The sequence below is a fragment of the Urocampus carinirostris genome, chromosome 1 (assembly GCF_059441175.1).
Source record: "Urocampus carinirostris isolate Australia breed hairy pipefish chromosome 1, RoL_Ucar_1.0, whole genome shotgun sequence".
Classification (NCBI taxonomy): Eukaryota; Metazoa; Chordata; class Actinopteri; order Syngnathiformes; family Syngnathidae; genus Urocampus; species Urocampus carinirostris.
This window is the reverse complement of record NC_142349.1, coordinates 130,328-418,685: the sequence shown is the minus strand read 5'-3', so window position 1 is coordinate 418,685 and position 288,358 is coordinate 130,328. Positions and strand designations below refer to the sequence as shown.

General features: G+C 40.9%; 5 protein-coding genes and 3 pseudogenes across 34 annotated transcripts in view; 4 read left to right on the top strand and 4 right to left on the bottom strand.

The window, feature by feature from the left end:
• Window positions 1-57,782, top strand: part of gna13b (guanine nucleotide binding protein (G protein), alpha 13b) — a 58,276-nt gene extending 494 nt beyond the window's left edge. The window contains exons 2-6 of one of the 5 annotated variants that reach the window (XR_015849858.1): window positions 8,276-8,505; window positions 13,520-13,570; window positions 14,722-14,922; window positions 26,609-27,037; window positions 45,001-57,782. Coding sequence is in view for 4 of the 5 variants with exons in the window: in XM_088329665.1 (XP_088185791.1) it covers window positions 8,276-8,505; window positions 13,520-13,570; window positions 14,722-14,922; window positions 26,609-26,980 (854 nt within the window). In the remaining variant the exon portion in view is untranslated. Of the gene's footprint in view, window positions 1-8,275; window positions 8,506-13,519; window positions 13,571-14,721; window positions 14,923-24,349; window positions 24,815-26,608 lie in introns of those variants that run through there. The other 4 variants (XM_088329828.1, XM_088329665.1, XM_088329887.1 and 1 more) reach the window with 4 other exon arrangements.
• On the bottom strand, window positions 39,853-48,528 carry LOC148373186 (uncharacterized protein C7orf57-like). Of its 2 annotated transcripts, none has more exons than XM_088330003.1 (7): window positions 48,368-48,527; window positions 48,158-48,204; window positions 42,971-43,120; window positions 42,367-42,466; window positions 42,160-42,280; window positions 41,495-41,574; window positions 39,853-40,054 (listed from the first exon to the last, which is right to left on the bottom strand). In XM_088330003.1, exons 1-7 carry the CDS (start codon window positions 48,376-48,378, stop codon window positions 39,964-39,966), a joined length of 600 nt encoding a protein of 199 aa, XP_088186129.1. In that variant the 5' UTR covers window positions 48,379-48,527; the 3' UTR covers window positions 39,853-39,963. The 2 variants fall into 2 exon arrangements, with proteins under 2 accessions (XP_088186129.1, XP_088186198.1); XM_088330072.1 differs by lacking the exon at window positions 39,853-40,054 and adding an exon at window positions 40,525-40,779 and having other exon boundaries at window positions 48,368-48,528.
• On the bottom strand, window positions 56,503-75,070 carry slc16a6b (solute carrier family 16 member 6b). Of its 5 annotated transcripts, XM_088329593.1 has the most exons (7): window positions 74,444-74,612; window positions 72,524-72,613; window positions 72,218-72,451; window positions 70,935-71,078; window positions 67,240-67,368; window positions 61,029-61,913; window positions 56,503-58,717 (listed from the first exon to the last, which is right to left on the bottom strand). In XM_088329593.1, the coding sequence occupies exons 3-7, from the start codon at window positions 72,444-72,446 to the stop codon at window positions 58,467-58,469; spliced, it is 1,638 nt and encodes a 545-aa protein (XP_088185719.1). In that variant the 5' UTR covers window positions 72,447-72,451; window positions 72,524-72,613; window positions 74,444-74,612; the 3' UTR covers window positions 56,503-58,466. The 5 variants fall into 5 exon arrangements, with proteins under 5 accessions (XP_088185719.1, XP_088185735.1, XP_088185711.1 ...); XM_088329609.1 differs by lacking the exons at window positions 72,524-72,613; window positions 74,444-74,612 and adding an exon at window positions 74,966-75,070; XM_088329585.1 differs by lacking the exons at window positions 72,524-72,613; window positions 74,444-74,612 and adding an exon at window positions 74,769-75,069.
• Window positions 75,071-100,688: 25,618 nt separating this feature from the next.
• Window positions 100,689-115,512, top strand: LOC148373183 (actin-related protein 2/3 complex subunit 1A-A). The gene is made up of 10 exons (XM_088329415.1): window positions 100,689-100,776; window positions 101,251-101,370; window positions 103,407-103,511; window positions 105,421-105,643; window positions 107,184-107,291; window positions 107,566-107,772; window positions 109,016-109,091; window positions 110,911-111,101; window positions 111,206-111,293; window positions 115,250-115,512. The coding sequence occupies exons 2-10, from the start codon at window positions 101,307-101,309 to the stop codon at window positions 115,253-115,255; spliced, it is 1,068 nt and encodes a 355-aa protein (XP_088185541.1). The 5' UTR covers window positions 100,689-100,776; window positions 101,251-101,306; the 3' UTR covers window positions 115,256-115,512.
• Window positions 115,513-118,177: 2,665 nt separating this feature from the next.
• LOC148373182 (uncharacterized) lies at window positions 118,178-121,693 on the bottom strand (annotated as a pseudogene).
• On the top strand, window positions 121,497-233,404 carry wipi1 (WD repeat domain, phosphoinositide interacting 1). Of its 21 annotated transcripts, none has more exons than XR_015849702.1 (14): window positions 121,497-121,842; window positions 144,573-144,655; window positions 144,925-145,094; window positions 168,820-168,916; window positions 169,592-169,689; window positions 177,530-177,622; window positions 182,086-182,156; window positions 183,417-183,524; window positions 189,283-189,444; window positions 189,580-189,687; window positions 196,736-196,836; window positions 200,198-200,409; window positions 200,488-200,612; window positions 216,439-217,413. XR_015849702.1 is itself a non-coding variant. In XM_088329037.1 (14 exons), the coding sequence occupies exons 1-13, from the start codon at window positions 121,769-121,771 to the stop codon at window positions 230,939-230,941; spliced, it is 1,287 nt and encodes a 428-aa protein (XP_088185163.1). In that variant the 5' UTR covers window positions 121,497-121,768; the 3' UTR covers window positions 230,942-230,983; window positions 232,675-233,404. The 21 variants fall into 21 exon arrangements, 8 of the variants coding, with proteins under 8 accessions (XP_088185163.1, XP_088184877.1, XP_088185083.1 ...); XR_015849673.1 differs by lacking the exon at window positions 216,439-217,413 and adding exons at window positions 207,732-207,932; window positions 208,014-208,802 and having other exon boundaries at window positions 200,198-200,612; XM_088329037.1 differs by lacking the exons at window positions 200,198-200,409; window positions 200,488-200,612 and adding exons at window positions 230,921-230,983; window positions 232,675-233,404 and having other exon boundaries at window positions 216,439-216,539.
• Window positions 124,846-139,768, bottom strand: LOC148373181 (uncharacterized; annotated as a pseudogene).
• On the top strand, window positions 167,600-167,736 carry LOC148373180 (U2 spliceosomal RNA; annotated as a pseudogene).
• Window positions 233,405-288,358: the final 54,954 nt, after the last annotated feature.

Below are 288,358 nucleotides of genomic sequence, written 5' to 3'. Positions count from 1 at the left end.
TTATTTGTGCTTGTATCCGAGGTGGGCTAGGAATGTCCAAGAGCTGCCAATTGAAGTGTGTGTATGTTTTCATCTTGTCTTCTGTTTACTAAATGACAACGCAGAGATCCCCTGGTTTTGGTGTTTGATGTGGACCAGAATCACCCACGAAAAGTGAAATACCGTACAGTACTGCAAAGTTGTGTCACTCTATTATAACTACCCCTTAACGTTTTTGTAAAATTCACCTAAAATCCCAATTCAATACGGACCCGAACTAAATTGATTGCCGTTATTGAATCTTTTGGAGATTATGGACGGTTTTTGTCTCTTTTGAAAGGTAACACTCTGATGTTTTGTCCTTAAAATAATCTTTGTGCTAACATTGAGTAATCTTGAGTTGGAACAGACAGAAATACATTAACCCCTTAGCGTTCCTGTAAATTGGCCTAAAATCTCAATCCAAGACGTCCATTAAGTATATTAAATTGTGTTCTTGAACCGTTTGAATAATACAGACGGTTTTGGTCTCTTTCAAAAGGTAACACACTGAAGTTTTGTCCCAAACTGAAATAATTACTCCAAGTGCAATTTATTTACATTGAGTAATCCGAGGTGGGACACTCAGAAATAGAAGGTTGTTATTCTCGCCTGACTTTTTTTTCTTTGCAATTTACTGCCTAGTTGTAGCATGGGCATTTTAGTTTGAAAACAGGCGAGACAATAGCTTAGAGCCTTACCTGGTACCTTTTAGATTTGATCACAATCTGAAAAAAACAAACATTGTATTTTTCACAATTTTTCAAGGTTTAGGCGTTTCCAAATGTGGCAATGTGGGGACGGCCAGTTTAAATCACAAAAGTCTTTGCAAATGTGTATTTTACTTTGGCCAATTTTTAGACATTGTGAAAGAGTTGGAAATGTTTGACTTCGCTTTCAAGAAGTCAAATCAGTGCACACGCGTAATAATGGTGCGTAAAAATGAATCACGGATTGCTTTGCGCGCATATAATTTCAGCTCTATTTTAAATACAGCCCCGGAAAATCGCATTAAATTGTAAATTTTATTGGCTAAGCAATGAGTCAACCATCATTTGAAATTGTTACTACTGGGTGAAGATAGTCAGAGCTGCAGGAGGCGATGGCCCTTTTATCAAACAGTCTAGTTTAGGCTAATGCGGGCTGTGGACAGTGAAGAAAAGCCTTCTATTGGCGAGAGAGGTGTCAATCAAAAGGCCAGAAGCTAACAGCCTAATTGGGAATAATTTTAAGGGTCTGTTTATTTTTAAAGGGCAGTTTTTTAGTGAAACGAACAGATTACCTTTAGGAACATCTAAATAAGCAGAAATGCTTTCAAGCGTATATATTCTTTAATCTGACAGCATTATCGTGTGTTTTTGAGAATATTTTACATGGTTAGATTCTCTAGATTCCTGGATAAAACAAATCTATTTTTGTGAATATTCATTGATTTTTATGACTGCTAGCGGACGTACTTGGTGTTTTATTTCAGACTGATCGTGATGTTTCTGTGATGAGTACATTTTGAAATGGTTGTCATATCTTGAATACCAAGAGTTTAAGCTTTCCAATAATACGTGGCATCATACAGACACGTATTTGTTTATCAAAGGTCTGTTGGGCCGTCGGTAATTTTAGGGGTAAAACTTACCTCGATGATGTCATTACCGACTGAGAGTACACAACTGTAACAAAAAAACTACTATAGATCAACAATTAACAATGCATAACACTCAATTGCAGTTGAATAAATGGTTTTATTGTCCTTATACAAAATTAGAATGAAATTGGAAGACATTAGTCAAAGCACGGCCAGCTTCGGTTATGAGCGAAGACCCAACCACTTACTTCAGCACAAACGCCCCCTCCACCCCTGTGTGGTCTGGGCTTTATCACACCCTGATTCCCCTGCAGAAATCGGAACACATGGACTCTGGCCACATCGTTATGGACATTGAAGCCCCTCTGCCATTGTGGCTATTTGCACACTAGCATTGGGTGTTAGCCTGGCTGAAAGGTAGGCCGGACCTGCAGCCAGGCTATTGCTTGCCTCAGTTCATTCCCGGACGCGATAATAATCCACCAGCACTCGCTGGTGGTCAGGATTTTTTTGCGTCCTTCTGACTTTCCCGAGTGTCCGATTGAATTGATAAATTTCTTCTCAATGTAACGAGCTGCTAAAAACTAGTGGCCGCTATCCTTCCCAGTTTGTCTTGATCGGAGACGCTGACCATGCATTCTCTGGCTGTTTGACTGAAGGCATACAGCAACCTATCATAGTTGTGCACTAAGACACAAGCCCTCATAACACAGAGTGACCTCTCCAGTCCGTACCTGCTGTTTGCTGCCTTTTTGAAACAATGCACGATTCGTGGACATTAATGACAATATAATTTAATTAAAAATTTGCGATGGAGATAACCGGCAATAAACAAATTGTGAAGTAGCGAGGGGTCTCTTTAGCTGTTGGTTTCGCCAAACCTGACATTGTGGTTAGCATGGCAGAATAATTAATACGACGATGTGTGTTTACTGGAACAACCTCCATAGGTCGTCGTGGACGTTACTCCAATTAAACGTCCCTAATCACTTGTCAACATCCGGGCAACTCAAGTAGTGGCGGCCATACTGGTTGTATGTCAACCGGTATGTTTACTTCCATATTATTGTGATTAGCATTGGAAATATGGTGATCAAAGCTCTAGTTTCGCTATCGATAAACCTTACGAGCTAAGTCACGAGATTAAATGTTCACTGATATACAAACAAGACCCATACGTGCTATAAGAATCGTGTGGTTTAGCGGTAAGTGTTGAAACAAAGCTATCTCTGGAACTCGTTTTAGCTGGCGGACGGCGCACTATCTTCGGGAAGGTGTTAAGGCGTGCCCTGGGGCAGCATTGCCTTAATTCGGAGCCTATCTCCACTCACTGGATATGGGTGCACTCTTTCCGGCCAGGGTTTCATTAACAAACGAGGCTTTCTTTGGAGCTAATTTTGTCAAAGAAACGGCACAATATTTTTGCCTAAAGTTTATGGTGCATGCCCGTGATTGCCAAAGGGTGCTCTGCAAGTAAAATTATCGCTCTCGCCTCCATTTACCATGTAACTGTATGAATTTATGAATTCATGTATGAATCGTCCTTATTGTCATTATACTCAACTTTATTGTCAACATTTACTTATGAACTTCATTTTTTCTGGGAGTAGCTTCGTAAACTTAAAACTTAGTAAGTAGAGACGTATTTTGAATGTAAGTACGCTAATTTCTAGTAAAGAAATTAAAAAATAAAATCGTTTACTGTTTTGTCTCGCGTTTTTTGAAAATCTGATCCAATGACATCTGCTTTTGCCGGCTTCTGACAATCCGTTGGAAATGCATGAGGTAGACATCATAATGAGCGATAGCCCATCCTTGGGTTAAAATTACCCGCCACTGTGTTGTTAAAAACGCAGGAAAATACCCTTTAATGATATTTTATTTAACTTGAAATGTTATGACTTTTACTAGATTGGTCCAAACCAGGGCCCTCCAATCTTTGTGAAGCCAAAAGCTACTTTTTGTTATTAATTAGGGCAAAGGGCACCCAGTTTGATATGCATTTCTAAAATAACAACTTATCGTGTTATTACTATGTTGTTATTGGGTTTATTATTTGTTTACGGTTAAATAGACTCAATAAGTAAAAAATTTTACTGGAAAATTCCACCGACCCAAACGATAAAAATAAAATATGGGTAGAACGGTTATTTTGACAGGTCTGTTATTGTCAAGCGCAACCTATAATAAATGGGAATTCCGGTTGTTTTTCGAGAACCAGCTCTTTTCTGCTCAGCCCCCCAATGGCCCCTAAGATTTTTTTTGTTGCTTCAACCGATATACTACCAATAATAATGCATGAAACCAATGAATGAAAAAATTATTTAACTACCGTTATACTAACCTTTTTTTTTTTTTACTCAACAGTTAACTTTTGGCTATTTACAATTCAACTTCTAACCAATGTTGACTGAAACAACACAGAATCCCTGAAAAACATGCAAAGATATAAATTGAACCGTGTATAACTGTCACAGACCAAAACGGACACAGGACTCAATTGCATGCGTTTCTCAGGTTTTATTGAAAGAAAGTGAGATTTAGGCTTGCTTGATTGCTTGATCTGAGGAATGGCGAAGAGCGGAATCGAGCAATGAGGGGGTGACACTTCAGTGTCGAAAGAAGGCAGACGGGAATGGCACGTCATTAGACCAGGGCTGGAGATCAGAGGCAATGTTGAGTTCGTAAAAGTGATCGTAGGCAGGCAGACTAGGCGTAGTCAGGTTCAGAAATGGGTCGAAAACAGGGATCAGGCAGAAAACAGGTTTAACAGGGACGGAGTCGGACGGAAACGTTCACTAAGTGAAAACACAACAGCTCGCAACGATCTGACAAAGTTTGAACTGGAGACAGGGGCTTAAGAAGGGTGTGGCCACCAATCAGCTTGTCCGGGCTGTTAGCTGTTAAAGTTAAAACTTATATAAACTCTATGTTGCCAGAATTACTCAAATAAAAACAAGCATTAAGGTAAATACATTTCCCAAGCGGAAGAGCACTGCCCCCTCCCGTGTGTGGAGTTAACTTTATTCACACAGGGAACAGAAAAATACACCGGAAATGTGACTTCAAAATAAAAGAGTACAAGACTGATAAACGTACAAGAGATGCAATTAGACTGATTATTGAAACGTTACTGTGTGCGTGTGTGTGTGTGTGTGTGTGTGAGAAAGATAGTTTTTTTATTTAGGAATATAAAAACAAGTTATATTCACACAGTGAATTCTGAGAAATGTTACAACCAAAACGACCAACCTATCATAGCGCCAATCAAGCTGCCACAGGTGTTCCAAATAGGACAATCATGACTATAACAGAAAACAAAGCCATCGTTATTCTCTACTTTTGGCATTTAGAAACACAAAGTGCTAAGCTTTGAGGAACTAATTCAGATTCTTCTGTCAGTGATAGACAATGCACAATATTTTGGAGCTATTGGTGTAATGAAAATGTGTCCAGATAGGATTTTGGTTTTTTTTTACTCATTTTTTAAAATTTCAATCTCGAACCGTTGTGCTGTATTGTCACTGTGTTGACACTGTGTGGCTGAATCCATGCAGGAAACATCTTTGACAGACTTTACTGACACTGATTTGAACCCTGACCGCGGCAGTCTTTTACTACTGGACTACCAGTGATATAGATGACACATGAAAGGCATTGGGTGTTATCTTATCACACTATCTTTATTCAAGGTCTATCTATCTACCCTGGTCATATCCCTCGAGAGGGGTGACCGACAGCAAGACAAACACATACACAAAAACAAAGAAAAGGAAAAAGTTGCAAAAAACACAAACATTTGACCATGGCCAACGCAAATGCCCAAACAAGTTATGCACCTCGGCACCCTAGTTGGTCATACTTTCGTCCCTTAAGATGAAACTGGACACAAGAAAGCGTCCATGTCACTCGGGTCAGGGTTACACAACACGCTCTTCTGTTCAACAGCAGGGCCCTACAGCTTTCACTGGTTTACCCCTGCCGCATCATTCAGTTGTCCTACCCATCCCTTAGAACACGTCCAAACATCCCACTATCCTCTCACAACACATCTCTATTAATTCCTATCACCAACAAGAGCTCTAGCTTCCACTACAATTAGACCTCTTTCCTGCAGTACACTCATAACACCATCCATCCACGTCAATCACGGCCTTTCTCTTGGTCTCCTTCCATTGACTTCTGCTCTGTAGATCCTCTTCAACATTCGCTCTTCATCCATCCTCTCCATGTGTCTAAACCAACAGAGTACTCTCTTACCCACACGCTTGCTCAGTTCCACTACTACCTCCGTTCTGTCTCTCGCAATTTTATTTCTCAATTTATCCAATCTTGTCACTCCTAACTTACTCCTCAAACACTTCATCTCAAAAACATTTAATTTCCTTCTCAAATTTGCATTCGGGCTCCAAGTCTCTGCACCATACAACACTGACGGCACAATCACACTCTCATACAGTCCTATCTTAACACCCATACTCTTGTTACTCATCACTCTCCTCAGAGCACCCAAAAACTTGCTTCATTGATTCACTCCCTGCAATACCCCACACTCCATTCCACCAACTGCAGCCACATCACAACCCAAGTACCTAAAGCTTTCAACTTTTTCCAGCACCGGTCCATTCAACCTTATTTGCAAAGCCGTGCCCACTCCATCACCTGAACACTTCATCCCCTTACTCTTGCCAACATTCACACATAACTTACGCCTATCACACACTCTTCCAAACTCCATTACCAACCGTCTCAATTTATTCATGGTACCAGAGACTAATTTTATTGTGCATTTTACATGTTACAATGACAATGTAGAAGCAAATATAATTTATTGTGTACTGCATTCAAGTAATGAAGTTGTACGTTTGCATGTTACCAGGTTGTTACCAAATCTGTCTTTACTGAGGTCAAAAATACCCACACTGGTTCTCATCATGCAGCCTGCCCAACATTTTATATTTACTGGTCCAGCACGTCAGCATCTCATTGATCAGTTTCAAACTTGGTCGTCTCATCTATTGCTGAACCCGAGCAGGCATCTCCTTGGCTATCGTACTGAATGGAAATATGTGACAACGTGCTTAGCTTTGTGTCTGATTGCTGTCAGTGCAAGGATATGATTACAAGACTTTATAAGTAATATTGTTAGATTATGTGCTATGCAAATATTAAGTGCTAAATTTGGAGCCATGTGATTGATGCAATCCTGTTTGGATCAACATCAGTCGCAAAACATGTTACTTTGTTAGTTAGGGCCTGATCTAATCATATTTCTCTTGAACTTGGCCAAGTTGTCCGTGGTATGACTTAGTGGAAAGTATTGAAGACTGATATGGACAAATGTATGATTTCACCAATGTACTGTAGTGACAGTTTAGAGCCAAGTAAGAATCCATGTTCAAGATGTCCACGTCAGCTGTCACTGCCACTCGGTCCCATTTCTCCCTGTGAATATCATCAACCATCTATTTGATGGTCTAAAAATGAAAACAAAAGCGGATAAATACATTTAAAATACTGATGAAATAAACTGGTGTTAACGGCTACTTTATGTTAAACATTTCATGGACTTCATAAGTTCCTTGCAGTCTTTGAGAATGTTCAGGAGTTCTTGATCGATTCCTTCCTTTTAGTTAAAAAAATACTGACTAAAATCTTTCATATACAAAACTGTCAAACAATGATTTATTTGGAGCTAATTTTGACAAAGAAATGGCACATTATTTTTGCCAAAGGTTTATGGTGCACGCATGTGATCTCCGAAGGGCGCACTGGAATTAAAATTTTCGCTCTCGCCTCCATTCACCGGGTAACTGTATGAATTAATGAGTGAATCGTCTTTTTTGTCGTTATACTCTACTCAAATGCAACTTTATTGTATTCAAATTTGTGTTCATGTGATATTTTTTTATAAATGATATCAAATAGCGGAGCAATTTCAGTCGGTGGAAAGGCCTGCTAAACAAGAAGGGGAAATAGCACAGTTGATGACGTTTACACTTAACAGTAACTTTGATGTCAGTTTCCATCGCGAATTTAGTTGGACCTCTGTTAGTATGTAGATAGATAGATAGATAGATACTTTGTTCATCCCCGAAGGGAAATTCACATTTCCAGCAGCATCCCTGAGCTGAGAACAATCGAGAACAATCGAAAATAACACGGGAGCTGCTGGAGTGGCTGCCATTCGTGACGGCGCCGGAAGAAAAGATTCAATTTGAATCATGTACAAACAAACAAACAATTGAATCATGTACAAACAAACAAACAAACAAAATATTCATGTTTCAATAAGTGGAGTGTTAATAAAATAGTCTTGCATGACATTTTAAAGAGACAAATGACTCTTTATGTTCCCAGCATCAAAAATGAAACTTGATTAACTTAGTCATATCAGTGATCAGTGAAGTATTTCCGTGGTGGATTGCAATGCATTGTCTAAGATTTGATGTTCCAAACAATAGAATTATCAGTCCTGAAAATAGTGACAACCAAAAGCTTTGGTAAAAATCAACATTCATTGACTAACACCCAACTAGCATTCAGTAGCTAGTGTTTACACATAGCATCTTGCGCCTCTTTGAAACAAAACATCAAAGATCATTCTAATGTTCCATTTTGTTGCATGATGTGAAGTTATATTACATCTTTAAAGATCAATGTTGTCTCTTGCAGGTATTCGAGTCTTAGTTGATGCGCGAGAGAAGCTTCACATTCCATGGGGAAACTTGTCCAATCAGCGTCACGGTGATATGTTAATGTCCTTTGACACCCGGTCTTTGATTGCCCAAGGTCATGGAAGGTTGCAGCCGAAGGTTTTTCAGGATTTCCTGCCACCCATCCGAGCCCTGTGGGCTGACCAGGGAATACAGAATGCCTACGACCGTCGAAGAGAATTTCAATTGGTAAGGAGTGTAAGTTTCGGTCTAGTTATAGCTTACTTAACACTTGTTTCGAACTAGCATTTAGTACTCAGCCTTTTTTCGAATGTGTAATGAATGGGTTGCCATATCACTTTAAAGTCTCAAAGTTAAAATTACCCAATACTTTTCGTATCATTAGCCATGCGCCTGAAAATTACAGACAGTGTGGGAAGAGTACTGCTATACCAAAAGAGGTTTTGCGCTTAGTCTCAAACATTGTTGCAATTTCTGAGTTGTTAGTAATACAATTTCTGTGGAGTTAACCCATTCTCTGGTCCACCTGTGGGGGTGTTCTGGGCTGGATGTGGCCTGCAGGCCACAAATGTATTTGCTCTGACAAGACTCCTAGGCCTACTTCCCAAAAATAATGATAAAAAAAGGTTGCAAACGAATAAAACTGCTCATATTTCACAGATAGAGAAATTCTAAGTAACGTTATCCTACCCATGTCCACAGTATTGTGTGTGTGAATATTTGTTATTTGAAGATGTAACTTTCTGCAAGTAGATATTAGTTTACGTTGGGCCTCATCAGGGACGACAACGACCTGGCCTACAGAGAGGAGGTGGAGCAGTTGGTGGGCTGGTGCAGGGACAACAGCCTGGTCCTGAATGTTGACAAAACTAAAGAGATCATTGTCGACTTTAGGAAAAACCAGCCCAACCATGCCCCACTTTGCATCAACAACAAGGCCGTGGAGGTTGTCAGCAGTATCAAGTTCCTAGGGGTGCACATTACAAACAAACTCACCTGGTCCGTGAACACTGCATCACTGGTTAAGAGGGCACAGCAGCCTGTACTTCCTGCGGAGGATGAGGAGAGCCCACCTCAACCGACCTTCCCTCATCGCATTCTACAGGGGCACCATAGAGAGTATCCTGACCAGCTGTATCTCTGTGTGGTGTGGAGGCTTCAGCGCTTCCGACTGGGGTAGTGTGAGGAGGGTGACGAGGACAGCAGAGAAAATCATCGGAACTTCTCTCCCCTCCATTCAGGACATTGGCCAGAAGCGCTGCCTATCCCATGCTAAGAACATTATCGGGGACCCCTCTCACCCCCATCATGGACTGTTCACTCTGCTAGCCTCTGGGAAGAGGTACTGCAGTGTGCGGTGCAGGACCACCAGGTTCCGCAGTAGTCTAGTCCCCCTGGCCATTAGACTGTTAAATGGTCAATCTAACATATAGTTAACCTAAATCTAAACGGCTGCTAATCTGACTTTTTGCACTACTGGCAGTTCTTTATAGCTTGCCACTCCTTGCACATTTGCTCTCTGCACTATTGTACTTACAGCGTTATTGTTACAGTGTTAATGTTACTGTTTACCTGACTTGTTAACCTGACTGCCCATTTTGCACATCTGGTTAGCTACTCCTCTTGCACTATCGGCACTATGGTAAAATACTATACGTAGCCATAATACAATACAACTTTTACTTATATCTGTACATTCAAGGAAACTGTGCGGTTCAGATGTATCGACATTTCGTTCTGTATACACGTGTACTAGAATGACAATAAAGTAGATCTGAATCTGAATTTGAAGGTGTTCCTCTATTGACATTACCGCTAAACAAGCAATGTTTTATATTTAAACATAAAATTGAAGAAATTCTTTTATGTGTTTATTCTACAGTCTACTCCGACTGAAGTCAATACAGCTTAAAAGGATGCTTCGGGATAGCAGAAAAAAGTTGATTCATTTTGAGCTTGTAACAAGTGTGATCTTTCCACAATGTGACGAACGTATTGTGTTTCATCTGTATTTAAACATATGCAACACATAAAGAGAAGTCAAAATCCAGATAAAATTGATTGTCCAGCCCAACACTAACTTGGAGGAAACAAATCAAGGCCTTTTTCAACCTACAGGTTTTTAATTAAATAAATAAGAGAAAACCAGACATACTCTTATCAGTCTGCTGTGATCCTTTTACTCGACTTTTTGTGAAAGAAAATAGAATGTTTTGTTCATTCTGGCCTGATAAACTTACAGGCAGTCACATATTTGTAGCTCTGTTTTTTATTTCCCATTGTGAATATTATTTGTGCACAGAACATAGATCAGTTGATTTTGACTGGATCATAGTCAGTATTGTGGTCTCAGCACAGGCTAAGATTGAAAATACAGTGCATTCGGAAAGTATTCACAGCGCTTCACTTTTTCCACATTTTGTTATGTTTCAGCCTCATTCCAAATTGTATTAATTTAATCTCTTATCACTAAATTCTACACAAAATACTCCATTATGACAATGTGAATTTTTTTTTTTTACTTTTTTTGTATTTATTAAAAATAGAAAACTATAAGTATTCACAGCCTTAATACTTTGTTGATCCACCTTTGGCAGCAAATACAGCCTCAAGTCTTTTTGAATATGATCCAACAAGTTTAGCACACCTATCTTTAGGCAGTTTTGCCCATTCTTCTTTGCAATAATTCTCAAGCTCAATCAGTTTGGATGGGAGACGTTTGTGCACAGCCATTTTCAGATCTCTTCAGAAATGTTCGATCGGATTCAAGTCTGGACTCTGGCTGGGCCACTCCAGGACATTCACGAAGTGGTTCTGAAGCCAATCTTTTGAGATCTTGGCTGTGTGCTTTGGGTCGTTGTCCTGCTGAAAAATGAACCTTCGCCCCAGCCTGAGGTCAAGAGCGCTCTGGAGGAGGTTTTCATCCAGGATATCTATATATTGCTGCATTCATTTTTCCTTCTATCCTATCTAGGCTGCCAGTTCCTGCTGCTGGAAAACATCCCCACAGCACAATGCTGCCACCACCATGCTTCACTGTAGGGATGGTATTGGCCTGGTGATGAGCATTGCCTGGTTTCCTCCAAACATGGCGCCTGGCATTCACATCAAAGAGTTCAATCTTTGTCTCATCAGACCAGAGAATGTTTCTCATGGTCTGAGAGTCATTCAGGTGCTTTTTGGCAAATTCCAGACGGGCTTCCATGTTCCTTTTACTAAGGAGTGGCTTTCGTCTGGCCACTCTACCATACAGGCCTGATTGGTGGATTGCTGCAGAGATGGTTGTCCTTCTGGAAGGCTCTCCTCTCCACAGAGGAACGCTGGAGCTCTGACAGAGTGACCATCGGGTTCTTGGTCACCTCCCTGACTAAGGCCCTTCTTCCCCGATCGCTCAGTTTAGAAGGCCGGCCAGCTCTAGGAAGAGTCCTGGTGGTTCCAAATGTCTTCCATTTACGAATAATGGAGGCCACTGTGCTCATTGGGACCTTCAAAGCAGCAGAAATTTTTCTGTATCCTTCCCCAGATTTGTGCCTCAAGACAATCCTGTCTCGCAGGTCTACAGACCGTTCTTTTGACTTCATGCTTGGTGTTTGTGCTCTGACATGCACACTCAACTGTGGGAGCTTATATAGAGAGGTGTGTGCCTTTCCAAATCATGTCCAATCAAATGAATTTACTGCAGGTGGACTCCAATCAAGCTGTAGAAAGATCTCAAGGATGATCAGTGGAAAAAAGATGCACCAGAGGTCAATTTTGAGCTTCATGGCAAAGGCTGTGAATACTTATGTAAATGTGATTTTAGTTTTCTATTTTTAATAAATTCAAAAAAAGTTAAAAAATAACCTTTTTCACATTGTCATAATGGAGTATTTTGAGTAGAATTTTGAGATAAGAGATTAAATTAATGGGCAGCACGGCGGCGCAGTGGTTAGCGCGTGTGCGGCACAGTTCTAAGGTCTTGGGAACCTCCTGTGTGGGTTCAAATCCAGCTATACCGGACTTCCTGTGCGGAGTTTTTATGTTCTCCCCGTGCTTGTGTGGGTTTCCTCCGGGCACTCCGGTTTCCTCCCACATTCCAAAGACATGCATTTCAGGTGGATTGGCTGGTCCAAATTGTCCCTAGGTGTGAATGAGAGAGTGAGTTGTCTGTCCCTGTGTGCCCTGCGATTGGCTGGCAACCAGTTCAGGGTGTCCCCTGCCCATTGCCCGATTATTGGTGGGATGGGCTCCAGCTCCCCCGCGACCCTACTGAGGATAAGCGGTGCAGCTAATGAGATGAGATTCAATTTATACAATTTGGATTGAGGCTGTAACATAACAAAATGTGAAAAAAGTGAAGCGCTGTGAATACTTTCCGGATGCACTGTATATAAATGGATAATTGTTAACATTTACTTATTCACAATGTTGGGCCCTTTACTTTAAAAAGTAATTAGTTATAGTTACTCACAACTCCTTCTAAAAAGTAACTGAGTTAGTCACTGAATTACTCTATAGTGAAAGTAACTAGTTACCAGTGAAAGTTACCATTTTCGTCACTTTAAAAAGAAGTTGTGGTCATAGACGAACTAGACATTTTCTGAGCAAATACAAAACATTGCAGTCTTTGACTGGAGTTTACTTAAAAAGATTGACATTCTGACTATTTTTAGAGAAACGTTTTTATTTCTGTCTTGGCTCGTTAAAAAGAGCTGTTTTGTTGCTTAAATCTCTACATTACCAATTAGCGGGGAAAAAAAGAAACAGAAGAAATAATACAATGACAAAGGAAAAAAGGGAGGTAAAATGAGATAAAAAGAAAAAAATATTTTTATACAGACAAATTAACACTAAAAGAAAAATGGCGTCTTGGAAGGAACCAGTTGTTGATTGATAGGGAGCCTTCCTTCACTTCCAAGAGTCGTCTCATAAAAATGTTTCATTCGCGAACCACACGATTCAGGGTGCTCATATTGCCTTTTCTTTCGGTGCATTAGTAAATATTGTATTCATAGTCGCAATTTTACTCTAGTCACTATTTCCCAAAAAATGTGGCGAAACAACTCTTGAGGAGGGCAAAAAAACGCACCGCAGAAAACTGTCAGGTTTGCAGGGGCACGCCGTTGTTGACATTCTGCAGCCCAGCTTTTGACCATCAGTAATGGTAACAGCGCTGTAATGGAGAAAAAAAATAATATGAGCTACGTTACATACCCGCGCATAACTAACACTACTTATTCACACCTTTTCCTTCTTGTCTCAGGGGGAGTCAGTCAGGTATTTCCTGGACAATTTGGAAAAACTCGGACTGACGGTAAGTTTCAGAACAAAACAAACTTTTTACCCAAAATCTCTAGCAAAGCATCTTGAGCATTTTGAGTGGGTTAGCGATGGGAATGGGCTGAGCTATACACAGGGCGCCTGCCCTCCTCCTCCTTGCCCAGCGCTGTCTGCACCTATGGTAAATATAATGGTACCCTCGTTTGTAGTATTTAGTCACATATTTACAAAATAACTTTGCTTGCAACTGGTTATGAAACCATTATTTTGAACAAAAATGACTCAACACTCTTAAGTAACTGCGGAAGGGACATTCATTTTAAGCGGTATATTTATAGTCATATGGGACATGGGCCCTGGCAATTTCATTATTTCATAGATTTTATCAAACAATCTCACATCACACAGTGAAATCAAATGCGCTAAAGCTTTTTTCTGGAGAGCAGGTTTGGTAGTTTTGTTGTATTTTGTCTTAAAATATATGGTGTGGCTCTCTCTCTCTCTCTCAAGAAAAATTCAAATATTTTTGCTTTCATGGCTCTTGGGTCAAAAAGGTTCCCGATCCCTGCGTTATGGCATCGACCAAGTTAACAAATTCATAAATAATTACATTTTGCATCTTCTGCGCGTGCTTGCATCGATTTTCTCAGGGCACTCCCACTTTCCAAAAACATACATGCATTTTGATAGGTGAGTTAAAATTGTCCCTATGTTTGAAATAGAGTGTGAATGCATTGTCTAGCTCTGTACCCTGCGTCTATCTGAGAAGCAGTCCAGGGTGCCATTGCCATGTCAGCTGGGATTGTTTCCAGCAATCTGTTTGAGATTCTTAAGGAAAAGTGGCTGGAAATATTAATGAATGAATGATGCAAGGGAGTGTTAAAATCAAGATTTTAGGTGTAATTAGTGGATATAAAGGTCACATGCATACTGGTACTAAAAATCTTAATTGTGATCTTGCGTGTTTGGAATGTAACATAAACACACTTCTAGAGTTTGTCGTCTGTTACTCTCTGTGGTATTTCAGGAATTCAGGAGTTTTAAATGGGGACATCAACAAGGTAGATTAAGAATCGTAAGCCCCACATTTATCCAGACTGCACTACAGTGATTTGTGCTACTCTTACCATCAATGATTTAAACCATAGATCTCCAAATGTGCATTTTATTTTTGTTATCTTTCAGGACTACCTTCCCAACCAGCAGGACATCCTCTTGGCCCGAAAGCCCACCAAGGGCATCCACGAGTACAACTTTGAGATAAAAAATGTGCCTTTCAAAATGGTTGATGTAGGCGGTCAGCGTTCTGAGAGGCGGCGCTGGTTTGAATGCTTCGACTCAGTCACATCCATCCTTTTCCTTGTCTCTTCGTCTGAATATGATCAAGTAAGTGCCTTCGTAGAATCAAATTACAAATTACAACTTTAATGAAACTCCTAAGTGGAAGAGTACTCACTATATTTTCTGGACTATAGCAGCAGTAGTAGTTTTTTTTTTAATAGTTTGGCCAGAGTGCGACTTATACTCCGGAAGCGACTAATCTGTGAAATTTTTGACACATCATTTCCCATGGGTATATCATTGCACATTTTAACACTAACCCGCAAGAGGGCGCTCTAGGCCTGTGTTGATAATATCAACCTTGCCCTGTTGTTCCGACAAATGCCCCCCCTACATACATCACTCGCCCAAACTTCAGTAAAATAATTTAGTATCTTTTGGGGGGTAAATGTAATAGCACAGTAAAACACAGAGAATTTGCATCTTGTATTGAAACTTTTGAAGTTGAAAATATTTATGTTGATCAAATGACACCACCTTTTCTTACTAATCGGGATAAAAACGTTCAGATAATGCGTTATTCAATTATTTTCTAACTTGCTCAAAAGGGATTTTTTATTTATAAAAACATCCATCCATTATCTGCACCACTTATCCTCAGTAGGGTCGCAGGGGTGTTAGAGCCCATTTCAGCTGTCCTCGGGCCATAGGCAGGGGACACCTTGAACTGATTGACAGCCAGTCACAGGGCACACAGAGACAGACAACTCACTCATTCACACCTAAAGACAATTCGGACCGGCCAATAAACCTGAAATGCATGTTTTTGGATTGTGGGAGGACACCGGAGTTCCGGGAGGAAATCCATGCACATGGGGGGAACATGCAAACTTCAAACAGGAAGGTTTGATCCCACGACCTCAGAACTGCAGATATGCTAAGCACTCATCCGCCATGCTGCCCTTTTATTAAAACTATGGAACAAAAAATGGCACCGAAAAGGAAATCATATTCTACATATCGCAAGCAGAAGGCGGGAGTGACGATGAGTCTGACGTAAGTGGCGTAAACACAGAAGCAGCGAAAATGTTTACCTTGACAGTTTGACAGGATGAAATTTTTCATTTGATTTAGTGATTTTGATTTAAACTGATAGTTTGATAAGTATGTTCTTTATGCAAGACTTATCTGTAAAACTCGATATGTCAATCCGTTACTGACATTACCAGGCATGTCAATCATGTAACATTATTATACAGACGCTGCCCTACTTATGAACGAGATCCGGACGATCGTTTGTAAGTTGCTTCAGTGCTATATTGTGTATGTTTAAGGTGTACGTAAGTATGTTTAAGGGTTGTATAATTAACCTGTATAGTTTTGTACTAAAAATACATTTCATAAAATATTATGCTCTATAAAGATAAAGAAAGTTAAGTTTAACTTACTTTTGGAAGATGGGCTTCAAGAGTTAGGCTACTTCCTCGTCTGGCATAAAGTCAAGTGGCCCAAAAAAGCGAGCCAACCATCTTCTCAACAGCTTCCATATTCCACTTTCATTTCAAAAGAAACGGCTCGCCTCTTATTTGCACTCGACACCAACCATATTTAATGGATGGCTGCACAAGATATTAAACAATAAAAATGTCAAAGTTCTTAGCGCACTGGAGATACAGTATAGAATGTTTACACCTGAACTAGGAAGAGGAAGCAGTTTTCTTCTTAGGGGTGGATGCTGGGTGACCTCTCACAGCGCTCCACGCCAGTGGTGGCGGAAAGAAGCAATACAGTACTGTCCTGTACTCAGAAAAAGGTGCACACAATACAAAATTTAACTTACAGCAAGGTCCGTATATTTTTCGACATCCTGAAAATAATGTTCGTATCTAACGTTTTTCATAAGTGGAATGGTCTTGAGTATGGAAGCGTGTGTGTACAGACTTATTCAGTTGGTTGCTCGCTTTTGTTTTAAATATCCTTTCAAGCGGGTGATGGGTTGTCCCTTCACCAGTAGGGTCATAGGGGCACCATTTCCTGTCGTGTGTCTTGGGCAGTTACAGCCTGGTGGCACCCATCCCTCCAGGCCAACAAATGTTTCCACCCGGTCTTGAACTGGGGACCCATCGCGTCTTAGGCGCATGTGAGGCAAGTATGTTTTATAAAATAAATTTCCCTCAAAAATGTGACTTATACTCTGGTACATCATATAAATATTTTTTTCTTCTTAATTATGCATTTTTAGGCAAGGGCGACTTCTAGTCCAGAAAATATGGTATTGTTTTGCTGTATGCTAATTAAGGCCTATAATTGAAGTCTATAATTTGAAACTCGATTTGAAAATAATGTATTCTATAGTAGAGGTAGGATCGGGACTAAAAATTCTAGCCCGACCCTGGCCTCGGGTATAAAAGCCCGACCCAGTCCGAGCTCGACTAATTAACTTTATTTAAGGGACCAAGTCCGAAGCAAACCCGAATTTTATATTTTATTGGTGAAGACCTGGGAGAAGGAAGGAAGGAAGGGTGATTTAGGTTTGTTTGTTTATTTATTTATTTTGTGTCAATAGGTAAACGCGGAAACTATATCGATATCTTGTATAAATGTTGTTAGCCTGACAAGAATGACCCAGGATGCAAAGAAACAAGCATCCAGAGGAAAACAAAGCGCTGAAGAAATGAGCACCAAGCTGCTGCAACTGTGTGTGCGGCCCTTTTGTATCTCAAGAATGCATAAAACATTTGAATATCTCGGAGATCCTGAGTTTCTAACAATTTTAAAGAGCTACCATACGCCAATAAACTTGTTTTGGCTTGAATTGCTTTTATACATACCAGTACTCAAGTTACACTTAAGGTAAGCATAATTCTTGATTAGAGGTTATTTCACACCGAAATGATACAGACCGACATGGCCTGCGGGTATAAAACCCCAACCAGCCCGACCCCGACCAATTTCCGTAGTTTACGCACTATAGGGCGCAGCGGGTTATAGGGCGCACCCCCAAAAAATAGTTTTTGGTCCTATATCTTCCATACATAAGGCGCACCGGATTATAAGGCACTACAATGGGAACTTCGACAAAACACTCAGATAGTTCAGTCAAACTTATTACCCCCTTAACATTCCGAAAGCTTGCAAAGAAGCAAATACGTGTCGTAGACACGTGCAGATGCGGTGTCCGTACGATGTCACTCAAATGAATCGTTCCATCATTCGGAAGGTCTTGGGATTCAAGAAATTCCAACCATTCATTAGTTTCTATTTTCTTTTTCGCTCGCAACTTTACTGTGCATATGACAATAAACACTTGGAATTGAGTTTAATTAAAAAAAGACCCATCACAGAAACATCTAGATCACTCTGAAACAAGATACTGGGAAAATATATAGCCGGAGTAGCTCACCGAAGTCGTTGCGTTCAATAATAATGTGCAACCATGGTCCTCTTATATCCGTGAGTGTAGTAAATCTAGGAGAATAAAATATTTACAAATACAGATTGGTAAAACATGTTTTCTCTATGCCGTAGACAACCAAACATGCTATTCACATTCATCTTTTTCGGCCAATTGCAGGCTTTGTTTTGCCCCTTTAGTCTATGCGAGCCTGTAAATGATAAAAAGGATCCGCCCCCTTTACCTCCGAATGACTTTAGCCAATAGTGATCGATTCAAATGATGATTGACACATTGGCTGGGAAATGAAACGCCGGCATATGTATCCCAGCATACACCGCGGACCACATCGCTTACGAGGAAAAATCTAGTCGGTGGCTGCTTGCCTTTGTTGCGAGACCTTGCGACTTAATATTGATCCATATATAAGGCGCACGGTCAGTTTTTGAAAAAAATAAAGGCTTTTAGGTGCGCCTTATAGTGCGGAAAATACGGTGACTTGATTTGAAGGACCGAGCCAAAAGCAAACCCAAAGGTTCATGTTTTATTAGTTAGGAGAAAGTAAGGGTGATTTTGACGGACTCTGGCCTAAATTCTTACCTCTATACTTGATAAAAGAGAGCGTTCTCCATTCATGCCCCAGTCCTGTGGAATGCTCTTCCCCCTGGGATTCGATCTGCAACCTCAGTGGAACTGTTTAAATCTAGTCTTAAAACACTTCTATTCTGTAGCATATGAATAACCTATATTTTATGTTGAAAATATCTGTTTATTATCTGTTATTGCATCATCCATTGCAGCCTGGTCGTCCTGGAAGGGGGATCGGCTCATGTGGGCTCCCTTGCAAAGGTTTCTTCATTTTCCTCATGTTGAGGTTTTTGAGTTTTTCCTTGCCCTCATGTAGGTTTTAGATCAGGGGATGGTGTAATAATAGCCTGTGGTTTGCAAAAATCTGTGCAGCCCTTTGAGACTCTTTTTGATTAAGTGCTATACAAATAAACATGACTTGACTTGACCTTGCTCTGTTATACTTGCATTAAGACATTTACCTCCAAAAGTTACAGCACCTTTAGCATAAAATACTGACCATGACTAATACTTAACAAATAACACTTATAAACAATGGTAATAGCAATGTTAAGTCTTTACTGTTGGGGAAAAACCTGATGCAAGCCATGCATCGAACTTGTTAGTCATTGCTTTTCCCCAAAAGAAGTGTGTTGGGCCACTTCATGGAAGAACTGATGAACAAGTAAAGACCTGCTTATTTACATACAGTAGCCAAAAAATGTTTACATTAAATCATAGCTGTTTTCTGTTACATAGATAAATCAATTATGCTGAATGGCTAGATAAAAGGCTCCAGTACCCCACCCCTTGTGAGCAAAAGCAGTTGTAAACATGAATAAGTGAACAAACGATAAAGCCTGTGTTATCTGTTCTCTTGAGTTGTGGTCCTCGTACCCCTAAATTGGCGGTTGTGTCCTGTCAGTGCAAACATAACGTGTTTCTCCTTGATCTGTTCACTTCTGCATTATCGTTTCTGTAAATAATTTCGTATTAAGGGTCAGAAATCTTTCCAACATCATACCAATAGATCCTCACATAGTCTTGCAGCATCAAAATACACTGTGCTCTACTCATCTCTTCTATATGATGACCAGCATATAAAGAATTTTGTGTTATTGTTTTAGTAAAGCTACCAGAAGTTACTCTTGCAGTGTCTAATTTTCTTGTCAGTTTTTTGGGAAATAATCACAAATCCGCAGGTTGTAAATAAATGTTCTGCATTTATACAGCACTTTTAAAGTCAATAAAGACCTCCCAAAGCGCTATACAATGTGCTTCACACTTTTCCCTTTTACACACTAATTAACTGATAGCGTCAGCCATGCAAGGCAACTACCTGCTATCGGGCGCATTAGGGATTCAGTGTCTTGCCCAAGGACACTTCGACATATAACTCTTGATCCCAAGACGAGCGCTTTGCCTCCTGAGTCAATGCCGTCCCTTGCACCTTGTATAGAAATCACTTTTGAATATTTATGTTCATTAAATGACACCACCTTGTGTGGCCCCCTTCTCAAGGTTTATTAATTTACTCATGCTGAGGTTTTTGAGCTGTCCCTTTCCTTCATGTATTTTTTTTTTTTTTATCAAGATGGTGATATAAGTCCGTACCCGATAGTCTGTAGTTTGTACAGCCCTTTGAGACTTCTTGTGATTAAAGGCTATACAAATAAACATGACTTGACTTAAGCATAAATATTCTTTGCAAAGGATTAATATGCCTGTCATTATTATAGGTCTATTTGTTACTGCACCTTTTGTGTTCAGATATCTGATGCTTCAAAAGTATCAAGACCACATACAACATTTAGCACCCAACTACATTTCGTTGATACCAGTAATGGTATTAATGGCTCACTTGACTATTTAGTGTGAATGGTTGCCTGTCTCCTGTCAGATGGGATGGGTTCCACCTACTCATGGACATGAACAGAGTATCCAAATTGTAAATAGATGGTTGAATGAACTGCACTTGAACTCTCGATTTCAAATATTCTGCTCTACTTTCACAGGAGGTAGAGCGCTCGTCTTGGGATCGCTGGCAAGACACTGAATCCCTAATGCCCCCAATAAGCAGGTCGGCGCCTTGCATGGCTGCATGGCCACTATTGGTGTGTGAGTGTAAGTGAATGGGTAAGTGTGAAGCACATCGTAAAGCGCTTTGGGAGGTCCTCATTGATTTGAAAAGCGATAAATAAATGCAGACCATTTACCATTTACGAATGAACAGGAAATGCCTACAAGGGCATTAAAAATATAGATTCCATTCTAACAACTATGCCCTGTTTGAGGTAAGCTACAAATACAGCATAAATGTTAATTTACAGCACCTCTCTGTTGAGTTAAAGCTTGGCAAAAACTTAAAGTACCAATTGAGCTATGGCTAACTCTTGCCCCCTTTACTCACTCGGACAAACATTCAACGTTCTGTGAAGAGCGCTAAGGCAAGTGTCACAGTAGGAGACATTTGGCCGGAGGCAATTGATGTTTTGTGGGGCCACAAAGGTCTCAGTCACCAAAATATTCTGAACTATGCACTGGAATGTTATATTAATCATGTATTTGTTGAAAAGGTCAATGAAAAGCTTTAGCTTCAGGCAAAAGAAAAACAGGTCACAGTGTAAACAAGATAAACCTCATCTTGTTGTCGTATCAATCTTAAACAGCAAGCTAAAGCAGTGGCCAGGAAACTTTTTGATCCAAAGAGCAATAAAAGTAAATAGTATATGTATTTTTTGAGAGCGAGGCCACTCCATATTTTTGAAGATCAAATTCAACAAAATTGCAAACTGCCACGTATTGCAGTGCAAATTCTTGTTTATTTCATTGTGTGTCATTTGATGATTTGATAAAATTTATGAAATGCCATAGCCTGTGTCCGATATCAGTATAAACATACGACTTGAAATTTGTCTCCCTCCCTTACTTATTTAAGAGTCTTGAGGCTCATTTTGATTGTTATTTTTGTGTCCAAACAAAGTGCAAGCAAAGATTTTGGGAAAAATGTCACGAAATACCGCAAAGGAGGACACCAACATATTTACCTTCAGTGCAGACTGCGGATGAGTAGTGTGTGCGCCCTGGTCATAGCTCCACCCATTCCCACCGCTCACCCAATCAAACTACTCTAGGTGCTTTGCTAAAGCTTCTGGATATTTAAAGTTTGTTAGATGGCTTTCCATCATAAGGCGACTCAACAATAAACAGGATTATTTAGTGATTTACAGTCAAAACAGGGTCTGTTGGTGTGATACCCAGACTGTAAACTGTAGTTAAAATTGTGTCCCATACATACCAAACCCTACAATCAGTCAGTCATGTCTTCACTTGGCACTGTGAAAATCGACTCCATACAATACGTTAAGGAATTGCATGAGTGCCATTTTATCTCCATATGTACTCCTAAAAAGAGCCATAAATGGTTCACAAGCCATGGGTTCCCCATCCCTGAGTTAGAGCATCAGCAGTGTTTTATGCAATGCAGGGTAAGAACTGTAATTTACATTCAACTACCATAATTAAAATAACTTCATGTGACTTGTAAAATAGGCTTTGTTATTGCTACTAGCTTTTATAATACTAAACCTAGATTAAAGCTCTGTGTTAGCCTAGCTAGATTTTTTTTCACTCACATATGATTACCAAAGTACAAACACCAGCACATAAAAGGCCACTAAACTCCAAGTAAACAAAGTCACGAGATGTAGTACGCAGCCAATAGCTAACATTAGCTAACGTCAGCCGAACGTTAGAGATGTTAGTGTTAAAGATAACTTCATACTTCTCGCCAGCAAAGTGACAATATGTTGCTTCAAATACTATGTTGACTTCTTTTAGACCAGATGTAAACATCCTTATCAACTGTATCCTTGTTGAGTTGGTTGTGTGGATGACCACATACCTTTATTTTTTTTATTCAAAGCAGAAATGAGTTAGATATGGCCTGGAAAGTGTAAAAAAAAATGCACACAGCCCAAGCATCTCAGATACCTCGTATCAATTCAAAGAATTCCCTCCTGTCCCTGTCTATTATCCACCTGTCACTGTTCTACTTTGTTTTTCTGCCTCTCTCAAAGTGTTGCGCCAGATTCTTATGGGAGTAAGGCTGCTGTGTTTTATGGCTTCAACCCGTCAAACCTTTCAAAAAGTTTGTCAGTGATGGAAAATTGTCAGTTAATGTAACTTTTGCAGACACTGAAAAATAAGATGTAAATGTTTATATAGTCTTGTTTAACTTTGATTTAGTTGCAATAGATAGGCTTTAATTTGTTATAATAAATCACCTCTCCCCTCCTGAGTCCTTATAAATAAAATGAAAATTATCGGGCTTGCTCCGTCCTCGATCCTGCAAATTAAGTGACTTGGTCGAGCTGGAATTTTTTCAGGCCCGAGCTTACCTCTTACGGGTGTCAAACATGCAGCATGCAGGCAGGATCAGCCCCGCCAAGGTTTTTAATCTGGCCTGTCTTGCCGAGAGAAACGAAAGAGAAAAATCAGCTGTACTTTTAAATATGTCTACTTGATGCCACCAAAGCCAGGCGACACTCTCAAAGTAACTTGACCTGTTTTTCTTAGGCTGCGTCCCATTCTTCTCACTTTCACTCGCTATTTGCCTTAGTCACTCGGTTTTGCGCGTTCACGTGAAAATGGGATGTGTCCCAATACTCTCAAGACCGAGGGAGAAGTGCCCTCAACCATGACATAACCACTTCAGATCGAGGGAGGTCGGTACCCCACTTGGAGCGAGGTGACTACCCAGAAGGCTTTGCGAATTCTCAATATCAACAAACATGGCTGGAAAGGAACCGCACAAATCTAAGTAGTTTTCCACAACTACGCAGGTATTTGCAACGAAATCTATTGAGATATCTTAGTTAGACTTCAATGCAATAGAAAATCGTATTTTCGCATTAAAACATTAACATTGCAAAATCGCTACTTTAATCTCCACAAAGTTACCGAGGGAGCCGCAAACAACTCTTCATACTCCAAACCGTAGAGTTGGATAACTGCAGAAAATTACGGTTCAGCCTATCCCTGTTTTTATCTTAAACGAGTCGTGCTTTTACATCTACATGGCCAGTCGCTAAAGCAGAATAGTCACAATAACGCCCTGGATATATGCGCTTGTTTACTGCACACAATTCCGGGTGTCGTGTTTTATTTACAATATGATTCTTTCATGTGAGATCAGAATGCATTAGTTTTCATCATCATTCATGAGTAATGTCTCCGAATTTCACGTGGAAATACAGATGAAACTAATAACTATCACTTAGTCCACTGCTTTCTCTGTAAACACATATTAAATAAACTAATTACCTTCTGAAAATGTTTTCCAAATTTGGAGACAATTCTAAAGCACATGTGATGCTGGCCAATAGAAGGCTCTTCCAGCCATAAGAATAACATGTCAGGTTTGTGTATCTATTCACTATGAAATAATTATCCAGAACACATCCTATAATTTCCTGTCTCACATCAACTTGTTCAGCATCCTATACACAGTTGTTTTTGTACAATACACCAGCATTAAGTAATTCTTGTTTTTTTCCACCCAACCTAAAGGCCACTGTAGAACGTCCCGTGGAAGAGCTGGCCACCATCACAGCTACCACACCATCCACGCCACCGGGCACGTCGTCGGCATCTTCCAATCCGGCGCCAAACCCCAAATCACCCAGAAAAAAAGGAAGCACGATACACTCCTTGACTTTTTGAAAGAGGAGTCTGCCAGAGTGAAGAAAAGGCACGAGGAAACAGGCCAAAACTGAGCGGTTCCTGATCCTTTTTGGGAAGCTCGTGGACTAATTGCCGGAACAGTGACATCTCTGCAATGTTTCCCTTTGTTTTATAAAAGGAAAATATTTTATTTTATTAAGAATTCAATGAAGTTTCAGTTTGTGTTTTCCAGTTTTATGGAAGTATTGGTATATTTTTGTTACATTTTGTGACACATTATTTATTTACTATTATATATTTCGGCCTAATGTGTGTTTGTTTTTCTGAAAGTAAACTATTATTTAACCCAGAGTGATTTGTTGTTGTTTTCTGTCCAACAGTCACATAGTTCACACACAGTATCTCACATCATTATGAAATAAACCACCAAGGTGTTACTCAAAATAAAGACGTTTATTAAATAGTAATGCAGAAAAGCACAGGATGCAAATGTGGGTCTGACTTCCAGAGCCTGAAACGTGGCTTTTGGGCAATTTATTCCATATTAACTGTGGACAATTCTGTGTACGGTGGACCTGGGAACACTGAAGATCCGTGACGCCACACTGTCGGACAGACCGTGGGCCAGCCAGTACATGTAGATCAGCACCTCCAGCCATGGTCCTGTTCCCTCTTCAGCAGCTCCTGCAGGGCCCACATGACCTTCTTGCTCAACCTTAAGTCCTGAATGAGTTCTTACTCCGCATAGAACCATAAGCACAGGATGGGAACATTCCTGTCCAACCTGCCCATGCTTATGGGATGGCCACTCTGGAACACAACAGATAAGATAAACAATTTGGACATAAATGTGGGCATAGAAAAGAAAAAGACAGCTTTTACTGTGAGGTATGAGTCATGAAAAAATGTAGAAATTATCTTGTTTTATATCCAATGACAACTCTTAAATTAAATTAATTATGAACTAACGTGTTTGGACCCTACAGGGAAGTTTGGTGACGATCATTTCAGCTTAAGGGTCAGGTGGACTGTTCTTGTGTTTGTTTACTTTTTATCGTGTCACACATTAAAGACCCCTACTATATGTCATAAAATGGCATTAAGATACTAATAAGTAGGTTGTCATTTATGTCCACACAAACATAGGGTATTATGTGAACGTGCGTTGTACGTTAACCCTTACTGTATTTGACCGAACGGGTCATTTTTTTTAATAAGTGGACGTACCTTGTATAGATGAATCAGTTCTACATAGCGCCGAAGCGGTCTTCAATATTGCGCATTTCTCCTCCGTGGATTGGAGCCACGGAAAAGGTGATGAGCTTCCAGGCAATCGGTAATAACACAGCTGTAGCGGGCATTTTTAAAGTTGCACGGACCCTCCAACTGCCACACCACAGGTTGAGACTCAAGTTGTTTACATGTTGACATAGGCCAATACGTGACTGAGGTCTACAGCCAATTCGTATTACGGCCATCTACTGGACTGGGGTGGAACCTTGCAAGTCCCGTCCAATTTCTTAGGGGACAATATTCACTTTGCACTCCACTCACCGAGGGGACTTCCCTATGGAGGGACCTCACTGGAGGGTTCTCAGGGCCAAGTGAGAGGAATGGGATTGGGCCTTAATCTTTCTTTGTCTCTCTCTATCTCTGTTTACATTCTCTCTTTCATTCTTTTTTTCTCTCCGTCTTTATTTTTCCCTCCTCACTCTCTTTTTCATTTTCTCTCATGTTCTTTCAATCTCCCTTTCTCTTTCTTTCTCACCCTCTCTTTCTTTGTCTCATTCTCCCCTTTTTTCATTTGTCTCTATCTCTTACTTTATTTCTTCTCCTATTTCTTTCTTATGCTCTTTATCTTTCCATATCTCTCTTTTCTCATTTTTTTCTTCCCTTTTTATCTCTATTGTGCTCTCTTTTTATCTCACTTTTTCTTTTTTGTTCCCCTCTTTCCTTCTTTATTTCTCTTTAATCTATTAGTCTGGCCCTCTGTGAGATTTTTTTCTAGCATGTGGCCCGCAGCTAAAATCAGTTTGAAACCACGCTCTTAAATAAAATTCATTGATTTTATACAACGTTTGAACACCAACAAACTATTCTGTATCATTAACCCCACTAAGCAAGTCTGCCTGCTTCCCTTTTCAGGTCCTGATGGAAGACAGGCAAACAAATCGTCTGAGCGAGTCCCTCAACATCTTTGAGACCATCGTTAACAACCGAGTGTTTGTCAACGTTTCCATCATCTTGTTCTTGAACAAGACGGACCTGCTGGAGAAAAAAGTGAAGCAGGTGTCCATCAAAGACTATTTTGGCGAGTTCACAGGCGACCCGAAAAAACTGGTTGACGTCCAGGCCTTTTTGGTGGAGTGCTTTCGCAAAAAACGGCGGGAGCAGCAACAGAAGCCTTTTTACCATCATTTCACCACCGCCATCAACACTGAGAATATCCGCCTGGTCTTCCGTGATGTCAAGGATACCATCCTTCATGACAACCTAAAGCAACTAATGTTGCAGTGAGAGGACAGGAGTATGTGGAGGTGGATATGTGTACCATGGACCAGAGGAAGACCGATGGTGAGTCATACGGGGACCGTTTTCCCGTCACCCTGTCCATCAAATGGTGAACTGGTGTCGTTCTACCTTCACCTATCATCTTTTTTGACCTGCTCTCCAAAAACGACTGACTCAAAACCACCACTACAATCAACATTCCCTATTTGTATTCCTCTTTGCCCTACTCAGCATTTTCTCTACAAGCATTGGCCAAGATGTAGCATTTGAACTAGAGATCGACCAATATGGGATTTTCAGAGCCGATACCGCACTGATTACTAATATTAGGAGGAGCCCGATAATCGATATTTCGAGCCGATATTCATTTGCTGTAGGAGCTTGAAAATTGGCGTCAGAAATTTTTAATAATGCAAAAAGAATCATAGAATATTTGTCATAAATTCAAATAAAACTTTATAGCTCTCAATCCTTTACAATAAATAAATTAGAATTACAACACAACAAACATGACTAATCTGTCACTTAAACCGAAAACAAATTAGGCTTAGCAGCAATTTGTATGATTATAATTTCCTTTGTATTGTCATTCTTTGTAACAATGTACACAGAACGAAATGTCGATACACCTGACCCGTTGTAGCGAGCCGATGCAGCCGCAGCCAACAGAGGGCGCCGCCATTAAGGTACATAAAATGTTTTTTAAATAGCTCCGTGAAACTTTTTACAATACCTTAAATAAATAAAGTACAATGCAACCAACATGTCTGAAATGCACTTAAAACAAAAAGGTAAATAGAATTTCAACGGAGCTATCAAATTAAAAGTATGGGCACTCTTTTTTTAAGAGCCAGAATGACGGACTAATGTTATGATAAAAGCTCATCACTTCCACTTTAACTTGCATGGTTTTTATGCTTTCAATCACAATTAAACAGGCTTGTTATTATAATAGCTGATTTATCAGTCTCCACCTAAACCTCTGCGGAAGGGGGTCGGACCCCCCAGCTCTCCTCTTTAAAACCACATTTTTGCATGATGCCTTTTTATCTGCTTGCCGATGCTTCATTACATCATTGAAATTTTCGGCATCTGCGCTAGCACATAAACACACGTCATCTGTAGTATGATTTTTAATCATTCACTTGATTTTCTTAACATCACAAAAATCGTTATGTACCTCTCGTTTCTTCTCAAATAATATTTGATTGTGTTTACCGTAAATTCCGGACTATAGAGCGCACCTGATTATAAGCCGCACCCACCACTTTTTAAGTGATTTTCCACTTTTGTTCTTACACAAGCCGCACCTGTGTGTAAGCCGCGTGCGCCCGCATTGAAACTTACGACACAACCACAATTTAAACCCAGACTAGGGTTTGAGCTCCACAATTGTGATTTTGCAGAGATTAATTGTTCTATGTTTTATATCAATTGTCCATTATTCGTCAGATCATAATACACTACAAAGCCAATAGGCTGTGACACTTGCTCTCAGCCAAGAGGCTGAGTTAAGGTCTCGGCCTCCTAGCCTCCTACCGACCCATTCTTAGAGTCATTAATGCACTATCCTAGAACTACAGTTGGCATCACAAACACAAAGGTTGTGTTTAATCAAAATTTTGTGTGATGGCGGACGTCTGATGAAACGGCCAACAACCACTTTTCAAACTGTCTAGCACTGGTTTCTTTTTCCCTGAATCACATTTTCTCAGCGCACGTCGGTAAACCACTTAAAACTGATTCGAAGTCAACTGTCTCCTCCACATTCACAAAATGTTTCTTTGTTTTAGACATTTTGAAAAAAATTCTGCACAGCCTTTCCTTTCACCTGATGTTAAGATCCATCTACTTACAGTATATGCACAAAAAATCTGGAGAAATTCGAATTTCATGTAAAAGTGTAAGGACAGAGTCCTGATTTTTAAATTGGGTCTAAAGTACATGATACATGAGGAAAAACTTGATCCCTTAATGCACAGGTGTCAAATCCAGCCCGCCAACAGAATAAATACAGCCTGCGAGAAGATGCTGAGAGAGGGGGGGGAAATGAACTGCAATTTCAAACACCGTAAATTCCAGACTATAGAGCGCTTCTGATTATAAGCCGCATCCACCATTTTTTAGGTGAACTACTACTTTTGTTCTTGCACAAGCCGCACCCATGTATAAGCCGCGTGCACCCGCATTGAAATTTGTGACACAATCACAATTTAATCTCAGACTAGGGTTTGAGCTCCACGATTGTGATTTTGCAGAGATTAATTGTTCTATGTTTTATATCAATTGTCCATTATTCGTCAGATCATAATACACTACAAAGCCAATAGGCTGTGACACTTGCTTTCAGCCAAGAGGCTGAGTCAAGGTCTCGGCCTCCTACCGACATATTCTTAGAGTCATTAATGCACTATCCTACAACTACAGTCTTCCCTTGTGATTAACGGCAGCTGGCATTAGATTGTATGGAAGTCTCATTGCTCCCTCATTCAATGCTGAACATTTTGCATGGCAAAGTACTCAATTAAGGAATTTGGCTTATTTTCCATGAGCCACAAAATACATTCATTAATAACTTGGATGCAAAATCTAGTAAAACCTGTGGAAAACATTGTCTGAAATCAGGAACAGTTGAAATAAAATATCACAAACCATTCCATAAAAAATGTTAACGACTTGAAAGTTTCTCTTTGGCACTCACTGAATTATGTAAGGTTTTGAGTTTTTTTCCCTGCCCGCATGTCTCTTTCAGTTCAGGAGTGGTGTAATTGTGGCCTGTGAAGTCCTTTGAGACATTTTGTGATTAAGGAAAAGAGAAAAAAAGACATAGAAAAAAGTTTTTTTTGAGGGGGGGGGGTTCCTGTAGCAACAAGATGGACAACAATGAGGTCAGCTCCGTCCAAGTGAGGCTAAAATTAAGTAAAACAAATGCAATTTCTGTGAATATATTTTTTTTCAAACGTTTATTTCTTAATGTATTTTTGCTTATTTTTTCAGTAAATCAGTCCAGTGCAGCCTAGGTTCTCGACCATAATCCGTTCCAGAACCCTGTTCGAAAACCGATTTGTTCGATCACCGAAATCATTTTTCCCATTAAAAATAATGTAAATCGTTTTAATCCGTTCCAACACCCTGAATGTTTACCTTGAATGTTTAACGTAAACTAAAGCTAACCCAGGCTAATTGTACGTTCGCTTTATCGTAATCTTCCTGACGAAAGATTACGCTAACATGAACTTGTAAAAATAAAAAAATCAGGTCGTTTACAACTCATTTAGCACCCTTGTCTCCACAACAAGTGGGGAGCGGTTCATTGGAAAGGGGCCTCCGTTCCAACACCCTGAATGTTGGGCTCCGTTTCAACGCCCTGAATGTTTAACGTAAACAAAGCTAACCCAGGCTAATCGTACGTTCGCGTTATTGTAATCTTCCGTACGAAAGATTACGCTAACACGAACGTGTAAAAATTAAAAAAAAGGATAAAGAAAAGAATTATGAATAGGATTTCTTACCTTTGTGGTGGTCAGCAGACGGCGCAGGTGGACGGTGGGGTATTGTCTGGCAAGATCAGCACACCTTCATATTTTGCTATTATTTCTTTCTTAAATGCAATAATTGTACGCACTACTTTTCTTTTTTCACCTGTAGCAACTTTGCTGCTTGCACTGACTTTCTTCGGAGGCATAAGTAGGGGCTAAAACACTTCGCACACCTATACTAAAAGCGAAAGCAAAATGAAGCACGTCCGCACGCGATAACAGTTTGTCACGAAAAGAGCAATCTACACCTGTATGCCGCTCAGCATCGCAGCCTAGCATACGCACTCACGCATTACCGGCGTTCGAACTACGATTTTTTGACCAAACAGCGAAGCAAGAATTTCTCAAAATTTTTGATCGGACTCCGATTTGTTCGAACTGAGAGGTGTTCGAAAACCAAGGTTCTACTGAATTTGTTTTTTTAATGAATTTAATGAAACACCTACAGTAATACACATTGTCCCTTTAGACTTTCATATTAAGGCTGGGGCCTCATTCCATCCCCCGGAGGCAAATCATGGGAATACAGTATAAAATGCAGTTTAGAAATTTTGATTCAATTTATTAAGGCATCCAAAAATAAAAAGTTATGGAACAGATAAAAATGAATTGTGAAAATGAATTGCCATCTGAACCATTTTAATCAGCGCTATTTTTGAGCCACCTTCTGCAGCGATAGATAGATATTTTATTCATCCCCTTAGGGAAATTCACACTTCCAGCAGTATCCTTGTGTTGAAAATAAAACAATAATAAAGTAAAAGGAATATAATAAATAAATTATCTAATAATATAATACATATGTAACGTGTTGATATAGGGTATTTAGATAGTGCTACATAAAATACACACTGTAATACAAATATGCAATGAGGGTGTGTGGTTTAATGTGGGCATTTACTCCCCTGGGTGGAGTTAAAGAGCCTCATGGCATGAGGAAGAAATGATCTCCTCAGTCTGTCCGTAGAACAAGACTGTGACAGCAGTCTGTTGCTGAAGCTGCTCTTCGGTTTGGAGATGATGCTGTGTCGTGGATGTGATGAATTATCCATGATTGACCGCAGCTTTTTCAGTGCCCGTCTCTCACCTACTGTTGTCAGGCTGTCCAGCTCTGTACCCACAACAGAGCTCGCTTTCCTCACCAGTTTATTAAGACGAGAGGCATCCTTCTTCTTGGCGCTGACTCCCCAACACGCTGCCGCATAGAAAAGGGCGCTTGCCACAACAGTCTCATAGAACATCTGCAGGAGCGTTTTGCAGATGTTGAAGGACGCCAGCCTTCTGAGATAGTACAGTCAGCCTTGCCCTTTCCTACACAGAGCTTCTGTGTTGGCATTCCGATCCAGTTTATTGTCCAGCTGCACAATCAGGTATTTGTAGGTCTGGACAAATTCTACACATCCTTCATGGATAGTTACAGGAACAACATTGTCCATACATACGATTAAGATAATTGGTAATGAATCTTTCACAACGCTGTGGAGGAATTTTGGCCCACTCTTGACTAAATCGTTTAAATCTGCCATATTGGAGGGTTCTATAGCATTAACTGCCTGTTTAAGGTCACACCACAGCATCTTAATGAATTTTAATTTGGACTTTGACATGGCCACTCCAGAACCTTTGTTTTATTTTTAAACCGTTCAGCAGTGTACTCGCTGGTATGTCTTCGATCGCTGTCCTGCTGCATCATCCAAGAGCTCTTGAGCTTGAGGGCACGTATTGATGGCTGGACTATCTCCTTCAGGATCTTCTGGTAAAGACCAAAATTCATGATTCCGTCAACCACAGTAAGATGTCCTGTTCCTGAGGCAGCAAAGCAGCCCCAGACGATCACACTGCCACCACTATGCTTTGCTGTTAGCGTCATGTCCTTTTTGTCAAACGCTGTGCCATTTTTACACCACATGTAACTGGCTGCACAACTTCCAAAAAGTTACATTTTTGACTCCTCAGCCACAGAATGTTTTTTTAAAAGTCTTGAGGATAATCAAGATGCTGTTTGGCAAATATGAGACGTTGTATTCTTTTGTGACAGAAGCGGTTTTGCCTGGAAACTTTCCCTTAGATGTCATTTTTGGCCAGTGTCCTTCTTATAGAAGAGTCATGAACAGTGACCTTAATTGAGACCAGACCAGCAAGGCCTGCAGTTCCTTGGATGGTTTCAAGCTTCTTTTGTAACCTCATGGATGAGCTCTCGTCGCACTTTTGGGGTTATCTTAGTCGGTTGACCGCTCCTGGGAAGATTTGCCACTGTTCCCAGTTTTCTCCATTTGTGGAGGATGGCTTTGACAGTGGTTCGCTGTAGACGTACAACCTTGGAAATGCCTTTGTGAACTTTTCCGAACTGATATATTTTTTTTTCTAATTCCTTCTGGATATTATTTGGATCGTGGCATGTTAATTGTATTTTTGAGGTTGCATAGCCCACTTCACTTTGTCTAACAGATTTAACTATTTATTTTTTTGATTCAACACAGGTGGTGGCAATCAATTTTGGCTGTGGCTAGTGGGAATTGAACCCAGCTTTCTTAAAACTGTGGTCCCTGTAACTTTGTATTTCAGCAAGGGGAGAATTACTTTTTTACATGGGGCCAGATAGGTTTAGATTTTTTTGTGTGCCTCGAAAATCAAAATCAACATTTCACTGCATTTTCTATTGCCTGGGTTGTCTCTGTGTGATATTAAAACTGTTTTAGTGATTTAAAATCTTTGTGAGTGATAAATATGCAAAAAACACAGAATTCAGGATGGAAGCAAATACTTTTTCACATATATGACGGCCATTTGTCCACTAGATGTCGCTGTAATGTAGTCATGTAGTGATACCAAAAATGAGTCGAAGTAAGACTACAAATGACAGGGACTGAAAGTGAGCAAAAAGCAGATTTTTTTCTATAAATTTTTCCTTAGCCTTTCACAAAGAATAACAAAAAAAATGTGTTTTTTTTTTAAAGGAATAAAAAATTGGGAAGAAGTAAGAAAAGCAGGCATAAAAGAAAGGAATTACAAAGAAAAGAGACTATAATTAATCTTTTTTTCTTAAATTTTACTTTGTGTTTTATAATTCTTATTATTATTTTTACCCTTCATCTTTTTTTGTCCTTTTTGATTTTTTGTATATTCTGTTTTTTCCTAATTTCTCTTTCTTTCAAAAGTAAAAGGTGCGCTTTGGTGACTGTAACTCTCCGTGTTTTGTCTTCTTCCGTTGGTCTTTTAACACTCGTTTTTTTCTTGGCACACGGAAGACCGACTTCCAGTGGGCAACCAAATACTGTCCCTTTAACTTTCATATTAAGGCAGGGGCCACAAACTATCATCTTGGGGCCCCCGGGTTTGAGACTCCTGGCATACATGATTTGTGGCAAATGTTTGGGGTCTTCTGACTAACGTTACAATGTGCCATCCTTAATTTAGTCTGTAATGGCTTTTAGCAAGAACCATATACCGGTAGGCTTTTTTCAATTCCTGTCATTAACGGTTAAAGATGGCCCAGAATGGTTCTTCAAAGAAATGTAAACTGTCTTTAATACTCACATTTAGTGCCTCTTTTCCTATTTCTCTTAAGTCTCTCCATTGTTCACTTATCCCTTAACCACCTTGGCAATACGTTCTCCACTTCCTGTGGTGTGTCTTGGGGAATTACAGTCTAGCGGAGACGATGCCTCTCCAGGCTTTGTTCGTAAGTTGTTTCAGTGGTAAATTTTGTATGTCCAAGGTTTATACAAGTATTTTTAAGGTTTGTATAAGTAACCTGTATTGTTTTGTGCTAAATCAAAATTTCATAAAATAATATACTCTATAAAGATAAATAAAGTTGAGTTTAACTTACTTTTGGAAGATGCACTTCCTCCTCCGTGGTAAAAAGTGGCGGCGGAAAAAAAAAGCTTTTTCTCAACCGCATCAAACTTTCTTATTCCACTTTCATTTTAATAGACACGGCTAGCCTCTTTTTTACACTTTACACCAATAATATTGAATGGATGCACGAGATAAACAATAAAAATGTCAAAGTTCTTAGCGAGCTGGAGATAGTATAGACATAGACAGCATAGAATGTTTACACATGAACTAGGAAGAGGAAGCAGATTTTTTTCTTCGGGGTGGATGTTGGGTAAACTCTCACAGCGCCACAAGCCGGTAGCGGCAGAAAGAAGCACTACGTTACTGTCCTGTACTCTGAAAAAGGTGCACCCAATACAAAAACTTACAGCAATAATGTCCTGATATTTTTCGAAATATATCTACCATTTTACGTAAGTCGAATGCTCATAAGTAGGGGAGCATTTCTATCAGCCTTCCTATGCAGAGTTTGCATGTTATCCCCGTGCTTGCGTGAGTTTCTTCTGAGCACTCCGGTGTCCTCCCACATTCCAAATACATGCATGTCAGGTTAATTGGCCGGTCTAGGTGTGAATGAGGGAGGGAGTTGTCTTTGTGTGCCCTGCGACTGGCTGGCAACCAGTTCTGGGTGTCCCCTGCCCACTTCCCGAGGACCGCTGGGATAGGCTCGAGCACCCCGCGACCATACTGAGGATTAGCATTGCAGATAATGGATGGGGTTTCTAACCTGGTGCCCACTGGCTCCCGGGTGACCCCTACATACCTGTCAACCTCCACGGTTCCATGCCCGTACAAACTCATATTTTCCCTTACAAAATACAAAGTAATCTTACACCATTTTTTTTTTTTTTTTCGGAATGATGCATGATTGGAAATCCCCAGGCGGCAGACGCATGCGCACAGTAGCATCAAACCGCTCGCTTTGTTTGCGACGAAAAAAAACATACCGAGATAGAGGCTATTGTGGCGAACTCGTTAGACTTGATTGATTTACCGTTTCGTGATAGTCGGTGTTTACCGGTTGGTACCCATAATTGACAAATTTTCGTTTTTCCGTACAGATTTTCTTGTACGTCGTACACGTCTTGAAATGCATAATAAACGTACTTTCTACGGCAAAAAACGTACAGGTTGACAGGTATGCCCCTAAGACAGCTGATATATAGTTCAGCAGAGCTGGGCCCTTCGGATTTCTGGTAAGATTAGTTTTTTTGTGGTTGAGTCAATTTAACCCTACTTTCTACTTAATCCCTTTCTTTCTCTTTTTTTCTTACGCTACCTTTCTTTTCTCTTGCTCTCCCTTTCTTTTTCTATTTCTCTTTCTCGCTGTCTGTCTTTCCCTCTCTTACTTGCCCTTTTTCTTTTTCTTTCTCCCTTTCTTTTTGTCTTTCTATTTCTCTCCCTCCCGCTCTCGTTTTTTCTTTCTTTCTGGGTTTTTTTCCTCCCTCTCCCTTTCTTACTTTTTCTCACTTTTGTTTTTACTCTTTTCCCTTTTCTCTTTCTCACACTGTTTTTCTCTTAAATAAAACCAATATGTTTTTTTCTAAGTTGTCTTTTCTACCGAGGCCCTTAGTAGTCCTACGTCTGTTTCAATCCAACCCTCAAATAATAGTTTGTGGCTATAAACCATTTACTGCAGCTTTTGCTGTGACAGGTATAAAAGGAATAAGCCTCATTCTTTCTATCTACCCTCGTCATAGCCCTTAAGAGGGGTGACCGACAGCAAGACAAACGCATTCTACTGACCTAAAATCCTTTTTATTTGTGCACAAATCCATCCTCTTTTTTTTCCTCAAGATGATTTCATTTTTGGTAAATGTAGTTTTCCCAAAAAGTTTTGTGCCGTGTAGTTATCCAAGTCATTTTCTGAGTCCTTGTATAAATCTTTATAATAATCTGCAAATGCTTCTGCAATACTTAGAGATAGGATGTTTTATTTGTGATATAATTCTATCTGTTTAGGCCTTTTTAAGTTGGAAGGCTAGCAATCGACTGGCTCTATTGCCCATTTCATAATATCTCTGGTTCACAAAACGCAGAGCCCCTTCTGCTTTGTCAAAAGTTCATTTAATTTGCTTCTGGTTGTTTTTAATACCTGTAATCTGGATTCATTTGTTTTTTTTATGTTCTTCTCCTTAATCTTATCCTCCAATTCCTTCTGGTTCTTTAATCGGGTTTGTTTCAGTCGGGAAGATATTTCACTTATTTCCCCCCTTATTACAGCTTTCCCTCCCTCCCATAATATTGATGGAGAAACCTCACCGTTGTCATTGATTTGAAATTATTCCTTTATACCCTGTTTTATTTCCTGTACTACGTTTTTATCTGAGAGGAGAGATACATTCATCCTCCAATACCTAAAATGTGTTTCATTGTCTAAACTTAATTTCAAAGTAATTAGAGCATGGTCACTCATAGTAATATTCTCTATACCACACTCCACTTCTGTATGCATGTTGTCTTGAAATGTAAAAGAAATCAATTCTTGAACAGCTGCCATGAGGGTTTGAATAGAAAGTAAAGTCTTTAGTTTGGGGATTCTTCTCTCTCCACGGATCTATCAATCCCAATTCTTTAGTTATGTTATTCAACATCCTCGACCTCTTTGTATTTGTTCCATGTACTGATGGATATTTGTCCACTTTGCCATTTTGTACAGTGTTAAAGTCACATCCTATAAGTAACATTCCCTTCGCACAGTTGGTTATTACTTTGGCTAATACTTGAAAAAAATGTCCCCTTTTCCTCAACTGGTGCATAAACATTCATTATTGATATTTCCCTACCGGCCATTGACCCTATAATCATTATCACCGCAGCTTGTCCTTCACTTCTTTTTCGACTTTAAACGCCACCCCTTTTCCAAGTTAAATTGCTACTCCCCTTTTTTTACCATAAGAGGCGTAAAACACCTGGTTCACCCATTCTCTTTTTAGCTTCTTATGTTCAATCTCTGTCAAATGTGTCTCTTGTAATAAGGCTATTGAGCTTTGCAGTGTCTTGAGTTGATTCAATATCTTCTTTCTCTTGATGGGGTGGTTTAGCCCATGTACATTATATGAAACAATAGATTGCTCATGATTTGTATTGAGTCCCACTGATTTTTGAAGCATACAAAAACAATATATTAACTACTAACACCTCCATTGACAAAACAAACCAACTAACTAGCAAACTACTAACAAGCACACATAATACCGCACCAAAAAGAAAAAAAACACACCCAAAAAACAAAAACACATGTCTTCCAAGAGTCCAATCAGAGAGTTGTGGCTACCCTCCTGGAAATATGCACTCAGTGCGTGAACAACTGTTGTACAGTTGTCCATAGTTATAACTAAATATTTTAGTGTAGCTCTATACAAAAAAATATATATATATTGTTTTATTTTAAAGATAATAATTTTACTTACTTCTAACTTATTGAATACTTAAAAGAAAGGGCAGAAATGGTCCTTACTCCTTCACCCCAAATCAGAATTTAGCTTTGTTTTGCTCCATGAGAGCTTGTAAGTCACCTTCTGTGATGGGAGTGTTCCTTCGCCTTCCTCTCGTTCCGGTCACTGTGGTCCAAATGTTCTTTGACAACATCTTTTGAAATGTCTCTGTGTTGTCTTCTTCCACTTCGATCCCCATTTCTTTTAGCAATGTTGCTGCCTCCGTCAGTGTAGAAAATGTTTTTATTCCTGAGTCCAAAAACATCTTCAGCTGGGCGGGATATGGGGATTGTGCCTTTACGTTTTTTTCCTTTAACTTTTTGATGACGTCCCTTACTTGTTTCCCTTTTTTTTTTAAATTTCCGTGTAGTCTTGGTTGAAGTAAACGGTCTTGCCTTCGTACGTTGTCTTCTGTTTCCATGCTTCTTTCATCACGGATTCTTTTACTCTGTAGTCAGTGAAACGTACGATAAATGCCCGTGGCGGTGCTTTACCTTGAGACTTGTTCACCAGTGAGCGGTGTGCCCTCTCAATGCGCAAATCCATATGTCCCGTTGTCGGAATGTTTGACTTAAGGAAGTTTGTTATGAAGCCGATTGTGTCGTTCCTCTCTGCACCCTCCGGAATGCCATGTATTCAAATGTTGTTCCGTCGTGATCTTGACTCCAAGTCCTCACACTTTGTTGCTAGTTTGGCGTTTTGTTGGAGCAGGAAGGCTGTGAATTGTTCAAGTCGTGTCGTTTGCTCTTCTGCGTTAGCATGTAGCTCTTCCATGCCTTCCACCCTCCGCTCCAGCAACACAGTGCGCTCCAGAAGCTCTTCGATGTTTTTTTCAAGTCTTGCTATGGCAATCTTGTTCTCGCTGGCTGCTTCGGTATGTTCTTGCCTTAATTTACGGATTCCATGGAGGATGGCCGAGTGGCGTCCCTCGTCGACCGGTGACATTCCTTCTGCTCCCTTGATCTTTTTCTCCTTAGCGCCAGTTTTCCATGTTTTGTTGAATGTTTTTCTTTGGTATGAGTTACAAATTGTACCCTTTCTGTCTTTCTCCTAGTAAGTATTACATTAGTCTTTAGTGATTTTTGCCAGAGCTACTTCCCGTGCTGCCGTCTACCTCATAGCGCCACCGGAAGTCTCTTTACCCTCTTACCTTTTTCAGCCAAAGGATTGGGAAAGGGAGAAACATGGCTGGATTTTGCCATGTTTCCTGGCTGTGGAGACAAGGCATGGATTTCTTAGTCACCATTGTCCCCAAGGGGCACAGGCCGGGAGGCCACCTCTTTGTGCGCGTGTGAAGAGTGTGAAAGCTGTTTGCGTGGCTTTTTTAAAGTGGGATGAGGCCACAGTCACCAGGGGCAGGTCCTGGGACCAGTGAGTTCCTGTTAATGCTTTTCAAAATAAACATCTTGAATTGGTCGAATATAATTATTATAGTAATTCTAGTTGTTCATAATGGGCAAAAATACATTTAAACATGCAGTGAAACAATGCCTGGCATAAACAAGACACTCAGATGCAGATAAATAATCTTTTGATGACTAAAAAAAATCAGGGTTTTCAAATTTGTATTACAGTGCTTAAGAGTCCAGTCGCTTCCTGTAGGGGCGGTTCTGTGGGTGAGGTCAGCTAGGGCAATTATCCCTCACAGGTGCTGTAAATAGGTCATTTGGCACACGCTCTTTTTTGACAGCACTGACTGAAATGTGATTGATTTCCACATTCACGCTGGACTGGATGATGAGGTTTTTATTATTACAGTTTCTGCAAATGGATGAGTCACAACATTAGCTTTTTCTGCTGGGTCTGATCTCTTTGATGGTCAAATATGAAAATACACATCTGGAGGCAGTGCAACCAGGCAAAAAAGCAATGAAAGGAAGCTGACCCACAATTTGGAATTATTGAAATAATATTCATGGGCAAAATATACTTAATCTCACATAATTCCGATTTTTCTAGGTCAGCAGAGAAGGCCTTGCAGGTCCTGACGGCTCACCACCGCCTGCTGGTACCAGTTGTCTGAATAAATCCCCACTCATGTATCAATAAATTGATTGAGTGTGGTTCCAAGCTCTTTTATTGTTTGTAGTTAAATACATGTGAAAAAGCTTCTTGTTGAACCCTTCCACGTGATAATAATAATCATAAAATAATTAGAAAAAAGGAAAAATTATGTCTCAGTTGGTGGCTTGTCGTCTTCTGCGTAACCAAAACTTAACAGCTTTGACATGTTGACTGGAGAGGTTTTTTTGTTGGATACGCTGTAAGAAGAATAGAGTTATACTTAACAAAATGTTCACACGCTCAAATAGAATGTTGGTAGATACACTATGGGGGGAAATAGAAAAATCTCCATAATATCCCCATAATATTTACCAAAATGGAGTCTATGACTCAAACACAAATCACTTGGCCTTAGAGCAGTGGTGTCAAAGTCATTGAGGTGGGGGCTGCCAAAGCTGGGTCCGGGTGAGGTTGAGCCAAATGGGTTTTTCCGCAAAAAAAAAGGGACAGTGTTTTATATTTTTCCAATAGATGTTGCTGTAAAGTGTAGTGCAACCAAGAATGAGACCAAATGTGATTACAAACTAGGGAGACTGAAAGTGAGCAGCCTTTTTCTTCCCATTTTACCTTGTTGTTCTCAAAGAAAAACAAAAAGTAGGGATTTTTTTTAAGGAATAAAAATACGAAAGTAGAAATAATGAAGTGTTTTCCATTCATCTCTTTTCTGTTTTTTTTGTGTGTGTTTTTTTTATTAATTTTTCTTTTCTCATTTCTCCTCTTTTCCAAAGTATTAAGGTGCATTTTTGTCCATACATTGTCCATCCATCCATCCAAAATCTGCACTGCTTATCCTCGGTAGAGTCACGGGGGTGGTGGAGCCCATTCCAGCTATCTTCAGGCGGTAGTCAGGGGACACCCTGAACTGGTTGCCAGCCAGTCATAGGGCACACAGAGACAGGCAAACTAACTCGCTCATTAACACCTAGGGACAAACGTGACATACATGATTTTGGGAATGTGGGAGGAAACCGGAGTGCCCGGCGGAAACTCCACACGGGCAGGCTGCTGTAGCTGGACTTGAACCCAGAACCTCTCCGCGCCAGCCACCCAGCTTCCGTGCTGCCCGTACATTGTATTCTTCCGTAATGCTTTTAGCACGTGTTTCCGATAGCATGACAGAATACAGCGACATCTAGTGGGAAAATAATACACCCTGTCCCTTTTAACTTTCATATTAAAGCGGAGGGCTCAAATTATTATCCTGGGGTCTTCGATTGGCCCCAATGCCACGATTTAGGGTCTTAGAGGTAAGATCGGGCTTAAAAATTAGAGCCCAACCCCAGCATGCGTTAAAGAACGAATCAGCCCAAACTCTACAAATTAACTTGATTTGAGGGACAGAGCCCGTAGAAAACTAAAATTTTCATATTTTATTGGTGAGGACTCTGGGTTATTCGATGAGTGCATTCTCCGACGTGCATGCTGCCTGCGCAGATCCTCCACAAGGAAAAATAAACCAACAATAACTCATGTGTAGATAACCCGAACGTAATTATTCTCATTTTATGTGCTAGGGTTTGGGCCTAAGATCTTAAAAAACTTGATATGTATACGTAGGAGCCGTCAATTCACTGTTACAATAAAACAGCGCCCTCTCGCGAGCAACAAAATAAATATATATAACAAAAAAATCTTACGTCCTCCTGAATTTGCCCCCACCATCATCGTGATTGACTGTCAGCCATTGCACCAATGCTTTATCAGGAACTGTCTTGCTCTGTTGAGAAATAACTCTCAATGAGTTATCTTGTATACATATACAGATACTAGTATGAAAATACTTGTACAGAAATTTCACAAAAATACCACTACCTAACACCATAATACAAAAATATTGCAACAAAAGAAATACTACAAAATACAACTACAAAAATACTAGTGATATCCTACAAAAATTAAACGATGCAAATACTACATAAATAGTACTGGAGAAAAAATTCCACAAAATAAAATTAAGGTCATACTATAAAAATACTTAGCAATACTACAAAAATATTGCTACATAAATATTACAATAGAAATACTACAAAATACAACTACTGTAAAACTACAATAATACTACAGCTATACTACAAAAAATATACTATAGAAATAAGAGAGAAATATTACGATAGAAATACAACATTCTACAAAAAAATACAACTACTGAAATACTACACAAAATAGTACAAATATAAAACTACAGTAAACTTAGTGATACTACAACATTTTTGATTACATGGAATACTACTCAAGTACTACAAAAGTGCAACACATGTCAAAGACAAGTGAACGCATTAACAGTGTATGCAATAATGTTTACCTTCTCCTTACGAGGACTGCCATCATCTCTCTCCCAGGCAGACATATTGTCTGTCCAAAAAGGAGGTAGTGCCCTCTGTGAAGGCGCATTTCGGCTTTTCTGCTCTTTTGTGCAGATGACACTGACGGTAAAACAGAAGAAAATACCATTGAAAGCTCTTTTTTAAAGCCCTGGAATGGGCCATCACTGGTGACTGACAGGACACACCTGAGTTTTCCGAAAGCTTCTATCGGAGCGACCAACAGCTCATCTGCAGACTCAAATGAGCTGTTCTTCGGTGCACGTGTGTCATCATATGACAAAAGTCCTGCAAAAGTAAAGGATGTGTAGGCCTATTATTAGCAAAATCCTTAAAAAAGTTTTCATTTTATGTTGTTTTTCAAGCGCAGAGAATGCTTAAATCCATATTTTATATATATATGTATGTATGTATGTATGTATGTATGTATGTATGTATGTATGTATGTATGTATGTATGTATGTATGTATGTATGTATGTGTGTGTGTGTGTGTGTGTGTGTGTGTGTGTGTGTGTGTGTGTATACATACACGTATTTTTCATTATTTTAAGTTTTAATTTTCCCTTTATTTAGATTTTTTTAAATGTATATTTAGTTTCTCATATTTATTGTTCATTAGCGTGTATTCATTTTTTTTTACTTTAATTTTTACTTTACAAAGTTCTTAAAAACCACTAACACGGAAATTATACAAGTTAAAATGGGCCAAAAGCCTCTATTAATATATCTTTTTTTTTTATAGCGTACACAAATTGAGAAAGATGTCACAATCAAACAAAAATTGTCAGTACCCTTGTGTCCCCCTTGTTTTGCAAGCTTGACGTAGTCGGAATCGGTGTCAAGAACTCCAATCCTCTTTCCAATTTTCACCTCGTTACAGACTCCACTGATGACTGGAGACAATCCAGGGATTTGGGAGATCTGGTAGCCTTTTTTAGCACCTGGGATGTTCAAACACAGTTTAAGTGAAAACGTAATTGCCAGAGTGGATCTCTTAAAATTATTTTGTGTTCTTATTTGACCTCTAGATGGCACTGTATTGTCCAGTGCAGGGGTGTCAAACTCATTTTAACTTGGGGGGACATATGGGATAAAACTCTCACGGGGGCCGAACTGTTAAATAAAAGAGAAAGAGAGAGAACAGGGAGACAAAACAATGGAGAGGGGACTAGAGGACAGAGCAAGAGAGAGTGAAAAGAATGAAAGAAATAAAGAGAATTAGAGAGAACAAAGGTGGAACAACAGAACAATTGAGAAAAGGAGAACGAGAGACCGAGATAGATGGATGGACAGAAAAAAAGTGATATGGAGAAGGGAATGACAGTTTAAGCCCCCCATTAATACCAAAGCTAAAAGTAAAAAGAAAAAATAATTTGCTTGAAGAATATATTGATTAAAAAAATAGGTAAAATTTGTAAACGACCATATAAATGTGCATTTTTAAAATACTATTTTATCCTATTCCCTTTTTTCTTTCTTTTTTTCTCTTTTTCTCCTGTCATTTCTTCTTTTTTCTTGCTCCTTTTTGTCTATTTTTTCATCTACTCTTTTTTTCACAGGTTTTCATTTAACTTTCCTTTTCCCTTGCTTCATTTCTTTTTTCTTTTCCATCATTTTTTTCGCTCTGTTGCTTTCATCTTTTTCCTTTTTTCCCTTTCTTTAATTTGATTTTTAATATGTATTCCTTATCTTTTTTAAGATGTGTTTCCTTCCCTTTCTTTCCAAAAGGCTCGGGAAAAAAAAAGAAAAATGTTGCAGTTTTGTCACTTTGAGCCTCAGTAGTTCCTTGTGCTTTTTGGTTGCAGTAGACAACACAGTGACATCAAGTGGTCAAATATTACACACTGTAATTTTAATGTAAATATAGCCCACCACATTTTGGATTCATTTATTACTGATTGATTAAGTTACATATGAATACCTAATCTTTTTAATTTTAGAGCTTATTTTATGTAATTCTTTTGAAAAATACAAATGAGATATGGTGGGACGTTTTTATCAGAGCTTTTGGGGAAAACCCAATTTGGCCCAACCTCATCCTGATCCTAGCACCGTCGTCCCCCAGGTAAATTGAGTTTGAGACCCCTGCACTAAGTGAAATGAAATCAAATCTTAACCAGCCACCAGACACTGGTTGCTCAGCAACAATGGTCCCCCTAATCTTCCACAGGTCAGAGCAATCACGAAAAGTCTGAATATTAACTGTAAGCAACATCAATTCCAAGTGTGGCAACCAAATCATTAGCAAATACAGTGGGACCTCGGTTATCGTGGTTAATGCAAACCAAAACCACCGGCAAAACCTGAATCGAGTTACATTTTGCTGAGTTTCCAGCAATATTAGTTATTGGTCCATCTAAATGCCGTGACTTGTTCTCAAAAACTGCTCTGAACATTGACAAATGTAATACCACCCAGAATGACTCAGTTAAAAATTTAGGTGTCATATTTGACCCCAATCTGTCCTTTCAAACACACGTGAAGAATATTACTAGAACAGCTTTCTTCCATCTTCGCAACATTGCTAAAATTCGTCCTATGCTGTCTCAGTCAGATGCGGAGTTTATAATTCCCGTGTTTGTTACTTCCCGTCTCGATTACTGCAATGCACTACTCTCCGGTCTCCCGAAGTCCAAAATCAAGAGCCTTCAGCTGGTACAAAATGATGCAGCGAGGCTTTTAACTAAGACAAGAAAGTTTGATCATATTACCCCGATTTTAGCTAACCTGCATTGGCTCCCTGCTAGCTTAAGATGTGATTATAAGGTTCTATTGGTATTCTACAAATTAATGCATGGACTTGCTCCCTCATATCTTTCAGATTTAATTTCCTATGTTCCGGTCCGGAGCCTTCGCTCTGAAAACGCTGGTCTACTAGTGATCCCAAGAGCCAAGAAGAGATCTGCAGGTTTGAGAGCATTCTCCATCCGGGCCCCGGTGCTGTGGAATGCTCTTCCCCCTGAGATTCGATCTGCAACCTCAGTGGAAATGTTTAAATCTAATCTTAAAACACACTTCTACTCTATAGCATATGAATAATCTATAATCTATCTATATTTTATGTTTATGTTGCTAATATGTAATATGTGTAATTATGTAATATGTGTATATCAAAGCGGCGCTGCCACGAGCGGCTGCCTTTTCCAGCAGCTGCCCTGTTGTTTTATTGTCTGCTCCTATCTTCGGTGTTTTTTCTTCCCGTTTTGACAACTACACTATGGATTGCTTCTATCCTATGGACATGGGTTTTAACGCACAAGAAATGCGTGTATTCAAGGAATTTCAACTCCTTGCCCTGGGGAATTCTCGTGCCGGCGTGATGAAGGGACCTATCGTGGAGGAAAAGCCGGAGCTAGCGAAGCGGCTAGCGGCGTTATAAGTCTTCGGTACCATCCGTAATCATGGTAAATGCGAACTCACGACCAAATAAGATCATCGAGTGCTGGTGGAAAACATCGAAGCGCACAGGGAGCGCAGTTGCTGTGTTTTGCGGAAACGTGGCTCACGTTTTGTATTCCGGACGCTAGCGTGTAGCTACCCGGAGCAATCCGGCTTCAACGCCGCTAAACAGAGACACGAAAGCCGGGGGGAATCGGAGAGGAGGCGGACTTGCTAACACGAGGTGGTGTATCCCTGGATTTTCACAAAGAAAAGTTTTCCATCTGCCGCAGGAATGTCGAATTTTTGGACTGGCGTGACGTCATCCACTTCGCTACAAGCACCCCCAGGGCATCATGTTCATCTGTTAATAAACAACGGGGTAGACTGCTGGAAGTGTGAATTTCCCTACGGGGATGAATAAAGTATCTATCTATCTATCTATCTATCTATCTATTATTTGCCCTCATGTAGGTTTTAGATGAGGGGATGGTGTCATAGTCTGTGATAATAGTTTGCAATTGTCTTTTATCTGTGCTGCCCTTTGAGACTCTTTTGTGATTAAGGGCTATACAAATAAACATGACTTGTTCACATTTGAATGAATTGACTAATGTACTATTGGAAAGGTTGTACGGCCCACAAACGTCTATTTTTACAACAACCTTTTACATGAGAGCCATTTTTTAAAAAATAGCTTTTGTTACACTATAATAATATTTTTGGGGGGATTTATTTAGTCGGTTGCACAATACAAAACTGTATTTCAACACACTTTTTAGTGGAAGTACAATGTTAGCAAAAGATTGACTTGATTTATTTGCAAATTATTTAAATGCAACTCAAGACTGATCAGAGAGAACCCAAAAGGACTCTCCATTGTTCTGGATTTTTTTAATTACTGTTTCCTTGCTTTTTTGTATTTTTTTTAAATCCTATTTTTCTTAAATTCTTTCTCTTTCTTTTTTTCTTTATTTTCATGTTTTTTCTTTTATTCCCCTGCTTTTTACTTATTTCTCTTGCTTTTCCTCTATTTACCCTTTTTTCCTTTTTAAGTTTCCTTCTTAGCTTTTGACTTCTTTTTCTTTTTTTTTTTGCTTTATTTTCCCCGCATTTAAGTCAATTTGTGTATTTTGTTACACAATGATATTTAATATATGGGTTTAAGCAAAAACAAAAAAAACAATCTGAAGAGCAGTTTGGGAGCTGAAAGGGCCAGCTCTTTTTGGTGAGCCGAGCCGAAAAAGCCGGTTCTCGAAAAATGAATGGAAACTATCCAACAACATTGACGTATAGAGTGCTTCGAGGTCCTAAGACTTACCCACAATGCATTGCTGGCGGCCGTTTTGGAAGTCCACAAAGCTTTTCACTTCATTATTATTGTTCAGCGAACCAGTTAGATTCTACATTGTGCGTTATTGTTGGCTGTTGTAGCCGAGGGGAAAAGGGTGGGAAGGGCTTCTTTAGACTTCCGAAGTGTGTTTACAATCAGGGGATTGAAGCTCAGGAGAAAAGTGAACGGCGAAGACGAATGTGGCTGGCAGCTATCAACCGGTCGAATTTGCCAAAGCTTGACTGTGTTCGTGTTTGTTCTGACCACTTTCTGACAGGTAAATTGAATTATTTATGATGTAGAAATAAATTTTAAAAAGGTTATGGGACATGTGTACTTCATGTACATCTGTCGACACCATTCAAGTATGGCTAGGTTAAATATTGTGTGCACGGACACATCCCGAACCCAACCAGAATCTGTCGTAGGCTTCCATACTTTTGTAATTTTGAAAATCCTTCAGTTCACAAAAGGGACTTGGGTGGAAAATAAGATAGTTAACAAGTTCGATGTAAGTCACACACGGCAACAAATCGGGATCAGACTTCCAGTCCTTGTTTTTAATTTTGTAGGGATCCAATTTTCCAATAAAATGCAACTTCGCAACGTACCGCTCGCGTGCTTGCTTGTCTAAACTCTCCACGTAGTTTTCCATAGTGTTGATGGACAAAATCCGTACACAAACGAAGCTAGTTGAGTAAATAAATAGACAAACTGAGTAAATATTTGCTCCTCTCGCTATCACCGCTTGTAATCGACAGACTTCCAAGATGGCGGCACGAAGCCGTGTTACTATTTTAGCACAAAGCGCGGAGCCCTCTATTCACGGAGTAAACACGGCCATTAAGCTACACAGTCTATCTATGCAAGGGGAAATTAAAGTAAACAACACTTGTCTCTTTGTATCTTAATGTCTTGGTGATAAAGAATAATGCCCCTCGCCGCTTATATAGTCAAAGAACTCCAGCTAACATGCATGCTTACATTACTCAATTTCGTACGAACATTGACTTAAAAATACTGCGTTTCAAACACACTGTCAATGGAACATGGGTTGTTTTAGCTGCATGCACTGTAATTTCTGCTGTAATTTTGCTACTGTATGAGCAATTCCGAGTTCCGATGTTAATGCTCTGGATAGATTTTCTTGTGCGCGGAGGTCTGGCCAGTGCGCAGTTTAGAGGAAACTGGACAGCACCACTAAAGCTCTGTAACGAAAATTGGCTCCTGATTCTTAATCCACACTCCAATAAAGTGGTATACTTGCCGGATTTCGCCTGCTGGCCTTCGTTCACCTTGCTATCTTCTGCAGTTCTAGTGGAAATGGAAACAAAATCCTTCACATGTTAGATAGGGTGAGCTCAGGGGCTTTAAATATCCCCCCTCCCTTTTTGGGGTACCCAACTATCAAGCATTGATGAGCGCTGGGGAAACAAGAAAATAGACTGCAAGTTTTCACTTTAGCTGTGTTCCTTACTCAGAATTCATTTCAGACACAGGAGGGATCTCGTACTAGTGTGTTGAATCTTTTGGCGTGTCGTTGCCTTGGAAACGACTTGGCCGCTTCAGGTTAAGCATAAAAAGTACGAATCTTTTGTCCCAATGGATTTGTGTGACGATGACTTCAATTGGTGTCGCTTAAGGAAACTTAAATGACAACATTAAAGACGCGTTTGAGTTAGGAAGCCTTGATATGTTTTCGAATGCTGACGTCTGCCATCGTGTGGCAGTGATCGTCCGTTACCTGACTTCACAATATGGGCGTAACATAAATATACTAATGGAGATTAATATGTCGAATTTTAGGGGGTATTGTATGCTATGGGCGTTGGAAATACTGTTATAAGTTTGAAACTCCATTTCCTCGTTTTGTTATTTCCTATATGATATTGTGAATGTGCTTAATTGCTGTTGAGATTGTCATGATTGTTTTCTGTTATTAGTGTCAATAAATTTGTTCAAACCCAAAAAAAAAATTTTCCTTTGAGTGGAGGAAAAACATGTAACAGGAGGGGTTGGGCACTTAAAAGTTAGGGCTTCAACTTACTCCCTTGTTTTTATTATTGTATATTTCAGATGTTTTGTGCAAATATATTGTTGCTCCCTTTTGTTAATTAGTGTTTGACTGTGTTTTTTGTAGTATGTCTAAATACACTTTATTCATTCAAATTTACAGCTGTGCCCTGAGTGCTCAGCCCCAAAACACTTATGTCAAAACGTTTATGGAGCAGGACTGCCAGTACTGTGTTGTGGATTTCTATCACAATATAAGGGGTTTAATCTGTCTTTTAACGGGGAAGTATATCACTTACTCATAATTTTAGATGATCTGTCTGTCAGCTGTTCTACTCTAAATTACCGTAAATTTCGGACTATAAGCCGCTACTTTTTTTCCAAACTTTCAACCCTGCGGCTTATTCAGTGATGCAGGCAATTTATGTAATTGTTTCTAACGGCCGCCAGCGGCGCTCCAGTACAAAAGGTAAGATTTAGACTGCAACTTCTTAGCTTGTGCACAAATTAAATTAGCGTAGACATGTCCTCATCATGCAAATTGTAAAAATAAAGGCACATGACGCAACTTTCAAGCTAAACGCAAACGAGCAGTCCGATATAGAAGGAATCAAAGCTACCGCACGCAAACTTTACTCTGCGAGCGTGATGCTAGCGTGTTTTGGAATAAGGGAGCGTGGGACGACGTCTATATGACAAAGTCTCTTTCACATACTGAAGGAAGACGACTTTGATGATGTCAGTTATAAGGAGGAAGATGAGGACGGTTTACCGTGCCTACTACCTGTACGTTTTTTTAAAATTTTTAACAGAGCTGTTTGCTGTGTTGCGAGCGTGTTGCTTGTAGCATTTTGCTACCCTTCACAGGCACCGTTTGGGATGAAAGTTATAATATTATTATTAAAGCTTTGAAAACTCTCTCGGTGTACCGTCTTTCTTTGTAAATATGTGTAACCATGTATAATATGTACTTGCAACTGTATATTTTTGTAATGTATTTATTTTAGAAACTTATTCTAATATGTTTTGTACGAGCAAATGAGAAAGAAGGGGGGGGGGGCAAACACGGGCTGACGGGAAGTGGAGTAAAGGTGAGACGTGTTTGTGGACGCAGCCGACAATAGTGAATATATATTTTTCCCACCCTTACCTTTGGAAATATACACTTTTTTCCTTGGATTACTTTCAACGGGCACCCGGACTCTGCAGATCTGCATTAAATCTTAAGTACCGGTATCATTTTCCGTTCACTTTGCTGGCTGTGTTTTTTGGACTGTATCGGGTATGGGTTAATTTCGGGTTTGCATTGCATTTTTTAAATGTGGGCGCATGCGACTAATATACAGGTGCGGCTTGTGTATGTTGAAAATCGGTTTTCCTCCCGAAATGTGGTGGGTGCGGTTTATAATCAGGTGCGCTCTATAGTCCGGAATTTACGGTACTCCCTGGGCGAGACCACCTCCAAGTACAATGATGATATGATCTCTGCCTATTAGTGTTGCCTGTGGGGTTCTGCAGGGCTCAGTACTCGGTTCGGTCCTTTTCCGTACAGTATTTACTCTCTTTCCCCCTGGGGATAAAACGAATGAAAGATGTAGATTTGTCAAAATCACAAATGCTCAGATAAAAAAAATATAAATACACCATATACATAAAAGTGGTAATGATTTATCAAAAATGCTTAAATAACAAATACAAAATCACTACATACATAAAAAATAAAAATATTTATTAAAATGCTTAAATAATAAATACAAATTTACTATGTGCATAAAAAATGAAAATATCAAACAATGCTTAAATGATAAATACAAATACACTACATGAATAAAAATGTCAAATATCTATCAAAAATTGTAAAGAGAACAATGATATAAAATAATAAAATTTACATATACTCTTATACAGGAAATCACACAAATTTGAAACCACATTAAGGAAAAGATGTAGTTGTATAATGAAAAGAAAATTAAAACCTTTGTGCCTTTCCTTAATGCAAAATCATTGATAAAATCGTCATAACCAATCTGTTCCCCTATTTTGTGATTAATGCTGATTACATGAGGAATATATATGCTTGAAGGTTTGATATTCATGAAAGTGGAACTTTGTTTTACCCGTCAACTGTTCAGTTGAATGCAGTTGATCAATGTAATCAATGTCAAGACATTCAAACCTGGCATGAAATATTGGGTCACTGTAATTATGAAAAAGTTACAAAGTGTAGTGAAAGGTATAGAAATTATGAGACGTACAGTCAAGCCAGATTAGTTTTGTGAAGTACACTTGGTTTTCGAACGCCTTTCAGTTCGGACAAATCGGTGTTCGACCAAAAATTTCGAGAAATTCTTGCTTCGCTGTTCGGTCAAAAAATCGGAGTTCGAACGCCGGTACGCTAGGGTGCGATGCTGAGCGGCGTACAGGTGTTTTAGCCCCTAATTATGCCTCCGAAGAAGTTTGGTGCAAGCAGCAAAGTTGCTACAGGTGAAAAAAGAAGGGTAGTGCGTACAACTATTGCCTTTAAGAAAGACATAATAGCTAAATATGAAAGAGGTGTTCGAATTTCCGATCTTTCTAGTGAATACAGCATGGCTAAATCTACTATCAATACGATAGTAAAGAATAAGGAGGCTGTGAAATCGAGTGATGCGGCTAAGGAAGTTAGCGCTATAAGCAAGCAACTGCCGCAAGTTTTGGAAGAGGTTGAAAAACTTTTGATGATTTTTCTCTCCCCACCGTCCACCACAAAGGTAAGAAATCCTATTCATAATCCTTTTTTTAAATTTTTACACGTTCATATTAGCGCAATCTTTCGTACGGAAGATTACGCTAACGGGAACGTACGATTAGCCTGGGTTAGTCTCATGTTTACGTTCTTGCTAAACAATCAGGGTGTTGGAACGGATTAAAATGATTTTACATTACTTTTAATGGGAAAAACGATTTTCTGTGATCGACCAAATCGGTTTTCGAACAGGGTTCTGGAACGGATTATGGTCGAGAACCGAGCTTCCACTTTATGTACTCAAGGAAAATTGACTCAGACAAGAGATACAGACCCCAACACCAAAGCTTAGAAACCCTTACAATTGGGGTCATACTGATCAAGCTGGTCCAATGAAAAAATGTAAGGATAGAAGCTCACAAATATGACCAGTCATTTACAGACGACTACTGGGCTACTATGTTTGTGTATTTTCTCAAGTCAAAAGGTGATGTTGCACAAGCTACAGAAAAAATCCTAGCAGATATTGCACCTTACGGAGAAGTTAAATATATTCGCTCAGATAACGGCTCTGAATTTACAAGCAGTGATTTCCAATCTCTACTAAGCAAGAATAAGAGTAGACATGAGACGTCTGCACCCTATTCCTCCCATCAAAATGGGATGGTGGAGAGAGGTTGTTGAACTCCCTACAGCAGGGGTGTCAAACTCATTTTAACTCGGGGACCGGATTAGTAGATTAAAGAGAAAGAAAAAGAGATAAATAAATAAGAGGAAGGGAAAAGGAGAGAGGGTGGGACAAAGAAAGAAAAAGAGAGAGAGCGTGAGAAACAAAAGATAAAAAGTAGTGAGAAAGGGGGAAAAGAAAGGGAGAAGAAGAAAGGAATCCAAAGAGAAATAGAAAGACAGATGGAGAGAAAAGAGAAAAGAAAGCGCGAAGGGTATGAAGAGAGAAAGAGAAAAGGAAAAAAGGAAGTTAGAGCAAAAGAGGTTAAGAGACACAGAGAGAAAGAGACAGAGAGCAACAAAGGAGGAGAAAAAGGGACACAGAGAGTAAAAGAGACCGAGATAAAGTGGGAGAAAAGGGGTGGAAAAGAAAGAGAGGGAGAGAGATAAAGACAAGTACAGTGTCTTTGTGAGAGGCACCTGGCTTTGGCAACATCAAGTTGACATATTTCAACCTGCAGCTTGTTTTTCTCTTGCGCTTCTCTGAGTGTTGTCTCGCGGGCCGGATTCAATCCCTTAGCGGGCCTGATCTGGCCCGCGGGCCGCCTGATTGACGCCTGTGCCCTACAGCATGGGTAGTGGTTACTGTTACACAGTGAATTACCAAGTGAGCGATGGAGCTCGCGGTACAAACATCAGCCTATGTGATTAACAGGTGTTACAGCAGGCACACAAATAAAACACCATTAATTTAGATGCCCAACTTATCTAAACTTCACAAATTTGGATCAATCTGTTTCAACTATAAGTAAGAAAAAGAGAAATTAGAATCTGGATGTGATCTTTTGTTGGCTATGTTAAAAACAGACCAGCTTATCTGATGTACATTAAACTTTAATTTTATGTCCAAAATCCAGATATTGATAGCAGTCTCAAGCACGCTGCTAACGGTAAGCCACGATCTTTTAGTGTTCCGCAAAAAGGTTTATTGACTACAATAAAACTAAACTGACAAATCTTGTAACATACACAGAAATCCCATACGACTCTGTATCATCCCATTGGAAATGGTGTCACAGAACAGTTTAACAGAACTTTGGGAGGTACGATCAGGACCCTTCCCTCTCAGCCCAAAGCAAAGTGGCCACAACTGCTGCAAAAGCTCACCTTTTGCGACAACCCTACAGAGCTTGAAACAAACATACCTTGTGTCGACATCATGTTTCAACATCCATCCATTATCTGTACCGCTTATCCTCAGTAGGGTCGCGGGGGTGCTTGAGCCCATCCCAGCTATCTCCGGGCAGGGTACACCCTGAACCGGTTGCCAGCCAGTCGCAGGGCACGCCGAGACCGACAACTCACTCGCTCATTTACACCTAGGGACAATTTGGACTGGCCAATTATGCTGACATGCATATTTTTGGAATGTGGGAGGAAACCGGAGTGCCCGGAGGAAACCCACGCAAGCGAGGGGAGTACATGCAAACTCCACAAAGAAAGGTTCGATCCCATGACCTCAGAACTGTGCGTCACATGCACTAATCACTGCGCCGCTGTGCTGCCCTATGTTTCAACATGCTATCACCAATTATACTGTCACTCTGACTTTGTAACCCATCTGAAGAAGGATCTACATGGGGCTGCTCTGATTGTGCGGAGAGGAACACTCTCAGAGAACAGACTGGCCATGCCAAGCTGTACAACTGTATATATATATATATATATATATATATATATATATATATATATATATATATTGTTTAATATCTCGTGCATCCATTCAATATGGTTGATGTAAAGTGTAAAGAAGAGGCGAGTCGTTTCTTTGGAAATGAAGATGGAATAAGAAAGCTTGATGCGGTTGAGAAAATGGTTGGATCGCTTTTTTTCAGCTACTTCCTACCACTGAGGAGGAAGTAGCCTAAGTCTTGAAGCCCATCTTCCAGAAGTGAGTTAAACTTTATTTATCATTTTAGAGCAAATTATTTTATGAAATGTTTATTTTTTTAGTACAAAACAATACAGGTTACCTATACAAACCATAAGCATTCTTATCTAAAATTTAAACAAAATATAGCACTGAAGCAACTTACGAACAAATTGAACTTACGAACCTCATTCGTAAGTAAGGCAGCGTCTGTATATGTTGTGTTGCTCATTGCAGCTAGGCGGTCCATGGGCCGGATCAAGCCCGCTAAGGGTTTGAGTCTGGGCCACAAGACAACACTGAGAGAAGCGCAAGAGACAAATAAGCTGCAATTTTAGATATGTCCACTCCGTGTCACCCGATCCAGGCACTACTCGCAAAGCAACTGTAATACTAATAAGTTTCAGCATTTTGAAATATTTCCCCGAGCGGCCACCCCCCCTCCGCGGCGCCACAAATTGATGCATCTTTTCAATGAAGGAAAATCATCAATAAACTAAGGCATTTTTCCCTCTTTATTGTCTTATTTCACTATCAAGGAACCCTGTCTTCACAAGTTCAGTAAAATTATCTCCGACCTATGCTAAACGGCAAATTATGCTCATCTATGAAACAAGCAAACATCAGCTCTTGCCGTCATCACTGATGTTATTCTTCGAACTTGTTATAAAAGAGGGAATTCTTCAATTGCTAGATTGTTGAGTATGCTGAGAAGCGTTCACATGTTTTTTCACAGTGTTTATTCCTCCGTGTGTGATCTTAAAGTCTATTGAACAAAGTGTGCAAATAGCAAACGTGTCACCTTTATCACTGTTACGAAAAAAAGGAAAGTATTTTTGCCATCCAGCCTGATCTTTCAAAATCACATGTGCAGCAATGAATGACCTCACGACTTAAACGTAGCAGTTGCGTTTAGGCAAGGTAGCCTTTATCAACGAACCGCAAACTCGGTGTATGCATAAACAAATGGTAGATATAGACTGTAAATATTTTACGGTGTCTTTTAAGTGCAATATATGGAAGATTGAGCCTGTGATTTCTACAAAGTCCTCAAAGTGAGATAAATTTCCATCTGGACATTGGGAGAAATTAATCTGGTGGCGGTAGACTGGAAAAAAGCATTTCAATCGGGAGATTCCCGACAGAATAAGGATACTTAATAAGAATGAACTGTAGTAGCATTATTTCTCTTTTTCTTTAAACTCTCTTTTCCATTTTATTTTTATCTCCCTCTTTATCTAATTACTTTTCTCTTCTTTTCTCCCTTTCACATTCTCTTTTATCTCAAATTATTGCACAGACTACAGACTATTATTACACCATCGCCTGATCTAAAACCTTTACGAGGGCAAGGAAAGACTCAAAAACCTCAACATGAGGAAAATGAGGAAACCTTAAAAAAGGGCCGCACATGATGTGGATGACCAGGCTGCAATGAACAATACACGCATTTTTTTCAACATGAAATATAGGTCCATACCCGTCAACCTCCACGGCTCCATGCCTGTACAAACTGTCGTATTTTCCCTTACTAAATAATCTTACACCATTTATATATATATATATTTTTTTCGGAATGATGCATGATGGGAAATCCCCAGGCGACACATGCGCGCAGTAGCATCATACCGCTCGCTTCGTTTGCAACGGAAAAAAAACGATACTGAGTTAGAGACTACCATGGCGAACTCGTAAGACTTGATTGATTTGCCGTTTCATGATAGTTGGTGTTTACCGGATGGTACCCGTTTGCGTTTTTCCGTAGATTTTCTTGTACGTCGTACACGTCTTAAAATGCATAAAACGTACTTTGTACAGCAAAAACGTACAGGTTGACAGGTATGTAGATCATTCACAAGCTATAGAATATAAGTGTGTTTTAAGCCTAGATTTAAACAGTTCCCTGAGGTTGTAGATCGAATCTCAGGGTGCAGAGCATTCCACAGCACCTGATTGGGAAACGCTATCTGAACGGTGGATCACACTATTTCTCTCTCTCACTTACTCTTTCTCACGCTCTCATTTTTTTCACTCCCTTGCTCATGCTTACCCAGTCTGCCTTTTTTGCTTCTCTCATTCTTTTGATCTTATCCATCTCTTGTTTCCCTTTCTCTCTCTATTATGCTCTAACTCTTTCAGTCTCTCTTACCTACTCTCCTCTCTTGCACCATCTCTAGCTGCGCTCTCTCTTAAACTTCTAGTCTGGCCCCGTGATTTTTTTTCAAGCATTTGACCCCAGCTAAAATGAGTTTGACACCCTTGAACTAACACGACACAATTCTCAATTTCTGCCATTTTTTTATTTAAAGAAAACAACTAAAAAAAGACATAGCGTTTAAACAAAATTGGCACTAAGATGAACAATCGACCATTCAAAACAGTAGAAAAGGTAAACACAGACAACAAAGAGGATCGTGTACTTCACTGCCACGAAAAGGAGGGGCATTATCTTTCTTTGACCATTTGCATAAAATGTGTTTTCATCTAGTTTACCAATGCAGTTTTTCTTAAAGTAAGTCCCATTACTAGAGGCCTGGGGACAAAAAAACAGGTTGGCATTGGTAAAATACAAAAAGTAAATTTACTGTTTCTAAACAGCAGGTGTACCGAAATCCACAGCATTTTAAACGGATTACACGGATCTTGTTGACTTTTCAAAAACATATGCTGTCATGTAACAAGGTCAATTAAAGTACATAAATTGTAAATAGTTAAAGTTGCACAGATGCTTGTTAAAAACTAGGAAAACATACGTGATGACTTTTGTAAGGCTTTTGTGAACATTTCCAAACAACAAGCCTTCAAAATCACTGAGCAAGCGCACCCAGATTCAGCCAACCATTAATGGCTGCATCCATTGCTTGATTTGAAGAATGATGGAGACCCCTTGCTATTTGGTGCTACGGTTATAGCTGGTTCACTTCCACACTGATTTGTAATTGAATTGATTTTGTCGTTATTGTTATCATTACATTGTGCATTGTGTTCAGTGGGCAGATTAGGTGAGTGCTCTGTGTTGGGTGAGTGTGCACGCGACTGATAATTTGGTGTAAGCTGTCAAAGAGTGGGCGGGTGCTGCCTTTTTAAACAAACAAGGAGCATAGCGACCGCTAGGTTTTAGCGGCTCGTTACATTGAAAGGAAATTCTTTAATTAAATTAGATTCTGAGGAATGTCAGAAGAGCTGAACGAAATGGGGATCACCAGCTGGTGGTCCGTAGAATATCAGGTTCCACAATCTGAGAGAAGGCTGGAGTGTTGCGCCCGTCCGGCCTCCTCCTAACGGCTATGCTAAAAACTCAACCACCGCTGCAGACCCTGTATCTTGCCAACACCAGCTCCATTAACCATAAAACAGATGACCTGGAGCTACAACTCGTGGAAAACTGCTGTATTCGGGACAGTTGTATTTTAATCATCGCAGCAATCTGAGGACACCCAATGCTAGCGTGCAGCTAGCGAGCCGCTCTCTAAATGGCTTTCTTACACCGAAAGGAGAAGCCCTCCAAATTTATTTTACTTTTGTATGATGCTAATAAAACATTTCATTCAACTGCAATGTGTTACTATTTGTTGATCTATTGTTATTTTGTTAGTCATATACTTTCAGTGGGTGATGACGTCATCTCGAGGTATGTTTAACCCTCTGGGGACTTTTACGAAGGTGCGACGCTACTTTGAGAATTTTCATTTTTCGCGGGCGGTCCCCATTAACCGCGAAAACCAAGGGATCTCTGTTATACATAAAATACTCAGACATAAGACAGGCTGAGTTTCACTCAATTTTTTCTTCTTTCATCATACACACTCCCGAAACTAAAACAATAAACTTGATATGGCATATTATTTCCAGTCTTTTCTGGGTTAAAATCAGAATCTTGAAGGAGAGGCATGCCTGAACATAAGCAAAAAACTTGAGCCTGGTGTCATGTTTTCTAATGACAGGCTTCGGTGCCGTGTGGTTCTCGACCTGCTCCTTGGGTTACATGCCCTGGGACAACCTCTTGTGATTTGGCACTTTAATAAAAAAAAAAATCAATGTAGAATTGTCCAATAAGGTTTGAAGCCATGCACTCTGCATGGTCTTTGATCTCTTTTTGAGGTTTAAACTAGTCATAGTGAGGGACAACTGAGATTAAAATATCGAGTAAGTAGATGTGGATATGTGATGGAAATTAGGTGGAATCTTGCAGTGAGGTGGATTTGTACTTTTTTTTTCTTTTTCTCTCCTAAGGTCTTGGGCTCATATAGCACAATTGCACTCTCCAGGCGTAGACTTTTTGTGGGGGCTCTCCTCCTGTGTTATGTCCACTTCCAAAAAGTCCGGCAAGTCGCTATCCTGGAATGTTTTCTCCTCCTCTCGACCTTTTTCTTTTAGACAAAAGCCAGACTTCATTGGTGCAAGCAGAGCAAGACAAATGGCGCCGAGCCCCATCCCGACAGCACAAGAGTAGAAAGCAGCACCATAATTATCTGTGATGTCCACTAACATCCCTGCAAAGAAAAACAACCACATTTTAATCCTTAAAATGCTGTATTCTCTGCACCGGGGCGCCGGATTATAGGGCACACCCACAAAAAAATATTTTATGTGATCTATATATTTTTCATATATAAGCAGGGTTTACACACCATATACATGGCCAAATTCAGAACTTTGTAAGGACTTTTAAAGCCAATTTTCCATTTTTTTCCGGTACAATTACAAGTAGAAATCCAGCGCCGATAAAAAGAACGCAAGCCTAAACCTTAGTTTCAAACCTTAACTCTAGCTCAAACCTTAATTCGGAACCCTCAAATCGTTTTAAAACCCTAGTTTACAGTCTAAACCCTAGCTTCTAACCCTGGACTTACACCTAACCCTAGCCCTAACCCTGTATTAAACCATAAACCTAGCTCCAAACCTATTTTGGAACCCAACATTCAGTTTGAAACCCTAACACAAACTAGCTCCTAACCCTAAAACTACTTTAGCTGTAACACTTGCCCTAACCCTATTTTAGGCCCTAAATTCAGTTAAATCCCTTTATAAGGAGGCTAAATCTTAGTTTCTAACCCTCCTATTTTGGAACCATTAAATAAGTTTAAAACCCTTATTTGAACAACTAACCCAAGAAACATGACAGACGGTTTTAAGCATGTGTAGGTTTAATTGCGTGTATAAACCGTTCTTGAAGTGGTTAAGATTTTGCTGGCCGTTTAGTTTAACAAAACAAACAAAATAAAAAAGCGGTCAATATATTCTACTATCTCTGCTTTAAATGCATCTTTTCAATTAAGAAATTTTAGATGTATATTTTTTTATTCTTGATTTGTGTTGCACGGCGGGTGGGTGGTTAGCGCGCAGCCCCACGGTGTGGAGATTCAGGGTTCAAGTCCAGCAGCCTCCTTGTGTGGAGTTTGCATGTGCGTGGGTTTCTTCCGGGTGCTCCGGTTTCCTCCCACATTCCCCAAAACATGCATGTCAGGTTAATTGACCAGTCCAAATAGTCCGTAGGTGTGAATGGGCGTATGAGTTGTCTGTCTCTGTGTGCCCTGCGACTGGCCGGCAACTAGTTGAGGGTGTCCCCTGCCCACTGCCCGAAGACAGCTGCGATGGGCTCCAGCACCCCTGCAACCCTACTGAGGATAAGGGGGTGCAGATAATGGCTGGATGGATGTGTTGCAGCTTGTCAAGTTAGACTAGTTGTCTAGACTAATAGGGTTACAGAGTAAGGGTGGGCTGATCGATCAAAATATCGATTATATCAATACTGAGTACTTGGATCGGATCAATCCTGGCATTGATTCTACACTCCACCAATTTCCTCAAAACGTCGCTTTTCAATGTAGCCCTTCTCTCCCTCGGCCATTCTTTAAGTTTGTGGCTGAGTCGTGCCTAACAGGGACACTTATAGCACCTCTCCCTACCTGGCCTGCGGCTGCATCCTGCATTAGAGGCAAAAGAGAGGACCAAATATATGCGATCATATATATATATATATATAGCTAAAAATGACAGAAACAAGCAGGAAACACTCCGCGATGTAATCTTTTTTCAATCAGAAAGAGGACAATATCCTCTTTTCTGATTGTGTCAATGATCATGACATCCGTATCAACTGATACTACCCTGTATTTATTTGGATGGGATTGATACCGATTTTGCTAGTATTGCCTATGCCAAATATAGAGTATGCAGAAAAATACATTAGGTTTTATGTCATCATTACATTGTCAGACATTAAACTGATCCGTGGTGCACAAAAGGTTGGGGACGACTAAATTTTGGTATTGTATCAACGACTCGCAAAGCCTTTATGAGGCGAACAAGATTCTGAACTGAATGAAGATAAAGGCATTGTGGGAAGTAATTCAGTCGTCCTAAAAGATAATAAAACGCATGGCTGCACATATTTGATTAGGTTTTTGTCACTCACCATGCTTCGTTTTATTTAAGAGTAAGTGAAACAAATTGTATGCAAAATTTTAACCACTTTTTAAATCTTATTTCTCCAACATTTGTATTTGGTACCGTGACTATTAATAATTGTGACAATGAAAAAAGACCTAGTGGCTTTTCCGAGGTCATCTTTCTATAGCCTGGTGCCTAGTATTAGCGCTCTTGCTGTTCATTCATTGTCGCCACTATTGTCATGCAATTCTGGTCAGCGATAACTAGACATATTAATAATTGCACAATTTTTTCCTGTACATAAGGCGTACTTTTAAATTTCTGTCCCGTTTAGGGATTTTAGGTCTGCCGTACAGTCCGGAAAATGTGTTACATAAAATCCATGAGACATAACACAAACCAATGTTTTACCTCCAAGGGGGGGTCCTGCTAATCCAGCGAAGCTCTGAATAAAAACGTACACTCCCACAGACGATGCCATTTTGTCGATGCCTACCACGTCCTCTTCTGCTAGCATAGGGATGTGCGTGGAACCCACCGTGCCGAGGAAGTAGCCATAGATGGCGCAGCAGACCACCAAGCCCCAAAAATCCCAAACGATGGTGAAGGCCACCAGAACCAGGCACAGAAAAACAACACACCATAGCAACACAAGTGTCTTTCTGCATTTCACTTTGCTGAGCAAGACCCCAATAGACAGGCGACCAAAGATCTCAGCCACAGCCATGACAGAGAGCGTGTAGGCTGCCATGTTGGGCTCCACGCCGTGACTTTTGCTTAGTTCAATGATGTAAAGCTGAGGGGCAAAAAAACCGAGAGTGGCGAACAGGCCAAAGAGCGAGTAACAAATGAAGGCACTGTCTTTTAAGACGGAGAAGTCAAGCAGTTTTAATCTTAGTGGTTTGGATAACCCTGACACACTTGGGTCAGCATCCACTGTGCATGAAGATGGGGGTGTGGACAATGACACTTCCTGGCACTCCTGCAGATCCCAATCTGACTTTATTTCTGCACCTGCCATCCCCAAACATACATTTGAGGCAGAAAGGGAAGTGACGCCTGAGTCTTCTGAACTCTGGGAAATTCCTGAGCTGATAGAAGTCCTGGTGTGTTCGTTTTCCAGATCGTACACCTCCTGCAGTTGTTCCATGGGAAGTTTGTTGTAATCCTTATCTAGCTCGAGCTGGATGATGATTGGACGGAGAAGAAGGCCACAACCGATAATGCAAGATTGAAAGATTCCAACAACAAGTAGACAGTGCCGCCATCCAAAGTGGTCCTTCAATTTCGTAAAAACTGTGTGGATATAATACAAGAGAGATTTTAGGATGCAACATTTTCAATCCATTCAGATGTCTGTATTCTTAATTTTACTTAGTTTCAATTGAACGAAGATAACAGAAAAACAAAATTATCGCTTCGTGAACACTCACATTATAGTTTTAGAATTATTTAAAAACTAACACAGGTGGACATTTAGGTGGACACTGTCATCGCCATTGCCTTTGAAAATTGAGACCAAAAAATGTTTTCATTCACCGGTGAAATTGTGCTGATGTATTTGACCCAGATGAACACCTCTAAATAATATTGTTACTTCAAGGTCTGGGTCACACAGGTCATACCTGACAAATTATACATTTTCCCTGTATTTTATACTTATTTCATTATTATTTCAATTTGTGTGCACCGTTTAACAAATTTTTTAAGGGGGAAAAAAAAATAAAAAAACGGATCTAGTTTTCCCCATTTCGGATCAAATCTGGATTGTTTCAGTCACTGGTAGCAGAATGTCATCTAGATTGCTAGTGAAGAGGAAGTCTGTGCATAGTAAGCAACACTAAATTTACTACAAGTGGGAAAAGAACAAAGAAATATCCTAAAAGAATTGTGTTGTCAAATAAAATAAACTTTTTTTTTTACATTATTATCTTTGATTTACCTCTAATGACCAAAGTCTGGCCCGGTGGCTAGTTACAGCCAGTGATCTTATTTTTACTGGCCGGCGGCCTGTGTTATAAAATTAATTACCGTATTTTCAGCATTTATTTATAAGCCGCACCTAAAATCTTCTTTTTTTTTTTTTTTAAAGCTGACTATGCGCCTTATAATCCGGTGCGCCTTATATATGGATCAATATTCAACCGCGACAGGTCTCACAACTTACGGTAGGCAGCCACCGACTCCATTTTTCGCGTAGAAGAAGTGCGCTGTGCATACTGGGAAATATCAAACAACGATTCTCTTTTATTTGTGCGTTTGTATAAAGACCCTGAAATGGCTCCTATTAAGAGACACGCTTACAACGCAGTTTAAACTCAAGGCGATCAGTCACGCAGTAGAACACGGAAATAGAGCAACAGCAAGAGAGTTTAACATTAATGAATCGATGGTGCGGAAGTGGAGGAAGCATGAGGATGAGCTGCGCCAAGTAAAGAAGACTAAATAAAGTTTCTGTGGCAATAAAGCGAGATGGCCACAGTTAGAGGACACACTTGAACAGTGGGTTGTTGAACAAAGAGCAGCAAGTAGAAGTGTCAGTACAATCACTATTTGAATGAAGGCAACAGCGCTGGCACGGGAACTTAACACACGTTCACCAAGACGGGGAGACAGCATCGGACGACATGCGCCACCATCTGTCAGTGGCTCGTAAATGCCTGGGCTGATATATCCGTCTCAACTGTGGTCCGAGCTTTCAGGAAGACGGGAATTGTCCCCCAACTGCCAGACAACAACAGCAACAACAACACTGACTCGATTAATGACGACCTTGATGAGACAGAGCCGGACGTGTTGGATGGCCCATTCACTGAGATGGTCAATTCGAACACTGCAGAAGAAGAATTCGAGGGATTCGTAGATGAGGAGCTGATAGAGTGAGCTTTATGTTTTTCTTTTGTGTGTTTACGTTTTACATTTTAGTTATTATGTTAATGCTTTTTTGTTATTGTTTTGCACATGTTATTGTTTTTGCACATTACGAGTGTCACTATATTGCGATTGCACTAACGTTTAATTTACCATAACAGTATCAGACGTTTTTTTTGCGTGTTGACTAAATGGAGGAAAAGTAACATGTTATGCCTTGCTGTTGTTCAAAGATGTTAAAGATGTGTCACAAAAATGCTTTATCTCAGAGAAAATAATAAAACAGCTGTTTATTCATTTTAGGAGTTAATGGAGTTGTGGAAAGCTTGTTTGTTATCTATTAATAATGTTTGACTGACCTATCTGACTGTTTTGTTGACATTGCCTTTAGCGCGGCACCATCTAATGGTTGCATATTGAACTACAGTCTCTACTGTAGCGCCTTATAATGCGGTGCGCCTTATGTATGGAAAAAGTTTTAAAATATATCATTCATTGAAGGTGCGCCTTATAACACGGTGCGCCTTGTATTGCGGAAAAGACGGTGTATGTGGCCCGCTAGTAATGTTGACTGGAGTGTAAAATAAATTTGTAGCCCTTTGGACACCTTGCCCTTGACCCTCTGTGAGAATTTTAGCCAAAACTATTTTCAACATGGTGACTAAAAAAAACAAAAAAGAGTTGACTGTGAAGGCCGCCGTGCATCTCAGTGGTTTAGCCCTGAAATGGCATCAGTGACAAAGTAACCATGGAAGCATTGGTAAAATCAGGCCGCCGATGAATAAAAAATGGGCACACTGGCAATGACAGATGGACCACCAGAGATATGTAAAATGATGATCTCTAAGAAACAATGTACTGGACTGTCTCAGAAAATTAGAATATTGTGATAAAGTTCTTTATTTTCTGTAATGCAATTAAAAAAACAAAAATGTCATACATTCTGGATTCATTACACATCAACTGAACTATTTCAAGCCTTTTATTATTTGAATATTGCTGATTTTGGCTTACAGCTGAAAAAAACTCAAAAATCCTATCTCAAAATATTAGAATACTTCCTCAGACCAAGTAAAAAAATAATTTTATAACAGCAAAACTAAATCAAACATTTGAAAATGTCCATTGATGCACTCAGTACTTGGTTGGGAATCCTTTTGCATGGATTACTGCATCAATCCGGCGTGGCATGGAGGCAATCAGCCTGTGGCATTGCTGAGGTGTTATTGATGCCCAGGATGCTTCGATAGCGGCCTTCAGCTCATTTGCATTTGTAGGTCTGGTGTCTTTCATCTTCTTCTTAACTATACCCCACAAATTCTCGATGGGGTTCAGGTCAGGGGAATTAGCAGGCCAATCAAGGACAGTGATGCCATGGTCAGTGCACCAGTTACTGGTGGTTTTGGCACTGTGGGCAGGTGCCAGATCATGCTGGAAAATAAAATCCTCATCTCCATAGAGCTTTTCAGCAGATGGAAACATGTAGTGCTCTAAAATCTCTTGGTACACAGTTGCATTTACTCTGGACTTGATGAAACACAGTGGATCAACAACAGCAGCTGACATGGCTCCCCAAACCATTGCTGACTGTGGGAACTTCACACTGGATTTCAAGCAACTTGGATTTTGCTCCTCTCCAGCCTTTCTCCAGACTCTGGCGCCTTGACTTCCAAATGAAATGCAAAACTTGCTTTCGTCTGAAAAGAGGACTTTGGACCACTCTGCAACTGTCCAGTGCTTCTTCTCCATAGCCCAAGTCAAACGCTTCTTCCGTTGTCTTGAGTTCAGAAGTGGCTTGGCCATGGGAATACGGCTATTGTAGCCCATTTCCCGGACACGTCTGTGAACTGTGGCTTTTGATACCTGGACTCCAGCTTCAGCCCACTGTCTTTGAAGCTCCCCCAAATTCTGGAAGCGGCTCTTCGTCACAATTTTGTTAAGGCTGCGGTCATCTCTCTTGGTTGTGCAGCGTTTCCGGCCACATTTTCCCTTCCAACAGACTTTTGGTGGATATGCTTTGAAACTGCACTGCTCTTTGAGAATTTTCCTTTTGTGTCTTACCCTCCTGATGGAGGGTATCAATGATGGTCCTCTGGACAGCAGTTAGATCAGCAGTCTTCCCCATACTTGTGATTTAGTTTACTGAACCAAGCTGAGTGTTTTTAAGGCTCAGGAAACCCTCGCAAGGTGTTTCGAGTTAATTAGATGATTCAGGTGATTAGTTGAATAGCCTACTTGTATACTTTTTCATGATATTCTAATATTTTGAGATAGGATTTTTGGTTTGCTTAAGCTGTAAGCCAAATTGAGCAATATTAAAATAATAAAAGGCTTGAAATAGTTCAGTTGATGTGTAATGAATCCAGAATGTATGACATTTTTGTTTTTTTAATTGCATTACAGAAAATAAAGAACTTTATCACAATATTCTAATTTTCTGAGACAGTCCAGTATGTGTACATGTATATATATATATATATATATATATATATATATTATATATATATACGTATATACGTATATGTATATATGTACAGTGGAACCTCGGTTTTTGAATGCCTCTCAGTTCGAACAAATCGGAGTCCGACCAAAAATTTCCAGAAATTCTTGCTTCGCTATTCGGTCAAAAAAGTTAGAACGCCGGTAATGCGTGAGTGCGTACTTTAGGGTGCGATGCTGAGCGGCGTACGGGTGTAGATCGCTCTTATTGCGTGCGGCCGTGCTTCGTTTTGCTTTCGCTTTTAATATAGGTGTACGAAGTGTCTTAGCCCCTAATTATGCCTCCGAAGAAAGTCAGTGCAAGCAGCAGTTTCTACAGGTGAAAAAAGAAAAGTAATGCGTACAACTATTGCATTCAAGAAAGAAATAATAGCACCACCGTCCACCTGCGCCTTCTGCTGACCACCACAAAGGTAAGAAATCCTATGCATAATTCTTTTCTTTATCCTTTTTTTAAATTTTTACACGTTCATGTTAGCGTAATCTTTCGTACGTTAGATTAGCTTCATGTTTACATTAAACATTCAAAACATTCAGGGTGTTGGAACGGAGCCCAACATTCAGGGTGTTGGGACGCAGCCCCCTTTCCAATGAACCACTCACCACTTGTTGTGGAGACCCGGGTGCTAAATAACTTGTAAATGACCTGATTTTTTTATTTTTGCACGTTCATAATCTTTTGTACGGAAGATTACAATAACGCCAACGTATGATTAGCCTGGGTTAGCTTTATGTTTACGTTAAACATTCAAGGTAAACATTCAGGGTGTTGGAACGGATTAAAATGATTTACATTATTTTTAATGGGAAAAATTATTTTGGTGATCGAACGAATCGGTTTTCGAACAGGATTCTGGAACGGATAATGGTAGAGAACCGAGGTTCCACTGTATATGTATATTCATATTGGTATATAGCCCTGCGATTGGCTGGCAACCAGTTCAGGGTGTCCCCTGCCCACTGCCCGATGACTGCTGGGATGGGCTCCAGCACCCCCGCGACCCTACTGAGGATAAGCGGTGCAGCTAATGAGATGAAATGAGATATTGGTATATATGTATATTTATATCCATATTGCTATATATGTATATACATAGAAGTGTATATATATATATATATATATATATATATATATATATATATATATATATATATATATATATATATATATATATATATATATATATATATATATATATATATATCATCAAGTCATGATCTTTTATCTTAGCAGCTGAAAACTCAACCTCACCTGGGGCAAACACGAATATTGCGAATGATTCTCCTGAAGAAGCAGCCGAGGTGACAAGGGCTCGACGGGTGGAGAAGTACTGTGAAAGAATTGTGACGGTGGGGAGGAAGGTGAGGCAGTAGCCAAAGCCTGTAAACAAAGAGGAGACAAGAAAAGGGGACATGACAGCCTCTGGCCCGCATGGTAGGAACACAGCATGGCTAGAGAGTTGGGTCAAAGGTCAGGGTGTCAGGTCACTCCTGTATCTGACGAGTTGCTTGTGAGGGTGGCAGTTTTGATACCAGCAGCTGAAAGACAAAGGCATGTAAAGACAAAAAAAAAGAAACAGGGAGAGAAGAGAAAAGGGATGGTCCAGTTAGTTGTCAGTTAAAAGGTAGGAACGGCAATCAAGGTGGAAGAGCTAACAGTGCTTTTGTCTCACCTAAAAATCTCCCTTGCATGTCTTAATTTATAACTTAACTCATCATCTGCGAGGGAATTTTGTAGATATTACTGTATTTTCACGACTATAAAGCCCATCCAAAAATCCTAAATTGGCCAGAAATCCGAACGTGCACCTTATACACAGGTGCGCTTTATATGGAGACAGTATTGGATATCTTTTATCAGTTTGTGCAATTTTTGATCAGTTCCCATTTTTTTTATTGCTGACCACAATTGTATAGCAATGGCGGCAACAGGGATCGAGGTTAGCAATAGTAGCAGCACGGGTCCCATCACCTAGACACTAGGGATTAGGGCAGCACTACTAACCAAAATTTAGTTGCTATTACGATGTGACGTAGTGTGGTTGTGTAATTGCAAGACACTGAATTTCTTAAGGACTTATTGCTCGATTTAATGTTTCCCATTTGTATTTGAGTGATGGAGGATTTGGCCAATCAGAATTCTCACAGATCGGGTTTTAACAGCGCCAGCCAATCAGAGGCAAGTTTAACGGCACTAGAAATAAAGGCAAGGCAAAGTTTGCAAGTAGCAAGTCACACACCCAAGTGTGCGCCTCGTGTGAGCAGAAAGCAACCCAAACAAAGCTTGAATGAATGAATGAAGCTTCCCAGAAGATAGTTTAGTTTGAAGCATGGCACTAGTATTAACACCTGGGTTATTATGCTTCAAAATCTTAAAGAGGAAAAAAGTTGTAATATTGTCATAGTCCAAGTATTCCTCATGAAACGTGTTTATGACACGATGCCATCCGTATTTTTATTCTTCCCCCCACTTATTTTTGACCCGACTCGTAAAACAGTGTACATACTGGTAGGTCATACATTCAAGAGTTAAGTACTCACAAAAAAAAATCCAGCATAGAACATGCACTATTCTTTCAAAATATAAAATCGCATCAAAATTGCTATACTGGTCTGAAAAATCGCGATTAGGTTTTTTTCCAGGAACCTTGCAGCCCTACTAGGGATATAGACAACACATGAAAAGGCACTAGGTCTTATCTCATTATCACATAATTTTTGTCCCGGTACTAGATATGTTGAGGAGAATGTTGTTTGACCTTTTCTCCACTCAAACTAAGAATTGTAAGTGACAAATGTTTTGAGTAAAGGCGGCAATGCATTTGTGTATATTTTGCAGGACAACAGAATTACTTCCTACATTGCCATTCTATTCATTTAGTTCAGAACGACCGCATTACTTCCTGCAATGCTGTTATTCCCACTCAGTTCAGTATCTTGTGTGCTTCATAAATACTATACTAGTCGGCTGTACCACGGATGCGGTTAATGTCTGACAATATTCTCGTGGCCTAACCCTATAACATCATCAAATATTTGGCACCGTGAGTAAACATTTCGTGATGATGAGATAAGACCTAATGCGTTTTCTAGTGTCGCTTATTTAGTAAGGTCAAGAAGGACCTAACACACTCCACGCCAAGATCAGGGTTCAATTCCCATTGTATTCAAAGTTATGCAATTGTGATCAGTGATATATTTTGACTGATCAATCAATGCTCAAATGTGGCCCTTTTTTATTTGTGCAGCCCTACTGTAGTTTAAATTCCATGCACCTGTATGAAGAAGCTTTATACTGAGAAAAATACCGTACTTTATAGTCTATGAGTTTTTTTAAACAGTTTTGTGTCACAAGTTCCAGCTGTTGTCCATCTGTTATTGAAGGGGAAGTATGCTTTCAATGCAAAGTTGTGAAACAAACGCATTTGCTGTTGACACTGCTAGAAGCCCCTTTGCTTAAAAAAAAACAAGTTTCAGAAAAGTCATGTCTGCAAATACACAGCCTTCAAGCTGTAAATAATAATAATTTCCTTTGTATTGTCATTCTTTGTAACAATGTACACAGAACGAAATGTCGATACACCTGACCCGTTGTAGCGAGCCGATGCAGCCGCAGCCAACAGAGGGCGCCGCCATTTTTACCAATGTTATAAGTCTTAGGTATGACTCGGCCGAGGCGCGAACCAGAGACCTCCCAGTCTCAAAGCGGGCGCCTTACCATCTAGGCTACTGAGCTGGTAATGTCACTGGATCGGAAACAAAGATGCACCAAAATGGAAAAATTGGAGCAAAAATGTGTAACGCTTTGCTTGGCCGAAATACCAAAATACCAAAACCAAAATATAAAAAAATAAAAATAAAAAAAGAATAATAGTTTAAAACAATTATTTTGCTATGACTTGCTTGAAACGCACAATATAAAATGATGAACAATCGACTGGCATATTACTTGCCGCTGATTTTAAATACTACATTTTCATAAAACATAAAAAAGGCAATTTTTTTTCGGTCGGATATGTGCAACGGCTGAAAATTCTAAAATGCAAATTATACAGGCAAGTTCATTCTGCTTTCTTCCTTTAGTAAAGTTGTTTATGATAAAAAAAATAGTATTATCCCTCCCTTACACATTTTACATTTTAAGGGATGGTTCAGTAAATAAGGACAAGAAAACGAGAGAGGAAAGGACTGATGTTGAGGTTTTGTTGAGGTTTTGAGTTTTTCTTGCCTACATGTCTTTTTCAAATTGGGGAATGGTGTATTTGTGGTCTGTGAAGTCCTTTGAGACATTTTGTGATTAAGGGATATGCAAATAGATTTGACGTGACCTGATGACGACAGTGCGGTAGTTGGCACAGTCTAATATAATGCACAAGTCATATTTGCATATTCACCATAAATGAATATTAATATTAAATACAATTTTCCTTGCACATAACTTAGCACCAGCTAAATGACTTCAGTGAGAAATTGATTTAATGTCACACACAAAATATATGTTTACAAAATAAAACTGCTCAAATCACGACCCAAAAGGTGCACGCCTTGGTTTACTGATAAAACTAGTTCACTTAAACAAGACTGCAGGAAATCTGAACGAAAATGGCGATTAAGGGCTATACAAATATATAGGACTTGACTCAAATGTATGTTAGCTCTGTAATGTTGGCATGTAAACATTTGCCAAGTCCAGCTAGCAGCTAAAAAAAAGTGGATCCAAAGGCACAGAAAAACATTTCTGAAAAGTCTTGTTGAAAAAAAGCATGGCAGAATTTCTGTTGTGACAGTGTTTCCATCTCTTTTCTAGTATTCAAAATGAAAAATAAGCAGCCGCACCATACACAAACTGAACTTTTAGTAATTTTTGGTGCCAACAATTCGGTTCATTCGAGGAAGGCACGACTGGCAGAAAGTTGACAAAGGAATAGCGCTGTATCGATGAATTACCCGAGATGATGCCAATGGTGATGTACATCTCACTGAGGGAGTTGGTGAAGGCGGAGGTGATAGTACCCAAGCTGACCAAAAAGCCCCCCACCATCACAATGGGGCGATGGCCGAATCGATTGCTCAGCATGGTGGATAGGGGGGCTGCAGAGAAGAAACAGCCAGGTGAATACTGCCAATTTGTGGTCGGGGCGGGGGGCAGGGATTTGAAAGAAAGTTCTTTAAAGCTCAGTAATGTATTTAATATAACAATGTCATGGAAAACCCTCATAGTTTTCTTTTCTTTTCAATATTTGATACAATAAGAAACAAAACATTTTATCATTGAAGTAATATTAATCAGTGTTGGTTTTCAGTTTAATTTGGAAACTTTTTATTTGAGACATTCCAACATATGTGTGAGTTAATAATTGTATATTTTCGTTTTCCGGAGTTCCGTTTAGCGGAGTGGATGACGTCACACGCTAAGCCGGGAATCGGAGAGGAGGTTAGCTCCGGTAGCTACCGGTTGCTCCACGTTAGCGACCGAGATGCTAGACATGAGCCACGTTTCCGTATAACACTGCAAACTGCACTCCCTGTACGCTTTGACGTTTTTCACCAGAACAGCCAGTTCGCGTGTCTTATTTGATTTATAGAGTTAACATTTACCATGATTACGGACGGTGCAGAAGACTTATAACGCCGCTAGCTGCTTAGCCTTAGCTCCGGCACTGCATCCACGATAGGGCCCCCTCATCACGCCGGCGCGAGAATTATTCAGGGCAAGGAGTTGAATCCTCGGATAAACGGATTTTTGTGCGTAAAAACCCATAACGATATGATAGAAAGTAATCCAAAGTGTACGGACGGCACCGAAGACTTGTAAAAAAAAAATGTAGTTTTTTTGACCCAACCGGGTCTAGTGGGTTCAAATCCTCACGTGTTTTCCTGCCTCCGCGATTTTCCGAAGAATTTCTCGCTGTTTTTTCAAGCCAAAATTATTGCCGTTGTTATCACTTTCTGCATTATGTTTCGACTTATTACTGACACTGAAGAAATTACCAATTTTGTGTTGATTTTCACCTTCCCTCGTCGACAAGCACCACAACAGTGACGTAATCTCAAAGCAACGAGATCTCGTTTGCCGAGATCGGCGTGCAGACGAAAACTCGAACCGCGACACCAAAACAACAATGGCGGATCTGCCTGACGAAGTTTGGAGTGCGGTAAATATTGTAAAAGTAAAAGTAATCGGGTAATAATGATAATTTTGTGTTAAAAAGGTTCAACCCAGTACTCACCAGTAAAGGTGAAAATGAAGACACTGATGGAGATGACCCATGACACCCGACTGTTGCTTTCGTTAAACTCCTTCATCAAATCCTGGAGAAAAATGCCCATGCTCTTGAGCGTCCCATAGGTGCAGACCTCCACCACGAAGAAGGCGAAGGCTACGGCCCAGCCCCAGCCACCATCAGGTACCTCGGTGTAGACATTTGGACCCAGGTAATTATTCCATTTGGAACCCATCAAGACTGCAATGACACGCAAAAGGATGTTAAACGTTGTTATTAAGTGCATTTGTAATTGATGTTGAAGAGACAAACTTGTTTAGTGGCTGTCATTTCTCCAGTTTTCCTTTTCTGTGTCACTTGAGTTCAATTACGAGCTAGGCAAGCCTCCTCAAGTACTTAATACTGTGTATAAACATAAATATTAATGTTATGCAGCTGGTGCATGATGATGTAACAGCTGCAAGCGGAGCCAGATGCAGCACCCAACAACTTCGAAATCCCCAGTAGAAAAACACAAGTGCTTTTTCATTAAAGAATAACTATGAATGTGTTTGACTTCAAAGTAGGGATATTCGATTCCACATTTTTTCACACGTATAAAGCATACTCAGCTAGAGAGTAGTCATCATTACTATATGCATATTGCTAAAATAAGCATATTGCATTCCCATCCCTGTAGAAAAAAGGCCGGTAAAGGACCATAAAGAAAAAACTTTATAAACATACATTTTTTCCAACTAAATATTGCACTCATTAAAAGGCATTTTACCATTCCTTAAATTCCAGGTTGCTGACTGTTAACGGGCCACACAAAGGCAGTCGATACTGGTATTGGTATCTAACTTTGAGTACCGATACCTTTAGATTTTTGCCATACGACCGTTTGTGGCGAATGAATACCTGACTCCAACTGATTGTACCAATTATTAATAGGCTATTTTCTCAAATGGCAAATAGACTTCTTTAGTTTTTTAAGCCATGGGGTGGTGCTTTGCAAAACATTATATTAACATTTTTACTCATAAAACAGTGGTCAACTGGTGTTCGGAGCAAATTAAAGGTGCTGTATGGAATTTGGATCTATTTTACTCACTAACGCCATCACCTGGAATGTGTCATCATTGCTGCCTCTATCAACCCCTTATGTTGTGTGTACAAGTAGTGCATTTCTTAGATGTGCTCAAATGAACTTTTTTTTTCATCTTTTTGGGGGTTTGGGTTGGCATTAGGACTGTATTTGAAACAGGGCTTTACTTACCTTTATCATTTTCATTCTTCAATAACAAAAACTGCAATGACTAGCACTAAGACACACTCCAACAGTCTCCCCCCCCATTTTTTCCCTCCCACCAAATGTGTTGCGCATCCCAAACAGCTTTACTAACAAGAAAATAAAAGCATTTAGGCACGATGGAAAAGCGTTAGGCATTGTGTTTACACATACATAATAGAGAAAATATTCTACTTTTAACTATCAAATTCCGGACACCTCAAATGACGCACCAACTTTTAAGGTAGAGAAGTTTTGCTTTAAAAAATTTTTTACATGCTATCACTGAGGAGGATCAATTCCAAAAACTTTGGGTTAGGAGATGGAAAGTCCGTCAGTGCCCCATACAGCCATGTATCATCAATTAACCATTGCATATAAAAGCTGACAGGCAAAGCATACAGTCCACGTGAAAGAACATTCAATATCAAGTATGGTGTTTTGATCATGTGAATCATGGTAACATTATAATTTCAAATGAATTGACAACAAACTGGCCCAGCATCTATAAAACTTGTACTAATACACATTTCATGCGTTGTTTTGGTGTAGCGACCCATAGGGGGTGATAACGCTTCATAGGACAATGCCGTACAAATTGATGCCAGCTGCCTTTAATCACAAAGGAAGAACAAATGCAATGGCAAAGCGAAGCAACCAAAGAGCAGCGTCGACGTATATTTTAAGCAGATTCGTTGAGAAACATGGCAACTATTTCAAGCATTTACAAGCACTTCACCCAAAATTAAAGCACAGTTCAACCCTTCAAATACAACATTAAAATTCAAGCAATTTCAAGGATTTCAAGCACCAGGGCATCATGTTAATCTGTTAATAAACAACGGGGTAGACTGCTGGAAGTGTGAATTTCCCTACGGGGATGAATAAAGTATCTATCTATCTATCACCCGTATGAACCCTTATTTGTGTTTGGCGAATGTGGCCTATAAAGTTATGTGTACCCTCTGGTCATGACATCGGCATTGCAGGGGGGGAGGTGAGCAGCGAGCAAGTGTGCGGCATTTCCCAAATCACGACTTGAAACAGCTCAGTGCCATTTCTGTCCTCTCATGCTCGCACTACGAAAGAACAGTCATTGAGATGTGTGCCTTCATTTTGAAATTTAGCAAGACATTCAAGTGTCAACCTCGACGCTAGAGCTGCAGTGTTACTCGTGCTCTGCGCCATACGTTTTACCTTTGTAATAGACACTGGACAACTACGAGAACACTAGTAACAAAGCAGCACGCAGAGAAGATATAGCTATATGTTTAGCTAGTTACTTACAAGCCGTGAGGTACAGGAGGAAAACACTCGTTAAGTTGAGAAACTCCAGCCTGCTCTTGGAACTAACTCAGAATTTTGTTATCTCCACTTTGCCCCCCATTTTTTTTTTTTTGCGGTGCTACTCTTGGACCAGTTCGTTATCGCTCCAGTTGCTACGTAAGAAAATATGAACGACTAAAATGATTTATAAATTCCACCTAGCTGGCATCATCTTCTCGTTTGCGGCTATAACAACCACTCGGCGCTGTGGCATCTGCGCTACTCGCTCCTGCTTTGGCAGCTCTTCACCGGCTCAAGCCGGTATTCAAACGCGGACGCGCACATTTCGCTGTCATGAACGCGCAGTGCTCAGAAAGCCCTTGCAGCTCAGAGGCGCACGCAAGACTTCATTTTGCAACGTGGAAACGACTTTGTTTGAGTGGTCGACCGATATCGGTTTTTTAGGGTAACTATTATTTTACACAGCACAACTAACATAACTTTCAACAGGCGTTATTAAAAAAAAAAAAAAGCCTTTTTACATGGATTATGTCTTGTTGACTTTGAATATGTCGAGTATATAAAAGCTGGGATAGTAGGGTAGCTGGAACCCTGAACTGTTTGCCAGCCAATCGCAGGGCACACAGAGACATACAACTCACCTGCTCATTCACACCTAGGAATAATTTGGACCAGTCAATTAACGTGACATGCATGTTTTTGGAATGTGGGAGGAAACCGCTCCACATTTCCCAATAGCGGCCTTTTATTGCAGTCATGTAAGACGCTAACCTGCTTATTGGGGGTATTAGGGGTTCAGTGTCTTACCCAAGGACACCTCGACATGTAACACGGACGAGCTGGGATTCGAACTGGGATCCCTTGATCCCAAGACGAGCGCTCTACCTCCTGAGCTACTGCCGCCCCAAGAAGTAAGAAGAAAGAAACCCACGCAAGCACAGGGAGAACATGCAAACCCCACACAGGAAGGTTCGATCTCTCGACCTCAGAACTGTGTCGCACACGCGCTTTCCCGTGTTATTTTCGATTGTTCTTGATTGTTCTCAGCTCAGGGATGCTGCTGGAAATGTGAATTTCCCTTCGGGGATGAACAAAGTATCTATCTATCTATCTATCTATCTATCTATCTATCTAACCACTGTCTCACCGTGCTGCCCCCGCTGTAGTCAATATTTTAAATTGGCATTTTGTTGTGTCACACAGGGATTCCAGTTGCTTGGCTTTTAAGTTACTTAGAATAAAACGGTTTAAGCTTAAATGAGTTAAAAGTTCACGAAGAGTGAAAAATTAATGCTATTATAATTTAGTAGAACAATAAATTAAAACATATTATAAGTATTCATTATGTGCATAATATTACATGATTATTGTTAATATACTGATCAAATCCTTTTCTTCTTGCAATTTTCTTGTTTTCTTCATTTCCCCCCTTTTTTGTTTTATTTCATTTTTCTTTTGTTCTTCTGTTACTCCTAGTGTTTTAATTATTTTTTAATTTTTCTTTTTTGATCTTCATTTTTGCCTTTTTTATTTTATTTCATATATTTTATTTTATTTCTTTTTTCTTGCTTTTTCTTCTTTATGTTTTCCTGCCTTTTTCCTTTCTCATTTTTGTCTTTTTCGTTTCTTTGTCTGTGTCATCTGCAAACAACAACTGACTTACCTGCTACACTGTTCCACTGTTGTCCATCATCTCTACACCTCTGCCAAATACTCTCTCACCACACCATCCATGTACACATTAAACAGCCATGGTGACATCACACCCCCGTCTCACACCAGTCAACACAGGGAACCACTCACTTGTCTCACTCCCTACTCTTACACACACACACACACACACACACACACACACACACACACACACACACACACACACACACACACACACACACACACATATATATATATAGATGAGACATATATATATATATATATATATATATATACATATATATATATATATATCTCATCTCATCAGCTGCACCGCTTATCCTCAGTAGGGTCGCGGAGGTGCTGGAGCCCATCCCAGCAATCATCGGGCAATGGGCAGGGGACGCCCAGAACTGGTTGCCAGCCAATCGCAGGGCACACGGGGACAGACAACTCACACAAAATGCATGTTTTTTGGAATGTGGGAGGAAACCGGAGTGCCCGGAGGAAACCCATGCACGGGTAGAACATACAAACTGCTACAAGCTGGATTTGAACCCACGCAGTAGGTTCCCATGATATGAACTGTCGCACATGCGCTATCCACTGCGCCGCCGTGCTACCCTATATATACACCGTATTTTCCGCACTGTAAGGCGCACCTAAAAGCCTTTATTTTTTTCAAAAGCTGACCATGTGCCTTATAATACAGTGCGCCTTATTTATGGTTCAATATTAATTCGCAAAATCTTGCAACTAACTTGCAGCCGCCGACTAGATTTTCCCCCGAACGCCAAGTAGTCCGCGGTGTATGCTGGGATTTATTTACCGGCGTTTCATTGGCTAACCAATGTGTCAATCATCATTTGAATGGATCACTATTGGCTAAAGTTATTCGGATGTCAAGGGAAGGATCCTTTTTATCATTTACAGGCTGGCATTGGCTTGAACGGCAAAACAAAGCCTGCAATTGGCCAAAAAAGACGTGTCAATCATCAGTTGAATCGATCACTATTGGCTAAAGTTATTCGGAGGTCAAGGGGCGGATCCTTTTTATCAATTACAGGCGGGCATTGGCTTAAACGGCAAAACAAAGCCTGCAATTGGCCGAAAAAGATGAATGCGTATAGCACGTGGCTGACGGCATACAGAAAGCATTTTTTTACTATTTTGTATTTGTAAATATTTTATTCTCCTGGATTTACTAAACTCACGGATATAAGAGGACCACTGCTTCACATTATGAAAACAACGACTTTGGTGAGCAACTCCGGCTATATATATTATCCTTGTATCTTGTTTCAGACTGAACTCGATGTTTCTGTGATAAGCGGTGCAGAAAATGGATAGAATGGAGTGTCTATTTTTAAATTAAACTCAATTCCAAGTGTTTATTGTCATATATACAGTAAAGTTGCAAGCAAAAAAGAAAATAGAAACTAAGGGATGGTTGGCATTTCTTGAATCCCAAGACTTTGACCTTCCGAATGATGGAACGATGCATTTGAGTGACATCGTACGGACACCGCATCCGCACGTGTTTTCGACACGTATTTGCGTCTTTGCAAGCTTTCGTAATGTTAAGGGGGTAATAAGTTTGACTGAACTATCTGACTGTTTTGTCGATGGTCCCATTGTAGCGCCCTATAATCCGGTGCGTCTTATGTATGTCAAAAATAGGACCAAAAACAATTTTTTCGGGGTGCGCCCTATAACCCGGTGCGCCTTATAGTGCGGAAAATATGATATATATATATATATATATATATATATATATATATATATATATATATATGTTAAAATAAGATTACTGCACAATAAACATGAAAGAAGAAGGACATAATGTTAAAAAACAAAGAATAAAAATATTCATTTACGTACCATTTAACTGGCCTCTTTGTTTACTGGTTCTTAGCAGTGTTTTTTGCCCCGCGTTTCTTAAAAAACATTAATCAACAAATCCAGATGATGATGTCTACTTTTGCCGGCTTTTGACAATCAACTGAAAATACGTGAGGCAGCCGTCATCATAATGAGGAATAACCCAACCTCATAACACTTTTTCTGGGTGTTTGCTTGTCACAAATTCAGAAATTTCATGGAATTTTGCCAAAGTGCATGCCGGGACTCACGCATACGCACCGGAAAAGTCATGGCATAGATCAACTGCATGGCTGTATTTAACAATTTGGCTCGACGATCTTGTGTGCGCTTTCGGGCACAGATTAAGAGATACATTGCGAAACACTTATATGTCCTTATGCAGCATCATAAGTGTTCACATTATCAAAAAATGAATATATTTTTGTTTACCTTGTCAAACGATGTAGATTTTTGTTAACAGTTAAAGAGATAAGATGGTAAGGCCTTAAAAAATCCAGCCCGACCAAGTAACTTGATTTGCAGGGCCGAGTCCCGAGGAGAGTTGACAAATGATAGCAAATTAAAACCTGCCTTTTGTAACAAAATCTAAGTTAAACAAGACTTAATGAACATTTACATCAATAGCGTTCCTGTGTCTGCAGAGGTTGCATTAACTGTCAATTTTCCACCATTGACGGTTCTTTTTAAAAGTAGATGGGAAAACCTTTAAGGCTGTGTGTCATTTTGACGGGTTGGTAACTAGTTGCTGTCACTATAGAGTAAATCAGTTACTGATGTGATACACTCGTGCCCGCTCCTTTGGCACCAACTGCCTCGGATTCTGATTGGCTCCCTGTCCCTATTTAAACCCACTCCTTTCTGTCACCTGTAGTCTGTCCGTCTGCGAACCTCAGTTTACGCTAGGCGAGCCTTTCGACCCAGACTCACTCCTGTTTTGGCTCCCGTCTGATTCCCGGCTTCGACCCAGTTCCAGATCTCGACCACGTTTTTGCTCTCCTTTTGCCTACTGACCTGTTTTTTCCCGCTCCCGCGTTCAGAGCAACCTGCTCCCCGCGACCACCGGATCGTGTGTGTGCAATCCTTTCCATTCTTCCCAATAAAACTGAGAAATGTACGTTCTGGTCTTGACAGTAAAGCTGTTTTGCAGAGTTTGCAGACGCAGCTGCTTTAGCTGTCAGTCTTGTATCATTTTTGCTAAAGTAAACCGACAACCACTTGTTTCAACCAAACATCTGACCCTGTGAGTGAATATAACGTACTTTACACATGATCATTTCAGCTAAAGTATACAGACAACTTCTTGTTTCAACCGGACATCTGACTGTGAGTGAAAGTAACGTGCTTTAAACACGATAACTTCAATAGTGATGAATTATTTCACAACATCCTTAAGAGAAAGAGAGGCAGTAGGACAAAGAAAAACAATGACAGGTGGATAATAATTTCTGAAAGGTCAGCGAGAGAGACAATTTTAGGCCCTACCAGACCCAAATTTGGGTTGGGCTTGGGTTTAAGATCTTACCTCAGATCCGCGATCATTTTACCAACATTCCCTCCTGTTTTCTACTCAACAAAAAAAAGGAAATGTAGAAAGTTGATCCAGAATGTTTTTGGAGCCTTAGCCTCTTACTTTCTCCTCTATAACATAAATCGACGTCTCTGGTCTCTGACTTGTTTCTTTATTACAAAATTTAAGCAAAAAAAATGAGACAATGTATAATCATACCCGAACTTTCCTATGCTTTTGTTGCCTCCGCTCCAAATTTTTGAAATAGTGCTCCAATCAACAAATCCAGAATAAGACAATACAGGTCAATACACGCCCTGCGACTGGCTGGCAACCAGTTCAGGGTGTCCCCTGCCCACTGCCCGGAGATGGCTGGGATGGGCTGCAGCACACCCGCGACCCTACTGAGGATAGGCGGTACAGATAATGGATGGATGGATGGATGGAGGTCAATACAATAAACAATTATCTTAAGTGCAAGTACAACTCAATAAGCTGAGGGCTAAAAAAGCTAAAAAAAATACAATATTGATCAGATATTGGGCTGCCGACTAGCAGTCAAAATTAAGATTCCTGTTTTTATGAGTATGTTGAACGAGTAAAAATTGTACCGAGGATACAATTCCATGGTGATTGTAGATCAGGGGTCTTCAACATTCTTCAAGGGTCGAACTACTTTTGGTTACTAATCAGTGCAAAGGATACCCCGTTTGACATGAATTTCTAAAATAGGAACGAAGCTACATGGCTTGCTAAATAGCTAAAAAGGTAACTTGATTGTTATCTGGAAATGTAAACCGGTAAAAAATTAAGAGTGCATTAGATTGTTAGCTATAGGAGTAAAAAGCCATCTAAATAGTCGGATGGAAAGCTTAAAACAAAGCTAGATAGCACTGGGGAGTTATTTTTAGAGCAGGTCCGCAGGCGCTTCAACTGCCCTCAGGGGGCACCCTGGTGCCCGCAGGCACAACATTGGAGCCCCCCTGCTTTGGATCTTGGTTGAGACACAACTTTACACACAATCTTTAGTTTAAGTGCAATACAACAGTGTTTCTAGTGAATTCAAATTGTTTCCGATAATCTGGTGACTTTATTGCATGGTTTTTACTCAGTTCAGTCATTTGGACCTTTTCTTCATTTTTCAAGAACATTTTGTTGTCAATCTCTTCCAGTGGTCTGTGGAATGTTCGTTTGAGTTGGTTATCAGCATGTACTTGTTGAGGCAAGATTGCCTCAACAAGTACATGCTGATAACCAGAATGCATTCTGATAAACCCTCTACTAAAATAAAAAAAAAATTGAGAAAACGTCATAAAAGCAGGGGACTTTTGGACGTGAAATTAGATAAAACGGGGTATGTCCTTATGTCACACATAAGTGTTATGTCATGCTTACTTTCTTTAAAAATGTCCGCCATCATTGACAGGTATAAAAATGGTAGATGTTTTTTTGTTTTTTATGAACTCCATCATGGTCAGATCTTCACTCTTTACGTCCGTCACAGCGCTGCAATTAAAATAATGAAATATTGTCTTCCAATAATTAAAGTTAGGGATGAGCGAGTAGAATAACAAGTACTGCTGCTTATACCAGCCTTTTTTTGATGAACCGGTACTAATTGTACGATATGATACTCAAACTTTCAGAATGAAATAGTTTTTTACTCAGTGATTAAAGATCTAGTATCAATATTGTAAAACACGCCGCTGCTCGTCATTGTCATTGATCTGTCTCATCCCTGAAGAACGGGATGACACTTTATTACAAAAAAACAACGGCTACCAGATGTTGAAGGTTCTATTTCTGAGTCAGATCGGAAGGATTCTCCTGTTACTGGTAACCACGGAAACCAGTATTATCTGTTTCATGTGAGGACCAAAGCCCTACCCCAAAAGACGGCCTGGAGAGAGATTGGTGTACTTGCCCAAGGCACACCACAGAAGGAACACCGCTACGGCCCAGGTGGTTAAGGGATCCGTGAACCGTGAACTCACAAAACGAATGTTGCATGCCCACTAGTAGTTATTTTACATTCAAGTCCAGTCAAGTCAAGTTTATGTGTATAGCCTTTGATCACAAAAAGTCTCAAAGGGCTGTACAGATCCCAAGAGCCAAGAAGAAATCCACAGGTTTAAGAGCGTTCTCCATTCAGGCGCCGTGCTGTGAGATTATTTGCCCCCTGGGATTTTATATTACCCTCAATAAAAGCACTGTTCTTTTTGTCAGTACAGGGACCCGTGGCTACTCAGCGCTTTGGTCATCGCAAACTTTAATTTGAATTGTCTTTAATGTCATTGATATCAATGTGTCGTGCTTTGTGTTCAGTGTTGGGAACATAGATACTCACTACTTCTTCCAAAAAGTAACTGAGTTAGTACCTGACTTACTCCATGGTGAAAGTAACGAGTTACCAGGGAAAGTAACTATTTCTGTTACTTAAAAAATAAGTTGTATTATGTCAGAGAATTTACATTTTCCGAGCAAATACATAAGGAAATGTAATTTAAAGAAACACATGTAGACGGTCTGGCATTGCCAGGCCGATAGACGACTGGATTTGGCTGCTTGGAGTGGTTGGTAGTCAAGAGCTGCATTACCAAAGTTTGCCGCCGGAAGGCATTAGAGACCCCATGAAAAGGACCACACAAATGATGTTTATCGATTTGTTGGGAGTGCCTTGACACAAAATTTAGCTGAAGATCCTTGCAGATGCTTAAAGTACAACTGTGTACATTTTCATGAAAAATCGGTTGAGATGTTTTGGAGCCATAAATCACACGGGTGCTGGCGGCTTTCTTCAATTCTACAATAAAAATGGTGAAAGAATGAAAAGGACAATGATTTTAACCAGAAGATTGCGTAAATCGGTAAAATATTTTGACGTTACGGACACAGCCTTTAGTGTGTATGTGGTATTGTGTTCAGATATCACTATCGATGATTACTCAAGTTTTGAGTTTTGGCTCATTATTGGTCTTTCTCTCACACACACATTCTCTCCCTCTCTTTTTTTCTTTTTCTCACTCTCTTTTTTCTCTCTCTCTCTTTACACCGATCCCTCTCACCTGGACAGGAGCAGGTGTGCTGTGAGGATTATTTTTTTTTCTTCTCCAGTGCCTTCAACACCATACAGCCTCTGCTACTTAGTGGTAAACTGACAGAGATCGGAGTAGGTTCACACCTTGTGGCATGGATTACGGACTACCTGACAGGCAGACATTAGTAAATGAGACAGTGGGCCTGTACATCTGACACTGGTCCAAAGCACGCGAGCGCCGCAGGGGACCGTGCTATCTCCAACCCTGTTCACCCGGTATACGTCGGACTTTCAGTACAACTCTGAGTCCTGCCACGTGCAGAAATTGCTGACAAACCTGCTATCATCGGATGTATCCGAAGTGGGCCGGAGGAGGATTACAGGAAATTGAACCAAGACTTTGTTCAATTGAGCGACGCTAACCACCTGCCCCTGAACACCACCAAGACCAGGGAGATGGTGGTGGACTTCAGGAGGCCTAGATTTCACCCGGAACCAGTAACCATCAAAGGAGAATGTGTAGAGTTTGTCCAGACGTACAAATACCTGGCTGTGCAGCTGGACAATAAACTGTATCGGACTGTCAACACAGAAGCTCTGTGTAAAAGGACAAAGCCGAGTGTACTTTCTCAGAAGGCTGGCGTCCTTCAACATCTGCAAAAAGCTATTGCAGATGTTCTATCAAACTGTTGTGGCAAGCGCCCTCTTCTATGTGGCAGTGTGTTAGAGAGGCAGCACTAAGAAGGATGTCTCTCGTTTGAATAAACTGGTAAGGAAGGCGGTCTCTGTTCTGGGCACAAGCTGCTGACAATCATGGACAATTCACTACATCCACTACAGAGCATCATCTCCAGACGGAAGTGCAGCTTCAGCGACAGACTTCTGTCACAGTCTTGTTCTATCGGCAGACTGAGGAGATCATTTCTCCCTCATGCGATGAGGCTATTTAACTGCACCCGGGGAAGTAAAAGCCCACATTAAACATTAAACCCCAATCCCCCACATTTGCATATTTTACTCTATTTTTATTACAGTTTCTTTTTTTTGGAACATTATCTAAATGCTCTTTATTCTACACTTTATGTTGGGTGTTTTTGTAATCTATATCTCTTGTTTTTTTATTTCATTTTAATCATTGTTTTTTTTAACACAAGGATACTGCCGGAAATAAGAATGTCCTTATGGGGATGAATAAAATCTCTCTCTCTCTATCTCTATCCCCTTTCTTTGTTTTCTCACCTTCTCTCTCTCTCATTCTCTCTTTCTTTCTAACTATCTTTCTTCATACCTTCTTTTTTTCTCTTTCCTTTTCACCCCCTCTCTTTTTCTCCCATTTCTCATTCTTTCTCTCTCTCTCTCTCTCCCTCTCTCTCTGTCTCTCTCTCTCCCTTTCTATGTTTTGGTCTTTATTTTTTCTCACTTTCTCTTTCTCTCTCTTTCCCTCATTCGCTCTTCTTCTCTTGATTTGCCTCTTTGTCTTTCACTCTCTTTTTCTCCCTCTCTTTGTCTCTTACTTTCTTCCTGTCTTTATTTCATTTTCCTTTGTAGTTTATTTCTCTATTTTCCATCTTTCTTTTTCTTCCTTTTGCTTTTTTCCCTTGCCTTTTTCTTTTGTGCTCTCGCTATTTCTCTCTTTCCCCTTTTCTCTCTATCTTTCTGTCTGCCTTGTTCTATTGTTTCTCCATCTCTGTCTTTTTTTCTCTTTCTCTTTAATTTACTAGTGCACGGATGTGACCTGTTTCTGATCTGTGAAAGCAGGGGTGTCGAACTAATTTTAGCTGGAGGCCACATGCAAGAAAAAAATCTGCCGGGGGCGGAATAGTAGGTTTAAGAAAAAGCCTACGTAGGCGACAATAGTATCGATCTGATCCAAGTACTCGCTCAGTACCGATAATGTTGATATTTGCATCGATCCCCCCTACAAGATCGATTCAGATTCCTGCCATATCAGAATTCTGGACTGAGATTTTTGATCTTGAACAGCTGAAAAGTTTCAGGTACCTATCTCGGACGATTGGCGTAAGGTAGTGCCGTGCGCAATTGTTTATTGTCGGAGCTGCTGCCAAACGCTGGAGAAGGAGCAACCCCTTCCCGACCTCTAAGATGCTGCTTGGCTTTCGGGTGCTCACAAGTAAGTATGGGTTGTTGTAAAGGTTGCTCCCACTTCCGTAGGTAAGTGGCCCTTCTAGAGGGACGTGTCCGTGAGCTAGAGCAGTTTAAATGGAAAATGTTAGGTGCCACGGATACCACTGCTAGCGTGGGTTTTAGCGAACCTGCTAGTCCGGTTGGTCCCTAAACGGCTTGCACTCCGCGGTGTGCCAGTCCAGACACATAATAAGTTCAGCCCCCTTGCTAGTCCCACTCCACCCCGGTCTACTGGCTCCCGCACCCTAGTTATTGGTGACTCCATCACCCGTAACATAAATCTTAGCACCCCAGCCACCGTTGTGTGTATTTGTGGGGCCAGAGCACCTGACATTGCTAGGACCTGTAATCTCACCAGAAAGATAAGTTGGCATCAAGTATTTGTCTCTGGCCCCCTGCAAGAGGCAATGATGAGAGGTTTAGCAGACTGTATTGCTAGAGCTAAATACCGCTATGCTAGATTCACGCAATTCACATAGTTTTTGTAGTATAGAGCGTTCCATTGCCTGTACCACACACCCTGATCCGTACTCTTCGTTCCATTGCCTGTACCACACACCCTGATCTGTCCTCTTCGATAGCATCTTCTTCTGTGCTTCTTACCTCTGATTATCCCTTGTTAGGTGAGGAGGGAGAAGCTATAACATTATTTTCTACTGCTATTCCCCCTGTTACTCCACCTGTCAACAATATTCCTGTGGTATGGAATTTGGGCCGTACCTGCTGCCATGCAAGGCACAAGACTGGCAGCATAATCTTGTGGAGGTTACCACTAAGGTTCAAAACTCTGTAAAAGGTTCCGCTTGGTCCACAGTGCGGAAGCTTGGTCTTGTGGATATTAGATCTCTTGCATCCAAAGCTTTACTTCTCAATGACCTTATTAATGATCAAAACCTTAATCTAATTGGCCTTTGTGAGACCTGGTTAAAACCAAATGAGTTTGTAGTGCTAATTGAGGCTTCTACCCCTAACTTTGTGAGTTTGCATTTGGCACGACCGTGCAAAAAAGGTGGCGGTGTTGCTCTAATGTCGGAAAGTATGCTGAAATTTACTCCTGGTACCTCTACTGTTTTTAAAACATTTGAAGCACTTGTTATGAGGTCCTCAATGTCAACAACGATTTATGTTGTTGTGTATCGCCCAACAGGACCATATTCAAATTTTTGGGATGAATTTTCGGAACTGTTAACAGACGTAATACTATATGCAGACAGTGCTGTAATTATTTGTGATTTTAATGTTCACATAAACTCCCCATCTAATTCACTTGCGGTTGCTTTTAAGTCACTAGTTGATACATTTAGTTTTAATCAAATAGTTGATGTGCCCACTCATAAAGATTGGAATTCTCTAGACCTTGTTCTGACCCGGGGTGTAGTAGCCTCAAATATTTCAGTATTAGTATCCCAATACCATCTCTGATCACTATCTTGTTCAGTGTGAAGAGCTGTTTAATGTTTATAAGGAAAATTTTGGCTTTTGTAGTCGCATTATCCGCCTTTGAACGACATTAGCTTTAAAATTACTATTACCTACGGCAACTGCGGCTTTCCCTTCGTACATTTGGCCTGTTGACTCACTTACAATCAACTGTAATACTGCCTTGGGTAATGTTCTTGAGTCTGTGGTACCCCTAGGGCATACATTTTGACCAAAGAAGCATACACCTTGGTTTACTGAAGAAACCAGGTCACTCAAACAAGGTTGCAGGAAACTTGAATGAAAATGGCGAACTACAAAGCTGGAGGTCTTCCAATTGGCCTGGTGTGACAGCTTGCTGGAATATAAACTAGTTCTTGCCTCAGCTAAAGCATCATTTTTCTCTAAGATTATTGTTGTCCATAACAATAATCCGAATTTTTTATTTGACACAATGGCAAAACTTACTATACAGCAACTTAACCCAAATAGTTCTACTTATTCTGCTAATGACTTTATGTTATTTTTTTTTAAAAAGATTCAATTAATCCGGAATGAAATTTTAAATTAACGCTCTGCAACCCCTTCCTACCTTAAATATGCGGAGGTTTTAGGTCAGGACCGTGTTGGCGGCTGATCAGAATTGTTGTCCAGTTTCAATGATTCGTCCATTAACAGTCTTACTCAGATGGTCAGTAGGTCCAAATTAACTACTTGCCTGCTTAAACCATTTCCGGCTTTACAGGTGAAAGATCTGTTTGGGATCTTAGGACCTTCAGTTTTAAATATTATATTAATATATCGCTATTGTTTTGTATTGTTCCGGTAGTCGTCAAGTCTGCTATCATTAAACCCATGCTTAAGCGACCTAACCTTGACCTGGAAAGCCTTGGTCCCTATAGGCCAGTTTCAAATCTGCCGTTTTGCTTATGACTTTATGTCGGAAAATAATCTCGTTGAAACTGTCCAGTCAGCATTTAGAGCAAAACACTCTACTGAGACAGTCCTGGCTAAAGTAACCAAGGATCTCCACTTAGCAATAGATTCCAGTGCCTCGTCAATCCTACTGCTGCTAGATCGCAGTGTTGGTTTAGATACTGTGGACCACAACATATTACTTGTTCGTCTGGAATGCATCGGTATCTTAGGAACTGCTCTCCCGTGGTTTAGGCCCTACCAGACAGAATGCAATGTGTTAATTACGGCAATCTGACCTTTAAACACTCTGATGTCCCCTGTGTTGTTCCACAGGGCTCTGTAATTGCCCCCCTTGTTTTTAGTATTTATATGCTTCCGCTTGGTGATATTATCCGCAAGTATAATATTAGTTTCCATTGCTATGCAGATGACACTCAACTGTATCTGCCACTGGAGACAACTGGACGGTCATTCGCTTAAATTATCTCTATTATTTTGCCGTGTGCTCGCGTGCATATATGTTTATACATACATATATACATATATGTATATACATATATTTATATATATATATATATATATATATATATATATATATATATATATATATATATATACATATATATATATATATATATATATATATATATATATATATATATATATATATATATATATATATACATATACACTTCTATGTATATACATATATAGCAATATCTCATTTCATCTCATTAGCTGCACCGCTTATCCTCAGTAGGGTCGCGGGGGTGCTGGAGCCCATCCCAGCAGTCATCGGGCAGTGGGCAGGGGACACCCTGAACTGGTTGCCAGCCAATCGCAGGGCTATATACCAATATGAATATACATATACAGTGGAACCTCGGTTCTCTACCATTATCCGTTCCAGAATCCTGTTCGAAAACCGATTCGTTCGATCACCAAAATAATTTTTCCCATTAAAAATAATGTAAATCATTTTAATCCGTTCCAACACCCTGAATGTTTACCTTGAATGTTTAACGTAAACATAAAGCTAACCCAGGCTAATCATACGTTGGCGTTATTGTAATCTTCCGTACGAAAGATTATGAACGTGCAAAAATAAAAAAATCAGGTCATTTACAAGTTATTTAGCACCCGGGTCTCCACAACAAGTGGTGAGCGGTTCATTGGAAAGGGGGCTGCGTCCCAACACCCTGAATGTTGGGCTCCGTTCCAACACCCTGAATGTTTTGAATGTTTAATGTAAACATGAAGCTAATCTAACGTACGAAAGATTACGCTAACATGAACGTGTAAAAATTTAAAAAAAGGATAAAGAAAAGAATTATGCATAGGATTTCTTACCTTTGTGGTGATCAGCAGAAGGCGCAGGTGGACGGTGGTGCTATTATTTCTTTCTTGAATGCAATAGTTGTACGCATTACTTTTCTTTTTTCACCTGTAGAAACTGCTGCTTGCACTGACTTTCTTCGGAGGCATAATTAGGGGCTAAGACACTTCGTACACCTATATTAAAAGCGAAAGCAAAACGAAGCACGGCCGCACGCAATAAGAGCGATCTACACCCGTACGCCGCTCAGCATCGCACCCTAAAGTACGCACTCACGCATTACCGGCGTTCTAACTTTTTTGACCGAATAGCGAAGCAAGAATTTCTGGAAATTTTTGGTCGGACTCCGATTTGTTCGAACTGAGAGGCATTCAAAAACCGAGGTTCCACTGTACATATATACATATATGTATATACGTATATATATATAATATATATATATATATATATATATATATATATATATATATACATGTACACATACTGGACTGTCTCAGAAAATTAGAATATTGTGATAAAGTTCTTTATTTTCTGTAATGCAATTAAAAAAACAAAAATGTCATACATTCTGGATTCATTACACATCAACTGAACTATTTCAAGCCTTTTATTATTTTAATATTGCTCAATTTGGCTTACAGCTTAAGCAAACCAAAAATCCTATCTCAAAATATTAGAATATCATGAAAAAGTATACAAGTAGGCTATTCAACTAATCACCTGAATCATCTAATTAACTCGAAACACCTTGCGAGGGTTTCCTGAGCCTTAAAAACACTCAGCTTGGTTCAGTAAACTAAATCACAAGTATGGGGAAGACTGCTGATCTAACTGCTGTCCAGAGGACCATCATTGATACCCTCCATCAGGAGGGTAAGACACAAAAGGAAAATTCTCAAAGAGCAGTGCAGTTTCAAAGCATATCCACCAAAAGTCTGTTGGAAGGGAAAATGTGGCCGGAAACGCTGCACAACCAAGAGAGATGACCGCAGCCTTAACAAAATTGTGACGAAGAGCCGCTTCCAGAATTTGGGGGAGCTTCAAAGACAGTGGGCTGAAGCTGGAGTCCAGGTATCAAAAGCCACAGTTCACAGACGTGTCCGGGAAATGGGCTACAATAGCCGTATTCCCATGGTCAAGCCACTTCTGAACTCAAGACAACGGAAGAAGCGTCTGACTTGGGCTATGGAGAAGAAGCACTGGACAGTTGCAGAGTGGTCCAAAGTCCTCTTTTCAGACGAAAGCAAGTTTTGCATTTCATTTGGAAGTCAAGGCGCCAGAGTCTGGAGAAAGGCTGGTGAGGAGCAAAATCCAAGTTGCTTGAAATCCAGTGTGAAGTTCCCACAGTCAGCAATGGTTTGGGGAGCCATGTCAGCTGCTGTTGTTGATCCACTGTGTTTCATCAAGTCCAGAGTAAATGCAACTGTGTACCAAGAGATTTTAGAGCACTACATGTTTCCATCTGCTGAAAAGCTCTATGGAGATGAGGATTTTATTTTCCAGCATGATCTGGCACCTGCCCACAGTGCCAAAACCACCAGTAACTGGTGCACTGACCATGGCATCACTGTCCTTGATTGGCCCACTAATTCCCCTGACCTGAACCCCATCGAGAATTTGTGGGGTATAGTTAAGAAGAAGATGAAAGACACCAGACCTACAAATGCAAATGAGCTGAAGGCCGCTATCGAAGCATCCTGGGCATCAATAACACCTCAGCAATGCCACAGGCTGATTGCCTCCATGCCACGCCGGATTGATGCAGTAATCCATGCAAAAGGATTCCCAACCAAGTACTGAGTGCATCAATGGACATTTTCAAATGTTTGATTTAGTTTTGCTGTTATAAAATTATTTTTTTACTTGGTCTGAGGAAGTATTCTAATATTTTGAGATAGGATTTTTGAGTTTTTTTCAGCTGTAAGCCAAAATCAGCAATATTCAAATAATAAAAGGCTTGAAATAGTTCAGTTGATGTGTAATGAATCCAGAATGTATGACATTTTTGTTTTTTTAATTGCATTACAGAAAATAAAGAACTTTATCACAATATTCTAATTTTCTGAGACAGTCCAGTATATGTAGATACATATACGTATATACAGTACATATAAGTATATACATATATACATATATATATATATATATATATACGTATATGTGTATACATATACATATATACATATATGTATATACATATATATACATTTACAGTCGTATGCAAAGGTTTGGACACCCCTGATTTTCAATACATTCCTCTATAAATCATTGGTTATTCAGATCAGTAATTTTAGTTAAATGTCTGAGAAGTGAAATGACGTTTATAGGATTCACAGAAAGTGTGCAATAATTACATAAACAAAAGTAGGCAGGTGCAAAAGTTTGGGCGACTCTCAGAGAACAGACTCGCCATGCCAAGCTGTACAACCGTAGGGCCAAAGGATCACCCCTCGTCGTGGGAAACCGGGTGTTGATTGCCAACAGAGGTGTCCCAGGGAAACGCAAAATTGCATTAAGTGGGAGTCGACTCCTCCTTGATCTGCTACCTTATCGTGGTGGAGGAGTTTGTGTGTCCCAATGATCCTAGGAGCTATGTTGTCGGGGGTTTTAAGCCCCTGGTAGGGTCACCCATGGCAAACAGGTCCTAGGTGAGTGGCCAGACAAAACGCAGATCAGAAGACCCCTAATGATGAGAAAAAACTTTGGTCCTCGATTTCCCTCGCCCGGACGCGGGTTACCGGGGCCCCCTTCTGGAGCCAGGCCTGGAGGTGGGGTCCGCTGGCGAGCGCTTGGTGGCCGGACCCTTACCCACGGGGGCCGGCCGGGCACAGCCCGAAGGGACGACGTGGGACCCTCTTCCCATGGGCTCACCACCTGTAGGAGGGGCCAAAGGGGTCGGGTGCGCAGAGAGCTGGGTAGCAGCCAAGGGAGGGGTCCTTAGCGCGACGATCCCCGGCTACAGAAACTGGCTTTTGGGACATGGAATGTTACCTCTCTGGCAGGGAAGGAGGCCGAGTTGGTGCGTGAGGTTGAGAAATTCCGACTAGATATAGTCGGACTCACCTCTACGCACGGCTTGGGCTCTGGTACCAGTCCTCTCGAGAGGGGTTGGACTCTCTTCCACTCTGGAGTTGCCCGTGGTGAGAGGCGCAGAGCCGGTGTGGGCATATTAATTGCTCCACGGCTCGGCGCCTGTACGTTGGGGTTCACCCCGGTAGACGAGAGGGTAGCCTCCCTCCGCCTTCGGGTGGGGGGACGGGTCCTGACTGTTGTTTGTGCTTATGCACCAAATAGCAGTTCGGAGTACCCACCCTTCTTGGGGTCCTTAGAGGGTGTGCTTGAGAGCGTGCCCCCTGGGGACTCCCTCGTACTGCTGGGAGACTTCAACGCTCACGTGGGCAATGACAGTGAGACCTGGAGGGGCGTGATTGGGAAGAACGGCCCCCCTGACCTGAACCCGAGTGGTGTTTCGTTATTGGACTTCTGTGCTCGTCATGGTCTGTCCATAATGAACACCATGTTCAGACATAGGGGTGTCCATATGTGCACTTGGCACCAGGACACCCTAGGCCGTAGTTCGATGATCGACTTTGTCATCGTTTCGTCGGACCTGCGGCCGCATGTTCTGGACACTTGGGTGAAGAGAGGGGCGGAGCTGTCAACTGATCACCACCTGGTGGTGAGTTGGCTTCGATGGTGGGGGAAGATGCCGGCCCGACCCGGCAGACCCAAGCGTGTTGTGAGGGTCTGTTGGGAACGGCTGGCAGAATCTCCTGTCAGAAGAAGTTTCAATTCGCACCTCCGGCAGAACTTCGCCCATGTCCCAAGGGAGGCGGGGGACATTGAGTCCGAGTGGACCATGTTCCGCGCCTCCATTGTCGAGGCGGCTGATCGGAGCTGTGGCCGTAAGGTAGTCGGTGCCTGCCGCGGCGGCAACCCTCAGACCTGTTGGTAGTCACCGGCGGTGAGGGATGCCGTCAAGCTGAAAAAGGAGTCCTTCGTGGCCTGTGGGACTCTGGAAGCAGCTGGCAGGTATCGGCTGGCCAAGCGGAATGCGGCTTTGGCGGTTGCCGAGGCAAAAACTCGGGCATGGGAGGAGTTTGGCGAGGCCATGGAAGCCGACTTCCGAACGGCTTCGAGGAAATTCTGGTCCACCATCCGACGTCTTAGGGGGGGAAGCGTTGTGCCATCGACACTGTGTAGAGTGCCGATGGGGCGCTGCTGACCTTGACCCGGGACGTTGTGAATCGGTGGGCGGAGTACTTCGAAGACCTCCTCAATCCTACCGGCACGTCTTCCTCTGGGGAAGCAGAGCCTGAGGACTCTGGGTTGGGCTCTCGTATCACTGGGGTTGAAGTCACCGAGGTTGTCAAAAAACTCCTCGGTGGCAGGGCCCCGGGGGTCGATGAGATCCGCTCGGACTTCATTAAGGCTCTGGATGTTGTGGGCGTGTCATGGTTGACGCGCCTCTGCAACATCGCGTGGACATCGGGGACAGTGCCTCTGGACTGGCAGACTGGGGTGGTGATTCCCGTCTTTAAGAAGGGGGACCGGAGAGTGTGTTCCAACTAGAGGTAAGATCGGGCCCAAAAAAAGCACCCGAGCCCGACGCAGGCCCGAGGGGTATTAAACCCGACCCGGACCGAGCCCGACTAATTAACTGGATTTGCTGGCCCGGCCCGAGGGGGCCCGAAATTACATATTTTATTTATAAGGAGGGGTGATTTATGATAACAAATTAAACTCTGCCTTTTGTTACAACATCTAGGCCTAAGTTAAATAAAACTGTATAAACATTTACATCATTTTTTGAGGTAGCGAAAACATTTAAGGGCGTCCGTCATTTTGACGACTTGATCATTGGGCCATAATCCACAGCAGCAGTAGTAGTACGTCCTTAAGATTTTAGCGCGGCACTATCATTGAGTGGGTGTTGACGTGTTGTGCCCTTTTCCGACTCCTATGCAAATCCCCCCCCCCTGATCGTATTCTATATAAAACGCTTATTAAAACAATAAAGCGAGCTAATTATAATAATTGGGAGATCCTAGTCTATATAACGCGTTTATTTAAACAATAAAGCGTGATTTTATTCTGCAAATTGCGTTTTTTAACGCGGATGAAAATGTCACCAACGTCAATGTACACTTCCGACAAAAGCGATCGTATTCTATATAAAACGCTTATTAAAACTCTTACCAGAGTGCGTTTTCCTCGTCAGTTCTCCTCTCTTGAGTTTATCCTTAACTTCTTGTTGGTCCGACTCCATATCGGGGATACCAGGCCAAAATCACGCGAATTTGCGGAGGGGAAGATTATTAAGAGGACAGCATTCACGTCACGTCACGTGCACAGAGCATGCTCTGGCTCCGTTAAAAGCAATTACAGCTCCTTCTCCGTTTTATCCAAATTATTTATTTTATAACAAGTATTCCTTGGTCTAGTATCCATACATAGTTTAAGTATATATTTTTAATGAACATATATTTATAATTATTAATTAATTTAAAAAAAAAAAAAAAAAAAAAAAGCAGGACCGAACCCGACCCGACCCGACCGTATGACTGACATTTCAGGCCCGACCCGGCCCGAAATTGCCTCGGGTTCGGGTTCGGGTTCGGGCTCGGGCCATGAATCTTAGCTCTAGTTCCAACTACAGGGGAATCACACTTCTCAGCCTCCCTGGTAAGGTCTATTCAGGGGTACTGGAAAGGAGGGTCCGCCAGGAAGTCGAATTTCGGATTCAGGAGTAACAGTGTGGTTTTCGTCCTGGCCGTGGAACACTGGACCAGCTCTATACACTCTTCAGGGTCCTTGAGGGTGCATGGGAGTCTGCCTGTCCGGTCTACATGTGTTTTGTGGACTTGGAGAAGGCATTCGACCGTGTTCCTCGGGAGGCCCTGTGGGCGGTGCTTCGGGAGTATGGGGTACCGCACAGTCTTATCCGGGCTGTGCGGTCCCTGTATGCCCGGTGCCAGAGTCTGGTCCGCATTGCCGGCAGTAAGTCGGATTCGTTCCCGGTGAGGGTTGGGCTCCGCCAGGGCTGCCCTTTGTCACCGATTCTGTTCATAACTTTTATGGACAGAATTTCTAGGCGCAGCCTTGGCGGGGATGGAGTCCGGTTTGGGGGCCTCAGCATTGCGTCACTGCTTTTTGCAGATGACGTGGTGCTGTTGGCTTCCTCAAGCCGTGATCTTCAGCTCTCGCTGGAGCGATACGCAGCCGAGTGTGAAGCGGCCGGGATGGGGATCAGCACCTCCAAGTCCGAGGCCATGGTTCTCAGTCGGAAAAGGGTGGTATGCTCCCTCCGGGTCGGGGAGGAGGTCTTGCCCCAAGTGGAGGAGTTCAAGTATCTTGGGGTCTTGTTCACGAGTGAGGGTAGGATGGAATGGGAGATCGACAGACGGGTCGGTGCAGCGTCTGCCGTCATTCGGACCCTGTACCGGTCTGTCGTGGTGAAGAGGGAGCTGAGCCAAAAGGCAAAGCTCTCGATCTACCGGTCGATCTACGTTCCTACCCTCACCTATGGTCATGAACTTTGGGTCATGACTGAAAGAACTCGATCCCGGATACAAGTGGCCGAAATGAGTTTCCTGCGCAGGGTGGCTGGGTTCTCCCTTAGAGATAAGGTGAGAAGCTCAGACATCCGGGAGGGACTCGGTGTAGAGCCACTGCTCCTCCGCGTTGAGAGGAGCCAGTTGAGGTGGCTCGGGCATCTAATAAGGATGCCTCCTGGACGCCTCCCTCGGGAGGTGTTCCGGGCATGTCCCACCGGCAGGAGGCCCCGGGGGCGGCCCAGGACACGTTGGAGAGACTATGTCTTTCGGCTGGCTTGGGAACGCCTCGGGGTCCCGTCGGATGAGCTGGAGGAGGTGGCTGGGGATAGGGACGTCTGGGCTTCCCTTTTAACGCTGCTGCCCCCGCGACCCGACCTCGGATAAGCGGAAGACAATGGATGGATGGATGGATGGGAGTCGACCCCGTATGAAGTCATACGGACGGCACTTTCCTATGAAGTGTCATCAAAGATCAGCATCAGGTAAATATTCAGTACATTATTCTTTAAAAATATGGATGTTTCGATCCCAGTTCCGTTTGACTAGAAGGGAAGAACAAGCACTCCTTGGCGTGTGTGTCTTCACAGTAAGGATCTACCTGAAGGCCTGGATCATGGTATCTCTCGCTGCAAGTGCCCCTCGCACTGATTTGCAGCTTTTAAAGTCTTTGGTGGAATATTCAAACATAAATGCTGCAATATCTAAGGCTGCCCTTCAGAAATTTTCCAATCACCTGTTGTATCTAACACTAGAAACGGTCACACTCGCTTTGTTTGACAATCAAGTCAGTGCATCAACAAAACAACTCATGTGGCTATACAAATATATACATATACAGTGGAACCTCGGTTTCCGAACGCCTCTCAGTTCGACATATATATATATATATGTATATATATATATATATATATATATATATATATATATATATATATATATATATATATATATATATATATACATATACTGCGATTGGCTGGCAACCAGTTCAGGGTGTCCCCTGCCCGATGATTGCTGGGATGAGCTCCAGCACCCCCGTGACCCTACTGAGAATAAGCGGTACAGATAATGGATGGATGGATATATATATATATATATATATATATATATATATATATATATATATATATATATATATATATACAGTGCATCCGGAAAGTATTCACAGCGCTTCACTTTTTCCACATTTTGTTATGTTACAGCCTCATTCCAAATTGTATTAATTTAATCTCTTATCTCAAAATTCTACACAAAATACTCCATTATGACAATGTGAAAACGTTTTTTTTTTAAAACTTTTTTTGAATTTATTAAAAATAGAAAACTAAGAAATCACATTTACATAAGTATTCACAGCCTTTGCCATGAAGCTCAAAATTGAGCTCAGGTGCACCTTTTTTTCACTGATCATCCTTGAGATCTTTCTACACCTTAATTGGAGTCCACCTGCAGTAAATTCAGTTGATTGGACATGATTTGGAAAGGCACACACCTGTCTATATAAGGTCCCACAGTTGAGTGTGCATGTCAGAGCACAAACACCAAGCATGAAGTCAAAAGAACTGTCGGTAGACCTGCGACACAGGATTGTCTTGAGACACAAATCTGGGGAAGGATACAGAAAAATTTCTGCTGCTTTGAAGGTCCCAATGAGCACAGTGGCCTATTATTCGTAAATGGAAGACATTTGGAACCACCAGGACTCTTCCTAGAGCTGGCCGGCCTTCTAAACTGAGCGATCAGGGAAGAAGGGCCTTAGTCAGGGAGGTGACCAAGAACCCGATGGTCACTCTGTCAGAGCTCCAGCGTTCCTCTGTGGAGAGAGGAGAGCCTTCCAGAAGGACAACCATCTCTGCAGCAATCCACCAATCAGGCCTGTATGGTAGAGTGGCCAGACGAAAGCCACTCCTTAGTAAAAGGAACATGGAAGCCCGTCTGGAATTTGCCAAAAAGCACCTGAATGACTCTTAGACCATGAGAAACAAAATTCTCTGGTCTGATGAGACAAAGATTGAACTCTTTGGTGTGAATGCCAGGCGCCATGTTTGGAGGAAACCAGGCACCGCTCATCACCAGGCCAATACCATCCCTACAGTGAAGCGTGGTGGTGGCAGCATCATGCTGTGGGGATGTTTTTCAGCAGCAGGAACTGGCCGACTAGTCAGGATAGAAGGAAAAATGAATGCAGCAATATATAGAGATATCCTGGATGAAAACCTCCTCCAGAGCGCTCTTGACCTCAGGCTTGGGCGAAGGTTCATTTTTCAGCAGGACAACGACCCAAAGCACACAGCCAAGATATCAAAAGATTGGCTTCAGAACCACTCTGTGAATGTCCTGGAGTGGCCCAGCCAGAGTCCAGACTTGAACCCGATCGAACATCTCTGGAGAGATCTGAAAATGGCTGTGCACAAATGTCTCCCATCCAACCTGATTGAGCTTGAGACTTATTGCAAAGAAGAATGGGCAAAACTGCCTAAAGTTAGGTGTGCTAAACTTGTGGGATCATATTCAAAAAGACTTGAGGCTGTATTTGCTGCCAAAGATGGATCAACAAAGTATTAAGCAAAGGCTGTGAATACTTATGTAAATGTGATTTATTAGTTTTCTATTTTTAATAAATTCCAAAAATGTAAAAAAAAAAAACTCTTTCACGTGGTCATAATGGAGTTTTGTGTAGAATTTCTAGATAAGAGATTAAATTAATACAATTTGGAATGAGGCTGTAACATAACAAAATGTGGAAAAAGTAAAACGCTGTGAATACTTTCCGGATGCACTGTATTTTCAACATGCTTAAAAGTGTTTTCTATACAAGGAACAAATGCCCCTTGCTTTACTGTTTCACTACATTCCCCACTACATTGGTAACGTTTGCGCGATGGAAACATTTCACACCGTGCATTAGCACCGTGTATTTGCCGACAAAAAAAAGCGCAGAAACTTGTAACAGCTACGAAGAACTGGTAAGTATCCGGACTTATTTTGTTTGACTAGTCATTGCCAATGATGTTTAATAGTATAGCTTTTTTTCTGGTTGTATACTATTTACTGGCCTCGTCCACTGTTTTACTATAGTTCGCTACTGTCCATCATAGTGTCGTCACGTGGTTAGGTCACGTGATTAAGTCATGTCAGGTCAATAGCAGTGGATAGAAACCTATTGTAATTAGCTAATAACTTTCTAATCCCAATACTCCAGAAGAATACATTGAAATAACAAAATAGTCTATAGTAACTGCTACCTATGGGTAATATGCATGCATCGTTTCCTTTTCTTACTCTGTTAGTCTGTGCCTTGCAATAATCATGCTTTATTTCTATTAAATCAAATCAAATTTATTTGTAAAGCACTTTTCAGGCAGTAAGTAAAGAACTGTATAAACACATTTAGCATACAATAAGACAAGAAAATCCCCTCTTTTAACACCACCCCACAACCCGAAACACGTCATACATAGACACATAAAATGGTTAAAATACAATAAAAACAAAATGAACGGTTTTAGAAATAAAATATGATTTATGGCAAGGCACAGACTAACCGTTCAAGGAAGGGGACCTGACGGAGGCTTATAGACATTGATAGTGATGGCTGTAGATGTCCTCAGGATTTCAGCCATTAAACCACATCCTACCAGTGTACTCAATACGCAGTATTTACTATTGATCAGATTGATACTAAAATTCAACATACCTCCCCACCTACTGTACGCTGCGTAACAATTAATGAGCAGGATTTGTTTTTTAACAATAATCTAAAAAAAAATGTTTTTGTTAGATCGATTTTGTCTATTTTGGATTGTCTGTCACCTGTTACATTTGACAACGTTATTCTAGATTGCTAATATTGTTGCGGTATTGTACATAGTCTTTCTTGCTGTGACTAAATTGGTGCCGTGTTGCTTTTTCAAGGTTCATTAGCGTTCAATAAGGGAAATTGCAATCAATAATAAGGGGAGAAATTGGCTGAATTTGACAGGTATGTGTTGTTGTAAGAGGTATGTACCGGTACATACAGACATGAAAATCTCTCACCCTTTGGAGAAATGTACTGTTTTGAAGTCAAAAAGGGTGACCTAAGTGAATTGTATAGATCCGAGGAAAAAATGTTTTCTGTTTAGGAAGGGGATTATTATGAGATATCCCACTGGGGCGGCAGTAGCTCAGGAGGTAGAGCGATCGTTTAAGGATTAAGGGATCCCAGTTCGAATCCCGGCTTGTCCGTGTTACATGTCGAAGTGTCCTTGGGTAAGACACTGAACCCCCAATACCCCCTATAAGCAGGTTTGCGCCTTGCATGGCTGCACAGATCACGGCTGCTATTGGGAAATGTGAAGCACAGTGTAAAGCGCTTTGGGAAGTCATTGACTTGAAAAGCGCTATAGAAATGCAGATCATTTCATTTCGTTTCAGTAAATTGGGCGTTTGAGGTGGTGCAGACGAATTGAAATCAGTAGTTTGTGCTGCAGGAGTATTGTATTTATTTGTGAGTAATGTGTTTTTGATTTTTCTCATCATCACATTTTTTTATCACGGTACCAGAGAGGAATGTTAGGGAATAGAGAAAACAGAAAGTCTTCTTGAAGACATAAATAAACGCAAAAAAGCATCAAGAGGGAAACAACTTGGACTTTGAAGGACATGAAATAAATAATACATTGTAAATTTTATGTTGGTGTTGGGTTCATAGTAGTCAATGAATGATTTGAATCATGGCTGCATGTATTCAACAACATTTGTCAATTGCTTAGTTTGAGCTGGGAAAAAGTCAAACAAAATTTTATAGCAATTTTCCACCAAAAGTTAGCGCTGCGTGTTATGCAGAAATAAATACAGTATTTTCTCAAAAGGTTTTCCCACAGGCATTTAAGATCTAGTATTAGTATTGTCACATGTCACTGACCGTCACTAGGAGGTCCGACTCATCTCTGAAGACCGGGTTGAAGCTTCACACTGAAAAACAACAGCGACCAGATGATGAAGGTGCTGTATCCAAATCAGATCAGGAGGTTTCTCCTGCTACTGGTTAATATGGAAACCATTCTGTTCCATGTGGGTGAGCAAGCCACAACCCAAAAATCAGCTCGAGGGTGATGGGCACTGCCAGGCTGTACTTGCCCAGGACACACCACAGGAAGTGGTGCCCCTACAACCCTGGTGGTTAAGGTATCAGTGAACCCTGAACATATATACATTTAATCTTAAATCTTCATTTAGAGTGAAACCCTTTTTTCAGGCAAGAATAGCTACCCTTTAACGCATCTGCATCAAAGTTTTCACTTAATGATTTAAGTTTAGTTGTATATTCTCACGAGGATGAATTCTACCTTTCCTATGGCACCAACGAGAACCAACGTTCATATGTTGTTGCATCCAAATAAAATGGTAGCTCAACACTTATTACCCAGACACACCCACTTTTCTTTTACGCCTCTAAGTAACTACACAACCACTTCCTTATAGTCCAACTGCACATTCGTGTCGACTGCCCAGAGTCCACGAATTTACACTGCTCTAACTGCTAAAGTATTTATCTGAAGCTCACATAGGTAAGTAATTGCATTGTTTTGTCATGCCAATTAAACTTGTTTATTTTCTGATACTTGATACATACAGAAGAGTAAAAAAAATAATTTACAGTAGTAGTTTAGTGGTTCTGAAGCTTGTGACTGTTAACCTTGCTGGCAATAAGGAAAGGTTAAAAATTAATCTAGCTTAGTTCATCTTTATATTGACTTACAAGAGGAATACAAATCTTTTGAGTTTTTTGTTCTCAAATGTTGTAGAGGTAGTAAAAAGTCGACTTCACTTTACAGAGTGTGCACCTTTCCTCAAAAGGTGTGTATTATTTTGTCAAGTGATTATGCAGAAGCAAAGGCAAACAAGAAAGAGAGCATAGAATTTCATTGTGTTTAACCAAATGTTCCCTTAAATACAGGAAAATAAGTGAAGAACATATTAACTGGACTTTCTTTTGCTCTTCTGTAATTCACAACTAAATATATCTCTGATCTTATTCTCAGGAGACTGTCTAGGCTTGCAGTCACATTCCAAAAGCTTCTCCCATCTTTGTTCAGACATGTCACGCTACAGTTTTGGTCTTGAGCCACTTTCTTGCCACACCTGGAATAAAGACAGGAATCGTAAGTGATTCATAGCCAATCACTTGCAAAGAAGTATTTTCTGTTGGAGAGAAACCATAGCGGGCATGCGCAATCGTTATTGTGTTCTTAATCTAAGGTTTGTAATTGTAATAATGCTGCCGTGGAACCACAGAGCATCTGAATACAAATACAATAAATGGACTAAAGAGGTTCACTGATGGAAACACGACAGTACAACCTCTGAACCAGGGTCCCAAACCCTTTTCAAGCAGAGAACTACATTATTTTGCTAAATAGAGCAAATGGCACCCAGTTTGATATAAGTTTCTAAAATAGCAACTTAGCTGGATGGCTTGCTAAATAGCTAAAAAGTAGCTTGATAGTTAGCTAGAAAAGTAGTCAGGTAAAACCTAAAAGGTAGCTAGATAGCTAAACGAGTCAAAAGCCAACTAAATATCCATATAGAAAAAAAGCTAGTTATCTAGAATGGAGACTAAAATTTAGTACAGGGGTGACGAACACGTGGCTCTAGAGCCGCATGCGGATCTTGGCCAATAAGAATGCGTCTCTTTGCCTCATCATATTTTCTATATACTGTGGCTTGTTGCCTTGTTTCATTTTTAGTTTGTTTTTGTGTGTGTTGAGGGTGGACACTTTCCTTGAAATCAACACAAGAACAATACTTGTTGTATGTAAAGGAGAGGAGTGTGTTATGGAAAAAAAATGTGTTTTTAATTGTGTGTGTTTGTGTACGTGTGTCTGTCATGGCAGGTCAGTGCGTGGTGTGGCTCTTTGACTTTCACAGTTAAAAATTTCGGCTCATTGTGTCAAACTTGTTACCCACACCTGATTTAGAAGATAACAACCAAAACAAGATAGCATGCAAAAAAAAAAAAAAAAAAAAAAAAAGTTAGCTAGGTAGCTCGCTAAATAGCTAGAAATGTAGGAGAATACCTAGCTACACAGCTAAAATGGCAGCCAGTTAGCAAGCTAAACAAATGCAGTTTTTGCTCATTTGCTTTATAAAACCCATAAATTCAGTTTGTTGTGTTTCCTGTAAAAGAAAAAATGGAAAAATGAAAAAATATATCTGTTTAATGCATGAATACATTCTCATTATATTGTTATTGTATTATTAATTGCTTAAAAATATTTATCAATACTAGAGTAGATTTCTTTGTCCTTGAAATTCTACAATAACCATTTAACATGTTGTTACTATTTTATTACCAGGTTAATTTATAAAATAGTGTTAAGTAGACTAGGTCAATAAAAAAAACCATTTACTAGAAAATCACAAGCTATTTTCAACTGTCCTTAGGGGGCCCTAAAACATATAAAGTGTTATTGTGTTTTGTTCTACACACTGTTCATCATCATAGTTTACTGTATCAGGGAGACAAACAAGTTAACAGAAAATAAAGATTCCCAATGCAACCTTACTTTAACCTCGTTCGAAAGTTTATCTCTTTTTTTTTTTTTTGAATAGGATCTTTTAATACCCTGTCAGTTATTCATATTTTTATAAACCTTTCTTTACTGGAGTTATTGATCGATTCCATAATTTAATTGTCACCATGCAATAATGGCCTCAATTTCTTACAGACTGTACTTACTATGCGTTAATGGCTGTAGTCACATACTGCTGGGCCATTATTGCATACGATTTCATTTTCAAATCCAGTAATAGTTCGTTAACGTTTCCTACAAGTTCATCAGGCCGACATCGCATAAGAAACATTAAGGCCACTATAGCCAGGAAAAATGTTTTAATTAATTATCCGCTGATTAGCGATTGTCACAACAAACTTTTTGAATTATGTAGTATCAGTACTGATTGAATAGTCATTAAAAAAAAAGGAAACTAATTAAGTGCAAGTAATGTTTTTACCTCGCAAACCAATTATTGTCATGAATGCCATTTTCACATGAGGATAACAACAAATTGTCTTAGTTGTCCGGATTTGTTGGATAGCTGATTAATCAAAATTGACTATTGAAAATTGATTCCTGCCCATTTAATACATTTGAAAATTAATACAATAGAAACATGTTGTAAATGTTTTCCAATACAGAACTTGCAGTAAGTCCCAACAACAATGTGGTGAACATTTATGAGAAAAGGGGTGGAGACTGGACCAAGGTCCACGAGCTTACGGAGCACAGTGGACGCATCACAGGTATAAGTCACTTGAGTGTGTTTAAGGGTGCCACAAACCTCAAATGTTTAGATATGTCTCATCTCATCTCATTAACCGTACCGCTTATCCTCATTAGGGTCGCGGGGGGGCTGGAGCCCATCCCAGCCATCTCCGGGCAGTGGGCAGGGGACACCCTGAACTGGTTGCCGGCCAATCGCAGGGCACACAGGGACAGACAACTCATTCGCTCATTCACACCTAGGGACAATTTGGACCGGCCAATTCACCTGAAATGCATGTCTTTGGAATGTGGGAGGAAACCGGAGTGCACGGGGAGAACATACAAACTCCGCACAGGAAGTCTGGAGCTGGATTTGAACCCACGACAGGTTCCCATGACATGAACTGTGCCGCACAAGCGCTAACCATTGCCCCACCGTGCTGCCCATGTTGTTTTATTATTGTTTAAAACCTCATCAATTTGTTATGTGGGTCAGCAATGCACACTGCAGTAATGGATACATGTAAAAATTAAATTTGCTTTGGAGATTCAATTTAAGATAATAAAAGGAGTTTGACGGAATTTCCAACTTTTTTTACTCATAGCCATCTCTTGTCATGTGTCATCATTGCTGCCTCTGTCATGTAATTCATGATGTGCTTGCATCTATGTGCATTTCTTAGACGAGTTTAAATAAACTCTTCCTTTTCCATCTTTCTTGGGGTTTGGGTTGGCTTTTGGACTCTACAGTGGGACCTCGCTACTTCGCGGTTCGACGTTCGCGGCTTCAGAGCTTCGTGGTCTGTAATGGTTAAAATAAATAAATAAATAAATAAATCACTCCCGGGTGCGCGACAGAGCGAGTTCGGCGGACGCGGCGTCACACAGCGCGACGCGAGAAAAGGCAGCCCCCCCGCGACCCTAATAAGGATAAGCGGTGCAGATAATGAGATGAGATTTTTTTTTTTTTTTTGAAGGGGCGTCGCTATTTCGCAGATTTTCACTTTTAGCGGGTGGTTTTGGTTCCCATTAACCGGGTCTAAAAAAGAATAATTTAAAAAATTTTAAAAAAGGTTTTTTTTTTTTTTTTCCTTTTGAAGGTGCGCCGCTACTTCGCGGATTTTCACTTATCGCGGGTGTTTTTGATCCCCATTAACTGCGATAACCAAGGTCTTACTGTACGTGCATTTCATAGATGTGCTCGACTAAACTTTTCTTTTTTCTATCTTTTTAGGGATTTGGGTTTGCGTTCGGACTGTAGTTAAAACAGGCCTTTTCTTACCTTTAAGTTTTTCCTGTTTCACTAAAAAAGAATTGCAATAACGACTATAAAGTCACCCTCCAACCCTACTGCTTTTCCTATTTTTTTCCACCTAATGTTAAGCCCGTCCCAGAAGAGCGTTAATAAAAGTAAGGTAAAAGCAGATAGGTGTGGTGGGAAAAAAATATAAAGGCTCTTTGAACTCAGTTCGGGGGCATTATTAAAATATACCCATAGCTAAAATATTCTACTTTTAACTGTTTAATAAAACAAATGATGCACCCCACCATTATAAGCTCAAAATATTTAAATATTCAGTTTACACATTGTTAAATGTATTACCGGTACTATACAAAATTGTATTCTCTGCCTTTTCTGCAAAACATGTATTTTGAAATTTTTTTCAGCCAGAAAGAAACTTTGAAGTGATAAAAGGTTCATTTTTTTGTATGGATTGTTTAATATAAAGTGTTAGTGGAGGGAGTGTAGCTGTTTATTATACCTAATATCAGGCTACTTGACCATAGCAGTATACCAAGCACTTTGGGTAAACACATCAGAGCAAAAAAAAAAAAAAAAACGTAACTAGAATATGACCTACAAAGTATGAATAAAGTGAATTCATTTGGCAGTCCAAAGAGGGGACTTTTGATATGAGGACTTAAATCTTACCATCGTGTTCACAGGTATTGACTGGGCCCCTGAGTCCAATCGCATCGTGACCTGTGCCTCCGACCGAAATGCTTATGTGTGGACACTCAAGGATGGCTTGTGGAAGCCAACTCTGGTCCTTGTGCGAATTAATCGTGCAGCCACCTGCGTGAAATGGTCGCCTAAGGAAAACAAGTTTGCCTTAGGCAGCGGAGCTCGACTCATCTCTGTCTGCTATTTTGAAAAGGAAAATGATTGGTAAAACCGAAAGGGAAAATAACACTTCTCTGATTTAATAAAGGTGTCTGTTAACACATTCACACTTCCAACAATTGTATTATGCTCCTTGGTAGAGAACGGGCATGTCAAACATAAATTCATGAATATGTCAAAAAAGAGGCGAGTCTCAAGGTCCTTTCTATCAAAACTTATGACATTTGATTAAATGCAAGCCGAATGCTCTCTTCGACCTCTAGAGGGCAGTGTTGAGTTTGTATGGCATGGTGAATTGGTTCTCGTGTAAAACTGCATTCACTCAACTGTTAAAATAAAGCAGTTAGCACAGTCAATGCAAAACGTGAAAATCTTTTCCCCCATTATTTGCGAACAACTGCATCCATGCATACACAGCTTTTGACATTAAAAAGCGTTAGATTTCTTTTGCACACCCAGGATCCCATTGAATGAACTGGATGAAGTGGCTAGGGGTAGGAAGGTCTAGGCTTCCCAGCTGAGGCTGCTCCCAATGTGACCAGACCCCGTATAAGCATAAGATAATGGATGGATGGATGTTTAAAACTGGAAGTGGGAATTTTTTACCAAAACAGAAATCTAATGCGGGCGGCACACCAGCTGGGTAGTTAGCACGTAGCCCCAAGCTGCGGATGTTCAGGGTTTAAGTCCAGCTACTGCAGCCTCCCCCTGTAGAGTTTGTATGTTCACCTGGGTAGGTTTCCTCTGTGCACTCTGATTTCCTCCCACACTCCCCAAAACATGCATGTCAGGATAATTGGCTGGTCCAAATTGTCACTAGGTGTAAATGAGCGGGTGAGTTGTCCGTCTCTGTGTGCCCTGCGACTGGCTGGCAACCAGTTCAGCGTGTCCCCTGCCCACTGCCTGAATATGACTGGGATGGGCTCCAGCACTCCCGCGACCCTACTGAGGATAAGCGGTGCAGATAATGGATGGATGGATGGAAATAAATTAGTATCGCTTCAAAATAAAGCAGCCATATGTTCAAATACTTTTGTCAACATTTTATTGTTTTGTTCTAATTTGAAGAAGTTGTATATATATTTTTAAAATTGGTCGATTTTATTTTTTCAGCAGTAGGCATTTCTGAGGGGCAAAAACAGTTAGGGGCAAAAACAGTAGTCCAACATGTAAATTGTTTGCAGGTATGCTAAATGTGTTTTTTTCACTTGCCATTAATGATTATAATACGTAGCGTAGGTTACTAATGTAGGCTGAATAATGAAGCATGAAACTGAAAAACAAAGCTAAGATTTCAGAGTTGACATTCTTTTACTGATCTGGCCTGCTTGAAAATAGAAATTCTGTATCCGGCCGGCCCCAGAGTCAAACTTTGTTTGACATGCCTGACATGCTATCTACTCATGAATTGATGGTGTGGTTGGCAGATAAACATACTGTATGAGGCCTGCCATTGGCTGTGAAGTCTAAAGTAAAACAGACACAATGGACAATGTCTTAAATATATGCACAGAAATAGTTCACAGATGAATATAATTGTTTTCATGAAAATTTAAATATTTTAATGTCATTATTTTTTTAACAGGTGGCTGAGTAAGCACATCAAAAAGCCCATTCGCTCCACGGTTCTGAGCTTGGATTGGCATCCCAATAATATTCTTTTGGCAGCAGGGTCTGCAGACCTAAACTGCAGGTATTATCAAATGGATTTGACCTCTGCAGGAGTTCGTTGGATTGTAGAAGGATAAAAGAAGAAAATTAACAAAAAGGAGAAGCTATTGTCAATTTGGTGGTGCTGACACACAGACAAACAACTTTTCTAATTCAAATACAATAACTTTTGATTGATTTTTTTTTTTAAACACTGGTCATCAAACATTTTTATATAGAGATTTGACAAAGCTATTAATTCACAAAATGAACTCTAAACTTATCTTTTTTTTTTTTAATTTATATATATTTTTTAGAGTTTTCTCAGGGTACATTAAGGACATTGAAGACAAGCCTCGACCGACAGCTTGGGGGGCTAAAATGCCTTTTGGTGAGCTGATGTTTGAGAGCAAAGACTGTGGAGGTTGGGTGCACAGTGTCTCGTTCTCAATTAGTGGAGATCAACTCGCTTGGGTGGCCCACAACAGCAGCATCACTGTGGCAGATGCTACCCAGGAAAAAGAGTAAGTATTACTATAATAAGAGACATTGACAGAGTGTCAGTAGATAAAAAAATTGGCCTATAGCTTACATTTTTCATGTCCCCACGTGAAAACTGACTGGTTTATAGTATTGCACTGAAATACTGTATTTTCTTAATTTTCAGGTCTATAAGTTGCAGGTTTTTTTTTAGAGTTTGGCCGGGGTTGCGACTTATACTTCGGTTCAACTTATAAATGGTTTTTCTCCTTCTTAAATATGCACTTTTGGCTGGTGCGATTTATAATCCGGAGTGACGTATAGTCCGGAAAATACGGTACTCACCAACATTACCGTGTTATGTGGTCCGAAAACTTTATTGCATCACAGATGGGCTTAAAGTCCGGATATATTCTTGCAGCCCGGCCCAATGATTACATTAATAATAATAACAATAACAATAATAGCATGATAAGAATGGTAATAATGATAATAGAAATAATAATGAAATTAATAATAATAATAATAATAATAATAATCATTAAAAAAAAAAAAAAATAATAAGCCTAGTGTATGTTGGGAGCACGTCTGCGGACAGAAAAAACATATAGAGAGTCAACACAGCCGAGAAGATCATCGGCTGCTCTCTGCCCAGTCGAGAGGACAAATCACAGCTTGCGATACTGCAGCAGAGCCGTCACCCTGGCCACCACCTCTCTGACCGGTTGCCCACTGGAAGGCGTACAGGTTCCTTAAAACAAGGACAAACAGGCTTAGAGACAGCTTTGTCTACAGGGGCATTACCTTTCTGAATGAGTGGACAAAACTGTGAAAACATATTTTGCGACTTTTTTGTTGTTGACGCTAGATGTTTAGCTTGTGACTTTTTGGGGGATTTTTGATATTTAAGATTAGACATGGCACTCCAGGGTAAGACAGGTACTAAAGACTTTGAAGAGAAGAAGAGATAAAAGTCTATCAGGATAAATAGACAAAAAATAATTAAATCATTAGTGCTTAGAAAACGGGCCTGAGTTATGATAATAATGCAATGAAAAGAATAGTACATCATAACAATAGTGTGATTAAAAGAAGTGAAATACCATTTAGCATCAGCAATTTAAAATACCCAATATAATTTACAAGGTACATATTTACACAGTTTCATGCAATAGTATATATTTTCAGTTTTATTTACTGTAGCTACAACAAAAGAAGAAAGAATAAAAAATGTGCAAGATATGTAGTTGATATTGTTTTTTTTGTGTTTTTTTTTTTCATTTTTAGGACGACACAGCTTACGATTGACAGTCTTCCACTGCTGAGTATCTTATATGTCAGCCCCACTGAGATTGTTGCTGCGGTAATTATTGACCTTCTAGGAGCACTTTTGTGTGCTTCTGTGAGTGTGTGTGGTATACATAGTCCTCTGAGTAAAGACAAATGATGTTTATTCGTATAGCCCTTAATCACAAGAACTCTCAAAGGGCTGTACAGACTATTACAGACTACAGTCTATTATTACGAGATCCCCCGATTTTAAATCTAGACCAGGGCAAGGAAGAACTTAAAACCGCAGCGTGAGAAAAATATAGAAACTTGGAGAAGGGACCGCACATGAGGCAATCCCCCTTCCCGGATGACCAGGCTGCAATGGATGTTGCCAGGGCATCAACAAAAAAATGCACAGACATCATTGGCATGAAATATAGGTCATTCATGAGCCATAATAAATAAGTGTGTTTTAAGCCTAGATTTTAAACAGTTCTACTGAGGTTTCAGATCGAATCGTTGTGAATAATGCCGTTTTGTAATAGCGTTATTTTTTCAGAAACAGGGTAATCTAAATTGTTACTTTTTCTAATGTTACACGCCCTTATCGTTACTGACGTTTTTTGAGTGCAGAACGTCAACGGCACACCTGACGCTTTTTTTAGCTGCGTGGTTTTCCTCTCACCTTCAAATTGTTTTACATTACGTATATAGGATCATGTAACTACTCAAAATAGCAGACATCATATACTGAAGTAAGATAGCGATTACGAATATGCACGGAAGGAAAAGGCGAACGTGGGCTGTGTTTTGACAGCCCCCAACTTGTCTCTTTCGCGAACAAAACGTCTATATTAGGTCCCAACATTGGAAGTTAACGAAGGGAGCTGGGTCCCCACCAATCAACAGCTGGTTCACTCCAATACGCCTTTTTTCTGTGTTGTTTACTTTAAATCTGTTGAGCATAGAATGGTTAAAATTGTTTAGTATTTTAGCTTTTTTTGTAGATTTATAAACACTTTGATTATATTTCCCCTGTTTTTCAGTGTTTATATAATAATGTAACGTTTGTTATTTTTTCTTCTTTTACCAATCTTTTTCCCTTTGTGATTGTATTTTTTGTTTAGTTTATTCATTCATTCATTCATTCATTCATTCATTCATTCATTCGTTATCTGCACCGCTTATCCTCAGTAGGGTCATGGGCGTGCCGGAGCCCATCCCAGCTATCTTCGGGCAGTGGGTAGGGAACACCCTGAACTGGTTGCCAGCCAGTCGCAGGGCACACAGAGACAGACCACTCACTCGCTCATTCACACCTAGGGACAGTTCGGACCGGCCAATTAACCTGACAGGCATGTTTTTGGAATGTGGGAGGAAACCGGAGTGCCCGGAGGCAACCCACTCAGGCATGGGGAGAACATGCAAACTCCACACATGAAGGTTCGATCTCATGACCTCAGAACTGTGCCGCACACGCACTAACCACTGCGCCGCCGTGCTGCCCTCGTTTAGTTCATTTTTTCTATTTTTGTAATGTGATGAAACTTTCTTGTCCTAGTTAAAATCATACCTGCTAGAAGGGAGGTAACAAACATGAATTATAGTTCTAGTAATATTCTTAATGTGTAACTGGAAGGACCTTTGACATACGAAACCGTAATGTGGACAAAATCTGTGGAAGATATTTTGTGCATTTTATAGGTCTCAACTTGAGACGTGCAGAGTGAATTCAACTACATTTGAAAAAAAATGATTAAACACTCGCAAAATATTTACATATAACCTGAATAATCACACTTCACACAAAACATTTTCTTATAGGCATGTTTCTAACACAACAGTAATAGCACAATATAAATGATATTTAATGCATTTAATATTATCACTTTGATATGCTTGTCTTTCAGGGACATGACTGTTGTCCCTACCAGTTCATCTATAGGGGACCAGGCTCCCTGAAATTTGTAAAGAAGCTAGAAATTACCAAGCAATCTTCTAGAACTGGCATTTCAGCCATGCAACACTTCCGTAATCTGGATAAGAGGGCTACTGAAGATGACAACAACGAGTTGGACACTCTTCATCAGAACAGCATCACGTAAGAATAATTGCTATTTTTCAGAGCCTTTGTGTTGTAATGTATAGCAAAGTATTTTGGTTTTCTATGTGTTTAGCGAAATAAAATTATGTTGTGTTCTGTAGGCAGTTGTGTGTTGTTAAGGGAACTTCTAATGTGGAGAAGTACAGTAGTGTGGGACTAGATGGAGCCATGGTGATGTGGGATTTCAAGGTAGGGTATATGACCTCTTCTACAACCTCAAGTAAAAAGTATGGAATCACCAGTCTTGGGTAGGCTCTCACTCAAATATTTTAATCTGTAGAAAGAACAGATTACAAACATAAAACAATCGTAAGGGTATTCCCAAATGCAACATATTGAAATTTAGAAACACTAAAATAAATTAAGGAAAATACATTGCAATAGTTTTATAGAGCAAGTGCAGGAAAAAATATAGAACCACTCAATTCTGAGGAATAAAAAAATGGAATCAGTGCATTTTGAGTGGAAAATAAGGACACACCAAGTCAATTTTCTTTTCCTTAATTGGGCACCTTAGATTAAGTCTGCTTGTTAGTCAGCAGTTAAAAACAGCGCAGTTATCATACCTTGGAGGGCTCCTGGACTAAGTGGAGTGTCAAGAATCATGGCTCTAACAAGAGAGATGTCTCCTCTTGAGACCAGAGACAGGATGGACAAACTTCTTGAAGAAGGTAACTCTACTCGTAGGCCTTCCAAAGATGTTGGCTGTTCACGGTCAGCTGGAGCGAAGATTTGGACTAAGTACAAACAGCATTGGAAGGTTGCGAAGGTCAGGCGTACTAGTAGACCATGGAAGACATGTAGGCGTCGAGACAAACAAGTTAAGATTGATGTCTTGAAAACAGAAAATGCACACCAAGACAAATGAAGAGGAAATGGGTGGTGGAGTCAATTTACGTGACAGAACTGTGCGATATCACCTGAAGGAAATGGGATTTTCTTTAGGAGAGCTAGAAGGAAACCATTACTTTACACTTAAACACAAAAGAACAAGACTGCAATGGGCCGAGGAGAGGCAATCATGGACTGTGGATGAAGGTTATCTTAAGTGATGAGTCATGAATCTGCATTGGATAAGGGGATGACACTGGAACTTTTGTTTGGTGCCATTCCGGTGAGATTTACAAAGAGGACTGCCTAAAGAAAACATCAAATTTCCCACAGTCCTTAATTATATGGGGCTGCATGTCAGTCAAAGCCACTGGGGAGATGGCCATGATTAAATATGTTTAAGTGCATAATTTCACATTGACATTTTGGACAGCTTTCTTATTTCTTTAATTGAAAAAATGTTTGGGGATGATGAACTTATTTTCCAAGATGACAATGCATCATGCCACAGAGCAAAAACTGTGAACGCACTCATTGGAGAAATACACATCCAGTCAATGTCATGGCCTGCAAATAGCCCAGATCTCAACCTAATTAAAAACCGGTGGTGGAAACTAAAAAAAATTGTTCAGAGCAAGGCTCTGACCTGCAAAGATGATCTGGCAACTGTAATCGAAGATATTTGGTACCAGATTGATTAAGAATAATGTTTTTCACTAATCGAGTCCATGCCTAAGAGACTGCAAGCTGTCATAAAAGCAAAAGGTGGTGCAACTACTGATATGTTTTGACATTTATTTCTTTGTCTGTTTTCCACGATTCCATTTTTTTCCCTCAGAATGGAGTGATTACATATTTTTTCCTGTGCTTGTTCTATAAAAGTAGCATTTACTGACTACCACAAAGTTTTTTTATTTATTTATTTTACTCTTTCTGAATGCCAATGAGTTGCACTTTTGAAAAACATTATTATTTTTTCATGCTTTTTATCTGAGTTTGTTCTACAAAATAAAATGTCAGAGTCAGTACTTGTCCAAGACTGATGACCCCATACTTTTTGCTAGGGGTTGGGTTCAGTGTAACCATTGATGATTAATTGTACTGTAATTAACACGGTGTACTCACTACACTGGCTGTTTAAAAGATGGTTCTTGGATTGGATCTATACCAGGGGTCGGGAACCTTTTTGTCCCTAAAAAAGCCATCATAGCAAATTATTTTAATTGTTTTTTTTTTGAGAGAGAGCCATACATTATGTTGAAGGACAAACTTTAGATAAAAATGCCAGAGCCTCTCTCCAATTTTTCAGCACATTTTATTTATTTGTGATTTAATAAAATGTATGAAAAACATATCAATAGGTTCCCAACCCTATTGTCCTGGGATCGATACTTCAATTATCCACCCACTTCCTCAAAGCGCCACTGCTCTATGCAGAAAGCGCAGCCCTTCTTTCCCTCATCTAGTGTCCTCAACCATTCTCCAAGTTTATGCCTTATTTGTGTCCGACTGGCACACTTTAAGTTTGCCTACCTACCTGTAGTATGGCTGCATACTGCCCGCCAGGTAGAATAAGGGAGACAAATATATGAGTCACCCCTACCAGAAATTAAATTGACAGGAAGTGCTGTTTGGTATGGAATTAGTTTTCAAATACAGAAAAGAACAATGCTTGGTGTCATTTGAGTGGTAAAGTGGTCTACTACTCTGTCAACACCACACATTTACATAAACACATGACAAAAAAAAAAACAATGAGCTGCAACAAATATCGAAACATGTCACTGTTCCTGAACAAACTTAGTAAATTTGTTGTCACCATGCAATAGAGCCAATGAGACACAATTGACACTTCATTTGCATTTTCAAAAATTGTGGAATGGAAGGTATTTTAGTTGTCTTTGTGACATTGTTATACGGTATTTATATTTTTGTGAAAGTGCTTTTTTGGTTCGACTATCCTGGCTACTTTTCTAAATCCATTGTAAAAGAAATATTTATAATTATTTTGTTTGTATTGTGAAAGTTTGCAGTGTAGTTATTTAATACACGATGAAACATTTTTATTGCCTAAAATCTTTTTCCTCATTTTTTCGTAATGTTCGACTAACTCAAGGGGAGAAAGGTTCAATATTTCAAGGATCATACCGATAAAGGAAAGAAAAGAACAAAAGCTATCGGTATCAGATTAGTTTTGACCAATACCACCATGTATTTACTAGAATCTGATCAATACGAACATTTCCGGTATCGCTTACCCCTATTGAGAAGTGAAATATATGTATGCATTCAAACTGGAATAGCATTTGACACAAATTTTTGAGAAGGACAAATATTATTATTATTATTATATTATTAACAATAATAATATACTTATTAACAATAAGAATAACGCTGTTGCCGGACATTCTACTGGGGCTGTAGTTTGGGCAGTAGTTTGTTAAAAAAAGTGGCAGTAAGGATTGCCAAAGAGCAATGTGACCGCATGCAGCTCCAGAGCCGCTTGTACACGAAAGCGGATGTTTTATTGATTTTTTGGGGGGGTATTTATTGGGGGTGCCTTGACACAAAACCTAAAGACACCCTCTAAGGACAGCTGGGTCATTGTGATTTTCTAGATAGATATTTGTTTTTGTGGTTGACTGAGTCTATTTAACCCCACAACCAATAATCAACTCGTACCGGCCGAGTTAATTGCTAAACTAACCAAGTTGAAAATGAAGGGTTGATGTCTAACTCAGTCAATGGCACTGGATTCAAAATGCATCTTTGATGTCTGTTACCGTTATTGGTAAATATTTAGACAAGTAAGTTAGTTACAAAATAGTTCATTGGGAAAGTTAGTTATAAGCTAACCAGTTCATTGTGGCATTTAGCTCATTTACAGCCAGCTCAGTTAACTAATTGCTAGCTTCGTTCAGTAGAAAATAGAGGATGACGTCTAAACCTGTCGACATACAAATGGCTACATGCTAACGACTACATGCTAATAAGTAGATGCTAATGGTAAGATACTAACGGCTAGATGTTAACAACTACATGCCAATGACTAAATGCCATGCTAACGGCTACATGCTAATGGATGCATGCTAATGACTAGATGCTAATTATTACATGTTAATGAGTAAATGCCAAGAAGTAGATGCTAACAACTACATGCTTACAAGTAGATGCTAACAAATAGATACTTATGAGTAAATGCTCACCACTACATTCTAGTGACTACATGCTCGCGACTACAGGCCAGAGCCTTTCCCTAACTGTCTCAATTGCCCGAGGAATTGTTTAGTTTTAATCTATATTTTCTTTTCCAGAACTGAGGCGAAGTCGACTGACGGTCATGGTGCTTGTTACTTTAATATTTAGCATATGAGAATCCTCAGCTCTTGACATTGAACAATCCCACATGCGCCTTCTAAAAATGGCGAATTGGCTAAAGATCCACCTCAGCAGACTGATGACGACTGTGGGGAGCTTCTCAGTTTCTTCTTAACTTCTATACTTACTGTATACTTTAATGATTTTTTTGTTCCAACTTGATAAGGACAATTATTAAATGTTTGGGTACTTTACATTACATTTGTCTGAGTATACTGAATGTACTTGTACTTGAGTATACCCGATAAGGTATACTTAAGATACACTGCATTTTCATTAAGGGAGCAGAAATACAATGCTGTACAATGCTACAATGTAACAAACTTAAATATTGTAAACGCGTAAAAGTAGTGGCAGGCCTTGCATTTCACAACTAGGCCATCAGTAGCAATGTACTACGTCTGAATTAATCCAATCCTCGTTAACAATTTTATGGCTAGGAAAACAAATTTACTCCTTTTTATATATGCACAAAATATATCCCCCTGTCTTTCCATTAGAAGATTTAAATTACTCTGTTGTACAGATTTTCTGTGCATTTCAGTTCCATCAAGAAGTTATTTTCTCTCGCCAAGTCAAGTCAAGTCATTTTTATTTGTATAGCCCTTAATCACAAATAGTCTCAAAAGGCTTCACAAGTTATTTGTATGCTATAGAGTAGAAGTGAGTTTTAAGCTTAGACTTAAACATGTCCACTGAGGCAGCAGATCGGATCTCAGGGGGAAGAGCATTCCACAACACCGGTGCCCGGATGGAGAACGCTCTCGAACCAGCGGAACACTTCTTGGCTCTTGGGATCACCAGGAGACCGGCGCTCTTGGAACGAAGGCTTCGGACCGGGACATAGGGGGAAATCAGATCTGAAAGATATGAGGGGGAAAGTCCATGTATGATTTTGTATAGTAATAGGAGAACCTTAAAATCGCATCTTAGGCTAACAGGGAGCCAATGCAGGTTAGCCAAAATTGGGGTGATGTGATCGTACTTTTTTGTCCTAGTTAAAAGCCTCGCAGCAGCATTTTGTACCAGCTGAAGACTCTTGAGTCTGGTTAATCGGAAGACCGGAAAGTAGTGCATTAAAGTAATCGAGACGGGAGGTAACAAACGCGTGAATTATGATTTCCGCATCCGACTGAAAAAGTATAGGACGAATTTTAGAAATGTTACGAAGATGGAAGAAAGCGGTTCTAGTAATTTTCTTTACATGTGTTTGAAAGGACAGATCGGGGTCAAATATGACACCTACATTTTTAAGTGAGTCGCTCTGTGTGATGTGGCAATTGTCGATGTTCACAGCAGTTTTAGAGAATAAGTCACGGGACTTAGATGGACCAATAACTAACATTTCAGTCTTTTCAGAGTTAAGACGCAGGAAATTGAGTGACATCCACTCTTTTATCTCGGTGAGGCAGGCCTCCAAATTTCCACAGTTTAGTGTGGCAGATTCCGCCATCGGGAGATAGAGTTGAGTGTCATCTGTGTAGCAATGGAAAATGATATTATACTTGCGAACAATATCACCTAATGGAAGCATATAAATGCTGAAGAGAAGGGGGTCAAGCACTGAACCCTTCGGAACACCACAGGTAACGCTGAAGGGCTCAGATGTCAATTCGCCATATTTAAGGAAGTGTGTCCTATCTGAGAGGTAGGATCTGAACCATAAGGGGACGTTTCCTGAGAGACCAATCCATTTTTCCAACCGTTCTAGCAAGATATTATGGTCCACTGTATCAAATGCAGCACTAAGGTCCAGCAGCAGCAAAAGTGATGATGCACCAGAGTCCATTGCCCGTAGGAGATCATTGGTTACCTTAATCAGAGCTGTCTCAGTAGAGTGGTTAGCCCTGAATCCTGATTGCATTGATTCAAAGAGATTGTTCTCGGACATGAAATCATTCAGCTGCTGTGCCACTACTTTTGCGAGTATTTTAGAAATAAATGGTAGGTTTGACACAGGTCTATAATTACATAAGTTTTCTGGATCAAGGTTGGGTCGCTTCAGTGTGGGTTTAATGACGGCGGACCTAAAAGCCGCTGGAACTACGCCTGAGGAGGGTGATATGTTTAAAATATTTAGAACTGAAGGTGCAAGAACGCCAAAGAGACCTTTAATAAGTGAACCTGAAAGCGGGTCGAACTGGCAAGTCGTCGGTTTGGCCGTATTCACCATCTGTTTAAGATTATCGAGTGACAGTTCACTAAAACGGGACAAAATCCCTGGACAGCCACCATGTCGTGCATCTATAGATTTCAGTGGTTTAGTATGTGTTGAATTAATACTGTCCTTAGCGATTTCTTCCTGTATGCTTTGGATCTAAAGAAGACCATTATGTCGTGGGCAGAATGAGTGGAGCTATATGGAATAGTCTGTTGCCTTGTAAGCGATGCTACAGTGTCGAAAAGGACTTGGGGTTGTTCCTTTGTCACGCAATCACCTTCGAAAGGTAGGCTGATTTTGCAGAGGCAAGGGCCGCTTTATATTTCAACAAACTATCACACCAGATTTGATGGAAAACCTCAAGTTTGGTAGCGCGCCATTTTCTTTTAGATTTCCTGCATTCTCGTTTAAGGGATCTAGTTTCATCATTAAATCAAGGTGTGCGTCTTTTAGGTCGTGATTTAAGCCGGATGGGCGCTACTGAATCCAGGGCACTAGCCAGGGTAGCATTAAATTCATTTATGAGTGATTCGATAGAGCCTATGTAGAAAGGTAAGGACGCAACTGCTCCTGGAAGAATATCGGAGAGCTCAGAAACTGTGCCAGTGCTTATATTGCGTCCATTGAATCCTTCAGTTTTTTTGGTACTACATTTAGTTAGCACCTCAAATGTAACTAAATAGTGATCCGAGATAACTGTAGTTCACGGTAACATCGTCATGTTTGAGTTTGAAACTCCTCGAGTCAGAACCAAGTCGAGCGTGTTTCCTTCTTTATGGGTTGGCAAATCAACCAGTTGATTAAAACCAAATGCATCAATTAGAGACTGAAACGCAACAGTGAGTGAACTGAGTGGGGAGTTCATATGAATGTTAAAGTCCCCCATAATTATAATTTTGTCTGCATAGGTTACTAGTTCAGACAAAAGTTCATCTAAGAAAGTTGTGTATGGTCCTGATGCGCGATAGATTGTTATTACATAAATTGACAACGGAGAGGACCTCATAACAAGAGCCTCGAACGACTTGTGATTATTAGAGGTACGAGGAGTAAATTTGAGCGTTTTTTCAGAAATGAGCGCGACACCGCCACCCTTTTACAAAGAACGTGCTACATGGCTGCTAGCGTAGTCTGGTGGCGAAGCATTATTTAGTGGTAAAAACTCATCCGGGCGTAACCAAGTCTCACAGAGACCGAAACAGTTAAGTTTATAATCGCGAATAATATTATCTACAAGTAAAGCTTTAGGAGCAAGCGATCTAACTTTCAAAAGACCAAATTTTAGCTTTGAATCATTTAACTTATCTGTAGTCTTTGTAGAGATCGCCATCTGAGCTATATTTGAAAGTCGAGCCTGTACAATCGCATTTCTGGCACAAATTTGTATTTTAGGTTAGGGCTGTTCTGTTTGACAGAAGCAGTGGACACGGGATTTTTTTTCCGTACGTTTTCGTCGCGATACTTCCATCACCACCTCCTAGCCAATAATAGTTTGTGAAACCACTGATGTTTCCAAAGGCCCACTTGCAGGCAGTGACTCTCCAACTTGGGATCTGATTGGCTAAACCAAAAGCCTTATCGAACACTAATTTTATAGTACCAAGCCCTCAAAATTGTTTTTGAAGGACTTGCGGTAGATTCCTTAGCCTGGTAATATGAAAGCACGCCTCTGAAAGCAGCAAAACCAGAAGAAAAGCAACAAAAGACAGTTGACAATTTGGAAACATTTAGCTATTGATGGACAAAATGGTCCGCACAGGGGCTGAGTGGTTAGCCTGTCTGCGGAACAGCTTTGAGGTCATGGGATCAAATTCAGCTACCAGCCCTCCTCTTTGGAGTTAGCATGTTCTCGCCATGCTTGCGTGGGTTTTTTCCGGGCCCTCCGATTTATTCCCAGATTCCAAAGACATGCATTTTAGGGTAATTGGCCGGTCCAAATTGTCCCTATGTGTGAATGAGCAAGAGAATTGTCTATGTGTGCCCTGCGACTGGCTGGCAACCAGTTCAGGGTGTATCACTCTCACTCTCCTAAAATTGCTTGGATGGGCTCCAGCACCCTGTGACAGTGCAGATAATGGATGGATGCATGATGGACAAAATATGATTAACATCACGTGATGCAGATACTTTTCAGGCCAGCAGAGTAGGCCTTAAAGTCCCTAATTTTCATGAGTACATATGGCTTGGAGATCAAATAGAACGCGTGTGATTATTTAAAAATTGTTACATGTAGCGCCGCTTATCACACATGCGAAACCATGACTACAGTGATTCACAAACGTAGTATACAAAGAACACAATTTTAACTAAAGGTTACAGTCAAGGTGACACACAAACAGGCCCCATTTAGGGTGTAAATCACTAAATAATCCTTTATATTCTATGTTGAGACACTGATGAAAAGCCACAGAACAATCTTTAACCTAAACAAACTTTTTACTCAAAAGCTCTAGTTAAGCACCTAGAACAATTTGATTGGGTGAGCGGTAGGGATGGGCAGAGCTGTACACAGGGTGTGCGCACTCTTTCTCCTCGCCCAGCGCTGTCTGCACTGAAGGTGAGTACAGACGCTGCCCTACTTACAAACCTCCGTGGAATTATTCTGCTTCAGTGTCAGCTTCTGTATTAACGCAGTAGAAGATGAATAATGCATGGAGGAGAAATGTGCATTTCCTTCAGAAAAGTACAGACGCTGCCCTACTTACGATCGTTCGTATTGAATTTGTTCGTAAGTTGCTTTGGTGCTATATTTTGAATGGAATGTATGTTTAAAGTTTATATAAATATGTTTAAGGCTTGTATAAGTAGCCTGTATTGTTTTGTACTAAAAAAATAAACATTTCATAAAATAACCTACTCTCTAAAAATGAATAAAGTTAAGTTTTGGAAGCTGAGCTTCAAGAGTTAAGCGACTTCCCCTTCCGTGGTAAAAAGTGTCCGGAAAAAAAAAAAAGATTTTCTCAATAGCATTAAGCTTCTATATTCCACTTTTATTTCAAATGAAACGGCTCACCTCTATTTTACTTTACACCAGTCTTATTGAATGGATGCACGAGATATTAAACATTAAAAATGTCAAAGTTCTTAGCATGCTGGAGATACAGTACACACAAATTAGGAAGAGGAAGCGGATTTCTTCTTTGGGGTGGATGTGCCACATGCCGGTAGCGGCGGAAAGAAGCACAACAGTACTGTCCTGTATTCGGAAAAAAAGTGCACACATGTAACTGCGGTGTACCCGTCACACCAAGGATCCACATTCAGGCTGGACTGGATGATGAGGCTTTTATATTTCAGTTACGTTAGCAGGGCGCTGGAGACTGCAATGAGCGACACAACATACAGACACCATTTGGTTAGCACCTCCGCTGGTTTTCAACATCGTTAGCAGCGCTTTGGAGACTGCTAACAATTCCGCCTTCCGGTCATAAAATCAGAGGCTAAACTAAATCTAACCCCATACTAGCAGGTGACACTGTTGGACTCGTCATTGCAGGACACTTATACACAAACTATACAAACATATTTCAGCAGGAATTCCAACAAAACAAAAGTTATTACACCCGTGACACACAATACAAAATCAAATTTACAGCGTCCCGAATTTTTTTTTGTTATCGACCGTTGAATGGTCGTAAATAGGGGAGCGTCTGCATCCTTGTTTGCAGTATTTTGTGACATTTTACAAAGCCCACGTTTTAAATAATGTTTTCCAGTTACACATTTGAAGACGTCACATTTTAATCACAGTGACTGAGCTCGCCCATCCTCGGCACCGAAAGATGACAGGGTGTGTTTGAAACTGGATCTATAAAATTCCCCAACCCCTTTTTTCACGGGGTCGGGGATTAGTGTGTTTTCCGAGTGCTTGGAAAATGCAGTCGCATCTCATGAATGTGCTAACAAAACAACATACCTATAACCCAACTAACCAATCAAAACCTACTACTCTACGTCAGTCCAATCACAATATGAGACACTCGCAACATGTTTCAACCAATCCTGAGAGACTCGTTTGTGGCGTCATTCTGTCAGCTGTTTGTTTGGCTTCTTTTCTTCCCTTTTTTTTCCTCGAAGCTCGGGAAACAGTCCCCCACGTAACACGTAAACTGAAGCAGTATTTCTGCATTTTGGAAACGGAGGAATCCTCCGAGTTTATTTTGCCTACTTACTTAAAGGCCGACTTTCCTGCAACATTGGAGTCGTCTTCTGCCGTCATTGAGCGCAGAGGATCTGCTGATCCCAGGCCTCCAATCCACGGCGGAGGGAGGGAAGGAGGTCGCTGGGAATCGGGATGGAGTCAGCAGCCTGTGGGCCTGCTGGACCGGACGGACGGTTTGAATGTGCCTCATTCAACCAAGATGCCACGTAAGGAATCGGAAAGGGACGTTCATACTGTATTTCATTTGTATGTCACGGTGCTTGTGTATTCAGAAACCTTGCAATTGGGCTATGGACTGGTGTTTTTGTTTTGAAACCAATACGTCAATGCATTCCTGTGTTTACATCGTCTGCGCCTCAGAGGTGCACCTAAAACTGCTGCAAATGTTCTATATTTTAAGTAAAGTCAATTTCATTTGTATGGCCCAGGGGTCGGGAACTTTTGTGGCCCAAAGAGCCATAAAAGCAAAAATATTCGTTTTTTTTTTTGAGAGAGCCACACCATATGGTTTAAGACAAAAATCAACTAAATTGCCAAACCAGACAAAACCTAATTCTTCAGCACATTTTATTTTACCATGTTTTGTTAGATGATTTTTATAAAATCTATGAAATAATAATTATGCCAGAGCCTGTGTCCCATATCAATATGAATATACCACTTAAATTTGATCTCCCTTACTTGGAGTATTGAGGCTCATTTTGACCGTCATTTTTGTCCTAAATAATGGTTTCAAAACAGGCTGCAAGCAAAGTTATTTTGTAAAAATGTCACAAAATACTGCAATTGAGGATATTTACCTTCAGTGCAGACAGCGCTAAGCAAAGGAGAAGTTAGTGCGCGCAGCGAGTGTATAGCTCCCCCCTTTCCTACTGTTCACCCAATCAAATTTCTCTCCATTCTTTGCTTGAGCTTTTGGGCAAAATGTTTGTTTCAGGTAAAGCTTGTTCTGGGGCTTTTATTATAAAGTGTCTTAACACTTAACAAGCCTGCATGTTAAGGATTATTTAGCGATTTATAGCACTACTGGGTGTGTTGGGGTGACACCTTGACTCTAGACTGGAGTTAGTCATGTTTATTTGTATAGCTCTTAATAACAATGTGTCTCAAAGGGCTGCAGTAAAGAAAAAGAGCAAGAGAGAACTTAAGCAAGACAGGATGGAAGGAACAGAGAAAGCATGACAGGACGGGAGGAAGAGAGAAAGAAAGACAGGATGAAGGAAAAAGAGAAAGACAGGATGAAAGGAAGAGAAAAAGATGGAAAGGACAAGAGGAATAGAGAGAGAGGTGAGAAAGATCAAAGGAAGAGAGAATATGAGCTCTTCTGTTTAAAACATGGGGTAAACGAGTGTCATGGAGTAATCAGTATATTGCTAAAAAAAAACTTAGATTGCAATTTAAAGATAAAAGAAAAATGTTAGTTTCTGCTCAGTTATTTTGCACAAAACAGATATCTTTTGGGTAAGGGCGTTTGAAAAATAATAATGATTAAATTATGATAATAATTATGATAATAATAAAATCATTTTTATGGTTGGCAACCTGAGAAAACAAATATTCATTTTTTTGCTTACTCCTTTTTAAAAGGAATGACCAAAACTAAATAAATAATGCAGTTTTTAGTATTTCTTTTTTACAACACGACCCAAAGTTTTTGGGTTGTCTGAAAACATTTCACTTAATTTTGGAAAACAGGTTAAAAAGAAAAAAGAATCAAAATTTCTGCTTTACACAAAACAACCAATTTTTTTTTGAAGAACAGCCTTTTTTGAAAGGATCCAGATGGCCAGGTTGTTTAGTCTGAATTGAAAAAAAGAAATTTGAGAGAGAACGTTCCATAACTTTGGTGCAAATGCAAAGTTACTATTAACTAACACTGCTAACAATATCATATGCAAATTTTGATCAAAATTTGAAAGACCCAAAAAAAAATGTACCAATTATAAACACGCACAAGCAGTAATAAGATGTAACAGTAAAAATGTGTAACATAATATTTTTTCCATGCCAAAGTGAATTGAAAATTGGACCTCAGCTATCATTGGTCAAAAATAACAGAGACTTGGCAATAAGTTAAAATTGTGTTCTATATATACTGGACGAGATCCTTGTTCCATTTGCATTGTGGTGGCTTTTATGTGCGACAATTGACTTTGCATGAAGCTATAAATAGAGTTATCGCACTAGTGTTAGTTTAACTCCGACCCTTATGTACTCATGAAAAGAGCCATAGGTTCCCCTCCCCTGGCATAGCTCTTGATCCAAAAAGTCTCTTAGGGCTGTAGACTATTGTATCAGTTGAAAAAAAATTTACATTGCGCTTGCTATTCTCGTCCTTTTCCATTCCACATTCTGGTCAACCTCTTCCAACATGGTTGTAGTCTATATAAAAACTACACTACCCATGATGCTACACTGTTACTGCGCATGCGTTGTGTTTAGATAGATGGATAGATAGATACTTTATTCATCCCCGTAGGGAAATTCACACTTCCAGCAGTCTACCCCGTTGTTTATTAACAGATGAACATGATGCCCTAGGGGTGCTTGTAGCGGAGTGGATGACGTCACGCCAGTCCAAAAGTTCGACATCCCTGCGGCAATGGAAAACTTTTCTTTGTGAAAATCCAGGGATACACCACCTCGTGTTAGCAAGTCCGCCTCCTCTCAGATTCCCCCCGGCTTTCGTGTCTTTGTTTGGCGGCGTTGAAGCCGGATTGCTCCGGGTAGCTCCGGGTGGCTACACGTTAGTGTCCGGAATGCTAAACGTGAGCCACGTTTCGGCAAAACACAGCAACTGCGCTCCCTGTTTTCCACCAGCACTCGATGATCTTATTTGGTCATGAGTTCGCATTTACCATGATTACGGATGGTACTGAAGACTTATAACGCCGCTAGCCGCTTCGCTAGCTCCGGCTCTTCTTCCACGATAGGCCCCTTAATCACGCCGGCACGAGAATTCTTCAGAGCAAGGAGTTGAAATTCCTTATACAAATAAACATAATCTGGCCCGACTATTAATACCTGAATTTTTTTTTTTAAAGAAAACACATTTCATTCAGTGATTGAAATAGCTTCAGCTACGTTATTAATGATTTCTAGTCTCAAATTTTCCTTTCTAGTCAAGTCAAGTCATTTTTATTTGTATAGCCCTTAATCACAAATAGTCTCCAAGGGCTTCACAAGTTATTACATATAAGAAGTTTAGGTTATTCATATGCTATAGAGTAGAAGTGAGTTTTAAGCTTAGACTTAAACATGTCCACTGAGGCAGCAGATCGGATCTCAGGGGGAAGAGCATTCCACAACACCGGTGCCCGGATGGAGAACGCTCTCGAACCAGCGGAACACTTCTTGGCTCTTGGGATCACCAGGAGACCGGCGCTCTCAGAACGAAGGCTTCGGGCCGGGACATAGGGGGAAATCAGATCTGAAAGTAATGAGGGGGAAAGTCCATGTATGATTTTGTATAGTAATAGGAGAACCTTAAAATCGCATCTTAGGCCAACAGGGAGCCAATGCAGGTTAGCCAAAATTGGGGTGATATGATCGTACTTTTTTGTCCTAGTTAAAAGCCTCGCTTCAGCATTTTGTACCAGCTGAAGACTCTTGAGTCTGGTTAATCGGAAGACCGGAAAGTAGTGCATTACAGTAATCGAGACGGGAGGTAACAAACGCGTGAATTATGATTTCCGCATCCGACTGAGAAAGTATAGGACGAATTTTAGCAATGTTACGAAGATGGAAGAAAGCGGTTCTAGTAATTTTCTTCACATGTGTTTGAAAGGACAGATCGGGGTCAAATATGACACCTAAATTTTTAAGTGCGTCGCTCTGTGTGATGTGGCAATTGTCGATGTTCACAGCAGTTTTAGAGAATAAGTCACGGGACTTAGATGGACCAATAACTAACATTTCAGTTTTTTCAGAGTTAAGACGCAGGAAATTGAGTGACATCCACTCTTTTATCCCGGTGAGGCAGGCCTCCAAATTTCCACAGTTTAGTGTGGCAGATTCCGCCATCGGGAGATAGAGTTGAGTGTCATCTGCGTAGCAATGGAAACTGATATTATACTTGAGAATAATATCACCTAGTGGAAGCATATAAATGCTGAAGAGAAGGGGGCCAAGCACTGAACCCTGCGGAACACCACAGGTAACACTGAAGGGCTCAGATGTCAATTCGCCATATTTAAGGCAGTGTGTCCTATCTGAGAGGTAGGATCTGAACCATAAGGGGACGTTTCCTGAGAGACCAATCCATTTTTCCAACCGTTCTAGCAAGATATTATGGTCCACTGTGTCAAATGCAGCACTAAGGTCCAGCAGCAGCAAAAGTGATGATGCACCAGAGTCCATTGCCCATAGGAGATCATTTGTTACCTTAATCAGAGCTGTCTCAGTAGAGTGGTTAGCCCTGAATCCTGATTGCATTGATTCAAAGAGATTGTTCTCGGACATGAAATCATTCAGCTGCTGTGCCACTATTTTTGCGAGTATTTTAGAAATAAACGGTAGGTTTGACACAGGTCTATAATTACATAAGTTTTCTGGATCAAGGTTGGGTCGCTTCAGTGTGGGTTTAATGACGGCGGGCCTAAAAGCCGCTGGAACTACGCCTGAGGAGGGTGATATGTTTAAAATATTTAGAACTAAAGGTGCAAGAACGCCAAAGAGACCTTTTAATAAGTGAACCTGGAAGCGGGTCGAACTGGCAAGTCGTCGGTTTGGCCGTATTCACCATCTGTTTAAGATTATCGAGTGACAGTTCACTAAAACGGGACAAAATCCCTGGACAGCCACTATGTAGTGTATCTATAGATTTCAGTGGTTTAGTATGTGTTGAATTAATACTGTCTTTAGAGATTTCTTCCTGTATGCTTTGGATCTTCTTAGTAAAGAAGACCATTATGTTGTGGGCAGAATGAGTGGAGCTATATGGGATAGTCTGTTGCCTTGTAAGCGATGCTACAGTGTCGAAAAGGACTTTGGGGTTGTTCTTTTGTGACGCAATCACCTTCGAAAGGTAGGCTGATTTTGCAGAGGCAAGGGCCGCTTTATACTTCAACAAACTATCACACCAGATTTGATGAAAACCTCAAGCTTGGTAGCGCGCCATTTTCTTTCAGATTTCCTGCACTCTCGTTTAAGGGATCTAGTTTCATCATTAAATCAAGGTGTGCGTCTTTTAGGTCGTGATTTAAGCCGGATGGGCGCTACTGAATCCAGGGCACTAGCCAGGGTAGTATTAAATTCATTTATGAGTGATTCGATAGAGCTTATGCAGGAAGGAAAGGACGCAACTGCTCTTGGAAGAATATCGGAGAGCTCAGAAACTGTTCCAGTGCTTATATTGCGTCCATTGAATCCTTCAGTTTTTTGGTACTACATTTAGTTAGCACCTCAAATGTAACTAAATAGTGATCTGAGATAACTCTAGTACACGGTAACACCGTCATGTTAGAGTTTGAAACTCCTCGAGTCAGAACCAAGTCGAGCGTGTTTCTTTCTTTATGGGTTGGCAAATCAACCAGTTGATTAAAACCAAATGCATCAATTAGAGACTGAAACGCAACAGTGAGTGAACTGAGTGGGGAGTTCATATGAATGTTAAAGTCCCCCATAATTATAATTTTGTCTGCATAGGTTACTACCAGCTCAGTAGCCTAGATGGTAAGGCGCCCGCTTTGAGACTGGGAGGTCGGTGGTTCGCGCCCCGGCCGAGTCATTCCTAAGACTTAAAAAGTGGTCGGCGGCGCCCTCTGTTGGCTGCGGCTGCAACGGCTCGCTACAACGGGTCAGGTGCAATCGACATTTATACCAGCTCAGTAGCCTAGATGGTAAGGCGCCCGCTTTGAGACTGGGAGGTCGGTGGTTCGCGCCCCGGCCGAGTCATTCCTAAGACTTAAAAAGTGGTCGGCGGCGCCCTCTGTTGGCTGCGGCTGCATCGGCTCGCTACAACGGGTCAGGTGCAATCGACATTTCGTTCTGTGTACATTGTTACACAGAATGACAATACAAGGAAATTATTATTATTATTATTATTAGTTCAGACAAAAGTTCAGCAAATTCGTCTAAGAAAGTTGTGTATGGTCCTGATGTGCGATAGATAGTTATTACATAAATTGACAATGGAGAGGACCTCATAACAAGAGCCTCGAACGACTTGTGATTATTAGAGGTACGAGGAGTAAATTTGAGCGTTTTTTCAGAAATGAGCGCGACACCGCCACCCTTTTTCAAAGAACGTGCTACATGGCTGCTAGCGTAGTCTGGTGGCGAAGCATTATTTAGTGGTAAAAACTCATCCGGGCGTAACCAAGTCTCACAAAGACCGAAACAGTTAAGTTTATAATCGCAAATAATATTATCTACAAGTAAAGCATTAGGAGCAAGCGATCTAACATTCAAAAGACCAAATTTTAGCTTTGAATCAATTAACTTAGCTGTAGTCTTTGTAGAGATCGTCACAACATGTCGCCGTTCGTGTGCGTTGGGCTTCAGGCGTCGGTTGACTCGCAGAATCGATGAAGAAATAATGGTTGGATTAGACAGATCTTCATGTCCTTGCTCCTTCAACTTCACATGCTTCCCTGCACGACATCCCCGCTTCTGTTTTCGGTCTTTGCGCCGTCTTCATCTTCGATTTATCTTTTTCTTCGGTGGAGCGGGAAAGCAGGGCGAACCCGAGTCCCTTTGAAGCTTGTTCGGGATGTCATGGGTGGTATAGAAAGTGCCCGAAAAGTCAAAATATAGACGCCCACCCAGTCGGATGAGCTCCTCTCAGCTGTAGGTCTTATTGGCCACGCATGTATCCAAAAAGGAAAGCAGGAGGACAGTGGTAAGTAGTAGGATAGCCGGATAGTAACTAGCCGCAACGTAAACACGCGCCGCCATGTTGGAAACCGGAACCCCACTCACTTTTCTGTGTTAATATGTCATTATGTTCAAACTTGTTTCAAAATTTTGATTATGTGATTATTGCGATTCAGATCACCTGCTCTTTTGTGTTCATTATTCTATTGAAAGTAATCTGTTATTGAATATAAGTAAAAACTAAGGAAATAATGTGGAACCTCGGTTTTCGAACGCCTCTCAGTTCAAACAAATTGGAGTCCGACCAAAAATTTCGAGAAATTCTTGCTTCGCTGTTCGGTCAAAAAAATCGGAGTTCGAACGCCGGTAATGCGTGAGTGCGTACGCTAGGATGCGATGCTGAGCGGCGTACGGGTGTAGATCGCTCTGTTCGTGACCAACTGTTATCGCGTGCGGACGTGCTTCGTTTTGCTTTCGCTTTTAGAATAGGAGTACAAAGTGTTTTAGCCCCTAATTATGCCTCCGAAGAAAGTCAGTTCAAGCAGCAAAGTTGCTACAGGAAAAGAAAAGTAGTGCGTACAACTATTGCATTTAAGAAAGAAATAATAGCAAAATATGAAGGAGGTGTGCGAGTGTCTGATCTTGCTAGGGAATACCCCACCGTCCACCTGTGCCTTCTGCTGACCACCACAAAGGTGTGAAATCCTATTCATAATTATTTTCTTTATCCTTTTTATTTTTACACGTTCATGTTAGCGTAATCTTTCGTACGGAAGATTACAATAACGCGAACGTACGATTAGCATGGGTTAGCTTTATGTTTACAGGTAAACATTCAGGGTGTTGGAACGGAGCCCCCTTTCAAATGAATTGTCACCACATGTTGTGGAGACCCGGGTTCTAAATGACTTGTAAACGACCTGATTTCTTTATTTCTACACGTTTATGTTAGCGTAATCTTTCTTACGGAAGATTACGATAACGCGAACGTACGATTAGCCTGAGTTAGCTTTATGTTTACGTTAAACATTCAAGGTAAACATTCAGCGTGTTGGAACGGATTAAAACGATTTACATTATTTTTAATGGGAAAAATGATTTCGGTGATCGAACAAATCGGTTTTCGAATAGGGTTCTGGAACGGATTATGGTCAAGCACCGAGGTTCCACCGTAATCTATTTACGTATTACGCCTCTTTTGAATTTGTCCACTTACGAACGAACGAGAAGATGGACACTAAAATTATGGACGGTTCCATCACCTTCTTTGCTTTATTCGTCTTTGCTTGATTAGGAGCAAAATTACACGTCTTAAAAGTTTTTACCCTTTTGCTATTCGCATGTTCAACAAGAAATGATTAGTCTTGTTATTTACATATTCTTTCTTTTTAAACTATTCTGTATTATTATTTTGTATTATACACTCAGTGTTTTCGTTTGCCCACGTACCTGTGTCCTAGACGCATCATTTTTGTTTGGGATGCAACTTTTTTGCCACAAAATTGCCATTATCACCCAATTACTCTTTAACAAAGATTTACTGCACTACAAACTTTTCATCATTGTTTTGGTTTGCGGTTTGAGTTATTTTTCTGCCAACGATCTTGGCTAACGAGATCTCGTTGCTTCGAGATAACGTCATTGTTGGTGGTAATTGTTGTCGAGCGAAGGTTATGTCAGTCTTTTTTTTAGAGAACCGGCTTTTTTGGCTCAATTAATTAAAGAGAACCGGCTTTCAAACGGCTCACTTGCTTTGATGATTGATATTACGAATTATGTTGTACAAAGAAGTTAAGGAAAGAAGGAAGTATATAAGGAGAAAATGAAAAAAGACAGGCCTGTGGCCATTCCTCTGATTGGTATATTACCATCAACAATTAGATGCAGAAAATGAATTAATAATTTGATTATAAAAACTGAATGAATACGCAGATCTCTACCATATATTTGTCACCGTTTCACAACCTCAGCCTTGATAACACTAAATCTTGGGGCTCATAGATCTCTGCCGGGACCCACAGATGAATGAATGAATGAATGAATGAAAACTTTATTTCGAACATTAAAACAATAACAGGACAAAACAATGAGTCAACAACAAAATAATGTCACATAACGTGTTCGAAAAGGGGTAGTCAGAAGCAGATGCTTATTTTTCCCACACCTCTATCTTCCCTATTAAATACCTTTTACAAATCCTCCTTTCCTCTTATGTCTAATATAACAAAATCTCGTGGATATACTTATTCCATTGGTCGGATATCAATTATTCTAATAATTACAATAATCACATATTTTATACACTGAGAGACTTCCGGGGTGAGAGGACGCTGGCGTGTATGTCGCCGCTTCTCACTCCAAAACTTTTCCAAAAACTTTTTCGAAGCTCAGATACTTTTTCTGATCTTTTTTTTGCCCTTCTGTTTTGGACTGTGGGTACTGTGGTTGATGTAACCTGAACCAACGTTTCACCTAATCAATCAAACCCTCGTAACTTAGCCCACGGGCTAACGCTGGTAGCTTAAACATACCAGCTGTCACTGCACCGGCCTCTCTCCCTCGTCATGGCGTGCCAAAACCTCGCCGCCTTTGGATTATTTCAGATACTCCTGACGTTCTGCCATCATCCAGCGACAGGATTGCTCCACTATTCTGTCGCGGATCTTCTCCGGATCCGGTGGATTGCACTGGGGCCTCCGCCACCGGAGCTGCTCCACCATCCTGACATCGCTCGCCTGCCTCGACGCCGCTACATTCACCGCGGATCGCGCAGACACGTCGAGTGCAAAAACCCCGGCTCAATCACCTCGACCTGGTCCACATCTCGACGCCCTCCCATAAACTACGGCCGTAGCGCTAACTGCCATACATTAGCCCGCCTACCTAGGTCGGCTAACAGCTCTGCCGCCGTCAAACAAGACACCTCCGCCGTCAACTTTTGGATTACTGAACGTCCGCTCACTCAGGAACAAGGGCCACCTCATCCAAGACGTCCTCGCCGAACGAAAACTCGACTTCCTCATTTTAACAGATACCTTGCAACAAACAAACGACTTCGCTGCTCTGAATGACTCCACTCCTCCCGGCTTTGTTTCCATCTGCCGTCCCTGTGGCAACGGCCGTGGAGGTGGTCTCGCGGTAATCCACCGCGAGAAGTGGAAAGTCTTGCCTGTCTCCGTCACTGCATCGAGCTCTTTTGAATGCCTGGTGTTTAAGCTCCCCGGACCTTCGCCAACCATTATTGCTACAATTTTTCGCCACATAGTGATTTTATCAATGAATTCTCCAGCTTAATTACACATTTATCCACTCTCTCGCCAAATTTAATTTTATTGGGAGATTTCCATATTCACATGGACAACCCCAACCTGCCACTCACCAGAGACTTCACATCCTGCCTGGAGAGCCTCGGGACAGCCTTATTGACTTCCCCACCCACATTGAAGGCCACACATTGGACTTGGTCTGCTGCTCTGGCCTCTCTACCTCCAAGCCCACTGCTGATGTTTTTCCTGAATCTGATCATGTCCTCCTCACTTTTAACACCGTACTCTGTCTCTCTACTGTCAAAACCTCCCGTCTCATTTCTTTTTGTAATACCAAAAATATCAACATTGACACCCTCTGCTCCATTATTGACCGTTCCCCGCCCCCAGAAGCTCTCTCAAGCCCGGATGACCTCACCGCTCACTACAATGCCTGCCTCACAAATATTCTAAATTCTCTTGCCCCCCTGAAAACCAGGACTGCCTCATTCTCCACATCTGCCCCCTGGTTTACACCCGCTCTTAGGTCAATGAAATCAAAGAACCGCCAACTCGAGCGACTCTATAAGAAAACCGGCCTCACCATCCATAAGGACATGTACATTACCCATACTGCTAAATACAAGGACCAAATTGCACAAACCAAATCCAGCTACTACTCCGGCCTCATCCTTTCCAACGAAAGAAATTCAAGAACTCTCTTCTCTGTCATGAACAAAATCCTCCAGCCACCAAATTCTCTCCCCCTCCACCTGTACTCCACAACAACCATAACTCCCGCCTTGACTACTGCAATGCTCTCCTCTTCGGCCTTCCTTAAAAGTCCCTCCATAAAATTCAGCTGGTTCAAAACGCCTCTGCTCGCATCATCACAAAAACATCTTCCCAGCAGCACATCACCCCCGTTCTCCAACAGCTACACTGGCTTCCTGTTCAGCATTGCATCAGCTAAAAACTGATCCTATATACATATATGGCCATTCACAACCTGGCTCCTCCTTTCCTGTACGACCTTCTCCAGGTGCACGTCGCCACTCGCTCCCTCAGATCCTCGTCCTCCCTCCGACTGTCAGTGCCCCCTGCCCACCTGAGCACCATGGGAGCCAGAGCCTTCAGTCGCGCTGCTCCCAAGCTTTGGAACAATCTACCTCCGGACCTCCAAAACTGCACATCTCTCTCCACTTTTAAGTCCCGTCTAAAAACACACCTGTTCAGGACTGCCTACAACACATAGCTTCTCCATTTCCTATGTTTTTATGATTTTATGTCTTGTTTTTATTTATTATTTTGCTTACAACTTTTTGAATTGTATTTTTTCATTGTCTGTACAGTGTCCTTGAATGGCCTGAAAGGCGCTTTTAAATAAAATGCATTATTATTATTAGGATTATTACTAATCTTCGCAATACCCATCCCTCAACGTTATAATGCGCCTAGTTACCAAATGTCACTGCGGCACCAATGATAATAACAACAATAAAAATAAACATAATATTTATAATATCAGTTCCGACATAACAATAGCAACAACAACAACAAGTTAAACATAGTTATAAACGCAGTATTTCCAATCTCCCTCATATCCCATTCTCTTCATCCCTGTATTACTCCAGTAATGCTTTTTTGTCTTTAAATTTGAACACATGGATAGTTGGACATTGTTTGATCTCATCTTGTAAATTATTCCAAAGTTTGACCCCACACACAGAAACACACATACTTTTCCTGGTGGTTCTCACCTTTGGGAATTTGAAATCACTACAGCCCCTCAAGTTATAATTTCCCTCCTTCCGAGTGAATAATTTTTGTATGTTTTCTGGCACTATGTTTTTGGTGACCTTAAATAACAGTTGTGAAGTGAAAAATTTTGTTAAATCACCCAATTTAAATAATTTGGACTGCATGAATAAAATATTGGTATGATCCCGATATCCTACCCTGTGTATGGTTCTTATTGCACGTTTTTGAAGGATAAAAAGGGGCTGTCGTGAATTTTTGTAACTATTGCCCCAGACTTCTGCTCAATATGTTAAATATGGCAGAACGAGAGAACAATATAATAAATACAATGCATTATAATTTAAAAGAAATTTGGCTTTATTAATAATTGAAATGCTTTTAGATACCTTAGTTTGTATGTGTCTGATGTGTGTTTTCCAACTTAATTTATTGACTATTATGACCCCTAAAACTTATTTTCTGGTACAATGTCTATTGCAACACCATCCATTTTTACTTCTAAATCTTGATTTGCCTTGCTATTACCAAAGAATATTACTTTGGTTTTATGTAAATTTAAAGATATTTTTTTAATTCATCCATACTTTTAGGTTAATTAGTTCACGATTAATACAGAATACCAAATCAATATAGTTATCATTTGTTACTGTCGTCTGCAAATATTACTATTTTCAGTAGTTTTGAAACATTAAAAATATCGTTAATATATAAATTAAATAACTTTGGTCCCAGGATAGAACCCTGTGGTACTCCACAACAGATGTCCAAATATTCAGATGACAACTCTCCCTTTTTCACATATTGCTTCCTCCCTGTCAAATAACTTCCATTTCAAAAGCCACTCCCCTGATGCCATATCTTTCCAGTTTTTTTAATAGTATATTATGATTAATGGTATCAAATACTTTTCTTAAGTCAATAAATACCCCGACTGCGTATCTTCTTTTCTATTCGATGGGTGATTTCTTCCACTGCATCAATAATTGCCATTGTTGCTGATCTGTTTTCTCTAAAACCATATTAACTTTCATCAATTTATGTTTATCTACAAATTGTTCTAGTCTATTATTGTAAAGTCTCTCTAATATTGTAGAGAACTGAGGAAGCAGAAATACCGGTCTATAGTTTGTAAAAATGTGCTTGTTTCCATTTTTGTATATTTGTATAACTTTTGCTATTTTCATTTGATTTGGAAATTTGCCTGTTAGAAATGATAGATTACAGATGTAGGTCAATGGTTTCACAATGCTATTTATAATTTGCTTAACTAGTACCATATCGATGTCAAAACAATCCATAGACGTTTTGTTTTTACAGTTGTTAACCACGTCTAAGATTTCTGATTCCGTAACCCCAGATAAAAACATGGTCTTGGAGTTCATTTTTATCAGTGACTCAAATTGTTTACCACTGCACTCTGGGATATTTGCAGCGAGCTCTGGTCCAACATTTACAAAATAACTTGAAATTCTCCACAACTTGATTTAAATTAGAATTTTCACAGTTCTTATCAATAAAATAGTTTGGATATGCATTCTTATGTTCTTTCCTTTTATTATACTATTTAATATTTCCCAAATACCTTTTGATATTACTTTTGTTATGATGTAATAAATTGGTATAGTATAATTTCTTGCTTGCTTTTAATATTCCTGTCAATTTGTTTTATACGTTTTATATCGGGATTCGGCTTCCTCAGTTCTTAATTTAATAAATTTTCTATATCAGGTGTTTTTTTTCTTACAAGCATTATATAAGCCCTTAGTTATCCATGGATGGTTTACAGATTTATTCTTAATATTTGTTTGTCTCATTGGACAATTCTTGTTATACTTGTTGGTGAATATTTCAAAAAATATGTCAAACGCACGATCCACATCATCTGTACCATATATAGCATTACAGTTTTGTTTAACTAAGTCATCATAGAGTGATATAATAGTCTCTTTAGTTCTAACTCATTTGAAATGAAATGAAATGATCTGCATTTATATAGCGCTTTTCAAGTCAATGACTTCCCAAAGCGCTTTACATTGTGCTTCACATTTCCCAATAGCGGCCGTGATCTGTGCAACCATGTAAGGCACTAACCTGCTTATTGGGGTTAATTGGGGGTTCAGTGTCTTACCCAAGGACACTTCGACATGTAACACGGACAAGCCGGGATTCGAACTGGGATCCCTTAATCCTAAAACGATCGCTCTACCTCCTGAGCTACTGCCGCCCCATTTGTAAACATAATCCTTAATTGATTCTTGTCTAGTAACCTTTTCATCATACACTGTAAATACTGGGAGGTGATCAGAAATATCACAAACCAGTAATCCGCTGACGTTTGTAAATGGAAATGAATACAATACCTTTGTTAAATCTGAAGACAAATTCTCAATAATACACTTTAATAGTAGAAGTATGTACACAAATTTTGATGACATCACTGAATACTTACAACAATTTGAGAACCCGTTTAGTGTTATTGCAGTTTCTGAAACGTGGTTCAGTGAGGGAAGGGGTGTAAATTTTGAATTAAACAACTATAATCTGAACTATGTAAATAGAACAAACAAAATAGGAGGTGGAGTAGCTATATATGTGCACAAAAGATTAAAATCGAAAATATTACAAAACATGTCATTTGTCATTGACGATTTACTTGAATGTATTACAATAGAAATTATAAATGAAAAAAGGAAAAATATTATAGTCAGTTGTGTGTATAGAACACCGGGCTCAAATCCGGAAACCTTCACAAACTGGGCTGAAAAAACATATTCAACAATAAGCGCCAAAACACTATTCATTTGTGGAGATTTCAACATTGATCTAATGAATCCAGACAAACATAAAAACATTGATGACTATATTAATATGATGTACAGTATGAGTTTGTACCCAACTATATTAAGGCCTAGTAGGATCACTTCACACAGTGCAACACTCATTGACAATATATTTACAAATAATATGGAATTTACAAACGTCAGCGGGTTACTGGTTTGTGATATTTCTGATCACCTACCAGTATTTACAGTGTATGATGAAAAGGTTACTAGACAAGAATCAATTAAGGATTATGTTTACAAACGAGTTAGAACTGAAGCGACTATTATATCACTGTATGATGACTTAGTTAAACAAAACTGGAATGCTATATATGGTACAGATGATGTGGATGGTGCGTTTGACGTATTTTTGGAAATATTCACCAACAAGTACAACAAAAATTGCCCAATGAGACAAATTAATATTAAGAATAAATCTGTAAACCATCCATGGATAACTAAGGGTTTACATAATGCTTGTAAGAAAAAAAACTACTTATATAGAAAATTTATTAAACTAAGAACTAAGGAAGCCGAAACCCGGTATAAAACGTATAAAAACAAATTGACAGGAATATTAAGAGCAAGCAAGAAATTATACTATACCAATTTATTACATCATAACAAAAGTAATATCAAAGGTATTTGGGATATATTAAATAGTATAATAAAAGGAAAGAATGTAAGCAATGCATATCCAAACTATTTTATTGATAAGAACAGTGAAAATTATAATTTAAATCAAGTTGTGGAGAATTTCAATAGTTATTTTGTAAATGTTGGACCAGAGCTCGCTGCAAATATCCCAGAGTGCAGTGGTAAACAATTTGAGTCACTAATAAAAATGAACTCCAAGACCATGTTTTTATCTGGGGTTACGGAATCAGAAATCTTAGACGTGGTTAACAACTGTAAAAACAAAACGTCTATGGATTGTTTTGACATCGATATGGTACTAATTAAGCAAATTATAAACAGCATTGTGAAACCATTGACCTACATCTGTAATCTATCATTTCTAACAGGCACATTTCCAAATCAAATGAAAATAGCAAAAGTTATACCAATATACAAAAATGGGAACAAGCACATTTTTACAAACTATAGACCGGTATCTTTGCTTCCTCAGTTCTCTAAAATATTAGAGAGACTTTACAATAATAGACTAGAACAATTTGTAAATAAACATAAATTGATTAATGAAAGTCAATATGGTTTTAGAGCAAACAGATCAGCAACAATGGCAATTATTGATGCAGTAGAAGAAATCACCCACAGTATAGAAAAGAAGAGATACGCAGTCGGGGTATTTATTGACTTAAAAAAAGCATTTGATGCCATTAATCATAATATACTAATAAAAAAAACTGGAAAGATATGGCATCATGGGAGTGGCTTGGATTCAATGGATTCAAAGTTATTTGACGGGGAGGAAGCAATATGTAAAAATGGGAGAGTTTTCATCTGAATATTTGGACATCTGTTGTGGAGTACCACAGGGTTCTATCCTGGGACCAAAGCTATTTAATTTATATATTAACGATATTTTTAATGTTTCAAAACTATTGAAAATAGTAGTATTTGCAGACGACACTAACATTTTCTATTCAAATGATAACTATATGGATTTGGTAACCTGTATTAATCGTGAACTAATTAACCTAAAAGTATGGATGGATATAAATAAATTATCTTTAAATTTAAATAAAACCAAAGTAATATTCTTTGGTAATCGTAAGGCAAATCAAGATTTAGAAGTAAAAATGGATGGTGTCACAATAGACATTGTATCAGAAATTAAGTTTTTAGGGGTCATAATAGACAATAAATTAAGTTGGAAAACACACATCAGACACATAAAAACAAAGGTATCTAAAAGCATTTCAATAATTAATAAAACCAAAGTTCTTTTACATTATAATGCATTGTATTTATTATATTGTTCTCTCGTTCTGCCATATTTAACATATGGTGCAGAAGTCTGGGGCAATAATTACAAAAGTTCACTACAGCCCCTTTTTATCCTTCAAAAACGTGCAATAAGAACCATACACAGGGTAGGATATCGGGATCATACCAATATTTTATTCATGCAGTCCAATTTATTGAAATTGGATGATTTAATAAAATTTTTCACTTCACAACTGTTATTTAAGGTCAACAAAAACATAGTGCCAGAAAACATACAAAGATTATTCACTCGGAAAGAGGGAAATTATAACTTGAGGGGCTGTGGTGAATTCAAAATCCCAAAGGTGAGAACCACCAGGAGAAGTATGTGTGTGTCTGTGTGTGGAGTCAGACTTTGGAATAATTTGCAAAATGAAATCAAACAATGTCCAAATATCCATGTGTTGAAATTTAAATACAAAAAAGCATTACTGGCGAAATACAGAGATGAAGAAAATGGGACATGAGGGAGACTGGAAATACTGCACTTCAAACTATGTTTAACTTGTTGTTATTGTGCTATTATCACATCAGAACTGTTATAAGTATTGTGTTTATTTTTATTGATATTATCACTGGTGCCGCAGTGACATTATGCGCATTATGACGTTGAGGGATGGGTATTGCGAAGATTAGTGTATAAAATATGTGATTATTGTAAATATTATAATTATTGATATCTGACCTATGTAATAAGTATATCCATGAGATTTTGTTGTATTGGACACAAGAGGAGCTATCTATAAAATGTATTTAATAGGGAAGATAAAGGGGTAGGAAAAATAAGCATCTGCTTCTGACTACCCCCTTTCGAACATGTTGTGTGACATTATTTCGTTGTTGACTCATTGTTTTTGTCCTGTTTTTATTTTTTTTTAAGTTTTCATTCATTCATTTTCATTCATTCATTCATTCATTCAAGGTGTCCATATTGTCAGTCCAGGAAGCCATTGTTACACTTCAGGCAAATCTGTCCAACTCCTGCATTTCTCAGACCCAAAGTATTTTTGCTTCTTCTGGAGTGCTGTTTAACTTTATGTATATCCAACAGTTTGAAGTCCAAGTTCCTTGTATTGTTATTTTTCCTAAAAAATCGAGCCTGTCTTGCAATGTCAGTTTTTTTTGCTTAAGTGTTCATTTAAATAAACATTTGTCCCTTTTAGTTTTTTTCCTGGCTTAAGGATTTCATGTTTTCGTTTCCTGTTGACAAATCTCACTATGGTTGCCTTAGGGCGGTTCTCACCTCTTGTTAATTAATGGCATGCTTCTATGTCCTCAGCATTGATAGAAATACCTTTTTTGATCATAAAAGCAATGACCTGTTGCTCAGCAGAGGCTTCATCAGCATCCGTTGTAATAGTTTTATTTGCCACAGCCTTGGCATAGGTCCGAGGTTTAATGTCCAAACCGGTGATTATAATGTCATTGCCCCTGGTGTACTGTTCCAGATCTGCTACGCGTCCCTCTAGCGCAATAATCCTCTTGTCTTTCTCCATGTTTTCATTTTTTAGGTCTTTGATTTCAGCCATTAAACTCATGGTTGGGGCTTGTTGTTTAGTGACTATATCCATTTTGTCCATTAAAAGCCCAGTGACTTTTTAATTTCCTTGAGTTCTTTATCCCTGCCCGGCATGTTGAAAATTCCATGCTTCTATTTATGGCACCGTCCGCTGATCGCCTCACCCGATCGCCCTGACTCTCAGGTTTATATTTCGCCGGACTTAGTTTCCCAGGTCTTTGGTCGCTTTACAAAGCAGCGCCGCCATGTTTGCCAGCGTCATCAATGGCCGATCTCGGAAAGCAGGACAAATCTGCCTCCTTCATGCACTGGTTTTCGAAAGAAATCCGCCGAGTCAACGGCAACGTCGACTCCGTGCTTTATTTTTTTTTCGAAACCCACAGACGCCAAAATCTTGGCATTCAAGTGGCCATTGCACATTAGCGGCTACACTAGCTTCACTCGCGGTGCGGTGCGTTCACGGGAGTCTGTGATCCCCGAGCATGCTAGTCCATGGGACTCACCAGCCCTCAGGGGCAAAATGAACTCTACACTGCAATATCTCTATTAATCTATTCTTTTACATTTACCACATTATCATTATTGAAAGGTCAGATATCAAATGATTTCATACTGTAAAATCAAATTTTACAGTATTCCCATGGTATTTTCATAATAGTTCCATAGTAATATTTTTGTAGTCTACAATATTTTGTTATTGTGACAATGAAATAGTGTAGTGTTTGTATAGTATTTCTATAATATTTTTGTAGTTAGTGAATTCTTATTATCGTAATAATTTGCCATTGCATTCCTTTTTCCTTTGTGGTTAACTGCAAATGAATGGCTGGATTAAACCCGAGCGGTTTAACTCTGACCCAACTGTGGAAAAATTTCTTTGATTGATTTGTTTACCACTGTGCTTAGCATCTTTTTCTATAATATAATTTGTGTACATATTGTGTGGTATGTCTTTCTTCTTATTCTAAAGCAAAACAATATGTTATGTCCATTTTTATTTGCATTCAAATAGATATTCATACTTGTAATGATTTTCTTTTATTTTTGTAGCTTATCTATAAAAATACTGTTATATGTTTCTTGCACAATGTTGACAATTTTTTGCACTATGATGACTATTTTTGCACCAAATGCATATTGCACAAACCTTACGATACCAAACTGTTTGTAACATCCTACATGCCGATATTTTTTTGTGTAAATTATAACTATAACCTTATCTTCTCTGTTCCTTTACCTCACTTGAAACTTGCGTGTCATGCCCAATTTCGTTTTCACAATATGTTAACCCATTTTGTAACGATGACAATAAAGGTATATTCTATTTTATTATAAACGGTCTGCATTCATACAGTGCTTTTCAAATCAAAACTTCCCCAAAGCTCTTTATAGTGTGCTTCACATTTCCCAATAGCAGCCGTGCAGCCATGTACGGCGCTAACCTGTTTATTTGGGGCATTAGGGACTTAGTGTCTTACCTAATTTTCAACAAATTATTTTTTATTTAATGAACTTTTTCCCTTTACATTTCTCTTTCTTTTCTGACGCGCCCTCTCACACTGGCTCTTTAGCTCACCAGTATAATGCGAAAACAACGTATAATCTCCCACTTAATTTTAATTTTTCCTTCAAAACGATTAAATCTACTATTTTAGCTTCACCTATTCAATGTGTAAATCACGTTTTTTGATCTGCAACAAGTTATCTTACTTATTTGTATTCCAATCGATACATTTACATTCCATAATTCTTAGACGTAAGTATTTATTAATGATTTTTCCAAAAAATGCCTTTATCTCAAATTAATCTATTCAAGTTCACTCAATTTGATTTTTTTCTCGTCTTTCCAGTCCTTAATTCTCCAATTTTGAACTGAAAACAGGAATATTTTCTTTTCCGGTATTATTTTGGCATTATCTTGATTTAACGCATTTAAAATCACTCACTCATATTTTTCCTAAACTTCTCACTCGGTGTCCTATCAATTCCTCTAGACACTTCACTTTTTAGACCATCTTCGTTATTTTTAAGTGATTTGCACCTCTAGGAGTACTTTATTTGCCATCTTTTTTCTTTTCTCTAAGCGCATGCGCGACACAAAATATACAGACAGGAAGAAAAAGTATATAGGAAAGCCGGCAAACAATTCACAAGACACACAATTTAGACACACAGACAAAACGGATTTTAATTAAATTTGTTTAGTTTAGAATGTGCACATTTTTTCTCTTTTCATTGAAGCCATGCGTTTACACAATTGCAGAGTTTTGATTGATTTTTTACACAATTTCCTCAGGGGGCACCGCTACCCACGGACTTTAACTGTTTCTCAGTGGACTCCGTCGTCCCTTGGTAGAACTTAACTAATTATTTTTAATTAGGGGGCTCTACCCACCCCGTGGTGCTTAACTGTACAGGAATGTGTACTTTTGGGGGGGGGGTCTGTGAGCGGACTATCTTAATTTTCCCGTCCCAAAAATCATCTGATCCCGTTTTAAACTATAATATAGTTTAAATATTAAAATACACCCTAAAATAACTGGTATTTTCTTAGATGATCGGGTAATTTTACTTTTTTACGGCCTGGACAGGCCTGGCGCGCTCTGTCCCGCCAACTATCAACATTCACATTAAAATGAAATTACTGAAAAACGTATTTACAAATAACAGAATTAGAGTGATCTTTGAAACGTGACTATGTGTGTGTGTGTGTGTGTGTGTGTGTGATGATTGTTTTTATATTAGTAATATAAAAACAGGTTAATTTCATAGCATGGAAGTCTGAGAAATAAACAACCAAAAACAGCCAACTTTACAAGAATAAACTTTACAAACCAGCACCTACAGTATATATTAACAGCAAAACAGAATATGTAGAATAAAAACAAAGATAAATTGTGGAAACTTTTTTTATTTTATTTACCAAACAAACAATTCTTTCAGCATCTTTCTTAGTTTTTTCCCCACTCGCAGTACATTTAGTGTTGCTTATTATTCATAGCGGTGCAGAATTTCACAAACTTCATCCATTCTACAGATGGTTTCATGCAAACATAAACTGTAACAATCTAGTTTAATTTGCAAAAAAAATGTACGAATATCACCTCCCATCATCTTTCCATATTCGGTTATTATGAACTTTCCTCAGCATTAGAGTTAGAAAGGCGGAGCAGAACTTTGTAAATCTCTTTCATCAATGGAAAGCGATCTTACCCAAACTGACTTAAATTTACTTTACTTTTGATTTAAATGAGTGGCCAAAAACTCTCTTGATCCAGCAACAATATTAGCAATACACTATGACATTGTCATCTGCTACCAAATGGGCAAGACGAGATCGGTCCCACAGAAAAAAACGTAAAAAAAAAAAAAAAATCCGTACAAAAAATTCCATGCAGCATACTCAATTTCAAATGATAGAAAAATGTATCAGATGCAGGGAAATAAATGGAAATGACTTCATCTTGCCACCTCAGTCAATTCCCGGACTCGATAAAGATTCAGGGAACACCAGCTAGTGATAAGCTTTTCTCTGCGCTTTTCTGACTTTCTTTTAGAGCCTGATTTAAACAATGAATTTATTTTAAATTTAACGAGCCACTAAAGCTTCGTGTTGTGGCGTTTGTTTTGGTGGCCATTTGTGCAAGGGCTGATTGACTTGCAGCTTACACCAGCCTATCAAAGCCGTGCAGACATGTCTTGCAAACTTTGCCTTGTCTTTATTGGTTGATGCCATTAAAAACCTGCTTCTGATTAGCCTGCGCTGTTAAAACATGAAATGTTGCAATTCTTGTTTGGCTAATTACTTCTGTCATGCTTGCCATGGCGCCCACTTGGCTGCGCCCGTGTGGGTCACGGTTGCGGTTGTGCCCAATTGTTCCTGCCCGTGTGTGTCACGGTTGCCGTTGTGCCCAATTGGTCCTGCCCGTGTGTGTCACGGTTGCCATGGTGCCCAATTACACCCGCCCGTGTGGTGCCAGCTGCGGCTCGTTGAAAGATTGACTCTCTGTTTATATAAAGCTAAGCGCTCTCTTGCTTAGCTTGACGTCAGCCCGTCAAACGTACTTTTGCCCCACAAGACGTGGGTTCTGACTTGGTCCTGTTTTCCTGTAATAGCTCCAGTCCGGTATTGTTCCAGTTTATTGTTGTCCTGATTAATTTCGGGTTCCAGTTTTGTTTCCCTTCTTTTTTTGTCCTGTTTGTTAGTTTCCCCTGTTTATTTTCATTACCCTGATTCATTATAGATCTCGTCGGTCTCTGGCTTCCTATCCTTCCGAGCCAGACCGGCTTCCTGACGTGCATGACTCCCCATTTCGCGTAAAATAAAGGCTTGTGTGAGAACGTCACGCGATTGGGTCCTGTATCTGTTCTGGTAATGACAATATATTTTCGTTTTTATCAAGATCTAAAAATTTTATGTCTTGATAAATGTACTGACAGGATAAAAATGTAGGTAATCATATATATATATATATATATATATATATATATATATATACCGCATATAGGTTTTTGAGTTTTTCCTTCCCCTCATGTCTGTTTAAGATCAACGTATGTTGTAATTGTGGCCTGTGCAGTCTTTTGAAACATTTTGTAACACAGGCTATACAAATAAATGTGACTTGACTTGTGTAACTGTAACTGCAATTAAAAAAGGGACATCAATCTTTCCATCAACTCAATTGGAGCTTTACTATGTTTTGCAATAAGGAATCAACCTAAATTTAGTTGAAGGTTTTAAACATAGCTGCTGTAATTACCAGCACTTACAGTCAACTTTTGTATGCATATTTTACTAATTTGCTTGTGTGTATATTTTGCAGGTCTTTGGCATTGGGAACAAAGACTGGTTATAAGCTTTTTTCTCTGACCACAGTGGATAAGATGGACTGCATTCATGAGAGTGGTGAGTTTGGAGCTTGGACCCTATACTGGTGTCCTATGACACCAATGAGCACCCAAACGTAAAAAAGCTTAAGCAGTCAAAAGGCTAGGAAAGGAACTGGAGAGATATCTAAATAGAAAATCAACAACGTACCCCAGAAAGTTGTGTCTACAACTGACCACTTCATTATTACCAAAATTTAAGAGAATGAAAAGTAATTTTCACAAGGTTGTTGTTTCTTAGTACTTTTAAAGATGGACTTTGTTGTATTTTGCTTCCCCTTGACCTAGCAGAGGCTTCGAACATCTACATTGTGGAGCGTCTTTTCTCCAGCAGTCTGGTTGTTGTCGTAAGCACCACCACGCCGCAACGTATGAACATCTACCACTTTAAGAAGGGAACAGAGATTTGCAACTACAGCTACCCAAAGAACATCCTGGCTGTCAAGCTTAACAGACATGTAAGATTCTTTTGGTCTCAAAACTTGTTGACTGCCTTAATAGACAGGAGGGGTCAGGGGTTCAAGCTGAGAGCTACTTTTTGCTACTAATAAGCACGAAGGGCACCTCGGTTAATTTATATTAAAATAACAACTTATCTTGAACTACTTACTACGTTATTACTATGTGATTACCAGGTTATGTTTTAGAAGCACAAAAAGAGAGAAAGAAAGAGAAATAAAGAAAGATAAAGAAGCATGAAGCAGTGTTATAAAAAAGGTTGGTTTCCGGTGCGAGTGAACGCTGGTGACACTGGCTGCCGCTACTCTTCGCTTTCTTTTTATAATCAGTTATTTATGGCGATATTGCTTCTTTCTGACCTGTGTTTAAGCATTTTATTGGAATTCAAGTGTATTTATACTTTATACTTCGATTTGAGCAACCCAGACGAACTCTAAGCTGCTTAGCTAAAATCTTCAACTCTCTTGCCCCTCTGAAAACCCGGTCTGTCTCTTTTTAAAAATCTGCTCTCTGGTTAACACCTGATCTCAGGTCTTTGAAAATGAAAGGCCGCCAACTAAAATGCCTTAACAAAATACTGGACTCAACAATACACAGAAACATGTTCAACACTCATTCTTCTTCACACATTCTTACCTATAAGGACGCCCTTGTACATAGTAAATACGCCTACTACTCTGGAATGATCTCCTCCCAAGAAGAGAACACCAAATCACTTTTCTCTTAAGTCAACAAAATCTCCCAGCCTCCCCCTTTCCTTACCCCCCCCCCCACTTTTACTCCACCGACATATACTCACTGACGCTTTAATGACAAAATCAGCTCCATCCACCAGCTCCTCAGTTCCTACCCCTCTCTCTCGACACCGGAACCTTTCCCCTACAGTGATCCATTCTCCTCCTTTCATCTACCCAGTACAACTGAATTGTCTAAAATAATCACTATATCTAAGTGCCCCACATGTCTGCTTAACCCCATTCCTTCTTCCCTGCTAAAATCCTGCCTCTCTTCTTTGCTTCCCCTCATTTCTGCATTCTCCATTATTCACTTTCCACTGGTTCTGTCCCCTCTGCCCTTAAAACTGCTATGGTCATGGCCGTCCTGAAAAAGCCTGGTTTAGACCCCATAACTTCAACAATCTCCACCCTATCTCTAACCTGCCATTCATATCCAAAATCCTCAAGAAAGTATTCTCCTCCCAATTTCATGCTCATCTCACTACCAACATTAAACCACACCACCTACATTGGATATTACCGAATCTTACTGCGATATGTATTCTGTGTAGCACTATTTAGTTACTCTATATAACACGCTACAGTGGGCATTTGCACGTCACACTGGGTATTTGTATATTGTATTCTTTTGGCTTTATTATTGTACTGTTCTCAGCTCAGGGATGCTGCTGGAAATGTGAATTTCCCTTAGGGGATGAATAAAGTATCTATCTATCTATCTAACAGTTTATTTGAACCCTTTCTGTCTGCGCCACAGCACTGAAATTGCACTTATCAAGATCACTAACGACTTGCTCCTTGCCACTGATTCTGGATTACTTTGTACTCTCATCCGTCTTTGGCATCATTTGCCATTCCACCCTTCTGAGCAGACTCGCTTCACTTAGTCTATCCCACACCCCCCTCCAATGGTGTCACTCGTACCTCTCTGGCCGCATTCAATTCATTCAACATTGCCACACCATCCCGCACCCTCAAATCATCTTCCTCCCTCCATCTCTCTATACCACCTGCCCGCTCCATGGGGAGCAGAGCTTTCAGCCTCTCTGCCCCCCAGCTCTGAAACTGATTGCCGCCTGACCTCAAAAAATTCTGCGACCCTGTCCACCTTCAAATCCGGACTCAAAACTCACCTCTTCAGACTTGCCTATTCTTGACCATATGCCTCACACACCGCCCTTTTTAACTATAATGTTTTTTATTGGCTATTTATTACTTGCTTGTTTTACTCTTCGTTTATTGTTGTGTCCTACTCATATGTACAGTGGCTTCGAAATACAATGTTTTATTATTATTATTGAATTGATTCAGTTGACTACAAAAACAGGGGAAAATATCAATGACCAAGCACTGGTGTGCTATTTAAAGAACAGGTCCATGGGCACATCAGCTTTTCTCAGGGGGCACACTAGTGCCCACAGGCTCCACGTTGAATACCGTTGATATACAGTGTGTAAAAACAGCGTGACATATTATTTCGCGACCAAAACTTAATTTCCTAAAAAAATCAGTGCAACTGAGCTAAATATTTGACTTTACTCAACATTAAAGACAAGTTATACTTTTTTCTGCATGTTTGTTTTTACAGACGCTCCCCTACTTACGACCATTCGACTTACGAAAAACAGTAGAAACAAACATTTTTTTCGGGATGTCCAAAAATATAGCTGTAAGTTAGATTTTGTATAGTGTACACCTTTTTCCGAGTACAGGACAGTACTGTCATAATTTTTCCGCCGCTACCGGCGTGTGGGGCTGTGACAGGTCACCCAGCATCCACCCCGAAGAAGAAATCTACTTCCTCTTCCTAGTTCGTGTGTAAAAAAAATAAATCGATATTGTATCTCCAGCGCGCCCCCTTCTGGAGCCAGGCCTGTAGGTGGGGTCCGCTGGCGAGCGCCTGGTGGCCGGACCCTTACCCACGGGGGCCGGCCGGGGACCCTCTTCCCATGGGCTCACCACCTGTAGGAGGGGCCAAAGGGGTCGGGTGCGCAGAGAGCTGGGTAGCGGCCAAGGGAGGGGTCCTTGGCGCGACGATCCCAGGCTACAGAAACTGGCTTTTGGGACATGGAACGTTACCTGTCTGGCAGAGAAGGAGCCCGAGTTGGTGCGTGAGGTTGAGAAATTCCGACTAGATATAGTCTGACTCACCTCCACGCACGGCTTGGGCTCTGGTACCAGTCCTCTCGAGAGGGGTTGGACTCTCTTCCACTCTGGAGTTGCCCGTGGTGAGAGGCTCAGAGCATATTAGTTGCTCCACGGCTCGGCGCCTGTACGTTGGGGTTCACCCCAGTAGACGAGAGGGTAGCCTCCCTCCGCCTTTGGGTGGGGGGACGGGTCCTGACCGTTGTTTGTGCTTTTGCACCAAATAGCAGTTCAGAGTACCCACCCTTCTTGGAGTCCTTAGAGGGTGTGCTTGAGAGCGCGCCCCCTGGGGACTCCCTCGTACTGCTGGGAGACTTCAACGCTCACGTGGGCAATGACAGTGAGACCTGGAGCGGCGTGATTGGGAAGAACGGCCCCCCTGACCTGAACCCGAGTGGTGTTTCGTTATTGGACTTCTGTGCCCGTCATGGTTTGTCCATAATGAACACCATGTTCAGACATAAGGGTGTCCATAGGTGCACTTGGCCGTAGTTCGATGATCAACTTTGTCATCGTTTCGTCGGACCTGCGGCCACATGTTCTGGACACTCGGGTGAAGAGAGGGGCGGAGCTGTCAACTGATCACCACCTGGTGGTGAGTTGGCTTCGATGGTGGGGGAAGATGCCGGCCCGACCCGGCAGACCCAAGCGTATTAAGAGGGTCTGTTGGGAACGGCTGGCAGAATCTCCTGTCAGAAGAAGTTTCAATTCACACCTCCGGCAGAACTTTGCCCATTTCCCGAGGGAGGCGGGGGACATTGAGTCAGAGTGGACCATGTTCCGCGCCTCCATTGTCGAAGCGGCTGATCGGAGCTGTGGCCGTAAGGTAGTCGGTGCCTGCCGCGGCGGCAACCCTCAGACCTGTTGGTGGTCACCGGCGGTGAGTGATGGCGTCAAGCTGAAGAAGGAGTCTTATTGGGCCTTCCTGGCCTGTGGGACTCTGGAGGCAGCTGGCAGGTATCGGCTGGCCAAGCGGAATGCGGCTTCGGCGGTTGCAGAGGCAAAAACTCGGGCATGGGAGGAGTTTGGCGAGGCCTTGGAAGCCGACTTCCAAACGACTTCGAGGAAATTCTGGTCCACCATCCGGCGTCTTAGGGGGGGGGAGCGGTGTGCCATCGACACTGTAAATAGTGCCGATGGGGCGCTGCTGACCTCGACCCGGGATGATGTGAATCGGTGGGCGGAGTACTTCGAAGACCTCCTCAACCCCACCGACACGTCTTCCTCTGGGGAAGCAGAGGCTGAGGACTGGTTGGGCTCTCGTATCACTGGGGTTGAAGTCACCGAGGTGGTCAAAAAACTCCTCGGTGGCAGGGCCCCGGGGGTCGATGAGATCAGCCCAGAGTTCATTAGGGCTCTGGATGTTGTGGGCGTGTCATGGTTGACACGCCTCTGCAACATTGCGTGGACATCGGGGACAGTGCCTCTGGACTGGCAGACTGGGGTAGTGGTTCCCGTCTTTAAAAAGGGGGACCGGAGAGTGTGTTCCAACTACAGGGGAATCACACTTCTCAGCCTCCCTGGTAAGGTCTATTCAGGGGTACTGAAGAGGAGGGTCCGCCAGGAAGTCGAATCTCGGATTCAGGAGGAACAGTGTGGTTTTCGTCCTGGCCGTGAAACACTGGACCAGCTCTATACACTCTGCAGGGTCTTTGAGGGTGCATGGGAGTTTGCCTATCCGGTCTACATGTGTTTTGTGGACTTGGAGAAGGCATTCGACCGGGGGTGCTTCGGGAGTATAGGGTACCGCACAGTCTTATCCAGGCTGTGCGGTCCCTGTATACCCGGTGCCGGAGTCTAGTCCGCATTGCCGGCAGTAAGTCGGATTCGTTCCCAGTGAGGGTTGGTCTCCGCCAGGGCTTCCCTTTGTCACCGATTCTGTTCATAACTTTATGGACAGAATTTCTAGGCGCAGCCTTGGCGGGGATGGAGTCCGGTTTGGGGGCCTCAGCATTGCGTCACTGCTTTTTGCAGATGACGTGGTGCTGTTGGCTTCCTCAGGCCGTGATCTTCAGCTCTCGCTGGAGCGATTCGCAGCCGAGTGTGAAGCGGCCGGGGTGAGGATCAGCACCTCCAAGTCCGAGGCCATGATACTCAGTCGGAAAAGGGTGGTATGCTCCCTCCGGGTCGGGGAGGAGGTCTTGCCCCAAGTGGAGGAGTTCAAGAATCTTGGGGTCTTGTTCATGAGTGAGGGTAGGATGGAACGGGAGATCGACAGACGGGTCGGTGCAGCGTCTGCCATCATTCGGACCCTGTACCGGTCCGTCGTGGTGAAGAGAGAGCTGAGCCGAAAGGCAAGGCTCTCGATCTACCTGTCGATCTACGTTCCTACCCTCACCTTTGGTCATGAACTTTGGGTCATGACCGAAAGAACACGATACAAGTGGCCGAAATTAGTTTTTTCCCCAGGGTGGCCGGGTTCTCCCTTAAGGTGAGAAGCTCAGCCATCCGGGAGGGACTCGGTGTAGAGCCACTGCTCCTCCGCGTTGAGAGGAGCCAGTTAAAGTAGCTCGGGCATCTAATAAGGATGCCTCCTGGACGCCTCCCTCGGGAGGTGTTCCGGGCATGTCCCACCGGCAGGAGGCCCCGGGGGCGACCCAGGGCACGTTGGAGAGACTATGTCTCTCGGCTGGCTTGGGAACGCCTCGGGGTCCTGTCGGATGAGCTGGAGGAGGTGGCTGGGGATAGGGACATCTGGGCTTTCCTTTTAACGCTGCTGCCCCCGCGCCCCGACCTCAGATAAGCGGAAGACAATGGATGGATGAATGGATCTCCAGCGCGCTAGGAACTTTGACATTTTTATTGTTTAATATCATGTGCATCCTTACAATATGGTTGGTGTAAAGTGTAAAGAAGAGGCAAGCCGTTTCATTTGAAATAAAAGTGGAATATGGACGCTTGATGCTGTTGAGAAAATGGTTGGATAGCTGTATACCACGGAGGAGGAAGTTGCCTAACATATGAAGCTCATCTTCCAAATGTAAGTTAAAATTAACCTTATTTATCTTTAGATAGCATATTATTTTATGAAATGTTTATTTTTAGTAAAAAACAATACAGGTTACTTATACAACTCTAAAACATACTTGTATAAACCTTAAACATACATTCCATACAAAATATAGCACTGAAGCAACTTACGAACAAATTCAACTTACGAACGATCAGCCAGAAATCTTATTCTTAAGTAGGGCAGCGTCTGTACTTCTCTGAAGGAAATGCACATTTCTCCCATATGCATTATTCATATTCTACTGCGTTAATACAGAAGCTGACGTTCAAGCATATTAATTCCGCTGAGGTCTTTATTTACAAGATACAAAGTACAGAAAAAATTTAAACAAAAAGAGACGGAATATATTCTGGGCTGGGCAGCACGGCGGCGCAGTGGTTAGCGCGTGTGCGGCACAGTTGTAAGGTCTTGGAAACCTCCTGTGTGGGTTCAAATCCAGCTACCGGACTTACTGTGCGGAGATTGTATGTTCTCCCCGTGCTTGCGTGGGTTTCCTCCGGGCACTCCGGTTTCCTCCCACATTCCATAGACATGCATTTTAGGTGGATTGGCCGGTCCAAATTGCCCCCAGGTGTAAATGAGCGAGCGAGTTGTCTGTCCCTGTGTGCCCTGCGATTGGCTGGCAACCAGTTCAGGGTGTTCCCTACCCACTGCCCAATGATTGGTGGGATGGGCTCTAGCACCCCCGCAACCCTACTGAGGATAAGCGGTGCAGCTGATGAGATGAGATGAGATGAGATGAGACATTCTGGGCTAGTTCAGTATAGCATGTCTGCCCAAAAAAACATCAGGAAATCCGCGAGCCGGTATTTTATAAGACATCGGCGTGGTTTTACAGATGAGTCTTTGTGTGTCGTGTAAGTTTTCCTAGTACAGTAAGACCTTGGTTATCGCGGTTAATTGGGACCAAAACCACCCGTGATAAGTGAAAATCCGCTAAGTAGCGGCGCACCTTCAAAAAAATACAAAAAATAAATCTCATCTCATTATCTGCACCGCTTATCCTTATTATTCGCGAGCGAGCCCCTATCCCGCGGCGCAGGTGCTTTCGGGCGCAATACGCACGACACCACGACAAGCCGAGCGGGTCCGGCGCGGAGCCCGGCCTCTCGGAAATGCAGAATCCCCCCAGCGTGAGGGCGGAGGATTTTGTACGGGAGTCGGATTTGGGCACAACACCGGCGCGCGGTTTTGGTGCGGCTTCCGCTTCACCGCCCCCTAACCCCACAGGTCCCCCCTACCCCTTTACCCCGCGGCCCTGTCCGTCAGGCGGAGCCATCGAGGGCCATGTAGCGCCATGTAGAGCCATCGCGGCCCGAGCGGGAGACGTAACGTTGGTGACTTTTTCATCCGCGTTAACAAACGCATTTTGTAGAATACGATCGCGCTTTATTGTTTAAATAAACGCGTTATATAGACTACGATCACCCAATTATTTTAATTAGATCGCTTTATGGTTTCAATAAGCGGATTATATAGAGTACGATCTCTTTTGTCGGAAGTGCAGCAGAATGCGCGTTCACGCGAGGGGGGGAAGGATTCTGTACGGGAGTCAAATTTGGGCACAACACCGGGAAACGAGAACTGGTCCGGACCAGTGTGCGAAGTGCCTCCATTTTAAAGACTAGGGTCATCGGCCGAGGGGGATTCCTGCAAAAAGTGAAAATCTGCAAAGTAGCGACGCCCCTTCAAAAAAAAAAAAAAAAAAATATATATATATATATATATATATATATATATATATATATATATATTTTTTACAGACCGCGAAGCTCTGAATCTGCGAACGTCAAACCGCGAAGTAGCGAGGTCCCACTGTATACTTAAATTCGACCGCAGGCAAGCGGACTCATTCAAATATTTTAAACATTTGAGAGCTAGGGTCCAGACACAAATAAGAAGTAAATGCTTCGCTGAAGTAAACAACTAGTAGTAAATTCTTTATTAAAATGCATAGATAAATATGAAGTGTATTAACTACTACCAAATGAGTAATGTGATGATTTATAAATCACTGGTACTCAACTGGTTTATTTTATTTGTATTTATTTATTCAGTTAGTATAAACCATAAACATGATATACACAGGAAATCATTTGACATGCGAACCTCTCAACGTGACGCGTCACCTTCAATCGGCGCCGGGTTTTTAGACCCAACTGCTTTTTTGGGAGTCATTAGGTGATCAAACCCCCCAATTCCAACCCTTAAAGCTGAGCGCCAAGCAGGGAGGCAATGAGTACCAATGTTGTAAGTCTTGGGTATGACTCGGCCGAGGCTTGAACCAGCGATTTCCCAGTCTCGGAGCGGGCGCCCTACCATCTAGGCTACCGAGCTGGTCAACCCAAGTCAAGAACAAATGACCATTTTCTAAATTTAGCAAAGAAAAAGATTGTGTAGTTTAAGGCAGAAATAGTAGAATACTTACCTTTTCCCCCCAAAAATAGAATGACCAGCAAAATGCTTACTACTTTTAGTAATGCAAATACTCGCTATAAGTTCTTATCATATATAAACGACCCCCAAAAACTGCTTTAAAATAGCCACATATTAAAATACATAAAAAATATCAATAAAGTTTGTACCAATACACTGATATTAATTTAATTATGTAGTTGATGAAGATTATTACCCTGGTAAAAAGTTAAAATTATAACATTTTGAAACCATTTACTTTAATTTCCAGCAGTGCTTTATTGATCCTGTTGTGAGGGGCCCTCCCCCCTGGGAGGTGTGAGAATTCTCCCACCGTGGTCTGCGTGTTGTAAGAGGTGACTAAAGTGGAGGGAGTGAGGGGACTGGGGATCCTCTCCTCCCTATTTATACTCCCTAAGAGACAGCAAGGCAAAGAGAGGGGAGCAGGGAACAAAAAACCCTAGTTATAGGGTCACTAAATGTGAGAGGATGTGGAAGTAAAGCGACTGTGTGGAAGAAAGAGGAGATTGGAAGGATGATGACTAAAAGGAAGGTTGATATGTTAGCCTTGAGTGAAACAAAGATGAAAGGAAAGGGTGAAATACAACTTGGAGGTATGTATGGTAGAAAATCTGGAGTTACAGGTGGACATGCTAGAGAAGGAGTGGCTGTGATTGTGAGTGAAAAAGCAAAGGAAAAACTGGTGGAGTGGAAAGAGATATCTTCCAGATTGATTTGGGTGAGGTTAAAGTGGGGTGTACAAAAATGGATGTTTATAAATGCATATGGACCTGGTTAAGAAAGAAGTGCTGATGAGAGAGAGGGGTTCTGGAAGGATTCGTCCGAATGTATGGTAAGTGCAAAAGAAGGGTGAAAAGTGGTAATCCTAGGCGACCTAAATGTTAGAGTGGGTGATGGAATGGTTGAAAATGTGATTAGTAGATCTGGAGTGACAGGAAGCAATGAAGGAAGTGAATGGTGGAATGATGAGGTCTCAGAGGCTGTGACAGAGGAGAGGCGTGCCTTTGAGGAGTGGCTGCAAGATGAGTGGTGATGCGTATGAAAGGTATAAATTGAAGAAAAGGTTGATAAAAGTGGTAGTGGAAGCAGCGAAAAGGAAAGCAAATGATGAATGGTGTCGAAAGATAGGAGTGAACTTTGAGGAAAGGAGAAATGTGTTCTGAAAAGAAGTTAAAAGAGTAAGAAAGAGCGAGTCTGGAAAGAAAGCGAAAGTGAAAGATGAGGTCGTTAGATTGCTGGCTAGCGGTAGTGCAGTCAGGACAAGATGGGCAGTGATGAGTATTTTAAGAAGTTTCTAAATGTTGAAGATGGGATGAAGTGAGAGTCGAGGCAATCGGTAGTATGGGGATGTGATCTAAATGTAATTGGTGTAGCGTATGTGTGGTGCCATTGTATAAGGGTAAAGGTGATAAGTATGAACGTAGCAATTCGAGAGGTATCAGTTTGTTGTCCGGGTAAGCTATATGGAAGAGTCTTGATCAAGAGAGTGAGAGGAAGAACGGATGAGGTGGTAATGGAGGAGCAGAGTGGTTTCAGGAAAGGAAGAGGATGTGTGGATCAGGTGTTTGCAGTACGGCAGGTGTGTGAGAAATATTTTGCAAAAGGTAAAGATGTTTATTTGGCTTTCATGGATTTGGAAAAGGCGTATGACAGAGTTGATAGAGAGGCTTGTGGCAGGTGATGGTAATGTATGGAGTGGGTGGAAATTTGTTGGAAGCATTGAAGAGTTTTATGTGAAAAGCAGAGCATGTGTAAGAGTAGGGAGTGAGACAAGTGAGTTGTTCCCTGTGTTGACTGGTGTGAGACAGGGGTGTGTGATGTCACAATGGCTTTTTAATCTGTACATGGATGGTGTGGTGAGAGAGGTGAATGCAAAAGTATTTGGCAGAGATGATGGATAACAGTGGAACGTTGTGGCAGGTAAGTCAGTTGTTGTTTGCAGATGACACAGCGCTTGTTCCTGATTCTGATGAAACATTGAGAAGGTTGGTGATGGAGTTTGGAAGAGTGTGTGATAGGCGTAAGTTATGTGTGAATGTTGGTAAGAGTAAGGTGATGAAGTGTTCACGTGATGGAGTGGGCATCGCGTTAGAAATAAGGACAGGTGCTGGAAGAAGTTGAAAGCGTACTTGGGTTGTGATGTGGCTGCAGTTGGTGGACTGGAGAGTGAATGAAGGAAACAAGGTTTTGGGTGCTCTGAGGAGAGTGTGTAGGAGAAAATGTAGGTTCGATAATCTTTTAAGTCTTCTTTCGTGATTTAATAAAGTACACCAAAGCCTGCCATGAGGGGGAGCCTTTTATTTCGTCATCCCAAAGAAACTCAGAGAACCCCAGACATAACAACGCTTTTATAGCTTCAGTTTGAGTACAACCCAAAAGGCGGCCCTAGTCCTCAGTAAAAACAAGGAAGATGCTGTCGTACCCTTATTAGGACATGTTGTTCGCCTCAGTTTGCTCAGATAGTCCTTGAAGAGGGGCCTTGCAGGTCCCATGCCCTTTTAGGGAAACTCAACTGTCTTGCGAATGATGTCAACATTCCCTCACTACTGTAAGCAATGTAAGCAAGTCTCTCTACATTTCTAAATGTATGCAACTCTATTCTATAAATGCAAGTCTATTTTCCACAACATATCCCCCCTTTGGGAGTTTATAACTCCCACTTTGAATGGAAATTAAAATTGAAAAATCAATACAGGGTAGTGGTAAAATATCTTAAATCATAGCTACACGGACAGAATTATCGGAATCAAAATAAAAATAAAAATCCTGGCGGTCAGCCTGCTGCGATTATCCCAACTCTTGTTATTCATGTTTCGATAACAAAAAACCCCAACACTCCAAACACCTGACCCATGCACTAACCCTCCCTTCATTTATCTTTATCCGTACATACTGGATTATACACGTAGACCGTCGACGGCTGATCGGTACGTGATAAAGGTAAATGAATAAATGAACCGATAAGTGATAACAAATTTTGGTAACAGTCGTTGATACATTTCAAGATGAGTGCATGATTGGATAGTGATACAGTATTGCTTTCTAGCTCACCAGTCTAAATGGGAAATTGACATATAACCATCTCACTTAATTTCATCTTATTTCCATTTCATTTTTTTACCAAACCAACTAAATCTACTATTTTAGCTTCGCCTACTTAATGTGAAATTAACGTGCATTGATCTACAACAGGTTATCTCATAACAATGCCTTCATCTCACAGTAATCTATCCCAATTCACTCAATTGGATTTTTCCCTCGTCTTTACATTCCTTAATTCTCCAATTTTTTACTGTAAACCGAAACATTTTTATTATTTTCTGTTACTACTCCATCTTTTCATGGTGATATTCTGGCATTAACTTAATGCATCTAAAATAACCCAAACATAATTTTTCTAAACTTTTCACCCCTAAATTCATCGTTTTCCAACTGAAAAACATTTATTTTCCGGGAACTCCATAGGCTCTCGGACGTTATGTTGCACACCCTTAGCGTCAAAATGACTTCCCAAAAAACGAACGTTTTCGATTCCTAACGAGATGTGCTATCGTTTCCATCTAAAACAATACATTCCAAACCGTCATACTCTTTAAAAAACGTTTTTCTCGTTTAAATGAGCACTGTATTTCTTCCTTTTTCTTTTTCCTTCGATAGTTTTCTGTTATTTCTTTCAGTTACGTGGGCCGATTAAACGCCAGCGCTGGACAACCATATAAGACAAGAAAGATAAGAATACAGGAAAGAATACAAACACTTACAACATTGAACAAACATAAGACAAGACAGATGGCCCACAAAAATTTAAGTTAATTAGTTTAATTAAGTCAGTGCACATTGAAGCCATGCGCCTACACAACTACCGAGTTTTGGTTATGGTTTTCCTTTCCTACACAATTTTCCTGAATTTTACGTACTGGCAGTGCACTCATTTTTGGCCGTTGGCGTTGTAACCTCACTCTTCAGTGTTGTCGCCGTGGGTGTAGGTTTCTATGATCTTTGGTGTGTCGTTACCACTCTCGTCTGTATCGTCAATTTAGGTCCTGGAGTGGTCCACCAGCCGTTAAGGTTTGGCCTATTATCCGTTACTTTAGTCCGTACTGTCGTCAACATATTTGGTTTCTGGTATTCAGTCGGCACTCCGACTGGTTGCACGTCTCTCTTTCGTCTGACTCATCCCATAATACTCGGAATTTCAGTAATTCAAATTTTGTCTTCTATTGCGAATTGCACTATTTATACACGTCTTTCTATTCAATCAAGGAAGCAAGGTTTTGGGTGCTCTGAGGAGAGTGATGAACAACAAGAGAATGAGTATGGACGCCAAGAGTGGACTGAGAGTGTGATTGTGCCGACTGTGTTGTGTGGTGCAGAGACTTGGAGACGATTCAGTTTTATTAAGACGACAGCAGTGTGTGTGTTTGTGTGTGTGTTTTGTTGTATCGACATTAATAACTAAATGGAGTGGAATGGAACTATGACGACTATAACATGAGACCAAACGAGACAGCACGCTCTATACAGAATATATTGACTTATTTCATCATCACCTATAAACAGCTCAAAACTTTGCTTTTATTCTGCTTTTTAGAAAGAACCTAAAAAAATCTGTCATTAAAAGTGCAAGTAACCACCAGTCCATCGTCCCAAAAACAATGGTTCTAGGTCAAGGGTGGGCAAACTTTTGGCGTCACGGGCCTGGGGACACATCCAGTTTTTCTCATTTACAATTATGATGTTATATTGCATTATATTAATTCATGTTTATTTATTTTGTGTATATGTATGAACCTTTCCTGAACACCAGCATACCTTCAGGGCAATTGCCCCACAATTCAACAAGGTTCGGTTCGGTTCGGTTGCATTCGGAACGGACTAATCCCGTTTCAATCAATTTCAAATTGATAATGTGTTTCGATTTACAACAGTTTCATTATTCCATATTAACTTTTAGAACCAATTAAACGTATAAGTAGAGGTACAACTGTGTTATTGTAGTTGTGCACGTATGTAGTATCCCTGTCATGTCCAGCATGGTCGCCGTGGCGACCATCTAATTTGCGTGTGTCCTTCTTAAGGGCTTGCCCGTTCTGAGTAAAAGCCTGTTTTGTGAGTATTCCTAGTCTGAGTTCCTGTTTGCCTGTAAGCCTGTTTTTGTTTTGTTTTGTCCCTGGGTGTTGGACAATTTTGCTAAATAAGAGTAACTGGTCGTTACGCGATTGAGTTCTGGTCCGGTCTGCACTTAACTTAACAATTTCTTCAGTAGTATCTTATAATATTCACAATAAGATTCTGTAATATTTTCGAAGTAGGTCGTAGTACACCTGAGGCTTTATGTTTGAAGGATTTCTTTAGTAGTGCTAGTATTAATGCTGTTGTAGTTTTGTAGCAGTATTCTTGCAGAATTTCTGTAGTTGGTCTTTTTAGAATTATAGCTACATCATATACTATGTTCCTGTTTGTAAGCTCCATATTTCGTTTCCTAGTAATTCCATTTATATTATTGTAATACTTTGCCATCTCATTTCTTGTTCCCTTTTGGTTAACTGCAAATGAATGGCTGGATTAAACCCTAGAGGTTTAATTCTGACCCAATTGTGGAAAAATGTGTTTGATTAATTTGTTCACCCCTGTGCTCAGCACCATTTTCTATAATACAATTTTTATGCATCGATTGGTATGTATCTCCTTATTCTAAAGCAAACCAACATGTTATGTCTATGTTTATGGGCCTTCAATTAGATATTCATCCTGTTAATAATTCTATTTTACTTTTACAGCTTATCTATAAAAATACTGTCATATGTTTTGCACGATGCTGACAACTTTTTGCACTACAATGACTATTTACAATATGTTAACCAGTTCCGTAACTATGTCCGTAAAGGTATATTCTATTCTATCATAAATGGTCTTCATTTATATAGTGCGTTTCAAGACCCTGAGGAACTCCAAAAACACTACATAATGTGTTGATTTTCATACTTTTGTCGCAAGTTTCTCATACCCATTTTTCAGCAAATTATTCTTATTTAAATAACTTATGTTGTATGTTAATATGTTGTATACTAATATGTCGTCCTCTCTGCTTTACTCGTCCTTGCTTTATTAGGAGCAAAACTACACGTCTCAAATGTTCTTACCCTTTTACCATTTGCATATTCAACGAGAGATGATTAGTTCTGTTACTTAAACATTCTTTCTTTTTAAACTATTCTGTATATATATATCTAGTATTATACACTCAGTGTTTTCACTTGACCGTGTACCTGTGTCCTAGACGCATCATTTATGCTGGGGACGCAACTTTTTCCTTTAAATTGTCATTATCATTTAATTCCTCTTTAACAAAGATTTAACGCGTTACAAGCCTTATCGTTATTTTGGTTTTGCTGTATGAGTTTTTATTTTTCTGCACGCCGATCTTAGCTAATGAGATCTCGTCGCTTCGAGATTACTTCATTGTTGTTGGTAATTGGTTAAGTCAGTCTTTTTTATTAGACAAAACGGCTTTTTTCACAATTCATTGAAGAGAGCCGGCTCATAAATGCCCTTCTTGCACTTAACTTGGTATTTAGTTTTGTAGTTATTTATTTTTAATTGATGTAGTGTACTATGTCTTTATTTTAAAGCACTATATTGATTCGTTAGTTTTGTGATAATGTTTTAGTATATCTCTAGTGGCATTTTTGTATTATCGTATTACTGTCATAGTATTATTACGGTATTTTTCCTTTAGCGAATTTAATTTCACTGTGTGACGTTTGAGTGTTCCATATCAATAGAGGTGTAGGACTTAAAATTCGACTCCCTCCCGCCGTCACTTATGAGTGCTGAGGCTCATTTTGTCTGTCATTTTGTCTCAAATTATCGATTCAAAACCTGGTGCAAGCAAAGTTATTTTGTGAAAATGTCAAAAATTCCTAAAACTGAAGATACTTAGTATTTACTTTTAGCACAGGCGCTGGGCAATGGAGTAAAATGCGCATGTCCTGTTTAAAGTTCCTAACACCCACCTAATCAAATTGTTTGAGTTGCTTTGCTACAGCTTCTGGATAAAACGTTAACGTTTGTTTTGGGTTAAAGTTTTTTCCTGTAAGTTTCTATTAAAAAATGTCTTGATAGTGAACCTAAATTGTTTAATCAGCTTTTTTATAAAGTATTTTTAGCAATTTACATCCAAAAAAGGGACTGCTGGTGTGACAACGTGACTGTAAACTGGAGTTACTGGAGTTTTCCATAACATGAGCATCACCTAGAGGCAGTGGATATGACACAATAATTAGAAGAACATAGTGCTTCTTTGGGCACTGTGACTCTCCTTATTTATCCTGTTAAGCACTTTTATTTCGGTTGCACTACACAATGCAGAGACATCTTGGGGTCAATTTATACTCACTGTCCCTTTAAAAGATTTTGAGTGCATGTTTCTTATGACACCATATTTTACAAATTATATTTTACACGTTTTCGTCTTATCTCACATTTTCTTTTTTTTCTTTTTTCCTGTAATAATTTAACTTTGGTACTTTCGAGCTTCCATACCTCAGGGCCAGTGAGCCCTTCATGAGGTAAAATGTACTTGTACTTTCCAAATTCTCAACCGTTTTGGCATGTTGTACAGTAGTGTCACACTTAACCGGCCTGCTGTCTTTTTGATGCGTCAAGGTCTGCACTTCCGGACCCGCGATTTCCATTCGCCGTTCCGATTTCTCGAGCTCTGCTCCTAGTAACAACCATATCAAACAACTTATTACCACACACCACTTTATCATACACATCTTGTTTTCCTAATTTAACATTACTGCCCTGTTGATCTTGGTTGATCCCATTGACGGTGGCAGCGTGAGCCTTGGTACAGTGGTTCAGATGGTACCAGGTTGAGCTGCCCTCGACCTGGACTGCGGTCGGCGTTGCCCTCACGACGGTGTACGGTCCCTCACGCCTCGGTTGGTTCCACTCTCGTCGAAACCTTGATGTAGACGAGATTCCCTGGGACCACCGTCTTCCCCAATGGTTGTTCGACCTTGGACCCTCGTCTCTTAACCAGCCGGTAGATGACAGCCGTCAATTGTCTCATACAGTCTCTCAGTTCAGTTTGGAGTTGTTCAAGTGGCGGCCCCTTATAGGGACCTCCCAGATGCGGCGCTGGTCTGTTAGCATTTCATGCGGTGTTAAATGCCTGATCCAATGAGTTTGCATGCGATAACTCATCAGCGCTAACTGTAGCGCATACCCTCAGTTGAGCCTAGTACTCACACAGATCTTGTTTATCTTTGATTTTAATATTCCATTTACTCCTTCCACGACCTTTTGAACAAATGCTTATTATGACTATCTGAGCTTATTTCAGACTGTATACCAAATCGCGGAATAACTTCTCTGATCAAAAACTTAACTACTGTTTCCGCACCTAGATCTTTTGATGGAACTGCTCCTGATATTATTCTCTGCACAGATTTCATATACTGGTTGAGCACTTCGTCTACCGTGGCCTGTAAATACGGAGACCTGTAACCTTTTTTCTCCAGCTATTTTACAACCTCCCCCCTTGCACAATGTTTTAAATTGTGCTATTGCAACTGATATAAAATCAAAGGTATTCCCCTGTTACCTATTCTCCTTAATAATCCTCCTGATGCTCCTGCATCTTGGATAGACACATCACCGTTTTCCTGGAAAGCAGATTCAAAATACAATTTTAGCAGTATTCCTGTGTTAAAAATAAAATAATTTACAATCCAAATGTATTAATATCCCTCAGATTTGTAAACACCACGTCAATCAACAAGATCCTAACGTGATTCAATGCAGACTCGTGTCGTTCGTTATCACCGCCCCGTCGACGGCCTCGGCCGTCTGGCTCAGTCCATTGTGACGTTCCACTCGCAATCCGCTGCTGGAATGTGTCCATGAGCCTTATCAGTGCAACACTGACCTTGGTCGTCACCAGTTTTCCTCCTCTTTCTCCTCGAAACTGGCTGCAATCAGTTCAGATTGCCCCCTGCTCACTGTTTGAGGACAGCCTGGATGTGCTCCAGTGTCCCCACGACCCTGCTGTAGACAAGCGGTGCAGACAATGGATGAGTGAACGTCTTTGTTTGTTCTTTGCTTGTTTTTCTGTCCATCTTCAGCCCTTTTCAACAGTCCGTTTGACTTCAGAATCCTGTTAAATCGGTCATGTTCACAAACTCGGATGTTTAGTCTAGGTTAAATGACTATGAAGACATCACCTTAGCAATTAAATTCTTAAATTTTTCATGGTCTTCCTCAAGATCGAGTAATCTGCTCCTCATTGTCTTTTGAAAATGCTTGACAAATCGTTTCCTTAATTTACTATACATATCACGTTTAACGGAACAAGATCTCACAAATTAAAAGGCCACACGCAGACGACGCGCTGGACGAATCATTCATCCCAATGTATTTCCCAGTAACGTAAGTATCTTACACCTATCTCACACACCAATCGCGCAGTTTTTTTTCATCCCGGTTTCACTGATTCCCAAAACCCCTTCTCGCTGTTAAGTTACTCCCTACTACCACTGTGTCCTCGCCCGCGAGAATAAGCAGTCACTCCATCTTTCATTCATACGTCATTAACCCCCCTCCCAACGCCAAACAAAACAAAAAAGACAAAAAGAAACATAGGTTCTCCTCCGCACAGCGTCGTCCCAGCTCTTAAACATTTAAGCATTAAGCATCCGCACACACTCACTCAGGCGGGCGATGGTCGAGCGGAGCGGAGGAGAAACCGAACCGAACAGAACACACATCCACAGACAGAGAGACACACGCACAATTATCGCCAGCTGGCACACACCCCCACACACAAAGTTCGATTACAACTGTCTCAAACACACTCCCATCCCCAACACGCATTCAGACACGCGAAAGATACACACAAGATCGCAAAAGGCAAAGACGCACACCAAACAACTCACGCACACACCAACAGCCAACATTCTCAAACGAGATATCTCCCAGACCGTAAACATGTCAGCAATTCTCACACACAGCTCACCAGTCGCTGTTTACACGCTAAGTCATCTCAATAATACAACATCTGAACATCTGCACATTAACCCCTGCCGATATAACTCTTCACATAAAAAACACACGCTCCCATATGACCCTTAACAGATCGTCTACTCTCTGTCACCGAAAATCTCAGAAAATGATGACGTCTTACCACTAGACTGACCCCTTTACCATCACACGGAACTGACCTAATCGTCACAAGAAAATTCCCGAGCGAGACATCGCTCAGAACGAAAATACATCAGCACCTCACACACACAAGACGCTGTCTATACGCGAAGTCATCTCAATAATACAACATCTGCTCATTAACCCCTTGACCATCACACGGAACCGGACAATCAACAGCCGTTACTTCATCCAGACTCCCCGGAGCCCGACCAAAAAACATCACAACAATCCCTGAGCACAAGATTGTTGCCGGACATAAATCTCATCTCAACTCATACAATCCGTCCAACTTGTTGCCGGACTACAGACGGATTATCCACGTGCACGAATTTCCAAATTTTAGCCCTCACGTCACAGGCCCCAATGCATTCACTTACCCTGACAAGCAAACCGAAGGAAAGAAAAACCTTGTCCTTACCTCAACCGCTCGTTGGGGCAGCGTTCACGACAAGAAGTCAATTTGAGCCATCACGGAGTCTTGGCTTTCCCGACGCCGCACCAAATGTACTAATTGTGGACTGAGCAATTCGGAAAACGCTGGACTGAGCAATTCGGAAAAACGCTGGACTGTGTAATGTAAGATCAAACATTCGGGAACTCTGTTTGACCCTCACAAACTTATTAAATTCGTGATTTAATAAAGTACACCAAAGCCTGCCATGGGGGGAGCCTTTTATTTCGTCATCCCAAAGAAACTCAGAGAACTCCAGACATGACAATGCTTTTATAGCTTAAGTTTGAGTACAACCCAAAAGGCGGCCCTAGTCCTCAGTAAAAACAAGGAAGATGCTGTCGTATCCTTATTAGGACATAGAATAGAATAGATGAATCGCCATGTTGTTCGCCTCAGTTTGCTCAGAGAGTCCTTGAAGAGGGGCCTTGCAGGTCTCATGCCCTTTTAGGGAAACTCAACTGTCTTGCCAAGGATCTTCTCGAATGATGTCAACATTCCCTCACTACTGTAAGCAATGTAAGCAAGTCTTTCTACATTTCTAAATGTATGCAACTCTATTCTACAAATGCAAGTCTATTTTCCACAACAAGTGATGAGCAACAAGAGTATGAGTATGGATGTAAAGAGGGGACTGTATGAGAGTGGGATTGTGCCAACTGTGTTGTATGGTGCAGAGACTTGGAGCCTGAATGAAGATTTGAGAAGGAAATTAAATGTTTTCAAGATAAGTATTTGAGGAGTATGTTGGATGTGGAGGTGCTTAACTTGTTTGGGTGTATGGGCATTTGGGTTGGCCATGGTCAAAAAAAATGTGTGTGTTTATTTTTTTCTACTTTTCCCCTTTTTATTTATTTTTTCCTTTTATTTGGTTGAGTTTTGTATGTGTTGTCACCCCTCTCGAGTGATATGACCAGGGTAGATAGATGGATAGATCGCTTTATTGGCAGACACTCCTTCACCACAATCGTTTCCTTCTTTGACTCGATCGTTTTTCTCACTGTTTACCACTTTTCCTTCCCCAGATCACTAACTTTCTTTTGACCCATTATTATGGGCAGAAAAAAGGAAAAACAAAACAAAATCACAATTCAATTACATATGGTCCCTCTCAAACACGCTGATTGACTGAACAATAGAGATCAGGAAAAACACTATTGCAACTACTGTTAAAGAGTGTAATTGACCCTCTTTTTTTTTCTTTGTCTCATTATTTTTCCAAGGAAAAAGCCCGTGTCCCTCTGAAAAACGGGTCCGCGACCCCCATTGGGTCCTGAGCCACTGGCTGAAAAAATATAAATATTCAAACAGATATAACTGGAAAACTCATATAATTATAAGTAAATATGCAATGACATTTTACATGCAGTAACCTAATACCATCTTAGGTAAGACCTACTTATAAAGCCAAAATGCTTCTTTAAATGGTGATGATGCATTGTTAAGGGCGGGGCAAGATGTATGGAGGGGGCCTGTCTGGGCACGGCCCACTCAGATGTGAGTCGTGCCCATCCAATCAAAATACCGGCAAAATCTATTGTAGTGTGGCACTGGATACAGAAAACGGACGATGAAGAGTTGGTCTCAGCTACTTTTTTAATTAAGGTTTAACCATTACTGCCGAATGAGCAATCACTAAAACAAGCACCTTTTCCAACGTCTTGTTACCCGTGCACATCCTTTAGCTCATGGGTCGGGAACCTTTTTTGACCCAAAGAGCCATAAAAGAAAACATCTTTAGATTCTTTTTTTGTGAGACCCACACCATATATTTTAAAAATGAACAAAACTGCCAAACCCACTCACCAGACAAAAGCAAATTATTCAGCACATTTGTTTTCACTTTGTGATGCTTGAGGATTTGATAAAATCTATAAAATAATAATGCCAGAGCCTGTGTCCCAAATAAATACAAATATTCCACTTAAAATTAACCCACCTCCCGCAGTTACTCAAGAGTGTTGAGGCTCAATTTGACCGTCATGTTTGTCCTTAAATAATGGTTTCAAAACATGGTGCAAGCAAATATCTTTTGTAAAACTGTCACAAAATACTGCAAAAGAGAATACCAAAGTATTTACCTTAGTGCAGACGGCGTTGGGCGTGAAGAAGGAGTACGTGCGTCCTCCCCTGTGTCCCATTCCTACTGCTCACCCAGTCAAATTGCTGTAGATGCTTTTGCAAGACATTGTGTGTTTTAAAAAAATGTTAATTGGTTTTTCTTCATAAAGTGTCTCAACAATAAACATAGATTGTTTAATGAGCTTTCATATAAAATGTTATTAAGCGATTTACAGCAATTGTGTCCTATATATACTGAACTGAACCCTTTAAGAAGTCAGTATTGTCTCGTCTCTGCACGTGCGACAATCGACTCGAAATATATAAAAGTTTGTGCAGGTTTTGTTTGATCTCCGTGCCATATGTACTAATAAAGAGAGCCATTATGGCTTGCGAGCCGTAGGTTCCAGACCTCTGCTTTAGATCCCCCACACATATACACACGGTCACCCTGCTTCCTACTCGTACATACCAAAAGCAATGTTTTCCTCTTACCATCCACGGCTCTGAGCATTCACCAAGTCTGTGAGCGTCGCTTGAAACGTTGATGAGCAACATCAATCATGTGATATGTATGTGGCAACCAAATCATGATCAGATATTTTCAAAACCTAAATCAAGTTACATTTTGCAGTTTCCAGCAATGCAAAATTATTTGTTCACATTTTAATGAATGAAATGTACCGTAAATTCCGGACTATAAGTCGCTACTTTTTTCCCAACGGTTCAGCCCTGCGGCTTATTCAGTGAAGCGGCTAATTTATGGAATTTTTCTAACGGCTACCAGTGGCGCAGGAATTTAAAAGGTAAGAAAATCTCTAAGTTTTAGCATATATTTTCTGAAAGTCAAGATATGATCCGATACTGAGGAAGATGCCCGTAATGGCGATAGTTGTAAGAAGGAAGTTCAAGACGACTTACCGTGAATTTCACATTTACGGGGTGCCTTTTTTTAACAGGTATGTTTGACACATAGCGAGCGTGATCCTACTAGCGTGTTGGTACCTTTCAAAGGCACGGTTTGGGATGAAAGTTATATTATGATTATTAAAGCTTTGAAAACTCTCTCGGTGTACCGTCTTTCTTCGTAAATATGTGTAACCATGTATAATATGTATTTGCAACTGCATATTTTTGTAATGTATTTTAGAGATTTATTCTGTTATGTGTTCTACGGAAGAATCAAAAATAAGGGGTGGAGAAAACGCGGCCTGATAGGAAATGTGGTAAAGCTGAGTTACCGGTAGATCTGTCTGTTGTCGCAGCGAACAATAGTGGATATATATTTTTCCCACCCTTAACTTTGAAAATATACATTTTGTTTCCTTGGATTACTTTCAACTGGACCCCGACTTTAGAAGTCTGCATCGTACCTTAATTACGGGTATCATTTGCTGTTTGTAATGTCAACTGTGATTTTGAATTTTTATACTATCTATGAAGATGCCGATTGATTGTCTGGCTAAAATCAAGTGTTGTAGCCATGATCTTTGATTTTTGCAATCCGGAAATGGAATAAGAGCTTGCTCTGTCCACTCCACGCATCGGCCCGGTATTGCAGTACCTCCGGGAACAGTGCATTCGCAATGATTGCAGCAAGGCTTTAGGGCTAGGACCTTAGCTTGGCCTTTTGGCTGAGAGTAAGTGTCCCGGCTCCTAGGCTTTGTAGCGTATTATGAACTGACTGATAATGGATAATGAATAACGAAGATAGAACAATAACCCTTAAAAACCCTGAAGATACAAATGTGGAACTTTCAGTTTGGCCCGGGGTAAACTTGCAACTTTGTTGCAAGTTTTACTGCGGGCGCCAGCGGCTTATACATGGGTGCGGCTTGTATAAGTACAAAAGTGCCAAATCACCCAAAAAGTGGTGGGTGTGGCTTATAGTTAGGTGCGCTCTATAGTCCGGAATTTACAGTACTATTGGAAAGGGTGTACAGCCCACAAACGTCAGTTGTTTTTACAACAATCTTTACATGAGACTTCCATCTTACTTTCCATAATACCAACTTTTTGGGATTTTGGATTTATTTAATTGGTTCCACAATACAGAACTGTATTTAATTCCACTTTCTAATTAAAGTACAATGTTGGCAACAAAATTGACTTGATATATTTGCAAATTCTTCAAATGTAACACAAGACTGATCTAAGAAGACCCAAAAAGGACCCTCTTTTTCCTCTCTTTTTTTTCTGGACTTATTCTTCTTTTCTCCTGCCTTTTTCTACTCAATTTTTTTATTCTCCTTTTGTTTATTTTTTCCTAATTTATCTCTTATTTTTTTTCTTCCTTTGTCCTCTATTTCATATTTCTGGAGCTTTTTACTTCTTTCTCTAGATTTTTCCGTTTTCTTATTTTTCTCCTGTTTTTTCCTCCCTTCTCCCTTTTTTCTTCTACATTTTGATGAATATTTTGACATTGGAAAAGACTGTATGGTTCACGTTATCTTGTCAAAAATATTTAATGCCAAACATCATGTCACGGTCAAAGTACTCAACTCTCCACTAATCTTGAAAAGTATGTTTTCTGACTAAGGGGATATTTTTCTGCATAATTTTTATATTGCAGTGTGAACATAGGGGTTGCTTTAAACAAATGGCCATAATTCGTTGGAAATCACTCGTTCTAAAACCAAACCACACTTTTTTTCCTCTTCCTCTGACAGAGACTTGTTGTGTGCCTTAAGGAATCCATTTATATCCACAACATCAAAGACATGAAGCTGATCAAGACTCTGCTCAACATTCCACCTAATCCTTCAGGTAAATCTCATTGACAAATGGTTTGCAGGGGGTAGGGAATAATATGTACTAATGTTTTAGTTATGTAGTATATTTAGTTATTGTATTGATCTGAAAAATATAGTATTGAACATCCTAATTACATAATAGTGAGACCTTATCTTATCATCTGCCATTACTTAACTCTTGGAGGATTTTTTTTTAATTGAAAAAAAAAGTCATTTTATCTTGTTGTTTAAATGACAGTGACTTCCTGGGTAGAGAAGGTTCTCAGTACTGTATTTTTAAGTTACCCAGCATTCTTAAAAGGATATTGTGCTTCCTACTATTTTCGAATATATTATTCTTGCTTTTAATTGCACTTGTATATCAAGTTATCAACTGTCGATCCTATTAATTGGCACACCTTCGAGATTGTACCTTTAAAAAAAGGGCCATAAAACCATACTGTACTGAATGATTATTGTATTCAACCCCTTTTTTGTTAGACATACAGACCGTTGTTTTCAATTTCAAGATGAAGTTCCCTAAATTATCAATTGTAGCTACTAATTTATTGAGTTTCTGGGTGAAGTATCTGTTTTGACAAGGTTGATATATACCTCAATATGATGCAAAGACAGAAAATCTCTATTTTAGCTTTCTTTCAATGTATCATGATTTGCTCCAACTTGCACTAAACTCAACTCTTTACAGGCCTCTGTGCTCTATCAACTAATAACTCCAACTCCTACCTGGCATACTCTGGCAGCACTATTATGGGAGAAATAATAGTTTTTGATGCCGGAAATATGGTGAGAAAAACAATTTGAATGGAGAAAACTAATACACTACTTGTCAGGTCTTGTCATAACACATACAATGACAAATACTTTTAGACTCTGTGGGCTAAAGGACATAGTGTATGTCTAGCCAAGTTGTGGTTATTGTGATAATGTCTTGGCTAGGTTGTAATCCTTTCACCATTCATGTTGCAGATTTGTTTTCAATGCTTTATTGAAAACTTTTTTTTATGTTTTCAATCAAGGTATAGCAACTGTTCATGCACACACGCAATGCTAAACTGCAGAAATTATTAAACCCAATCAAGGACCTAATCATATATGTACGTGTCTGTATATTAACTCTGTATTATGATGTAATCTGATGTTACCATCACAAAACACATAACATCCGTTTGTGCAAGACAAATTGAAACCACGTCCAGGAGCAGTGTTGGAAACGCCACTTTTAAAAAGTAAGACGTTGTAGATACTCACAACTTCTTCCAAAATGTAACTGAGTTAGGAACTAAATTACTCCATAGTGAAAGTAGTCAGTTACCATGGAACGTAGGTATTTACTTTACTTTATAAAGAAATTGTTGTTTGTCCAAGAATTTGAAATTTTCTGCGCAAATACTGTTGGGTTCAAGTCCCCAACATTTTTAATAAAACGCTCTGAAATAAAAGAAGACATAGAGAATCGGTTATTTAGAATTAGTTACTTTATTAATCATCATTATGAGAGCCCCGGAGATCGAGCTGTTACAAATCTCCTCCTCGCTCGCTAGCTGGGCTCTGAAGACGTCTCCGAACTCTCCCTTCTAATATTCAGGTTCTTGGAGAAAAACAACTTGAGTTATGGGCATGCGCAGGTCAGGATGTATCCATTGGTATGTGAGACAAAAGACAGGCTGTACATCAAAAACAACTCATGGCCTTGAAGAGCAGCTTACAGGCTGAGAACTCTTCAAAATGGCTGAGAACACATATAACATATTAAATATCAACTGTAGGATAAATATAATTATACAATCCCAACAAATACGAAACACAGCGGTAAAGTTTTTAACCGGAGTTTACTTGAAGATATCGTAATTGAGTTAGATTACCCTGTTATCGTGTATTGCTGTTACGTAACGGCATTATTCATTCTCAACACTGTCCAGGAGGTAGTTTCATATTCAGTTTTGAAAGATGTGTCAGTTCCGTGCTCCAAACCCATTAACCCAGTTGGTCAAGGTCTAGGTACAATTCAAATGGGCATGACCACAAGGGCTGTCACTACTTTCGGGATCTCATTGTTTTGAGCCCAAATACGTATTCACATTGTGCTGTGGTCATAATGCAGTGTGGGATCAGCAGTAGCTCAGGAGGTAGAGATCAAGGGATCCCAGTTCGAATCCCGGCTTGTCCGTGTTACATGTCGAAGTGTCCTTGGGTAAGACACTGAACCCCTAATAAGCAGGTTAGCGTCTTACATGGCTGCAATACAAGGCCACTATTGGGAAATGTGAAGCACACTCTAAAGCGCTTTGTGAAGTCATTGACTTGAAAAGCGCTATATAAATGCAGATCATTTCATTTAATTTCAGATCAGCTCCTTGGATGCAAACTGATATTCATTTTTGTCGAGTTGTGGTCTTAGACATAGATTTGGAAATGTTTTATTTATTAACACTTGTTTGAAAACCCAGTTGTTCAGTAGGGTCAATGCACTGGCAAAGGTAACGAAATGTCTAACATGGCATATTTTTTTGCAACACGTCAGACACAAGTGTAAAAAAGGGCGTAATAAAATAATTTTAGCATAATTTTTTATTGGAGAAAAGGCCCTTCAAAGTGCAAACAAAACAACAACAACTATATATGTATGTATGTATATATATATATATATATATATATATATATATAGGTATATGTATGTAGGTATATGTATGTATATATATATGTATATATAGGTATGTGTATATATATGTATATATATATATATATATATATATATATATATGTATATGTACAAACCACACTGACTGGGGACGTGTTTGAGGCAAAGTGCCACTGCGGGAAAATCTGTAAAAACGCAAAGGGACTTAAGATACACCAATCCAAGACCATCTGTGGGAATGGGGTAAATCAGCGCATAGTGGAGACACTCAGTGAGACGCAGGAGGATTCCAGTCAGGAAGCACCCCACAGTACAGGAGACCTCTCGGCATCTGCGATACTCGACCATAGGGTCCCCCCTCACACTACCCCAGGCGCCCAACCCCCTAAAGAGAGAGTGAAGTGGCCTCCAGCAAATAACAACCTTGCATGGAACCAACTTGACCAGGACCTTGATAGAGTCCTAGTGGCCACTTTGGCAGGATCAGCAGAAAGGAAAATCAACAGCATGGTTGCTTGTGCTTACTCCATGGCCAAGGAGCGTTTTGGTACAGAGGAGAAGAAAGGCAGCAATATAGCACCTGCAAAACAGTCCAACAGAAGGGAAAAACAGATCAAGAAGTTGAGAAGGGAAATCAAGGCTCTCAACTCGCAGTACAAACATGCCAGTACCAGAGAGAAGGAGGGCATAAAAGACTTGACCACTGGACTTCGAGGACAATTGTGCAGACTTAGAAGGGCAGAGAGGTCTCGGAGACTGAGAAAGGAAAAGGAGGTCAAACTTGCTCAGTTCACTAAGAACCCGTACAAGTTCACCCAAACCTTGTTGGGGGAAGCAAGATCTGGGAGACTGACCAGCCCTAAAGAAACGGTAGAAAGTTTCCTTGAAGAAAGTCACAGCGACACCTTTCGAAGCCAAGCCTTGGACATCCACCCAAGGATTGGAAGCAACAAAACCCTGGAAGAGAAGCTCAACACTAAGGAGCCATCATGGAGAGAGTTCCAGGACGTTGTGAAAAAAGCCCGGTCACCATCTGCCCCAGGACCCAGCGGTATACCTTACAAAGTGTACAAGAGATATCCATTACTTCTACGGAGGCTGTGGAAGCTACTGCGGAGAATTTGGATAAAGGGCATAATCCCAACATCCTGGAAGAGAGCGGATGGGTGCTTTGTGCCCAAGGAAAAGGACTCATCTGACATAAGCCAATTCCGAACCATTTCTCTACTAAGTGTTGATGTAAGATATTTTTCTCAGTCCTGGCACAGAGGCTGACAACGTACTTGGTCAAGAACAAATATATCGACACATCAATCCAGAAAGGTGGCATCCCAGGGTTCTCTGGATGTCTGGAGCACACAAACATCATCAGCCAGTTGATCCGCGAGGCCAAGGAAAGTAAAGGTGACTTAACAGTCGTCTGGCTAGACTTGGCCAATGCATATGGGTCAATTCCCCATGATCTCATCAACACTGCGATGGAGCATTACCATATCCCACAGCACATAAGTGGAATGATCACTTCCTACTTCAGTAGATTCAAGTTTCGGTTCCAAACCACCCAGTTTACCACCCAGTGGCAAAACTTGGAGAAGGGGATCGTCACGGGGTGCACCATCTCCCCCATCCTGTTTGTTATGGGCATGAATCTACTCATCACTGCCGCGGTAAAGGAGATCAGAGGGCCAATGACGAGGTCTGGCATATGCCAACCTCCGTTAAGATGCTTTATGGACGACCTCACTATTACAATAGTGACCCATGTGCAAGCAACATGGATCCTGAAGGCACTTGACGAGGTAGCAACCTGGGCTCGGATGAGATACAAGTCTAGAAAGTCAAGAAGCATGGTGATCAGGAGCGGGAAGGTCATAAGCAGGTTTCAACTTCGAATCCAAGGAGAAAACATACCATCAATCAAAGATAACCCAATAAAATGCCTCGGAAAGTGGTACGATTCATCTCTGGGCGAGAGGGGCAGCGTTCTCAGGACAGTGGAGCAGGCTAATGAGTGGCTGCAAAGGATTGAGCGATCAGGAATACCAGGCAAGTTCAAGACTTGGTTGTTCCAGTACGGTCTGCTACCAAGACTGCTGTGGCTGCTAACGATCTATGAAATCTCTATGACGGCGGTCCAAGGAATAGAGAGGAGGGCAAATAAACATCTCCGCAGGTGGCTTGGTGTTCCACCAAGCTTCACATCATTAGGGCTTTACATCAGGTCGGGGCAGCTGCAGTTTCCCCTGTCTTCGGTAGTGGAAGAGTTCAAGTGTAGGGCGGTCATGACGCTCAAAGATTCTAGCGACGAGATGGTTAGGGGCGCGGGCGTGATTACAAGATCAGGGGGCGTAAATGGGCAGCAGACAACCAAGTACATCAGGCAGAAGGCAGGCTGAGGTTGAAAGATCTCATCGGAAATGCATGCGTAGGGCGTCAGGGATTATGTCTACTCATTTCCAGCAATGGTCAAAATCTGATCCAAGGCAGAGGAGAGACATGGTGCAGGCCAAGGTCCGTCAACTGGAGGAGGAAGGCAGGTGGTCCAGGGCGGTGGAGCTTGGAGTCAAAGGAGCCTAGACAAAGTGGGACCTACCAAAGCGAAGGATCACCTGGCCAGAACTCTGGAGGTTGTACGATACTTTTCCAACACCAACCAACCTGTACAGGTGGGGGTTGACGGAGGACCCAACGTGCAGGCTATGTGGTAGGAGAGGGACACTGGCGCATATTCTGGCAGGATGCCAGATTGCTCTTAGCCAGGGCAGATACCGCTGGCGCCATGACAAGGTCCTCGGTGCACTGGCTTACATCTTTGAGCAGGAAAGGCGGAAGAAGCACCAACCTCAACCCGGTCCAACACATTCCATCCAGTTCGTCAGGAAAGAGGAGAAACCAGCATCCTCCAAGAAGAACAAAAAGAGCCTCCTGCAAACAGCACCAGCGTGGGAGATGAGGGTAGACCTGGGAAGGAAATTACACTTTCCCCAGGTAGTCCAAACTTCCTTGAGGCCAGACATTGTGATTTGGTCAGAAGAGGCTAAGAAAATCATCCTGATTTAGCTAACTGTACCATGGTAAGAAGGATGCAGCGAAACCCATGAAAGGAAAAACACCAAATATCAAGAGCTGGTCCAACAGTGCAGGGACAAAGGATGGCAGACCTGGCTATTTCTAGTGGAGGTCGGGTGCAGGGGCTTCCCAGCACAGTCTGTATGGGACACATTAACATATCTGGGAATAAGTGGAAGGGAGAAGAAGGCAGCTGCCAAAAGGGTGGGGGAAGCCGCGGAGAGAGCCTCTTGTTGGCTTTGGAGTAGAAAAGAGGAGTTTAGCTGGGGACCAGGGGAAGATGGGCAGTGACTGGCCATCACTGCCGGCCCGCCAACTCGAGGGCGTTGTGGTTAAGGGTCGAAACGCCCAGTGACTGTTGGACACCACCTGACGACATCTTCTCCTGGTTGAAGGCTACAGTCACTGTTCGAGTGACTGCAGAAGTTGCACTGATTAGATGTGTATGTAATAGTATAGTATATGTATACTGGACTGTCTCAGAAAATTAGAATATTGTAATAAAGTCCTTTATTTTCTGTAATGCAATTAAAAAAAAAATGTCACACATTCTGGATTCATTACACATCAACTGAACTATTTCAAGCCTTTTATTATTTGAATATTGCTGATTTTGGCTTACAGCTGAAAAAAACTCAAAAATCCTATCTCAAAATATTAGAATACTTCCTCAGACCAAGTAAAAAAATTATTTTATAACAGCAAAACTAAATCAAACATTTGAAAATGTCCATTGATGCACTCAGTACTTGGTTGGGAATCCTTTTGCACGGATTACTGCATCAATCCGGCGTGGCATGGAGGCAATCAGCCTGTGGCATTGCTGAGGTGTTATTGATGCCCAGGATGCTTCGATAGCGGCCTTTAGCTCGTTTGCATTTGTAGGTCTGGTGTCTTTCATCTTCTTCTTAACTATACCCCACAAATTCTCAATGGGGTTCAGGTCAGGGGAATTAGCAGGCCAATCAAGGACAGTGATGCCATGGTCAGTGCACCAGTTACTGGTGGTTTTGGCACTGTGGGCAGGTGCCAGATCATGCTGGAAAATGAAATCCTCATCTCCATAGAGCTTTTCAGCAGATAGAAGCATGTAGTGCTCTAAAATCTCTTGGTACACAGTTGCATTTACTCTGGACTTGATGAAACACAGTGGACCAACACCAGCAGCTGACATGGCTCCCCAAACCATTGCTGACTGTGGGAACTTCACACTGCATTTCAAGCAACTTGGATTTTGCTCCTCTCCAGCCTTTCTCCAGACTCTGGCGCCTTGACTTCCAAATGAAATGCAAAACTTGCTTTCGTCTGAAAAGAGGACTTTGGACCACTCTGCAACTGTCCAGTGCTTCTTCTCCATAGCCCAAGTCAGACGCTTCTTCCGTTGTCTTGAGCTCAGAAGTGGCTTGACCATGGGAATACGGCTATTGTAGCCCATTTCCCGGACACGTCTGTGAACTGTGGCTTTTGATACCTGAACTCCAGCTTCAGCCCACTGTCTTTGAAGCTCCCTCAAATTCTGGAAGCGGCTCTTCTTCACAATTTTGTTAAGGCTGCGGTCATCTCTCTTGGTTGTGCAACGTTTCCGGCCACATTTTTCCCTTCCAACAGACTTTTTGTGGATATGCTTTGAAACTGCACTCTGTGAACAGCCTGCTCTTTGAGAAATTTATTTTTGTGTCTTACCCTCCTGATGGAGGGTATCAATGATGGTCCTCTGGACAGCAGACAGATCAGCAGTCTTCCCCATACTTGTGATTTAGTTTACTGAACCAAGCTGAGTGTTTTTAAGGCTCAGGAAACCCTTGCAAGGTGTTTCGAGTTAATTAGATGATTCAGGTGATTAGTTGAATAGCCTACTTGTATACTTTTTCATGATATTCTAATATTTTGAGATAGGATTTTTGTGTTTTCTTAAGCTGTAAGCCAAATTCAGCAATATTCAAATAATAAAAGGCTTGAAATAGTTCAGTTGATGTGTAATGAATCCAGAATGTATGACATTTTTGTTTTTTTAATTGCATTACAGAAAATAAAGAACTTTATCACAATATTCTAATTTTCTGAGACAGTCCAGTATATGGTTCGTTTCATGAGTACATATGACTCTATTTAATATATTGATACATACAGTTCCAATTGTATATATATATATATATATATATATATGGACCAGCTCGGTAGTCTAGATGGTAGGGCGCCCTCTGAGACTGGGAGGTCGCTGGTTCAAGCCTCGGCCGAGTCAATGCCTCCCTGCTTGGCGCTCAGCATTAAGGGTTGGAATTGGGGGGTTTGGTCACCTAATGACTAAAATGGCTCTGCCCTGTTTGGCTGCGGCTGCATCGGCTCACTACAGTTTAACTGTACGGGTCAGGTGTATCGACATTTCGTTCTGTGTGCATTGTTACAAAGAATGACAATAAAAGTAAATTCTATTCTATTCTATATGTATGTATATGTATGTATATGTATGTATGTATATGTGTATATATATAATATATATATATGTATATATATAATATATATATATATATATATATATATATATATATATATATATAATGTATGTGTATATATATATATGTACGTGTATATATATATATGTATGTGTATATATATATATATATATGTACGTGTATATGTATGTATATATATATATATATATATATATATATATATATATATAAATTCACTTTTATAAGTTTCACACCCCTGCTTTAAGTCATGTGACTCTGATGGATGAAGCCACTCCGGCACACAGACATAAATAATGTGACCCTATCGGAGAAGGGCCAGATTTGTTTTTAAATGTGTGGACAGACAGCCCTAAAAATACATTCAAACGGAGTAACATTTGCCTGCAGTCCAAATGAAGCCTAATGGATTTATAATTTATATTTTTATGTAAAATGGTTTCAGAGCACAGTGACGATGATCAGGGCACACGACAGTCCTCTGGCAGCTCTTTGCTTCAATGCCTCGGCCACCAAACTTGCCAGTGCATCCGAACGGGTAATCCAGAACCACACGTGCATCATATTTACAGGCCAAATCAAGGTTGTGCCGGATTAATATTATTTGATTGTGATTTAATTCAGTAATGAGATCCAACATGCTCAGAGAAAATGCTTTTCAATTGTATATTTAGGGCTGCAACAACTAATTGATAATACAAATCAAAGTCATTTATTTAAAGTGTTGACAACTAATTGGATCATGGATTCGTTGTGTCACGTGAGTTATGAGCCACTAAGTATGTTAAATCAATGCAAATAAGAGTGCACACAATTCCTTTGTGACGCTGAGAGTTGTAGTACTACTTTAGTCTGGCAGATGGCGGTTCTTCCCAGGGTCCTATGTGCCCTCTGATGGTATTGCGTACAGTTTTGTTTGACACATGTATAAGTAGCTGGTGTCTTGAAGTTTCCTGTATTCAAGGCCTGGATTTTCATTTCCAATTTTGCTGTGAGAGTCCATGTCTCGCAAGCGTAGAGGAAGATGGAATAACCAGCGCTTGCATGAGTCTGATCTTCACTGCTATGTTCTTGTCCCTCCAGATGGGTTTAAGTCTGGCAAGTGCGGCTATGGTTTCAGCTATCCTGGCCATGATTTCTGGTTCTGACCCCTCTTCTGATATGACAGCTCAAAGATAATTAAATTTGGTGACAGGTTCTAGCTCTCAGTGGTTGATGGGGATGTTTTTGGTGATACCTTGGGGATTGTTGGTTATTACTTTTTTTTCCATGCTGATTTCCATGCCAAACTGGGTTCATGCTTTGTCCAGGCAATTGACCGGATCTCTAAGTTCCTGTTCGTCTCCTCCCAATCCGGCAATATCATAAGCAAAATGGAGGTTAGTGATGTCGTTTCCCCCAATAGTGACTGTACGCTGATGTTGCTCCAGAGCTTTGGACATGATCCTCTCCAGGAAGATGTTGAATAAAGTTGGAGAGAGAATGCAGCCTTGTCTTACACCGACTGTGGTTCGAAAATACGATCCAATGGTACCATTGATAAGTACCACACTGTTTGCATTTACATAATTACTAGTGATTCTGTAATTGCAGATGGCCACTGTCCTGTTCGCCACATCTTTCCTGCAAATGTCAAAATCAATAGTTTGCTCACCACCATTTCGCATGAGCTCTGATGGGACGTTGTCGATTCCTGGAGACTTTCCGCTCTTCAGTGAGTTAAATGCTGCCTCTACCTCTTCTCTGAAGATAGGGAAGTCATTACTTTTCCTTGGCCTGGAACTCTTATGGACCTTGGGTGGTTGAAAAGTTTGGAGCAGTATTTTGTCCATGTATTCATGATCTCTTTTTCTTAAGTTCTCTGATTTCCTGCATCACCCTGAATGATGCTGGCTTTTGCCTGTTTTGTTTGTGTGAGGATTTAAAAAAAAAAACACAAAATTTGTAAAAATATATACACACGATATACTGGACTGTCTCAGAAAATTAGAATATTGTGATAAAGTTCTTTATTTTCTGTAATGCAATTAAAAAAACAAAAATGTCATACATTCTGGATTCATTACACATCAACTGAACTATTTCAAGCCTTTTATTATTTTAATATTGCTGAATTTGGCTTACAGCTTTAGAAAACTCAAAAATCCTATCTCAAAATATTAGAATATCATGAAAAAGTATACAAGTAGGCTATTCAACTACTCACCTGAATCATCTAATTAACTCGAAACACCTTGCGAGGGTTTCCTGAGCCTTAAAATCACTCAGCTTGGTTCAGTAAACTAAATCACTGCTGATCTGACTGCTGTCCAGAGGACCATCATTGATACCCTCCATCAGGAGGGTAAGACACAAAAAGAAATTTCTCAAAGAGCAGGCTGTTCACAGAGTGCAGTTTCAAAGCATATCCACAAAAAGTCTGTTGGAAGGGAAAAATGTGGCCGGAAACGTTGCACAACCAAGAGAGATGACCGCAGCCTTAACAAAATTGTGAAGAAGAGCCGCTTCCAGAATTTGAGGGAGCTTCAAAGACAGTGGGCTGAAGCTGGAGTCCAGGTATCAAAAGCCACAGTTCACAGACGTGTCCGGGAAATGGGCTACAATAGCCGTATTCCCATGGTCAAGCCACTTCTGAACTCAAGACAACGGAAGAAGCGTCTGACTTGGGCTATGGAGAAGAAGCACTGGACAGTTGCAGAGTGGTCCAAAGTCCTCTTTTCAGACGAAAGCAAGTTTTGCATTTCATTTGGAAGTCAAGGCGCCAGAGTCTGGAGAAAGGCTGGAGAAGAGCAAAATCCAAGTTGCTTGAAATCCAGTGTGAAGTTCCCACAGTCACAATGGTTTGGGGAGCCATGTCAGCTGCTGGTGTTGGTCCACTGTGTTTCATCAAGTCCAGAGTAAATGCAACTGTGTACCAAGAGATTTTAGAGCACTACATGCTTCCATCTGCTGAGAAGCTCTATGGAGATGAGTATTTCATTTTCCAGCGTGATCTGGCACCTGCCCACAGTGCCAAAACCACCAGTAACTGGTGCACTGACCATGGCATCACTGTCCTTGATTGGCCTGCTAATTCCCCTGACCTGAACCCCATCGAGAATTTGTGGGGTATAGTTAATAAGAAGATGAAAGACACCAGACTTACAAATGCAAATGAGCTGAAGGCCGCTATCGAAGCATCCTGGGCATCAATAACACCTCAGCAATGCCACAGGCTGATTGCCTCCATGCCACGCCGGATTGATGCAGTAATCCGTGCAAAAGGATTCCCAACCAAGTACTGAGTGCATCAATGGACATTTTCAAATGTTTGATTTAGTTTTGCTGTTATAAAATTATTTTTCTTACTTGGTCTGAGGAAGTATTCTAATATTTTGAGATAGGATTTTTGAGTTTTTTTCAGCTGTAAGCCAAAATCAGCAATATTCAAATAATAAAAGGCTTGAAATAGTTCAGTTGATGTGTAATGAATCCAGAATGTATGACATTTTTGTTTTTTTAATTGCATTACAGAAAATAAAGAACTTTATCACAATATTCTAATTTTCTGAGACAGTCCAGTATATGTATACATATACATACATGTATGTATGTATATATATATATTTTATATATATATATATATATATATATATATATATATATATATATATATATAGTCGCTTGGGGTATGTTTCTTTTGGAAACATCTAGAAACTCATATTTTTGCCCATTCCTCCTAGCAAAACAGCGCGAGCTCAATGACGTTGGATGGAAAGCGTTTGTGAACAGCAGTTTTCAGTTCTTTCCACAGATTTCCAATTGGATTGAGGTCTGGACTTTGACTTGGCCATTCCAACACTTTGATATGTTTTTGGTGAACCATTCCATTGTAGCTTATGCTTTATGTTTTGGATCATTGTCTTGTTGAAAGACAAATCTCCGTTCCAGTGTCTTTTGCGGACTCCATCAGGTTTTCTTCCAGAATGGTCCTGTATTTGTCTCCATCCGTCTTCCCATCAATTTTAACTATCTTCCCTGTCCCTGCTGAAGAAAAGCAGGCCCAAGCCATGATGCTGCCACCACCATGTTTGACTGTGGGGATGGTGTGTTGAGGGTGATGAGCTGTGCTGCTTTTACGCCGAACATAATGTCTTGCATTGTTGCCAAAAAGTTCGATTTAGGTCTCATCTGACCGGAGCACCTTCCACATGTTTGGTGTGTCTCCTAGCTGGCTTGTGGCAAATTTTAAACGACCTTTTTTATGGATATATTTAAGAAATGGCTTCCTTCTTGCCACTTCCATGAAGGCCAGATTTGTGCAGTATATGACTGATTGTCGTCCTACGGACAGATTCTCCCACCTCAGCTCTAGACCTCTGCAGTTCATCCAGAGTGATTAGGGCCTCTTGGCTGCATCTCTGATCAGTTTTCTCCTTGTATGCGCTTTTATTCTAATGGTGTTTTATCACTATTTCCTTCAAAGTTTCTTTATTACACGCTTTAAAGACGATTCTAATTCTAAATTAGTGGTACCTGTACTTACGAATGGCCCTACATACAAAAGTTTCAAGTTACAAAGTACCTGAAGGGGAAAATATTGCCTCTAGTTCCAAATGTGTTTCGGTATACAAAGTCAAAAATACCGTATATTTACGTGCCGCCATTTGCCACTTGTCTTCCCTGTGCGTGAATCCTGGCATTCTCCTCATGTCCCCAGTTAAAGTTAAACGGTAAATGAATATTATTTTATTTGCTTCATTTTTTTTTTACATGATGTGCGGTATTTTAATTTTAGGATTTATTTGTTTTGTGTTTCTTATAATCTTTTCTATTTAAAAAAAAACATATACTTTACATATATACAGTGCTTGTAACATTACAACTTACAAAAAATGTTCAGGTTACAAAGCCACTCCCAGAATGAATTACATTCGTAAGTAAAAGTATCACTGTATTGTGGCAAGAACATGTATCATACTTTCTAAAATGATGGTTATATTAATCCTCATTGTCTAATAGGGCACTGTAATCAGAGTGTTTTCCATTCCTGAGGGAATCCGTCTATTTGAGTTCCGGCGAGGCATGAAGAGGTATGCATTATGCAACTATATATGGCACTAATTACTAAAATTACCTTATTGACAGTTTTTTAACCATTACTGTGATTCATTCATCTTTCAACATTGCAATTACCATATTTGTCAGGCATGAAAATCTCTCACCTCTTGAAAAATTCTGCGGATTTTATAGTCCAAATGGGTGATCTATGTGAATTATGTAGATCAGGGGTGTCAAAGTCATTTTCGCTGGGGGCCCATGCTCGAAAAAAAAAATCTAACGGGGGCCAGACTAGTAGGTTTAAGAGAAAGGGAAGAAGAACAAGAGAAGTAAAGATATAGAGATGAAAATAGTTACAGAAAAAATGAAACAGTGCAAGACAGAAGGTAAGAGACGGCAAAAAGGAAAAAGAGTCAGAGAAATAGAGAGAGCAAAATGGAGAGAAAGAGCACAATAGAAAGAGAGAGGGAAAGGGAGACTGAAAGAGATGGAAAGATAAAGAAATAAAGAGATCGTGAGAAAAAGAAAGATCAAAAGAATGAGAAAAGTAAAAATACAGAGAAAGAGTGAGCATTGGAAAGAGAAAGGAAGTGAGAGAGAGAGAGAAAGTGAATGAAAGAGCAAAAAAAGACAAATAGAAAAAAGAAAGAGAAAGAAAGAACAAAAAGAGTGAAATATAGTAAGTATATCAATGTTGGCAAAAAAGATTTACTCTTACATTCAAATAATTTGCAAATTATAGCGAGCGATCAAAAAGACTCCAAAAATTGTGCCTTTTTCCTGCTTTTCCCTCTTCTTTTTTTACCCCTTTTTAAAAAAAAAATCTTGTTTTGTTCCTTTTTTCCTAGTTTTTTTCTTTTTTTCCTAGGTTCTTGCTTATTTTTTCTTATGTTTTTTATTTCCTTTTTTATTTGTTACTTCCTTTTTTGTAGGTTTTTATATTTATTTTTTGCTTTTTATTTTTTTCTCCCCCATTCTCTTTTATTCTTCCTGTTTTGCCCTTTCCTGTCTTTTTCTCTTTTTTCTCTTTCTTTCCTTTAGTTTTTTCTTTGTTTCTTTTTTCAATTTTGTTTAATTTTTTTTTTTGTTTTTTTTTCCCTTTTTAATAACTTTGTGCATAATGTTACATAATAATTGGTAATATATGGATGAAAGCAACAACAAAAATCTGAAGAGTCATTTGGGTGCTGTAAGAACCAGCTCTATTTAGTGAGCCGAGCTGTGAAGAACCTCTTTTAAAAAAAATGACAAAACACCTTTTTAACCATGCCTGCTTTGTGTTTTTTCTTCAGGTATGTCAATATAAGCTCTTTGTCCTTCAGCCCTGACGCTCATTTCCTTTGCGCTTCCAGCAACACTGAAACTGTGCATATCTTTAAACTGGAGCATATGGGACCAAGGTATAAACATACTCACACAGAGCAACTACCAGTTTATTTTAGAGAAACCGAAGTTAAGTTACCCCCAATTAGTTTTCCTTGCCTAATTTTCACAAGTCTCGCCAAAGAGACAGACAATTTTTCACTCACTAAGGACAATTTGGCAATGTTTTTTTGATCTATTAAAATGTTTTTAAACCCTTACCGTTCCTGTAAAATTCGCCTAAAATCCCAATCTAAGACATACATAAAGTAAATTGAATGCTACTCTTGAACCGTTAGGAGAATGTGGACAGTTTTGGTCTCTTTTAAAAGGCAAATGTAAATGGTCTGCATTTATATCGCGCTTTTCAAGTCAATGAAGACCTCCCAAAGTGCTTTACAATGTGCTTCACACTTTTCCCTTTTAACACTCTGAAGTTTTGTTCTCAACTAAAATAATTACTGCAAGTTCTTCTAACATTGAGTAATTTACGTTGGAACAGACAGAAAAAGAAGGTTTTTATTCTCGCCTGATTTTCTTTTTTTTCTTCAATAACATGGCGGCAAAAAAGTGTAGCATGGGCATCTTACCTGGAAAACAGCTGGGACAATATTATGAATCCTTACCTGGTCCCAGGTCAATCTGAAAAACCAAACATTGTATTTTACACATTTTTCTAAAGGTATGTCATGAGCGTTACCAAAAGTGGCCATTTGACAGCTCTATAACTTCTGCAGCTGTGTATTTTTCTTCGGCCATTTCAAGACATTTTGAAAGAGTTATAAATTTTCTCCTTCTCTTCCAATAGTCAATCACTGATTGTGCATACTTGCACTTGATAATCATGCGTAACAATGGATTCCGAGTTGCATTACATACATATATTTTGGACTCTGATTTGAATACACATCGTAACTATGCATCCAATTATGTTAGGGATTTCATTGGCTAACCAATGTATCAATCATGATTTGAATCAGTTACTACTGGCTGATAGTAATTAAAGCAAAGAGTGGTGTCAATCTAAAGCTCAGAGGCTAAAGGCCATTGAGAAAATCCTCTGACGACTGTTTATTTTTAGAGGGGAATTATGTAGCAAAACAAACTAATTACAACCATTGTAAAACAATGCAGGATTGCTTTCAGAAGTTTAGTTTTTTTTTGTCTGTCTGCATTACCGTGTGTTTTGGAGTTAATATATTACACGGTTGGATTCACTGGACTCACGTGATTATAACCATGTTTGTATTAAACGTTTCACAAGTGGAATATAGCAGCACTTTTGCGTGATATATACCAGCTTTATAGTTTTTAGGTATCTTGTTTCAGAATGTGATGTTTCAGTAATGAGTTTGAAATTGTCATCATATCTTGAATCAGAAGAGTTTAAACTTATTAATGAAATGTGGCATACTTATGACTGGTGACATCGTAAAGACACAACTTTGTTTATCAACAGTGTAACGTTAATGTGCTAATGCCGAGTAGAACAAACCTTCAGCTATCGGGTGCACCAAGGTAAATGCTGTTTTTTTTTTTTTTTACTTCAAGGGGGTGGAGGTGCGTGACTCACTGAGAATACGTCACTGCAAATAAACAAATCTGTTTAGTCTGCATTTTTTGAACGGGGCTGAAATTTTGATGTACGGGAGGGGGCCCAGAACCATTTGCTGGAACAACTTGGGAAACCCCTATTGTAATATTTGATACAGGCTAATGTTCCTAAAAAACTTATTAAACTAACTAATGAGGTTGGCGGCACACATGACTGCAACAGCAAATGGCTCTCCAGCTAGTTTTTTATTTCTCACCGTTTCTAATCTTTTTTACTTTCTCTGCTTGGCCAATAATATCTAGAGTCGTCAGGAATTAATTGACCTTGGACTGAAGCTCGATTTTGATAATTACAACTTGGTTAGTTTCCAAGCACTACCTCGTCCTTTCTTGCACTATTAATCCTTACAGGCAGCACGGCGGCTTGGTAGTTAGGGTGCAGTCCCACAGTGCGGAAGTCCAGCGTTTAATTCCAGCTACCGCGGCCTCATTGTGCAGGGTTTGCATGTTCTCCCTGTGCCTGCGTGGGTTTCCTCTGGGCACTCTGGTTTTCTCCCACATTCCAAAAATGTGCATCTCAGGTTGATTGGTCGGTCCAGATTGTCCCTAGGATTAAGTGAGAAAGTGAATTGTCTCAGTGTGCCTAACTGGATGGCAACCAGTTCAGAGTGTCCCCTGCTCACTGCCCGGAGATAGCTCGTACGGGCTCCAGCACCCCCGTGGTTCTAGTGAGGATAAGCGGTGCAGAAAGTGGATGGACGGATATTTATCTTTCATGCTTTTATCTGTTTTTTTCCTTTTAAGTCTTTATTACCTGTTTATCCTAGAGTGCCATGTCTAATCTTGTTGCAAACAATGTTCACATTGTTGTTATCCATGACAATAACGACAATTGAATTTCATTTACCGTATTTTCCGCACTATAGGACGCACCGGGTTATAGGGCGCACCCCCAAAAAATAGTTTTTGGTCCTATATCTTCCATAGATAAGGCGCACCGGATTATAAGGCGCTACAATGGGAACGTCGACAAAACAGTCAGATGATTCAGTCCAACTGATTACCCCCTTAACATTCCCAAAGCTTGCAAAGAAGCAAATACGTGTCGTAGACACGTGCGGATGCGGTGTCCTTACGATGTCACTCAAATGCATCGTTTCAAATATCATTCGGGAGGTTAAAGTCTTGGGATTCAAGAAATGCCAAACATTTCTATGTTTCTATTTTCTTTTTCACTCGCAACTTTACTGTGCATATGACAATAAACACTTGGAATTGAGTTTAATTCACTCAACTCATCACAGCAACATCAAGATCGTTCTAAAACAAGATACCGGGAAAACATAAAGCCGCATAACTCACCTAAGTTCTCACGTTCAATAATGATACGCAATCATGGTCTTCTTACAACCGTTAGTGAAGTAAATCCAGGAGAGTAAATTATTTGCAAATACAGACTGATAAAACATGTTTCTCTATGGTGTACTTTAGCAAGCTTGCTAAGCTTGCTACGCCATTGCTAAACTCGGCCAATTGCAAGATTTGTTTTGGTCATCTAGCCTATTGGAGGCTCTGAATAATTTCAGCCAATAGCGATCGATTTAACTGATGATTGACACATCTTTTTCGGCCAATTGCAGGGTTTGGTTTGGCCATCTATCCAATCCGAGGCTCCGAATAACTTCAGCCAATAGTGATCGATTCAAATGATGATTGACACATTGGTTAGCCAATGAAACGCCGGTATATAAATCCCAGCATACACCGCGGACTTGCTACGCCATTGTTAAACTCGGCCGATTGGAGGGTTTGTTTTGGGCATCTAGCCAATCCGAGGCTCCGAATAACTTCAGCCAATAGTGATCGATTCAAATGATGATTGACACATTGGTTAGCCAATGAAACGCCGGTATATAAATCCCAGCATACACCGCGGACTTGCTAGGCCATTGTTAAACTCGGCCGATTGGAGGGTTTGTTTTGGCTCCGAATAACTTCAGCCAATAGTGATCGATTCAAATGATGATTGACACATTGGTTAGCCAATGAAACGCCGGTATATAAATCCCAGCATACACCGCGGACTTGCTACGCCATTGTTAAACTCGGCCGATTGGAGGGTTTGTTTTGGGCATCTAGCCAATCCGAGGCTCCGAATAACTTCAGCCAATAGTGATCGATTCAAATGATAATTGACACATTGGTTAGCCAATGAAACGCCGGTATATAAATCCCAGCATACACCGCGGACGACTTCGCGCTCGGGGGAGAATCTAGTCGGCGGCTGTTGAGTAAGTTGCGAGACCTTGCAAATTTAATATTGAGCCATATATAAGGCGCACTGTGTTATAAGGCGCATGGTCAGCTTTTGAAAAAAATTAAGACTTTTAGGTGCGCCTTATAGTGCGGAAAATACGGTATACAGAAAATATTAGTCAAGTGAGCAAGTGAGTGTTTAAGTGTATAGCACTTAATAACAAGAAGTCTCAAACTCTGGATTATTTTTATACCACCCCCTGATCTAAAACCTACATGAGGAAAAGGGAAAACTCAATACCTCAGCATGAGGAAATTAAGAAACTTTGAGAAGGGGCTGTACATGAGGTAATCCCCCTTCCAGGATGACCAGGCGCCAATGGATGTTGCAATGACATCAACAATCAGCCCAGGTGTGTGGAGAGCTGAGAAGGCTACGAACCAGCAAGGCAGCTGGTCCGGATGGAGTATCCCCCCGACTGCTGAAAGCCTGTGCGTCTGAGCTGGGAGACCCTCTACAGCGCATCTTCAACCTGAGCCTTGAACAGGGGAGGGTCCCTCAGCTGTGGAAAACATCCTGCATCATCCCAGTCCCAAAGAAATCAAGACCTGAGGAACTCAACGACTTCAGGCCGGTCGCCCTGACATCACATGTGATGAAGACCATGGAGCGGCTGCTGCTGCACCACCTGAGGCTACAGGTCCGTCACGCCATCGACCCACTGCAATTTGCTTACCAGGAGAAGGTGGGAGTGGAGGATGCTATAGTATACATGATACACCGATCCCTCTCTCACCTGGATAGGGCGAAGGGGGCTGTGAGGATTACATTTTTGGACTTCTGCAGTGCCTTCAATACCATACAGCCTCTGCTACTGAGTAGGAAACTGACAGAGATGGGAGTTAGCTCACACCTTGTAGAATGGATTACTGACTACCTGACAGGCAGACCCCAGTATGTGAAACAGGGGGGCTGTACATCGGACACTGTGGTTAGCAGCACAGGATCTCCGCAGGGGACCGTTCTCTCTCCGTTCTTATTCACTCTATATACATCGGACTTTAAGTACAACTCTGAGTCCTGCCATGTGCAAAAGTTTGCCGACGACACTGCGATCGTGGGATGTATCAGAAACGGGCAGGAGGAGGAGTACAGGAAATTGATTCAGGACTTTGTCCGATGGAGCGACGCAAACCACTTGCACCTTTAACTCCACCCGGCAGAGTAAAGGCCCACATTAAACCACACCACCTACATTGGATATTACCGAATCTTACTGCAATATGTATTCTGTGTAGCACTATTTAGTTACTTTATATAACACGCTACAGTGGGCATTTGCACGTCACACTGGGTATTTGTATATTGTATTCTTTTGGCTTTATTATTGTACTGTTCTCAGCTCAGGGATGCTGCTGGAAATGTGAATTTCCCTTCAGGGATGAATAAAGTATCTATCTATCTATCTATCTATCTTAACATGAGATATAGGTCATTCATAAGCTATAGAATATTAGTGTGTTTTAACCCTAGATTTAAACAGTTCTCTGAGGTTGCAGATCGAATCTCAGAGGGTCTAACGTCCCACAGCACTGGAGCTCCAAAGGAGAACGCTCTTGAAGCTGCAGAATTCTTCTTGGCTCTCGGTATCACTAGTAGACCAGCATTTTCTGAGCGAAGGTTCTGAGCAGGTACATAGGGGAAAATAACTCTGAAAGATATCCGAGTGTTAGTCCATGCATAATTGTATAATACCAACAGACCATTAAAATCACATCTCAAACTGACAGGGAGTCAATGCAGTTCAGCCAAAGTCAGGATAATGTGATCAAACTTTCTTGTCTGAGTTAAAAGCCTTGCTGCAGTATTTTGTACCAGCTGCAGGCTCTTGATGCTAGATTTAGAGAGACCAGACAGTAGTACAGTACAGTAATTTTAACTCCATGCTGCTTGTAGTTGAGCCAAACTTTTATCTATTTTCATAGCAGTAATGAGTCGACCTCGTGGTCAGCCTATGTGGGAAAAATGTTCACAGCAGCCAGCAGCTTTTTACCTGCTCAGGTATCTGGTATGATGAGCCAGGACCGCGCCTTTGCCACAGTTCATCTTGTCTCATCTACCCAGAAGAATGTGTGTGCCCTGACAATGTAAGCCTCCATTTGTTGACAGTTCATTCACATTTCGTGCAATAGTTTGTTGAAACCGAGGCACATAGATATAGATGGGAAATTATTTGGGTAAACACCATTGATGGTTTTGAATTTTGATCCAATGACCCACAGGATTCAGAAGCATCCACGTTTGTTGGTGGCCACAGCTGATGGCCAACTCTTTATCTATGATGTAAACCCACAAGACGGAGGCGAATGCACCTTGGTGCACAATCACAGGTCAGGCTGTTAAAGTATTTTTTAGGCTTCACCCGTAAAAGTGTTACAAATAACATTCCAGTCAAGAATCAACAACAATTTGGTAATATTTGTCAAGCGGAATTACATTTATTGGACATTTTTTACTTTTTTTTTTAATCTATCTACCCTGGTCATATCCCTCAAGAGGGGTGACCGACAGCAAACAAACACATACGATAACAAATAAAATAAAAAGGGGGAAAAAATAGCAAAAACACACACAAACATTTTTGGACCATGGCCAACCCAAATGCCCAAACACCCATAAAAGTTAGGCACCTCGGCACCTAAGTTGGTCATGCTTTTGTCCCTCCAGATGAAACGGGACACAAGAAAGCGGCCATGTCACTTGGGTCAGGGTGACACAACACATTCTTTTGTTCAACAGCAGGGCCCGACAGTTTTCACTGTTTTTTTACTTTTTTAGCAAATACAAAACTAAAAAAGTGGGATATGCATTAATACTTGGCCCCTTTACCTTCGATGCAGTAATTGAACTTATTCAAAACTGTGTAACATTGTATCAATGAGATTAGACATGGGTAAACATGTAATTGAGACTATAAAGAGAAAAAAAGAAGACTGTCAGGATGCTAGTCAAAAAATATTTACGATGTAGTGCTTAGTTACAATAAATAACATTGAAAGAATAGTGCACATGGTTAACAATAGTACAATTAAAAGTAGTCCAATAACATTTAACAGCACCAAAAATTCCCAAATAAGTCGCAACATATATGTTTTCCCTGTTTTGTGATGGCCCTAAGGATGAACCTGTTTGTCCTTGTTTGACGGGATCTGTAGATTTCTGGGTCTACCAGAGGCCAACAGGTCAAAGAGGCGTTGGCTGTGGTGGGAAGAGTCATTTATAATGTTGATGGCTGTGCTGCTGTATTGAAAGCCAAATTTCTTCCAAACTGGGTGGAGAGCAGCCAATTATCTTGTGGGCTGTGTTGATTACTTCTTCTTTGTCTTTCCTGTAAACTCTCTATAGAAGTTCAGTGAGGATCTTTGAATTATCCAATCCACCTGTGTGTGATGCAGTCTCAGTATTAATGCACCTGCCCTGTGCTGGTCACAAGGTTCTGTTTAAAGGGCTGAGAGCATAAAAAAGAACAACATACACACCAGGCAGGTCAGAAGACTATTGAGGGTTGGACACAAAAATATTTCCCAAGCTTTCAACATCTCAATGAACAATGTGCAAATAATCATATTGAAATAGAAGAAGTATAAGACCTCTACAAATCTACCAAGACCCAGACAACTTTTCCTAACAATAATCTCAAACAATTAAAAGGTGGTTCCGCGATTCAGTCAAGAAGTCTTTGATTACTCTGAATGAACTGTAGAGTTATTTTGCTGAGAAAGAAGAGTGTTGACAATCAGTTGTACTCTGCACATTTATGGAAAACTGGCAAGTAGAAAGCCATTTCCCAAAAATATCCATAATACGTCTGGTTTAAGGTTTGCCAAAAGACACATGAGCGACATTCCAAACATGTGAGAGGAGTTCTTGTCAATGGAACCAAAATCATTTTGTCTAGAATGCATAACGATATGTTTGGTAAAAGCAATACAGCTCATCAGCCTCAAAACACCATCTCCATTGTCAGAAATGGTGGTGACAGCAGGGACAAAGTAATTGATTGAAAAAAAGAATGGGAAAATGAATGGAGCCAAAAAATGACTGTTTTGAGTGCAAAACTTTTGGGAGTCTGGGGCTGAGATTTATCTTCCAAGAGAAAAATGAAGTGAAATCTATACTTGATTGTTTGACAAATAATAACATTCAGGTGTTCGAATGGCCTCAATCCAATCTAGGGGCAGAGCAGAATACTGCTGTTTACAAACCATCTCCATTGAACCTCGCTGAGCTTGAGCATTTTTGAAAGGAAAATTTCTTTCTACAACCCCAAGCAAAAAGTATGGAATCATCTGTCTTGGACAAAAACTTATTTTGACATTTTAACAAACGCAGATTAAAAGCATTAAAAAATAATAACGTTTTTCAAAAGTGCAACTCCTTGGCATTCAGAAACACTAAAAGGAATCCGGTAATTGGTAAATGCTACTTGTATGGACCAAGCACAGGGCAAAAAATATGGAATCACTCCATTCTGAGGAAAAGTAAAAAGTATGGAATCATAAAAAACAGACAAAGAAATAACAATCAAAACATATCCCTAGTATTTAGTTACACCACCTTTAGCTTTTACGCAGCTTGCAGTCACTGAAGAGTAGACCTAAAGAGTAACAAACAGTATTCTTCATCAATCTGGTGCCAACTCTCTTTAATTGCAATTGCCAGATCATCTTTGAAGGTCGGCCTTGCTGTGGACAATTGTTTTTCATTTCCACCACAGGTTTTCAATTGGGTTGAGATCTGGGCTATTTGCGGGCCATAACATTGATTGGATGGGTCTTACGCAAAGGAATGTTTTCACAGTTTTTGCTCTGTGGTATGATGCATTGTCATCTTGGAAAATGAGTTCATCATCCCAAAACATTTTTTTCAATTGAATAAGAAAGCTGTTCAAAATGTCAATGTAAACTTGTTCTTTTATTGCAGATTTGACCTAAGCCATCTTCCCAGTGCCTTAACCTGACATACACCCCCATATCATTAAGGACTGTGGGAATTTTGATGTTTTCTTTAGGCAGTCCTCTTTGTAACTCTCACCGGAACGGCATCAAACAAAAGTTCCAGCATCATTACCTTGTCCAATACAGATTCGTGACATATCACTGAAGATAACCTTCATATAGTCATCCACAGTCCATAATTGCCTCTCCTTAGCCCATTGCAGTCTTGTTCTTTTCTGTTTAATCGTCAACGATCTTTTCCTTTAGCTTTCCTATATGAAAATCCAATTTCCTTTAGGGGATTTTGCACAGTTCTGTCACATACATTGACTCCAACTTCCTCCTATTTCTTCTTTATTTGTCTTGTGTATTTTTTGCTTTCAAGACATATGGCTTTTTAGTTGATATTCTTGACGCCAACATGTCATCCTTGACCCACCAGTACTCTTGTCTTTAACAACCTTCCCATGCTGTTTGTACTTGGTCCAAATCTTCGATACAGCTGACTGTGAACAGCCCACATCTTTGGCAACCATACGAGTAGTTACCTTCTTCAAGAGGTTTGACGATCCTGTCTTTGGTCGCAAGAGACATCTCTCTTGTTGGAGCCATGATTCTTGCCAATCCACTTAGTCCAGGAGTCCTCCAAGGTGTGCACTATTTTTAACTGCTGACTGACAAGCAGACTTACTGTAAAATCCGGACTATAGAGCGCACCTGATTATGAGCCGCATGCACCACATTTTGCGGTCATTATTTGTTTTGTCCTTAGACAAGCCGCATCTGTATATAAGCCGCACGCGCCAACATTTAAACATGTAACACAGTCACAAGTTAATCCCAAACCTGACCTTAGGTGCCGCGATTGTAACTGCAAATATAGTACACAATCCATCCACCACAATCAGCAAAATGAACGGAAAATGATACCGGTAGTTAGAATTGAATGCAAACCTTTAAAGTCCAGGTCCCGTTGAAAGTAATCCAACGAAAAAAATGTATATTTCAAAGTTAAGGGTGGGAAAAATATATGTCCACTATTGTCCGCTGCAACAATGAGATTTAACTCAGCTTTACCCCACTTCCAGTCAGCCCGCGTTTGCTCCGCCCCTTCTTTTTGATTCGCTCGTAGAAAACATATCACAATAAGTCTCTAAAATAAATACATTACAAAAATATACAGTTGCAAGTACATATTATACATGGTTACACATATTTACAAAGAAAGACGGTACACCGAGAGAGTTTTCAAAGCTTTAATAATAATAATATAACTTTCATCCCAAACCGTGCCTGTGAAAGGTACCACCATGCTACTCCTAACACGCTCGCAACGCACAAAGCGTAGCTGTTAAAAAAAGCCGTATCGCAATTGAGAAATTCACGTCTTACGGACAATTCGAACATAAACTAAGAGGATGCAGTCTACCTCGGCGCACAATTCCACTGGTCTAAATTCTACCTTTTGTACTCGAGTGCTGCTGGTTGCCGTTAGAAAAATTACATAAATTGGCCGCTTCACTGAATAAGCCGCAGGGCTGAACATTTGGGAAAAAAGTAGCTGTTTATAGTCCGGAATTTACGGTAATCTAAGACAGGTTAAGGAAAGGAAATTGACTCGGTGTGTTCCTATTTTTTCTACACACAATGGATCAATTCAATTTGTTTTTTTCCTCAGGATTGAGTCATCCACATTTATTTCTCTGCACTTGCTCTATAAAAGTAAAATATACTGACCATTACAATGTTTTCTCTTAACTTCTTTTAGTGTTTCTGAATGCCAATATGCACTTTGGAAGGACTATGATTGGTTCATGTTTGTGATTTAGGTTTTCGGAAACAAATGTCTGAGTGAGGGCTTGGCCAAGACTGGTGATTCCATACTTTTTGCTAGGGCTTGTATATGCAAACCTGATATAGATGTACACCAAGTGAAGTTCAGTAAAAGGGACTCTACAATTTCTGAATGCAATAAGGGCAAATAACATTTCCCCTTCAATTATTGTTATTATTTTTAATTTTGGTTTTCTTTATCAGCTTTGTTTACCCTGATAGCATTTGCTGGGTCAATCAAAAATATCCATCAATCAGTTTTCTGTATGACTCAATTTAAACTTAAAAAAACACGAATACCAATCCTTACTAATTTGTCCTAATCTCTAAAATAAAATAAAAAACATTTTGATACTAACCATTTGCATGACAATAACACATACTAAATTCAAATGTGGCTTTGCAGGTATACCTTCATTATAAATCCACACAGTTTGTTCTTGAATGTTTTGCGGTAACATTTTTGCTTTATGCATACAGTGCTGTTCAAAATAGTAGCAGTGCAATGACCAACCAGAATATACCTGGTTTTTAGTATATGTTTTATTGTTACATGAGAGACAACTTACCATGAGGTGCAGAAAACAAACACGACCCAGCATTCATAATTAACACGCTTCAAAGACTGGATAAATGGTTCAAAGGGGTGTGTTAAAAAAAATTGCATGGTGGCAACCAATCTCTTAGTTCATCTATTTTGGGGACCGACAAAAATATAAACAGGTGTGAATCGGATTGCGCCTATTTAAGGATGATGAAGCCAGCACAGGTTGAACATGCATTTTAGGAAAATGGGTCGTTCAAGATGTTCTTTAATTAAAAAGTTAATTGGAGAGGGAAGAAAATGTAAAGAGGTGCAAAAAATTGTTGGCTGTTCAGCTAAAACGATCACAAATGCCTTAAAATAGGTAGAAAAAACGGAGAATTGTTGAAGTTAACTTTTAAAATGGACCAGATAAACTAGAATTGCAAAGGCTCAGGCAATGATCAGCTCCAGGACGATCAAACACAGTCTGCAGTTACAGGAAAAATGGAGGAACAATCTGTGGACTGATGAAAGTAAAATTATCATTTTGTGTGTGAGACAACCCCCAAACTTCTGGGCATGTTTCTCCTACTCTAGTGTTAGCAGTGTTTTACATAACGTCTGCCCGGATGCCCAGGGCGTGCATCTTTACGTCGGGCGTAAAACTTACACAACGTCTCTGCCCGGGTGGCCGACAACTTTTTCAGGAAAGAAAAAAAATGTTTCAATTTTATTTATTTATTTTTCCAAATCAAACGTTTGCTTTATTCTGATTTCGAAATCTTCGTTTGGTTTGGCAATTTCGGAATTTCGGTTCGTTTGGCGATTTGCATACTCGGCATCTGATTAGAAGCCTGCATCGAATAACTTTGTGCTTCCGGACTTTCACGAATGTTATAAGGTCTTGCATTTGCATATCATTTTCCAAAGTAGACGCACAGAGAACACAAGAAAAATCGATAAGTGGTCAGGAATCAAGCCAAAACCTCAGCCGCAGAAGAAAGATTCGAAAGAAGCTGACAAAATTTATGACGCTACAAAACATAAACGTACATTAAAAGCATTGTGGAAAAAGGAGTTCTCGTGGCTTGTAGCAGACGACGCAACGCAAACATTGCATGAATGAAGATGAGCTAATACAGGTACATACTGATGGCAGATGGAAAACAGCAATGTCATATCCATGCAATGAATGTTATAAGTAGATTTATAGTAAACCTAATTTTAAAGTGTTTTTCTGTTATATTTTCTGATTATCAATCCTTAATACTTTGCAACAATCTGGTTTTTTTTGCGATTAGTCGTCTTATTGTGTTTCAAGTTGTGAAAATGGGGCAGGCAATTTTATGGCTGGGCAGGCAACTTTTCAGAGTTGTCTGCCCTGGTGTCCGGTAACTTTTTGTCATGAGTTTCAGACACTGGTGTTAAGCCAATTTATCGCATACCAGAGATCACTGATCAGTTTGTGTATGTCAAGATACTTGAAGCGGTTATGTTGCCTTATGCTGATCTCAGTCCAATCGAGAGCTTGTAGGGTGGTATCAAAAATGATGTTTGTAAAGAAAAAACACCAAATGTAAATAAGTTGTGGAATCTTGGTAAGCAATCATGGAGTGAAATAAAAAACTGAAAGGTGCCACAAGTTGGTTGAGTACTGTATAAAAAACTGTGGTCATGCAACTAAATATAAGAATTGCTAAATCCTACCCTTTTACAAAATAGTATAGAGGTTCTAGAGTCAGCAGCAGACGCTGGTATTTTTTTTAACACACCCCTTTTGAACTATTTGCCCAATTGCACAGTCTTCGGAGTGTGCCTATTAAAAAAGCTGGGTCCTGTTTATTTTCTGAGAATCTACTGAACCTACTGGTAACTTCTTTGGCGTGTAACAATACATAAAATACTAAAACCTGAAATATTCAGTTTAGACACATTGAAATTCTATTATTTTGAACAGCACTAGAAATGTTTTTGTTTGCAATCTTACCAAATTTACGTTTAACTTAACAAACCAGTTCAAATAAAATTGGTATTACAAACGGATCAGTTGTTGATGAATAAATAAATCTGTTTTTCCTTTAGACTTTTTGGTGTTGACGATGTAATTCCAGCCCAGGCATGCCCTTCGTATGCTGCAACTGCTGCCTTACCAACTTCCAGCCCCATCACAGCAACCCTTACTGGTGAGCAATGTTCCAGACATTCTGGGCTTAGGGCGAATTTTTTCACAAATACAGCGCTGATAAAAATATTCCGCTCTTCTTAAAGGGACAGTGTTTTATATTTGTCATGAGATGTTGCTGTAATGTGTAGTGTGACCAAAAATGAGTCAGAGGAAGATTACACACTACAGATACTAATAGTGAGCAAAAATTTCTTTTTTTTCCCAATTTTTACCTAGCGGTTGTCAGAGTTTGTAAAGATATAAACTCGTTGCTGGCGGAATTATTCAGATAAAAGCACTTATTGAGTTTTGACCTCCTTCGTGGATGAAGGGAGCACAGCCCAGTCGCCATCTTGCCAGGTTGCCAGGGCCGTACTGACAACATCCGGTCAGTAGGCGTGGTTTATTGACGTCACACATAAGCAGGAAATGGAGTCACACATGAGTGTCATATTACATTACAATGAAAATTAGACTGAAACGTATTACAAATAATGGAATTAGACTGAATAGAAATAGACTGATCCTTGAAACGTGACTATGTGTGTGTGTGATGATTACTTGTATATTAGGAATATAAAAACAGGTTAATTTCATAGCATGGGAGTCTGAGAAATACACAACTAGCTAACTTTACGTTTCCCCCCTGTTGTGAATTTCAAAGAACATCAATAATAATAATAATAATAATAATAATAATAATAATTTCCTTGTATTGTCATTCTGTGTAACAATGTACACAGAACGAAATGTCGATTGCACCTGACCCGTTGTAGCGAGCCGATGCAGCCGCAGCCAACAGAGGGCGCCGCCGACCACTTTTTAAGTCTTAGGAATGACTCGGCCGGGGCGCGAACCACCGACCTCCCAGTCTCAAAGCGGGCGCCTTACCATCTAGGCTACTGAAAACAATACCAGCGGTTTCTAATTAAAACATCATAAAAGAAAACATCAGATTGGTAATCTCATGGAGAGGCAAAAACCTTTAAAAAGGAAAAAAAAATCCTCTCCTCCCAGGAATGTCTTTTTCTGGAAAAACAGGATAAAACAAAAACAGACAAAAAAAAATTGGACAACTAAAACCAACAACAACAAACGCTTATTTTTCAGTGTAGTTCATTCTTCTCAAAAATGAAAACCAATCCCCAGCTAAGCAATTGTTAACTATAAGGGTCATTGATGGAAGCCGCGAGAATTAAAATAAAAAGAAAAGAACCCCAAAATCCTTTTCAAAACTGTAGCATCGGTAACTAGGCAACAGATTATCTCAGATAGAATTACCCATTCAGCCCATGCCTTTATGGCCTTCAATGCGTACGGGAAGAAATTTCTAAAGACATTGTTAATTCATCACATTTGCAATAACATTGGAACGCCCGCTAAAAGTAGCATCAGATTAGAATACGATTGCCTGGTGCCATGTTACCAAGAATGGTATGCATGAACAAACATTCAAAACCATTTTTCATTAAAAACAATATTGAATTTTAAATTCTAGCAAATATGACAACCGGCATCGATAAAATGTTTGGATGTCTTACTATAGAAATAAAAACAAAATAAAAAATATATTAAATATCGCCTGTTACCAAAAATCCTTCATTGAGTTTATAAGAGCCCTAATGTCAAAACGCATTAGAAAAATCTTCTTTGAGTGATTAGATGTATTTTCTTTTAAATGTAATTACCTTTGCCATAATACGTTCGTTACATGATCTGATTAATGTGAAGACTGTCAAGAGGACAGGACAAAGTTCCAGGTTTTCCCCATAAGACATTTTTTCCTTCTGTTATCTCAACTGTCAAAGTTATTGACCTAGCATTTGTTGAACAGAGAATAGAAAAAAAATGTCAATCAAAGAATCAATCAATCACTTAATCAGTGCAATTTTTGATTAGACCAGTAACTATGATGTTAATCGTGCATCCCCCTAGTGTAAATATCAGACTTGTGCAATATCTGGCTATTATCAATGAAAGTGTGTTATGTGAGAGAGCTGATACCAATGTAGTAATGCAGCCTTTAATGTCCAAAGATTTCAATAAAACAGTAGCAGAAGTCGAACCAATCTCCTTTCTTCTCACTGTTTTTGGGGTTGGGGTCTTCTCTAGAGCTTTCTTGGAAAGGTGGCCAAAGGTGTGCTCGAACATAAATTTGTATCCTGGTATGTGTCCTGTAAATGACGGCATCACCCTACCGTGGGCTGATGAAGAAAACCATGAATTTTGTAGCTACCGCCCAGCTGCCTCTCAAACTGGACGAGGGCCTCGCTTGTGGCAATGGGGTAGCCTTTTCCGATCAGGAAACGGGATCGTGGAACATGTCCGGTGTTTTTTTGGCGTCGTTTTGTTGGCGTCGATGTTAGCAGGGGCCCGACTGGCCTTACCCGCTTGGATCATCATAGTGGCTAGGGCAGGGGTCGGGAACCTATGGCTCTTTTGATGATAACATATGGTTCGCAAATCTGGCTCGCAGATTTGGGTTTAAAAAAATTATCGTTTGCTTAAATGCATCGATTTTCTATTGATCGTGTCTTGTGCAGAGTTGCAGTTGCACGAGCGATTGTCTATTTTAATTGGATGATAATACCCGATGTTGGCCGTTACTGGGGGGCACAGGTACACGCCCCCTTTTGCGTCCATTGGCACTTGGCCGTTGGTCATTAGCTCAAAGCTAACTCTTCGACGGAGAAGATGGCGAAACGAAAAAAAGATGATGAATATCGTACATTTCAGGACGAACAGCCCGAAGAATTTGCCTTTGTGAAGAGGTATGCCTAATTTGCTATGACAAAATTGCATCGATGAAACAGTCGAATGTTAAGCGGCACTTCGACACACGCCATGCCCCCTTTGCACGGTCTGCTTTTGCAGAGCAATGTGCGCTGGTTGTCAAGAGGAAAGGTGCTCAGCCGTTTTACGGCTTGCCTCAACGAAATACGGATTTTTCTTGAAACGAAAGGCAACGAGCATCCTGAGGTAGCGAAAACTGAGTGGCTCCTCAAGTTTTATTATCTCGTCGATATTACCGAACATCTAAACCAGCTCAACGTTAAAGTGCAAGGCGTTGGAAATACAGTGTTATTCCTTCAACACGTTGTGTTTGCTTTTGAAAACAAGCTGGAGCTCTTGATCAAGGATTTTGAAATAGGTCGCTTACTACATTTCGAAAAACAGAGTTTACAGAGGCATACACAACAAGTGAGCCCGCTCAAAACATCTCCACCAGCTAGCTGGCTTCACATCCGGTCTCCAGTCGTTCAAAGCGCACTTTGGAGAATTTCGTGAGCACTGTGGTCTTATTAAGTTCACCACCCATCCAAACGAGTGTTCACTGAACACAGCCGACCTGAGTTGCATTCCTGATGTCTCCCTGGTAGATTTTGAAGCAGAAGTGGCTGACCTGAAGGCCTCAGAGATGAGGATGAGCAAGTTCAAATCACTGAATGAAGAATTGGAAAGAATTGCACGACAGAAAGCGGAGTTGGCGAGCAAGCACATGAGGACAGAACTGGACAAACTTCAATCCAAAGACGAGCTGATTCTCAAAGCTTGGAACGCGCTTCCAGTCACATACCACACACTGAGGCGTGTGAGAATTGGTGTATTGACAATGTTTGGATCGACGTATTCATGTGAGCAGTCATTTTCACATCTCAAAAACATCAAGTCCAACCTACGATCACATTTAACGGATGAAGGCGTCAATGCCTGCATGAAGCTTTAACTCACCAAGTACCAACCAGACTACAAAACCATCAGCAAATCCATGCAGCACCAGAAGACGCATTAATGGTGAGTATTATAACATCATTATTTAAAATAATAAATTAAGACGCTTGTTATGCTCACATTTAATTGAATTCAGTCTTAAAATATATTATATGGCTCTCACTGAAACACATTTCCAAAAATTGTGCTTTTATGGCTCTCTGAGTCAAAAAGGTTCCCGACCCCTGGGCTAGGGGATCGATGATCGTCTCATTTTCATCCCTCTGCAGTGGCCCTGGTGAATCCCTGTAAGGGCTGTCCCAGCGTGGACTGGACCAGGCCTTTTTTTGTTTTACCAGCATCAGATCACCAGGGGTCACTGTCTCCTGTGTGGATGAGAGAAACAGAGATAAATAGTGAGAAATAGAGATAGAAAGAGACCTAAAATATTTTTTAATTAGGTAATGCTAATTATGCTAATTAGATGTTTTTATCCCCCCTGTTAAGACATTTTTCATGGCACAATTTAACCTGAAAAACAACTAATTCATTTATTTATATAGGTTTCTTATATTTTCTTAAATTATCTTTATTGATAATAGGTGAAAGCAAAATCCCCGCTTTAAGTTGCTGTATCCATTTTGAGCACTTTATCCCAAGACTTTAAATCAAACAAAAACAATTTATTTTTCAAAATTGTTAGCTCTAAATCTCAAATTTGGCTATTTACTAATTCCAGTCACTGAATTTGTTGTTAATTATTATCATCATCAGAATCACTCACCCTGATTTGAGTGACATGGGGTTTTCTGTTTGTGGATTGGTCATTGTCCAAAATTCTGTGTGTGTATTTTTCTATTTTCAAGTCAAGTCAAGTCATCTTTATTTGTATAGCCCTAAATCACGAAGAGTCTCAAAGGGCTTCACAGATTATTACACTATATTACACAGACTATTTTTCAGCCGACGAGAAGAGTAGGTTATTCATATGCTATGGAGTAGAAGTGAGTTTTAAGTTTAGATTTAAACATTTCCACTGAGGTTGAAGATCGGATCTCAGGGGGAAGAGCATTTCACAGCACCGGTGCCCGGATGGAGAACGCTCTCGAACCAGCAGAACACTTCTTTGCTCTTGGGATCACCAGAAGACCGGCACTCTCAGATCGTAGGCTTCGGACCGGGACATAGGGGCAAATCAGATCTGAAAGATAAGAGGGAGCAAGTCCATGTATGATTTTGTACAATACTAAGAGAACCTTGAAGTCACATCTATGGCTAACTGGGAGCCAATGCAGGTTAGCCAAAATCGGTGTTATGTGATCGTACTTTTTTGTCCTAGTTAAAAGCCTCGCTGCGGCATTTTGTACCAGCTGAAGAGACTTGATTCTAGACTTCGGGAGACCAGAGAGTAGTGCATTACAGTAATCGAGACGGGAGGTAACAAATGCATGAATTATAATTTCCGCATCAGACTGAGACAGTATTGAACGGATTTTAGCAATGTTACGAAGATGGAAGAAAGCGGTTCTAGTAATTTTCTTTACATGCATTTCAAAGGATAGATCAGGGTCAAATATGACACCTAAATTTTTAACTGAGTCACTCTGTGTGATGTGACATTTGTCAATGTTCACAGCAGTTTTTGAGAATAAGTCACGGCATTTAGATGGACCAATGACTAACATTTCGGTCTTTTCAGAGTTAAGACGCAAGAAATTGAGTGACATCCACTCTTATCTCAATGAGGCAGGCCTCCAAATTTCCACAGTTTAGTGTGGTAGATTCCTCCAACGGAAGATATAGTTGAGTGTCGTCTGCGTAGCAGTGGAAGCTGATATTGTACTTGCGAATAATATCACCTAATGGAAGCATGTAAATGCTGAAAAGAAGGGGGCCAAGCACTGAACCCTGTGGAACACCGCAGGTAACATTAAAGGGCTCAGATGTCATTTCACCATATTTAACACAGTGCGTCCTATCTGAGAGGTAGGATCTGAACCACGAGAGGACGGTTCCTGAGAGACCAATCCATTTTTCCAACCGTTCTAGTAGGAAATTGTGGTGCACTGTGTCAAAGGCAGCACTAAGATCCAGCAGCAGCAAAAGTGATGAAGCGCCAGAATCCATTGCCAGTAGGAGATCATTTGTTACCTTGATCAGAGCTGTCTCAGTAGAGTGGTTAGCCCTGAATCCTGATTGCATGGATTCAAAAAGGTTATTCTCGGATATGAAAACATTCAGCTGCTGTGCCACTACTTTTTCAAGTACTTTAGAGAGGAAAGGTAGGTTTGACACAGGTCTATAATTACTTAAGATTTCTGGATCAAGGTTGGGTCGTTTCAGTGTGGGTTTAATAATGGCGCACTTAAAAGCTGCTGGAACTACACCTGAGGAGAGTGATATGTTTATAATATTTGGAACTGAAGGCCCAAGGACGCCAAAAAGAGTTTTAATAAGTGAACCTGGGAGCGGGTCGAACTGGCAAGTTGTCGGTTTGGCCGCATTCACCACCTGTTTGAGATCATCAAGTGACAGTTCACTAAAAGCGGACAATTTCCCAGGACAGCCACCCTGTCGTGCATCTGTAGATTTCAGCCCTTTAATATGTGTGGTCTTAATAATGTCTTGTCAATTTCTTCCTGTATGCATTGAATCTTCTTAGTAAAGAAGACCATTAACTCATGAGCAGAGTGCGTCGAACTATCTGCGGTAGTCTGTTGCCTTGTAAGCGATGCTACAGTGTCAAAAAGGGCTTTGGGATTGTTCGAGACGCAATCACCTTCGAAAGGTAGGCCGATTTTGCAGAGGCAAGGGCCGCTTTATACTTTAACAAGCTGTCACACCAGGTTTGATGGAAAACCTCAAGGTTGGTTGCGTGCCATTTTCTTTCCAATTTCCTGCATTCTTGTTTAAGGGTTCTAGTTTCATCAGTAAACCATGGCGTGCGTCTTTTAGGACGTGATTTTAGCTTTATGGGCGCTATTGAATCCAGGACACTAGTCAGGGTGGTATTGAACTCATTCATGAGTGAGTCAATCGAGCCATTGTATGAAGGAAAGGACGCAACTGCTCCAGGAAGAAGTTCAAAGAGCTCAGAAACTGTGCCAGTGCTTATATTGCGTCCGCTAAATCCTTCAGCTTTTTTAACACTACATTTAGCTAGCACCTCAAATGTAACTAAATAATGATCCGAGATAACGGTAGTACACGGTAACACCATAATGTTTGAGGTTAAAACTCCTCGAGTCAGAATCAAGTCTAGCGTGTTCCCATCTTTATTAAAACCAAATGCATCAATTAGAGACCTAAACGCAATAGTAAGTGAACTGAGTGGGGAGTTCATATGAATGTTAAAGTCACCCATAATTATAATTTTGTCTGCATAGGTTACTAGTTCAGACAAAAGTTCAGCAAATTCGTCTAAGAAAGTTGTGTATGGCCCAGGTGCGCGATAGATAGTTATTACATAAATTGACAATAGAGAGGAACTCATCACAAGAGCCTCAAACGCCTTGTAATTATTAGAGGTACGAGGATTAAATTTGAGCGATTTTTCAGAAATTAGCGCAACACCACCACCCCTTTTCAACGTGCGTGCTATATGGCTACTCTCGTAGTCTGGGGGAGAAGCATAATTTAGCGGTAAATACTCATCCGGGCGTAACCAAGTTTCACAAAGACCCATACAGTTAAGTTTATAATCACGAATAATGGTATCAACAAGTAAAGCTTTTGGAGCAAGCAATCTAATATTTAACAGACCAAATTTTAGCTTTGCTGAATCATTTGACTTAGCTGAACTCTTTGTAGTCTTTGTCGAGATCTTCAAAAGATGCCGCAGTTGTGGCTTTTCGTGTGCGCTGAGTGTAAAGCTTCGGTTGTCCGGCGAGGAATGAATGGTGAAATTAGTTACATCCTCGCGTCCATCTTGCTGCTTAGACTTCGCACGCTTCACACATCTACCTGCACGGCAACCACGCTTCTGTTTTCTGTCCTTACGGCGCCGTTGTCGTCGTTTATTAAGAGGAATAGCTGTCCACAAGGATGCCGGATCTCTTTGAAGTTCGCTCGGTATATCATAGGCGGTATAAAAAGTGCCCGAAAAGACCAGGGTAAATCATTAAATCATCAACTTAGCCAAATGAAACACTTTTACTGTTATGGTTCACTCTTTGTTTTGCTTTTTGTAAAAATCATAACCGATGTATTATCTTTTCAGTAAGTAAATTTGTTTAAAATAACAGTATTTTACAAAGAAAACAGGTGATTCACGCTTAAAGTGAATGATTTTGCCAGAATGAAAAATACCATCCAAAAATGTTTTTAATGTGGGTGATACTCTAATGGTGTATGGTCATTCTAATTGATTATTGTTAAGCTATTTGACAAACATTTGATTGTATTATATTATAGCATATTGTTTTTGTGTAATATTTTTCTATCGGTCCAAAACTTCAAAAAACAGTTTTATGGAGAGCTTATTCAGAAGACAATTTTTCTTCAATTGCGGACAAAACTAGTGTAAGATTTTAACTTTTATTATACTGAATTCTGACCAAAAACATTTCACGTGTCTGGTTCTGAATTTGGAATTTACCAGCCTCTTAAAAATTTCCCCCCAACTGAGTTCAAAACTCAGTTCGACTTTTATGAGTATAAGTGAAATAAAACAGCGTATATAATTTTGCAGGATAAATGTATCAATTTTCCTCATGTACATATACACAAACTTTAAGTCAGCATTTGTTACATATTTATTAATCATTTGTCAATCGTAACACGCTCATTCTTAAAAAAATTCAGTGTGGATTCAATTGTCCTCCTAAAGGGTCTTGTCCTTTGGGCTAAACTCATCAAAATTCCAAACCCTCACACTGTCTAAACATCAAAAATCTCAAAAATTGCCAAATGGAACTCAATGTCAAAACTTTTTAATTGTCATTTCCTCTCTCTATAATCATCAATCTTTTCTTATTGATTCAATATAAAACAATGCATACTTGTCACTTATGAATTACAGTGCATCCGGAAAGTATTCACAGCGCTTCACTTTTTCCACATTTTGTTATGTTACAGCCTCATTCCAAATTGTATTAATTTAATCTCTTATCTCAAAATTCTACACAAAATACGCCATTATGACAATGTGAAAAAGTATTTTTTTTAACTTTTTTTGAATTCATTAAAAATAGAAAACTAAGAAATCACATTTACATAAGTATTCACAGCCTTTGCTTAATACTTTGTTGATCCACCTTTGGCAGAAAATACAGCCTCAAGTCTTTTTGAATATGATCCCACAAGTTTAGCACACCTATCTTTAGGCAGTTTTGCCCATTCTTCTTTGCAATAAATCTCAAGCTCAATCAGGTTGGATGGGAGACGTTTGTGCATAGCCATTTTCAGATCTCTCCAGAGATGTTCGATCGGATTCAAGTCTGGACTCCGGCTGGGCCACTCCAGGACATTCACGGAGTGGTTCTGAAGCCAATCTTTTGAGATCTTGGCTGTGTGCTTTGGGTCGTTGTCCTGCTGAAAAATGAACCTTCGCCACAGCCTGAGGTCAAGAGCGCTCTGGAGCAGGTTTTCATCCAGGATATCTACAGGGAGTGCAGAATTATTAGGCAAATGAGTATTTTGACCACATCATCCTCTTTATGCATGTTGTCTTACTCCAAGCTGTATAGGCTCGAAAGCCTACTACCAATTAAGCATAACAGGTGATGTGCATCTCTGTAATGAGAAGGGGTGTGGTCTAATGACATCAACACCCTATATCAGGTGTGCATAATTATTAGGCAACTTCCCTTCCTTTGGCAAAATGGGTCAGAAGAGGGACTTGACAGGCTCTGAAAAGTCAAAAATAGTGAGATATCTTGCAGAGGGATGCAGCACTCTTAAAATTGCCAAGCTTCTGAAGCGTGATCATCGAACAATCAAGCGTTACATTCAAAATAGTCAACAGGGTCGCAAGAAGCGTGTAGAAAAACCAAGGCGCAAAATAACTGACGGTGAACTGAGAAAAGTCAAGCGTACAGCTGCCAAGATGCCACTTGCCACCAGTTTTGCCATATTTCAGAGCTGCAACATCACTGGAGTGCCCAAAAGCACAAGGTGTGCAATACTCAGAGACATGGCCAAGGTAAGAAAGGCTGAAAAACGACCACCACTGAACAAGACACACAAGCTGAAACGTCAAAACTGGGCCAAGAAAAATCTCAAGACGGATTTTTCTAAGGTTTTATGGACTGAAATGAGAGTGAGTCTTGATGGGCCAGATGGATGGGCCCGTGGCTGGATCGGTAAAGGGCAGAGAGCTCCAGTCCGCCTCAGACGCCAGCAAGGTGGAGGTGGGGTACTGGTATGGGCTGGTATCATCAAAGATGAGCTTGTGGGGCCTTTTCGGGTTGAGGATGGACTCAAGCTCAACTCCCAGTCCTACTGCCAGTTTCTGGAAGACACCTTCTTCAAGCAGTGGTACAGGAAGAAGTCCGCATCCTTCAAGAAAAACATGATTTTCATGCATGACAACGCTCCATCACACGCATCCAAGTACTCCACAGCGTGGCTGGCAAGAAAGGGTCTAAAAGAAGAAAAACTAATGACATGGCCTCCTTGTTCACCTGATCTGAACCCCATAGAGAACCTGTGGTCCCTCATCAAATGTGAGATTTACAAGGAGGGAAAACAGTACACCTCTCTGAACAGTGTCTTGGAGGCTGTGGTTGCTGCTGCACGCAATGTTGATCGTGAACAGATCAAAGCACTGACAGAATCCATGGATGGCAGGCTTTTGAGTGTCCTTGCAAAGAAAGGTGGCTATATTGGTCACTGATTTGTTTTTGTTTTGTTTTTGAATGTCAGAAATGTATATTTGTGAATGTTGAGCTGTTATATTGGTTTCCCTGATGAAAATAAATAATTGAAATGGGTATACATTTGTTTTTTGTTAAGTTGCCTAATAATTATGCACAGTAATAGTCACCTGCACACACAGATATCCTCCTAAAATAGCTAAAACTAAAAAAGCCCCACTCCAACTTCCAAAATATTCAGCTTTGATATTAATGAGACTTTTGGGTTCATTAAGAACATGGTTGTTGTTCAATAATAAAATGAATCCTCAAAAATACAACTTGCCTAATAATTCTGCACTCCCTGTATATATAATGCTGCATTCATTTTTCCTTCTCTCCTATCTAGTCTGCCAGTTCCTGCTGCTGGAAAACATCCCCACAGCATGATGCTGCCACCACCATGGTTCACTGTAGGGATGGTATTGGCCTGGTGATGAGCGGTGCCTGGTTTCCTCCAAACATGGCGTCTGACATTCACACCCAAGAGTTCAATCTTTGTCTCATCAGACCAGAGAATTTTGTTTCTCATGGTCTGAGAGTCATTCAGGTGCTTTTTGGCAAATTCCAGACGGGCTTCCATGTTTCTTTTACTAAGGAGTGGCTTTCGTCCTGCCACTCTACTATACAGGCCTGATTGGTGGATTGCTGCAGAGATGGTTGTCCTTCTGGAAGGCTCTCCAATCTCCATAGAGGAACGCTGGAGCTCTGACAGCGTGACCATCGGGTTCTTGGTCACTTCCCTGACTAAGGCCCTTCTTCCCCGATGTGCTCATTGGGACCTTCAAATTAGCAGAAATTTTTCTGTATCCTTCCCCAGATTTGTGCCTCATGACAATCCTGTCTCGCAGGTCTACAGACAGTTCTTTTGACTTCATGCTTGGTGTTTGTGCTCTGACATGCACACTCATCTGTGGGACCTTATATAGACAGGTGTGTGCCTTTCCAAATCGTGTCCAATCAACTGAATTTACTGCAGGTGGACTCCAATTAAGCTGTAGAAACATCTCAAGGATGATCAGTGGAAAAAGATGCACCTGAGCGCAATTTTGAGCTTCATGGCAAAGGCTGTGAATACTTATGTAAATGTGATTTCTTAGTTTTCTATTTTTAATAAATTCAAAAAAAGTAAAAAAAAAACTTTTTCACATTGTCATAATGGAGTATTTTGGGTAGAATTTTGAGATAAGAGACTAAATTAATATTAATTTGGAATGAGGCTGTAACATAACAAAATGTGGAAAAAGTGAAGCGCTGTGAATACTTTCCGGATGCACTGAATCTTGTTGACTCACATTTATATTATTTTATTTTCATAATCTTTGTTCCGTGCAAAAGTCTTTGTTCTGTGCAATAGTCTTTGTTCTGTTCAGCCCTTCGTTATCCTTTGTGATTAAGGCTATACAAATAAACATGACCTGGTCTGACTATTAATACTTGTGTGTCCTTTTTCTTTTTTTTTTTTTTTAAAGAAAACACATTTCATTCAGTGACTGAAATAGCTTCAGCTACGTTATTCATATAAGATCCCAGTCGCAGTCTGTGCTTTATTCGTCTTTGCTTTATTATTAGGAGCAAAACTACACGTTCTTGGAGTTTTTACCCTTTCGCTATTCTCATGTTCAACGAGAAATGATTAGTCTTGTTATTTACATATTCTTTCTTTTTAAACTATTCTGTATAATTATCTTGTATTATACACTCAGTATTCTCGTTTGCCCACGTACCTGGGTCCTAGACGCATCATTTTTGCTAGGGACGCATAGTCTCAAATCAAGGTATGTCCCCGGGACACAACTTTTTGCCACAAAATTGTCATTTAACAAAGATTTCCTGCACTCCAAACTTCTCATCGTTGTTTTGGTCTTGCGGTTTGGTCTGGCCATGGGGGGTCGCCATGTGGTGTCCAAATGAGATAAGAACCACATCTTATTGTTATCTTCATCTCTAAAACTTATAAAGCAGTGCAATAGTTTTACTGTAAAATCAAATTTTAAAGTATACCCATGGTAGTATTTTCATGGTAGTTCCATTTTAATATTTCCGTAATACATCTGTAATATTTTCTCATTGTAACAATGAAATAATGTAGTGTTTGTATCGTATTTCTATAGAATTGTTGGAGTAGAATTTTTGTTATCTTAATACTTTGCCATTGCATTCCTTTTTCCTTTGTGGCTAACTGCAAATGAATGGCTGGATAAAACCCGAGAGGTTTAACTCGGACCCAAGTGTGGAAAAACTTCTTTGATTATTTTGCTTACCACAGTGCTCAGCATCTTTGCTCTATAATATCAGTTGTTTATGTATTCTGTGGTATTTATTTCTTCTTCTAAAGCAGAACAATATGTTATGTCCATGTTCATTTGCATTCTATTAGATATTCATCCTTGTAATAATTTTCTTTTATTTTTGTAGCTTTTCTATAAAAGTAATGTTATAAATGGTAAAATGGTCTTTATTTATACAGTGTTTTTCAAGTCAATGAAGACCTCAAAAAACACTATATAATGTGTTGTGTTTCATACCTACCCATTCATTTTAAATCAACTAGATTTAAAATGAAATGATCTGCATTTATATAGCTTTTCGAATCAAAACTTCCCCAAAGCTCTTTATAGTGTGCTTCACAATTTCCAATAGCAGCCGTGCAGCAATGTAAGGCGCTAACCTGCTTATTTGGGGCATTAGGGACTCAGTGTCTTACCCAATTTTCAACAAATATCTTTTTATTTACCGTATTTTCCGCACTATAAGGTGCACCTAAAAGTCTTAATTTTTTTCAAAAGCTGACTATGCGCCTTATAATACAGTGCGTCTTATTTATGGATCAACATTAAATCACAAGGTCTCGCAACTTACGCAACAGCCGCCGACTTGATTTTCCCCCGAACGTGGAGTAGTCCGCGGTGTATGCTGGGATTTATATACCGGCGTTTCATTGGCTAACCAATGTGTCAATCATCATTTGAATCGATTACTATTGGCTAGTTATTTGGAGCCTCGGATAGGCTAGAGGGCCGAAACAAACCCTGCAATTGGCCGAAAAAGATGTGTCAATCATCCGTTAAATTGATCACTATTGGCTGAAGTTATTCAGAGCCTCGGATTGGCTAGAGCGCCAAAACAAATCCTGCAATTGGCCGAAAAAGATGTATCAATCATCCGTTGAATCGATCGCTATTGGCTGAAGTTATTCAGAGCCTCGGATTGGCTAGAGGGCCAAAACAAACCCTGCAATTGGCCGAAAAAGATGTGTCAATCATCCGTTAAATCGATCACTATTGGCTGAAGTTATTCGGAGCCTCGGATTGGCTAGAAGGCCAAAACAAACCCTGCAATTGGCCGAGTTTAGCAATGGCGTAGCAAGCTTGCTAAAGTACACCATAAAGAAACATGTTTTATTAGTCTGTATTTGCAAATAATTTACTCTCCTGGATTTACTTCACTCACGGTTGTAAGAAGACCATGATTGCGTATCATTATTGAACATGAGAACTTAGGTGAGCTATGCGGCTTTATATTTTCCCGGTATCTTGTTTTAGAATGATCTTGATGTTGCTGTGATGAGTTGAGAGAATTAAACTCAATTCCAAGTGTTTATTGTCATATGCACAGTAAAGTTGCGAGCGAAAAAGAAAATAGAAACTAAGAAATGTTTGGCATTTCTTGAATCCCAAGACTTTAACCTTCCGAATGATATTTGAAATGATGCATTTGAATGACATCGTACGGACACCGCATCCGCACGTGTCTACGACACGTATTTGCTTCTTTGCAAGCTTTGGGAATGTTAAGGGGGTAATCAGTTGGACTGAATCATCTGACTGTTTTGTCGACATTCCCGTTGTAGTGCCTTATAATTCGGTGCGCCTTATCTATGGAAGATATAGGACCAAAAACTATTTTTTGGGGGTGCGCCCTATAACCCGGTGCACCCTAAAGTGCAGAAAATACGGTAATTAACTTTTTCCCTTTACATTTCTCTTTCTTTCTTTCTTGTATTCTCTTTGTCTCTTTTTTCCTTAATTTTTACTTTCATTTTCTCCCTCTTTCTACCTTATTTTACCTATTCTTCTCTTTTGTATTAATCCTTAATGTTCACTTTATTTTACCCCTCTCACATTGGCTCTTTACCTCACCAATTTAGTGCAAAAATGACGTATAATCCTCTCACTTGATTTTTCCTTCAAAACAATTAAATCTACTATTTTAGCTTCACCTATTTAATGTGAAAATTACATACCTTGATCTGCAAGTTATCTTACTCATTTGTATTCCAATCGATACATTTTCATTCCATATTTTTTTAAAAGGAAGCGTTTACTAACGATTTTTCAAATTTTTTGGATAAAAATGCCTTTTATCTCAAATTAATCAATTCCAATTCACTCAATCAGATTTTTCCTAGTCCTCCCAGTCCCTAATTTTCCAATTTTGAACTGAAAACAGGAACATTTTATCTTTTTCTGTATAATTTTATCTTTTTCTGTATTATTCTGGCATTATTTTGATTTAATGCATCTAAAATCACTCACTCATATTTTTTCCTAAACTTCTCACTCCTTAATTTATCGATTTTCAATTGAAAAAACAAAAAAATTAGGACCGGAAATTTTTTGGGGAGCCCCATGTTGCCCGCGGCCCTTATGTTGTGCACCTTTCGCGTTGGACACCAATTTCTCAAAAAGTCAGTTTTTTCGACTCCTTACACGGTGTCCTATCAATTCCTCTAAACACCTCACTTTTTTAGACACTTTAAGAGCACTTTGAAACGTTTTTCTGAACACAAATGACAAACATAAGACAATCGAAGTGAAAAGTTTACAGGAAAGACAATTAAGACACACAGGGCCCAGACAAAACGGATATTAATAAAATTTGCTTAATTTAGAATGTGCACCTTTTTTCTTTTTATTGAAGCCATGCGTTTACACAATTGCGAAGTTTTAACTGTCTTCAACAGAAGATTCACCGTTTGCGTATCTAAACTGCGTCAGACTCACACTATTTCGACAGAAGACTTCACCGTTTGCGTATCTTAACTGTTTTAGAAATGTGTATCTTTTGGGCCTTAATTTTCCCGACACAAACACCTGATCCCGTTTTAAACTATTAACATAGTTTAAATATTAAAATACACACTAATTCTTAACTGGTATTTTCTTAGATGAAAGGGTAATATACTTAGCTAATATTTTTACGGCCTCGACAGCCTGGCGCGCGCTGTCTCGCTTCAATATCAGCCCCCCCTATTATATCGGTTTATTTTATTATAAAATGGCTTCTCTTAATATTATTAATATTATCCTAATTATATTTTAATAAATGCATTTAACTGAATACGTACGCCAACTTCAAATGGTTCAAATGGAAGTTGTCTGAGCCGATTTCAACAAAATCTTTCGTTGTTACCCTGATGTTGCTATGGCCGCCATTTTGTTTTCCGCTCCAAGGATGCCATACGTTCGTATGCAATCCAGGACAAAGGCTCAAAGAAAACACCATCCGGGTTACGGCACCAAAAATGTCAGAGTTTATAAAGATATAAACTCGTTGCTGGCGGAATTATTCAGATAAAAGCACTTATCGAGTTTTTACCTCTTCGTGGATGAAGGGAGCACGGCCCAGTCGCCATCTTGCCAGGTTGCTTGGGCCGTACTGACAACATCCGGTCAGTAGGCGTGGTTTATTGACGTCACACATAAGCAGGAAATGTAGTCACACATGAGTGTCATATTACATTACATTGAAAATTAGACTGAAACGTATTACAAATAATGGAATTAGACTGAATAGAAATAGACTGATCTTTTGAAACGTGACTATGTGTGTGTGTGGTCATTACTTGTATATTAGGAATATAAAAACAGGTTAATTTCATAGCATTGGAGTCTGAGAAATACACAACCAAAAATAGCTAACTTTGCACAGTTCTCAAAGGAAGACAATAAGAAGGAGAAAATAATTGTTTTTAAAGGGATAAAAATAGGGAAAAAATATGTTAAAAAAATGAAAATGGGAAGAAAAAAGAAAGCAAAAAAGCAAAATGGAGAAAAGAAACAGAAAGGAGAAAGAAAGGAAGAAATAAATTAAAAAGGAAAAAAGTAGTTTTTTCTCTTCACAATTTTTTTCCTTTTTTGTTTTCTCTTTTTTATTTTCCTTATTTCTCGAGTTTTACTTTTTGTCTTATTTTATTTCATTTTTCTTTTTTCAATTTTGTTTATTTTTTGACCTTTTTATTTTATTTGTATTTTTCTTTTTTTTACCTTATTCTTTTTTATTTTTTATTTCATTTTTCCTTTTTTCTCTAGCTTTACTTTTTGTCCTATTTCTTATTGCTTCATTTTTTAAAAAAAAAATTTTTAATTTAGATTTCTTTATTTTTTCTTTTCTTTTTATTTCTTTTTTATTTTCTTATTTCTCTTCAAAAGTAATTTGGTGCGTTTTGGTCACATTGAGTCTCTGTAATTTGTCTTCTTCCGTTGTGCTTTTAGCACTCGTTTTTGGTGGCATGACAGAATAAAGCGACATTTAGTGGGAAAATAATACACACCCTTTAACTTTCATATTAAGGCGGAGGCCAAAAACTATCATCCTGGGTGGCGCAATTGGCTGTCGGGCCGTGAGTTTAAAACTTCTGGAGTAAAGGAAAGTAAGCGTGCATGCTTACATGCGAGAATAGAGGAGGAGGGGGACTAAAGTGGTTTATGGGCCAATGTCAGGCGATTGTCCCCGCGGTTGAAGCGGTGGATGCACCTTGTTGTAGCTTTCAGTGAGTTTCTTCCATTGCACAGTGTGTTAAACATGTTATCTAAAGTATGCATGATCTTGGAGTAAAAACAGCTCAACATTTTTTGCGTTAGTCGTGTTGTCAAACCTTACAGCAGTCTGACCGAACACATTTGCGACTTTACATGAACAATATTTTTTTTCTTGAGTTGTAAGTTGCCGAAAAGTCTTACATTCAAGTATTTTGCAAATACGTCAAGTAATTTTTCAGACAAAAATGTACTCCTTCTAAAAAAAAAACCCAGATTATTTACTGCTCAGTATTGTGCAATTAACTAAATATCCATCCATCCGTCCATTAGCTGCGCCGCTTATCCTCAGTAGGGTCGCGGGGGTCCTGGAGCCCATCCCAGCTATCTCCGGGCAGTGGGCAGGGGACACCCTGAACTGGTTGCCAGGCAGTCGCAAGGCACACAGAGACAGACAACTCGCTCGCTCATTCACACCTAGGAACAATTTGGACCGGCCAATTGACCTGACATGCATGTTTTTCGAATGTGGGAGGAAACTTGAATGCCCGGGCGAAACCCACGCAGGCACGGGGAGAACATGCAAACTCTGCACAGGAAGGCTGGTAGCTGGATTTGAACCCATGCCCTCAGATCTGTGCCACGCACGCGCTACCACTGAGCCGCTGTGCCGCTACTAACTAAATAAATCCACAAAATCCTAGTATTATGTAACAAAATATATTTAAAGGTACATTGCACAATTTCACCACTAGATGGAACTGTAATGTGTAATACAGAATAACATGGTGGCTACGACTAGTATGGATTCTGTTATGTAAAGAAATACCCTAAAATATGGACTATAAGCCGCAACTATTTTCACAAGCTTCCAACCCTGCAGCTTATGCAATAATGCGGCAACTATATCCTTTTTTCTCAAGGCCGCCAGGGGTGCCCAAGAAGTACGAGTGAGACATGTATGTGTTGAGGAAGACGCATGTTTAATGTAACTTTTTGATTTGTGCATAAATAAAACTAGCATTAACAGACCCTCAACATAAAGGTGTCAATTGAAAAGGGAGGCCTAACTACCATGTTGGAAATTATTTATGAGTCTGTTTCTTTGTAAACAGAAATAATGTGGTGAAACTAATGGATTACAAGAAGCAACGTCCAACAAATCAGAAATGTTTAAGGCGGATTCCTGTGGCATTGCTGAGGTGTTATTGATGCCCAGGATGCTTCTACGTATGTTCTTGCACATGTCGACTGCACTATCTTTACTGCTCACCTTGCACAATGTCTGACCATTTCTTTTTTCTGCACTATGATGACTATTTTTGCACCAATGCATATCCTGACTATTTTTTGCACTATGATGACTTTTGCACCAAATGCAATATTGCACAAACCTTACGATACCAACGGTATCACGATAACAACTGTATGTAACATCCCACATGCCGACATTTCTTGTGTAAATACGATGTAAATTATAACTATAGCCTTATCCCCCTTGTTTTATAACCTTATCTTCTCTGTTCCTTTATCTTCTGGCTCATGAATGTGTAAAACTGGAGTGTCATGCCCAATTTCGTTGTCTCAATATGTTAACCCATTTTGTAACAATGACAATAAAGGTATATTCTATTCTATTCTATTCTATTCTATATTGTTATATAAAACATCAAAAAATGTCAATTAACCTATATTAAACAAAAAAACACCCGCTAATATTTATGATATTCTGTTCCTAGCACGTCATCAATAGACCATATTTCTTGGGATATATCATACGAAACAAAAAACAAGAAAGAGCAAAAAATCTAATTTTCGGAAGCGGATTTCTTTTTTGGGGTGGATACTGGGTGACTCTCACAGCTGACTGCGGGAAGAAGCACTACAGTACTTTCCAGTACTCGGAAAAAGGTGCACACAATACAAAATCTAACTCACAGCATTGTCCGGATATTTTTCAACATTACGAATTTTTTTTTAGTATCTACCGTTTTTCGGGAGTTGAATGGTCGTCGTAAGTAGGGGAGCGTCTGTGCATAGAAAATAAAGGGTTGACGTCTAAACCTGTCAATAGCAAATTTAAAGTGGATAATTGACGTCTGTAATCATTATTGGCAGTGAATGAGTTAAGCTGGTCATAGTAAAGACATAGTAATAACATGATAGTTGTTATTTTAGAAATGCATATCTAACTGGGTTCCCTTTGCACTAATTAGTAACAAATAGTAGCTCTCGGCTTCAAAAAGGTTGGAGATTCCTGGTTCATTGACTTAATCTCATTCTCTTCTCCTTCAGGTTACTCTGAAGATGGCGGAGCGAAGAACGGCGAAGTCATCCCAGAGTACGAGTTTGCCGATGGGCCTGTATGTCTGGATGATGAGAACGAGTTTCCGCCTGTGAGCATTCAGAAGTGCTAACTAAGTAGTAGGAAATTGACCTTGTAAGACTGATGAAAATTGATTTTCTTTGCTCTCTTTCCCTCTCTTTCTTTCTCTTTAGCTTAAGCTATCTTTTCTTTCTTTCTCTCTCTCTCTCTCTCTCTCTCTCCCCCCCACTCTCCATCTCTCTTTTTTTAAGTCTCCATCTTTCTCTCTTTCATTTTCTTTCTCTCTTTATCTCTACCTCTCTTACTATCTATTTCTCTTTATTTTCTTGCTCTATTTCTTTTTCTCTCTACCTCTCGTTTTCTCTTTTTCTTTTAACTCTTTTCCCTCCTCTCTCTTTTTCTCCTACTTTTTCAGGCTTTGTTCTCTTTCTCTCTTTTTATCTCTTTCCTCTCTCTCCATCTCTCTATCTCTTCTCACTCTTTCTTTCTCTCTTTTTTTGTTAGTCTCTATTTCTCATTCTTTATTCCTCTCTCTCTTCAGTTGTTTTTCTCTCTGTGGTCACTCTCTCTCTCTCTCGCTCTCTCTCTCTCTCTCTCTCTCTCCTCTTTTGTCTGTCACTCTCCCTGTCTCTCTCTTTTGTTGCGTAGCATTGTATTCAGGAGGCAAAAGACAGAACAACCTAGTTCTGCTGTCATTGTTTGATCAAAACCTGACATTTTATTATTTTTAATTTAGACAAATTGACTTCAAGAGCACAGTTTATTGGGATTTATGATTAACATCTAGTTAAATTTAAAAAAATGCAAAAGTTAAATAATTTCATATAAAGTTAATCCATCGCTATCATCATTTCAATTGTATAAACATGTTTTAAATCTCATTCAACGTTTAAAACTAGTTAAATGAATGCTGTAATAAAGACAAAAATAAATTTAAAAAGCTGCTGAAGGGTTTAATTTTTTATAAGATTCTTATCCTACAGGTGCCCCATCAAAGATTATATTAAATACCCCAAACAAAAAAATGTTTTTTACAATGACCTCTTCTCACGCATCCACACAAGTCTTTAAAATGATTCATTGAAATCTAGTCTGATTTTTCTTGTAATTTGTGAAACATGAGCTAAAGCTTCAATGTGTAACATTTGACCACTAGATGGCACTGTTCTGTCTAGTGCGAGGGAAAACCAGTGCACATTGTAGCAGCAGAACGCCAGACAAACATGCGACCTAGGTAGGGATTCTCCTACGTAAAAGAAATAAAATATTCTCAAGCCATGATTTTTTTTTTAAAATAAGATTGCTATGATATTTAATGGATTATTTCCTAATATTTATAACAATATTGTTTTTGCTTAATGGAAGTTTTTGTACCACCGGGAGGCACCAAATATTACACAGTGTCCCTTTAAGAGACAACATCCTAATGTTTTCATCCATATCTAGAGGCAACCATTTTTGAAAATGTTTTCTCTTTTTTTTGTCCTTTATTTTCCAATTTCCTTTTTTCTTTTTTCCTCTTTTAATTTATATTTTTGTCTTTTTGTCTCTTTTTAAATGTATTTTTCTTTTCTTTTACATTTTCTTATATTTTTCTTTTCAAAAGTATAAGGTGCGCTTTGGTCACTTCGAGTCTCCGTATTTTGTCTTTTTCTTTTGTGGTTTTAAGATAATCCTTTATTCGTCCCACAATGAGGAAATGTATTTTGTTACAGCAGTAAGACAGTGAATAATGAGTAACCACTTAGAATATGAACAGAATAAACAAGTATTCAGAAATATAAAAACTAGAAAATAAAAAACTGAATATTTCCAGTGGAAGGTGTGCAAAATAGTTAAAGTGGCCAGTAATGTGCAAATACGCAAAGTCCTGGAGGGTGTGCAGTCTATTGGGAGCACTGCTTATTATATAGTCTGACGGCTGCAGGATGGAAGGACCTGCGGAATCACTCCCTCACACGCTTGGGGTGAAGCAGCCTGTCACTTAAGGAGCTCTCCAGAGCAGATACAGTGTCCTGCTGGGATGGGAGATGTTCCTCGTCATGATGACAGCTTAGCCATCATCCTCCTCTCCCCTCCCGACTCCACTGAGTCGAGGGTACATCCCAGGACAGAGCTTGCCTTCTGATAAGACTGTCCAGTCTTTTCCTGTCATCTGTCGAAATGATCCTCCCCAGCAGACCACTCTGTAGAAGTTGGCTGATGCCAACACAGTGTCATTTAGCACTCATTTTTCAGTGGCATTACAGAATTTAGTGACGTCTAGTTGGGAAAATAATACACACTGTCCTTTTCTGGGTGCCGGAATTGGCCCCTGGGTCGTAAGATTGTGACCCCTGCTGAAATGGGAAGCACTTTCCACAACTACAAATGTAAACAACATAGTATTGACATTTTTACCCGACAACTATACGGGGAGAGATTTGTCTAAAAACAAATACATTTGCGACTTACTCAAGATCTGAAGATTACATGTCTAGATAATTGCACACGCAAGATTAAAAATCGCACATGTAAATCACAGACTTTTTTTGGTTCTGCCAAATACATTATTCACACTACAAGTTTTATTTTAATGGATATGGAGAAATTGTAAAATTGGCTTTGAAAAAAACTTTAAAATGCTTGAATTTGACTATTAAAAAGTACAAACCCTCAATAGTTTGTTACCTGAGCAACTTTGTTGGGTTCATCCCAAGCGCCTCATGATAAAATGAGATTTTTTTTTTTTACTCATGTTTTACAGATATCAATTGAATCTGATCTTAAGCTTAAGCATGACCCGAATTTCAGGTGGGGTTCAGGCCTAAAATGTCTATCAGTACATTCGGCTTTGGGCCAGGCTTCTCTCTCGCTGACTTCTTTTTTTTTCAAATTATCTACCAGCCGTTGTTCGTTGCTTTAGGCTTAGTTCCTTTAAGGAAGTTAATATGTCGGGCTCGGGCAAGGCCTTAATAGCTGACGTCCCGGGTCGGACTGCATTCTATCCCTAATCTGAATAATGTGTTTGGAATGTTCGGAACACATCAATCCTATTTTTTTCATTTTATTTTTTTTAAATCTTAGGTTGAGTTTTTCTTTAAGAGTTTATACTTGGATGCTTGACGAACTTAGGTAGGTAAACTCAATATAAAGATTACATCTTAAAGTCCCAGTGTGTAATATGTGAGATGGTACTGTATTGTCTAATGCAGGGTTTAGGGTTAGGGTTGGACCTGTTCTGAAAATAGCTTATTAGTGCTGGGTCATTGTGATTTTCCAGGTAAATTACTTTTTCAGTTGACTGAGTCTATTGAATCCTTTTTTTATTAATTAACCTGGTCCCAGGTTGTTGGCCTGGAAAGGGATGAGTTCTGCCAGGCTGTACTTGGCCTAGACACTCAACAGGAAATGGTGCCGCTAAGGCCCTAGTGTTTAAGGGTTACACCCATCCACCCAATAACATAGTAACAACATAGTAATAACCTGATAAGTTGTTATTTTAGAAATTCAAATAAATAAAGTCCAGTTCATGGGCTTCGTGGACAAAAAGTATTGATAGTTATTTTTAAGCAATTAACAGAATGAGAATCAATTCATGTATTAAACAAATTAATTTATTCTTCTTTTGACTGATTTTTTTAATAGGAAATATAAAAAATTAAATTCCAATTTATGGGTTTATAAAGCCTGGTGGCCTTGGGGGTGTGGCGCCCGCCCCCAGATTGGGAGGTTGTGGTTCAAGCCTCGGCCGAGTCATACCTAAGACTTAAACATTGGTACCCGTTGCCTCCCAGCTTGGCGTTCAGCATTAGGGGTTGGAATTGGGGGGTTTGGTCACCTAATGACTCCCAACAACTAGTTGTGTTGAGTGAGGGGGCTGGGAATCCCCCCCTCTGTATCAATCTCCAAGAAAGAGTCAGAAATTACTCTAGCCACTAGAGCAGGGGTGGCCAACCATTCAGCGACTAAGAGCCAATTTTTCGTCTGTGTTACTACAAAGAGCCACATCATAGTTGTTAACGGGGGCGAGTTGATTATTTTTTTTCTTTGTTACTAAAAATGCCACATTATACACATAAACATCTTTTAATCATGTACGCACGCATACACAAATCTCTACTCGACTAGATCTGATGAAAATAACCACACCAACATGATAATATCAATCATTTTCAACAGTTAACATTGTGAGCACTGTTCCAGATCCATTATCGACTTGAGGTCTGAGAGCTTGGGATAGTCCTTGTCCTTCTCTTCCATAAACAGTTTCACTGGATCCAAAAGCTCAAAGAAGCGAGATAGTACCTGGCTTTTTGACAGCCACCTCACAGTGCAGTGCAGCGGCAGGTCACCTGGAAGTCCTTGGTCCAGTTCAGCGATGATATTCCTGAATATCCTACGGTTAAGCGCATGTGTGCAGATGAAGTTGACGATTTCCATCACAGGTTTCATGACGTTGTCAAATTTGAGTGATTTAGACACGAGTTGCTCCCTGTGGATGATGCAGTGGAAATCCCAAAAGTCTGGAAATGTTTGATCAGCTTTGTACAGTCCCACAAGCCCGTTCATTGATCCGATGATGGCTGGCGCTCCATCCGTAGCTCTTGCAGTTAGTTTGTTTGCAGGTCAGTGTGCAACTGTTATTCAACAGCTGCATTAATATCGGATATTCTTCGTTCCATACTGTGGCGAGACAGTTGAACATCTGATTTGCTCTGTTTTAGTTTGTTGTCTACAGGAGCCAAGATTTCAAAGGCGTGAATGACGCATTTTTAATGAATTCTCTTTCGTTGTATAGCTTTTTAGCCCGTGCTATGTTCCAAGCTAACTGATACGAAGCAAGCGTTACGGTCTCAGAGTGTTTCATATTTTTTTTGAAAGAAATGCAACTGTTTTTCTGCTTTGCTTTTCGAAGTCAACAACTTTTTCTTACTAAGTTCAGTCCCTTTTGGAAATTCCTGTTCGATGTTAGGGTGGAGTGAGCTGAATTGACCCTGAAGATTTGAAGCTTTGAATGTGCTAATGCCGCGTTACGTATAAGGCAGATAGGCTTGCCATTACGTTCAATAAAATAATATAAACTATCCCATTCTGGCAAAAGCGTCCTGTGTTCTTCTTCATATTTTAGTTTGGCTGTGCCTTTTTACCTGCCATTTCAAGAGGTAATTTCACATAAATTGACTACAATACATTTTGTCAAACAAATATTTTCTCGTCGCTCGTTTTACGTCACTAAAACAGACATTCATTGTCGGAGTGCCATCTAGCTGTAGGGAAGGCAAATTACAGTAATGTAAATATACAAGACTTAAATTAATGTTCACATGTAAAACCATGCACTAACAATTTAAAATATATTCATCAGTAGTTTGTGAGATATGCCACATGTGGTATTATGTTGCGGTACGACACCACAATGGTATTAATCCTGGGTTTCTGGCCTCTAACATTTCTCAAGATATCATCGAAGAGTTTGGAGGTTTCAATTTATTCAAAGCAAGAGTCTCAAACTCAATTGAGTTAGGGGGCGCCGAATTCGCTTTTTCATAAAAACAGCGTTTATAAACATTCTTGATGCATGTCATGTTACAGCTTCGAAAGAGCCGCATTAAACAAGTTTATAACAGCTCCTAAAGAGCCGCATGAAACTAGTTCAAGAGCCGCATGCGGCTCGAGAGCCGCGGGTTGGCCACCCCTGCACTAGAGGGATGTGGATGCGGTATATATTATACATATAAAGTGAATGAGCAAAATTTCAACAGGTTTTTTGAGCTAGCTATCTGGCTACCTTTTAGTTTTGTTTATTACCTTTTTAGCTAGCTTTCTACATTTTTGGTATGCATTTTAGCTAACATTTGAACTTTTTTGCTGGTTATCGAACTAAATTTTAGCCTCCGTTCTAGCTAACTACTTAGCTTATTTTTTACTAGATTTTTATCCAGGTATTTAGTTGGCTTTTAACTCTTTTAGCTGTCTAGCTCCCTGTTATTTTTTACCTTTCTAGCTAACTATCAAGCTACCGTTTTAGCTATTTAGCAAGCCATCTGGCTAAGTTGCTATTTTAAAAAGTGATATTGAAGTGGGTGCCCCTTGCCTAATTAGTAACAAAAGTAGCTTGACGTTTGAAAAAGGTTGGAAACACCTGATCTAATGCTAACAAAAACCGGAGCCAAGAGCAGGGCGTAACATAAAGATGCCAGACAAACATGGCGGCGACTTCTAGGTAGGGAGTCCACTTTGTAAAGAAATACAAAATTCTTGACCTTTGATTTTCTTTGTAATCAAAATTAACAATGGTATGTTAGTTTATACTGTAAGACCTCGGTTATTGCGGTTAATGGGGACCAAAACCACCCGCAAAAACTGAAAATCTGTGAAGTAGCCACTTCAAAAAAAAAAAAAAAGAAAACTTTTTTTTTTTTTTTTAGTTATTTTTTAGACCCGTTTAATGGGGAGCAAAACCACCCGCAAAAAGTGAAAATCTGCGAAGTAGCGACGCCCCTTCAAAAAGAAAAAAAAAAATCTCATCTCATTATTTGCACCGCTTATCCTTATTATTCGCGAGCGAGCCCCTAACCCGCGGCGCGGGTACTTTCGGGCGCGATACGCACGACACCGTGACAAGCCGAGCGGTTTCGGCGCTCCACGCGGAGGCCGGCCTGTCGGCTATTTAGCGATATTTATATATCGCTTAATCGCAATAAGTCTCAAAGGGCTGTACAGATCCCTAGAGCCAAGAAGAAATCCACAGGTTCGAGAGCGTTCTCCATTTGGGCTCCATGCTGTGGAATGCTCTGCCCTCTAAGATTCAATGTGTACCCTCAGTAAAAGCACTTTTCTTTTTGTCAGTCCAGAGACCCTTGGCTACTTCGCGCTTTGGTTATTGCTGGTTCACTGCTTCGCAGATTTTAAACTGAATTGCCTATATTGCCATTGATATCAATGTATCGCGCATTGTGTACGGTGGTCGGAAAGCTTCTTTAAAAAAGTAATTATCTATAGTTACTCACTACTTTTTCCAAAAAGTAGATGAGTTAGTAACTGATTTACTCAAAAGCGAAAGTAACTAGTTACCAGGAAAAGTTAGTATTTCTGCTACTTTAAAAATAAGTTGTTATATGTCAAATAATTTGAATTTTTCTGAGCAAATACCGGGTTTACTCGTAGAGATAAAAATTACGACTATTTCAAGAAATTATGGATTCATCCCTTATTCAAATTTTGCGTTTCATATATTGTGGCAACAAATCTAAACAATGTGTTAATGTGTGTTGGTAGATTGATTGGTGCCGGGATGGGACCAGAGTTGGCCAGGAGAGGGCGGTCTTAAGATGATCACTTGCAAGCTCAAGCAAGCCGGTTACGCATTAATAGTTTTTTTTATGCCGAGCTACTTTTTCTTTTAGTAATGTAAATATACAAGACTTAAATTAATGTTCACATGTAAAACCATGCACTAACAATTTAAAATATATTCATCAGTAGTTTGTGAGATATGCCACATGTGGTATTATGATGCGGTACGACACCACAATGGTATTAATCCTGGGTTTCTGGCCTCTAACATTTCTCAAGATATCATCGAAGAGTTTGGAGGTTTCAATTTATTCAAAGCAAGAGTCTCAAACTCAATTGAGTTAGGGGGCGCCGAATGCGCTTTTTCATAAAAACAGCGTTTATAAAAACATTCTGCTGTTCTTAAAGGGACAGTGTTTTATGTTTGTCCACTAGATGTCGCTGTCATGTGTAGTGCAACCAAAAATTAGTCCAACAGAAGACTACAAACTATGAAGACTGAAAGTGAGCAAAATACCAGCCCATTTCTTCCAGTTTTTACCCAGCCTTTCCCAAAGAAAGACAAAAAGTAGAAAAAAGATTTACTTTTCAATGAATCAAACATAGGGGAAAATATATAAGTAAAAGAGGCAACAAATAGAAATAAACAAAGAAAAGAATGGGAAAAGAAAACAAATCAGGGAAAATGGAGAAAAAGAAAGACAAACAAAAAGAAAGGAATAAAAGAGAAAAATGGAAAAAAAGGATTTTATTTTCTTTTTTCCCCAATTTGCACTTTTTGCCATTTTTCTTTTCTCTATTTTTCTCTTATCTTTTTCATTTTCTGTTTTGCATTTTATTTTTTTTAAATGTTTCTCATTTATTTTTTCCTTATTTTTCTCAATTTTGTCCTTTTTCTTTTTTTTCTGTTTTTTTTCCTATTTTTATTTTGTTTTTTCTTCAATTTTACCTCTTGTTTTATTTCATTTTTTTCTGTTTTTTTTCTATCTTTTTGTGTCCTCTTTTAAATTATTTTTTTCTGTTCCTTTTTCTTTTCGCTTTTCAAAACTAATAGGTGCTTTTGGTCACTTTGAATCCCTTGTCTCCATCTGTTGTGCATTTAGCACTCGTTTTCGGTGGCACGCCAGAATACAGCGACATCAAGTGGACAAATAAGACTGTCCCTTAACTTTCATATTAAGGAGGGGGACTTAAACTATCCTCCGGGCGGCCCAAATGGGGCCCGGGCTAGGACCTTGAGACCCCTGATTTAATTGTATTATTTTAGGGAGTTAATAGTATTTTGTAAATATTTTATGTTAATCCAGAAATGGCCGACATCATTTTCAAAGCCTGTTACTTGACATATATTAAGCTGTATTATTGTAGCAACATGGTTTGCCTAAAACATATCTTTAGTTCATATTATTTACACGTTTCATTTTTGTTATATATTTTATTTAACAGTTTTGAAACGAGTCAATCGTTGGTGTCCTAAATACAGGTCAGGGTGATAGTATGTTGTTTGTGTCTATTAACATATTTGTAACAAAGCAAAGTATTTTGCTGATTACACAAAACCAAAATAAATAAATTGAAAGTGAATAGGCAAATACTACAGATGATTTTTTTATTCTTCTGGTTCAAATAACTTCTTTCTTCGTTGTTTTAGAGGTAGTCCACCCCCACCTTGGAGACCTCCCGATAAAACCTTTCCGTTTCAAAAATAACATAAGAAAGAGAGCGCTTGTCTTCAGACAGGGAGGTCACAGGTTTGAATCCCTGCTCCTCCGAGTTAAATGTTGAAGTGTCCTTGGGCAAGACACTGAACCCCTTATTCCCTAATAAGCTGGTAGGAGCTTATCGGTGTGTCAGTGTGTGTGTGTGACAATGGGTAAGTGTAAAGCACATTGTAAAACGCTTGTTGGAGGTCTTATATAGCGCTATATAAATGCAGACCATCTACTACACAGGTGTCAAACTCACGGCCCACGGGCCACATCCGGCCCGGCGTACAATTAAATCCTTTTATATACATTTACTATAATGGCCCGGGTCTATGAAACCCTGATAACTTTCAAATTATACTCGGATATTAAAAACCACAATGGCCAAGAAAATTATGTTAACTGACATTGCCGGTAAATCCGTGTGTCTTAATTGTGGAGATTTTGTGGCCATAATTAAGGAATTTAAGGTAAAACGGCACTACAAGACAAAACTTCAGAATAAGCTGAAAAACCTTGAATCCAGAGAAAAGATACAGAAAGTTGAAGAGTTAAAGAAGAATATAAAGATGTTTTTTACTAAAGCAAATTCCCATAGTGAGAAGCACAAATTTCATTTATATTTATATATTTTCATATTTTCATTTTTATGAAATGAAATGAAATGATCTGCATTTATATAGCGCTTTTCAAGTCAATGACTTCCCAAAGCGCTTTACAATGTGCTCCACATTTCCCAATGTAAGGCACTAACCTGCTTATTGGGGGTATTAGGGTTTCACTGTCTTACCCAAGGACACTTCGACATGTAACACGGACGAGTCGGGATTCGAACTGGGATCCCTTGATCCAAGACTAGTGCTCTACCTCCTGAGCTACTGCCGCCCCCAATATTGATAGGAAATATTTTTATGGAGAGCAACGATTTTTAATTCATTTAATGTTTAAGTTTGTTTATTCTGGAATAATATTTCTGACTGTTTTAAATTAATATTTATTTATTTATTTATTTTTAAAAAGGAAAGTGTATACAATGAATATTTATCCTGTTCGGCCCGCGACCAAAGGTCTGGTTTGAGTTCTGCCCTCTGTATAATTGAGTTTGACACCCCTGTTCTACCATTTAAGATCCTAGCCCCGAGCCCAGCCCTAAAATGCTACTCATTACATTCAGGATTGGGTTGGTCCTGGCTTCGTCTGGCTGACTTCTTAATTTTCTTTGTTTTAATTATCCGCCTGTCATTGTTCTTTGTTTCTTTTTCTCGGTGGAGGATGGATTCCGTCCTTCTCCTGCTCAGCACAGTCCACGTCTTTGCCTGTGGACGTGCTCAGCAGCAGCAGCGTCGGTCCCGGATAAGCAGGCTTGAGGTTGGTGTGTTGTATGGGGCCGGAGTCAGCAAAAAACACGCCTCCTCGTCCTAAGTCCTCACTAATAAAATATTAAAATTCAGGTTTGCTCCGGGCTCTGTCCCTCAAATTCAGTAAATTGGTCAAGTTTTGGCTGCTTTGGGCTTTATAACCCCCGGGGTCAGGTAGGGCAGAATTTTTTTAGTTCAGAGATCTCAAACTCAATTTATTTGGGGGCCTCCAGTGCTAGAAATAGGTTAGGCCTAGTCATGTTTTTCTCAAGAAGACCTCTGATAAAAATTGTCCACTGTTCTCAAATATATTTAAAACATACACAATAAGGTCTGAAGATAACAAAACATCAATAAGTAAAATGAAAACACGCATGGCTGCACGGCCGCTATTGGGAAATGTGAATCACACTGTAAAGCGCTTTGGGAAGTCTTGACTTGAAAAGCGCTATATAAATGCAGATAATTTCATTTATTGGATATTTTAAGCTTTTTTAACAAATAAAAAACAAAAAAGTGGGTGTGCAAAATTATTCAGCCCCATTGAGTAATACTTTGTAGCGCCACCTTTTGGTGTGATTACAGCTGCAAATTGCTTGGGGTATGTATTAGAAACATCGAGAAACTGATATTTTTACCCATTCTTCCTTGCAAAACAGCTCGAGCTCAGTAAGGTTGGATTGATATGTTTTTTGGTGAACCATTCCATTGTAGCTTTTGCTCTATGGTTTGGATCATTGTTTTTTGGAAGACAAATCTCCGTCCCACTCTCAGGTCTTTTGCGGACTTAAACAGTTTTCTTCCAGAATGGTCCTGTATTTTGTTCCATCCATCTTCCCATCAATTTTAACCATCTACCCTGTCCCTGCTGAAGAAAACCAGGCCCAAACCACGATGCTGCCACCATCATGTTTGACTGTGGGGATGGTGTGTAGAGGGTGATGAGCTGTGCTGCTTTTACGCCAAACAAAACGTTTTGCATTGTTGCCAAAAAGTTCGATTTTGGTCTCATCTGACCAGAGCACCTTCTTCCACATGTTTGGTGTGTCTCCCAGGTGGCTTGTGGCAAACTTTAAACGACACTTCTATGGATATCTTCAAGAAATGTCTTCCTTCTTGCCACAATTCCATAAAGGCCAGATTTGTGCAGTACATGACTTGCGTGCCTTGTGTGTGTACGTATGCTATATACTGGACTGTCTCAGAAAATTAGAATATTGTGATAAAGTTTTTTATTTTCTGTAATGCAATTAAAAAAACAAAAATGTCATACATTCTGGATTCATTACACATCAACTGAACTATTTCAAGCCTTTTATTATTTGAATATTGCTGATTTTGGCTTACAGCTTTAGAAAACTCAAAAATCCTATCTCAAAATATTAGAATACTTCCTCAGATCAAGTAAAAAAATAATTTTATAACAGCAAAACTAAATCAAACATTTGAAAATGTCCATCGATGCACTCAGTACTTGGTTGGGAATCCTTTTGCACGGATTACTGCATCAATCCGGCGTGGCATGGAGGCAATCAGCCTGTGGAATTGCTGAGGTGTTATTGATGCCCAGGATGCTTCGATAGCGGCCTTCAGCTCATTTGCATTTTTAGGTCTGGTGTCTTTCATCTTCTTCTTAACTATACCCCACAAATTCTCGATGGGGTTCAGGTCAGGGGAATTAGCAGGCCAACCAGCTCAGTAGCCTAGATGGTAGTGTGCCCGCTTTGAGACTGGGAGGTCGCTGGTTCGCGCCTCGGCCGAGTCATACCTATTTGGTATAATGGCGGCGCCCTCTGTTGGCTGCGGCTGCATCGGCTCGCTACAACGGGTCAGGTGTATCGACATTTCGTTCTGTGTACATTGTTACAAAGAATGACAATACAAAGGAAATTATTATTATTATATTATTAAATCAAGGACAGTGATGCCATGGTCAGTGCACCAGATACTGGTGGTTTTGGCACTGTGGGCAGGTGCCAGATCATGCTGGAAAATGAAATCATCATCTCCATAGAGCTTTTCAGCAGATGGAAGCAGCCTTTCTCCAGACTCTGGCGCCTTGACTTCCAAATGAAATGCAAAACTTGCTTTCGTCTGAAAAGAGGACTTTGGACCACACTGCAACTGTCCAGTGCTTCTTCTCCATAGCCCAAGTCAGACGCTTCTTCCGTTGTCTTGAGTTCTTGACCATGGGAATACGGCTATTGTAGCCCATTTCCCGGACACGTCTGTGAACTGTGGCTTTTGATACCTGGACTCCAGCTTCAGCCCACTGTCTTTGAAGCTCCCCCAAATTCTGGAAGTGGCTCTTCTTCACAATTTTGTTAAGGCTGCGGTCATCTCTCTTGGTTGTGCAGCGTTTCCGGCCACATTTTTCCCTTCCAACAGACTTTTTGTGGATATGCTTTGAAACTGCACTCTGTGAACAGCCTGCTCTTTATGAAATTTCTTTTTGTGTCTTACCCTCCTGATGGAGGGTATCAATGATGGTCCTCTGGACAGCAGTCAGATCAGCAGTCTTCCCCATACTTGTGATTTAGTTTACTGAACCAAGCTGAGTGTTTTTAAGGCTCAGGAAACCCTCGCAAGGTGTTTCGAGTTATTTAGATGATTCAGGTGATTAGTTGAATAGCCTACTTGTATACTTTTTCATGATATTCTAATATTTTGAGATAGGATTTTTGAGTTTTCTTAAGCTGTAAGCCAAATTCAGCGATATTAAAATAATAAAAGGCTTGAAATAGTTCAGTTGATGTTTAATTAATCCAGAATGTATGACATTTTTGTTTTTTTAATTGCATTTCAGAAAATAAAGAACTTTATCACAATATTCTAATTTTCTGAGACAGTCCAGTATATATATATATATATATATATATATATATATATATATATATATATATATATAGTGTGTGTGTGTATGTCAGAAAATGATCAAACAATGTCAAAACATGTGAGGTGAAGTCAATCACATCGGTATGTTATCTGACTGATACTGCTGGAATGTGAGGTTCGGGAGGGGGGCGCTAGCTTTCATTTGCCCATCAAAGGTTGCCGTGACAACTCCACCACAGGGGTCCGCCCGTCCCATGAGAACGGAACCAAGAGCTGGTACACGTCTCCCCTGTAGCAAGGGCAGTCCGAATTTGGCCAGCAACAACGTAGGAGGGCATGTCCTGACAAGAGGAGCTGGACAGAGGCCCTGGCCGGTCCTAGCCAGGTCTCAGCTCAATAAGCAGCCAGAGAACCTTGCCAAGTCAGCAGCCAACCTTGATCAAGCTGGCGGCCAGCAGGACAAAGCCAGCGACCTCAGAGAAGCCTCAAACCACCAGCAGTCAACCTCTCTCTTTCAACACTCTGCATCCTGTTAGTTCTAAAACTCTCCCAAAAAGGAGTGTGAAAATAAAGGAGGGAAACAAACTCCTAATTAAGCAAAGACTCAAAGAGGCCCGTTATACCTCTGAAATATAAAACATTGTTCCTGTAGTTTAGGTCCTTACATAGGCACAATTCTGGGTACTCACTCAAGCTCAGTTACTCAAACTGAAAGCGCATGTCTAAAGAACTCAAACAAGGAACTAGCAGATATTGCAGACACAGAATTATCACCTACTACCTGGTCATTTATTTGACAAATAAGACAACAGTGGGGCCTGATGGACTGAAACCATAACAGCTAGGTTGAGTGCAAATAACCTGAGCTGGAGGTTCTGGGACAGTGAAGTCTGAACAGTCAGTATCAGGAGCGGCTGTCTCATACACGTCAGTTCCAGGGGAGACAATGACCCAATCCCATTCACTTGGCCCTGAGAACCCTCCAGTGAGGTCCCTACATAGGGAAGTCCCCTCAGTGAGAGGAGTGCAAGTGAACATTGTCGCCTAAGAAATAGGACGACACTTGCAAGGTTCCACCCCAGTCCAGTAGATGGCCGTAATACTAATTGGCTGTAGACCCCAGTGACGTATTGGCCTACATCACGTGTAAACAACTCGAGTCTCATTCTGTGGTGTGGCAGTTGGAGAGTCAGTGCAACGTTGAAAAGGGTTACAGCTGTGTTATTACCAATCGCCAAGAAGCTCATCACCTTTTCCGCGTCTCCAATCTACAGAGGAGAAATGTGCTATACTGAAGATGACTTCGGCGCTATGTAGTGCTGATTCATCTTTACAAGGTATGTCCTCTCATTAAAAAAAAAGACCCGTTCTGTCAAATACAGTTAGGGTTAACGTACAACCCACGTTCACATAATACCCTATGTTTGTGTAGACATAAATGACAACCTATTTATTAGTAGCTTAGTGATATACATAACAACAGCAAACGGGTTAGGATGATGTAGATCAAATTGAATTTTGTCATTACCTTGTATTTCATTTTCAAGTTTTCCCATGTTTTTGCTGCCTGTTGTCCTGTGATTCTCCCCTCCAGGCCAATCACTTCGACAGCTGTCCTATGACATTAGAGTGGGTTAATGCATTGTCTAAAACGAGTTTGCAAAACTGCAGGTCACTCCCACAGTTGTTTTGTGGTGAACTTTTTCTTTGTAAACTGCTCATCATTTTCTGCCCTGAATTTGATCAGGGCTTTGGTTTCTTCCACAGTCCCTGAAACTTTAGCCCACACGACCACATTAGACTCAAGTTGTTCACTCGTAGGTCGATGCAACTTGATGTGAGACAGGAAATTATAGGATGTGTTCTGGACGATTATTTAATAGTGGATAGATACACAAACCTGACATGTTATTCTTATGGCTGTTAGCATCACATATGCTTTAGAATTGTCTCCACTTTTGGATAACGTTTTGAGAAGGTAATTAGTTTATTTAATTTTTGTTGACAGTGAAGTCAATGGACTATGTGATAGTTATTTGTTTCATCTGTATTTCCACGTGAAATACGGAGACATTACTCATAATGTATGAGTAGAACTAATGCATTTTGATCTCACATGAAAGCATCATATTGTAAATAAAACAGGACACCCGAAATTGTGTGCAGTAAACAAGCGCATATATCCAGAACGTTATTGTGACTATGCAGTTTTACAGACTGGCCATGTTGATGTAAAGGCATGACTCGTTTAAGATAAAAACAGGTATGGGCTTAACCGCGATTTTCTGCACAGTTATCCTACTCTACGTTTGGAGTCTTAAAAGTTTTTTTTGCAGCTCGCTCGGTAGATTTGTGCACTGTGTAAAGTAGCGATTTTGCAGTGTTCATGTTTTAACGCGAAAATACGATTTTTTTATTGCATTTATGTCCAACTAAGATATCTCAAAATAGTTTGTTGCAAATACATGCGTAGTTGTGGAAAAGGACTTACATTAGTGGGCTTCCCATCTAGCTATGTTTGTTGATATTGGGAATTCGCAAAGTCTAATGGGAAGTCACTTCGTTCCAAGTCGGCTCCTGACCTCCCTCTATCTGAAGTGGTAAGTTGATGGGGTAAGGGCACTCATATTTTCAATGTTAAAGTTGAATGTATTAAAGTAAAAGGTTAATTCCTATTTGGGCCGCATGAGCGGATATTTGATTTCGTCCCGACGCCAACGAATTGATTCTCCCCTCTAAGCAGCTGCATCAAGAATATGAAATAGAGAGGAGGCATATATGTACTGTATCGTGCAATGGACTTAAGGAGTTTAAAACAATATAAAAAATAGTGTGGGAATGAAAGTAACCAACCTGCTCTGTCCAACACTACTCGTAGCTGATTGCTGATGCTAACTGTGTTTACCCATCGATGTTGTCGCTCGTTCTCTTCTTGCACTTCCCGAAGCTCCTGTTTCACATTTCCTTTTTCTCTCTTGCACATTTTATTTGCGTTTCAAACTCACTGTATATTTCTCTTTGCCAACAGATATTTTCCAAAAAGCAAGAGCGGAACACCACGTACAAAAAAAACTAACTCGGGATTACGCGAAAGAAAGATGGTAGCTAGCTCCAAGTGAACAACTTCCGCTTCACAACAGTGCTCACCAAAGTTGTTTCCTTTTTATTTATCTATTCATTGCAGTATTAATTTGGTATATTTTACGGAGCATGTTCTTATAAAGTCATATTGCTTTTAGCAACAGTTTTTCGACATGGAATTTAGAAAGGATTGCAAAACATATATGCTAACTGCAAATGTTTACGGAGTGAGACGGATCCCAAGAGCCAAGAAGAGATCCGCAGGTTCAAGAGCGTTCTCCATTCGGTCCCCGGTGCTGTGGAATGCTTTCCCCCTTGAGATTCGATCTGCAACTCAGTGGAATTTTTTAAATCTAAGCTTAAAACACACTTCTATACTATAGCATATGAATAACTTACTGTATATTTTATGTTCACAATATCTGTGTATTATTTGTTATTGCAACATCCATTGCAGCCTGGACATCATGGAAGGGGGATTACCTCATGTGCAGTCCCTTCTCAAGGTTTCCTAATTTTCCTCATGTTGAGGTTTTTGAGTTTTTCCTATTCCTCATGTAGGTTTTAGATCAGGGGATGGTGTAATAATAGTCTGTGGTTTGCAATAATCTGTGGTCTGTGCAGCCCTTTGAGACTCTGTGATTAAGGGCTATACAAATAAACATGACTTGACTTGAGACATCCTGTAATCTTTGCATAGCTTAGATCTTTTGCTAACCAGCTTTACACAAACTTACTCAAGTCTGCCTCATCTTAGTGGTCGCCCATATATATATATATATATATATATATATATATATATACAGGGTTGGGTAGGGTTACTTTAATTTGATTACTTTCAATTACTTTTGGATTACTCCAATACCAAATATGCTAATAAAAGACAAAATAAACTAAATATGAATAAAATTATGACTCACACACGTGGTAAGCCTTCTCTCCTGGCTTTGATCTCTTTGCTCTCCGGCAAAACTAACATAAAATGCGACAGAAACAAAATGAAAATAAATCCAAACAGCTTGTCCCATCATTTTTGCCGTTCCATGTATTCCGTTACTCCCCAAGCCTGCACAAAATTAAGTACAGTGGAACCTCGGTTTTCGAACGCCTCTCAGTTCGGACAAATCGGTGTTCGACCAAAAATTTCGAGAAATTCTTGCTTCGCTGTTCGGTCAAAAAATCGGAGTTCGAACGCCGGTACGCTAGGGTGGGATGCTGAGCGGCATACGGGTTTTTTAGCCCCTAATTATGCCTCCGAAGAAGGTCGGTGAAGGCAGAACAGGTGGAAAAAGTCAAGTTGTTCGTAAAACTATTGCCTTTAAGAAAGACATAATAGCTAAATATGAAAGAGGTGTACGAATTTCCGATCTTGCTAGTGAATACAGCATGGCTAAATCTACTTTCAGTACGATAGTAAAGAATAAGGAGGCTGTGAAATCGAGTGATGCGGCTAAGGAAGTTAGCGCTATAAGCAAGCAACTGCCGCAAGTTTTGGAAGAGGTGGAAAAACTTTTGATGATTTTTCTCTCCCCACCGTCCACCACAAAGGTAAGAAATCCTATTCATAATCCTTTTTTTTTATTTTTACACGTTCATGTTAGCGTGAACGTACAATTAGCCTGGGTTAGCTTCATGTTTACGTTCATGGTAAACATTCAGGGTGTTGGAACGGATTAAAACGATTTTACATTACTTTTAATGGGAAAAACGATTTTCCGTGATCGACCAAATCGGTTTTTGAACAGGGTCCTGGAATGGATTATGGTCGAGAACCGAGGTTCCACTGTAATTTTATTCATTATTATTTTATTTTGTCTTTTATTAGCATAATTGGTATTGGAGTAATCCAAAAGTAATTGAAAGTAATCAAGTTAAAGTAACCCTACCCAACCCTGTATATATATATATATATATATATATATTAGTTTTTAACAAAAAGAATCATGTTTCGCTAGTGTTTTTTTTACACATTGAATGTCTCTTATCGACTTTACAACAACACTGCTCATCCAAACACATACACAAGCAAATGATTGACTAAAATATGTATTAGTTCTCTTTCACTTGTCTTAGTCGTAATTGTTACGGGTCTCAGAGTACTACACAACAACATTGATTTGAAGTGGCCTGGACCTCACCCACAGGATTTCTATGAAATAGGGAAATTGTGTGTTGGAATAAGTAAGGCTGTGTGGACCATTCTGCATAAATGCTTAGACTGATATGATTGTATTTACAATAATCCATAACAAACAAGTCAAATATCAAAACTAATTACTCATAAACAATGTCTCGTTGTAAAGTTACACACGTGTTCATCTAGTGCAGTGTTTTTCAACCTTTTTTGAGCCAGCGCACGTTTTTTATATTGGAAAAATTTTGCGGCACACCACTAACCCAAAGTGTTATTAAATGACACTGAACAGTATGTTTAATTACAATATATTTTGTAATACCCCCAGTGTTTACAACACAGACACTTGACAATGACATATTTGCAGAAAATGACTCGTAAATGTTTTATAAAATTTAAAATTTTGAAAAGTGACATTGGATAATTTCACACCTGACGATCTCTCACACTATCTCTCACACCATTGTGCCGCGGTACAGTGGTTGAAAATCACTGATCTAGTACATTTTTATCCTGTTACAGTTACTTAATAAATTAACCAAAATTGCACACTCATCTGTTATTATTTCAACTATCAGCTCCCAACTAACACGTGTGGATAAAAGAGATAAAAATAAACTCTGTACAAAAAGGTGAAACTGAACTGGCTACTTCTGAATTAACTGTCTTGTTTTAATAAACCTCTTAAAACTCAAAAATATGCACTCATTCTCTACATTCAAACGGTCAGAACTATTGTTACACATATGACAATAATCATTGTGTAAATCATTAGTGTATAAACAGATTAACCTGTAAAATAAGTAGATTGTGTGTTGAAATGAGGCTGTGTGGACCATTGCTTGAATCCTTACACTGATATGATTTCGGCGGAAGTGACTCACGCCACAAAGGTTCTTACCCCATAACAACACACTGCAGCAATACTTGGATATCCACCATGTAGATAAAGAAAAAACAAATTATATAGTGTTTAATGCTTTCCAAAGTAAAATAAAGTTCTCCCACTCATATGAGAGTATCACATGATCATAAACACTAGCTAAAACACAGACACAACTCATATTACACTGTAAGCTTAATTCTTGAGACGGTGACACAACGACACAAGTTTCGGAGTACTTCCATGACAATCACACAGCTGAACCCATGCACGTTATCTACACATTGCGGGGAAAACATTTTTTTTAATGATATCACACAATTAATTAATAATATGAGAACAGAAACATTTTATTTAATGAGCAAGGTTGCAGTCAAATACAGCTATCCATCCATCCATCATCTGCACCGCTTATCCTCAGTATGGTCGCGGGGGTGCTGGAGCCCATCCCAGCTATCTTCGGGGGCCATGGGCAGGGGACACCCGGAATTGGTGGCCAGTCAGTGGCAGTGCGCACAGAGATAGACAACTCACTCACTCATTCACACCTAGGGACAATTTGGATTGGCCAATTAACATGAAATGCATGTTTTTGGAATGTGGGAGGAAACCGGAGTGCCCAGAGTAAACACACATAAGCACGGGGGTAAAATGCAAACTCCGCACAGGAAGGCTCGTAGCTGGACTGGATCCCATGACCTCAAAACTGCAGTCAAATCAACGCACAAAAAGACGATTGGATTATTTAAATGGGAAAGCTAAACCAAGGGCTGATGGGAACAGCTCACATTGACACTTTACACAAATGGTACAAAAGAAAACCAATGAAATAAACAAATGAACTCATGACATCTTGATTATTAGCCAAATCTAAATGTAAAAAATTGTTAATGGATGGTGAACAATTTGTTTAAAATCAATATCTGTAGAACAATCTTCAAAGAATATCCAGTCAAAAATTCACAATTCAAAAACACCTACATGCGATACATGATAACAAAATCCACATAAAAGGCATGCTTTGACAAAGGTACACACCATATATATGCTGTAGATTAAAACAATTACAGGTACATAAGAAAAATGGGACGGGAGATGGGGCCTATCGCGCGAGACCAAGATAAGGGATTAAGCCAAAATATATTATCTTGGTTGAATTTAGCCTCAAGTGGGTAGCATTAAAGCAAGTGAAAATAAGCTCTGCCCAAATACTATGATTTATTCTCTACAGCATGTGTTTTAATCGTGGTACTTGTTAAATATAATGTAGTTTATTGAACCGGTGGGTAGAAGTACCTGACGTTGACCTTTCCTTTTTAATACTGCTCGGTAACCTTTTTCCTTCGAATTTCTTTTAACAGTTTAGAGAATTGAATCAGGAACTGATGTATCCTTGATTCTGTGATGGATCCTGGGGGTCTATTTGAGGATTTAGTGAACACACATTCCTCCCAACTATCTACAGCTGTCTTGACAAAGCTGCACCTTTTTGTCCTCACTCGGCAAAAGTGCAACCCATTAAGCCAGACTAGAACAAGTTGCGCTTATTCAGTTAGCCTGGATTTATTGTTTACAATATTCACCTGTTAAGAGGACATCTTGAGTAAGTCAACTCCAAAAGTTTTATCATATACAAGAGTCTACAAGAGATGTTTCAAACTACTCAAGATGGCATAAACTTAAAGATAGAATAGAAGAATAGAATTTACTTTTATTGTCATTCTTTGTAACAATGCACACAGAACGAAATGTTGATACACCTGACCCGTACAGTTAAACTGTAGCGAGCCGATGCAGCCGCAGCCAAACAGGGCGCAGCCATTTTAGTCATTAGGTGACCAAACCCCCAATTCCAACCCTTAATGCTGAGCGCCAAGCAGGGAGGCAATGAGTACCAATACTTAGGAGATATCATCATGAAAAATGTTATTTATCACTTAATTTCAAATAATCAATTAAGAAACGATACAAGGTACAACACCTGAGCCTTTGGAAAAACATTTTTAGAACTAGAATAACTATAAATATCCGCTAAGTTTAGGGATAGCTCTTATGTTGGAGTACACAAATGAGTTCATTCAGTGGTAGCTATGTTTTTTTTTTAAAATGTAAAAACAAACTGTGAGCTCATATCAAGCAGAGTGATAACTGCTATTCTCACCAGCACACTTGTGACACTGACCTTTAACCCGATTAGAGAATATTTGACTATCAGTGTGAGTTTTAGTTTGCCTTTTTAAGTGCGATTTATGGCTGAATTTCTGACCACAAACTGAGCAGGCCAAATAATTTTCACCAGTGTGGGTTGTTGTGTGTACTTTCAAACTTTTTTTCCAGTTGAATTTTTCACCCCAAATTGAGCAGGCAAAAGGTTTTTCACCAGTGTGGGTTCTTGTGTGTCGTGTCAAATTTTCTTTTTGGCTGAATTTCTGACCACAAACTGAGCAGGCGACAGGATTTTCACCCGTGTGGGTTCTTATGTGGCTTTTAAAACTTCCATTTTGGTTGAATGTTTGACCACAAAATAAGCAGGCAAAATGTTTTTTACCAATGAGTTTTTTTAAGTTAGACTTCAGACTGAAATTTTTACCACAAACTGAGCAAGCAAAAAGTTTTTCGCCAGTGTGATTTTTAGTGTGGTTTTGTAAACTTATTTTTCGCTGAATTTTTCACCAAAAACTCAGCAGGTAAAAGGTTTTTCACCAGTGTGAGTTCTTATGTGGCTTTTAAAACTCCCTTTTTGGTTGAATTTCTGACCACAAACTGAGCAGGAATAAGGTCTCTCACCAGTGTAGGTTCTATTGTGGTTATTTAAGTGTGATGTTCGGGTGAATTTATGACCACAAATTGAGCAGGAAAAAGGTTTTACACCAGTGTGGTTTCTAATGTGGCTTTTCAAATGTCCTATTTGGCTAAATTTTTTACCACAAAAAGAGCAGGTAAAGGGTTTTTCACCAGTGTGGGTTGTTGTATGTTTAATCAGGTTTGATTTTAGGCCAAATCTTTGACCACAATCTAAGCAGGAAAAGTGTTTCTCACCAATGTGGGTTCTTGTGTGGGTTTTTAAGCTACCTTTACGGGTAAATCTTCTACCGCAAACTGAGCAGACAAAAAGTTTCTCACCAGTGTGAGCATATGGGATTTAAAATTACGCTTGTGTTGAAATGTTTTCCCACACTGCGAACATTTGTGATATGTGTTATCACTTTTTGACTCTTTGTTGCCATCATCGTGTGCAGAGTCGGACGTGTCATCATCATCCTTTGTCCCGTTGCTTTTGTTTGGAGACACCTTCTCTTCGTTCTCTTTATGTTGCTCTCTGACAGTCAAAAATGCCCCAGTCAAGGGAAACTCTCTCAAATCTTACTCCTCTTTAATGTCAGCTGTCTCAAAGAACTTATCTTCCTCCTTTTTGACGGCTGACAAATTTGTCTCCTGTTGCCGAGGAAGAAGATACTCTTGACTGTTGTCTGCAGGATACAAGACAAAGTTTTGGAAAATATCTACATTACAGCAAAAGCATTGGTACAAAAATCCTTTCAGCATTTCTGCAAAAAATAATAACCGAAAAAAAACTGAAAGTTTTACAGGAATATGTTTTTCCCCTATAAACCTTTTACTCAGTGTTTATCTACATAGAATTGCGTTGTCATGTACACCATAGTTAAATATGGCAATGGAAGTAATTGAATGAAAACCCTCTCAATGTTTATATTCACATAGAAAGGCATTATCGGAATAGACCAGAGTATAGCTGCACAAAATACAGTAAATGTAAAGTTGGCGGCAATAAGATGGTTACTTTTGATGTTCCTAATTAGCATCTAATTAAATTTGGTTTTGCTGGCACATTTGTAGCAAAAGGTTGAGACAATTTTGAAGAGGAAATGATTTTTTGCAAGATTCGTGGAACGCTTAGCAAATTTCCATGATGAAAAAACCTTTTTGCTAATGATAAAGTCATTCTTGCTTATCATGGTGACCCAATCGAGATGCATAACAAGTTCAGGCACTTAGCTAGTTCCACTTTACCCTGGTCTACTGACCCCACACACCCTATGTATAGGTCATTTAATCACCCGTATCATAAAACTTGACACTCCAGCAACGGTTATATTAATTTCTGGGACCACAGCACCTGACATTGAGGCTAACTTAAGGGGGCTGACACGCAAACCTAGACAACAAGACAGGGCTAGGTACACCGATAAACTAATTTACGTCGGCCCCGATGATACTAGGATGAGAAAATCGGAGATTACAAAGAAAAATATAGCAAGGGCTTGTAATCTTGCCAGAAAGAAGAGACAGCATCAAGTGATTGTCTCTGTCCCCTTGCCGAAGAGAGAGGAGAGAGGTTTAGCAGATTAGTCTCGATCAACCGGTGGCTGGCTAGTTTCTGTAGCCATCAGGGATTTTGCTTTGTGGATAACTGGCCCTCTTTCTGGGGCAGACCTGACCTGCTGTGGACGGACACTCTTCACCCTAAATGGTAAGGCGCCTTCACTCTTTGTAGAAATATAGATAACTGTTTAAACCTTCAATTTCAGGGTACTCTAGTGCAGGCCAGGTCACAGGTGATTAGTGAGCAATGGGGGTTCTACAGCTTAAGGAAAGTTAAATTCAAGACTTTTTAAGACTTTATTTAAGCCCTTTGAAATCAAATTTAAGACTAAGTTGACAAAAAAACCCACAATTGAAACAAACAAAACATAAAAAATATTTATTGCACACAATACATTGTAAACATTACCCACCACAGCTTTTAGCCATTGGACAGCCACTTCACATTAAATTCACATTTCCCCAATGTTTCAAAGTAAATATCTGTTTGAAGTTGCTATGTGTATTGTGAGTAGACCTAAGACATGTATCTGCTTTGAAAGGCCTGACTGAAACCACATCACCATTTTGATAGTTCTATTGTTCTGGTCACACGATGTTGCCACAAAAGTAAGTCCATGCATTCTTGCATGCCTTTTGGGGGGACGCACTCCTGGCCATCTTGGTTGGAGGGCGCTTCCCATCAAGTGCAATCTGATTTTATCTTTAGTTTGAAACTTTGTAATAAATGTCCTCAACTGCATTGCTTCTCTCCAGCTTTTTTTCCAAAGTCCGAATACTCGGTCTGGTTTCGAAAAAAAGAACATGCGGCGAGACATCGAAATGTCCTTTTACCATCAGTTACTACAATGGTTCAAAATTCGGTAAAGGGTTCAGCTCAGTCGACAGTGCTGAAGCTTGGTCTTCTGAATATTAGAGTACTTGCTTCCAAATCTTCATCTTGTCAGTGATCTAATTAGTGATCACAATCCTAAGCTAATTGGCCTTTGTGAGACCTGGTGAAAACTAAATGAGTTTGTATTGCTAAATAAGGCTACCCCTAACTTTGTGTTTGGATTTGGTACAACCTTGCAAAAAACATGGCGGTGTTGCTCTAATATCAGAAAGTATGCAGAAATTTACTCCTATTAGCCCTACTGTGTTTAAAAGTTTTGAAGCGCTCGTTATGAGGTCTTTTGTGTCACCACCAGTTTATGTAGTACTTTTGTATCGCCTAACTGGATCATATACAAATTTTTTGGATTAATTTTCGGAACTGTTAACCAATTTCGTAACTTATGCAGACAATCTATCCATCTGATCTATCTCTTCGATTTCCCCCTATGTTCCTGCACTGAACCTCCCCTCGGAATGCTAGTCAACTTGACTCCAAGAGCAAATTTCTGCCCGAACTAAAACCTCAATGGAAGCAACATGATAAATCATCTGATATTTTAAGACTTTATTTATTTCAAGAGCAAATTTTCTTTTTTTGGGCAGCAAGGCGGAGCAGTGGTTAGCGCGTGTGCGGCACAGTTTTGAGGCCATGAGATTGAATCTTCCAGTGTAGAGTTTGCATGATCTCCCCGAGCCTGCGTGGGTTTCCTCCGGGCACTCAGGTTTCCTCCCACATTCCAAATACATGCATGTCCGGTTAATTGGCCAGTCCAAATTGTCCCTAGGTGTGAATAAGCGAGTGAGTTGTCTGTCTCTTTGTGCCCTGCAACGGGCTGGCAACCAGTTCAGGGTTTCCCCTGCCCACTGCCCCAAGATAGTTGGGATGGCTCCAGCACCCCCGCGACGCTACTGAGGATAAGCGGTGCAGACAATGGATGGATTGATTATTTTATGACAAAAACAAGTCTAAAGTTTTTCAAATTCTAAAAAGTACAATTAAATTAAGCATCATTTAATGAACACGAAATACGTTTTTTTTGCATTGTATAAAAACATGTTGGGGCGGCAGTAGCTCAGGAGGTAAAGCGCTCGTCTTGGGTTCCTCCGTGTCATATGTCGAAGCGTCCTTGGGGAAGACATTGAAAACCTAATCCCCCCGATGAACAGGTATCGGTGTGTGAGTGTGTGAACGGGTAAGTGTGAAGCATATTGTAAAGCGCTTTGGGAGGTATTCACTGACTTCAAAAGCGCTATATAAATGCAGACCATTTACATTTACAAAGATAATAATAAAATTGGATTAAATTATTTGTATAAATGTCAAATGGCAAAATTCTACATTCACAAATGCAAATTTGCTGGTAGAAAAATAATTTTCATTGCTTGCTTGTGAGGTCAAACAATACATTTTGTGCATAAAGCTTTCACACACACAGAAGGCCATTCATACTAACAATATTTGAAAATATTTTTTCTATTTTATGCAACTTTTACGTTTTCCCCCTCTTATTTTTCCATCCATTCATTATCTGCACCGCGTAACCTGAGTAGGGGGGGTGCTGGAGCCATCCCAGCTATCTTCGGGCAGTAGGCAGGGGACATCCTGAACTGGTTGCCAGCCAGTTGCAGGGCACAGAGGGACAGACAACTCACTCGCTCGTTCACACCTAGGGAAAATTGGGACCGGCCAATTAACTTGACATGCATGTTTTTGGAATATGGGAGGAGACCGGAGTACCCGGAGGAAACCCACGCAAGCACGGGGAGAACATGCAAACTCCACAAAGGAGGTTGGATCTCACGACCTCAGAACTGTGCTACACACGCGCTAACCACTGCTCCGCCGTGCTGCCCGCTCTTATTTTTGTTTATTATAATTTTTCTTGTGATTTGGATTGCGAAAAAGAAAAAAATTCAGAGACTGCCCCCTATGGGAGATTCATGTGGATCTACTAGTGATCCCAAGAGCCAAGAAGAGATCCGCAGGTTTGAGAGCGTTCTCCATTCGGTGCTGTGGATGGCTCTTCCTCCTGAGATTCGTGCTGCAACCTCAGTGAAAATATTTAACTCTAAGCTTAAAGGACACTTCTATTCTATAGCATATGAATAACCTATAGTTTTATGTTGACACTATCTGTGCATTATTTGTTATTGCAACATCCATTGCAGCCTGGTCATCCTGGAAGGGGGATTGCCTAATGTCCAGTCCCTTTTCAAGGATTCTTCATTTTCCTGATGTTGAGTTTTTTGAGTTTTTCCTTGCCCTCCTGTAGGTTTCAGATCAGGGGATGGTGTAATAATAGTCTGTGGTTTGTAATAACCTGTGGGCTGTGCAGCCCTTTGAGACTCTTTGTGATTAAGAGCTATACAAATAAACATGACTTGACTTCACTTCCACTTTTTGTTAACTTAGCTTTGCCCATTCGTTAGTCAGCTGCTAAGAAATTTGAAGGCTGATTGAGAAAAGCTAATGACATAAAAATTCTATTTGGGTTTAAATGTATACTAAAATATTCAATCCACACGTTTTAATAATCTATAGGTATTTGACAAGTGAATACAGTGAACAGTATAATCAACTACTTTACCCCATCATCATTTCAGGTTTCTTCCGCTTGAAAGTGAGTACAGGGACAAATAATGTTGACTAATACACCTTCATCTTTTTAAATTTAGCGTTTGATTTTATTAAAGTGCATGCATACCTGTCAACCTGTACGTTTTTGCCGTACAAAGTACGTTTATTATGCATTTTAAGACGTGTACGACATACAAGAAAATCTGTACGCAAAAACGCAATTTTGTCAATTGTGGGTACCATTCGGTATACACCGACTATCACGAAACGGCAAATCAATCAAGTCAAACGATTTCGCCGCGGTAGCCTCTATCTCGGTATTGTTTTTTTCCGTTGCAAACGAAGCGAGCAGTTTGATGCTACTGTGCGCATGCGTCTGCCGCCTGGGCATTTCCCATCATGTATCATTCCGATCACACGTGAACAAAGCGAAAGCAGAGCAGTAGGCCTACATTACAACATAGTTTTGAATTTTCTTTGGATACAATAATCAACTCGCAATGGGCGAAACTGAATTAAAACGACGTAAGTCATTCTGATCTGAAAACAACAGGCGGGATTGATTAAGTAAATTTGAAATACATGTGGGCTTAAAAAAACATCGGATTTCATGTGGTAGTTGTGTAGTGAAAGAAAGTCTGTCTCTTTTTAGAGAACCGGCTTTTTCGGCTCAACTCATTAAAGAGAGACGGCTCTCAACGGCTCACTTGCTTTGATGCATTACATTACGAATTATTATGTTGTATAAAGAAGTTAAGAAAAAAAGGAAGTATAAAAGGAGAAAGTGAAAAAAAAGACAGATTTGTTGTTATCCCTTAAATCAGTATATTACCAACAATGATTTAATGCAGAAAATGAATTAATAATTTGAATAAGAAAATGTATTATTCTACTTAATTATATTTGCATGTATTTTTTCCTTCTACAGTGAACGTCCAAGCTATTTTATTTTTTTAACTTTTTTTATAATAAACCTCATTCATGTGGAGCAATTCAGTATCTCACAACAAAATGTTAATTAACAATGATTTAATGAAACACATGTACAATATAACATGTTTAACTACGTAAATAAACACGTTTGAAAAAACGTATGGTGTAAGATTATTTCATATTTTGTTAGTGAAAATACGACAGTTTGTTAGGGCATGGAGCCGTGGAGGTTGACCGGTATGTGCACGATTAATTCCCATTTTGTCCACATGAGCGGATATTTGATATGCTCTCTACCACAAACAAATTGACTCCGCCTCCTTGCAGCCACATCGAGAATATTAAATAGTAAAATTAACAACATTTAACGTAAATAGACTTTATGAGTGGAAAATGAGAACATGAAATGTGATAGAAACTACAGTGACGAACCTGCTCTTTTCCACACAACTTGTAGCTGCTTACGAATGCTAGGTGTTATGCCGAGAAATGCATCCCTGCCAAGATTTGCATTCCCACGCCACTATAACCTACCATAACCTTGTTTTATCTCACTTTTAGGGAATGTAATGGCGAACATATAACAAAAACCACTTCGTCTTGCATTTGTTGGGAATGAAAATGAAAAAAAAATGAAATCAAACAATGTCCAAATATCCATGTGTTGAAATTTAAATACAAAAAAGCATTACTGGCGAAATACAGAGATGAAGAAAATGGGATATGAGGGAGACTGGAAATACTGCACTTCAAACCATGGCTAACTTGTTCTTATTGTGCTATTATCACATCAGAACTGTTTTAAATATTGTGTTTATTTTTATTGATATTATCACTGGTGCCGCAGTGACATTATGCGCATTATGACGTTGAGGGATGGGTATTGCGAAGATTAGTGTATAAAATATGTGATTATTGTAACTTATAATTATTGATATCTGACCTATGTAATAAGTATATCCATGAGATTTTGTTGTATTGTACACAAGAGGGAGCTATCTATAAAATGTATTTAATAGGGAAGATAAAGGGGTAGGAAAAATAAGCATCTGCTTCTGACTACCCCTTTTCGAACATTTTGTGGGACATTATTTCGTTGTTGACTCATTGTTTTTGTCCTGTTTTTATTTTTATGTTCGAAATAAAATTTTCATTCATTCATTCATTCAATGTAATTCAACTTAAACCATTCCGTCTTTGTATTTGTTGTGAAAGTAATCGAACGGCAATGCACACCGTATACAAATCACTTTTGAGCAGGTAACATGTTTATTTTGCCTTTTTCTATTCAAATCGCTCGTATTGAAACTTTTATACACTCTACCATAAAGCTTATTTCAGCATAATAAGCTTTACGGTAGAGTGCATAACAGTTCTCAAAAGTGATTTATATACGGTGTGCTGCGTGTGCATTACCGTTTGATCTTTGGTGCTGAAAGCCGCATGGGGTCTTTTTTGGGCTGATTTTCGCGGATTGTAGACGAACGCATGCCATGCTCGTGGAAAAAAACAAAATGGCGGAACAACGAAAGATGTGTTGGAATTGGCTCAGAAAACTTCCATTCGAACCAGGTTGGCGTACTTACTCAGGTAAAATCATTTATTAATATATAAATTTGGAATAATTTTAAGAAGAAGCCATTTATAGTGAAATAAACCGGGGGGCGCTAGTGAGCGAGATGGTGCGCGCGGAAGGCCAAAAAGCCTGGAAATCCTATTGGTAAATATTATCCGTTCACCCAAGAAAGTATGAATAAAAGAATTAGAGGTACCTTCATTTTTAAACTATGCTTGTAATTTAAACAGGATCGGGTGTCCGGGTCGGGTAAATTAAACGTTTGTAAGTACGTAATAACTTACACGAAGAGAGAGTCCGCTCACAGGCCCAAAAAACACACATTTCTGAACAGTTAAGTGCCTGGGAATGGAGTAGATTCCCCTAATTAAAATAAGTTCTACTAAGGGCGACGGAGCCATCTTAAATATAAGTCAAATTCCGTGGATGGCGGTGTCCCCTGTGGAAATTGTATAAAAAATTAATCAAAACTCCGAAATTGTGTAAACGCATGGCTTCAATAAAAAGAAAAAATGTGCACAGTTTAAATAAAGTTAATTTTTGTGGGCCCTCTGTCTTGTAAAATGTTTGTCTTCTTTCCTGTATTCTTTTTCTTCTTGTCTTGTGTTTTTGTCTGGCGCTTGCGTTTAATCGGCCCACGTAGTGGACGCGAGAAAGAAAAAAAAAAAATCGTTGCAAACGAAAGTGCTCCTGGAACAAGAGTGGAACGTTTTTAATAGAGTAACAGGCTGTTTAAAACGTGTTGTTTTAGGTGGAATTAATAGCACATTTCGTAAGGAGTCGAAAAAGTTAACTTTTTTAAAAATTGGCGTTCCACATGAAGGGCCATATGTGTTTCCCCCCCTAAAAATATTCTGGTCCGAATTTTTTTTATGTTTGTTTTCAATTGGAAAAACGATAATTAAGGAGTGAAAAGTTTAGAAAAAATATGGGTGATTTTAGATGCGTCAAATCAAGATAATGCCAGAATAATACCAAAAAAGATAAAATAATACCAAAGAAGATAAAATATTCCGGTTTTCATATCAAGATTGGAAAATTAAGGACTGCAAAGACGAGGAAAAATCCAATTGAGTGAATTGGAATAGATTAATTAGAGATAAAGGCATTTTTATACAAAACACTTTGAAAAATCATTAAAAAATACTTCAGTCTAAAAATTATGGCATGAAAAATGTATCGACAAATAAGTAAGATTACTTGTTGCAGATCAAGATACGTCATTTACACATTGAATAGGTGAAGCTAAAATAGTAGATTTAATTGGCTTGAAGGAAAAATTGAATTTAAGTGGGAAATTAGAATTAAGTGGGAGATTATATGTCGTTTTCGCATTATACAGGTGAGCTAAAGAACCAGTGTGATAATATTTCATTGTCACAATAAGAAATATTATAGACTACAGAAATATTACTATGGAACTATCATGAAAATACTACAATGGGAATAATGTAAAATTTGATTTTACAGTAACGCTGCTTCATAAGTTTTAGAGATGTGATTCACGTCTCATTTGGACTCCAAACAACCCCCCCATGGCCCGCAAAGGAGGAAACAGGAGATGGAACGATGAGGAAGGTAGCATTAATAACGATGATGAAGATATTACATGGGATGAACAATGGTAAGTAAAATATCAATGTTGATGATATTAAAGGAGTATGCCAACGCTAAGGGCGTTATAGGTGAGAAACCAGAAAATGTTTTGTGTTTATATGCGGCCCGTATGAACCATAAACATGATAGATAGATAGATAGATGTCTCATCTCATCAGCTGCACCGCTTGTCCTCAGTGGGGTAGCGGGGGTGCTGGAGCCCATCCCAGCAATCATCGGGTAGTGGGCAGGGGACACCCTAAACTAGTTGCCAGCCAAGGGCTGGGCACACGGGGACAGACAATTCACTCGCTAATTCACACCTAGGGACAATTTGGACCAGCCAAGCCACCTGAAATGCATGTCTTTGGAGTGTGGGAGTAAACCGGAGTGGCCGGAGGAAGCCCACGCAAGCATGGGGAGAACATGCAGGCTCCACACAGGAAGCCCGGTGGCTGGATTTGAACCCACACAGGAGGTTCCCAGGACCTTAGAACTGCGCCGCCGTGCAGCACATATATATGATAATGTGATAGATGTAAAAGAATAGATCAATAGAGATATTGTAGTGTACAGAGTTCATTTTGCCCCTCAGGGCTGGAGTGCTAGGGCATCTATGGGCCAAGATTTAGTGTTATCGAGGTTGAGGTTGTGAATCCGTGACAAATATATAGTAGAGATCTATGTATTCATTCCGTTTTGATCATCAAATAATGAATTCATTTTACTGCATCTAATTGTTGATGGTAATGGGGAATGGCCACAGGCCTGTCTTTTTCCATTTTCTCCTTCTATACTTCCTTTTTTCCTTAACTTCTTTGTACAACATAATTCGTAATATCAATCATCAAAGCAAATGAGCCATTTGAAAGCCGGCTCTCTTTAATGAATTGAGCCAAAAAAGACGTTTCTCTAATAAAAAAAAAAAGACTGACTTAACCTTCGCTCGACAACAATTACCACCAACAATGACGTAATCTCGAAGCGACGAGATCTTGTTAGCCAAAATCGGCGTGCAGAAAAACATAAACTCAAACCGCGAAACCAAAACAACGATGAAAAGTTTGTAGTGCAGTAAATCTTAGTTAAAGAGTAATTGGATGATAATGAAAATTTTGTGGCAAAAAAGTTTCGTCCCCAGCAAAAATGATGCGTCTAGGACACAGGTACGTAGGCAAACAAAAACACTGAGTGTATAATACAAGATAATTATACAGAATAGTTTAAAAAGAAAGAATAATCATTTCTCGTTGAATATGCGAATAGCAAAAGGATAAAAACTTTTAAGATGTGTAGTTTTGCTCCTAATAAAACAAGGACGAGTAAAGCAAAGAAGTTGACTGGAAACTGTCCATTTTCTCAATTTTATTTCATTTTCTTGTCAAGTCGCGCTAATGTGTTAATAATTTCCCCTGTGGTAAGATAATGTCAGATCACACATAAGCGCGACTTGACAAGAAAATGAAATAAAATTGAGAAACGTATTCACAAAGAAAATGGAATTAGACTGATCTTTGAAACGTGACCATGTGTATGTGTGTTCACATGCCCACACACCTGCCAGACACTCCTTTTCTATCCGGGCATAACGTGTTTCTGCATCAGATAGTCGTCTAGAGCAGTATGCCACTGGTTTTCACTGTTTCCCATGAAGTTGTGACAGCACACACCCCAGTCCAAAACTGCCAACATCTGCCGACACTGCTGTGGGTTTGGTGACACCATAGTAGGCCTGCAGTCATCAGTTATTTCTTTTATGTTTTCGAAGGCTGTCTGCTGAGCATGTTCCCATGTCCAGTAATTCTTGTCCTTCAGCAACTCATGGAGCGGCTGCCCCACAGTGGAGAGGTTCGGAATGTACCTGCAAAGGAAAGTCACCATTCCCAAAATTTGCTTTAGCTCAGTGACATTTCCTGGAGGTGGCATTTTCCGAATTGCTGCAACCTTTTCAGGATCTGGTAGAATCCCTGACTTGTCGATGAGATGCCCCAGGAACTTTAGTTGGCTTTGCCTAATGGAGCACTTCTCCTTATTCAGTTTAAGTCCAGCTGACTGAATGTGATGCATCACTTTGTTGAGACGTCTGTTGTGTTGCTCTGTATTTCTCCCATGGACCAAAATATCGTCCATGAAGACCTCTACACCTTCCAACCCTTGTAGAGTCTCCATCATCTCCCTTTGGAAGATTTCAGGTGCACTATTAATTCCAAATGGCAAGCGTTTGAAGCTGTACCGACCAAATGGAGTTATAAAGGCGGTGAGCTTGATGCTGTCTGGATGCAGTGGAATTTGCCAAAACCCGCTGGCTGCATCGAGTGATGAAAAAAACAGTTGCTCCACTTAGCTGGGCTGTTATCTCATCCACAGTAGGTAGGATGTATCTTTCCTTTTTGATAGATTCATTCAGTCTTTTGAGATCAACACATATGCGAGATTTGTCTGTGTTCTTCTTTGAGACAGGCACCATAGGTGCACACCACTCTGTAGGTTGTGTCACGGGCTCAATGATGCCATTACTCTCCATTCTCTTTAGCTCTTCTTTTACCTTCTGGAGCATCGGGAGTGGTACTTGGCGTTCAGTATGTACAGCATACGGCTGAGCATTGTCTTTAAGCTGTATTATCACTGGCTCTGTTTTCAATGTTCCATAGTCTGCGTGTTGCTGAATGTTTTAAACTGATGACACTCTAGTTTTGTGACAGATATGGAAGGTAGATTTCTTAGCAGGGCAGCTTTCATCTTTGTTATGCTGTGTTTTTCCACATTTAAGACATTTTCTCACATTTCCCCATTTTCTGTCTTTCTCCCCACCTTGTGGTTTAGACTTTGGGTATCTGTAGCTTTGTAACTTCATGCACTGTCCCTACTGCTTCTCCTTGCATGTTGACGTGCGCAGTAATCTCTTCCGCCTGTCGAACTACTTGCACAGTCTGAGTCAACGTCAGGCCTTCCATCAACTGAAGCTTAAGCGACACTTCCTTGTCCAATATTCCAATAACTATCCGGTCTCGGATGTTTTCCACCAACTTTCTTAGAACCTGTGCTTCCTGGCTTTTCTGGAGGCAAAATCATTTATTACATCATTGTAAGAGATCTCTTGGCCAACTTTGAATTAATGAAAACTTTTATTTCGAACATTAAAATATAAACAGGACAAAAACAATGAGTCCACAACAAAATAATTGTCAGGCAGGATGTAATGAAAACTGAGATCACTTGCACTCGTTTCTTGGTTTTTATTGGAAGGAAGGAATGACAAGACGTGAATCTTCGATCCGTTGTTTGACGGATTGTCGAGACTTGACAGGCAGGTGAAGGCTTGGCGGGAATGGTTGCGGACAGGCGTAATCGTCGTGTTGTTCGTCGAATACTTTCAGGATCCGGGTGATTGTGACAGAACCCCCCCCTCAAGGTACAGCTCCAGAAGTCCCCAGAAAAAGGGAAAAAAAAAAAAACAAAACAACAGGAGGCAGGCAAAGAGTCGGAGGTACGGGCTTTCTGAGCAAATGGCAACAGATCGCATAGTACAATCAAACAAAGTGTTACCGGAAACTGGAGATTTAAATATACATATATACCCCCCCCTCAAGGGACGGCTCCAGAAGTCCCCAGAAAAAGGGAAAAAAAAAAAAAATTAATCCGACAGGCAAGAGTATAATCCAACATGCAGGAACATAATCCGACAGGCTGGCCAGTTAGAACTCCTCTGAGCGGACCGATGCCCCATCGTCGTCTTCAGGCGGCGTAGTCGATGATGGACCCGGCGGAGATGTAGTCATTGGCCGGACACCCCGAGGACGACCTCGGCAAGGAGCAGGTTGATCTGGATACTGGCGGTGGAACTCGGAGATGAGCGAGCGATCCAGGATCTGCCGGGTGGGAATCCAGGACCGTTCCTCCGGGCCATATCCCTCCCAGTCCACGAGATATTGGAGACCACGTCCTCTACGACGAGAGCGGAGCAGACGTCGCACGGTGTAGATAGGGTCACCATCCAGAAAGCGAGGGGCTGGGGGGGAAGGAACTTCAGGGGCCAGGGGGCTCTGTCGGACAGGCTTAATGCGGGAAACATGAAACGTTGGGTGAACCCTCATGGTGCTGGGCAGGCGCAGGCGGACTGCCGACGGACTAATAATTTTGTCCACCGGAAACGGTCCCAGGAATCGGGGAGCCAACTTCTTGGACTCCACCCGGAGTGGAAGGTCCTTGGTGGACAACCATACTTGCTGGCCCACCTGGTACGTTGGAGCCGGAATTCTTCTTCGGTTAGCCCCCTTTGAATAACTTTAGACAGCCCGAAGAAGAGCAGCCCGTGCCTGAGCCCAAGTGCGACGACAGCGGCGGGCATTTGCAAGAGCCGACGGACAGGAAACCTCTTCCTCTTGGTTGGGGAACAAGGGTGGCTGGTAGCCATAGACGCACTGGAAGGGAGACATACCAGTGGAGGAGCAGACAAGGGAGTTGTGGGCGTATTCCACCCATACCAGCTGTTGCGCCCAGGAAAGAGGCTCACGGGAAACCAGGCAGCGGAGAGCCGTCTCCAGTTCTTGATTGAGGCGTTCAGACTGTCCATTAGATTGCGGATGGAACCCGGACGAGAGACTGACCGAGGCCCCCAGGAGACGGCAGAACTCTTTCCAAAATCCCGAGGCAAATTGAGGACCTCGGTCTGAAACAATGTCTTTTGGGATTCCATGGAGGCGGAAGACATGCAGCTGGGCCACCTGCGCTGTCTCTTTGGCGGACGGAAGTTTGGGCAAGGCCACGAAGTGGACCATTTTGCTGAACCGATCCACAATCGTCAAAATGGTTGTCATCCCTTCCGAGGCAGGCAGCCCAGTAACGAAGTCCAGGGAGATGTGGGACCAAGGACGGCTGGGGACTGGTAATGGCTGAAGCAATCCGGCCGGGGGTCGATTCGAAGCCTTCTGCCGGGCACAGGTTTGGCAAGCCCCGACGTACTTCTGAACATCTTTTGCCAATGAGGGTCACCAGAAACGTCGGGCCAGGAAGTTGCTGGTGCGGGTAGCACCCGGGTGACAGGAGAGGCGAGAGTCGTGCCCCCATTGAAGGACCTCTGACCGTAGGGCTTCCGGAACGAATAGCCGCCCCTCTGGACAAGTACTGGGGCCTGCTTGGTCTTGGAGGGCCTCTTTGACGCGGTCCTCGATGTCCCAGGTGAGAGTGGCTAGTAACCGGGACTCAGGAAGGATGGCTGTCGGACCCTGGGAATGATTGTCCTCCTTTTGAAACTGGCGAGAGAGGGCATCTGGCTTGACATTGCGGGACCCGGGGCGGTAGGAAAGGGTGAAGTTGAAACGGGTGAAGAAGAGTGACCAGCGGGATTGTCTCGGGTTCAAACGTTTAGCAGAACGGATGTATACAAGATTCTTGTGGTCAGTCCAAACTAGGAACGGAACTGGCACCCCTTCCAGCCAGTGGCGCCATTCCTCAAGGGCCAATTTTATTGCTAGCAGCTCACGATCACCCACGTCATAATTGCGTTCGGCAGGGGATAAGAGACGTGAAAAGAATGCACAGGGGTGCATCTTTTGGTCCTCGGTCGACCTTTGGGAGAGAACAGCCCTAACTCCTATGTCCGAGGCATCCACTTCAACAACTAGCTGACGCCCCGGGTCAGGTACTTGGAGGATGGGAGCCGTCGAAAATCGAGCCTTGAGGGTGGTGAATGCTTTATCGGCCGCAGGAGACCATCTGAATGTTTCTTTGGGACTAGTGAGAGCCGTCAGGGGACCCGCTACCGTGCTATAGTTCCGAATAAATCGTCGGTAAAAATTGGCGAAACCCAAGAACTGTTGGAGCTTCTTGCGATCCGTGGGGACAGGCCAGGAGGTGACTGCCGACACCTTTGCAGGATCCATCTGTAATCTCCCCTCCGCGATGATGTACCCTAGGAATGACACGGTTTGGGCGTGGAACTCACACTTCTCAGCCTTAACGAAGAGGGAGTTTTCCAGGAGTCGTCGAAGGACAAGTTGGACGTGTTGCGTGTGTTTAGAGAAAATCAGAATGTCATCCAAGTAGACAAACACGAACTTGTTGAGCACATCACGCAGCACGTCGTTGATAAGGGACTGGAAGACGGCGGGGGCGTTTGTTAGACCAAAAGGCATGACTAAATATTCGTAGTGCCCTGTGGGAGTGTTAAAGGCCGTTTTCCATTCATCTCCCTCCCGGATACGGACCAGATGATAAGCGTTTCTGAGGTCCAGTTTAGTGAACACTGTGGCTCCCTGCAGCAGTTCAAAGGCGGAGGCAAGCAGTGGTAAAGGGTAGCGATTCTTAACTGTTATGTCATTAAGACCCCTGTAGTCAATGCACGGTCGTAAAGAACCATCTTTCTTGCCAACAAAGAAGACCCAGCTCCAGCCGGGGAAGAGGATGGCCGAATTCTTCCGGCTGCCAAGGCCTCCGAGATGTATTCCTCCATGGACTGTCTTTCGGGTGCAGAAAGGGAATAGAGACGACCCCGCGGGGGAGTAGAGCCAGGTAGAAGGTTGATAGCACAGTCATAGGGGCGATGTGGAGGAAGGGAAGTGGCCTTGGCTTTGCTAAAAACTTCCTGTAGGTGGTGATAGCAGGCAGGGACCTTGGACACGTCAGGAGGAGACTTGGAAGCCACGGGTCGGTCGGGGTGATATGCAGAACGTAGACAGGTTTGATGGCACTCAACGCCCCATTCCATGACGGTCCCCGAACGCCAATCAAAGTGAGGGTTGTGCCTTACCAGCCACGGATGGCCCAAAACGAGTGGCTGGCCGGGGGATGGGAGCAGGTGGAACCGAATTTGCTCTCTATGATTGCCAGAAAGTCTCATCTCCATTGGTTCGGTAACATGGCTAACTGTGCCCAGAAGACGGCCATCTAGTGCTCGGGCGGTGATAGGAGTAGCGAGGGAATTCAATGGGATCTTGAGTTTGTGGGCGAGGGAGAGGTCCAAAATGTTAGCTTCGGCCCCGGAATCCACTAGCGCGGAAAGTCTCTGTGGGGAACCAGCAATCAAGAGATGCACCTCGAGGGAAGGTCGAGAGGTTTCGGAGGACGGGATAAGGGCAGAACTCAATCGGACGCCTCCGTTGTCCGACGAGCCCCCCCTTTTAACGGACACGTTGAGATATGATGCCCCTTGCCGCCGCAATAAAGACAAAGTCCCTCAGAAACCCGCCGCCGGCGCTCCTCGGCCGATAGCGCTGCCCGATTAATTTCCATGGCTTCGTGAGTAACTGTCATCCGGGATCGGGGCGTTTGGAACCCACTTGGCTCTTTGGGCGAATTCGTCGGGAGTCGTATTGTTCTTCCCCTCTCCTGTCGCCGTGCTTGGACCCGACGGTCAATTCGCGCCGTCAGTGCAATGGCTTCGTCGAGGGTAGAAGGCGGGGTATGGGACACCAATTCGTCCTTCAAGTAATCGGCCAAACTGTGGAGATAAGCGTCCACTAACGCTTCCTCATTCCAATTACTCTGGCTAGCGAGTGTTCTGAAGTCAATTGAGTAATCGGCGACCGAACGTTCTTCTTGGCGAATGTTAAGCAGGGAGCGGGATGCGTCAGACGAGGCAGACCCAGTATCGAATACTTTCAGGATCTCCTGGGAGAATAGTGCAAACGAGGAACATGCCACCGATCCTCGTTCAAACTCGGCAGTACCCCAAAGCCGAGCTCTCCCAGTCATGTGGTTAATGACGAACGCTACCTTGGTTCCCTCGGATCGAAAATTTCGGGGTTGGAGATCAAAAATGAGTCGACAGTTTACGAGGAAGGCACGGACTTGGGTAGGGTCGCCGCAAAACTTTTCGGGTGCACCCACATGGGGTTCTGCTGCTTCGGAGACATGCAGGGTAGGCAATGGAAGATTCGGCGGGAGTGTTTGTGGACTTGGAGACGGGTTGACGGAATGCGGAAATGGTGACGTCAGTAATTTTGACAGCTGCTCAGACAGGCTCGTGACCTGCTGTTGGTTCTGTAGTAATAGGTGTTGTTGCTGTTGCAGAAGACCTAGTTGCTGTTGGACTTGATCTTGTAGCGTGGCAACGTCACTTGCAGACTTCTGTACGGCACTCTCGGTCCATTGTAACCGTTGTAGAGCGGAAGGGGACTCCGAGTTGCTTGGTTCTTCCTTCGGAGAAACGTGCGCTGATCTCATGATGGTTCGATTGTTCTGTCAGGCAGGATGTAATGAAAACTGAGATCACTTGCACTCGTTTCTTGGTTTTTATTGGAAGGAAGGAATGACAAGACGTGAATCTTCGATCCGTTGTTTGACGGATTGTCGAGACTTGACAGGCAGGTGAAGGCTTGGCGGGAATGGTTGCGGACAGGCGTAATCGTCGTGTTGTTGGTTGGGGCTGGACAAGAAGGGCGTCGTTGTGTTCGGAAGAGAGATCAGGAGTCAGGCGGGCAGGGCGTAGGCAGATTCGGAAACGGGTCGGCAACGGAGATCAGGTAGAACAACAGGAGGCAGGCAAAGAGTCGGAGGTACGGGCTTTCTGAGCAAATGGCAACAGATCGCATAGTACAATCGAACAAAGTGTTACCGGAAACTGGAGATTTAAATATACAGGGTGCGCCAATCAGCTGTCCTGGCTGTTGGCGCCAAATCCTGAACACAGGTGTTCCCGATCCGGGTGATTGTGACAATAATATCACTTAACATGTTCGAAAAGGGGTAGTCAGAAGCAGATGCTTATTTTTCCTACCCCTTTATCTTCCCTATTAAATACATTTTACAAATCCTCCTTTCCTATTATGTCTAATATAACAAAATCTCGTGGATATACTTATTACATAGGTCAGATAACAATAATAATAATAATTACTATAATCACATATTGTATACATTAATCTTCGCAATACCCATCCCTCAACGTCATAATGCGCCTAGTTACCAAATGTCACTGCGGCACCAATGATAATTACAACAATAAAAATAAACATATGTAACGGGTGTAATAATAACTTTTATTTTATTGAAATTCCTGCTAAAATATGTGTATAGTTTTTGGTAAATGTCCTGCAATGCTGAGTCCAACAGTGCCATCTGCTGGTATGGGGTGGGGTTTGGTTTTGGCTTCTAACATGTGACCAGGAGGCGGGGTTTTGTCAGTTTAACCAGAGTACTACAAAGGTAAGACATATCTTTTGGTGCTCCACAAAATAAGTTAATTTTAAACATTATAACCCCAGCTGACAAATCTCTCACCATGCATAGTAATGTGATTGATATTGTCAAGCTGTTTTGATTTATTTTCGTTTTGTTTCTGTTTTACTAAATATTAATTCCCCTTGTAGAGATCAAAGAGATCAAACCCAGCAGAAAAAGCTAATGTTGTGACTCATCCATTTGCAGGTAAATTGTACCCATTTTTATACTCATTATTGTTTTTATTCCTATTTTTTCATATACATAAAAAAAGGATGATGTTGGTTAAAATTCAGACTAAAGAAAAACATGTTGAATTCATTGTAAACGTTAAAAATCCACTATACGATCTCTTGTTAAAAGTATCTTGTTAAAATGTAAAGATGTAAAAATGTATTGTGATATTCTAAAATGTATTTTCTGTAAAGTGAAAAGAAAGCTCTTTGATATGCTTTGTTGTCAGTTTAACCAGAGTACTACAAAGAGATCAAAGAGATCAAACCCAGCAGAAAAAGCTAATGTTGTGACTCATCCATTTGCAGAACTGTAATAATAAAAACCTCATCATTCAGTCCAGCGTGAATGTGGATCTTTGGTGGGACACGTACAGCGCGGTTACATTGGTGCCGTGACCCGTGACTTCTATCAAACTCGCCGAACCGAGGACTGTCCTACCTGCCACATGAGCTCACAGTATTTGAAATTTTAGTTACATGAGCGATATTGTTTAGCTCATTACAGTGCAGTGTCACAGTGATACGAAGGCTGCTGATTTATTTTGTGATTTTGACTTATTTACATTTTTTTCTGTTAATCTTTGAAACATGTTTAATCAGAGCAATGTGTTAGCTCCACAATTTGACACACCTGTACTTGTGCAAGAAGGCCCCACTTTCAGAGCGCTGTTGGACAGCGGGTCGATGGCTTGTACAGTAAGTGAGGACACAGCTAAGTACCTCCTGCAGCAATTCCCTGATATGATGAGTTACACGGCCGATGATTATGTCATTGTAGGCTGCGGTGGACACCAAGTTTCTCCCAGAGAGATGTACGACATTCACGTCACAGTTTATGGGTGCCAAATGATAATACCAGTAATGGTGGTGCCAGGCCAGACAGAACAGATGATCCTTGGCAGCAATGCCATCAAATATATTTTGACTCAATTGAAAAGTACTGATGGCTATTGGAGATTAGTTTCCACTCCTGACAACGGTCTGTCCGATAACCACAGTCAATTCCTGTCAATGCTTTCCAACACAGAGAGATGGAGAGGTGATTGCATTCCAGACAAGGTAGGGACAGTAAAGATCAAGAGTTGCGTGACGCTGAATCCACGGACCGAGTACGTTATTTGGGGCAAGTTACCTGAGTTGGCCGGGGCATCAGCGGGCAGCACAGTGGTCGTTGAGCCAACCCAATCTAAGGCTGCGCCCAGACAAGTCCTTGTCGGACGAGTTGTTACTCCACTCTGGGGAGATGGATGGGTGCCTGTTAAAGTCTAATCCGACGGACAGAGTTGTGGTGCTGAGAAGAAACAGGAAAATTGCAGATGTGTCTCCTTGTATCGCAGCGGAAGACCTGCCCAATGCAGAGGAGGTCAAGTGCAACGTGCAGAGTGTACAGAGCAAAGAGGTCCGACCCAGGTCAGAAGAGGACATGATGCGTGCATTGGAAGCTCTGGGACTGCAAGACATTGACCTGAAGTCATGTGAGGTTTCGCTGCAGTGTAAAGACAAGCTCCTTCATATCATCGAACAATTCGAGTCAATCTTTTCTCGCCATAAGATGGACTGTGGAGAGGCCAAAGAGTTTGTACATCGTATCCACCTTGTTGATGATAAGCCGTTCCGTCTACCCTACAGACGTATACCACCAAGTCAGTATGAAAAACTGAGGACGACTCTGAACGAGATGGAAGAGAAAGGAATTATTCAGAAGTCGACTAGCGACTATGCATCTGCGCTTGTTCTCATATGGAAGCGGAATGGAGAACTAAGGGTATGTACTGATTTCAGAAGGCTTAATGCAAGAACCATAAAGGATGCCTACCCACTACCGCATCAAGCTGATGCTTTGGCCGCACTTGGGGGAAATGCCTTTTTCTCCACAATGGATCTGACGTCAGGCTACTACAATGTCCCCTTGCACCCTGACGACAAAAAGTACACGGCATTCTCCTCACCATTCGGCCTTCACGAGTACAACCGGCTCCCTCAGGGACTTTGCAACAGCCCAGCAACATTTATGAGGATGATGATGTCAATATTTGGTGATCAGAATTTCATGAGCCTATTATGTTACCTCGACGATCTGATGGTGTTTGCCCCCACAGAGGAAGTTGCACTCCAACGCCTGCAGATGGTGTTTACTCGCCTTAAGGAACACAACCTCAAGCTCGCACCCAAAAAGTGTTTTTTCCTCAGACGGACTGTGAAATTTCTTGGGCATGTCATCAGTGAGGATGGAATTCGGACTGACCCCGAGAAAGTGAGAGCGATAAATGACGTACAAGTCGCTGATCTAATGGAGTCGGATGGCAAGACGCCATGCCCTAGTAAAATCAGATCTTTTCTAGGCATGGTGATGTATTTCCAAAGCTTCATTGAAGCATGTTCTGCGAAGGCAAAACCTCTGTTCAGGCTCACATCTGAATCTGGTGACAAGCATAAGCGCAAAAGAGCCCGCAAGAAAGGTCAAGTGAAGCTGACGCCTGCAGATTGGTCCGATGCATGCCAGAACGCCTTTGAAACACTGAAGCACGACCTCGTGACAGGTGTCACTCTGGCCCACCCAGATTTTGATGCGCCGTTTATTCTGGCTGTCGACGCATCCTTTGATGGGATTGGAGCAGTCCTGTCACAGCTGCCACCTGGTGGAAAAGTAGCCAGACCAGTCGCCTTTGCAAGTAAGACGCTCTCTCGCTCCCAGCTCAACTACCCTGCACACAGGCTCGAATTTCTTGCCTTGAAATGGGCGGTATGTGATAAATTCAGCCATTGGTTGAAAGGAAGACACTTTACCACGTGGACCGACAATAACCCACTTACATACATTTTGACCAATGTAACCGCGTTGTACGTGTCCCACCAAAGATCCACATTCACGCTGGACTGGATGATGAGGTTTTTATTATTACAGTTCTGCAAATGGATGAGTCACAACATTAGCTTTTTCTGCTGGGTCTGATCTCTTTGATCTCTTTGTAGTACTCTGGTTAAACTGACAACAAAGCATATCAAAGAGCTGTCTTTTCACTTTACAGAAAATACATTTTAGAATATCACAATACATTTATAAATCTTTGCATTTTAACAAGATACTTTTAACAAGAGATCGTATAGTGGATGTTTAACGTTTACAATGAATTCAACATGTTTTTCTTTACTCTGAATTTTAACCAACATCATCCTTTTTTTTTAATGTATATGAAAAATAGGAATAAAAACAATAATGAGTATAAAAATGGGTACAATTTACCTGCAAATGGATGAGTCACAACATTAGCTTTTTCTGCTGGGTTTGATCTCTTTGATCTCTACAAGGGGAATTAATATTTAGTAAAACAGAAACAAAACGAAAATAAATCAAAACAGCTTGACAATATCAATCACATTACTATGCATGGTGAGAGATTTGTCAGCTGGGGTTATAATGTTTAAAATTAACTTATTTTGTGGAGCACCAAAAGATATGTCTTACCTTTGTAGTACTCTGGTTAAACTGACAAAACCCCGCCTCCTGGTCACATGTTAGAAGCCAAAACCAAACCCCACCCCATACCAGCAGATGGCACTGTTGGACTCAGCATTGCAGGACATTTACCAAAAACTATACACATATTTTAGCAGGAATTTCAATAAAATAAAAGTTATTATTACACCCGTTACATACACCCCCCTGAAATTCTGCTAAATATGGGTGTGCTACACTAAACAGAAAAAAAATCACATGCCAAAAAGGCAAATACTGATGAAAAAGAGGACACGAAAACTGGTACAGTATTACAAGGAACAAACTGAAGTGCATGTCAGTTCTAAAACTCTCCCAAAAAGGAGTGTGAAAAGAAAGGAGGCGATCAAACTCCTAACTAAGCACAGACTCAAAGATGCCTGTTACATCTCTGAAATATCAAACATTGTTCCTGTAGTTGTAAGTGCTCACATAGGCACAATTCCTCCGCTAGTCCGTTACCGAACTCCGCCATCGCCACCGTACCAAGTGTAACGACGCGCCTCGTGGCCGTAACCGATGGAGTAGGCCCCGAATGGCGCACAGGGGGGGAGGAGGTAGCGAAGAGGGGGGGAGGCGGAATACGCGTAGTAAAGTTAAAAGGTGGAGATAAAAACCTTGCTATTACTCAGCCCCCGTTGGAAAGCGTACGCCGTCAAACATGTATTAATTTGGGGGGCTACACCTCCGGATAAAGTCCCAAATTCCAGTCCACGAGCGGGGTTCAATGAATTAACTCGGTGGGGGGAAAACACATACGGTTGAAGACATGAGCTCCACAGCACCCTAGCCTGACGTCAGATCCATTGTGGAGAAAAAGGCATTTCCCCCAAGTGCGGCCAAAGCATCAGCTTGATGCGGTAGTGGGTAGGCATCCTTTATGGTTCTTGCATTAAGCCTTCTGAAATCAGTACATACCCTTAGTTCTCCATTCCGCTTCCATATGAGAACAAGCGCAGATGCATAGTCGCTAGTCGACTTCTGAATAATTCCTTTCTCTTCCATCTCGTTCAGAGTCGTCCTCAGTTTTTCATACTGACTTGGTGGTATACGTCTGTAGGGTAGACGGAACGGCTTATCATCAACAAGGTGGATACGATGTACAAACTCTTTGGCCTCTCCACAGTCCATCTTATGGCGAGAAAAGATTGACTCGAATTGTTCGATGATATGAAGGAGCTTGTCTTTACACTGCAGCGAAACCTCACATGACTTCAGGTCAATGTCTTGCAGTCCCAGAGCTTCCAATGCACGCATCATGTCCTCTTCTGACCTGGGTCGGACCTCTTTGCTCTGTACACTCTGCACGTTGCACTTGACCTCCTCTGCATTGGGCAGGTCTTCCGTGTGAGCTGATGGCTTTATGAAATGATGTGGCAGGTAGGACAGTCCTCGGTTCGGAGAGCTTGATAGAAGTCACGGGTCACGGCACCAATGTCTCTGGTGAGGCAACGATTCTTCTGGAATGGCATGGAACGTGATGTTGTGAATTATGTCAAATCCTGTCAGCGCTGTGTAGTAGGGAAAACACCGGAACCACACAACCGTGCACCACTCAAGAACATAGTCACCTCTGAGCCTATGGAGTTGGTCTGTATAGACTTTTGGACTGCTGAGCAAGAGAACAAGTCTGTAGATGTCCTGGTCGTAACTGATCATTTCTCCAAGATGGCGCACGCCTTCCCTTGCAGAAATCAAACCGCCAAACAAGTTGCTCGCCGTCTGTGGCAGGATTTCTTCCTTGTCTATGGTTTCCCACGGCGTATCCACTCTGATCAGGGAGCTAATTTTGAGAGCAAACTGATCAAAGAACTTCTAGAGATGGCAGGGGTGCAGAAATCCCATACCACTCCGTACCACCCCATGGGAAATGGTATCGCAGAACGATTCAACCGAACATTGGGAGATATGATCAGAACCCTTCCCCCTCAGCCCAAAGCAAAGTGGCCACAAATGCTGCAGCAGCTCACATTCTGCTATAACTGCACAGAGCATGAGACAACAGGGTTTGCACCGTTTTACCTAGTGTTTGGTAGGATCCCTCGTCTCCCTGTCGATGTCATGTTTCAACATGCTAATACCAATGATGCTGTTGTCAGCTACTCTGACTTTGTACGCCATCTGAAGAAAGATCTACATGAAGCTGCTCAAATTGTACAGAGGAATACTCTCAGAGAACAGACTCGTCATGCCAAGCTGTACAACCGTAGGGCCAAAGGATCACCTCTCGTCGTGGGAGACCGGGTGTTGATCGCCAACAGAGGTGTCCCGGGGAAACGCAAAGTTGCAGATAAGTGGGAGTCAACCCCGTATGAAGTCATATCAGTCAAGCCTGATCTCAATGTCTACAGAGTCAAGGATTGTCTGACGGGCAAAGAGAAGGTAGTTCACAGGAATTTGCTGCTCTCTGTTAGCTTCTTGCCCTGTGAGGATGATCTGGCCAGCGAATCTGAACACTCAGAGTCTGACGCTGCTATGCATGGAAGTGATGTATGCCCTGATTTACCTGACGCGGTTGAAGACAGTGATGTCCGTACAGTAAACTGGGTGATACAGGCAGGTGAAGAGCAAGTTCATCCAGAGGTAGAGGATAACTCACTAGACAGCAGATCTGATGCCCAGTCCGACTCTCGCAGTGTTGATACATCCAGCCGAGGAAGTCAGCACATCCCCGAACAAGATGTTGACCATACTTCAAGTGACAATACGGAAAGCCCATCACAGTGCTCTGAAAACATGATCCCTTTGGGTATGGGTCTCCCAGACGAGACCCCATTGAACACTGACCATCTGGACGCAGACTCCCCTGATACTGACTGTTTAGACTTGACTGCCCCAGACCTTCAAGCTCAGGTTATTTGTGCTCAACCTAACCGTTATGGTCTTAGGGTCCGCCAGTCCATCAGGCCTCCTAGTCGTCTTATTTGTCAGATGAATGACCATGTGGTAGGTGACAATCATCTGTCCGCAATATCTGCAAGTTCCTAGTTTAAGTTCAGTAGAGATGCACTTTCAGTTTGAGTAACAAAGCTTGAGTAAGAAACAAGAATTGTGCCTATGTGAGCACTTACAACTACAGGAACAATGTTTGATATTTCAGAGATGTAACAGGCATCTTTGAGTCTGTGCTTAGTTAGGAGTTTGCTCGCCTCCTTTCTTTTCACACTCCTTTTTGGGAGAGTTTTAGAACTGACATGCACTTCAGTTTGTTCCTTGTAATACTGTACCAGTTTTCGTGTCCTCTTTTTCATCAGTATTTGCCTTTTTGGCATGTGATTTTTTTTCTGTTTAGTGTAGCACTCCCATATTTAGCAGAATTTCAGGGGGGTGTATGTAACGGGTGTAATAATAACTTTTATTTTATTGAAATTCCTGCTAAAATATGTGTATAGTTTTTGGTAAATGTCCTGCAATGCTGAGTCCAACAGTGCCATCTGCTGGTATGGGGTGGGGTTTGGTTTTGGCTTCTAACATGTGACCAGGAGGCGGGGTTTTGTCAGTTTAACCAGAGTACTACAAAGGTAAGACATATCTTTTGGTGCTCCACAAAATAAGTTAATTTTAAACATTATAACCCCAGCTGACAAATCTCTCACCATGCATAGTAATGTGATTGATATTGTCAAGCTGTTTTGATTTATTTTCGTTTTGTTTCTGTTTTACTAAATATTAATTCCCCTTGTAGAGATCAAAGAGATCAAACCCAGCAGAAAAAGCTAATGTTGTGACTCATCCATTTGCAGGTAAATTGTACCCATTTTTATACTCATTATTGTTTTTATTCCTATTTTTTCATATACATAAAAAAAGGATGATGTTGGTTAAAATTCAGACTAAAGAAAAACATGTTGAATTCATTGTAAACGTTAAAAATCCACTATACGATCTCTTGTTAAAAGTATCTTGTTAAAATGTAAAGATGTAAAAATGTATTGTGATATTCTAAAATGTATTTTCTGTAAAGTGAAAAGAAAGCTCTTTGATATGCTTTGTTGTCAGTTTAACCAGAGTACTACAAAGAGATCAAAGAGATCAAACCCAGCAGAAAAAGCTAATGTTGTGACTCATCCATTTGCAGAACTGTAATAATAAAAACCTCATCATTCAGTCCAGCGTGAATGTGGATCTTTGGTGGGACACGTACAGCGCGGTTACACATAATATTTATAATAACAGTTCTGATATAATAAAGGTAAAGGTACGGAACCTTGCCTTTAAATCTGGTGACGAGGAGGTGCTGAGATCAGCGAGGGCTAACCTGAACCGTGCTATCAGACTAGCGAAGCGATCGCACAGTCAAAAAATCCAAGACCGTTTCCTCAGCACAACCAACACCAGGGATATGTGGAAAGGCATTCAGGCCATCACCAGATACAAGCCAACCACCGCCCCAGTGCAGGACACTAGCATGGACTTTCTGAATGACCTCAACAACTTATTTGGGAGGTTCGAGGCACAAAATGGCACCCCTGCAGCGAAAGCGGTTCCAAATCAGGACGAAAGAGTACTCCTCCTGGACTCAACTGACGTGAGGAAGACCCTGAGAAGGGTCAACACACCGAAGGCTCCAGGCCCGGACAACATTCCAGAGCGGGTCCTTAGGGAGTGCGCCGATCAGCTGGCTTGTGTACTAACAGACATTTTCAACACCTCGCTCGACCAAGCCACAGTACCATCATGCTTTAAGATTGCCACCATCATCCCAGTGCCAAAGAAACCTCAGACCTTATCATTCAACGATTACCGGCCCGTTGCACTGACTCCCATCATAATGAAGTGCTTTGAGAGACTGGTTAAAGAGCACATCACCTCCAGTCTCCCCTCCTCACTCGACCCCTTTCAGTTTGCCTACCGGACAAACCGCTCCACCGGGGATGCCATCTCCTCTGCGCTTCACCTGAGCCTGACACACCTAGAGGAGAAGAACACCCATGTGCGGATGCTGTTCCTGGACTTGAGTTCAGCATTCAACACCATCATCCCACAACACCTGGTAGACAAAATGAGACTCCTGGGTTTCAACACCCCCTTGCGGAACTGGCTGCTGGACTTCCTCACTGACAGACCCCAGTCAGTGCGGATTGGTCAGAACATCTCCGATGTCATCACCCTCAGCACGGGCTCCCCCCAAGGCTGTGTTCTGAGCCCCTTGCTGTTCACTCTGATGACACACGACTGCGTCCCTAGGTCCGCCACAAACCACATCGTGAAGTTTGCGGACGACACAACAGTGGTGGGCCTCATCAGGGACGACAACGACCTGGCCTACAGAGAGGAGGTGGAGCAGTTGGTGGGCTGGTGCAGGGACAACAGCCTGGTCCTGAATGTTGACAAAACTAAGGAGATCATTGTCGACTTCAGGAAAAACCAGCCCAACCATGCCCCACTTTTCATCAACAACAAGGCTGTGGAGGTTGTCAGCAGCATCAATTTCCTAGGGGTGCACATCACAAACAAACTCACCTGGTCCGTGAACACTGCATCACTGGTTAAGAGGGCACAGCAGCGCCTGTACTTCCTGCAGAGGATGAGGAGAGCCCACCTGCCCCCACCCTCCCTCATCACATTCTACAGGGGCACCATAGAGAGTATCCTGACCAGCTGTATCTCTGTGTGGTGTGGAGGCTTCAGCGCTTCCGACTGGGGTAGTGTGAGGAGGGTGACGAGGACAGCAGAGAAAATCATCGGAACTTCTCTCCCCTCCATTCAGGACATTGGCCAGAAGCGCTGCCTATCCCAAGCTAAGAACATTATCAGGGACCCCTCTCACCCCCATCATGGACTGTTCACTCTGCTAGCCTTTCGGAAGAGGTACTGCAGTGTGCGGTGCAGGACCACCAGGTTCCACAATAGTCTTGTCCCCCTGACCATTAGACTGTTAAACGGTCAATCAAACACATAGTAAATCTAACTGCTGCTAATCTGTACATCTGTTGGTTTTGTTTGACTTTTTGCACTACTGGCAGTTCTTTAGGGCTAGCCACTCCTTGCACATCTGTTTCTCTGCACTATTGTACTTTCAGCGTTATTGTTACAGTGTTATTGTTACTGTTTACCTGACTTGTTTACCTGACTGCCCATTTTGCACATCTGGTTAGCTGCTCCTCTTGCACTATTTGCGCTACTGTAAAATACTATACATAGCCATAATTATTTAGTATATTATTAGTACTCAATACTACAACTCAATACAACATTTTATTTACATCTGTACATTCAAGGAAACTGTGCGGGTCAGATGTATCGACATTTCGTTCTGTTTACACGTGTACTAGAATGACAATAAAGTAGATCTGAATCTGAATCTGAATAATAGCAACAATAACAACAGGTTAACCATAGTTTTAAACGCAGTATTTCCAATCTCCCTCATATCCCATTCTCTGTATTTCGCCAGTAATGCTTTTTTGTATTTAAATTTGAACACATGGATAGTTGGACATTGTTTGATCTCATTCTGTAAACTATTCCAAAGTTTGACTCCACACACAGACACACATACTTTTCCTGGTTGTTCTCACTTTTGGGATTTTGAATTCACTACAGCCCCTCAAGTTATAATTTCCCTCTTTCCAAGTGAATACTTTTTGTATGTTTTCTGGCACTATGTTTTTGTTGACCTTAAATAACAGTTGTGAAGTGAAAGATTTTATTAAATCATCCAATTTTAATAATTTGGACTGCACGAATAAAATATTGGTATGATCCCGATATCCTACCCTGTGTATGATTCTTATTGCACGTTTTTGAAGGATACAAAGGGGCTGTAGTGAACTTCTGTAATTATTGCCCCAGACTTCTGCACAATATGTTAAATATGGCAGAACGAGAGAACAATATAATAAATACAATGCATTATAATTTAAAAGAAATTTGGCTTTATTAATTATTTAAATGCTTTTAGATACCTTAGTTTGTATGTGTCTGATGTGTGTTTTCCAACTTAATTTATTGTCTATTATGACCCCTAAAAACTTAATTTCTGTTACAATGTCTATTGCAACACCATCCATTTTTACTTCTAAATCTTGATTTGCCTTACGATTACCAAAGAATATTACTTTGGTTTTATTTAAATTTAAAGATAATTTATTCATATCCATCCATACTTTTGGTTAATTAGTTTACGATTAATACAGGTTACCAAATCAATATAGTTAACATTTGTGTCACGAGACCAGAGCAGATCGGCGGCAGGAGGCAGGAAGGGTGAACTCATTCGCATTAACGATCAGTTACTTTTATTAGGAAATAAAAGTCGTCCAACACTCAGGGACAAAACAAAACAAAAACAGGCTTACAGGCAAACAGGAACTCAGACTAGGAATACTCACAAAACAGGCTTTTACTCAGAACGGGCAAGTACAGGTTTCCTCAAGTCAAACAGAACAGATTATGCAAAGTAATGCAATGAACCCGCAACCAGCAATCCCCAAAACCCGCCGTTAAGAAGCACACACGCAAATTAGAAAATCTGCTACAGCCGGTGCCCAGGGGGCGGGGCCAGCCGGTCGCCACAGCGACCATGCTGGACATGACAATTTGAATAGAAAATGTTAGTGTCGTCTGCAAATATTACTATTTTCAATAGTTTTGAAACATTAAAATATCGTTAATATATAAATCAAATAACTTTGGTCCCAGGATAGAACCCTGTGGTACTCCACAACAGATGTCCAAATATTCAGATGAAAACTCTCCCATTTTTACATATTGCTTCCTCACAGTCAAATAACTTTGAATCCATTGCAAAACCACTCCCCTGATGCCATATCTTTCCAGTTATTTTAATAGTATATTATGATTAATGGTATCAAATGCCTTTTTTAAGTCAATAAATACCCTGACTGCGTATCTCTTCTTTTCTATACTATGGGTGATTTCTTCTACTGCATCAATAATTGCCATTGTTGCTGATATGTTTACTCTAAAACCATATTGACCTTCATTAATCAATTTATGTTTATCTACAAATTGTTCTAGTCTATTTATGTAAAGTCTCTATAATATTTTAGAGAACTGAGGAAACAGAGATACCGGTCTATAGTTTGTAAAAATGTGCTTGTTTCCATTTTTGTATATTGGTATAACTTTTGCTATTTTCATTTGATTTGGAAATTTGCCTGTTAGAAATGATAGATTACAGATGTAGGTCAATGGTTTCACAATGCTATTTATAATTTGCTTAACTAGTACCATATCGATGCCAAAACAATCCATAGACGTTTTGTTTTTACAGTTGTTAACCAGGTCTAAGATTTCTGATTCCGTAACCCCAGATAAAAACATGGTCTTGGAGTTCATTTTTATCAGTGACTTAAATTGTTTACCACTGCACTCTGGGATATTTGCAGCGAGCTCTGATCCAGTATTTACAAAATAACTATTGAAATTCTCCACAACTTCATTTAAATGATAATTTTCACTGTTCTTATCCATAAAATAGTTTGGATATGCATTACTTACATTCTTTCCTTTTATTATACTATTTAATATATCCCAAATACCTTTGAAATTACTTTTGTTCTGATGTAATAAATTGGTATAGTATAATTTCTTGCTTGCTCTTAATATTCCTGTCAATTTGTTTTATACGTTTTATATCGGGATTCGGCTTCCTCAGTTCTTAGTTTAATAAATATTCTATATAAGGTGTTTTTTTTCTTACAAGCATTATATAAACCCTTAGTTATCCATGGATGGTTTACAGATTTATTCTTATTATTAGTTTGTATCATTGGGCAATTTTTGTTATACTTGTTGGTGAATATTTCCAAAAATATGTCAAAAGCACGATCCACATCATCTGTACCATATAGAGCATTCCAGTTTTGTTTAACTAAGTCATCATAGAGTGATATAATAGTCTCTTCAGTTCTAACTCGTTTGTAAACATAATCCTTAGTTGATTCTTGTCTAGTAACATTTTCATCATACACTGTAAATACTGGTAGGTGTTCAGAAATATAATAAACCAGTAATCCGCTGACGTTTGTAAATTCCATATTATTTGTAAATATATTGTCAATGAGTGTTGCACTGTGTGAAGTGAATCTACTAAGTCTTAATATAGTTGGGTACAAACTCATACTGTACATCATATTAATATAGTCATCAATGTTTTTATGCTTGTTTTGATTCATTAGATCGATGTTGAAATCCCCACAAATGAATAGTGTTTTGGCGCCTATTGCTGAATATGTTTTTTCAGCCCAGTTTGTGAAGGTTTCCAGATTTGAGCCAGGTGATCTATATACACAACTGACTATAATATTTTTTCTTTTTTCATTTATAATTTCTATTGTAATACATACAAGTAAATCGTCAATGACAAATGACGTGTTTTGTATTATTTTCGATTTGAATCCTTTGTGCACAAATATAGCTACTCCTCCTCCTATTTTGTTTGTTCTATTTACATCGTTCAAATTATAGTTGTTTAATTCAAAATTAACACCCCTTTCCTCACTGAACCACGTTTCAGAAACTGCAATCACACTAAACGGGTTCTTAAATTGCTGTAAGCATTCAGTGATGTAATCAAAATTTGTGTACATGCTTCTACTGTTAAAGTGTATTTTTGAGAATTTGCCTTCAGATTTAACAAAAGTATTATATTCATTTCCAGTATAATATTTGCAATTGTCAGACAATTGCAAATATTATAGCTGATAGAAATTTGTGGTCAGGATCGAACTCATCTAATCTTGAATTATTGGAGTCAGTGTGATCAACAATGCTCAGTTCCGGTAAACCATGGCCTAATATATTATGATGGATTTTTTTTATTGTGATCTGTAATAAAGGTGTCCATATTGTCAGTCCAGGATGCCATTGTTACACTTAGTATTTTTGATTCTTCTGGACTGCCATTTAACTTTATGTATACTCTACAGTTTGAAGTCCAAGTTCTTTGTATCTTGTTTGTTTTCCTCAAAAACCGAGCCTGTCTTGAAATGTCAGAGTTTTTTTTTTTGCTTAAGTGTTCATTTAAATAAACATTTGTCCCTTTTAGTTTTTTTTTCCTTGCTTAAGGATTTCATGTTTACGTTTCCCGTTGAGAAATCTCACTATGGTTGCCTTAGGGCGATTCTCACCTCTTGTTAATTGATGGCATGCTTCTATGTCCTCAGCATTGATAGAAATACCTTTTTTGATCATAAAAGCAATGACCTGTTGCTCAGCAGAAGCTTCATCAGCATCCGTTTCAATATTTCTATTTGCCACAGCCTTGGCATAGGTCAGAGGTTTGATGTCCAGACCGGTGATAATAATGTCAATGATCCTGGTGTACTGTTCCAGATCTGCTACGCGTCCTTCTAGCGCAATAATCCTCTTGTCTTTCTCTATGTTTTCGTTTTTTAGGTCTTTGATTTCAGACATTAAACTCATGATTGTGTCTTTTTGTTTAGTGGCTATATCCATTTTGTCCATTAAAAAGCCGAGTGACTTTTTATTTCCTCGAGTTCTTTATCCCTGCTTGGCATCTTGAAAATTCCACGCTTCTCTTACGGCCGCTGATCGCCTCACTCGATCGCCCTCTGACCCTCAGGTCATTATTTCGCCGGACTTAGTTTCCCCGGACTTTGGTCGCTTTACAAAGCAGCGCCGCCATGTTTGCCAGCGTCAAAATAGCCGATCTCGGAAAGCAGGACGAATCGGCCACCTTCCTGCACTGGTTTTCGAAAGAAATCCGCCGAGTCAACGGCAACGTCGACTTTGTGCTTTATTTCCTTTTCGAAACCCACAGACGCCAAAATCGTGGCATTCAAGTGGCCATCGCACATTAGCGGCTACGCTAGTTTCACTCACGGTGCGGTGCGGGAACTTTGTCTTTAACACTAATCAATGCTAGGCCACTCAGTCTCTTGTGCCATTGAGTATCTCAAGTAATTCTTGATCAGCTTGAGTTTTGAGAACCTCTGCTATGCAGATGCAACAGTCTCAGCGAGAGTGAAGGCTATCCGCAGTGTTACGGGAGTTCTGGCAGGTTCTCCACCTCTGGAGACAATGCACTCCTATCAAGATGTGATTGGTCTTGAAAGTGGGTTTTTCCCTAAGAAGGTTACACTGGTCCTTCATTGTCTGTGCACCAGCTACCCAAGTTGAAAAGCACGAGGAAGATGCCTCTGACATCCTCCATGGACTCAAAGCGGTCCACCAAAGACTGTATGGTGCAGTCCACCACAACATTGAATAAGGATACTTCTAGCCTCTTCGTTGCATCACATAGGCAAAATGCCTTTTTGTGGATATCAACTTGTTTTGAATTGTTTTTTCCCAGGTAAGTAATATGCCCTGTTCCACTGTCTATGTGTCTCATGTAAACTTTCAGCAGAGGGTCAACTTTGGCCATCAATTCCAGTTCTTTGAAAAAGTTTCCATTGTTGGCCGAATGTCAGCCTGCAGAATCCTTCAGGACCCTACACTGTTCCTGCAGTTTTTTGGCTGCCGACAAAAGGCAGACTTCGCTGCCCCGGCAGCAGGACTCAAAGGAGGAAGACTGGCTTCATCCCCAGGGCTGTTCAGCACCTGAACCCGCAGCCGCGCTCCCTAGTGTTCAGTCCCTGCATCATTTACCACAGTGCACTCATTTATATTGGTACTTTTTATACATTTTATTCACTTTTAAACATTTTCTTCAGTCTTATTTATTGTATGGCGTTCAGCACTTTACGGTCGTACATTGGATTATTGTATGTATGTGGGTGGGTGTTGTATGATACTCTGTGTGCCTTATAATTACCTCTTGGGAACAAATAAAGTATTTTGATTGATTGATTGATTGATTGATTGATTGATTGATTGATTGATTGATTGATTGATTGATCGCTGGTTGGTGGTGAAATGAGGGAGAAGGACGTACCGAGATAAGTCAGCGGACCAGCGCCTTGACCTGAAGCATGTCATCGTCTGCATCGACCGGCCGACAGAGATGGTAGCTGCATAGTTGCTGTCATTGACTTTTTGGACAATTTTACAGGCTTGAGGCTTCATTGCTGTCATGCACTTTCCAGACACATTTTAACATATTACCTAGTTTTTCATATTACCTAGGACAGATTACACTCGATCACGTTTACAGAAACCCTCTGGACTCTCTGATCATATCTCTCTGCTTATGTATCTGTAAAGTCAAAAACGGAAACAAACAAACCCGATATAAAACAAATTAACCTCTGGAATTCAGAGACTGAGTGCACTCTGCAGGACTGTTTTGTCACAACAGACTGGCATGTTTTTAAAGCTGCAGCCACTCTGGACGACTCTTCTGTCAGTATACAAGACTGCTGAGTATGTGACTACATTAGTACTTGTGTTGATAGCATCGTACCCACCATACGAGTCAGGAAGTTTCCAAACCAGAAGCCCTTGATAAATTCTCAGGTATGCCGCAAGCTCCGTGCTCGATGCATAGCACACGCATCAGGCAATGAGACTGAGTACAAAGCTGCTAAGTACAGACTGAGTATAACCATTACAGTGGCAAAGAGACAGTACTGGGCGAAACTGGATGGCTTCTCCACGATTGACTCTGGGCAGATGTGGAGAGGCTTTCCGCACATCACAAGACCACCACCACAATCAGCTCTGGAGACAGCCTGCCAGACGACCTCAATGCATACTACACTCGCTCTGAGGCCACAAACAGCAACACGAGGACACGCATACACACCTGGACCACCAGACAACCTCACCATTACCAATAGTCTCATCAGGTCAGGTACTCCTGAGTCCTGAAGAAAATCAACCCCCATAAAGCAGCAGGACTAGACAACATCCCTGGCCGTGCTCTCAGAGTATGTGCCAATGAGCTGGCAAATGTTTTTTCCTCATCTTCCTCCCTCAGCCTAAGCACAATTCCCTACTGTTTTAAGACCATAAACATTGTTCGCCTCCCTAAGAAGACCCCACCCACCTGCCTGAATGACTACAGAACTCACTCCCATTTTTTGCTTGCTGAACTGATTGGGGACCCAAAATCCTTTAAACCGCCTTTCTGTGGATCACGTTACTGCAAATCTCGGACTGTTAGCTTTCGTTACCTTTGACGCAAAATCCGTGAGTGAAAAGAATCAAGTTCTCTTCGGTAGTTTTCTGTACACAATAATTTGGATTTATGGCCAATGGATCCACAGATAAGAGCAATAACCTTCAGCTCAGCAATCTTCATCACAAAATAAAGTGAGCTCGCAGGAAAATTTTGGAGTCGGACAATCGTTTCTTATTTTGTTGTTGTGGTGGGTGGGTGTTTGGATCTTAGGGGCACCATTTCCTTTGGTGTGTCTTGTAGATGTCCTTTTTTTCTTTCTTTATCCCTTCATCACCCTCTCTCCTCCAATGATCCCTATGAACATCCTGTTGCACCCGATGAAGAATATTAAACTGTACATTTTTCGACAAATATTAATGAGTGACTGCGGGATTTTTTTATATATATATTTTGCTTCTTTCTTTACCATTACAGCAAGTCCTTGGGAGCACGTGTCATCAGGTCAAGTTTTTTTGCAGGATTTCTTTCACAATACAGATATAATTAAACACTCAAGGCAAATCATACTTTGTATATTTATGCTCCCCTGGAAAATATTTTGTGCTTCACATTTTTTTATCAATTGTTTGTCTTTCTTTTTAGAAAAGAACACCTTCCAATTTGCGTTTATAACATTTAAAAGCTTCAAATTCTTTTCTGATAATAAAAAGCTCCAACAAAATATATTTTACAACATAAATGCCAGAAGAAATTGTGAATTAGAATTATGTTATGGCTTGGTAAAGTTTAATTTAAAGTTGGCATTCAATAGAATTGTTCTCACTGCGCTTAACTCACCTCTTTTATTTACTTTGTGTCTGCAGGAAGGAAAGGTTTACATAAAATCACAACATATGTAGTTGAGTCAAGTAAAAAAAAAAAACAATAAGTCAAATTAACAAAGCAAAAACCACTACATTGAGACCACACACTCTCACCTACACAAAACTGATGAAGACATAGTTTCCTAATATTAGTGGTTAGCATGGATGATTCTGTGTTTAGTTTGGATGATCCAGGCACACTCTCAGCTTGACAGTTCCAACTTACTATTCTCAAGTTTTTCTTCAAAAGAAAAAATGTTGCAGACTAGTCCTATTGTCAATATGTTTTGTTTGTAAATGTCTCAAATAAGTAAACAAAATAGCCTGGTTGTGCTGTTTCAGTCGCTGATTTGCTTGTCTACTCTAGCATCATTAAAATTACCCAATTTAAATAAGTCACCAAATATAAATTTAAAACCCTTTGCTTGCATTATTGTTGCGTTGCATTATTCTTTTTCATTAATAAACATTGCATTATTAACCTAGGGCAGTTGATATATTTTTATTTATAAATCTTTTAACCCGCAACTTTATTTAATTCTGGTTACTTTTATACTAACAGTAACCAACATTGAATGCTGAGGTTGTGTGTCTGATGTATGAGTGGAGGAGGGAAGAAGCAAGGGGTCACCGGCTAACTGGCTAGCAGCATTGCGTATGCAAACTCAGCAGAACCAGAGGTGTCAGAAGAGCTGCAGGCGCTATGCAGACTGCTAGTCCAGGACATGAAAGAAATGATTCTGGTGATCGGGCGAATTAAACATACACTAGTATGTCTTGAGTGCCCCAAAGTGGACAACGAGAAGCGCATCAAGCAGCTTGAGGAAGGGCTTAACAGTTAAGCCCTTCCTCGAGCTGCTTGATGCGCTTGTCGTTGTTAAGCCTTAACTCATACAGCAACAAGATAGCCTTCCAGGCTACCTGTGAGATGCTAACTGCCGAAAACAAAACACTGCGTGAGCGCGCTGTTGACGCTGAGGACAGTGGAAGGACATTCAACTTGAGAGTGACCAATATTGACGAGAAGTATCCAGAGGCAAGTGGACAAAATGCTACACAATTCATGTCTTCATTCTTCTCAAAAGTACTGAGCGACGTGTTCCCCGCTCCCCTGGTATTAGACATAGCCTACAGAGTCGGCCCCCTCGGACACGACGACGGAAAACCCAGAGCGATGATCGTCAGGTTCCGTTACCTCCAGGATAAAGTCAAAACCCTAGCTGGGAACCCCAGAGAGCTGGAATGGCGTAAAGCCAAAGACCATTTTTTTACATTTTGTCCGTGTTATTATGGGAGACTTTTAAGGCATTTTTGAGAGAGTGCACCATTTCAAATCAACCCAGTGCCAAAAAGGCAACAGGGAAAAACAATTAGAACTGAAAGAAGAAATAAGACAATTAGATTTGGATAACGCTCAAAACTCATCTAAAGAAAAATAGAAAAGGATTTTAATCTTAAAATATAAACTTAAACATTTATTATATGACTAAATAAGCAGAGGATTTCTGCACGTTAATCAAAAATATTCTTTTTTTGTGTTCTCACGAGACCCGGCTGGTGTTCTCCACACTCAACATGAAGATAATGATTTAGAATTCAAAAGTTTCTACGAAAGGCTGCACTCTTCTCAGAGTACTGCAGAGCTAGGAGTAATGCAAATATTTTTAGATTCATGTAGTTTACTGGTACTTGACTGGTCAGATAGAGAAAAACTGGATGCAAAAATTACATCTGCAGACATCATGGATTCTATTAAAGTACTTACAAATGGAGAAAAGCCCTGGCCCCGATGGTCTGAGTATTGAGTTATATGAGTGATTTAGTAAAACTTTGGCCTCCTACGTGCTTAAAAAGTATAACAAAGCTATGAATGATGGCACCTATAGATTAGGCTAATGTACAACAATCCTTCTGCCGGAATACTGACCAATCAGACACTGCCCTCGCAGTTCATGCTTGGTAGGGGGTCCAAACAGGGATGTGTATCGAGCCCTTTGCTGTTTGCTCTTGCTCTGGAGTCCCTCAAACAAACAATTAGAGAAAGAACCTGCCAGACATGGATATAACACAGAACATACTTGCAATAAGATTTCCTGTTACGCAGATGACCTTCTTCTGTATGTAACCCGTCCCGAAACTACAATCCCAAGGATTTTGGAAATAATTGATTTGTTTGGAACATTTTCTGTCATGGACCAGAACAAGCACTCGGATCCAATAGCGTCAGTTAAAGGATTTATTTGGACAAGGTTCGGTGGAGCAGGCTTGGGACGTCGGCTCTTGGTAGCTGAAAGCCTCTTTGGACGATATGGCAACTCCGTGGTGAAAACGCGTGACGAGTAACGTAGCAGGTAAGTCGGTGGCCGGGACGGAAGAGTAGATCGTAAACTTTTAACAGACAAGGGTCAGGCAACGAGAATCAGACTTGGAATACACAAAGGGATCGTGGTACCTTGAATGTTGGAGGCTCACTCAGGGAAACGAGGAGTACACTCGAACGTCCATCTCTGGACGCTGACAGCTTATGTAGAAAGCTTCCACCAATCAGGAAATCGCGTTCCAGCACACCAGCTGATTACCTCAGGTGGCTCCAGTTAGGTAATCACGACAGAACCCCCCCCTCAAGGGACGGCTCCAGAAGTCCCCCAGGGAAAAAAAAAATAATCCAAACACGTCACATGGAAAACACCGGTAATCCAAGGAACAAAAGTCACAGGCCAGTTACGAATAATCCCCCAAAACCCAAAATACATCACCAATAATCCAAAATGGAGGGCCCAGAGGTCGTCCGATGAACCCCAGAAGATCACCATTACACCAGCGATCCCCGGGGACGGATAATAAATCCGTTTGCAGCGCACAAAACAAACAAAAAAAAAAAAAAACATCCACAGGTAAACTGAGAACAAACAGCACAGTACCTCAGAATTCTTCCGAGTGAATAGACACCCCTTCGTCCGCATCTGAAGGGGCGGTAGCGGGTGGGTCCGCCGGTGGAAGGGTAGCAGCGCCGGACCTACGACGACCACGGCGTGGCGCTGGTTGGTCAGGATGCAGTCGATGGAATTCTGCCACAAGAGATCGGTCCAGGATCTGCCTGCTGGGAATCCATGATCTCTCCTCCGGACCATATCCCTCCCAATCGACCAAGTACTGGAAGCCCCGACCCCTGCGTCGGGAGCGGAGCAGGCGGCGCACTGTATAGATAGGCGCCCCGTCCAAGGAGCGTGGAGCCGGGGGAGGAGGTGGAATGGGTGCCAACGGGCTCTGGCTGACGGGTTTGATTCGGGAGACATGAAACGTGGGGTGCACTCTCATAATCTTGGTAGACGGAGACGGACTGCTGAGGAGTTGATAATTCTTACTATAGGAAACGGACCAAGATACCGAGGAGCCAGTTTCCTCGACTCAGCCTTCAGTGGAAGATCAGCTGATGCAAGCCACACCTTCTGGCCCACCTGGTAGTTCGGAGCAGGACTCCTCCGTCGATTAGCCCCGACAGAATGAGCCTTGCTTGCCCGAAGGAGTGTGGCCCGAGCACGAGCCCAAGTTCGCCGACAACGGCGTGCGTTCGCCGTAGCTGACGGGCAGTTTACTTCCTCTTCTTGACTAGGGAACATAGGGGGTTGGTACCCATATACGCACTGGAAGGGGGACATTCCAGTGGAGGAGCTAACCAAGGAATTGTGAGCATACTCCACCCATGCCAATTGCCGAGCCCAAGACAACGGTTCACTAGAGACCATACAGCGAAGTGCCGTTTCCAAATCTTGGTTCACTCGCTCAGACTGACCATTGGATTGAGGGTGGAACCCCGATGAGAGGCTGACTGAGGCACCCAACAGACGACAGAACTCCTTCCAAAACGCGGATGAGAATTGGGGACCCCGGTCAGAAACAATGTCCAGAGGGATGCCATGGAGGCGGAACACATGTTGCTGGACTATCAATGCAGTTTCCTTGGCGGAGGGGAGCTTTGGTAGTGCCACGAAATGGACCATCTTACTGAACCGGTCCACGATAGTTAGTACAGTCGTCATCCCCTCGGATACTGGCAACCCCGTCACAAAGTCCAAGGAGATGTGGGACCATGGGCGGCGGGGAACCGGAAGTGGATGTAACAGACCGGCCGGACGTTGGTGGGATGCTTTGTTCTGGGCGCACACTTGACAGGCGGAGACATATTCCCTAACGTCCTTGGCCATGGTAGGCCACCAGAAGCGTCGGGACAAGAAACTGTGAGTCCGAGCCGACCCCGGATGGCAAGAAAAGTGAGAATTGTGCCCCCATTGGAGGACCTCGGACCGTAAGGGTTCGGAGACGAATAGTCGACCCTCGGGACAGGAGCTGGGGCCCGCCTGATCGGGTAACGCCTCTCTGACTCGGGACTCGATATCCCAGGAAACTGCTGCCACCATACGGGAAGCTGGAAGGACCGTTGCGGGATCCTGAGGTGTTTCATTGGAATTCTGGAATTGCCGGGAGAGCGCGTCGGGCTTCACATTACGAGATCCGGGTCTGTAGGACAGAGTAAAGTTAAAGCGGGTGAAAAACAGGGCCCAACGTGACTGGCGAGGGTTGAGCCGCTTGGCCGATCTAATATATTCTAAGTTCTTGTGGTCAGTCCAAACTATGAACGGCACCGTTACCCCCTCCAACCAATGTCGCCATTCCTCCAGGGCTAGCTTGACGGCCAACAACTCACGATCCCCCACGTCGTAGTTGCGTTCGGCCGGGGACAACCGCCGGGAAAAGAAGGCGCACGGGTGCATCTTCTGGTCCTTGTCAGACCGCTGGGACAGGACAGCACCCACTCCCACATCTGAGGCGTCCACCTCCACCACCAGTTGGCGCGCAGGGTCAGGCACCTGGAGTATGGGGGCCGTAGAGAAATGAGTTTTTAGACGGTTGAAAGCTGCATTAGCCTCGGAAGACCACCGAAATGGCTCTTTAGGGCTGGTAAGAAGCGTGAGAGGAGCTGCCACCGAACTGTAGTTCCTGATGAACCTCCGGTAGAAATTGGCAAAGCCAAGGAATTGTTGGAGTTTCTTCCGAGACTCAGGGACAGGCCAAGAGGTGACTGCTGATACCTTCGCAGGATCCATCTGAAGGGTCCCCTCCGCCACGATGTAGCCCAGGAACGAGACTGTCTTGGCGTGAAACTCGCACTTCTCTGCTTTAACAAATAAAGAGTTCTCTAGGAGACGACGGAGAACCAGCTGGACATGTTTTCGGTGTTCATCGAGGGACTTTGAGAAAATTAAGATATCGTCCAGATACACAAAAACAAAACGATTAAGCACATCTCGTAAAATGTCATTTATCAAGGATTGGAAAACGGCTGGAGCATTGGTTAATCCGAACGGCATTACCAGGTACTCGTAGTGACCGGTGGGTGTGTTGAATGCTGTCTTCCACTCATCACCCTCCCGGATACGGACTAAGTGGTAGGCGTTGCGCAGATCAAGTTTAGTGAAGATCGTGGCCCCCTGTAGAAGCTCAAATGCAGAGGCAAGCAGAGGCAAGGGATAGCGATTTTTAACCGTGATTTCATTAAGGCCCCGATAATCTATACAGGGCCGGAGTGACCCGTCCTTCTTTCCCACAAAAAAGAACCCCGCCCCTGCAGGAGAAGAGGAGGGTCGAATGATACCAGCCGCCAAGGCATCGGAAATGTACTCCTCCATGGCCTTCCTCTCGGGAATGGACAGGGAGTAGAGGCGGCCCCGAGGAGGAGCGGACCCTGGCAGGAGATCAATCGCGCAGTCATAAGGTCTATGAGGGGGCAAGGAAGAGGCCTTAGCTTTACTGAAGACCTCCCGTAGGTGGTGGTAACAGGCTGGGACCTTGGACAGATTGGGTGGGGCCCTCGTGGAAACAGGATGATTTGGGTAAGGAGCGGCTCGCAGACAGGTTTGGTGACAGTCCATGCCCCATTCAAGTATCGACCCAGTGCGCCAGTCGAAATGGGGGTTGTGTTGCACCAACCAAGGATGACCCAGAACAAGGGGTTGGTTAGGGGAGTGAAGTAAATGAAATCGGATCTTCTCTCTGTGATTTCCAGACAACTGTAGTTCTATGGGTTCAGTTATTTGGGATACGGTGCCTAATAGGTGACCATCCAAAGCCCGAGCTGATACCGGGTTAGGAAGGGTTTTAACAGGTATCCCCATCTTGTGTGCGAGTGACAAATCCAGGATATTTGTTTCGGCGCCAGAATCGATCAGGGCATGGAAGGGCTGAGATGAACCGGAAATAATGAGATTTGCCCGGAGAACAGGTCTATCAGTCTTGGGGAACGATACTAAAGCCGAGCTCAATCGGACGTCCCCTATATCCGACGAGCGTTGGCTTTTAACGGGCAATTGACCACCCTATGTCCCTGGCCGCCGCAGTAAAAACATAACCGTTCGGAACGCCTTCGCTGGCGCTCTTCGACGGAGAGAAAGGTGCGGTCCACCTCCATCATCTCATGAGGTGCGGTAGAAGTGGTTGGGGGGTTCGGTATCTTACTCATGTCTTGACTTTGCCTGGTGATGGATTGGCTGGGATTTTCTCTCTCTCGGCATCTTGCCTGGACCCTACGGTCGATCCGGGCGGTCAGTTCGATAGCGTTGTCAAGAGTTACCGGAGGAGCGTGGGATACCAATTCGTCTTTGAGATAACTGGACAAGCTATGGAGGTAGGCGTCGACCAGCGCCTCTTCGTTCCAGTGACTCTGGGCTGCTAGAGTGCGGAAGTCAATGGCATAGTCGGCAATGGAGCGTCTCCCCTGGCGGATGTTCAAGATGGAACGAGCAGCATCGACTGATGAGGAACCAGAATCAAATACTTTAATCATTTCCTGGCTTAGCAAACTAAAAGAGGTGCATGCTGTCGCCCCTCGTTCGTATTCTGCCGTTCCCCAAAGGCGGGCTCTGCCAGTCAAGTGATTTATTACATAGGCCACCTTCGTCTTTTCGTTCACAAAGGCTCGCGGTTGTAGATCAAAAATTAATCGGCAATTTATGAGAAAGGGGCGGATCTGGGCGGGCTCTCCACTGAATCTCTCTGGCGAACCTACTCGTGGTTCAACACTGCCGACCTGATCAGAAAGAGGCGGAACCGGATCTTGTGGTCGTGTTGCCGGGGAAGCTTCGCACTGTTGCTCAAAAAATTGTTGGTGACGTTGTACTTGCCGGACCAGTGTGGATACGTCATGGGCGATCTGTTGTACCGCGCCTTCGGTATGTAGTAGGCGCTGTAGCGCGGATTCCTGCTCGGCATTTCCGCATTTCTCGGAGGTGGGAAAAAATGACGCTGGATCCATTTTTAGGTTCGAGTGTTCTGTCATGGACCAGAACAAGCACTCGGATCCAATAGCGTCAGTTAAAGGATTTATTTGGACAAGGTTCGGTGGAGCAGGCTTGGGACGTCGGCTCTTGGTAGCTGAAAGCCTCTTTGGACGATATGGCAACTCCGTGGTGAAAACGCGTGACGAGTAACGTAGCAGGTAAGTCGGTGGCCGGGACGGAAGAGTAGATCGTAAACTTTTAACAGACAAGGGTCAGGCAACGAGAATCAGACTTGGAATACACAAAGGGATCGTGGTACCTTGAATGTTGGAGGCTCACTCAGGGAAACGAGGAGTACACTCGAACGTCCATCTCTGGACGCTGACAGCTTATGTAGAAAGCTTCCACCAATCAGGAAATCGCGTTCCAGCACACCAGCTGATTACCTCAGGTGGCTCCAGTTAGGTAATCACGACATTTTCAGGTTATAGAATTAATTGAAACGGGACACAAGAAAGCGGCCATGTCACTCGGATCAGGGTGACACAACACACTTTTTTGTTCAACAGCAGAGCCCGACAGCTTTCACTGGTTTACCCCTGCCGCATCATACAGGTGCCCTGCCCATCCCTAAGAACACGTCCACACATCCCACTATCCTTTTACAACACCTCTCCACTCATTCCTATCTCTAACAAGAGCTCTAGCTTTCATTAGATTCAGACCTCTTTCCTGCAGTGCACTCATAACCACTTTCTTGTGTCCCGTTTTATCTGGAGGGATGAAAGCATGACTATCTTAGGTGCCGAGGTGCATAACTTGTTTGGGTGTTTGGGCATTTGGGTTGGCCATGGTCCAAAAATGTTTATGTGCATTTTTGCTATTTTTTTCCCTTTTTATTTTCTTTGATATTGTATGTGTATCTCTGTCGTGATTACCTAAGTGGAGCCACCTGGGGTAATCATCTGGCGCGCTGGAGTGCGCTTCCTGATTGGATGGTGTTCCCCACTTAAGCTGTCAGCGTCCAGAGATGGACGTTCGAGTGTACTCCTCATATCTCTGAGTGTGACTCCAAATTACAAGGTACCCACGATTTCTCTTGCCTGATTCATGCCTGCCTCTCGTTGCCTGACCTATTTCTGTTACAAGTTTTCAGATCTACTCCCCCGCCCCGGCCACCGACTTAACCCCTACGTTGCACCTTACGCTTTTCATCACGGAGCTGCCGTTCCGCCCGAAGAGGCTTTCGACCAGCAAGAGCCGACTTCCCAAGCCTGTTCCAACGATCCTTGTCAATAAAAACTCTGAAACTGACGCAATTGGATCCGAGTGCCCGTTCTGGTTCAGGACAGAACACTCGAACCATAACATGGATCCAGCGGAAGTTTCCCCTATCTCCGGAGGATGCGGAAATGCCGAGCAGCAATCCGCGTTACAACGCCTACTGCACACTGAAGGTGCGGTACAACAAATAGCCCATGACGTTTCCACCCTGGTTCGGCAAGTACAGCAACACTAGCAATTGTTCGAGCAACAAAGCAACACTTCCCTAGCAGCCCGGCCACAAAATCCGGCTCCGCCCCTTCCCGATCAGTCCGGCATTGTTGAACCACGAGTGGGTTCGCCGGAGAGATTCGGTGGAGATCCCGCCCAGATCCGGCCCTTCCTCATAAATTGCCGACTAATATTTGACCTACAGCCACGCAGCTTTGTGAACGAAAAGACGAAGGTGGCTTATGTGAAAAAATCATTTGACTGGAAGAGCCCGCCTTTGGGGAACGGCCGAATATGAACGGGGGGTGACAGCATGCACCTCCTTTAGCCTACTGGGCCAGGAAATGATCAAGGTATTTGACTCTGGTTCCTCATCGGTCGACGCCGCCCGTTCGATCATGAACATCCGCCAGGGGAGACGTTCCATTGCCGACTATGCTATCGACTTTCGTACGCTAGCAGCCCAGAGTCACTGGAACGAAGAGGCGCTGGTCAACGCCTACCTCCACAGTTTGTCTGGTTATCTCAAGGATGAATTAGTATCCCACGCTCCTCCGGCAATTGACGAAGCTATCGACTTGACCGCCCGGATCGACCGTAGGGTTCAGGCGAGACGCCGAGAGAGGGAAGGTCCCAGTCAATTCGTCACCAGGCAAGTTCAAGAAGCTAGTTATGTACCGAACCCCTCAACCACGTCCACCACATCTTATGAGATGATGGAGGTGGATCGTACCTCCCTCTCCGTAGAAGAGCGCCAGCGAAGGCGTTCCGAACGGCTATGTTTTTACTGCGGCGGCCAGGGTCATAGGGTGGTCAATTGCCCGTTAAAAGCCAACGCTCGTCGGACATAGGGGACGTCCGATTGAGCTCGGCTTTAGTTTCGTTCCCCAAGACTGATAGACCGATCCTCCGGGCCAATCTCATTCTTTCCGGTTCATCTCAGTCCTTACATGCCCTGATCGATTCTGGCGCTGAAGCAAATATCCTTGATCTGTCCCTCGCACGCAAAATGGGGATACCTGTTAAACCCCTTCCTAATCCGGTATCAGCTCGGGCTTTAGATGGTCACCTGTTATGTCTCATATAACTGAACCCATAGAATTACAGCTGTCTGGAAATCACCGAGAGAAGATCCGATTCCATTTACTTCACTCCCCGAGCCAACCCCTCGTTCTGGGTCATCCATGGTTGGTCCAACACAACCCCCATTTCGACTGGCGCACTGGGTCGATACTGTAGTGGAGGTGGACGCCTCAGATGTGGGAGTGGGTGCCGTCTTGTCCCAGCGGTCAAACAAGGACCAGAAGATGCACCCGTGCGCCGTCTTTTCCCGGCGGTTGTCCCCGGCCGAACGCAACTACGACGTGGGGGATCGTGAGTTGTTGGCCGTCAAGCTAGCCCTGGAAGAATGGCGGCATTGGTTGGAGGGGGTAACGGTGCCGTTCATAGTTTGGACAGACCACAAAAATTTGGAATATATTAGATTGGTCAAGCGGCTAAACCCACGCCAGTCACGTTGGTCCCTGTTCTTCACCCGTTTTAACTTTACTCTGTCCTAAAGACCCGGATCTCGTAATGTGAAGCCCGACGCCCTCTCCCGGCAATTCCAGAATCCCAATGAGATACCTCAGGGTCCAGCGACGGTTCTTCCGGCTTCCCGTATGGTGGCGGCGGTTTCCTGGGATATTGAATCCCGAGTCAGAGAGGCGCTACCTGATCGGGTCCCAGCTCCTGTCCCGAGGGTCGACTATTCGTCCCCGAACCCTTACGGTCCGAGGTCCTCCAATGGGGGCACGATTCTCGCCTGTCTTGCCATCCGGGTTCGGCTCGGACCCACAGTTTCTTGTCCCAACGTTTTTGGTGGCCTTCCATGGCCAATGATATACGGGAATATGTCTCAGCCTGTCAAGTGTGTGCCCAGAACAAAGCCTCTCACAACGTCCGGCCGGTCTGTTACATCCCCTACCGGTTCCCCGCCGGCCGTGGACTTTGAGACGGGATTGCCAGTATCTGAGGGGATGACGACCGTACTTACTATCGTGGACCGGTTCAGTAAGATGGTCCATTTCGTGGCACTACCCAAGCTCCCCTCCGCCAAGGAAACCGCGACGGTAGTTCAGCAACACGTATTCCGCCTCCATGGCATCCCTCAGGACGTTGTCTCTGACCGGGGTCCCCAATTCTCGTCCGTTTTTTGGAAGGAGTTCTGTCGTCTGCTGGGTGTCTCATTTAGCCTCTCATCGGGGTTCCACCCTCAATCCAACGGTCAGTCAGAGCGAGTTAACCAGGATCTGGAAACAGCACTTCAATGTATGGTCTCTCGTGAACCGTTGTCTTGGGCTTGGCAATTGGCATGGGTGGAGTATGCCCACGATTCTCTGGTTAGCTCCTCCACGGGTATGTCCCCTTTCCAGTGCGTATATGGCTACCAACCTCCTATGTTCCCTTGCCAGGAAGTGGAAGTCTCCTGTCCGTCAGCTACGGCAAACGCACGCCGCTGTCGGCGAACCTGGGCTCGTGCCCGGGCCACACTCCTTTGGGCGGGTAAGGCTCATTCAGTCGGGGCTAATCGACGGAGGAGTCCTGCTCCGAATTACCATGTGGGCCAGAGTGTTTGGCTTTCATCCGCTGATCTGACACTGAGGGTTGAGTCGAGGAAACTGGCTCCTCGATATCTAGGCCCGTTTCCTATTGAAAGGATTATCAACTCCTCAGCAATCCGTCTCCGCCTACCAAGGTCTATGAGAGTGCACCCCACGTTTCAGAGCCCGTTGGCACCCATACCACCTCCTTCCCCGGCTCCGCACCTTCTGGACGGGGAACCTATCTAGAATAGAATATAGAATAGATAGAATAGAATATACCTTTATTGTCATTGTTACAAAATGGGTTAACATATTGTGACAACGAAATTGGGCATGACACTCCAGTTTTACACATTCACAATGAGGTATGAGCCAAGAAGATAAAGGAACAGAGAAGATAAGGTTATAAAACAAGGGGGATAAGGCTATAGTTATAATTTACATGATATTTACACAAGAAATGTCGGCATGTGGGATGTTACATACAGTGTTGTCGTGATACCGTTGGTATCGTAAGGGTTGTGCAATATTGCATTTGGTGCAAAGTCATCATAGTGCAAAAAATAGTCAGCATATGCATTGGTGCAACATAGACGGTGCGCCGCCTGCTCCGCTCCCGACGCAGGGGTCGGAGGTTCCAGTACTTGGTCGACTGGGAGGGATACGGTCCAGAGGAGAGATCATGGGTCCCCAGCAGGCAGATCCTGGACCGATCTCTCGTGGCGGAGTTCCATCGACTACATCCAGACCAACCAGCGCCGCGCCGTGGTCGTCCTCGTGGGTCCGGCGCTACTACTCTTCCACCTGCGGACCCACCCGCTGCCGCCCCTCCAGATGCTGACGATGGGGTGTCCGTCCATTCGGAGGATTTCTGAGAGGTACTGTGCTGTTACGTAGTTCTTCGTTTACCTGTGGAATTTCTTTTTTTTTCTGTTCTACCGGCGGATTGTTTATCCGTTCCCGGGAATCGCCGGTGTGATATTTGTGGATCTTCTGTGGCTCGTCAGGGGACTACTGGACGCACAGTATTGGATTATCGGTGACGTATCTTTTGGGATTATTTGTGATCTGCCTATGACTTTTTGTTCCCTTGGATTACCTATGCTTCCCTGTGACGTGTCTTGGATTATTATTTTTTTTCTCTGGGGGACTTCTGGGGCCGTCCCTTGAGGGCGGGGGTTCTGTTGTGATTACCTAAGTGGAGCCACCTGGGGTAATCATCTGGCGCGCTGGAGTGCGCTTCCTGATTGGATGGTGTTCCCCATTTAATCTGTCAGTGTCCAGAGATGAACGTTCGAGTGTACTCCTCGTATCTCTGAGTGTGACTCCAACATACAAGGTACCCACGATGTCTCTTGCCTGATTCATGCCTGCCTCTCGTTGCCTGACCTATTTCTGTTACAAGTTTTACGATTTACTCTCCCGCCCCGGCCACCGACTTACCCGCTTTGTTGCACCTTACGCTTTTCATCACGGAGCTGCCCGAAGAGGCTTTCGACCAGCAAGAGCCGACGTCCCAAGCCTGTTCCAACGATCCTTGTCAATAAAAACTCTGAAACTGACGCAATTGGATCCGAGTGTCTGTTCTGGTTCATGACAATCTCCTACAGAACATACCAATATTCATCAGTAAAAGCTTCTTCAAAAAAAATAGATTCTACTATCCTATCATTAATTTGGAATTACAAATCACGTAGGATTAAAAAAGATCATCTATGTAAATCTAAAATGGTTGGCAGACTTGTTTTGCCCATTTTCATGGGTTACTACTGGGCGGCAAAGTCGGACTCGAAGCCGGACTCAAAAGTGTCTGAACAAAAGCAACAACGATGCAAATGTTTAAGTTTATTTGTTGCTTTGCTTGCTGGCTTATGCGTTGTGTGGATTATGTTGGTGGGGTGTGAAGCAGAGCGAGATGGTGGTGAGATGCCAACACAGACACAACGAACATTGCTACGTATAAAATGTAAACAACCGACACAGGCGAACACTTAAGTGAAAATTTTAAATTGGACACACCAGTGGAATGATTTGGTCTATCAATTTGAAAATTATCAGCCGCAATGTCAAGACTGGCCTATGAAACCCCCATTAACCCGAAGGGTGAAAAGACAGACAGGACAAGACCACATGGACCACTTTGAAAAGGGATTTCATCCATGGATAGTCAAGTGGGCATATAATCATTCGTTGCGGTTTGCTGTGGCTCCGAACACCTCATCTCATCTCATCTCATCAGCTGGACCGCTTATCCTCAGTAGGGTCGCGGGGGTGCTGGAGCCCATCCCAGCAATCATCGGGCAGTGGGCAGGGGACACCCTGAACTGGTTGCCAGCCAATCGCAGGGCACACGGGGACAGACAACTCACTCGCTCATTCACACCTAGGGACAATTTGGACCGGCCAATTCACCTGAAATGCATGTTTTTGGAATGTGGGAGGAAACCGGAGTGCCCGGAGGAAACCCACGCAAGCACTGGTAGAACATACAAACTCCGCACAGGAAGTCTGGAGCTAGATTTGAACCCACGCAGGAGGTTCCCATGACATGAACTGTGCCGCAAATGCGCTAACCACTGTGCTGCCGTGCTGCCTGGCTCCGAACACAAC

Coding starts and splice junctions, on each gene's coding strand:
- LOC148373186 (XM_088330003.1), bottom strand. Junction 43,121..48,157: donor AGGCCAGCAGGCGAAATCCG/GCAAGTATACCA, acceptor TGAACATCCCAG/GTGCTAAAAAAGGCTACCAG. Junction 40,055..41,494: donor GGGGGCAAATTCAGGAGGAC/GTAAGATTTTTT, acceptor TTCTTCTTACAG/CGTATCCAACAAAAAAACCT.
- slc16a6b (XM_088329609.1), bottom strand. CDS start 72,446: ATGGGTTCCAAATGGAATAATTACCTGGGTCCAAATGTCTACACCGAG. Junction 61,914..67,239: donor AATATTCGTGTTTGCCCCAG/GTGAGGTTGAGT, acceptor ATATCCACACAG/TTTTTACGAAATTGAAGGAC. Junction 58,718..61,028: donor AGCAGGACCCCCCCTTGGAG/GTAAAACATTGG, acceptor TTTTCTTTGCAG/GGATGTTAGTGGACATCACA.
- LOC148373183 (XM_088329415.1), top strand. CDS start 101,307: ATGTCACGCTACAGTTTTGGTCTTGAGCCACTTTCTTGCCACACCTGG. Junction 101,371..103,406: donor CTGGAATAAAGACAGGAATC/GTAAGTGATTCA, acceptor TTTCCAATACAG/AACTTGCAGTAAGTCCCAAC. Junction 111,102..111,205: donor CTTCATCAGAACAGCATCAC/GTAAGAATAATT, acceptor TGTGTTCTGTAG/GCAGTTGTGTGTTGTTAAGG.
- wipi1 (XM_088328503.1), top strand. CDS start 121,769: ATGGAGTCAGCAGCCTGTGGGCCTGCTGGACCGGACGGACGGTTTGAA. Junction 196,837..216,438: donor CATCACAGCAACCCTTACTG/GTGAGCAATGTT, acceptor CTTCTCCTTCAG/GTTACTCTGAAGATGGCGGA. Junction 216,540..223,729: donor ATGAGAACGAGTTTCCGCCT/GTGAGCATTCAG, acceptor GTGTGTTGGTAG/ATTGATTGGTGCCGGGATGG.